This window comes from Halichoerus grypus, chromosome 12 (assembly GCF_964656455.1).
Source record: "Halichoerus grypus chromosome 12, mHalGry1.hap1.1, whole genome shotgun sequence".
NCBI classification, from domain to species: domain Eukaryota; kingdom Metazoa; phylum Chordata; class Mammalia; order Carnivora; family Phocidae; genus Halichoerus; species Halichoerus grypus.
Genome location: NC_135723.1, coordinates 28853765 through 29142122, shown reverse-complemented (window position 1 = coordinate 29142122; position 288358 = coordinate 28853765). Strand labels below are relative to the sequence as shown.

General features: G+C 34.5%; 1 protein-coding gene across 3 annotated transcripts; it reads left to right on the top strand.

The window, feature by feature from the left end:
* Positions 1-80185: 80185 nt before the first annotated feature.
* SEMA3A (semaphorin 3A) lies at positions 80186-286229 on the top strand. 3 transcript variants are annotated; one of them, XM_078060096.1, is made up of 17 exons: positions 80186-80910; positions 136758-136915; positions 141510-141572; positions 158032-158151; positions 197381-197474; positions 206516-206635; positions 240889-241031; positions 242628-242742; positions 242835-242904; positions 244680-244824; positions 248082-248301; positions 251189-251280; positions 258713-258754; positions 264199-264356; positions 267992-268059; positions 280733-280875; positions 282173-286229. In XM_078060096.1, the coding sequence occupies exons 1-17, from the start codon at positions 80799-80801 to the stop codon at positions 282626-282628; spliced, it is 2319 nt and encodes a 772-aa protein (XP_077916222.1). In that variant the 5' UTR covers positions 80186-80798; the 3' UTR covers positions 282629-286229. The 3 variants fall into 3 exon arrangements, with proteins under 3 accessions (XP_077916222.1, XP_077916224.1, XP_077916223.1); XM_078060098.1 differs by lacking the exon at positions 80186-80910 and adding an exon at positions 83497-83525; XM_078060097.1 differs by lacking the exon at positions 80186-80910 and adding an exon at positions 89048-89341.
* Positions 286230-288358: the final 2129 nt, after the last annotated feature.

The following is a 288358-nucleotide window of genomic DNA, read 5'->3' as shown; positions in this document are numbered from 1 at the left end:
AGAAGTAAGTATCTCCATGGCTTGGGGCTAGGGGTTTATATTGGAAAGGGAAAGGGGTCAAGGATGTGTTCCTTCAGGAATCCAGTATAGGGTACAATGAAAGGCCAGTGACAGGTGAATAATGGATTTTATTTCATAAGTCATGAAAGATAGGGGGTATTGATACCAAATTTTGTTTGAAGCGAACATCCTAAAACATATTTGGGATCCAGCTCTTCCTAGATGTTATCAGGGGTTTGGGGTTAGGACAAAACTAAGACAATGATTAACTTTCTTGTTTCCTCCTTGGAGTGAAACATAACTCCTTTGGATTTTACTCAGATGCAAGGTAAAATACAGAACACAAGTAAGAAGGGCCTAGCGCAAAAACAGCGGAAATGGAGCCTTTCCAAAATAGCATCCCTTCAGCTTCCCCATGTCATTAATAACCACAACACATAGAGTAGGTCATGGATTTTCAGAAACCAAATAGGCTGGGAAAATGCAGTGAAGAACATAAAGGACTGAGGCCTGGTGGAAGAGGAGTGCTTTTAGAGTGATCTCTTTGATAGCATGAATTTTAAAATGATAAGAGGGGAAAAAAGAGAGAGAGAGAGAGAAAAAGCAACAACAACAACAACAAAGATAAAATAAGAGAATAGTAAAAGAAAAGCGAGATGATACATTGGGAAACCAAAATAGATGATCTTTTTCAGCTTTAAAGACACTATGATTTTAGGGCTTTAGATGATTTGGAATGAAAAAGTAAGAAACCGTGGCAAGTTTAGTTATTTATACTAGGTTAGAGTAATAAAAACTTCACAGAGTTTTTATTTTCACTGGAAAGATTGAAAAATAATGACTCGTGAGCATTTAGATGGAGCAGTACATTGGGCGGCACCTGGTATGTAATCAGGGCCACTCATTTTTTTCAATGGAATTAGCCCATTAATTTCAGTATGTGCTGAGTTAAGCACTTAAGGAACTTCTTTGCTCTGTGAATTATTTAGAAAATATATTTTCTAAAAACTGTGTAAGTATGGCTACATCATGTGATTATATTTGTTTAGATGTTGAATATAGATTATTGATGATATGAATGGCATCAAATACTATGATCCTTGGAAATACATAATCAGTGCATTCTTAAATAGTGCAAATGTAGTTCCTTGCATTTAAAAAGTGATATATAAAACATAGTCAGGATCCTAAGTCAGTAGAGCACAGCATTAAAGCATGTGGGCTCTGGAGCAGAGGAGGAGGAGGATTTCAAACGTTGCCTGTCTGTGAATTCTGGCAATTTCCTTGAGTTCTGCCTTTTATTTTGATAAACTTGCTCGAATTCTCTAAGCCCTGTTTCTATAAAATGGAAAGAAACAATAGTTCTTGTATCACAGAACTATTCTGAAAGGTAAATGTAATAAAGGATTAACAGGTTTTTTTTTTTTTTCAAGAAATGTTAGCTATCATTATCTAATAAAAATAAGGATTCTATCAAACTAAAGGTAGTGAATTGGAGCGCTTTGAATACTGTTTTCTTTTTTTCTTTCCTAGAGGCTCTTATGTGTTATTTATTCTTTAATCGGGGTCTATTATTTTAGATAAAACTCAGCAATTCTTGAATTTTTTTTTAAACAGAAGGTATTATATATCAAAATGGAATTCTAAGGCCACTCCATTCTTTATCTGCATTACTTTCTATCTGTTTTACATTCCTTCGCTCTCTTGTACTGAATTCAGTGAGACTTCAAGATGTGAATGAAAGAGTTTGCCTTGGATACAGGTCAGGCCAAAGCCAGCCCTGCTACATGGAGGTGCCTTATATTTATTTCCTCTTTCCTCCCTTAGAGTAAAAAATCCACTGTTCTGCATCTTTTTAGCTGAGGCGAGGGGGGAAGGAGGTGAATTAAATGTTTTTAACTAAATTTAACATTCCAAAACTTCAACAGCACTTGAATCATTGTAATGTATGCATATTTATTGAGGGCAATGCTGTTGCTAATGTGAACAGTTATTTTTTTTCTCTTCCAAGAAGTTCTCTGTTACCAAAGAAAAAAATTCCTTTATAGGCAACTTCTGTTGTGAGAACCATCATGTCAGTTAAAAGCAAAACAAAACATTCAATAAAATTCTCAGAAAAAAATAAAGATTTTTATGCTAACATTTATATTAGTGACTTAATATTATTGGCATCACCAGCCTTTACATCTTAATATTTAGCTAAAAAGAAAAATAATAACTTTCCTGTTAAATGAATTGGGTTTATTATTTCTTGCCATAACCACATATTTTGGGAATTCAACTGTGTGCATGCATGTTTGTGTGCATGAATATGCACATATTTTTTTCACAGATACCTTTGTTATACCTGTATTGCTTTCATTTCCTGGAAAAGCTTTTAGTAGAGCAAAAAGTCAGAATTCTTTATGCCTTTTGTTTAATGTCTTCCCATAAGTTTTCAGGCACCTGCTATTTTGTCTTCTGTATTTAAACAGTAAAGGAAGTTTGATTTTCTTCTCTGAAGCCACCTGGGAACTGAAGATAAGCAGCATAAGTAAAATGGGGGGGGGGAATTAGAATACCACAACCATGACAGAAATAATAAAGCTTTGGTTACAACTCTCAAGACTTAAAAGAGTACAGGAGAATAACAGAATATGCCCCACCAAGCACACATTGAGACCTGCTGTTTTCCCTGTTGGTGTCACATGGCTTTGATTTTCATCTAATTGCAAGAAAACACAAACATTGGCAAAAGCTTTACTGGTTGTTTGGTGACCCCACTGTGTTAAATAGGAATTGAATTTGAGTGCGGAAAGAAAACCTATATATGTTTGTTCGGCTTTTATTCCCACAAACTTAATAGGCCCATCAATCAGAAAAAAAAAAAAATCATCTAGAAAATTGGAAAAAGTTTTGATAGTGAGATTTAAAAATAAGCACATTCTCCGACCTCATGACCTTTGTTATTTATAACTTTGAAAAAGTCATTCCCTTCATAGGATACAATGATTAAAGGGGATTAAACAGCATTCTGTTTGAATTGCTCAATACTCTACAAAATAGACACTCAAATTGAAGGCCTAGAGTTGTTTTTAAGTTTTGATGAGTGTGAGGAAATGAAGCATTTTACCCTCCTAAGGTTGACCAGCTATTTACCTAGCCCTGTCTGCTCTCACCCCAAAATTGTGTAGGTAAAGTCTAATGATCTTAGTTGCTGATATTGTCAACGAGGATAGATTTAGGGCTGTATCTGATGTTTTGCCTATGTTTTAGTACCTCAAAGTCCACTTTTCAGATTGTTCCTGAATCATAATACTTGGGGGAAGAAAGGAAAATGTAGTACTTGCTAGTCTTTGGCAATCAGGAGAACCAGGTTAAATATTTCCCTAGTAGATGGTCCCTTTGCTGTTCCTACTAACCACAGTCAGCTAGGAGGTAAAGCAAATACTCAGAAACAGATACACATAGCACTTACTTTAGAAGAGAATATAGGTGTTGAAATTTCACTTCAATTTAGACTTTACTATAAATTCAGCCTGATACATTCATTTAGAAATACCAACACACAGTTTAACACCTGTGTATCTGTGTTTGCGTGGATTGCGTCAGTGGTCAGCATGTGTTCATTGGCATACTGATTCTAGAATGGTATCATCTTGGGTATTCTGAGAACAAAGATTTAAGTGTTCAAGTAGGTTAGGAAGCCAGACTACCCAATACAACCCATGACCTTGACACTCTCAAACACAAATACACAGCCATGCACATGCACACCCATACATAATTTTTGAACATTAACAATCCATATTAGCCTTCTGTATAACTTACATAATTTTAATATTTAATTTACATAATTTTATTCACTTTTTTCCCAAATTTATTTTGTCATAATACTTTATTTTTTAAAAGAGAGAGAGCACAACTGCTACTATATAGAAAGACAAATATTTATCCTCTAGGAAAACCTGGTTCAAGGTTATCTAATGAGTAAAGAAGGCAGCACAAAAGAATGAGAGTAGAGGTTTCCAACATTAAGGAAGGAAGATGACAGAAGATGTTTTAGGATTGAAAAGATTTAATTATGTTTGTTAGTAGATGGAGGAGAAAGTCAATAGAGATAGCATGAAATTTCAACAAGTTTTGAGGTTGAGAAAAAAGATCACAAAGATGATTATAAAAATATCCATTTAATCACTAACATAAAAAGGAGTTTGCTTAAAAAGCTTTTGGAGAGGGAGCTTTTCTGGAGATTGGAGAAATAATATGGTGATCTTAAAGAGACTGGAAGTGCTTTGTAACAGCCACAAGAAGAAATGCAACAAGGAGTCCTCTAGAAAATTAGGGGAAAAAAAAGATTTGTAAACTAGCTTTGAGAGTCCAGCCGTGGTTTTAAAATGTGACTTTACTTTGAAGCTAATTAAAAAAGGTGGATTTATTCCAGAAAAAGATGATGAGTAGGTGTGGATGGGGGTGTTGATATGTGTCACCTTTGGTAATGTAGGCCTGGGGCAGTAAAGAGCCCAGACAATTTTGAATGTTATGGAAATGATCATTTGAAATGGATGGTCAAAATATTATACTTTAATATAGATTGTGGGGAGCAGCCTAATGGCCACTTCTCTGTTCTTTTAATTATCCATGAAGATATGAAAGAAAAAGAAAATGTCATGGAAGGAAAAGAAAAGAGGGAGGCAAACCACAAGACACTTTTAACTACAGAGAATAAATGGAGGCTTGCTGGAGGGGAGGTGGGTGGGGGATGGGTATTAAGGAGGGCACTTGTGATGAGCACTGGGTGTTATGTAAGTGATGAATCGCTAAATTCTATTCCTGAAACCAATATTACACTATATGTTAACTAACTAGAATTTAAAAAACATGAAACAAACAAAAATGTCACAACACTAACAAAAAGCACCGTAATAATGACAGTGAACATTTACTGAGTTCTTATCATGTCAGCCAAACATAGTCAGTCGTATGTAGTGACTCAGTTTATCTTTGAAAATATTTTATTATAATCTATAAATTATCCTCATTTTTCAGCTGAAGAAATTAAGGTCAGAAGTTAAGTAAAATCCTGACGGTTTTATAGCTAATCAACAAGAGTTGGAACTTGAACCTACTAAATGTGGCTACAAAGGCTGTTCTATTAAACATATTATATTGTTTAATGATAAAGCTTATGAGAAATTGATAATAATTTTAAGTTGGAACAAATCGAGAAAAATATGGTTTGAATGTGAGAAACCCAGGCTTCTGTTGATGAACTAAACTATTTTCCCCTGTTTTCTTGGAGGGAGGAGTAGGATGTTCCTATCCGGTCCTAAGTCGGTGATGCCCACTTAATTATTCACACACTAACTCCAGATCTTAACTGACTTCCACACAGCTGCCCTGACTCCCCAGGAGTAGCAATGGATCATGCCCAGCAGTCTCCCCAGACTGCCCCCTACTTGCTTCAAGTGCTCACCCTAGGGCTAGCTTTCTTCCCTTTTAGCACCCCAGACTTCTATTGATGATCATTATACCAATCTCACCCATCTCCATCCAACTCTTCCAGTAATGGAGAAGAAGGGAAAAGAGAATATAATCCTTGTTTCAGAATTGAGTTATCCAAGAAATAAATCTTTAAACAATCAGAGACAATGACAGTGGTTTTATAAATGCTTTTGAAAAACTTAGGAGCAATCACTGGCAAATTTTAAACACAATATGCATCTTCTTACATACAAGTGAATTTAAGATCAAATTGAACATAACCCATATAACAAGAATAAAAGAGATGTCAAGGATGCACAGGATTCAAGAAAAGAAGAAAGAAGCATATGAGTTATAATCATCAAGTGGGAAAATTCCATCTTAAAAGATACATTCTCTTATTTGGGGTAAAAAGAAAAAAAATAAACTCAGTGATATGCTGTTTGAGAGATGAAATGCCTAAAATTTGGTGTTATAGAAATTTGTTAATTTTTTAAAATATTTATTTATTTATTTATTTGAGAGAGAGAGAGGGAGAGCAAGCAGGGAGAGGGGCAGAGGGAGAGGGAGAGACTCGCAAGCAGACTCTCCGCTGAGTGGGAAGATCCCAAGACCCATGAGACCATGACCTGAGCCAAAACCAAGAGTCAGGTGCTCAGCTGATTGAACCACCTGGGCGCCCCTGGAAATTTGTAAATTTTAACAGAAAAATTAAAAGCCAGATAATGGGTGAAACTCTACCTGGTCATTAAAATGAGAACAAAAATGACAGTGCAATTTTAATATTTCTGTATAGACACTTCAATGAAAAAGAAGATTAAATAGGACAAAGTTACTTTTACATTGATAAAAAAATACATAGTTCACAACCTGGACATACTGTAACTTTTATCTCTGATATTCATTGCAGTGGTATAGTGATCTTTTATAATAAGCTTCCTCCCACCAAAGAGCTCATATCTGAGCTCAAGAGACACTGTGATTTGTGCTGATAGAGGTGTCTACAGAATGCTATGGAAAATATATAGTGAAAAATATCTAAATAGATTGGGAGATCAGACAATATTGACATGATTTTTATTAGGAATAAGCTACATAAATTTGAGGTCACTTGTCTGCACAAGGAAGGGAAAAATGTAATCATTAGGAGTGAGTATGCAGCCGGCCAACATCACATATTCTCCGTGAGCACACTGGCTTCAAATTCTGATACATTTGACTACCTGCAGAAAATGTTTATTACCTTCTATTATTTCAAAAAAAACACACAAAAACCCTCAATACTTTGCTCTGCTTTGTTTTGCTTTCAACTTTTTAGTAAAACTAATTTTATTTGAAAAAAATTCAAATTTGCCAAAAAATTGCAAAAATGCTACAAAGAACAACCACATGCCCTTCACCCACCATTCACTTTTGCCAGTTGCACAGTCAGTGATCACAACTGAATCCAGTCCAGCTTGCGCCCTTGTACCCAAGGGTCATGTCACTCTCATCTCCCTCCATGAGGGCAGTTCCTCATTTTTCCCTTGACTTTCACAACCTTGACATTTTTGAAGATATATAAGGCATTTTGTAGAATGTTCCTCAATGCAGGACTGTCTAGTGTTTCTTCAAGATCATACCTAATTTATGGCTTTTGGCCAGGAATGCACAGACATGATATCTTATCCTTGTTGTATCCTATCAATGAGCATATGATATTGATGTGTCCCATTTTGTGTGGTGTTAAATTTAGTACTTGATTAAGGTGGCCACTGCCAGGTTTCTCTACTGGAAAGGTACATTTATTTTGTTCTTTGTAATCAGTAAGTATTTTGCAGAAAGATATTTTGAAACTAAATGAATATTCTTTTCCTCATCCCACTTCTCTCATTAATTTTAGAAACTATTGATATTTCTTGCCTGTAGTATTACTTTGGTCATTATTGATGATTATTTGCTAATATTATTCATACCAATGCATTTATTAGTTGATATTCTACTGTAAGGAAGATATTTATCTTTTCCCGCTTCATTTATTCAGTTGTTTATATCAGTGTGAACCAATGGATGCCAATTTTATTCAGTGTATTAGAATCATTTTTATAATTGTCCACAGTTGACCAGTGAGAGTTCTTTTAGCTAGACCCTTAATTATTTTGAATATCCAGATCATTCTTTAAGTACTTCATTACTATCTGAGACAACATGATGTTCTAGGACTTTCTCTGCTGCAGCTCAGAAATTAGCCATTTCTTCAAGGAGCCCTGGTTCCTTTCAATGGAAAATAGTGTGTGGAAACCAAGATCTGAGTGCTAGATGTAATTCTTGCTATTGGGGTTTTGCTACTCATAGGCCCTCTCAGTGGACAGAAAGAACTAGGAAGTACAAATATTCACACACATGCATGCACATACACAGCTTCACATCTATCTCTGTATCTATATTTATACTATATATTAAGCCATGACTTCATATTAATAGATTCAAATATTTTAAGACTTCATTTTTTTTTTCAGAAAATTTTAGATTCGCTGCAAAATTGAAGGGAAGGTACAGAGATCTCTCATGTACCTCCCACCCCCACACATACATAGCTTCTCCCATTATCAGCATCCCCACCAGAGTGGAACATTTGTTACCAAGTTCATAGCTGAGTCACTGAGATCATGCCTTTGGTGTTTTGTCTAAAACGTCATCATCACACCCAAGGTCATCTAGGTTTTCTCCTGTGTTGTTTTTTAGGTGTTTATACACTAAATTTTACATTTAAGTCTGTGATCCATTTTCAGTTAATTTTTGTTAATAGGGTAAAATCTGGTCTAGATTTATCTTTTTGCGTGTGGATGTCCAGTTGATCCAGCCCCATTTATTGAAAAGTAATCTTTTCTTCATTGTATTGCCTTTCCTTCTTTGTCAAAGTGAGTTGACTATATCTAAGGAGGGGGTCTATTTCTGGGGGATCTGTTCTGTTTCATCCATCTATTTGTCTATTATTTTACTAATACTACACTGTCTTGATTACTATGCTTTATAGTAAGCCCTGAAGTCAGGTAATGCCAGGCCTCCATCTTTGTTATTCTCTTTCAATATTTTATTGGCTTTTCTGGGTCCATTGTCTCTCCATATAAACTTTAGAATCAGCTTGTCAATATCCACAAAATAAGTTGCTAGGATCTTAATTGGGATTCCATTGAATTTATAGATAAACCAACATCCTGACAATATCAAATCTACTCATCCATGAACATAAAATATTTCTCTGTTTGTTTAGTTCTTCTTTGATTTAATTCATCTGAGTTTTGTAGTTATCCTCATATAGAGCTAGTACATATTTCGTTAGACTTATATCTAAGTATTTCATTTCATTTAAATGATATTGTGCTTAATTTCAAGTTCCACTTGTTCATTCGTATAGGGGAATGAGATTGACTTTTGTTTCTTAACCTTGTATCCTGCAACCTTGCTGTAATAACTTCTTAGTTCCAGGAGTTTTCTTATTGATTTTTTTGGATTTTCTATACAGACAAGCTTTGAGTTTCTCACTACTGAATATGATGTTCACTGTACGTTTTTCATACATATTCTTTATTAAGTTGAGGAAGGTCCCCAACTATCCCTAATTTCCTGAGAGTTTTTATCATGAATGGATGTTGGATTTTAGCAAATGCTTTTTCTGCATCTATTGACGCAATCATGTTGTTTTTCTTCTTTAGCCTGTTGATGTGATGGATTACATTAATTGATTTTTCAATGTTGAATCAGCCTTGCATACCTATGATAAATCTCACTTGATTGTGGTGTGTAATTCACTTTATACCTTGTTGGATTTGATTTACTAATATTTTGTTGAACATTTTTGCATCTATGTTCATGAAAAATGTTGATCTGTAATATTCTTTACTTGTAATTCTTTGTCTAGTTTGGTAATAAGGAAATGCTGGACTCATAAAATGAATTAGGAAGTATTCCTTCTGCTTCTATCCTGTGAAAAAGATTATAGAAAATTGATATAATTTTTTCCTTAAACACTTGGTAGAATTCATGCCTGAATCCATCTGGGCCTGATGCTTTCTGCTTTGGAAGGTTATTAGCTATTGATTAAATTTCTTTAATATGGGCCAATTCATATAGAACTTTTCTTCTTATATGAGTTTTGGTAAATTATTATCTTTCAAGGAATTGGCCCATTTCATCTAGTTTATAAAACCTGTGGGTATAGAGTTGTTCATGGTATTTCATTATTATCCTTTTCATGTCCATAAGACCTATAAATAGATTCATTTTTAATCTATTATCAGCTGTGACTGTACAATGACTTTTGGACTGAAATGGGAGAGAGGGAAGAACAAAAGAAAGAAGAGAATTAAAAAGCTTTTTGTTGCTAATTTTTTTCAAGGCTTTATCATCATCTCCAAATACTCATTGACTTTTAAAAATAGAAGGATTTTTCCAGTCCCCTCATTTTACACCTGAAATAACTGAGGTGGAGGGAAATGATACTACTTGACATTAGGTAAATATAAATCCGTAAGTTTTACCCACAACATGAAGGTGGTCTAATGCCTTACCTACCAAGCATTATTTTACATTTAGTTACTAAAAAGGAAATGAAATGACTAAGACTTAACCAATTCGATTTCATATTTATTGAGGGATTGCTATAAACTGGGCACTATGTCATGATTTGAATCTTTCAATCTTTTCAACAAAAACATGCCATAGTAATTAAAAACCCCTTTTAATAATGAGAAGACCAGTATTCAAGAAGACTAAATGAATTGCTTGAAGTCTAATATAATCATTAAGTATGGCTCAAATTTTGCTGAGTTGATTTTAAACCTGCTGAGCTTGACAGTACCTTATTACATAAGATATTTATAATAACAGAAGGAAGGCCAGAGTGAACCATGCCAAATGGCAAGCAAATTAAAATAAGCATTGATTTTTAAAATTAGATTGTGGAAGTGACTGATGTTTAAAATTTTTACCATCTTATTTTTGAAATAGTGAATCCACTTAAAAATTGGTTTATTCAGTACCTATATGCTGGAAATTGTGCTTTTAATGGAAGATATGGTGATTAAATTATACAATCAAAGACTTAGTTAACAATCTGTATTTGGGAAAACATATAGTTAATAAGAGTTTTAATACAGTATATATTAAATATAACATTAGGAAATGCTTTTTGTGAAATACATACAAGTCACTGTAGAAGTACAGATTAAGAGGCCAGCAAGTACCTTCAAAAAAAAGAGAGAGAGAAAGAGAGAGAGAGGGATATAAGAGATAAAAGGAATTTTCCTTTTTGAAAAAAGAATTAGAGATAATTTGTTCACTGAAGCTGGGCCATATCTACCCTTTTCCCTGCTATACCCCCATTACCTACTAGTGTTGCCTGGTTCACAGTAGATGCTCAATAAATATTTATTGAATAAACAAATGAAAGAATAAATTTTGGGTGAATACTAAATAACATCATGTAGCTGAAACTTAGGGCATGGAATGGGGAGTGGCAAAAGGCAAATCTGGAAATATTAATTGAGGCATATAATGAGCGTTTTCACTATCACTTTATATAATCAGGATATTGTTCTGTGAACTTGAGCACAGCATCCAAAGAAAATATAATGTGAGACACACAAATAATTTTGGAGTTTCTAATAGTCATATTAAAAATTATTAATACATCCATACTCAATATTAAATACCATTTATATATCATTAGGGTCAAAATTATTATTTCATATCATCAATATTAAAATTATTAATGAAATATTTTACATTCCTTTTCATACTGCCATTGAAATCTGGTGTGTATTTTATATTTACAGTCAATCTCAACTTAGATTAGCTACATTTTAAATGCTCAACAGTCACATGTGCCTGGTGATTACTGTGTTAAGCAGAGTCTAAGTCTAGGGGTCTTGCAACTAAGTGTGGTCCTTAGACCAACAACACTTGAGAAGGTAGAAACATAGAATCTTTTACCATACTCCAGATCCACTCAATCAAAATCTGTATTTTCCCCAGAACTTCAGGTAGTCGTATGTACATGACAGTTGACAAAGCACTGGTCTAGATAAGCTTTAATGGTAGGTATGTGCACCCCAAGCAGTACAGAAGATACACGCTATTGGAATTAGGAAAGATTAGAACTATTATTTATATTTGTCTTAAAACTACGAAGTAAATAAAGCTTTACGTATATATAATATCATATTCACATTGGTGCTTTTATTTCATCCAAATGTCAGATTGTCTCATGTTATTAATACCTGGTAACCTGAAGTAAAAGTTTGAAGTGTCTGTCCTCAATACCTGGTAGGCAGATTGGATTTATGGATTTTATTATTTATTATGTTTCCTGGCAATAATTAAGCTAACAGAATAGAGACTATAAAAGATTTTTGCAAATTCATTTTTGCAAATAAAAGAAAACAAAACAAAACTAAAAGTGACAGAGCTAACCCTTTTAATTCTTACAGAAAGTCTTCCTCGGTCTTAATTATAAGAAAAAAAATAATGATGATATAATCAGACTTACTAAGCAGTAAGGTGAAACCCCTAAAATCAAAATATCTACTTGAAAGATAGATTAATATTGCCATAGTTAATGGTGAATTTAGCCCCCAGTGTATATTGTACTTTGAGATATTACCTAATAATAGTATAAAGCCAGTATAATTAGTAAGACATTTGAAATATTTTTAATTTAATCTTCTTTGTTAGACATTTCCTCCATTCAGCTTTGCCTCAGGGAGTTCCAATTTACAACAGTTATCTCAATATAATTATTAATAGCACCCCCTTTTGTTCTCAAAAGAGACCCTGTTTGGAAAATAAATCATTTGGTCACCCTGTTTATCACATGAACTTAAAATTTCTCTTTTGGGTGTTTCATAATGTATGTAATGTATAAGTACAGTACACGTATACAATTTTAAGATGAATGACCATATATTCTGGTAAAAAAAAAAAAAAAATTTTTTTTTTCATTATGTTGGAGATCACACAGTGAAGACCTGACTTGTGAAATACTGGAATGTTTCCCAGGTTCACTCTTAGCCCCGTGCTTAATTATTCCCGGCAGCCCCTTTCAGGCCGGGAATATGTGCTCCCTCTCATACTGATGCAAAGTGACAGTCTAAGCAGAACTGTGTATTTTTCTCTCCTCTCTCTCCTCTCTCTGCTCCCTAATTGTGGGAAGAGGGGGAAATAATTGTTAGGAATTTCAGAGACCTTTCCTACATTGCACATTGTTTACTGACCGAAGGAAAGGCAGAACCAACAGGAGGAAGCCACTTAACCAAGCTGAGTAAGAGTGGCCTGGAGAGCCTTGAAGGCAAATCTGGAAACTGCAAAGTGGATCGTCCACGTAGGTTTGCCTGGGACAAGTTAAACATACTCTAGAAGTCTATATGGAGGAAATAAAACTTACATAGTTGTTCTTTGCCATTTTGTGTAAATATACTATTAATTTTTTTTATTTAAACCGAAGAGAATTAAGATTAACAAACTTTGGAGAATGAGTGATGAAATGTGAGTGACCCACAGAATGAGACAGGTAAGGACTTTTGGGGAGGGGTCAACTGAACCAGCAATTGAACGCCCCTGTGGAAATCAAAGAAACGTAAGGTTATCTGTCAAACATGACTCTTCATATAGGAGAAAAAATGTGAAGGAGGACACAAAGCCTACTAAACATAGCAGACATTTGGCAGGGAATGCTGTCAGCAACTTAAATTGCAGGTGTGTATATTCTACTTAGAGAATGTCCAATCATATGCAATTGCTCTCTCAGCGTCCCCAGCACTGCCTACAACAGATCTGGTATTTTTCACATAATGATGGTTTAGATGGGGGAAACTTTTCCCAAAAGGTAGTCTTTGGAACACTGATTTCCCAATATGCCATGGGAAAAGATACCACTCTCAAGTAAATGTAGGAAAACTTTCACACTTTATTACTGTCCTAAAATTCACATTGCACATTCACATACTTAATGGTCTTAGAATTTCTTACAGTAGCCAAATTTGTTGTTTGACTTTCTTTATTTCACCATTACTTCAGCATCTTAAATTTCAGAAACTTTACTGTGAGTAACAACTATTAATATTCCAGGAAACTAATCTGCCACAGAAAACATTTTGGAAATTGCCAGGATGGAGGAATATTGCTGGGATACTACTATTTCTAGGATGCTGTTGGCCTTGATATGAATACCTAAGTTTAAAGAAAAGCAAAGATAGTATTAAGAAGCATTTTTTGAAATTTTAGTTGAATTTACATTTCCCTTGCTCCGTTATTTGAGCCTTTCTCTGTGTCTGAAATAGCAGTGTTATTTTCACTCCTACATTAATGCATTGGCAAAAGACCTGGTTAACAAAGAACCTGACAAATAATATTGAGATATTCTCAAATATGAAATCTGTGATTCTAGGATGGACATATAGATCTGTCTATCTATCTATCTGTCTATCTATCTATCTATCTATGAATTTTAACCATACTGCATATTTCTGAAATGAGATAGACATACACTCAGAAGTACAATGTTGAAAATCATCACTGTTGCCATTTGGATGATATAATATACTGTTCGAAAATAACTGCCTTTACATTTCAGCTCATGATTATTATTTATTTCTTAAGGTGAAAAAAAAAGCTGGGCTAGAAAAATAGAAAATTCCCTGAAGAGTTTCTTGTTGGTACCTAGGGACTAAATAGTATAAGTTTTCCAGATGCTCAGAGATAATGGTGTAATCTGACCTGCCTGTACTGTGGTTAACTTGGTAGAAGTGTGGGAAAATATCTTTCAGCACCGGACTTTGTAATCTAGTCTCATTTACAATCAATATGAGTGATACAACTTGAAGAGTAAAATAAAGCCAATAAATAGTATTGGTGAAGGAAAATGATATTTAAAAATGTCCCAAGATGTTATTACCAATACAGTTTTATTCTGTTGCCTGCTTCCTTAAACCAAGTTCTTTTAGCCAAAGTCACTTAAAATATTTGAATTGAATAATAAATATATTTACTCTATTACTGTTATTTCTCAGCTGAGTTTAGTATTAATTGCTGATAGTAATGGATATAAACAGCCCATTATATAATTATAAGTGATTATAAATTATTGAGTTAACAAACTAGTAAAGTGACAAGCATCTAAAATATTAGGTCTTTAGTTATTGCAAAAAAATTTCAAATTCCATAAAATTGACAACAGGTACATGTGAAATTATCTCAGATATGTCTGGCTTTCTTTTCACAAGTTCTAAATTTTCTTTGGTTTTTTGCTTTTTATGTGATCAATTATAATGGCCCAATAGACATAAGCTATGATATAACTTTACCAAGATAATGGAATGTTTTGTTTTAGTTATTATATTCATAAATTCCATCAATTATCCAAGCTGCAGCAGCCAAGGTGCCGGACACTCTGGGTTTATCTTTCAACAGAACAGACACGGTACCTGCCTTAAAAAATATTATAAATTGGTGAGAAAGACAATGACAGGCAAACACACTGTGTTTAGTAGTTGAAAGGAATCCTGATGTTATACATATTATTTCCTCACATCAAAGACAAAGGTTGCATTATGAGAAGCATGTTATTATAATCAAAATATTTGCATCTTTGGTAGTGTGTGTGTTCCTGAATTTCTGAGGATAATTTTTCTGGCTGGATTTCAGTGAGACATAACCTTTGAAGAGTGCTGCCAGATTTGAGCCCATTTCACCAGCCCCTCCTGTATCTTCCATGATTAAAGTTAAAGGTGAGGGCCATTGTTGTGAAACAAAGGATAGTCAGTGCTTGTGGAAGTTTACGATTGTGTTACTAGTATCTGCCCAAGTATCAGAATTACCTGGACATTTGGCAAAATGAGTTTCTAATAATACTCAAAAACCAGATAGAACTTCTTTATAAGTCTGATGATCTGATTTTTTCCTTTATTCACATTGATGTTTCTATTCAAGATTTAGTGAATGTGACTGTCCGGAAGTATTAATTCTGACTAGGGTTGAAACTGCTGAACCAGTTTTGTTTCGTGGGTCCATATCTTAGTAGCTTCAAATGGGTATGTATCGTGTCTTTGAAATTAGTGCACTTCAGAGGAGGTAACTAAAAAGTAAACAGAGAAAGAGAAAGAGGAGAGAGGAAATCAGAATGAGATTAGGAGAAAAGATGATATTGTCTGCAATATATAGTCTCTATGTAGGTCTTACGAAAGATAATAATTCTTCAATTTGTCCCATGATAGCAAATTGCTTCAGAAGTATGAATAAATAGTAGGGAAATTGATTGGGTCCTGGTCATATGACAAATACCAACCTATTCACCAGGTGAACCAGCTACCCAGGGATTAAGAGAAGTAATCTACTTGAAAGTTCCATTGTATAGAAATTGCTCTGTGGCTAGAACTCACGAAACACAATTTCTGTCTATAAATTGTGCTTCTTTTTAATTATATTTCTTAAAAACTTTAATTAATAGGTTATTTTAAAATTTAATATTTGCAGTATCTCTTATTCCTTTTTTCCCCTAAAACACACACACACACACACACACACACACACACACCCCACAATCTTAATGTGTCCCTGAGATTTACCAATCAGGAAAGCAAAACAAATCAATAAAAGATTGATGTATATAAGAACAGAAAAAAAGAAAGATTGTGGCTCAAGCCAATGAACAGCAAACTAGATCCTAAAGAACAAAGCCCTTCAGACTTGCTGGGAGGAACCAGGGGAGTGGAATTTAGCTCTCAGATTTGTCATCTTCCCTTGGTTCACTCTTCCCCTGCATTCACTCTCACGGGCGGGTCAAACAAAGGTCTGGTATGTGGTATACGCTGCAGTGAGTCTATAAGGCACACAGCTGTTTGTATTTGGTACACAGGTGTTTCAGTCTTTATTTTCCATCATGCCAAGAGCAAATTTTTAATGGAAAATAATTCACAGAAATTTCTGTACCTGGTTCACAGAATTAAGCCCACCCAGGTGGAAAAGTAAAACAAGACTCAGTGCCACCTCGATTCTCATGACCAACCAGACAAGCAGGTAAATCATTTGAGAAGATTTCCAAGCTTAATCCTTTGAAAACTGATCTTACCTCAGGGGGATACCAAATCATATTCTCCATCTAAATATTCCTGCTTCAAGCTATACTTGCTCAACAAGTTTTGTAGGAGAGAAAAATGTTTTTTGCCTTGAAACAATGTGAATTCATCCTAGAGAAAATGCTTTATCCTTATTTTCAGCAGTTAAATGATGCTTCTTTTAAAAAGTTACTTTTTATTATAAAATAATTACTATAACCTGTTTATATATTCTATGGAAGTTGATAGACAAAAGCATGCATATTTCTAAAGACATTAAAGTCACTATTTTAGCCAAAAGTTATTTCTGCCACAGAGTCAAATCTGTGCCCTGTGCAAACCTAAATAATGATTAATAATAATAATAAATAATAATATGATGTTTATCTCATTAACTTTATTTTAGGCTAACGTAGAACATGTTACAGAGGCAAGATGTTTGACTTGAGAGATAGGTGACCCCGATTTTAATCTGTGCTCTGCCATCAATTAGCTGTTTTTTTTTAAATGTAATTCCCTTAACCTCTCTTGATTTAAATTCAATTATCCTTAAAATTGGAGAATTTGACTATATTATCTCCTAGGTCCCTGGAAGCTCTTAAAATCTCTATGATGCTAAAAGGCCAACCTCACATAATTCCCATCTCCATCAGTTCATATGCCTGTATCTGGCCCAGTTTTGATCAGGGTTTATATGAACTAATGACATGGATATTGTGTCCAAGGATAAACTACTTCAAAGCTATGTTTCACTTCTTAGGTTTTCTTAACGTATATTTTTATTTTATTTTTAACATATATTTTTAAAGTTATGTATCAAATAATTAGCATTTTAATTCCAACAATTAAACCAAATCAGATATATCAGGAACAGAGTGTTCCAGCTCTGTAGGATGATAAATACTGCCAAATAATCTGGTATGTATGTATATATATTTGTACATATATAATTTTTTTTTTGCCAGTTGACAATTTCAGGCTATTTTTTGATCCAGGATACCAGAAGGAAGGAGAATTTCCAAAGAGAAAGAGAGAGAATGGGAAGGGAAGGAAGGGGACAGATGCAGAGGGGAGAGGAGGTAAGGGAGAGGAAAAGAAGAAAGGAAGGAAGGAAGGAAGGAAGGAAGGAAGGAAGGAAGGAAGGAAAGAAAGAAAGAAGGAGAGGAGGGAGGGAGCAAAGAGCAGTGAGAGTAAGAAAAGCCTTCTACTAGTTGTACAGTAAGATTCATTTTGTTCTCAGGAGGAGTCCCTCTGAGGTTGCCAATGATCAGCCATACGTATGAGTAGCAAATTAGAACCATTCGTTTTCCTTGAGGTGGCATTGCAATTCTCAGGAGTGGTGTGGATACACTGATGGGTCATGATTAGTTGGAGGTGAATTTCAAGTAATTTGATCTTTGTTAAAGGAGCAAACTTTGCAAATGATTTTCTTTAAAGTAAATCAGAACACATTTAGGTTAAGCCTATAAAAATAACCCTTTTGCTTCTATTCTGACATTCTGTCTTGAGAGGAAAGAAAAAGTAGAGTAATAGAGGGCTGTAAATTGTTCACAACTCTGATAGTAAGTGCCTGTCTAGCTGAGAAAGTCAAGGAAACCCTTTGGATGAAAATTACATAAACTGAACTCAATTTAGCCTAAGAAAAGAGGTAGAATACTGGGAAGGAGATGGATAGAGGTTTGCCTCAGACTTTATTGAAGCAGGCACTCAAATAGTCCACTGAGCCTTCCTATCTCATTTGGACCTAAAACTGTCTGGGCTTCATTCCCTTACTGCAGGGAGACCATTCCATTTCAAACTGGAAGTGGGAGAGCAAACATCACAATACACACACACACACACACACACACACACACACATGCTATATGTCTATATGTGTATGTGTACATATGCTGAGTATTTTCTTTACATATATTACATATTATATTAATCATATTCCCTTTCCTGTTTATATGTATGTATAAATGTTATATGTTTTAATATTATATAATTACATTATTTTAAAATTATACAAATGTTATATATTTGAATATATATACATACATAGGTATGTATATGAATATGTGTGTGTGTTGAATATATATACATATGTGTGTGTGTGTGTGTGTGTGTGTGTGTGTTGTGTGTGTATAGATATTATATATCTATCTCCTGGGGAAGGACTCTGTTTCCCTCAGGTAGTTTGGTTGGTAGTTTGGTACTTCCACCTGACAGACAAATCACCGTGGCCATAGGGACCTGGTTCTATATCTAGAGGGCCAAATTGCAATGACAGGCAGCTTCACCAGAATAAACAGGATGCTAATATGGAAGGCGTGTCTAAAAGCAGTGGTTCTCTGCTGAGTTGAGTGCAGAAAAGTTTTTATCTAATTAATTCAGTTATTCTCTTCAATAACATCTAAAGAACAGAAACAAAGTAAGAATTACCTAGCCACCATTTCCATTTTTTAAGCTGCCCTAATGCAATTCAAATACACTTTGCGTATTTATTGCTTAAAAAAATCAGACAGGTTACAAACAAAAAATAGAAATTAATACACCAATCAGGCTGTTAATTGTGAGAAATATAAACAAGCACTTAATATGATTTAAAAGTGGAAAAAGTGTTCCCTGCTCTAAAATTACAACTTGGCATTTCATAGCTGTGACTAAAAAACAATGCCAATTTAATTTTGTTAAATAGTCCTTGTGAGTGTGTTTGAGTGTGTGTTTGTGTGCGTGTGTGTTAAGGAATATTTGGTGGCTTTATTAAATATTTTAGTCATTTTAAATGCCCACTGAATCACTTTTATTTTAGCTTTGACTTCCACAGTTTTGTACAGACATAGTCATGAGCTAAAGATCATCTTGTTAATTGTGACATTATAATGTCTTTATTTTTATTAGGAATTACAAGTAGAAGTATATGTGTTTTCAAGCATAGGTCTATGTTATGTAGGAATATTTAGAAGTAAAATTCCATTTTTAAAGACCCAGGAACTATTGCTAAAAAATAACAGACACTTTGTTGGCTTAAGTACAGGATTTAGTTTATTACTGTTTTCTGACAAATTTACTCAGTGTTAGGCAAAACACTAGGTTCTGGGAATTTAGAAAACCTATATAGTGATCTCTATCATCAAAAAGTTGATAATCACACATTTGTGTGTGCAATGTGCACATATGTAGGAAAGTTGAATAGAGATGAGAGAGTTTAAAAACATATTTTAAAACAATATACTTAATAATGTATTTTAAAATTTGGCATCATACCTTTTGCTAAAATTGGTAAAATTAATTTGACAAGAATTTTTACCCAATATCCTGAAAATTAAATTAAGGAATATGAAATGACTTTCATAAATTTTGACTATATTTCACTTAACAATCTTTGTCATTTCTATGTGTATGATAAACAATCTATAACTGTGATTTGATGGACACATCAATGATTAAGTAATGCTTATATTAAGGTTGTAAATATTCTCAATAAGCTATTGTATATAATATTCACATCATTTCAGAAACATTCTAGCAAGTCCTCTGGTGACCAAACCTCAGCTAATTCATCATCCCTTTTTCTCACTCACCAGCTAAAGCAATTTCCTTCCATTTGGGTGCCAGTTGGCACTTCAAGTTTCTTTTCAATTCTGTTTTTAATTTTTTTGAGTTGTATTTGGCCTCCCATTTCAGTCCAATTTTAGGCAGTACCTCTTTCTTACTGGGTACTCATAAGTCATTCTTGTGTTGTTGTTGTTGTTTTTTTATGTATTTCTTCTTAACTCAAAAATGTAAATTCCCCAAATTTGCCAGAGGGTAATGATTTCATATTCCATAGTAACAGGCTCACACTAAAGCTGTTTAATTTTGAAGTCACTTTTTCATATCCATTCTCACTCATGCTCTGTAATGCCAGAATGGCCTCTTGCTTTCCCTGCTCCTGCAGTACTACCATAAAATTTCCTAAAACACCACTTTGACCTATCCAAATGGTTAGTGGACCCTCATTTCTTACGAAATTATGTTCTAATTCCTAGTCTAACATTCAAGAAAAAGCATTCATGCTGAGATTCTAACAATTTTCTAGCGATGTATTTATTATTTATTATATAGAGCTTGTATATCAATTATATCTCCTGTGCTTTAAAACAGATCGTGAGCTTCATCCAAGCAAGATTGCTTGCTCATAAGGAAGCAAAGTAGTCAGAGTTTGGGGCAGAGAGGAAGCTGGGGAGTTGGAGGGCTGAGATCTGTCACTGGCTTAGTGTACTAGGCTAAGCTGAGTAGTGCAGACAGAGAGGTATGTGAAGGGGGGTTTCCAGTAGTCGGGCAGGTATGGTGACATGGTAGAACATAAATATTTAGTTCTGGTTCATTCAAACTATTTGTTAACAAAGTTGCGTAGCCCTCTGAATACCCAAAGAAGAGAAAAGAACACAGTTACAATTCTGAGATTTGGTTCAGAGGTCTTTTTCTTATATTCACAGAAAAAGAAGCATAAGCTAGAGCAAAAGTAATAGCTCAGAGAATATGTACATGAGCTTCGGAATCAAATAAATATGATTAGATGAGATTATAAACTTAGCTTTGTTGTTTACTAGCCCTCATACCTGGGGTAGTTTTTAATTTTTTAAGCCCTACTTGAAATTTTGAAAATTTCAGGGGCACCTGGCTGGCTCAGTGGGTACAGCATGAGACTCTTGCTCTCAGGGTTGTGAGGTCAAGCCCCATGTTGGGTGTGGAGCCTATTTTAAAAAAAATAAACAAATAAATAAAAATAAAGTTTTGAAAACAAAACTCAAGTAGAAATCTTGGGGGTTCTTAATAGGTTCGGGCATCTGCAGAACCTTGGGTGGCGAGGAAAATGAGTCAGTAGCCTGATGACTAGGGTAGGAACTCAAAATAGAGGCCACATGAGAAACCTAGTGCAGAAAATTGGGAGAGTTGTTTGAATAACTTCAACTCATAAGAGTCTGGAAGCAAACTAGCCAACATTAACATAGGATGACCCAGGAAAACTTACCAGAGACAATGACTTGGTATCTAAATTTCCACTGAAGAGCAAAACAGTGCCCTGGCTCAAGTCAGCCTCAATCAGTCTCAAGAAGAGCTCCCAAGCCCTCTCCCCTCCAAATTAAAAACTGGGTTTTGTTTTCTTAGGCATGAATGTGGCTCATTCTTATGATGAATAGTGCTCTAGGGTACTAGAGTCCTGTATGGTTATGACGAGCATCTCAGATCTATGTACATGAATGCATTTTATCTGAACCACATGGATCCACAATTTGGTTAGAAATCTAATGAAAATACGTTATCTTAATATATCTGGTATCCCTGAATTTATTGCTGTTACAGGAGCCAGAACAAAACCACAGGAGTAATTTTTCTTATAGAATTTTGGCTCTTCTACTGCCATCCTTAGCCAGAAGCACAATGCCTAAATAGTCAGCAAAGTTAAAGAGAACAGGGGAAAGAGTTATCTACATTGTTGTAGGCCTCCCAAGTAGTTTGCTTCAGGTTACTATTTATTTTTCTCAAATATTTACATTCTCTTGTAACACATTCTGGAATCATCATGTTGAATTGTCTAAAGTATTCCATCTATGTGAAGAACTGAGAAGATATTTGTAAACCTGTATTGGCAGGAAAACGGACTAATGAAGATCTAAGATATTCGTTATCTGGTTGAAACAAAAAATACAGACTGAATTAGTACAAGAAAAAGAAAAAATAACATAATGTCATAAATAGTAGTGGAGGCTCTATCATCCATGTCTCTCTTTGGTGGAAGTAGTGATAATGCTGACTCATTTATAATTTGTTTACAACTTTCATTTAAAGGGAAATTACTTTATGCTATGTTTTTTTTTTTTTTCATTTCAAATTATTTTTATTTTTTCTTTTTTATTTATTTTTTTAATTTATTTTTTTATTATGTTATGTTAATCACCATACATTACATCATTAGTTTGTCATGTAGTGTTTCATGATTCATTGTTTGTGATGGGTATTAAAGAGGGCACGTACTGAATGGAGCACTGGGTGTTATATTTTATGCTATGTTTTACATCTAACAGTTTCAGGTATGCCAGCATAGATTTTTACTTCCATTACTCAAATGTCAGTTCTAACACTATAAAGAAAAAGTGCACTAATTGTTGGTACAGTTTATATTGGGATGCATTATTTCCTTTCAGGACCAAGAAACATGATTATGATTATCATATGTATCTAATATGTGCTCTCTTTTTAATGAACACTGAAGGGATGTAGGATAAATTTCTGGCTTTCAAATACTGTAAAATCTGATGCAGGAAATAATGAGTTTGAGCATCATTTCTAGAGATAACTATTAAAGCCAGTTAGTGTGTGTGTGTGTGTGTGTGTCTGTGTGTGTAGAGAGAGCAAGCAGTAACTGCAGACACTTACGTAGCATTGACAATGTGCCAGATATGTTATAAATGCTTTATATATATAAACTAATTTAATCCTCACAAAAAAACTATGTGTTAGATACTTTTATTGAACGAATTTCATAGACACAGAGGGACATATAGTATAAAATATTCCAATAAGGGAAGTGAAATGTAATACAAAATCAAGCTAAGAAAAAGATGCCACATGTCCTGTTGCCAACACTAAAATTATAGGCCTTACAAGATTGGGTTTTTCTGGTTCTGAGGCAAGAACCCCTAACCTTGTGTTCTGCACTACCTACAATATTACCAAGTAATATTGAGACTTCCAGACCTTCAGTTTGCCTGCCTGCACATACCTGGTTGTAGTCCACAAGGTTACATAAGAGTACAGATTCCATACATATGCATATAATGAAACGTCTTTTAGAATTTGGAGGTATCGTAAAGAAATTGAGTCAGTGGGAAAATATATTGTCCGAGGGCTAATAAAGAGGGAAGTTACTATAAGTAAATGAAAAAGTTCCATTTGCTAGGTTCTATTTATTTTAATTATGCCAAATTTGAAAAGACCTATAAATGTATAATTTATACCCAATATTATAGCTTCTTAAAGACAACTCCTTCAACTTCCTCCACAGATAAACCATGTTTTCTTCTTTCCACGGATCATCCATGAGATATCTATTCTGTCTGTAAGCTTGACTCTGAATAAGCCATAGTAGAGTTTCTGCAAGCTCTTAGTCTATAATTTGTGAAATACTCATCTGGCCTGTAAGGCTGATGGAGCATGGATAGGAAAAAAATTGTTTAGATGTTTACCATACATTGGGCCAGTCTACCCAAGATTGGTGAATTAAAAATTGGTTTAAGTGTAAGTCTTTCTACTTACATTTATAAAAAAAGTTATATTTATATTATATTTATAAAAAAGTTGTTTTATCACCCATATCTATAGGTAAATTTATAGATACGGTGATAGTTATGGATGTAGATTTCCTTAGCTCTTACTCTCATGAAAAGTAATTTAATGCAAAAAAGTTACCGTCTTTTTAAAGGTTGTATATGTTTCATTGAATGTATACAGTAGTATGATTATATATTGAAAATATAGCAATCCTGAAAAGAGTAATTGTGTAAAAGGTATACTTGATATGGTTTCTCAATTGACATAAAGCAATAATGTGATCAAGTAGCATTAAATTTAGTAGCATTAAATTTACTCCAGTTAAAGTGTACAAAGTCCTCCGGGACAGGGTCAAATGTACATAACCTTGCTTTTATAGATGCTCTTGGTTCAAAGGATCCTGCATATCTGTTAAAAGAAGATTTCCTCTCTTAAAAGAAGATAACAATGATCACTTTAATGAATGACTGTGAGGATTGTCAATAATATTAGTAGTATATTGCTGTACCCATTGGCGTGTCTGGTACAGATTACTTTTTAAACATATGTTTAAATATTATTATTATAATGGAGATAATTATATGTTATTTATCTTGTTCTCCCATGAAGCTTGTAAAGGTATGCTAGGCTTAAAAGTTTCAGTCATTCTCATATCATTTTATTCATTTATTCATTCATTTATTCACTCATTCACTTAATATGTATTTATTGACTACCAACTAAATGTTAGTCTGCATTTTAATTGTTGTAGATGCAACAAAGTATAGAAAATATCTGCAGTGAAATGCTCTGCCCCTGAGCTATACCCCCTCTGAAGTATAGAAAATATCTGAAAAAAAATTTAGGCAGATGATCATATAGAGCGTCAAGAACTCTTGCTATGCATGTTGGTATCCTTAGTGAGCCTTGATCTAGACAGCCCCCTCACACCAGAAACAGCAGGACGCCTTGCCCTCCTTTCAAGGTTTGTTATACTTCCTAGGGCTCCACTTCCTTTTTGACTGGACTAATCTCCCACATCTTCACTTATGGCTGCTTTTAATGTCTTCTCCTAACTAAATGTCCTCCTTTATGGCATCTCCATCTCCTCCTGAGTAACATTTGACCTTAGCAAGGAAAGATATCAATTTTTTCCCAGCACCATAAATATTCCTGTTTTCATTTCTAAAATAAGTACCTAGGATTTATTGCAGGAAATTTAAATAATAATTGTTTATTTTTATGCTCTTCTTTTTTTCTCAGTAGCATATCTAGGTCACACTTTCCCCAAACCCCTCATCAGATCCTTTCCCACCCCTCCCCCCAACACACACATGTGCAATTATATATATATATATATGTATATCTCTTACATCCTTTTCATTGAGAGGTCAGTCTTGCACAGCTTTAGGGAACCAATTCCTGTTTTCAGAATGAGAGGGTGGAGTAGAAAATTTAGAAAATTTTCTCATGCCCTTGGTGGTAATTTATCCTAAAGGCGATATCCAAATCGAGGACATAAAAAACAAACTCTTCAAGAATAGACAAGTGACCCAGAATCAATAGAAAAATATTATTCTCTATACCCTATCATCCGTAGTATAAACCGAGTGAAGAAGTTGTTCTTAATCATCATTGATTAGTTAGGAATACAATGTGGTTTTTGAATGTTCCGAGGCTTTATTTTAATGTTCTTGGGAAAACTAATTCATAGGAACATAAGTAAAATACAGATATCTCAATATTGAAGTTGTTCAAATGCCCTGGTCTCTAAAACTTCAGATCATCCTAAGATATCCTATTTCTTTGCCAGAACTTCAGTTTCTTGGTCACAGAAACCAGTTTTGTGCAACAAGGGAAATAGAGCAGATGGCAAAGCCACAGCTCAGAAAAGAAAAAATAATCATCCCTTCTGGTTTAGATAATCCCTAGAGTTTTGCTTTTAGAATAAGACTAGTTTCCTATAGCAATACCTTAAAAAGAAGAATGAGGTTTTGTGGTTGGAATTTATGACTAGAAGTGAGGAATACTAGGTTATAATTTTGGTTGCACCATTTATTCATTGTCTCTGAGAGTGGTGAAGTAGCACTGATTAATAAATAAATATAGGCAGTCTGTTTCTAGGACTCTGTGAAAAGCACACTAGGCAAATATTCATTGTCACCAGAAATATTTAAAATATGATTATTCAAATATCAGATGGCAAAATAAATGAAACATAGGAAAGATTTATTTTCACCAGTCTGAAAATATGTGAAATCATGCAGAAACCAAGAGTGATTGTCTCAGTTTTTTTTTTTTTTCTTTCACAAGGTTGAGAGAATGATATTGAAAAGGGTAGCATTATCTCCTCAAAATACAGTATATAAATCTTGCTTTGGATTAGTATGTCACATTTTCTCTTTCCCTTGAACTTTCACATGGTGGGAAAGAATTCCTCAAGAGTTCAGCAGAAACATCACTTTACCAAACATCTATCTATGAATACCATTGTGCACAGGAAGTGAGGTGAATTTAATAAAATAGTCACAACTAGCCAATGGCAGCATCTGACCTTTGGAAATAGAAGCTTTTGGAAATCAGAACACTGGTTTGGGAACCTGGAGTTCTCATCTGCCCACTGACCCCCCGAGAAGGGACAGCCTAGTAAATGAAGTGCTGGAGGTGAATCTAGATGGTGAAGGAGGTAGACTCGGTCATGCTCTGACCCTGTGTAAGCAAGAACTGTCAGAAGAAAGATAGAGAAGGAGGCTTTGAACACAAAGACTTGACCTCAAAGCTTAAAGCGAGAGGTGGTTCTCTCTCGTGTCAGGTAAATCATGAATATTTGCAATTGCTTTTGAGTTATCACAGAAAAGGTGCAAACATGAGAAGTGAAATGCCATTCTACTTAATATATCCGAAATAGGACAAGAAATCTTTATCATATTTTATCTGATTTTTATCCACATGTTTTTCTTTCATTGGTTTATTGAGTTATTTGGGTCATGACATTCATTCCATCTAAACCATTTTCTTCACATTTGGAATATAAACACACCAATTGTTGCTACATGTAAGCACTAGCAAAAATTAGCGTCTTTATAAAATGTTGTTCTGAGTCTTTATTGCTGTTCCGTTTCATTTACGGAGAGCCAATGCACACATACTGTTGATGAATCAGATTAGGGAAAATCACGGCAGGCATTGTTTAGTTTCTCTGCGAGGATTACTGTTACAGAGTAGGTACACATTCTTGTCCCAAAACAAATGATTTGAGTATTCTGCCAGTGCCTAGATGTTTATGCATCTTAATACTTTAAATGTTACCTGATTACATTGTATGAAATTCTAATTCTATACCAAGGAAAATTAAAGGTAATAGAGGTCTAAGTTTCAGAATCCATTATGGCCCCAGATCCCTAATGTCCTGAGGGAAAGATGTAAGTTTTCAAACAGGTAGCATGGTAAACTGGCTTTACAGTCGATTTGAACTGCAGATGGGTTACTTGTCACAAGTTCAAAGAACTCCAGTAGAGACTAAAATAAAAAAAAAAAATTAAAGTGCCCAGCCTGTTTTTGATGAGTGTTTGACATTTATTACTTCCTTTGGCTTTTTCTTTTCCCTTAAAAAAAAAAAATGTTGTGTGATTTAAAAGGACCAAACTTCTGGCTGTGATAGAGTCAGAAATTAAGTTAGTCAGAAAATGATATTCCCTTGTCACCACCATTTGATTCATGGAAAATCGTGGAGACACTGTCTTTCCCCAAATGATTTTTGACAGTTTTCTAAATCTCCCTTTCAACTATCTTAGCCATCTCGGTCTGGAAGACCTATGCCATGGGAAAACTCAGAGGGGAAAAAAGAAAAGCAAAAATGTAATATATTACCTTTTTAGATTTCAGTTTTTCCAGCATCCATTTCTACTTCACCAGCAAAGAGAAAAGTTATCAAATAGTCAAACTGGAAGAGGTACTGTCTGGCCCAGCACAACTGAGTTTCTATCCAGAGAGAAAAGTCATTATAGGGTTCAGAATACTTTTTATTTATGTCTCATAAACAAGGTTAAAAATAACACCAAAAAAGGATGTTAACCATATGCCATCTTGCAGTTTGTGACTAAAGGGGATAAAGTTACCAAAGTTCCCTCAAGCCCTTTGAACTTGAGAGCCAGTGTGCCTTTTCTGTTCCATTGTACAATATGATAAACAGTAACCCCTTCATTGCTATTCTAGAGTGTATGGTAGGCTCCCTTTGTTCAGCAAACACAGTATAGCACATCATTTTTATTACTGCAGTTAACCAGAATACTTCAAAGAGAGGCTTATATTCACTAGGCTTTTGTTTTCCTTATTTGCCCCTTAAAAAAACTCTTTTAGATAAAATCATAATTGAAAAATCATAGGCTAAAGAATGTACAAAGGCTCCTCGGGTATCCGAGCAGTGGTCAATTATAAAGACTTTTACCAGGGTTTTAAGAATATATTTCATCCTTCAAAAATAAACAAGTTAAAGATAAATCATTACTTTCAGGTAACAATATAATTTTTAGTATTACAAGACATATAACATAGCTACATTTACTACCTTCATTTCACAAATTCATATACCATTTATAGACATCTAAATATGGCAGAACAACATTCTTCAAGCTACCTGAACATGTCATTTCTTGTTAAAAAGAGAGTCACATTCATAGATTTTTCTCTACATTGTGCATGTATTTAAGCAAATAAAAGGACCGCAAATGTGCAAAACCAATTGTACAGAGACTTGAGTTGGGATGTGATGTTGCCCTCGTCACATGATCATTGTCACCCCTGTCACCCACACTGTTTTCTCAAAGCTCCAAATGCTAATTGAGTGTTGTATTTTATTCTTGTGCTTTGGGAAAAGATTTTAAATCTCCAGATACTCAATAAAGCTGAATAAAAAGTGATAGAAGCAGGATTGTTTCATCTGCCATCACAGTTTGACATTACAGTTTTAAAAGTTTTGCCTTATTTTACCCATTGGCAATTGTTTAAATCTCAGAAAACATGTTGCAGAATGTTTCTCTTCTTATTTTTGGATGTGACTTTGGTATGGCTACCAATCTCTAGGCATCCTTCCTCTTTCTCTTTAGCAATATTGGTTCTCATACTGGAACTGATGATGACTGTGACCTCAGAATAAAATTATAGGAGTTTTGCAATCAATGGAAATAATACAGCAAGGACACAGGGGAGATCAACCTCTGAAGTTTTCTAGGTTACATCAGAGAGAACGGACGATGTAGACTCCAGAGATAATCACCAAAGACTGTAAATTTGAATACTTCTTTAGGTCTCAAGTTTCAACAGAGTTCGCATGGTGTAGCAGATGTGTTTCTGTGCATTTCTAGTTGAAATTCCACAATCTCTGTGAGAGGGTCAAGGTTCAGTGTTGAAGAGGAGCCTGGCCATGAGGGAGTATTGCCTGTGAATGAAGGTAGCCATGGAAACCGGTGGAGACAGGAGTAAGCTTTCCAAAATCTCAATTCTTTATGCCTCAGTTTAGTCAGGTATAATGTGGGGGTAAAAGAATAGCAGCCTTACAGAGTGGTTGTGAAGGTAGCAGAGATAATATATATGTAGCTATTAAAGGAAGGTCTGCATGATGGTAAGTGTTCAAAAATATCGATTGTTATTTCTATTTGCTTTATTATTTTTCACCTTTGAGCCAAGGCCTGCCCATGCCAGGTCCTTAATGTTCCTGGGTACTTCACTCCATGATGATCTACTTTCAAGTTAAAGCTTTGGAGCCTCATCTTAATTCAGTCTGTCTTTCACTTTGCCATGGTCTCCAGTCAAAAATAGAACTCAACAACACACGCAGGCTTCATAGAGGAAGTCCTTGTCAAATTTTATTTCATTAAAATGTGAAGAAGGCCATTAGAAATAATGCTGTCATGAACCTCTTATAAATGCCTTTTGGTACATATGCGTAGGCCAAGAGACATGGTCATGGTGGCGGCAAAATAGACAAAACTAACCCATGATGATAAAAGCCAGGTTGGCAATTACGTCTCTAGATGGGTAGCTGATGACTGGGAGGCAGCAGAGGCAAGCTGCCGGGATACTGGAAATCTTTTATATCTGGATTGGGTGGTGGTTACATGTTATGTCCATTTTATAATGATTTGTCATCTGGCACTTAAAAATATGTACACTTTACAATTGTCCAAAATAGAAGTGTTCTAAAAATGTTTGAAGAAGAGATATCTAGAAGTATGTAAGGATTTTCATGAAATGCATATTATTTAAAATTCACGCTGGATTATTATGGGTCATTGCCCTCTGGACTCAATTCTCAGGAAAGTCCCTAAGCCGCTGCACCTCAACTCTTAGGAACAAGTCCTTCTCATTTTTGCCATGCACTAGGCTCTGTCTCCTTTCATTCTTTTTCCTAGTTAGTTTCATTGACTTTTAAATCATTTCCTGTTATTTACTGAAAGTTTTAGCACCCAATTTAAGTCCTTTTTTTCCCATCCAAATCTTATTGCTATCTTATGCAAATTCAATGTCTTTGTTTTTGCTCAGCTGACAACCTACCCTCTCAGCTCCTTGGGCGCATCTCCATTTGTCTCGACCTCAGTGACTAAGTTCCTTACTCACATATGGGCCTTGTCATCACCATGAGGGGTTTGGAATAAAAGATTGAGACGACTAAATCTATCACAGCCTCCTTCGTTTGGGCACTCTCATTCAGCGATTCCCAGTAGAGCAGTTCAGTTCTTTGTCTCATTCCCACATCCAAAGAGCCCCGATGATTCTATTTTCTCAATGGTTACCATGTTTTCATTTCTTGACAATCTTCCTTGTTTAACTTATCATTCACTATCAAGATAACACCTCATTCCTCTGGGCCAGTTCTTCTCCCCTGTTTCTTTCTGCTAAACCCCAGTCTTGGATCATTTGAACCGCCTGTCATCTCCAAGCTTCCACCGGAAACTGCTAGAGAAAATCACAAAACAATGTAAGTTGGCAACAGTACACACTCATGATGACCAGCACCAAACAGGCTGTGATTCTGCCCAGTGGTTCTTAGTTTTCCTCATCACCTGCTTCTGCCCTTCTACTCGGCAGTCATTTCAAAGTGTACTTACCTTTCTTACTTGCAGCCTTTCCCTCCCTCTCAGAGACAATTTAGCCACTTAACCGCAGTGGAGAAAATTATAGCCATCAAATGAGAACCATATCAACTTTCTGCCACTCGATGGATAAATATAAGGGTCTCATCACTTGTAATTTTCTTATTCCGTTTTGACACAGCTGCAAATGTTTTCTTCCTCCTGTTCAACTTCTGTCCTGGATCACATTCTCTCTTCTTGCAGCTCTCACTCTGCCTTCTATCTCTTCACTCCTGTAGCCTCAACTCTTACTTCTATACCAGACAGTTCCTAACATGATTTTACAATTCTCTTCCATCTAAAACTTTCCTCTAGCCCGCACCTCCCACCAGCTGCCACTCCCCTTTTTCTCTTCTTCCTTTCACAACTAAATATGCTACAATATGTAGGTACCTACATACATGTATTTACATATATGAACACGTATGATACATACTCAATACATGCATTATATATCTATATCTAACTATAATGTAAATGTACATGCACACACATATAATACCTAGGTTGTATACCTGTACCTGTTTTGCATACTTTTTTGTCTCTGCAAAAATGAGCTCGTCAAAGTTGCAAATAACTAGGTGATAACTAGGTCACTTAATCTAATAGACACTTTGCAACCCTTATCATAGATTTTGTTTTTTTGGCCTTTCTCGCCACTAAATTAGAAACTCTGTGAGGGCTGGGGCTAGATCTGTCTTCCTACTCTTGTATCTCCATACCCCGCATAGCAGATCCTCAGTAAATATTTACTGTATAATTTAACTAATGCTATAAAAGGTCTTATAATACTCTTTACCAGAACTTGCATTTAGCCTCTGTAGAAAGCATCTGTTACTTAAGCACAAAGGAAATATTTACTAAAGCTTTCAGAGCCAAGATCTCTTATTCAACTTTATTTAAGTTCACACTTTTGGCATTTTAAAATACATTGATGAGTTTATATAATGCAATTTCTCTAAATGGATAGGAGAGTAAAATAATGTATTTTATATTATATCATCCAACATGTCTTGATTCTTCATTGTATAACAGAGATTTTTAATGTTTCTTTGTCATCCAGAATTACTATGCAAGAACTTGTTTTTCTAATATATATATATATGGGAAAATTTGGTTTTCATAAAAGATAAATATTCTTCAAGAACAAAGGAAATACCTTAGGTAAGCAGTACTTTTCTGACAGGTTCATAATTTATGATGAGACTTCCCTTCCAACAATGGATCTTAAGGGGCGCCTGGGTGGCTCAGTTGGTTAAGCGACTGCCTTCGGCTCAGGTCATGATCCTGGAGTCCCTGGATCGAGTCCCGCATCGGGCTCCCTGCTCGGCAGGGAGTCTGCTTCTCCCTCTGACCCTCCCCCCCTCTCATGCTCTCTGTCTCTCATTCTCTCTCTCGCAAATAAATAAAAAAAAAATCTTAAAAAAAAAAAAAAAACAATGGATCTTAAATGTTTACCCCATTTTGTTGTATATGCTACAGCAGACTCGGTATCGCATCTGGCAAAAAAAACAAAAACAAAAGCCTCATTCCTCCTGCGTTATTCTGTGGTTTGCCTTTCTATGGAGGCCAGTATTCTTCTATTGGTGTCAATGGTTTTTCCATATTTTATCCCTCATAACTGATTATCCGGCCTATCTCCCCATGGCTGACTATATTATCTGATACTCTATTTTAGCAGCACCAAAGAATCACTGTCCACCAGGTAACAGTCAAGTGATCTAACGTTGATTGTACTCCTGCTCAGTACGTACCAAAACCCTCCGGAGAGCAGTGACATTGGGGATGGAGCATTTGCTTTCCATCCGCTCTAAAGGCTCTCCGTAAGAGTCTATTCTTGGATTGATCTGAATATTCAAACAGTTGTGTATCATTTTGACCCCTAATAGAATTACTTTTCTCGAATTATAGAATGTTATTTTTAAAAACCGTATTATTTTCATGGTTTTATTTATTGTAAGTATATGTGACATCAAATTTCTCAGGACCCTAAGAAGAAATTTCTCCAGTTGCGGTACCAGGAATAAGTATAGGATATGTTCTCTGAAATTGGTTTATTTTATTGTGTGGACCTTGAATCACATTCTTGATTGTATTAACCTTCATTGTCTAACTAGCAGCTCAAAGGGAGACAAGAAGGTCTGAGTTCTCTTGTTCTAGGTTAATCAGAGGAGAGTTCCTAGTCCTTGAGAGAATTCTGTAGATTCAGTGACCCAAAGATTCATACTAATTGCTCTCAGGATACAACAAACTGCTTTTGCTGCTCAGGGGAAGCTCAGTATGTGGTGAGGCTAGATGAGTCATGTAATAAGTTTTGTGTAAAGAGTACTGGGGCGGTCACTAGATGTGTAGCATGGTTTCTGCGGGACCTCTGCTCCACGGATAGCCTTTCAAGCTATAAAGAAATATAGTTTTCTTGAGTCAGCCTTCTGGCTCAAAAACAGTCTCCCTGTCTTCACTTAAGCATAGATGTCCTCACTTAGGGATAAATGAGAACACACTGCTTATCCTGGAGTCAGTTCTTCTGACCATGTGTATCGGCGTCAAGTCCTCCTGTCCACTTGGAAGCAGACTCTTGGCTCCTGATCATGTAAATCAGTCCTCCTGGCTTCTAACCTGCTGTTTCTCAGTCAGAAATTCCAACCCAGCTGCTCTCCTGATGACTTACCAAAACATAGCACCTTGGATCAGGAAATGATGCTTTCCATTTTAACCAATGCTCCTGAAAACCCAACGCACCATAACATTGATAGAATTAAAGACTGAATAGAATAAAGAAATGAATAGAGTTATTAAAGCTTGAGTTTGTTGCAATTTAACAAGCATTCCCTTCGTTGCATAAATGGCTTAAAAGGCATGAGTTATATTTGAACTTATTTATACTGTGAAATTCTTATGATAAGAAAAACCCTACAGCTCTATGAGTTTTATTACTACTGCCTCATCTACAGTTAATAAAAAATATTTAACTCTACAGGAGATTATCTCCATTCTGGACATGGGCATTTTTTTTTTGCCAAACTGAACAGAAAATGAAAGGAAGAATCAAATATTCTGTAATTGACAATAAGAAGTGATTCCTGATAGATTTTGTAGGAAATGATGAAATCAGGATAAAATACTATAACTGGAATTTTTCCTTTATCGCATATTTTTAAAATAACCTATTGTTATAGGTAGCCATTTGGAGAAAGTTTCCATTACTTAGAAATAGTGAACTGTCAACTTACATTGAATTGTAGAAACAGATTAAAATGAAAATGTAAAGTGCCAAGCTTGTTTTAGAGTTAAAAAAATCCCTATTGGCCTGTGTCCAAAATATTTGCCTCCCAAATGTCATCTTTAGAACAATTTTTTAAACCCTCTGTGATTGCCTATCCCTCCTCTCAACTCCCAGCAGGCTAAAGCAGACTCACATAGTCCCACACAGATGTAGACAGAGAAACTGCTCATTATCAATCAACGAACACAAACAAGTTGAAGACTGCTCCGTTCCCCCGTTAAAGGTAAAGAGGCTTAAAGCCCCTAAAGAGTTTATTATTCTGAGCCTGAGATCGTCAAAGTCATTTGATTTTGACCTGCACAGTAGCCACAAAGGTTAAATTGAGGTTAAGTTTCCCAAACAAAATGGAAGCAATTAAACAGTTAAATAATGTTGCTTTATTTTTGTTTTTAACCCAGAGGCCAAAAAAAGTATTAATGTAATCAAAATGAAAATTTTTGTATACGTCTAAGGAACGCAAGTGATACATAAGAACTTGCCCTTTATGCTTAACTATATGTTTTTACACACTATTTTTTTTCACTAAAAGTGACACAGGAAGAATATCTATATATCCAGCCAGTAACTGATAGTAAGGTTTCCCTGTTTGCAATCGGATGTCTAAGGACCTTTGAAGTCTATCATTTTCCATTAGGCAGTAAAAAAAATCAGCTTTGTTGAAATGGAATATTAATATTACTTATATGTTTGTTTGAATATGGTCAATTAGAAAGAAAACAGAGGCAAACGAACTGAATGTAGCTATTTTCCTTCTCTTGGAACATTATGCAAGCATAACCTATTTTATTTTTATTTTATACAAATCATCTTCCCATTCATTATCTCACCTGACTTCTAAAATAACTTTGTAAGGTAGAGGGACATTTGACAAATAAAACAAACAAACAAAAAGATTACATGACTTGGAAAAAAACACATATTTAGTAAGAGTTGGAGCCAGACTCTAGTTTACTGCTGATTTCATACATTACATTACATCAGGCCTGGAATCATGCCTCTTTAAGTATCATGGAGTATTTGGTTATCTCTGACAAAAAATACATTTTTTTGATGGTATTCTTAAAGAATAACTTTTTAGCACTATAAACAATAGTTGACATACTATTTACTGAATCTTGTGTGTCTGCAAAAATATCTTAACCCACTACCATGGAGAAGGGGAGACCTGGATGTGTTGATTGTATCTGCATATGTTGGCAAAAAGTTTTAAAAATTTTGGACTGTGACCAATGTAAGTCTTCTTACTAAATTCCTTTTCCAGCTTGATCTTAATGGCTATTCTAAGAACAAATACTCCCCTACCTTAAATTAATCTAAAAGAGTTTTAGGTAGTGGGGTTAGTAAAAGCAGAAGGGTCCATTTGAAGAATGGCCCCTTCAGAGATTCTCTAGATACTTGACAACCTACAGATACAGTAGCTGGAGGGGAGGAGCTCCTTTGAGGAAGCAGAGGACTGGCATCCAACAAAATCTAGAGAAGCACTTTATTCCTATGAAACAGGGAAGGGAAAACACTGAGTGGCATAAAATATCACACATCACTTGCCAAGTATAGACACACCCAAGTTTCCTGTTCCACATGAGGTTAGAGCTTGGATCACAGATGTCCAGCCATGTCATGAGGGAAGGAACAGTCACTCTGAGGAGCAGTTCTTTTTGTTGTTGTTGTTGTTGTTCTTTGAAGCCCTACACTCCCTTATAGTGGGGACACTGGCCTATTAAAGGTCTTAAGGAACCTTTTATAGTGTCTCCTAGGTAGAGATTGTCCCAACATACACTGTGTCATTAAAACAAAACAAAACAAAAGACATCAAAGAGTGGGATTGTTTTTAGGTGGTATACTTCAGAAAAATTTTTAGCACTATAAACTTCATTGATATGCTGTTTATTGAAACATGTGTCTGAAAAAAAATATGTTAACTCTTAAAGATAACTGGGCTAAAGAAGGCAGTTTTTATCTTTAGGCAGAATAAGGAGAGACAAATTCTAGAGGAACCTAAATGTATATCTGCTGACTTTCCAGAAAAGACAAATGAATACTCAGTTTATGGTAAAATGGTTGCTAAAATGGTTGCTTGACCACATGGCACACACAACCTCCCAGCAAAAGGTTACGCATCTCATCATTCCCTTTTGTTGTGAAGTATTTGCTTGCTGGAGCGTGCAATATATACACATGAGTGATACAGAAAGTAGTTGTACTTCTTAATTTCTCAGAATGGTGTGGTCAAAAATTTGAACTGTTTTTGAATTCCATATCAATAATTTTCCCGCAGATAAAAGATTAGCCACTTTTTTAAAGGATAGGCTAGAAATTATTTAAAGAGAAAGCAAAGTATTGGAGAGGAAAAAATGGACAAGAGAAAACTAGGATTAGTATATCTATTAAGGGCTAGTTATGTCTGTTGCTTACTGGAAAGGAGACCACAAATTCCAGTTTCCCTTCTAAAGTAATAAAAGTGGGTAGAATGTAGGGTTATTTATTTACTTATGGGATAGTGACAAGTGAATGACTGCTTTAGTCTATGTAACACAAAGCAGAAAGTAGCTCAATGGCATTTCTTTTTCTAACCATAAAGAGCCTACTTAGTCAATTTGTGTAGATGTAATCCAGACGATAAATAACGCTTGAAGGATTTTGAAGAAATAATTTAAACTCAACACATACTTTACTTCTAAACACTGAGTAAGTCAACATCTGTAGTTTTTTTAAGTTCTTGTAAGATTGACACTTTCTGAGCAGCGGTATTTTCTTCTAGACAGCTCCCTAGTCATAGTAGTGGTGGTGGTAGATACGGTAATCATGAATTTGGTGGCTTGCTGAGTTTATTCATTGAATGAATATTGGAGGTAGAACAGCTATTTATTCAATATCTTATAGGTATTTCCCTTAGCATCTTCCTCTGTTAACTTGCCAGTCAAAATATTTGTTATAGATTAGCAATTGTTATCATTCTTTATTGACTTACCTCTTCCTAACCAAAGGTTGTTGGTTTTGACACTTATTTTGTTCAAAAATTGGATAATTTGTTTCCCAATTACAAATGTTACACACCAACCTTGAGATATCTGTAAATTCGGGAATCAGAAGGAGAGCTACTTTTTTATATTGTTATTTTTTCCGTTTTTATAAAATTTAAAATATGATAGATCAGAAACAAATATGTCAAGAGGTTAATGTTGGTTTAATCTTGGTGGTGAGATCTGAGTGCATGCTATATATATTTTATTCTGTAGTTAAGATATTTAAAAAAATTTTAAAGCCCCAAAAACTTCTTTGTGGAACCACCAGAGATTAAAAATAAGAAAGCTAATTGAGCTACATAGCTACCATTTAGAATTAATTACTTTAAAAATTTGAGAATGAGTCTTTTTAGGTTTACTTTTTAAGTATACATTCTCATAAATTTTGTTGGTTTGTTTTACTTTCCACAATTTTTTTTTCATTCAGTGTACAATTTGACATTTTAGGTTTTGTTAAGCATTCATATTTCACCAAATCTTGCCACCCACAGAATTTGTGATATCATTAATTATACTTAAAAACATGATTTACATCATATCATTGTATTGCATTGTGTCATTTACAGTGATTATAGATCTATTCTTTTATTAGTAGATGTTTTCAGTCATTTTCTGCTGAAAATAGCACTATGATAAATAACCTTATATAAACCATTTTGATAACTTCCTTAAGACTATTTTTTAAATAAAATACACACTTATAGCTCTTATACGTATATACATATAAAGCTGTTTTCTAGGAAGGTATAATTTCTCTTCTGAGATGAGTATGCTAGTGCTTAATTTATAATACCCTCCTCTAAAGTGAAAAAAAACAAATAGGGTTTGGGATTTTTGTCATTCAGGGGCAAAAAAAGATTAGCTCACTTTTATTTGCATTTATTTGATTGCTTTTCAAGTTGAACATTAAATATATTTGTGTATTATATGGTCCCTTGAGCTTTTTGTTTTAGAAATGGCCCTGTTATAATCAGGGCTTAGTGTTTTGGTTTTTTTATACATATATATTGGAATTATTAATCTTGTGTTATATTTAGAATAAAATAATATTACTAGTTTGTATTTTGTTTTATTTCTGGCATAAATAAATTTAAGATTTTATGTAGTCAAGTGTTTTGTTTGCTTGTTTGTTTTTTCACCATTTTTCCATTGCCTTTGTGCTTGCAAGGTCCTATTAGGTTCCTAGGATTGGAGTAATCCATGACCATAAACTTGGTATCTTAAAATCATAAGAATTTATTCTCTGGCAATTCTGGAAGCCAGAAGTACAACATTTGCATCACTGGGTCAAAATCAAGATGAGCAGGCCACTGTCCTTCTAGAGGCTCTAGATGAGAGAATCCAGTCCTTGCCTCTTCCAATTTTGGGGCTAACTTCCTTGGCCCATGGCCACCTTAAAGACCACAGTGTAGCATTGTGGTATTTCCCTACTTTTACCTTCACATGACCCTCTACCTTCTGAGTGTGTGTGTCTTATCTCCTTCTGCCTCCCTCTCGTAAGTTACAGAAAAAAATAACTTTTCTACCATATTGTATCAAACCTGAATATTAACTTGGAGATGGTACATGTTTTCGAACCTCTTTTTTTTTAAATCAGAGTTGTCTTTACCTAGACTCATAATGATAGTAGTGATTATGTATGAATCTCTACTATGCATGGAAGCAACTTTATCGAAGGATGGCCTCCAAAGATGATTGAAGTCAGTAATGTGGTTCTGTCCTTAATTCTGACTCCTCAGATTTAGTGCCTCAGATCTCATTATATTCCCCAAATACGTAAAAAATATTCTAACCACAGTTGTTTTCTTTTATGATCCAATTCTTAAACTATAAAAAGAAATTGCTACCTATAAAATATAATTGGCATTGCATATTTAGTCAGAAAGATAACCAGATGCTTTAAAAAATGAATTCTTTATACAAGATTCTCAAAACTTATTTCCTCAAATAACAGTTCTAATATTTTAAAACTATCATTTATTACCCATGTTTTTCATTTTTCTTTGCTATTTGAGTGTAAAATGAGTATGCAAGATGGCTACATAAAATGGATTATGTACAAAGTGTTTAGTGGATGCAGTTGCCTATAGGCAAGGGATTTATTTACAAAGAGTTTTTGCTCCATTTTCTAAGATAAAACATTTAATATTTCATAAATTGAAAAAGATTTTTCTGAGAATTAATTTTTTAAGTAGATACCTAATAAACTATTAATAGTTCTTGTTGTTTTACCTAAAGAAAATATGCATAGTTGCACAATCATGGAATCTTCTTTAAATTGAAAACATAGTTTTATTTTAGTATTACCGTTATAATCTATTTTTCTTGGTCTGCATTCTTAAAGTTCTTGGATTTGAAACATGGCTTTAAATCATAGTTTCCACAGGTGCAGTTAAAGAAGAAAGATGTTCATATATGCACTTATCCAAATAAGTTTGTATATGGAGTAAAATATTTAAAATTCTTTTGGAAAATAGAGCCATGATAGAAAAACTTCCCATCCCTATTTTTACTTACAAAAAATTAACTAAATTGTTTAATATTATGTATGAATGATTACCAGTAATCTATTCATAAGCTACAATATTCCCATTTTCTTTAAACCAAGGGATTTGAGGCAGCTGATTGAAATACATAAATGCAAATTAAATGGAGAGAGGGATAAAAATGTTTAAGTTTGAAGTGGTTAATAATATGTATTTGATTCCACAGTTGTTTGCTTTGAATAGGATGCTGAACATGACAATTTAACAAATGTGTGAGGTGGAGGTATTATTACAAAGTCAACCAGTTTAAAAATTACAAGACATTAACTGGTATATTAATAAGTACTGATATACATATATAGATTGGCAAATAGATAAATGGTACATAGAAAGATATAGATATCGAGGTGCCTGGGTGGCTCAGTTGGTTAAGCGACTGCCTTCAGCTCAGGTCATGATCCCAGGGTCCTGGGATCGAGCCCTGCATCGGGCTCCCTGCTCGGCGGGAAGCCTGCTTCTCCCTCTCCCACTCCCGCTGCTTGTGTTCCCTCTCACGCCGTCTCTCTCTCTCTCTCTCTGTCAATTAAATGAATAAATAAAATCTTTAAAAAAAAAGAAAGATATAGATATCTACAAATTAATACACTGATATATATCAATAACTACGGATGTATAAGCCAAAATGGAAAGTGTACTTATGCTGTTGTCCAATCCAAAAGTGTATTCCACAATTTGTTCTATATTTGTTAATTTTCCCCAGTGTAATATCACTTGTTAAAGAGGAAAATAATGCTTGCTTATCCTTCCCCAGAGTTGAGTTATTCAGTTTATATCTATTAAACTGATGAGAAAACCAAGATGGAATGATAATAATTGACTTGTCTTTTGTCATATAGCCAATTATGGGTGACAGAAAGCTGGAACCCTAATTTCTTGCCATTTAGGCAGTTAGTAAGTAGTAGCCCAGTTTTAAAACCTGTATTACTTGGCCTGAAAACCAGACCATTTAGTCTCTGATACACTCCTTTTATTTGAACTAGTTGAAACTTCAATTGCCAGAAGGCAGAGAACTTCTAGGTCTCCCGAACCTAGAGGAATATTTTAAAAATTAGTTGAAACACATTTGTATATGCAAGTTTTGACATAAAACCCCAATTTGGCCTGTGTTTATTTTTAGTTAGTATTTCATTTTCTTTAATCATACCATAGACATATAAATAGCATATAAATTGATAACTTAATAATTATGTGTGGTATGTATACTTTCAATTTAGATAATGTAGTTGTCTATAAATTGTTATCCCTTTCCTCAAAAATCGGCTTTCAGAGAAACAGTGATCACTGATATGTGGCGAATCATTTCCTTCTCATTCCTTCAAGAAGTCTAGTTCACACTGTTATCTGTCCTCAGTGGCTTAGACCTTTACTGTGGTCACTATAAGTTATCCACTGTCCTCTCTGAAGTTCAGTTGAAACTGCCATCAACATCCCTCTGAGGGATTCTCATCTATTATACCAAAAAATAACCCATGCTCTACAAAATCTGGCTTCCTCATTTCCTCCCGTACAACCTTGCTATTTGTCCATCTAGTGACCTGTGACTATTGTCTTCTTTTAATGGATGAGTTTTCTGATAGCATTACAGTCAGCAATGATTCTCACTCTCATATGCATTGCCATGGAACTTTTTAAAAAAGCATTCCTAAAGCATGTTTCTATGAATTGATTGTATATGGGTCTCGGTGCAATTTAACTGTAACACACCATAGTGACCAAAGGCATAGACTTTGGAGCATGACAATCAAGGGAATAGTCCAAAATTAATAACTACCTGTGTTCCAGATGAATGCCAAACTCCTTGTCTTGGTCAAATTAATGTCAGAGATAGAAACATTTTAGGAGAATGTGGCTATTCATTTGTGGCTAATAGAGTATTGGGAAGATCAGTGTAATTGTGAATGAGAAATGGTTTCAAGGGAAGGTTGAAATGACATTCTGGAGGAAGGGCCGGGAATGTCAAACTGATTTATTGGTAATGTCCTTTCTGTCTTGCAAAGGGAAACCATCATAATCAGAATTCTAGCAACTTACCACTGATGTCTGTATGACTAAAGGAAAAGAGAGTTAGAAATCTCTCTTAGGAGGCTATTTTGGATTAATGTCCAAAATAGACCAGTATAACTGGGAGTAAGAAGGAGATAGCACCTCATCTAAAACCTTACTTCATTCACCCACTAACAAATATGTGATAGGCACATAATCAATGCCAGTATGGTGACTAGCTAGCTATGAGGCACCAAGAAGAGGAAGTTCAAGTCTGGAGTTGTAAATCCAAGCAAAGAAGAGGGTAGTGATGCATTTAAAATCATAGGCATGGGAGAATACAAATTTGGAAGGGAAATTAATAAATTCTCATCTACCCCTGTGGAGTTTGAGATAACTTCAGACTTATTTTATGGAGTAAACGGCAGGCTGCCAAGTGTGTAACTTTGATATTTAGATAATAATTTGAGAATTACTCAGTAAGGATGATATGTGAAATTGTGGGAGGGAAGTAGATTAGTGGAGAATATGTAGGCTGAAAGAAGTGCACTCTGACCATGGGACCTAGAAAATAAGCTGGTGAAAGGGCTTAAGATGCAGTGATATGTAACCTGGCTTAAAGTAGCCATGCTGTTGGGGTGACCAGCTGGCTTAGTTGAAAGAGCATGTGACTCTTGATCTTGGGGTTGTGAGTTTGAGCCTTGTGTTGGGTGAAGAGATTACTTAAAAATAAAATCTTTAGGGGCACCAAATTGGCTCAGTTGGTTAAGCATCTGACTCTTGATTTCGGCTCAGGTCATGATCTCAGGGTTGTGAGATGGAGCCCCATGCACTCTGGGCATGGTGCCTGCTTAAGATTCTCTCTCTCTCTCCCTCTGCCCCTCCCTACTCCCTCCCTGCTCTCTAAATAAATAAATAAATAAATAAATAAATAAATAACATCTTTTTAAAAAGTAAGAAAAAAATTACTAAAGTAGCCATGCTGCTAATAAAGGTAGCATACTCAGCCTTGTCAGACTCCTTTGAGAGCTGTCCAAGAATAAAGCATCAGTGGGTTTGATGGTAAGCTCATTAGTAATTGAGCTTTACAAGAACCCTCTTAGTAGAATAGTTGGAGTCAGAAAATTAATTCTATTTTGTTTAGAGACAAACGAGAAATGAGGAATTAAAACAGTTATATCTAACTAGTTTCCTCAAAATTAATGTAGTTTAACTGTGTTATTTTTCTTATTACAATAATATATATTCATACAGGAATTTTAAGTTATACTGAAAAGTATAAAGAAGTAAATTCATATAGAAAAAAGTATCAGAAAAAAAGTATCAACATGCAAAATTCCAACAAAAGAATCATTAATTATTTAGCAAACATTTTCCCAAACTTGTGTGTAGTTACTCATATTCAACACAAGAAACATATATGTATGCTTACATGTAATATTAGCTATATACACATATATATGATTGCATGTAATATTCCAGTTTGTAATATTTCATTTCACTCAGTAATATCATAAAGCTCTTGCCATATTAGTTAATATAAAATGTATTTCATGGCTGCATGCTATTCCATTATAGCTATATAAAATAATTTAATAAATTCACTATATACAAATAAAAACATGTATTTGTACACTTGTCTGATAATTGTCTTGGGATAAATACAAATAATGTTTCAATGAATATAAATGCCCCTCCAAAATGTTTCCATCAAGTTGCACTCTAAGCAAGTTGAAGTAAAGGTTTTCCTATATACCAAGTATAGACTAACAGGACAGCAAAACAATATTAGGATATTAACTGATATTAATTAGCATTTGTTTATAATAGATACAATTACCCCAGTTACTTGACCCTCTTCAGCAATGCTCAGCACTTAGGGAAAAAAATGCAAAAGATTATTCTAGATTTGAAAATTGAAATGGCACACATGGCAGGCAGAAGGTCAGAGTGAGTAAGAAACACATCTATAGGTATGTGAAATTAATGATGTAATCTAAAAGGGATAAGAGCTCAGAGAGAGCTGAGGGTGAGCTGGAGGGGACACAGCTCCTAAGAAAGGAGATGTTTGTGTAAAGACATGTATGTGTATGTCTTTATACAAAAAAGTAGAGGACTTTGGAATTGAAGAGGTCTGGGTCATATGAGGGGATGGTTAAAAAGCATATTAACTTGAGTGTTAAGAACCTAGAGAAGGGTAATCAAAGAATGTTGTGATACAAGTAGGCATAAGTCAATGGAGAAAAGAAAAGAGCCAATAAAGTTGGAGAGATAAAGACAAATAAATGAGAAGAAGGCATTACAGCTGAATGGCACGAGATCAAAAGTGGAGCAGGTATTGATAAAAACAGGGTGATGGTTTCAATACAGAAAGGAATGAGGAAAACACTGGCACCTTATTATTCATTCATGGCTATGAGTGTGGCGGAGGATCTCAGGATAGGTAGCATTATCAAGTTTAGGTCAGGTTTTGGTTGAAGTGAGGAAATGGAGACAGCATTCTAGAAAAAGTTTAGATAGTAGGATTTTTTAAAATTTGCTAAATGATCTAGAATGTAGCCAGAAGCAAATCCAATTTAGAAGGGTCCAGAGAATGAAAACACTATGGCTTGATTGCCACCACAACCCCCCCCCCACCCCAAATCAATGTATTTACTTTTTGTCTGGCTTTTTATTGATCTCTTCTGCTTCATTATGACTATGAGGTCACCATTAAAAGAAACAAATGAACTAGTAAGACCCATAACTTCGGTTCTATATTACTTTATAAAAATGAGACTGTTGTTTTTTGTTTTCTTTTAGTACAGAGCATCTAACAGATTCCCATGATACCCATAATATTTTAAATTTATTATTAATTACATATATCTTATGCATTTGAACAGACAACTAAAGGCTAAGTTCCTACCAAGGCCCTGAGCTTCACTAAATTCACTGTTGTGTCTTGCCTGGCAGAATTTGCCAGACGAAAGATCAGTTCACTTAGAAAATACAGCAAAGGTATTATTCTTTAAATATTTAACTTCTTGGGATACCTGGGTGGCTCAGTCAGTTAAGCGTCTGCCTTCAGCTCAGGTCATGATCTCAGGGTCCTGGATCAAGCCCCACATCGCGCTCCCTGCTCAGTGGGAAGTCTGCTTCTCCCTCTCCCTCTGCTCTCTCCCTCTCCCTCTGCCCTCTCCCTCTGCTCTCTCCCTCTGCCCTCTCCCTCTGCCCCTTCCCCGACTTGCGCGCGCGCTCTCTCTCTCTCTCTCTCTCTCTCAAATAAATAAAATCTTTAAAAAATATTTAACTTCTTGCCTCAGTATAATGTAAGTAATTCTGAAGGAAAATAGGAAGAAAATCTACTTTGCTTACGACAGGTGTTTAGAGAATGAGATAGCATTATGGTGTTACTGAATATATATCATTGTGGTCTTGAAGTCTTCTCAAGGCTTTTAGATGTTTTAGGCTCAGTTTTCTTATCATCTAAATACAGATATCCCCATTAACGTAAATCATATTTATTGACAAAAAAGGCAATTTTCATTTTTTGTCATGTGCAGTGATTGCATACTTGTGAATTTGTCTATGAAATTTTACCACACAGAATAACCTGTAATAGCTAGTCTATACACATTTAATCCTTACAACAACTTTATGAAGTAAATACTGTCTTCTTTTTTTTTTTTCACTGAGGAAAAATAAAGACAGAGAAGTTGCAAACGAGTAGCAAAACTGCCACACCCATTACGGATGTAGGTTTGAGTTTTCAAACATGTTTAAAAGCATTTCTGCTTGGCGGGGGTATTCACCAGAAGCGTAATTTTTACCCAAGAGAATCAGTGTATGCAAGAAAAGTTTTGTTCTTGACCAATAAATGTATTAACACTACAGAGAATAGATTAAACTGAAGAAAATACTGTATGTTTGAGAAATTCCATGTTAACCTGACTTTTATCTTTGGTCAGACCAAGGTTTTAGGTCAGCAAATGGGGAAGTCCACAAAGTTACTGAAATAACTTGAAAAATGAGTAGAACAACTCCAAGAGCAGTTCTACCTTAATTGCTTGTCATTTTCCTGTCTAAAACAATATTCTTCATTTAATCAATTCTTGGTTACTCAGTACATACTAAGAAGGGACTTGATAATATCAAAAGCCACAGAAGCTGTTCTAAGGAAAGAGTTGACCATTGGCTCAGACTCCTGGAAATAATCTGAGGTGGTGCTGAGCTGGGAAAGCACCTACAACAGCAAAGACGATTAGATGTCTGTGTTTGTATAAAGCATTCTTTTGCATTTAAAGAGGACTTGGAGGCATTTCAAGAAAATACAAACAAGTGAGTTTGTAGGGAAATTAGAAGAAAGAAACTGGGAGGAAAACTTGTCTCAGACAAGTTCTGGGAGATTGAATTCAGTGTTACTCTAGTGCTGAGGTTCACATAAAGAAAAGAACACATCAGAGAAGAACAATGAAGAAAGGGTTGCATTGCCGTAACTGACAAAGGAATGGTTGTTGGGCACATGCTTGCCACTTTTGGTGTTCACGTCTTCTATATCTTTACTGATTGGTGTGTGCGTGTCTCTGAATCAACAATATGTCACTGAGAGATGTGTACAGATCTGTTACTCTGGACATGGACTTTTACATTTCTCATTGGAAAAGTGGGTATTTTCACTTTCTATATTTTGAAACTATGCTTCTAGTTGCAGGCAAATTTTAAAATATTCCATCTATTGAACTGAATATTTTGTCATATTTGGTGAACCTCTTTATTTAAGTGGTGCTTTTGATTTTTTTTTTATTTTGTCAGATATTAAGGCATCAGCTTTCTTTTAATTTAGTATTTAATTGAATGATCATCTTACTGTATATATATATACACACACACACACACTATATATATATCTTTGCATCCTTTTGTTTACAACACTCTTCTGTCCCTCTATTACTGTTTTTCTTCTGTTCTAAGAACCAAGGCTAAGAATTTCATTATATCCCCTGTAGGGGGCTATTGTCCTACCCACCTTAGCCTTGGCTTTATCTCCTGCCCCTACACCCAGTCAATTAAAATGTATGTTCCTGCCTTAGAAAGGATAGGCTGATGTCCCCAGGGTGTTATTTTGTCTCACAGAATTCAGACTTCCCAGTCTTTTCTGGCCTCAAAGGTATCTCATTTTTCCCATGACTTTATTTATTTATTTATTTATTTATTTATTTATTTATAGCTTTGCCACATTGGTAGCTTCCCTATAGATATCCGGTATTACCATGTTAACTAGCATTTAAATAGTATAATAAAGCTCTCCTTAAAAAGTAAATGGGGAAGATATAATCTCATCCTATTTTAGAGTTTTAGGATGCTGTTACCACCTTGTTTATTATTCCTACTCCCAGGAAAGCTCTCATCTAAGAGCTTCTGTTCCTTCTGCTTATCCTCCATTTGATGGTGACTCACTGTCTCTCTATCAAACCTCATGGATTCTTATTCCTAGCCTACATTATATACTGTTAAGGCATTGCCATCTATTTCCCTCTCTTTCCTATATTCATACTCTGTAGGTAGACACCTAATTTATTGGCTGTTTACTATGGTACAGGCCCTGTGCTTGGTTGAAACTGAGGTATTAAGGTAACTAAGACACATTTCCTGTAGTCAAGGCCAAAGTATAGTTTGGAAAATAATATGTGAAAATGAGCCATTCCAGTACAGTGAGATACATGCAAATAAATATATGTGAATGCACCAAGGTTGGTGTGATTCACTGTGTTTGTGAGACTCAGAAAGGCCTAAGAGAAGTATCAGGTGAAGGGATTTTTAAAACATGTTTAGGGCTTCTCAGTCAGAACCAGAGTAGCAAGCAATCCGGCCACAATGATTAGATGATGCATACATACTTCATTGAGATATGATAAGATTTTAGATAAACTGTAAATACATTTTGGAATAACTGGGACAGGCAGCTAACAGAGAGATGTTAGAAGATAAAATTAGAAATACTGACAAGAGCCAGATTATTAAAAGTCTTTTTTAGAACAGCAAGGAAAGAGAAAGCATTGAAAGACTTTATGTAAGATAATAATGTCAGTAGTTTTCTTTTTTTTTTTTTTAAGATTTTTATTTATTTATCAGAGAGAGAGAGAGCACAAGCAGGGGGAGCAGCAGGCAGAGGGAAAAGCAGGCTTCCTGCCGAGCAAGGAGCCCAATGCGGGACTGATCCCAGGACCCTGGGATCATGACCTGAGCCAAAGGCAGACGCTTAACCGACTGAGCCACCTAGACATCCCAATAGTTTTCTTTTAAATTAGGTAACTGTGGGGGCGCCTGGGTGGCTCAGTCATTAAACATCTGCCTTCGGCTCAGGTCATGGTCCTAGGGTCCTGGGATCGAGCCCCACATCGGGCTCCCTTGGCTGGGAGCCTGCTTCTCCCTCTCCTGCTCCCCCTGCTTGTGTTCCCTCCCTCGCTGTCTTTCTCTCTGTCAAATAAATAAATAAAAATTAAAAAAAAAAAAAATTAGGTAACTGTGTAATCAAGATGACAAATTTTGAGGTTGTTGTAAAATTGCAATCAAGAGCAATTGAGCGGCACCTAGGTGGCACAGTCAATTAGTGTCCAACTCTTGGTGTCGGCTCAGTTCGTGATCTCATGGTCATGAGATTGAGCACTGTGTTGGGCTCCACGCTCAGTCTGGAGTCTGCTTGAGATTCTTTTTCTCCCTCTCCCTCTGCCCTGCTTCTGTGCGCACTCTCTCTCTTTCTCTCAAATAAATAAATAGATCATTAAAAAAAGAGAGAGAGAAGTTGAGACACCAAACCAAGGCAATGACAGTAGGGATAAGAGAAGAACCAGATAAGACATAGTTAGAGATTAAAATCAGAAGAACATGGTGATTGATTAGGTAAAAATACTGGGAGAGGCAGGAGCTAAGGTAAGTGAAAGGACATGATTGACGTTGGCACTTCAAGATTATTATGTGAATTGAAGAAAAGTATAAGTGAAAGAGAAGTGCTTTATTTGGGATAATAATGAATTTAAATCTGCCCCTGTTGAAGTTGAGCTCCATAGAGAATGTATATGTGGATGTGTCTCCAAAGCAGATAGAAATATGAATTTTGCAGTTTGGAAGAGAGTTATTAGTCAGAGATACTGATTTGGAAAATATCAGAATATCCATAATAGTTGAAGCTATGATAATGAGATAAAATGTCATTTTCAAAAATGGTTAGACTGAAAAGTGAAGAGGCTCAGGGGTAAAACTTTGATAAAGAGTGAGGATACAAAGAGGTGATCTAGTCAACAAAACTGATGGGGGAGGGAAGGGCAGGTCATAGACCTATGAAGTAAGAGTTCAGTGTAGGATGGAAAACAAAGGAGGGGAAATTTCAAGTAAGAATTTCAGTTGATCAAGAGTGTGAGGGATAAAGAAGATGTGGTACATATAGACCATGGAATATTACTCAGCCATGAAAAAGAATGAAATCTTGCCATTTGTGACAACATGGATGGACCTAGAAGGTATGCTAAATGAAGTAAGTGAGACAGAGAAAGACAAATGTCCTACGATTTCACTTATATGTGGAATCTAAACAAAACAAAACAAAACAAATGAAATGAACAGACAAACAGACTCTTAAATACAGAGAACAAACTGGTGGTTTCCAGAGGAGAGGGGGGCTGGGTGAAAGAGGTGAAGGGGATTAAGAGGTACAAGTGTCCAGTTATAAAATAAATAAGTCACAGAGATGAAAAGTACAGCATAGGGGATATAGTCAATAATATTGTAATAATATTATATGGTGACAGATGGTGACCACACTTACTTACCATGGTGAGCAGTGAATAATGTATAGATTTGTGGAATCACTATGTTGTACATCTGAAACTAACATAACATTGTATGTCAACTATACTTTATGTATTTCTGTAAAAAGAATGTTAAAAGCCAAAGATTTGAAATAAGATAATAACTGGATAATTAGGAGATCTTGACGTCCTACTTAGGGCATTCTGTCCACTACAGAGAACTGAGTAAAGACTGAGGGTAAGATTGGAGATAGTCCCAGTTGACTCCTCTTCTGAGAAAGTTGGCTATAAGGAGAAATGGAGAATGGTTCATAGCAAGAGGGGAATGTGGAGAATGGGGAAGTTGTTCTGTACCGCCTTTGTTGTTCTTTTTCTTTTCATAAGATCAGAAAACTGAGCATATTTCTTGACTGGGAAGAAAAGAACCAAAGAAAGGTGAGAGAGAGGAGACATAACAGAGAAAGGAGTTGATGTGAGTTCATTTTATAGGTATACTTTAGGGACCAGAGACCAAGGGTTTTATATTGTAGAACTCAAGGTAAAATTTTATTATTTTGTCTCAGTGCTATAGAAAACCTTTAATGAAGTACTCTCATTGATATAATCCTAGAACTATAGGACTTGAAGACATTAAAAAATTATAAGGGGCCACAAGTCTCCATTATGATAGTCAGCAGAAAGCAAGAAATATTTTAAAGAGAATCCATCTGGGAAATCAGATTCTGCTGATTGATATACTATATTTAATCAGCAACACAAGATTAAATTGGATTGATAAGGAAAGTGGAAGAAAAAAATGGTACGTTTATGAGAGTTTAGTAACTGCTATTTCACTAACTCTATGTACAAAAGGAAAACTACTCATAGGGAGTATTTTGATGAGTTCCATTTGTGATTTTAGTAATATTAAACTTAAAAAAATGCTTTACAGTTGTCCACGGCCAAGAAATATCTGAATTATTTGGCTTTATTATTGAGTGAAAATGCTACCGCTCAAAAGGAAATTAGAAAAAAATATAACTTTTTTTTTTTGCCAAATTTAATACAGAATTTTAAGCAACTTTGTAACGATCTCCATGTTTGACCAGCCATTTTTTAGTATGAGTCCCTGTGCCACTGGTTAAAGACAACACCCAAAAAAGTGATATGAAAGACAATGTACAAAAGTAAGTTACATACAACACATGTACTCTGTCATAAGAGTCAGTCCTGGAAGAAATAGCTGGCCCCCTCAAAATAGGTAATTTGAGAAAAGTTTAATAAAGGGATATTTAAAAAGGTGTGGGCACGGTGTAGGGAAATCACAAATGATAGTGCTGTATTCTAAGCCTTCAATAGAAGATGCTATTACCAACCAGAGGCCTGAGGGGGGGAGGGAGAAAGTGGAAGCGTTTACAGAACATGGAAGAAAAGAGAGTTAGCATGCAGCCAGCTCATGAAATCCTTGAAGGAGAGATCAAGAGAAATAAACATGGGACCTTCCTCTCCATCCCTTTCTTCACTCATTCTGTTCTCATGCTGATAACCTCCATTGGCAAATCCCAAATAAAAGCCAAAAGATACAAAAGCCAGTTGATTGAGTTTAGGCCTATACTGTTGAACTCCCTAGGCACAAAAACGAAAAGATAAGATAGAGGATTCAGAGGGGCAAACAGAAGATATCTAGCACATAGGTAGTTTATTTTTAACATGAGCAAAGATAGAGCATTTTACTAAAAAAAGAAAGGTTCTTACTAACCCTAATAAATGCTAAATAAATAATTAAAGAATATCAGGCCAGGGCACCTGGGTGGCTCAGTCGTTAAGCGTCTGCCTTCGGCTCAGATCATAATCCCAGGGTCCTGGGATCGAGCCCCGCATTGGGCTCCCTGCTCTGCGGGAAGCCTGCTTCTCCCTCTCCCACTCCCCCTGCTTGTGTTCCTTCTCTCGCTGTGTCTCTCTCTGTCAAATAAATAAATAAAATCTTAAAAAAAAAAAAAAAAAAGAATATCAGGTCAGTGGGGTATCCTTGCAGCCTTTTTAAGGTCCCCAAATTTTGGTCCAGCACTGGTTAAAATTATTTCTGTTTTCTCTCCGGTAAGATGTTCACTATACTCCACAGTTCCCAATCCACATGACTCAGGCATTTACTCCTGGCTTAAGCAGCTCATGCTAGCCCATTGTACTCTGGCTTTTTCATCACCTTATTTTAGAACACATCTTAGCCGCCATATTTCTGCATCCCACCAATGTCAGCCATATCTTGCTTTCCATACAAGTAGAACAGTTCTAATCAAAGTATTACAGGGGCATTTTTATGTTTTAATTGAGTTTTTCTCTGTCTCATTATCTGTTCACTTTTCTTACCAATGTCTTGCAAGCTTTCACCTACTACCTCCCGCACACGCACACACACAGACACATCACCTGCTAGCCCCAAGTAGCTAAGAAAGAGGAAATTACTCAGTGATGAGAATTTCAAGCTGGGCAGAGGGGCAAGTTTCTATAGTCTGGTAGTGGAATTACTTTGTGTAAGCAGGGTTTTTTGATTCCATGCAATTCGTATCACACAGGTGATCCTAGTCAGTAAAGAAATAATCCACTCCCCTAGACATCAGAACTAATACTTTTAAATAGAATACATATGAGGATGCTTATGCAGAATTATTGGAAAAACATTCATGACTATAGGAGTCCTGTTTTCAAGAGTAAGATTAATCTAATAATAAAGTGGCTTTGATTTACCAGAATTCAAGCAAATAAATTGAGAAGATGGATAGAATGACTTTTCCAGTCAGCTGTTTCATTTAAATGCATTTCTTTCAACGATCACACAAGACACACTTATTTAAACATGCATATATTTTTTTAGTTTTGTTGTTGTTTCAAGAAAGGAGATGCCAAAGAAATGCTTGTTGTATCCAAGTTAGTATCACAAATCTTGCCTGCCTTGAGATTGAAAATATTCTGATGAACTCTTTCATCTCTCTTGAGAAAGACTTCATACAGTAACCATTTGTATATTTTTTCTGTTCTGTTGAATCTTCTTTAAAATATATAAATATATATATCCCAAATATATATATATATATCCCAAATAATATATATATATATATATATATATATATATATATATATATATCTCCCAACTGAACAGAGAAAACTGGTTTTCTGCCAAAACCTGTCTAAATTGTAACCTATGCAGTTCATTTTAGAACACTCATTTATCATTCACAAATTAACCTTGTACAGGAGAGCTGCTCTCATTTCCATTGCATTTCTGTCCTACGAAGAATGAAACTCAAGCATTAAACAAATAATAAGAGTTGAATCTGGGAGGCATATTTAATGCAAAGAGGATTTTTAATGGCATCTCTGTAATTATAGACATTAATAACTGACTATAAATCTTCATTTCCCAAATGCCACAGTTATTAGGAATAGAATGATAATTTGTACTAGATGTTTTTAAGAACCTTATACCAAAATCACGTTGCTTTCTTTTAGCTGCAACTATTGGTTTTTGGGGAGTGGGAATCAGATGTTTATTATGGAACATAGCTCTGAAATACTATGCGGAATGATTTTAAGTGTTTGGCTCTTTACTTTTTAATTGGAATATGATATTACCACCACGGTACTGGCTATAAATCATTGCCCAACTTTGGTGTGGCACTTTAAAAATCACACCCATCTTAAATAATAATAATATTTCAAAAAAGCTGGGTGAGTCTAGTAGGCAACAAGCTACACTGTAAAAGTTATAGATGGATTTTTAGTGCATGAACACTTATTCGTGTAAGATATGCCTTGTAACTTTATTGCAGACAAATTTTTGAAGTGCTTTGAAAATTCTATGGAACATTTGCAAGTCTGGTTCTCCCAGCTCCTGTTTTTTTGTAAAGCTTTATGGGCACGGCTTGTACATGTAAAGACATTTTCTTTAAAGACTTTCTTATAGGGAAGTCCATGGCAAAATGTGTGATTTCTGACACCTTTCCTGTTCCCAACAGCACCATTCTGAATTTATGTTCCCTGTCCTGAATCCTGTTCCCTAGGGATAGAGACAACAGAATGTCTCATTTAATAGTTTTGCCACCCCTTGAATACTGAACACTCTTACATATTTGGAGAGATATCATTTCACCCTTAGACTCACTTCGAGGTGATTTACTATCTTTCCAAATGCTCTTGCACAATTAAAATCTACCTTATATACAGTATGTATATTGAAACTGAATAAGAAGATACATTTCTATGTAGCTTTCAGTCATGCTCTCAGGGGAAATTTACCACACAGCCAACTAATAAATAATAATGTTTAAACTTGGCATCCACAACTGTTTAAGTGCTTCTCAGAAATTAGCTCATTAATCTTCATGCGGCTGCTTGTAAAGAAGACAGCAAGTTATCTTATTCTTCCCACTCTTCTATTATACCACTCCAGTGGCCTAGAATTCTATACTATTGTGCCCGCATCCTGACAGGCAGGTTCCTTGGGTGTTTCCTCGAAGAGTAGAGCACACAGAGCTTGAGTGTCTCTGTGTTCCCTTTCCTGATAGGACCAGGGAGTTCACACCAGCCCTCAGATTTCTGTTTCGCTGGTGAAGCACATGATTGGTGCAGGCAAAGGCGCTGAATATATTGTATGAGCTGAGTCATTGAAACTGATCTCTCTGGTTTATAAACAGGGCCTCGCTTCTCGTAAGGAAGCCCTGGCAACCTCTTCTGCATTGATTCTTTGCTGGTTGTAAAAGGGATATTCCATTAATGGTAGAACAACAGACCTTTACAATCTGCTTCGCTACCGTCTTACGGGGCTCAAAAGGAATAAACTTGCATTTCCAAATAGATAAGTTTGTTTAAGAATTTTTAATTTCTTACCACAACTCTGGATGTGTTATTCTTGGTTCCCAGAAGAAAAACCTGTGGTGTATCGAGATCAAGCACAGTGTGTGAGATATGCTGAAATGTTTAATCATGTGCTGTTCTATTATACAGAGCTATGACCACAACCAGATCTCCTGATCATGGTTCATTGCTCTTTAGAGTCTGCATGATGCTTTTCTAGAATTATATTTCAATCTGAAACTGAGAATGACAAGATATAGAAGTTGCTGATTGACTATAAATCAGAGAAATAAATTAGAATTTTTCAAGCACAATCAATACTATTTTAAAATATTTCCCATTTGTCCTACAAGACTTCTGTTATCATTCTTCCTCATTCTTCTCTTTCCCAGTTTTCTTCCTTCTAATGACTTAGACTTCCAGTACATACACCTGAGTAGAATATAAAACAGGCTCAACTTATTTTCATAATAGGAATTGGACTATTACTTTATTACATGCAGTATTGATGGCTCACAATCCCCAAACAGTCACAGATTCAAGGGGAAACCAATGACTCAATTAACTTCTACTTGAGTAGTTACCAGCTGTTGGGAAAAGGTCTGTGTACTAAGGGAGGCATCATTCAATTGGAGAGTGACAAATGAATAAGCATGAAGTCACATCCACCTCCCAGTGAGTGATGTGACAACAAATATTATTTATTTCATTAGTGGTACTTGAAAGAGTGCTCAAGGTGTCCTAAATCTCTCTTTCTCTCTCTTTCTCTCTCTCTCGGTACTCACACAGGCTAAGAAAAACTAGACTGGAATGGCCTCTGTCTTGTTTAATGGATTGTATATAGTTCATAACATATATTTTCATGGGAATGTTTTAGCTTTGTGTCAATGCTCATTCATCATGGTTGTTGTTTGTTTTTTAAAACCTAAATAGAGCAAAAGATTAAGTGACCTTTTACTCTCTGGTATATTTACCATACAATTTCTTATAAATAATTAAATCTGGAGAATTTGAGGGGTTGTAAAAAACACCTAAAATTCCTTTGTGTCACACACAAAATACAATTAGTATGGCAATATTTGAAATTTTTTCTTGATTTTTCTATAATTTACAAAGTAGAAATCTTTGATTGTTTGTAGAACTCATATGTCTTTTGAGTTAAATCTTCAGCTAGGAAAAAAATGAATAATTGATTTAAGGGAATCACCTATCTCATAGGTCACTTTCATGTTTTCTATCCTTCAGTATAAACTGGTCACCTTTAAATTAATGTTAAAAATAGAACATGAAGAACAGAAAGTAAATATTGTCTTCAAGTGAATGAGTGAAAGACGGGGGAAAATGCAAAAGAAAATTATAATGCATTTTATTTATGTTTAACATTTGAAAAATGTAGTTGTGGTAAAATATTCTATTATCCCCCTTTTAATTTTTGACATATTTCTATAGAAGCCTTTTAAGATATTTCTTGGCCGTGTACTTTTAGTCACATATTGGTTCTCATCTTTGGCAAGATTTCATTCTGTAATTAACCTTATATATACCTGGATACTTATTTCAATAGAAGCATGTAATACAAGTCTCAGGTTTTTTACTGGTGAACCCTGCAACTGGGTTCAGTTAAGATAAGATTTCTATTTTATTTCTAAACTATGATATCATCTTATCTTTCCTAAAGTTCATGATATCTGAAATTCTCTAGATGTCATGTTAATTTTATTATCTTTATTCCCCATATTGGTTTCATATGTTGAAGCCTTAGCTTTTCACATAGATAGAAAGTATTCCCCTTCAGAGCCTGTGTCATGTGCTTTTTAAAATCCCCATTCTACCGGCTAACCCTTGCATATAGAGACACACTGTATGTTGAGTTGAATTTTGAAACCTAAGCAACTTAAATCTTATGTGTTGGTGATGCAATTATCTGTAATCTCTTTAAGTAAGCTTACTTTCCTCTAAAATATGGAAGAATCGTGATATTTGGAAACATTTTTGGTAAGATGTGAGCTCCATCAGGGTTAACCTCTGTATTAATCACAAAGGGACAGTTTCCAGACCAATGTAACACATTGGGCAAGTATACACACACAGACACACACATCCCTAAGCACAGAAAGGTGAAACCAGTTGTAATACTCCGATGGTTTTTCTTCCTATCCCATTTCTGAAAATGTTCAGTGAAGCTCGCTGTGACCACAGCAGTTTCCTTATTGTCACCATTCCTTCTCCTCTTCCCTGTCTTCACTTCTCAGCCTTTCAATGAACGTATAAATCTCTTCTCAGTCTACACCTGCTTCCTACGTTGCCGGAATGAAGGAGTCTGCTATAAATATAAAATATTTGTTGCACGATGTGTCAAGATTCTGTTAGGGTAAGAGGATGTTCTATTCAGAACCATTTTCAACTAATGTGATGCGTGTTCTGTGGCAGAAGAGCCATCTGAGAAACTTACTGAAAAAGATTATGCCACATACCGTCGGACCCTGAGTCCGAAAGTTCACAGTGACTTCCTGTATATCTGTACGTTGAACAAGCTTCCCCAGTCGTACCAACGCACAGCCAGTCGTGAGAGCCATTGCCCCAGCGCAGGTGTCACACGTGGTAGGTATTATGTGCTTAAAGGATGATTTAATGGGCAAATGAATGAGGCCAAAAAATACCAATTTAGAACCAATAAACCTTTCTATACTGAAACTAAATATAATGCATTTTTGAAAAATAACTGATGACTATGTGCAATTTGTACATACATTCTTTGGGAAAATCCATCCTATGCTCACACTTAATACTAAGTTATGAAACAAAAATAAAACTAATTCCTTGTAGGTTGCTTTGTCAGCAGCTGTCATTTCCAAGCCTCTCAGTTGTGCCAAATTGCTAAAGGCAGATGAGATTTTAATTGTTTTGGGGTTTTTTTCTGCCATCTTATGTGCTCATTATATTACAACTGATGGAGTGTCCTGCTTGAATCTCTTCTGATGCGTCCAGTCCTACATATTTTATTTTATTGTGTATAAGAAAGGTTTTGGTGGCCTGGTTTGCATCTAAGTATTTGTCATTGATGATCTGCCCTTTTACTTTATCTGTAAATATAAGAAGATGGAAATACGATGTGATATTCATAGTTTAGAGGCTATGGTTAGTATAAAACTTGAAAACAAACTCCCTTTACACATCTCTGTTTAATTTTTGTTTGATTGTTTTATCATTGAAGAGCATAGAACTTAAATATCAGAAACAGTGATAACTTAGTTTTTATTTTTAAACATAAATCTTGTTATCTTGAATTTTGACAGGAAGGACTAGATTGTGTAGTAAATAATACCCTAGAGAATCATATCATCATGGCAGAGCTTAATGGTATTGGTATATATGATAAAGCCAAGCTTCCAGAGAAAGTGCCATGGCTAGTTCCCCGAGTACTTGTGGGGGGATTTATGGTTGCCATGCTTAGAACTTCCATGACATCTCTATACATTTCAACATCCATTCAGAAAAGTTCATACTTTTCATGCTATACTGAGGACTAGTTTTAGGGACCTTCTGTCAGACCCCTTTACTTCCTCTTCCTTGCTAGGCCCTGCATAATCAATTCATCTTATTAAGGAGTGAGGTAAGAATTTAGAATTCTTAGAGGCAACAAAAAACAATTATTATAACATCTTTACCAAAAGTCCTTTTACTTTTCATTGAAGATAATCTTAATCAGGTATCACCCTCACTGGTTTATCAATCTTCTGTTAGTGATGTGGAGCCATTACTAGAACCCAAAGGGAAAGAATTATGTACATTCAGACTCTGTGAGTGGAGCATTGAGTGCTTTCTGTGTCCTCTATACCAACTTTTTTATAAATAGTTCCTTTGTAAGTAAGCCCTATTCAAAATATCTTATTTTGCATGCATCATCAATTTGTTGTTGGGATCCCAAGACAGGAAACCATGACATAAACAGAATTGAAGATAGGTGAGTCCAGAGTAATATAACAGGGAGGTTAACTATAAAATATAATTTTACTTGACCACTTAGAGTCGATTCCTCCAAGTTACGAAACATTAAAGGAACAAGTCATAGGAAAGTAAGATCATACCAAATGTCACAATTATATTACTGTATACTGTTTAAATCTCTAAATATCACCAATGCCTCATTTCTTTTTTTTTTTTTTGCCTTATGTCTTTTTTTAGAAATTATATTAAATTAAGAAATTAAATTCATTCCCATTACTTGATGGCCGACTGAACAGTGTAAACTCAAATCAATGACTTCATGAAGGCCACAAATTAATTAACAGTTTTGGAGTTTTCAATACTCAGTTTGATACTTCTAAAAATATCTAGGAGTTAAAAAGTATTGTCTCAAATTTATAAAGTGTTAAATGACTCTCTGCTTAAAGTTAAGCAATTCTTCTTGGACAATTTTATCTCTGGTATACACCATTTTGTATGTGAAAGCAAGAGAATTAGTGATTACTTGCTAATGATCCTTAACCTATCTGAATGCAGAAGGCGTGATCGTATATCCACATAATGGATTTTGCCAGGTCTAAGAATTCTAATTGTCTTCATTTAGCTCTCTAGATTGAAGTAATAGATACAACTTAGTTGTTGGGACACAACTCTTTTTTTATGATAAAGCATCTTTAATTTTCTACTCATTTCTTCAAATGTACATCTAGGAATCATGCCATAAATGTTCCAAACTCTGGGAATTTTGAATGGAAAGAATTTAAAAATAGGCTTTATTTAAGAACTATAAAATGATCCTCGGGTAGGCTAAGATGGGCCGGTATCAGTATATTATATCATTTTAGGCTTAAAAATGATGCTGTAATAAAAAACCCAAAATCTTAAAAGACTTATATCTTGTTCATTTTATACCTTTCTGTGAGCTGCCTCGATCTCTGTTCCGAGTCTTCTTCCCTTGGGTTACAAGTGAAGGAGCAGCCTTATCAGAGACAGGGTTGAGGGAAAGGTGGTGGAACCAGAGGATGGTTCTCACAGCTTCTGTTCGGAAGCTGCAGCAGGATTGCTCATTTTGCGTTGGCCAAACCAAATCAAATGACTAAGCCGAATTTCAGCAGGGTAGGGAATTATAATCTTGCCATAAGGAGAAGCAGCTCATGATTAGAAACCATACCTCAGTTTACTTTTCGAAAATATTTTTTCCTGATGGTATCCTGAAATACACAGTTTATCTGAAAGTCTGTCATAAAACCCAACATTTAAGAAAAATGTTTTCTAAATAAAAATTATATTAAATTATATATAAAATGACACCTGGACTTTTTTATGTAAATGTGAAAGTCCCTTAATTAACATTGTGTGAGAAAAATGTTTTCTTCCTAATCTGATATAGGGAAAGAGCTTTCTTATATTTCTCAACTTCATAAATATATATACACCTGTCTGAACTTATTTTAGTGATGAACTACCTTTATCGCAACGTATTAACACTCTGGAATAAAAGCAGAAATCTGAGATATTGCTCTTCTAAAATGTGCAATTATTATTATAGCATGGCACAAGTATCCTTTTTTTTTTTAAGATTTATTTATCTATTTATTTGACAGAGAGAGACACAACGAGAGAGGGAACACAAGCAGGGGGAGTAGAAGAGGGAGAAGCAGGCTTCCCACTGAGCAGGGAGCCCAATGTGGGGCTCAATTCCAGGCCCTGGGATCATGACCTGAGCGGAAGGCAGAAGCTTAATGACTGAGCCACCCAGGCGCCCCAGGGCACAAGTATCCATAACAACAAAAACAACATGCATAAATGGAGGCAGTGACTTCAATTAAAAATATATAAATACTTCAGATTAAGGATTAACATAAATTTGCCTATAAACAACATTTTCCTGTTTTAGAGATAAAACCAAAATTATATCATATAAATTTATAGAAAAGCATCATATTTTCATCATTCACATTTCTCTAAGATTAAATTTAAATTTCTTTTTGAGATCTTTCCATCAAGAAAATTTACTCTATAAAAATCACATTTTCTTCATCTTCCATCATCATTAAATACATATTCATCATCATTTAAATATTCCTTTATTATTAACCACTGCAGGGTTTTCTATAAAATCCTCAGCAAATTTCAAAAGTCCTTTATAAAAATAACTTAAAATATTTTTAGTATTTTTAATTTCAGGCTATTTGTGTAGCACATGTGAATGGGAAATATTTTGAAGTCATTTCTATAGTAGTAACTGGCTATTGGTAGGTATGGAAGTTAGACGTTCCATTCAAAATAGTAAAATTAGGTGTGACTTTATTCATATCTCTCTTCTTACTTGCAAGAGGAATGAGTGCCTAAAAAGGATAAAGGACAGATCTAAGCTCGCAGTGGAAGATATTTTTAAAAAGAGATTTTAAACCTTGGATCCTTTGACTTCTTTCTTATTCCCTCCATCCCTCCCTTCTCTGCCTCCCTCCTTATTCCCTCCATCCCTCCCTTCTCTGCCTCCCTCCTTATTCCCTCCATCCCTCCCTTCTCTGCCTCCCTCCTTATTCCCTCCATCCCTCCCTTCTCTGCCTCCCTCCTTATTCCCTCCATCCCTCCCTTCTCTGCCTCCCTCCTTATTCCCTCCATCCCTCCCTTCTCTGCCTCCCTCCTTATCTGCTCCTCCCTCTCTCCCTCTTCTTTTTAAAGTGTAACCCATTTAAACACCATAGCACATGGTACAGCTAGCAAGCAATATTAAACATAAAATTTAGAATGGGAGCTGAATTTTTACACACTTGATTTTTTACAAGCATGTTCATTACCATAAAAATAGACAGGCCTGCAATTTAGAAATAATAACTTTGTTCCCTTTTAATGATAGGAGACAAAGCACATCTCAACGCATCAACAGCATATATTGAGAGTGCACTTTTTATTGCTAATTTCTCCTAATCTGGAAATATTTTGGTATTTTTAAATTATTAGAGAGGAGGAAATTATAGTACAAATGAGTTAATTAATTTTTGCTTGAAATACTTATGAATGAAATCTAAATTCTTGTCTATCAAATAGAGGCATTCGTTTCATTGAATTGAATATTGGTTTGAGGAGAATATGGAATACACACTGAAAACACATTACAGCTGTGCCAATCTTTTTGCAGTTATTTTGAATAGTTGGCTATTTGCCCCATTTGACAGTTTGTGAACATGGTGAATAATTTAGCATTCATACCGCTGCTGTTTTGGCACAATTAACATGAGTTGCATATCCGCTCTATTCAAACCGATTGCAATATGGGGGGGAAGAGGATCACTGCCTTCATGTTCATTTCTTTGTATTCTGCTTTTCTAAAAATGGCTTGCAAGACAATGCTAAATAAAACCCACTGAAGACCACTTGTGTAATGACCTAAAAGCCAGTGAGGACATCCCTTTTTATTACATTCCTGATACCAATTTAGATCTGGTATCTAATTTTAGAATTTTCTTGGAGAGCCTGTCAACTGGACGCCCATGTATTCCAAGCATGTGCAAAATATTTATGGACTTCTGTGCAAAGCCAAAGACTGCCATGTCATTATGTATATTATCGTCCATTTGTCATTCTCCCTAACATGACTCAGACGCAATGACTGTTACACAATTTCTCTCTTATTCTCAGTGGCATAACTTGAATTTAGTCTTCTGTCGTGCTGTTTTAATCTGACCAAAAAAATCAGTTATGATTTAAGCTTGAGAAGGGGTCAGGTTTGGACAAAATACATTAAAAATATATTCACCATAGATTTTTAATATCTTAATACAAACAGCTACTTTCCCAACTGTTCTTTTATCTTATAAGAATGTCTGAAAGGTAGATTGTGTTTTACTGCCAGAGGAATCTCTTTTAAATACAGAATAAAAAAGGATCATCATTTGTATTTGTTCAATGAATGTGTATTAATGTTTAGTAGCTCATCTGTAAGTTTAATAATAATATTTTTTAAAAACTGACACCATGGTCTATTCTTAGCCCTATTGTAAAAGATTGCATGTTTTCTACATGGCATAGAAAAACATATTTGTTTCAGATTGAATGAAAAATAAATCCTTTAGTTTTCCGCAGTTGTACTTCTGGACGTGGTAAGAATTCATTCACTGAGGGGGCACCTGGGTGCCTCAGGCAGTTAAGCGTGGGACTCTTGATTTCAGCTCAGGTCATGATCTCAGGGGCATGAGATGGAGCCCTGCATCAAGCTCTGCTCGGGGTGTGGAGCCTGTCTAGGATTCTCTCTCTCCCTCTCCCTCTGCCTCTCCCCCAACATCTCCCCATCCCACCCAACCCCCCGCTCATACTTTTGTTCATGCTCTCTCAAAAAAAAATTTTTTTTTATTTAAAAAAAATCATTCATTCATTCAGTAAATATTTAGTTACACCTACCATTCAGGTACTATCTCAGGTGCAAGGGATATAGAAGCAAACAGACTAGGCATGGAGAATACTTTCTAAAGGGGGAAGACAAACAGAACCTACATAAGTAAAATATATAATTTGTCCAATGAAAATTACGGCTATGAATTAAAATAGATCAGAGTTAGGGAACAGAAATAAGGGTTACAGTTTTAAAATGGGAGCTCAGGGCAAATGCAGCCTCATTGAGAATGTAACCTGGGAGTAGATCCCTAAAGAAGCTGAGGGAAAAAACAACAAACTACCTGGGGGAAGAGCATGCCAGGCAGAGGGTACAGCAACTCTTGGCTTTTGATGATTGGCATTCAAGAGTGCAGAGCTTAGAGGAACTCTTACAAGATGAGAAGCTGAATTTTATAAAATTCAGCAATTCCCTTGTGTGCATAAAGTTGGAGTAAAATGTTCTCTCATTATCATTCCAGTTTGTGAGTGTAAGATTCTATCATTTTAATAAATGTATTTGGAAAAACGTCACTGCTGGTAGCACATTTGTCTAATTTCACAATGCAATTGAATTTTTTTAAAAGGTCCTTTTTATTTCTGATATCACGATTGTGTTATCTGACATGATACACCAATATAAGTCCAAATGAATTATAACTACATTAAGTACAATATGAGCTCTTGGTCACATGTCAAATTATTTAATTTTCCCAGGGCTCAGTTTCATCATCAGTCATATGGGAAAAACTTCTGTCTTGAGGAGGATTAAAGATATCACATGCGGGTATGTCTAGTTTGGCATCTGGCTTACTGTGGGAAATCGAAAACTGATGCGTGTTTTACAGTGGAATCAATCAGACTATTTATTATTAAAGTACAAGAAGAAACTTAAATGTCACAAAACAGGTATTGTTCGTATTTTCATGACAATCGTATGCCTTACAAATGGAGTGCTTGGACGCAGTAAAGGGCAGGCAGATACACTTCAGTGTTGAACGGCATCCTGTTGAGGGCATAGCCTACTGCATCTATTTTCATGATTTTCGTGTGCTGGGACCGCCTCCCCTTTTCAGAAGATGAAAGTGCAGGAGAGATTTAAGTGCTGTGCGCTGCCACGAGTTGGCTGTGGGTCTTTCTTCTTGGTGCCTCCACGTCTGTCCTTGCTCCTAGTGATTTGCACACCTCAGTTCAATCTGTTTGTGTCCTGGGAGTTATGTGATATTTTAGAGGTGATTTTCCATCATGACTCCAGGGCACTGGGTTAATTTAACGTTGGCTTCATAGGACTCTGTTTCATTTCCCAACTTTTCAGATTCTGCCTGGAGCCCTTATTCTAGCCACCTCGTGCCATCAGTAGAAATGTTGCCACCAATTCTGTAATTACCTTGACTATCCAGAAAGTGAAATATTTAAAATCCAGAGTGATTTCTCCTCCTCCCCTTTATTCTGCCATTTTCACCAAAAATGTCTGCCTTCTTCCATCCTTCAGTCATACATTTCAGCTTTCAAAAAAAGCCTTTGTTGAGTACCTAGTGTATGCTTACTGCTTAGTTTACAAGACAAAGAAGGTATAACTTTTCCCTGTGAAGAAAGGAAAGAAGGTGATCCTTACACAAATCATTACAACATATTTTGAGATTCCATTATAGTCACTAAGAGCAGAGCATGTCAGGAATCCAGAAACGGGCACAGACAACTGTGTAGAGTTTTAGGGAAGGGTTCAAAAACAAGACATTTGAGATGGGTCATGAAGGATGATGGGAAGGGGATTTGATCACTAGAATATCTTGGGGTTTCTTATAAAAAGAAGCAGGTTTTGCTAGTTGTTATATCAAACACCCCTCTACAATTCTCATGCCTATACTCACACTGTAAGCTTTCCATACTTCGGATATAATTGGTATTCCTTTATCTGCACCTGCCACTCTTAACACATTTCTTAGGAAATTTGTTTAGGGAAAATGAGGCATAAGGGCAGCACACACAAAAAGTGTGCTATTATAATATTAGAAGAGAATTCCATAAAGTCAGTTCAATTAGATTACAATTTCAAGTGGTTGTCAGTGCAGCTAAATGTCCTGTAAGAAAACCACTCCTGATATTTGTATTAATTGTATCAGACTCAGGATTATATAGTAAAACAATAAAGATAAGCATAATAAATTAACAATGCCTTTCACACCAGAATTAACTTCTATTATGTCTCTTTCCTCAAAATTAAGTGTGTGGGGGAAAAAGGAAATAATTGATAAAAGGAAAAACTCATAGAAAGTGTATCTTTAACTAAAATAATACCATCCGAAAATTATGTTCTTCTTCAAATAATACATGCATGAGTTTGTGTGGGAGGGAAAAGGGACCTTCAAAAGGAATGAAGAAAAAGTGAAATAAAATGCTGACCAAATACTTTATTACTATTATGTATATGGTTGTTAGTTGTACTTCTTATTTTAATAGCGCTTAAAGGGGACTTTAGTAAACAGATATACACATGGACATGCATGCATGTTTATAACAGAACAGAATGAGAACACGCAAAAAAAGAAAGGCAAAGGTGCTCTCCAGAAACTAGAAAGTAGAAAAAGCTGGTTTCTTCATGTGAGCATTAAATGTCATTTTAAACTTCTCATCAGGAAAGGCTAAAAGGAAATAAGTTTCTATTGAATGATAAGAACGAGTACATCACTTCTTTATTAGAGAAAAACTTCTTTTGGCACTAAATTCTGGGAAGAATTTATTATGTGTATTATTATTTGAGATGTTGATTAGTATAATGAATAGTGGTTTTGCAGACATTGGAAGAGTATAGTTCATAAGATCATTCATTTTATCAGCCTACAGTAAAAGCTAAGGGCATAATATTACACTGTGGATCAGTGAGTCAATTTCTATGTGAAACCTGCTCTTGAAACCTGTTTTTACACTTGGGGGAAAAATGCAGAAATAAATGAAATCATTTGGGAGAAAGGAGATTTAACTTCCCCAATGTGATGGTGAAGGAAAATTGTGTGTTCTCAGTAGTTTCCATCTTCTGAGTAGATGTTTCAATATTTGTTGTGAATTCAAAATTCTAGGATGGTAAGAAGTTTTTAAATCTCATTTCATATTTGAGAAAGGGAGACAGCTAGTTAGCTAAAATCAGCTAATTACTAGTTACTTATCTCTCTTGTAGTTGGTCTTCCCAAAATTCACTGCAATTCAGATTCTGTTCCTCCCACCAACTCTATTTTTGCCCAGGGCAGGGCTGATTTTCATCCTACCGCATCCCTCTTTCACATTTGGCCGACCTTCTTTTTTTTTTTTAAAATATTTTATTTATTTATTTGAGAGAGCATAAGCAGGGGGGAGGGATAGAAGGAGAGGGAGAAGCAGACTCCCTGCTGAGCAGGGAACCTGCAGCAGAGGTTCAATCCCAGGACACTGAGATCATGACCTGAGTGGAAGGCAGACACTTAACTGTCTGAGCCACCCAGGCACCCTTGGATGACCTTAAAAGTTTCTAGCTGGATATCCTTCCCTGGTTATTTGTCTCATTTTCCTGTTTGGGGTTCTCCTCCTTTGCCTGTTCCTTACTGCCATCCAAGTTCTGTCCTCAGCCGACTTTTTCTCTCTATACTGATCCTGACTTCCACATATATCCCCGTCTTTGTGTCTGGCATTTGAGCTTTACGGTGATTTACCACGCTGGTTTTGTGTACATAAAACAATCTTCTTAAGACCAACAGGTTCACAATTGAGCCCGCTTGTCTTTCCTCAGGCATATCCATTCCTCTTCTCTTACTTGAATCAGTTAATGGCTCTATCCATCTGTTCCATGGTCATGGCAACTATTGTAAATAATCATATTATTTATAATATTGTCAGAACAGCATATGAATTGTGAAATCCCACTTTTCCATTCTTTTCTTTATCAAACCTTCCCCCAGGACTAGCATGCCTCCTTTATATTTACCTGATTGACTTCTCTCTCCTATCCATAATCTACTACCCTGATTCGGTGCCTTGTCACCTCTGGTGTAGACTGTTACAATAGAAACTTACCTGGCTTTTCTACCTTCCTGCTTGTTGCTAGTAATTACCTCCTCATATTGCAACCAGGCTCTTTATCTAAAACGCAAATCTATCTATGGCTTTCTCCTCTTTAAAGTCCTTCTGTGTCTTGTCATCACCTATATTAGAATCTCAAGCATGACTCTATAGACCCTTATTGATTTGGCCCCCGCCGATTTCTCCTCCCTCTCCTCTTTGCAATTTACAACCTGTTAATGATAGAATTGCTCCCATTTCTTACACTCACACATGCTCTCTCCTGTTATGTGACTTTGTACTTTGGCTGAAGCCCTGACACGACCTCCTCATCTTTCTTCACCTGCTCTCACTCATCATTTAAGGGCCCAGCTCAGGCACCATCTCCCACAGAAAGCCTCTGTAAAATCCTCTTTGGGCTAAATGCCTATCCTCTGTGCTATGGGAACAATTAGCATGTGTTTTCTTTTCATGTCACTTTCCTTTCACTGGAATGGGACCTCTTCAGAGGCAGAAATCACAATTTTTGTCTTTCCTGCAGCAACTAGTTCAGTACCTGGAAATGAATGATAAAGATCCATTGAAATAAGTTGAATAAAAATTATCATCGATAGTGCTGTTGCCCCTTCCTACCAAATGCATATCTCAATGTAACCAAAATGAGAGAAAGGTAAATTGAACATGTGCATTTTGGTCTCTGTTCACCCTTTCGGAAGAAGAAATTTAACTTTTCTTCCCCAAATGGTAGGAATAATAAACACTCTCTAGAAACTTCTTCAGCCAAACTTCTCTGCATCATACCAACTACATTTAACATCAGAACCATGGACTTGAACTTCACCCCACATTTCTAGTTCAGGGACTAGAATAGAAGGTATATTATAAATATGTTTGATTTAATAGATTAATATTTTGATATTGGGGCTATTATAAATATTTCAAATATTTTAACAATAGTGCTATATAATATTTTTTACATTCTAATCCCCAAGTGAAATTACAGTTTTAAATGGAGCAATATGAATCATTAAATTCTGACTTCTAACTAAAATAATTAAATATTATTAATATTTGTAAATGATAAATTTCATACTATGGTTTGGAAATACACTTTAGAATACAGTATTTTAGGCAGTAGAAGGAACCAAAGGTGGAGTATATCTAGTCCAGCTAAGTCATTTATAGAGAAGGATATTTAAACCCCAAAAGAAATTCATTATCTAATAACACATAATTGGTTAGTAGCCAAGCTGGAAATAGGACTCATGTTGAGTTTCTCTCATCAGTTGTACTGCCTGCCTCCTTACTTATTATTTAGAAATATAATCCATGTATTGGGATCAAATATGAGACAGCAGCCACCCATTGCTTCCAACATACACACCCCACCACTGGAGTGGTTAAATAATGGAATCTTTTTGTTGTTGTCACTCTTACTTGGACCACTGAGAAACATGAAAGGCTCATCTCTGAAATTAATAGAATCAGTAAGTTACAGAACATTCATCTCTGCTTTGCAATTTTATTACAGACTTTTGTCAGAGTATGTGTAACAAAATGGAGGTCTATCCAAGAAACATGACATAAAACACTCAGAAGAAAAAGAAATTTAAAGTGCAAATATTAGTAACAAAGAAAGTAATTTTCTCGATATTTAAAATTTAATCAATGTATGTAGGTCACTAGCCCATCACTTGTAAAACAACATACTACTTAGATGTTGAACATCATTTTTAGAGAATTGAATATACACAGTATCCATTTCTTGTAATGAGACTCAGGTGATAGTATTTACCTTTAGACCCATTTACAATGCACTGATCAGAAACTTGCAGTTTTCTATATCCTAAGAGTCTGATTTCTGAAAATAGCCTTTATCACTTTTTCCAAGGCTGAAATCTGAGAGTAATTCTTCAGAATAAGGAAGTGGGTCAAAGCGCACTGTTCCACTTGTTTTAAGATGCCAGAAATCACACAACTTTGTATTATTCGAGAAAGAAGAAAAATATTTTATTACATATCATTGAAAACTATGTCAGACTAGCTAAATACTTTAAAATGACAAGAGTAATTATCTTTTGTCTATGTTTTAAAGTTTGTAACTAAATGGCATCTAGGAGATTGTTGGTGTAATATTTCTGTAAGTTAACATTGCCGCTTCAACTCAATTGTACAACTTCGTGGTAGGAAATACTCACTTATTTCAAACCCCTCACTATCTCACTGTTGTAAGGTCCTTGTTACTTACACAGTCTTATTCTCTCATCGCAGTATTGTTTCAGTGTAGAGCATTTGAAGGGAAACCTGCCTACCTCACCAACAGCCCCAATAACCTCCGGGGAAAAGGGTGACACATTTTTCCCACACCTACTTACACAGGAAGAAGACTTACTCCTTAAATGTTATAACACCTGATATTTAGCTTATAGGTCAGAGAACTGGGCAAAACGAAAGCCATTTCTGTCAAATCTATACCTAATGAAATTCTATTATTTAAGGATATTTCATCACCCTACTACAAAATACTTTTCTACATATCCCAAATGAGAACACAGTAATTTCTTCAGTTAAATATAGTTTTTAAAACATAGTAATTTTTGCTCTTTTTTTTTTCTTTTTTAAATAAGCAAATGGTCATTGACCAATTTTTTTTTTTTTTTCTTAATCCTGAGATTTGTTTTTCACACCAGTCTTCATGGGCTCAGGAATACATGAAATTCTTTGACTCTGTTTTTGACAGAATGGGCAGAGTTCTTCTGAAGACCTTCAGATTTCTTTCAATGCCTGTTTTTGCTGTTCATCTGAAAATAACAGTTTTGACAGCAGCTTTGTCTCTGCTACCAAGCCCATCCTGCATCTCCATGACAATAGTCAGGAAGTCATTCACTTACATTTATGGGGGACCCATTGTGTGAAAGGAATTGCACTAGGAATGTAACAGGAAACACTCCGTATGAGCCTCACTATTGAAATGTCCTGTAATTAAAGTGGTATTAAAGACAAATATATTCATGATATGTGCACTTAACTGACAGAACGAATACGTATAAATATGCCCAAAACACAACACATACATATAAAGGTTTAGTTCATAATGCAGCACAGTGGGTGTTGTGGTGACTACAGTTAAGATAAATTATTTTGCAAGATTTTGTAGAGAATTTATTATAAAGAGGGGACTAACCAAATTACAGATAGAAGAAACTAGGAAGGGAATACTTACTATAATATTATGTTTACTCTAATATTACACCTGGAAAAAGATCTCTTACCCATTTTTTACAACATCCAGTCACTCATTTCCACAGTTGAGAGAAAGGACGATAGAAAGTCTCGCAAAGCCTATTTAATGAAAACACACAAAGAAATAGAAAAAGAATGGCAATCAAGGAAAACCTTTAGAGTAAATGAAAGGGCATCTTCGTTTGTGCGATGAGCTAAGTTTTTTAAAATTCGCGATGTGAAATTGATGGCTGATTTCTCTTTTCGGATACTTTCGAAGCGTAAATGTATTGTGGAGATACTAGCATTTCAATAAATCAGAATGGGAAGAAAGCTGTAGTGTCAGTCATGTAATTTTTATGAAATTATTCTGAAATGGTATGAGGCAAAGGAAACATGATCTAGCTGCTGGGGTGGCAAACAGCCCGCCACTGTGAGATAGCTCAAGTGGCACATCCTGCATCTTGTTAAATGTAACTCAATCCAGTCTATTTCAGCAGAAGGGGCTTTATTTTCATCCTGGCACTCCGGTCTTAAAGTAGACTAAAGCTTAAGTTTGTTTAAAGCTACAACATGATTATTCCTATAAAATAATTAGTGACATTTGAACCACTTTCTGATAGACTCAATTTAGTGGGAGACTAAGCGGCTTTCCACATTTATTGAATTCACATTTGAAAACGCTGTTAACTACACTGGAAACACAGCATTTTTGAGGGAGTCCAACAGCATGGACTTTTAAAATTCAGTGTAGGTTTATAAAACACGATTCTTTCTTTAAAATCTGCTTCACCTATCCCTCTGCTTATGGCCGATAACGTCTAGAAAGTTTTGCCATGGACTGATACTTAGGCGAAAATAGAAACTGTAATTCTATTCGGATTGTTGCGACTGTATTTTTATACTTTGCTATGTTTTAACTTCTGGCAATTATTAAGAAAAAATAATTGTGAAAATGCACTTATTTTGTAAATTAAGATATCCATAATTTATCTCTGAATCTAAATGGAGTTTGGTGGGTATCCATGTACAGACTTGAGAAACTCTTCAAAGATCGTTGTGTAGTGTTACTCGTTGCCACATCTTTGCCAGTGTATTTTAACAGTGATAATAAAGGTAAAAGGGAAATGTTCCTGTTGAAACTATTATAGTAAAACTTTCCATTAGGATGGAAAATTAACTTATTTACCAGCCAATCAAGATTCCCTAGTGTTTTGAAAACAGCATGAAAGAAAATTCTTGAACAGTTAAAATACTAAAGAGTGCTGTTGACCTGATGACCTAAACTTCTCTGCTCCCCAAAGTTAAGTATGACACTTACCTGGGAAAATAATTTGCTCTGAAACATAAATACTCACTAACGTACGAAGCTTGCAACTTAGGTTATTAAAACTCACTTGCATGTTGAGGATTTAGTGCCCGTAGTGGGTCCTCTTCTAATTAAGGCTTGATTTACCATAAAAGATACAATTCTTTCCGTACCGTGCAAACTGTGAAAGGTGGAGGATCTCAAATAAACATCTGGCCAAGTGAGTCACCACCAATTTGTTAAGAGGTGAAATGCTGGTCTCCTTCAGTCTGCAGCTGCCTAGAGTTGCCGGGCTGATTAGCAAAGGCGACCTCATGCTTGTTAAAGTCATGGTTTCTTACTACCGCTTTCTCTACTCTTCGTATTCTAATTTAGATATCTTATTCTCTGTGGTCAAACCTGCTGCACTTGATATGTAAATTTGGAGCATTTAAAATCTAACATGCAATACTTACAGGACAACTTTTCAAACCCTAAAATTAATAGCAGCCGAGCTCCTCCATTCTTCTTTTTCATCTAACATTTGTAGTATCTACTGCAGGGATTCTGAAGGGGTCATCTTTTCTTTCTCCAAGAGGGCATTTTAGAATCACTGTTTTCTTTCTCAACAATATCGACATGATGCCCTGGCTCCCCCTCATTTTCAATTCTGATGCCCAGAGGTTGGGCCAAACCCTGTGACCACAGAGGCTGGCTCCCTTGGGTGTGGATGCGGAAACTTGGCCTAGGAACCCTGACTTCCTGGATGTGCTTGCGTTGGGCAATGCCAAAGTGGTATCTGATTTGATCTTAACAGGCTTTGGGAAGAGGGGGATGATCAACTTCATTTCTAGACAAAGAAGCTAAAATTTCAGTTGTATTGCTACAAATTGTAGTCTTGTGCTTTAAACCTACATATCCTGTCTCATATAATACATGCATTTTCACAGTCGCGGTGTCTTTCTTTCTGGGAGTTTTATAACCACCATTCTTAATTTTTAAAACGAAAAAAAAATAAGAACTTATTGCCTGCCATTTGGAAACACTATACATTAGGAAACCCTGTTAGAATGCTTATTTCAAACCCTGTTAGCAACATACTATCATCATTTGAAGGCTAAGGAAATCTGAAGAGAGGTCTCTAATCTGAGAAGAAATACATAGCTGTATAATAATAATAATAATAATAATAAAAATAATAAAACAATGACACTTCCCATGCTTTGAAGGAGGAGCCAAAGATACTCTCTTTCATGGGCTGTAATATCATTACATTAGCAGCATTTTAAATGAGCAAATTAGAACTCTCTGTAATGCTACTGTCTACACTCCGATACGTGCTTATTTTCAGAGCATGGAAAACTAGTGCAATTATATCTGCAAATAAATTATTTCTACGAGACTATTTATTAAAGTTGTGAGATTTCTGGGCCACAATATTTTCACTACCTAGGATATTTTTTCTCTTACACTTTAATGAATTAATTAATTCACTAATTAATAGGTTAAACTTTACTCTGTGCTGAATGCTATGCTGAGCACTGAAAATAAGATTTTAAAAGTTTCTTTTCCTTTTTGAGATTAGAGTGTACTGAAGAACCTTATAAAGTAGTAAGAGCTATAATAGATATATGCACACAGCATCATAGACTCGCAGAAGAGACAGCTCCCGGAATACTCATAAAAGGATGTGAAAAATCATGCAAGACCTTTTCTGTTCTTTCTTTCTTTTTTTCAAGCGATCTTATATCCTGAGTCCCTAATGCAAAATCCTCATATAGGCAGATTAACTTTAGGGGAATACAATAGCCTATAATCATAAGTAATCCAACAAAATATGTAGACAATCTGTCATCAGCTAGGGTCTTCCACAATAACAGAGAAGATAGTATATGAGGAATGAAAACAGATACAGGGTTTGATGAAAAGAAAATAGTAGTCTACCTCTGAAACTAATAATACATTATATACTAATTAATTGAATTTAAATTAAAAAAATAAAAATTAAAACAAATTTTAAAAATTAAAAAATTAATAAAAGAAAGAAAGAAAATAGCAGTAGGGCTATATTTTAAATAAATAAATAAAGCCCTCTCGGCAAAATAGGCACAGAAAGCTTTGCAGACAGTTTTTATGCTCTGTGGTAGAAAGTTACCAAAAAATAAAATATAAACTGGCGCTCCTTACTGGGAATACATATCACTGTTCTCAAAAAACTTGGAATTTGTTTTGCAAGTCACAATGATTGACACCTACGTGATGCTCAAAATTTTGTTGAATGAACAGGTAAATACGAAATAAATAATGCAAGAAATATGGTAAGTAAAATGTTTTCACAGGTAACTGGATTTGAGAGTAAAGAAAGAGTCTATTTACAGTCGCATCTCTGGAACCATGTGGGGTTTGCCGGCTTCCACACAGTCGCAAATGCCTTCAAACTCGTGTTGACAGCCCAAGAAATAGATTAGTATGTTGAGTTTGATTCATTCAAATTTAGTTTTCTTATTTCTCTAAACATTTTTATTTTGGCTTAACAGAATCGAAATAGGTTTCACAACATCATTAAATCTGTAGTAATTATTTAATATGTCAAAATGAGATCGCCAAACACTAAACCATCTGATTCTATCAAAACCAAAAAATCAAATGCCATTTCTACAAAGTTACACTGAAGAGAAATGCACTCACTTATTATTAAAAGCTGTAAGTTCAAAAAATTTTTTATGCCTCAAATAGAGTTTTATAATACTCACTCTGTTAGGTATTTGGGGGTCTTTGCTCTAAATTACCAAAGCCATGGATCAACTCTTAAAAAACAAGCATGGGAATCATCACATTATCATTTAAGTCCTCAAGTCAAACCATTTTCAACTTGGATCTGTAATTTAAGAAGAGTCAAGGTTGGGCATATTGGATGTTATTTCTCTTCTCATCGATACAGCAGGCATGAGAAAATGAATTTATGTTGATTGATTTTCAAAGAGATTTATTGTATGGATGGGCCCTGAGGAAAAATGGGGAAGATCTGAATTTTCTTCATAAATCATTTATTAATAATAATAATAATAAATTGTTAGCTGATAAACAAGACATTTCCTAATCTCTCCCATAAGGTGACAGGTGCTCTTGTAGCCAACACAGTGAAATGAAACCTGGCATATCATTCTAACCCCACCCCCATGCCACAAAGGAGAAAATAGGGGTGCATAGACTGGACCAAATGATATTTAACACTTGAGACAGGAGAGAAAAGGGAAGAAAATAACTGAGGTCTTTTCTTCCTAACTCTTGCAATTTGGAGAAATCTGTGCCCTTGAAAACCAGAACGCACTGTAGATTTTGAGTCACCATTGCCAGACAGTTGGGTTTGCCATTATAATAAACCCTTTTAAAGACCTTTAATTCTAGGTTTCAGCATTTCTGCTCTCCATCATTATCAGTTGCAAACTCTTTAAAAACATTTAAAAAAAAAGGGGGGGGGAGGCCTGTGCCTAGAATATAGAGATTTTAGGAAACTTAACATCTGAGGTGAAACAGTGGGTAACAAAATGCATCTGCTTTGCCTGAGTCAGATGTAAAGTAATCCTTGAAACACCCCTACATAGTTTCTTCATCTTGTTTATTTAATACAGATCTGCCTATTTATTTATTCGGTGAGAAGGTGTGGATATGCCTTTACTGAAAGCCAAATAATTAATAACTTCATATTCTGAAACACTCAACAGCCAACCTGCTCGTTTCATTGGTATTCCATGGATGCCTCATTTTTTCCCCTTCACTGCCTGGCCTGTACTGATCAGTATTAACAATGGGATTTTTGTCTCACTTGAAAACTTTCTTGTTCCATTTGAGTTGAGGTGGAGACACTTTAAAAAAAAAAAAAAAAAAGGCAAAAAAAAGCAGGTATTTTGATATTTTCATTGTTTTGTTATTTCAATATGTTAATATTCAGGGACACTGCATTCACTTATCAGATAATCTGATAAAGAAGCTGTAAGTGATGACAAGCTCCTTAAAGAGATGGTGGAAAAGAAAAACTCCCATGTTTAAAACATTTTAAAATGTTGAAAAATACGATGGCTTTAAGACATCAAAAGAAGAGAGACTGGATAAATAATCCTTCATGTTCCTAATAACTGGATTTTAGCCACTTCTGGCAGCTCTGATTCTAACCATAAACAAAATGTTAATGCATCCCTTTTTTGTCACTCTTTTCCATCCCCCACTCAAACTTGGTAACCCAATAAAACTCACCTACTCAGCCCCACAATTCAGATCCTCAAAGAAAGGGAATCTACCACCTCACCTTACCATTCAAGAACTTCCGCTATAATTTCTGATACCCTTAATTGTCTAAAACTTTTATTAAAATCTGCAGCCACAAGTAATGTGACTGGCCAGATTCTAATCTCCTGCATTCATCTAACATTTATCACTTCAATTCATTTGAAAAACAAGGAGTCTTTTGAGTTCCCTATTTAATACCTTAAAGTATCATGAACATTGATGTCACGAGAGAAAACACAAAACAGTTTTGTTTTGTTTTGTTTTTTTCCCAAGCTGTTACAAAATCATCCCAGAGGAGGGATGAGCTTATTTTCCTGAAATCTCCATTTATGGGATTGGGGAGGGTGGGGGGAGAGAGGGGTGTGGGCAGGGGGGTTAAAGAGCAAAGGAAGAGTTAATGCTTCCCTAGAGAGTGAATTCCCTTTGCCTTTTACCAACTCCTCCTCTCAACTCATGCTTTCACATGTTGCTTATACTAAAAGCATTCACAAGGGTCAGATTCTGAAAAGTTTAACTTAATTTCTTAAATATTGCTTTTAACCTGCCACCCCCAGCTCCCAGTGACTACTACAGTAGTTCTCAAATCTATCATTTTTGGCTAGAACATAGAATGCATCAACTATTTCGTTTGCCCAATTAATAAGATGTCTTCTGATCTTCTAAAGAATGTTTTCACCCACGCAATTCTTTTTTAGAAAAAGAAAAGGTTTCAAATTCCCTGTACCAGAAAAACCCTCATTAAAAATGAATTTCCAACATGAGATGTCAGAACAAGGACAAATGTTCGACTATGACATTTGCTATAATTCTGTTGATCAGAGGCCTTTCTCATAGAGCAATGAAGCATCCCTTGAAGAAAAAAAAAAAAAAGTGAGAAATAGCAGATGTTAGATGGAAACTAATATCAGGGTTTTTGTTTTGTTTTGTTGTTTGATTGTTTTTACGTGACTCAGTTGAGTAACACCTTGGAGAGGGTACCGAATATTTGTTTTTAGTACTGGTTAACCAACTCATTCTAAAATTCTGAACCCAGGTATTTCTCCTAAAGAGGTCATCTACTTCTGTCAGAAGCACATATTTTGGGAGCAGTGCTCTATTCAACCACAATAAAACAGGGGTGGAGTGGGATTACAGGGAGAGGCAAGTGTGTTTACCAAAGTGCACCGTAACTTCAGGTATATTTAATGCACTAAATTTTTAAATACATCTAAATTATATTTCTCCTTATATTCTTCTATGCACAAATATAGGAAGAGTTTTCTCCTACCACTCACAGTAAGATCCAGGGTATCTATAACCTGAGGAAGTACTTGGAATACCATCTCACAAGTGAGAACAATCATTTCTGCTCTTAAATTACAATGTTGGTGGCCATCCCAATTTGTTTCATAATAAATAAAATTCAGACAGCAGGCATTTAAAAAAATATCACATTGGTTTTATCCAATACATGCAAAGGTCAAAAATACATTTTCAATGGAGAAAGGCTTTAATATGTATCTTCTCTGACTATACAGGTCTTTGGGGTAAAACAAAACTTAACCAACCTGATGGGAAGTTGGAAGTGTTGTTTCTCTAGGAAATCAAGCACACCACCCAGAAAACTGTCACCCTCACTCGAAAGTCTTTGTAATCCATCTCGATATGGAGTGGGGTGAGGTTAAAAACTGCTGATTTACATGACAGAAATGTATATAACAGCCTGATCATCATAGTAAGCACCTGCTCAAATTTGACTCTGTAGTAGGAGTTAATCACATCTGAAAAGCTGAAATTTAAACAGATATTAAGGATTCACCTGCAAGTAGTTAGTTATAGCACATGATATAGACTGTGAGTTAGAGAATCATGGAATGAGAGACTACTTTGAGAAAAAAGCAAAATAAAATTTTTCATTTATGCCTTAAATAAAATTTAATGTTAAAGGTCAGTATAATATTTCTGACTTTTAAAGAGTAGTAAATGATGCGCTAAAATCAATGGCTAAGGTAACAAATAGGGCAGACTTACTCATGCCAGAGCTTCAGCCACAGACTGTCAGAATAGGGAGTGATGTTCCTTGGGGGGTGAATCAAAATTTCCATTTCACCCAGATTTTGAAAAGTTCTGATAAACACCCACCCAGATCCACCCCTACTTTGTTTCTGCCTCAGCTAAGAAATATGTTTAACCTTCATTATCCTTTATGTGTTTGGGAGTATAAGAAAAAAGTTGAAAACGACTTGAACCCTGACGAAAGTCAAAGACTTCGAAAGAGGTAGAAATATAGGTTCCAAATACTTTTGTATTTTTCAGGCATGTAGTTTTTCTTTTCTTTTCTTTTAAATTACAGTTAAAATATCTATGGCATGCCTACACTTTTCTATTATTTTATAATTTAATCAGTCTAGCACAGTTATGCTTACCCAAAGAATTTACTGTTTTCATACTTTTAAATAAAAAGTCCACAGATAAGCAAATGTGAAGGTGAATTTATTAAGCTTTCAAACATTTGAAAAGACACAAAGATCATAAAACATTTAGAGGGTAAGAAAAATATCAAACAGATAAATAATGAAAGTGGGTTTTTTTTTTTATTATGTGTGTGTTTCTAAACATGGGGTGTCTGTGCTACCAAATTCCAGACTTCAACATTAATTTAAACTACTTGTTTTACAAAATTAAATAACTCTGTCCTGATTTTGTGGTTCAGAATCCAGATTGAATGTCTTTCCTCCCCATGGATTCAATTCTGATCCTCTTTTATCTGAATTTTACCTACAACCTTTCATTTTTTCCTGGAACACATCAGAATGTTTCAGAATTAGACATTACGCAAGTGAAATGGATACATTTCTAAATTTGCTTATCCTGTTTAGTTTTGACAAATATAAACTTGTTCCTCTACCCTAGGTACCAAGAGCTAGAGAAAAAATAAATATTTAAAGACATTTAAAATACATATTAATGAAAATGGTGCAACTATTTAAACTAATTATATGTGATATTTCAAAAGGATAATTCATTAGTCCAATCCTCTAAGTAATCCCGAAGTAACATGAATTCCTCTGTAGAATAAATGTCTATAGAGAGTAATCCATGGAAGACAGACAAGCCTCTTGTCGTTTGTAGCCTTAATCCATTGCCTAGAGCATGAAGAGTGCTCAGGATAACAAGTGTGGGAATCAGTAAAATCAACATTATTTTTGGATTTTATTTTCTTAACAATACTGACTGATCAATAGGCTTGCCGAAACTGACAAATACAATACGGTCAGTTTGATGAATCAATCTAGTGAAGTAGAGAGAACCCCTCCACCCCGTCCCCCATTCTCCCTCTTTTAAATTCTCTTCATCCTCTTCCTCCTCCTACACACACACACACACACACACACACACACACACACACACACGAAGAAAGACAGAGACAGTGACAGAGAGACAGAAGAGAGACGGACGGACAGAAAGAGGGAGGGGGGGAGGGAGATGCGTTTTCCCTATTGGTCTGTAGACATTAAGTCATGAAAGCTGTAGTGGCGATGCTTAGATCTTTTTCCATAAGAATACTAAGCCACTTTCAGTAAGTGTTTACGTTTGTAATTGGGAGACTCACCCTCTTGTTTCAGTTGAGAAATTTCCATACTATTGAAGTAGGGGTCTCTCTTCTGTATTTCAATTGTGTGTGTTGTATGGGGGGCGGGGAGGGCAGAGAGAGTTGAGTAGTAAAGAGGGGAAAGTTCTGTCCTATTAACTTCTATATATCCCAACCCCCCAAATCCTATAAGGATATCAGCTTTGGGGAAAATCAAAAGAAAAATAGAAGAGGAAATTGAAACACCTCAGACAAAATGTGTATTTAGGAAAGAACTAATAGTGTCTGTATGACTGCCTGAACACACACATTCATGTGCACAGAAAATTTAGTAACCTTTCACCAGGTCATGAAGACACAGAGATACTCTCTTTACGTTGGTCCTTGACACTCAGCAGGGACTTTTGTGAACTTTGTCATCTTCCTCTGCCCTTTAAACCAAAACTAGGGAAGTGGCTTTAATTAATGAGATGTGTGATGCATTACAAATGTTAGCCAGGGCATTCCAGAAGCTGGAAAACCATAGATGTTTTTAAATTCTGAGTATCCCTTTGAGTTGTAATTTATAATTCTCAGTGGACCTATATTTGTCTTGAACTGATTGTTGAAATGGGCTGTACTAGGAATTTCTTCACTGAAATTGCAGTGGGGCGGGGGAAGGGGGGAGTTGAGCCAAGGGGGTTTGTTGGGGAGAGGGAATGATCCCTAACAAGGCTTTAAAACCTTCAGTGGTTCAAGTTATAGTGGTGAAAAAGATACCCATGTAGACACATATGCATATGTATATGCATCTATATGTATATAGATACACATACATACACACATATAACACACAAGTTCAAAGGAACTATATCATGAGTATTAGTTGTAAATTTTGTGGGTAGCAGAATTCAGATTTTTTTAATCAAAATTGCACCTAAAAATGGCTATAAAACAACGCATGCCTTGGGAAGTAAATTTATAGCTCCATGCCTTTCAGAGAGGCACGCTGGAGGGTTCTGCTCCCGGCTCTAATCTCTATGAGATGTTTTTTGCATGTGTTGTGTGACAGGAGGGAAGGGGAGTGGGTTGAGCTCGCCTGTTCTCCCATTGTCAGCCAGTCTAGTGAGTGTTGGGAAAACCTGTCTGTGAGATCTTGTGTCATCTCTCCCTACATGTGTACAGGAAAAGTCCGCGCTGCTCACGGTTCCTCTCTCTCTCTCTCTCTCTCTCTCTCTCTCTTTCTCTGTTTCCCTTTCATTCTGCTTCCCCGGAGCCGAATGAAGCAGAGAGCAGGATTAGAGTCCGCCACCGGCTATCAGAAGAGCCTAGATAAAAGGAACTGCTTCTTAAGCACCACTGCCGCAGCCCTTGTTAATTTTTTTTTTTTTTTCTTTCCACACAACAGTTGTGCCTCATTATCCGGTGCCTGGCTCGATTTTTTTTTTTTTTTTTTTTTTTTGGAGGGTTTGAAGTTTCTGGGCTTCAGTGACTATTACAGAAGACGACGTGTTAGTGTTGCCGTGAGGTCTTGATTGTCTGCATTTATGAATGAAACTGACCTAAATCACCTGTTACCTCCAGTTTCCAGATTGTTTGAACTTCTCTGGCCGCACAATACAGGAGGGAAGGCTGAAGCAGCATAAGGACCTACAGCGTCTGCAGCATGGGCTGGTTCGCTAGGATTGTCTGTCTTTTCTGGGGAGTATTACTTACAGCGAGAGCAAACTATCAAAATGGGAAGAACAATGTACCAAGGCTGAAATTATCCTACAAAGGTAAATCTTTATTTTTCTTTTATTTCGGCTAGCTTTGTAATGACCCCTGCCCCCCCCCCACCCTGCCCCAACCTTTTCATTCCTTGAACTCCCTCCCAACCCAAACCGTAAAACCTTGAGTTTAACCTGGGAAACCTATGTGATTGTGTGTATCTTTCTGAGATGATTTAAACACTTTTTTATAAAAGCATGTCTCCTGTTTGATATATGACAATTTAAATGCAAACAAAGAACATTTAATCACATTTGCAGAGAGGAGCTGAATGCCTGGTAAATGCTGAGCTGTATATGTGATCATATGTTCTGTTAATTTTTCTGACTCTACTTATATTAAAATATCTTTAAAAAATCGCTATTGCAAAAATAGTCTCTTTGTAGATGTGAATGCTTCACCTATAGTAATTGTTACGATATATTGTATTTTCTTAGTTTTAGGCACTAAATGGTTAATCGTCATCATGAATATTCAGTTTGTTCAAATCTGACAATCAGATGCTTAACATAAGCAGTAGATCATGGTTTGCCAAGAGAATATAAACTGGAGGGAACAGACTAGTTTTTCCACAGTGTGTTATGATTGTACAAAAGACTGTGTATTTGGCTAATTGGTGTAAAGCTAAAGCCTTTGAAATATAATGTTGTTTAATTCCATATGTACTTTAGTGAGAACTGAAGAGACATTACTTTCTGGTTGTACAGCTAGTTGTGGGAACTTCTTTTCAAAAAGAGTATAAATTTAAGAAAGGAAAAAAAGCTTTATCACATGGTTGCTAGTACTTTATGTGGTCACAGTTTAATGCATATGCTTGGTTTTTAATGAGGACTTCAAAGAAAATATTTGTCCTATATTTGTTTATACAGATTTTATAGATAGATGTATCAAATAATGCTAACATAGATGGAAAATTATATATATATATAAAACTTTTAATGAAAGACAGTGTTTATATAACTGAGATATTAGTAAAAATGGAGTTGGAGATTAAAATGCTTTAACTCAAGTACTTTTACTCCCTAAGGTGTTGCTTTCTTATGATTCTCAGATTTCGGGAATTGGGGGTGGGGCAGTGGGAAGCTTCAATTGTATTCTGGTTTTAGCCTATAATGTGAAAGAAAATCATTAAATCTGTCTGTAGAGATGTCTGTCTACTGCACACTGCTTTTATGCCAGAAACATATTCTTTAATTTTCACATGATGGGGAACATCTCTTTCTGAATGCTCTAGTGTGAATGAGGACCACAAATAGGAAAGAGAGATGTAATTTTCACACTTTGGATTAGAAAATTCAACACCTATTAAATGTGTTTATTTGGAATTAATACTTGCTAGATAAAACACATTGGGTTGAAAGATACATTTATTTTTCCTATAATAGTTTCCTAGTGATTAAAGTGGAAATGGATTTAAAACATTAGCAAACAGAATTGCAATTGTACTTATCAGACAAGATTTTTAAAAATTATATGGCCTCTATTAAATATTTAATTAAATCTCTATTATATCTCTAGTAACTGTCTTTAAATTATTTTTATAGTATATGATATCATGGCATCTGTATTTTCCTCAGTTTTTGCTTTCCATTTTCATTCTTGAAGAGAATGCCATCAAATAATACTTAGCTTGATGGTCGATTTTATCCAAGTTTATATGCCTTATGAGTAAGTTTCACATGCAACTTTACTTCTTGAAGATGAGAATGGCTGTATGTTATAATTTTAGAGTAACAAATTTGAAGCCTGAAACACACTTTAAAAATCTACTAGATTTGGGGACACTTGTTTAAATGCTAAATAAATTGTAAAATAAATAAGAATTGAGAATTATATTTATTTTGCAAGAATTTTATTTCCATGGTAATAGATTACTCTTCATTATAGAAGAGGTGCCATTCCTTTCTATATACTAAACAGATAGCATTTAATTAGAATAGTCCTTTGATATGTGTACAGGCTTTAAACTTGTGTATATTGACAATATGTATATATTGGACACTGTCTTTATCAACTCCTTTTAGCAATGGCATCCATTAGAATTATTATTTTTTTTTTAATCACAAACTGCCCCACACCTACATAACAATTCTATTGAAATACCTAGGGCTTAGCAACTTGGTAAAATAAACTGTGAAATGAACAACAAGAAGAAGAAGAAAAGGAATGGCCCAAGCAATTTTTCTTCTGTCATTTTATTGGTCTGTCATTACCTTTTTGTCTCTACATGTTTTGCCAAAGCAAATGCCTGGTAGCCAATTGTCAGTACTTTGTTTCTAAACTATAATAGAGATTTTTTTTAGCTACTTCTTTTTCCTCCTTAATTAGATGTCAAACACGGTTAAAACATCCACTGCTTTGCCCTTAAAAATATTCCAGCATGATTCATGAAGAGTTAAATCCCTGCCAACCCTAATTTCCCATGGTCACTTGTTTTCAAAGATCCACCATTAACTCTCATTGCTCAGGTTGCTAAGACGAAGTTTCAGGCAATCACTGTGCTTACTTTCTACTTGTCATCTTGCCTAGTAGGAAACGAAAGAGATTTGATATGTTAAATGAGAAAGAAAAAGAAGAAAAAGAAGGAAGCCTTTGTAGTGGATGTACATATATATCTAATAAGGTACCTCTTTACTTTCTAGGAAAAAGGGATTGAATAGATGTGTTCAGGACCATCTGGAGAAGTGATAATATTAGAAAAATGGGGTATGCTGGCTTTTCCTCTGAACCAATCTGATTTAGAATCCTTGTGGGGGAAGCAAATGTGAGAACTCTGTAAATCTCAGCAGTCACATACAAATTATCCTCAAGAAACATTCTCTCAGAGATACTTTTGCCTTCCTTAAATATATGTAATAGAACTAAATGTTAAAATGTTTCTTTTTAAAATTGATGCATAACTGTTTATTTCTCCTACAAAACTAGTCAGATTTCACTTTTCTCATGAAAAACCAGACTATCATATAATTTCCTTTTGGAGTGTGTGGTACAATGAAGACTTCAGAAAAACCTATGGAAATCACAAGGAAATAAATTAGGTTTGGGGTTTTAAACAAATGACAAATGTTCCATCACTCAATGTAATGAGCTTTTCCAGGACACTGTGTGCTTCAGTTTTAGTAGAAATCAAAGACATATGCAAGTCTGAATGTGATGGTGATCATGTGAATCCAAAGGTTAAATCAATGTCTTTAACTTTACTTTCACAGGGAGGATTTAGTAAATAGCACTTAAATAAATGTTTTAAAGGCCTTCTTTTCATACTTTGTAAAGCTTTTCTTTCCCCTCAGAGTCTAATTATTGTAACAATGCGATTATCAATTAAATCAAAATTCTCACACAGATCTTTCTGATAATAGAAGATAATATTTAATTTAAAATTATGAAATAAAATTTACAAAAGCTTTTTTTTCATTGCTCAGTACATTATGATCACTTCAAATTTCATTAATACGAATAATGATTTACTAATTAAACTTGGTGACTTTTCAGGATTTTTCTTTACTTCTACCAGAGCACACAGATACACGCATACAAACATATATATGTGTACATACATGAATATCTGGGTATATTTGAATGACAAAACTTTACGTTAATGTCTTATAGCTGAGAAAAAGTAATCTTGGCAACCTACAGGTTGTGAAATTTACAGACGCTTTACAACAATTTTGTTACTGGTTTACAATGATTTTCATATTTTAAATTATTTATTTATTTATTTATTTATTTATTTATTTATTTATTTATTTTAGAGTGGGCATGATCTTTTGGGTCCTATGAAAAGTCCTCTTGGATATCTCAAGTATTCACATGCTTCTATAGGATGGAATATGTCTTATACTGATAATCTCCTCATAGCTAAAATGAAAAGTATCTATGAAAGGTAGAGGAATATATATATATATATATTGAATACATATATATATATATTCACACACACCCACACAGAGCAAAGAAGTTATAAATTCATTGCAATATCTTTTCTCCTATAGTCGCTGCATATTTGACTTAATGATCCTTATTTAACATGGCCTTTTCTTTTCAAATTCTGATAACTTTAAAAATCATATTTTGATTCTGAAATCTTCAATTTAAGCACACTGGAAACTAGAAGTTTTTATTCACCTACTCAACAAATATATTCTGGCAAAATAATGAAAAATAAAATAAAACAAGATGCTCAGTCACACATCTTGTGATCCAATCCTGGTCAGATCAAATGCGGGCTAGTGAAAGTCTCCAATTTGTGCCTTCTCTGATTAAAGCTGCCAACCAGATTGGCCTTTGAAATAATAATTTATACAGTGTAGACTTTAGCAAGCAGGAAAATAACTGAGACCACAAAACCATGCCATGTAAAATTCTAACCCACCAGATTTTGATAATGATATTCAGTCATTACTAGCTTAAAGAAACCTGAATACTGAAGAGATAATTTTTCCAATTCTAACTTTATGTTGTTATTTCTCTTCATATAAATTATTTCCAAGACTCCACTCCTGACAATGATATAAAATACATGAATATTTAGGCAATTAAATAGATGTATAGATCTGTGATAACTTCTTTCTCTTTGTTTTCTTACTTTCAGTTATCACATATAAATCAAACAACATAATTAACAAAAATGTTACGATTTTTGCTGAATTACATTTAAATTCTATATTCTAAACATTAATGCAAATGAAAGATCTTTCAAGAATAAATTTAATTAAAATTAATAATATGATCGCATATATTCCTAGTAAGGAAATAAAAGTAAACTTTTGGTTGCAGAGCATAATCTATTTATGCTTAGGGTGAATGTATAATTGTACTTCAGATATGTACTTTAAGTAACTTATAAAATTATCATGAACTTAAGTCGGCAATAAGAAATTTTGTGGCTTACCTTCCTATCCCAATTTTTCTCATTTAAACTTCAGTGACACACCTACATGTCACAGTTCAAAAGTCAAAATATCACACCTTTACATGTTTGGGAGAATTTTATATCTAAAGCCAGGACTATGCTAAATAGAATTTGTATTTCAATTGTTCTAAAACCTTCCAGAGAAACCAGTACTAAAGTAAATTTTTAATCAGTCATGATCTAACAGCATTCATTTTCAAAGTCATGATATTATATCACAGAGAGTTACATATTAATTGATTAAGACATTGCACTTATCAAACATTTATGAAAAAAAATTTATGATAAAATGATTCATTAGGGCAAAGTTATTGGCAAAATCTCCAAAACTCATGACAGTATCTAAGTTTAGTGCATGCAGTGAAAGCTTATTTTAAAAAGACCAGCAGCTGTAAACATAAATTAGAACAAGTGTGAGTCTTGGGATAGATCTTACCCCTCATGACTTCTAAGGTGCTATTTAAAGGGATTATCATGATTTGCAGTTCTATGCTTCCACTAATAGGTGGCACTAGCAATTTGTGACAGCCCTTTCATTAGTTTGGAAATGGGCAGGCTGCTAGGATAAATATACACAGAGTAATGTGTGGAGGCCAAGTTTGGAAAAACTGGCAGAAGAGTCAGGAGATGTAACATGCACAGTGCAGAAGCATTAGTTAAAATGCAGTTTGCTTAAGATTTTGATGTGCTCCATGCATACATTTATTGGTACATTTGGACCCTAGAAAAGTAAATGGTTATAAATAAATAAACAAACAAACAAATTTTTTAACTTAAATAAGACTTTACAAGTGAAATTGATCTGTAAAATGTAAAACAAAATAATGAGTGAAATAGTAGTACCAAACCATCAGAATGATGGAAGGACAGCTTCATGTGTCTCTATGTATATTAAATATTTTATATACGTTCATATATATACGCTCCTATTTTTTTAAGTCTGAATCATAAAATGTTCTTAACAGAAATGATGGAGCCTGCCTGTGACACATTATTGCCATTGTAACTGGAGAGTAGCTAATTGAGACGGTAAAATGTTTAGTAAATCACATTCGGTATATTTTTAAAAGTGACCCCTTGTGATTTGTAGATTGTTTTAAATTATTATCATAATTAAACATAGGGAAGAATCAATAAATTTTATCTGACACAAATACGTCTGAATGTCTCCAGTTACTATCTCCTTCTATTGCCAAGACATAAACATCAGTATAAATAGGAATTCACACACTATTTCCAAACAGTAACAAAGCTGGACTCTGTCAAACCCAGGATAAGAAAATATACAATTTACATACACTTAAATTAGGGAATGAAGATAAGCAAAAATAAAATGCTGTTGATAAGTATGAAGAATAATTGAATCTTAGGATTTTCTACAAGCTTGGGGCAAAACTTAAAGAGACCACAAATTTAGCGAATCTTGTCATCTCCTAAATGAGTCATTAAATCTGCGCTTCCAGGTTCTCTTTGCTTGGAGAGATATGACGTGGGAAACAATGTTGACCAAATCTCACAGTAACTCACTCTGTTGCTGATATCGTAAACATGTCTTTTGATAAAATATAGCATCACCCACTTGAGTCTTCATCGGCGAACTAAACGGAGCTTAGGATTATTGAATATGTCAAATGACTTCTTTGGTTTGTAAAATTACTTAAAAGGATCATCTCTGTTGTGCCAGACAGTGAGGTTCTCAAGGCTAGATCTATTCTTTTTCATCGTTAGCCTCTAAATGGCTCATGTGACTTGTTGAGTGATTCTGGGCTTCATTTGACACACCTTGTTTTTTTAAACGCAAATGCCTCTATATAAGTGAGTACGAAAAGAATGTACGTGTGTAATAAATCAATTCATTGTATGTGAATTGTACATTGTAATGTAGGGAAAAGTAAGCTTAGTGCTAGACCCTAGAGGAGGAGGCTCTCAGCTGAGGCACCTAGAAGCACACAAAGGGTATGGGAGCAGTGTGGTCTCCACAAACAGTACCTCCTCTGAACCAAGCCTGTTTCCGGACTGAATCACAAAGTATCTGGCTATCTTTACTCGCCTGCAAGTAAGACGTGGAGAATATATAACAATACATACATCTTGGAAGATCTTAGGAACCAGGTGGAGGAGTTATGTCTTGTCTTTGAAGGAACACCCTGATTTTTTTTTTTTTCATTATCATGTCTCGATACACTTAGCCAGAAAAGAAAGTGAGGGAGGCTATTCTAGAACCAGATAGTGACTAACGATAAAATGTCTCATCGTCCATCTCATTGTATCCAAACCTTTGTGTAAAACAAATCAGTTCTACCAAACAAAGTTGGAAGTACAATCATTTAAAAAAAATTGCAAGTGACTATATTTCATTGTTCATGCTTTTGAGAGAATTCTGGCTTTGCTGTCCAGCAGCTTGCTAAGATGCCTTCCTTGTTTCCTCTTATCTTTGACGCAACTAATTTGCTTATATAGGTCTAGAATTGATGTTTAGAATATACATTGATTTACAGTGCTTGATGTTAAATTCTTATAAAATATGTTGGTCTTGGGACAAAGTAGAGGTATCCACAGGAAAGGACAAAAGGACTACTACCAAGAGTGCTGTGTGTACAAATCAGATCTATTAAGTGACATTAAAAAGTAATTAAGGTCTCCTCCCAGCCCTTAAGGAATATATTTGGGGAAAGCCAAAACAAGGTTGTTTATAAGTGAGATCAAATCAAAACTAGACAAGTACTTGGGAATTTTCATCACATGTGTTAGAAATTTTAGTTTTTTTATCTTCAAATTTGAAGTTTCAAGAGAATAAACTCAGCTCTGCTGTGATCATCCTTTAAATGGACCTAGGTTTTCATCAACTATGCAAATTTCAATTATTTACAAATTCCATTATTATAATTAATACATATTTTTTATTTGTATTCTCTGTGTAAAACACACACAGACACATATGGCATGTGACCACTTCTTCATGGACAAGTAGGTTCTTGGGTACAGTGAATATAGTAGAACTTCTGAGGAAGGCAGTATCGCATCTCCCTAAAGACGTCAGTGGACTTTTAAAAATAGGGTGCAAGGAAGGTGGACCTCAATAGACAAGAAGAATGTGAGAAGGCAGACGTAGAGAAAGTGTTAATTACCACTATCGAAAACTATTTCTTTGTGATTTGTTTTTCCTTTCAGGAAGACGGTATATTTTTACATAGCTTATAAAATAGTATAGTTACATAATTTTTCTGCATTCAAACGTGATACGGAAACAAATCTGTCCTTTAACAAGGGAACTGAAAGCTGCAGTGTATCAGGCTTGGAACATCATGGAGTTAATCTGCGGTTGTCTAGGTTTAACTGAAAATGAGATCAAGAGGGACAAGTGGTACATACTTGTAAGGACTTTCCACAGTGGTCGCAATGGTCATTTGGGCTTATCCGCCTCTCCTTTGGGATTTGTCTATAAAATACATTGACCAGGTTTCTTTCAAACCAATGGAAGAAAGAAAGGAAAATTGAGTTGATTATCCAGTGTAGAGAACACTGTAAGTATGGCTCCTTGAGATTATAAAACATACTGGATTAGAATGCAGTTTTCTTCTTGTTTTCCTATTTCCTATTGTTTTCTGCTTTATCATTTCCTTAACCAATTCTCCAACAATTTGTGAAAAAAAGCAGTTGCTATTTTTATAAATCATGTTTGTTTTTAATATGAAGACACTTATGTCACCGATGTGAGGAGTATCAGGTTTCAAAGTCCCTTTAACTGTGTATTCCTGTTATGTACCATTTTTAACTGCAAAGTTATATACTGCATATATTTTAATTTGCTTAGCACTCCGTTTATCATTCTGGATGTTCCTCGAGTTCACTTAGGAAAACATTGGTTTCAACAAACAGCCTAGCAAAATTTTGGGACATTTCATAATACATTAGGCAAAGTTGTTGGTTCGTGGTCACTTCTGGAAATTTGATCATAATAGTGTAACTGTACTTGCAGAATTATATATAGATGAAGAACTACATAAATCAGTGTGTTTATATGTAGTACGTGTGTGTGTGTATTCATAACAAATACAAGAAAAGTTACATTCAAGTCATTATTTTTCTAAGCCACTTTATGTTTAATTGTGAATTGTGGAAAGTGGAATGCTGAGAAATAGTGAAGAGAGGATCTCTCCCTTTGCTTGATATCAGGTCTTGGATAGTTCAGGATTGGCTATGACCTTCTGTCCTTTAATGTTTGACCTTCCCAGTGCATCTTCTACAGTACAATGCTGCTGGCTAGTGGAGTTCTCTGTCTTCTCTAAGGCATCCCTACTCAAAGACGCTGCCAACGTGCCTCTCTCAGTGGCCCTTCCATTGAGCATTCCCAGCATGTTGGCTCCAAGCCATAGTGTTTAGTGTCTTGCTTCCACTGGAATGCACACAGTGTTTCTACTCTCGAGTCCTTCCACCTCCAGAGTGCAGGGTGTGAGCAGGACACAGATTCCCCCAATACAATAGCATTCCATCTTTCCAGATTTTAAATATGTAATCTTGCTTTAACTGATTCTGGCTGTCCTCCTCCCCCATCCTCCATCCCCATCTTTGCCCTAGAAATTGTCTTCATCCAGTACCTTCTTGTCTTATCCAAATAAATCTCATTAAAGCCTCTCCTTTTGAAACAAAATTCTGTTAAGTTCCCCCTGGGAATATGGAAAAATTTCTAGGCCTCAAAAATTAAAAGCCCTTATCTCTCTCTCAGGAAGAGGTTTAGAACATTTATTTTTATCAGACGGATCTCCAGAAGAGCAAACAAAATGACCATTTCTTAATTAGGTAATCTTGCCACTTTAAATTTTCAGTCAATTGCCCCCTTCTATATGCACGTACCTAACAATCTAAACTAGACATTGTGCCTGGTACAGGGAGTGTGCTTCCCATAATTTTAGTCCAACTGCCTCAGCTTTACACATATGAAAATAAGCTGATTAAAGGACAAAATAGCCTCCTTGATCCTTGAGATGTAGAAATGTTGCCCAAGTGATGACCCAGAAGCAGAAAGCTCACCCAACCAGAAATTCTTCACCCAGGGAGCTCTTCCCCATCTGCCCACACCCCTGCCTACTTTCCCAGACACTACAAACTCTGGAGAGGGGCTGAGCCAGCTGGGGTCTTTGACATTTATCTCTTCCACATGTCAAAGGCTGCAGAATATCTACACCTGGATCTCTCATGGGGAACTCCAACGCAACTTGTTCCAGACTGCGACCCCTGACCTTTCTACAAACGTATTTGTCCTCCTTATTCCCAGTTTCAGAGAATGTTGTCATTTTGTCCCAGTTGTCCAGACCAGAAGCATCTTTGCCTATTCTCACTGGCCCACCCCATATCTAACTAGATGTCCTGTGGATTCTATCTCTTGAGTCATTCAAATCTGTCCTGCTCTCTCTTCCAGGTTAAGTCAGATCCTTATCATTACTTGCCCTACAATGGCAACAGCCACCTTTAATTACTGTCTCTTCTTTCCATCATTACTGGCTACAATTCTTTCTGAAATTCAAATCTAATTATGCCTTTCCTTTGTTTGAAAATTTTACTGATTAAAGTCCAAACTCCTTAGCTTGACCTAAAAGGATGACTAACTTAAAGGAGTCTAAGGCATAGAGGGAACTAATTGGAGGTCTTGGAGTTGTTCACGTATGAGGAAATTAATCCCTGTGTAAGGATCATGATAACGAAAATGAGAGACGAAGGCTGAAGATGAGACATATTGAAAGTAAAGAAACATTAGATTTGGTAAATGACTGTGTATGAGGAGGATCTGGAGAATTCGAGAGCAATAAGTTTTTAAATTTCTGCAACTAGGAGTGTGATGCAACAATTGTTAGTAACTGGAAAGTGAAACTCACCACATTGCAGCCCGAACCATGCCTCCACCTGGTTCCAACTTTTCCATGTCACATTTATGAACTTTCTTTCCTGGGTGCACATCTTCCCAGCCTTAGTTGTTTACTGATGCTATTCTCACCAATAAACATTGACTTGGGTATCTCCTTTCATAAGGCTTTTGAAGAGGTGGAGAAGTATAACGTAGCATGTGGCAACTATCCTGAAGAAACTTAACCACTTGGAAGGGGAGAAGACCCAGATTGTTGGCTTTTTAACATCATCCTCTTCTTTAACCGTTTTCTTTTTTTTTAAGATTTTTTTTTTTTTCAAGTAATCTCTACCTCCAACGTGGGGCTCAAACTTACAAACCCAAGATCAAGAGTCACATGCTCTACCGACTGAGCCAGCCAGGTGTTTTCTATTCTCAGTCAAGTACAGAGTCTTGCACATGATAGTGCCTCATTAAATTCCTGAAGTGGTTGAAGGAATAAGTGAGGAGGTGACATATAATCATTCCAGGTGAGAGGGCTAAGGAGCAGAGATGAGACCACATATACAACAGACCTGAGTATAAGACATAGCCCATTATAGAAGGTGAAATATGGGAGGAAAAGTAATTTATGGCTACAGAGGTGGTTTAAATATGGAGGAATGGTAGAAAATTTTGAAATGGGTTAGAAAATGCACACTTCACATTTGAACAATAGATGATGAAACCTTTTAACATTTGTAAATGAGTGGTATGTGCAAAGCAATGCTTTAGGAATCCAGAAACCTGGTAGCTAGCCTTCAGTTCTGAGTTAATGAGGCATCAGCTGAGATGCTGAAGCAAGATTCTAAAACAAATGGCTACAGTTCAGAGTGGGCCTCATATAATGACCTTGTTCTGCTGGGGTACAGAGACTCCATATGTAGGCATGTAGCTCTGCCTTATCTACATAGAGCAATACGTTTTCACATGCCCAGAAAAATGCAAGTTGTATTTAAGAAAAACTGCAGATATTTGTGCTTTCATGTAAAATCTTTAAGTCCAACAATCTAGCGTCCTTTAGGATATAGCCATCCACCTGAAATATTCTATTGCATATTAATTCCTTTCAATTGTCTTAGATTTATGGCAGAACACACATTTAGGACTTCTGGTGAGGTACTGTGCATGCATCTTACTCTGTCACAATGTCACTATTTGGGCAAAGCAAGATATGAAGGGTGACCCTTTTGTTTTCAGGTTACTATATTATGTGGGCTCATCCTTCTTTAATAGATTTTTTTTTCTCCTGGACTGGCGTACAGGGATTCACGCCTTTGCACTTGATTCTAACTAGACAGAATTGGAAGCTGTGCTCAAACAAAGCAACTACTCCGAAGACTCCAATTCCCTGTTAGGCTCTCACACACTGGCCCAGAGCCATGGAGTTTCTTGCTTTCACTGCGTGTTCTTCATGTTCAATAGAGTCTCAGCCTTCTTTTGCTTCCCGAGGTGCCTATTCAGAACAGAATTAAGGTTCCCTTGGCACATTCTAACAGAGCACACATCCTCTATCATTCAACCTCCTAATCCAGACAGCTTCTTGAGAAAGATCTCTAGCATAACAGCAAAATGGGACCAAGTGACTAGAAATAAGTTTTTCTTGCATGCCTGAAATCACTTAGCAAGGCAGAGTAGAGTCAGTGTCTATTTTGTTCAATGTTGTTTCATCAGAAATAAGATTAATACTTGTCTCATTGGCATTGCTTTTTAGCTGTCAAATTAGAGAAAACTGGCTAGCCTCTGACGGTACTTCTGTCCACAGCTTTATAAATATTAGCACATTCGTTTTGGAAGAATCTGTTTTGACTCTTTTAGGCAGATGCCATATAAGGAAGTGAAATTAGCGATGCTGTGGTAATTTGTTTCTTTAGTACAAATCTCAGTCTCTAAGATTGAGGCGTACCACATGTAACACACACTATGGACCTCATTCTCCCAAATGGATTCTCCATTGTACATATTATACCATCTTTTCAAACAATTGACTTTTCTAAGAGAAACAAAAGATAGAGATAATAGCCGAATGTCTCTTGTGTGCCTCACCTGAACAGCAAGATTTATTGCCTTTTCATGTTTCCAAAAGAATAAAATTTCCCATTCTTGGAGTGTGCAAAATGAATTTCAACATTCCATTCTTGGAATGTGCAAAATAAATATATCCGATGATATATATTATCTTTATTTAGTGTTATTGAATAGGAAGTCATGCTGTGTTTACAGTGCTGAAGCCCTTGCTTGTTGGCCTGTTGAAAATTAGTGGCTTTTTCTAACTTAGCTACTAGAACAAAGATTTCACAAGGACAAGAGGAATCTTAGCATGGTGAAGAGAGCATTGAATTGACTCTGGCTTTTTTAGGTGTTAGGATGTGGGCATGTTATTAGCTTTTGTAGCCTCGGGTTGCTCTTCCCTAAAGTGGAAGAATAGCTACTTTATGGTCGCTGGTAGCTGGTATCGGGATAATAACAATACATTGTAATTTGCCCAATCATGGTCTCGTACATAGAAGGTTCTAGATCACCGTGTTTTGCTCTTTGGTGTGGGTAGGCATGCAGGTATTCTCTAACTGTTACTTTTTTTGTGAGTTCAATTAATAATAATAATACAAAGAAATTCACAACTGTTATATTTGTAGTGCACTTATTTCAAAGACTTGTAAAATAGTCTGAATGTAAAAACCATGAGGTTTGTCAGTGTCAGCTGGGCAGGGCACATTTGAGGAGGCTTTGTTACAGGCTGGTGTTGAAAGTAAACGATTGATGAAAAAACAGCTGAGTCGAACATTAGGCCTTTCAGTCCTGCACGGGTGAAGCTAAACGTCTTGATGTTGACCTGCTGCCTGACCAAGCTTCAGGTGTAACTTCAGCGGAATCTGTATGAGTGTCTACATAAAGCCAGTAGTGAGGATGCAGGCAGGTCTCTGGCTATGAATACTTACTGAGCCAGGCCGGGCAAGGAAGCACCTGTTCCTTAAGGAAAGGGTTGCCTGCATCTCACAGACTGTAAGTTCCAATTCATGTTTTCAACATGAACCAAAGTCAGTCATTTAATATTCAGTAAAAATAACCAGGAAATGACTAGTTTTATTTGCTCCCGTACTTACAGCATATCCTCTTAAATGGTGTAATGGTTGCCTTGAATGTTATTTTGTTATGATTTAGTCCATGAAGACACAACATCCTTCATGACAACTTAAAGAGTATTGAATTCACATAGGAATTAACACAATATTTCTATTTAATATGTCCCCGAGTCTGAATGAAACACTGTGGATATAAAGTCTGGGGCTTTCTGACCAATTCTATAACCACCTGTGATTGCAAATAACCCATTTGCAGGAAAGGGGATATTTGGTCATCAGGAAAATAAACTTGCCGCCTGAAGCCAGTAAATAGAATGAAGAACATGTCGAGAGTAACTTAAAGGGGCTTTTGTCTAACAGAAGACACTTGGAAGCCAGACTAGGAAAGCTAGACGTCCTTAAGAAGGGAGGTGACACTAACCACACTCGGCTTTTAAAGGAGTTTTCTGGGAGGCAGAATTCCTTTGGAAAACACTTTATGCACCAGCATGAATAAATTTCTGTGGTGCTCTAGACAAAGATGAATTTTATTTCATTGTGGCTTTCACCATATTACAATGCTCATAAACTATTTTACCTTATGCCAGACATGTGGAAGCAATCAGTATATGTAAATGATATGTGAAGGTGGGGTATAGTCTTAGCTTAAAAACTGAGACTGTCTGTGGTTATAAATTATAACCACATCACAAAGAACAACTTGCCTTTTAATAGTAACTTAAATGTAGAAATAATCAGTGATGAATTTTAAGTGTTCTCTTAGTAAAGTACAATAAATGTGAAATACAGTGCTACTTTGTGCTGTTACATTATTTCTAGGACACAATATTCAAAGGCAAATATTTTTTACCTTAAGTAATTGTTAATATGTAAGTAGCTGTAGTAAGACATAATTATGTCAGTCTGTCTCTGAGAAACTTTTGCCTAGGGTTGCATTTTATTTGTTTATTTTTTACTTTTTCATTCAGATGTAATTGACATACAGCGTTAATTGGTTTCAGGTGTACAATATAATGATTCAGTATTTGTATATGTTGCAAAATGATCACCACAGTAAGTCTAGTTAACATCCGTCACCATACATAGGTACTTTTTTTTTTTTTTTGAAGAGAACTTTGAAGATCGACTCTTAGCAACTTTCAGAACTTTCCATTTTCTTAACTGTAGTTACCATGTGTAGATTACAGGTGGCTACAGTTATTCTTTATTAAAATAAATGCCTTCTCTCTTTTCTATGCGCATATCAATGTGTTTTTTTGCTTAGAATGTATTCTTTCTACTCATATACATATGTGTGTATGTATATATGTGTACATATGCTTCATAACTTATCATCCATTTTGAACATATAAAACTGAATCAAATCTCCTTGACAAAGAAATAGATATAATAAAAATAAATATTTACTTTTCTTTAAATTCAAAATAACAAAATTCTTAGTCTCAATATGATGATGCTATGCCTCTTTTAAAATATTTCTACCATTTGCTATATATAAAGCCACACATGAAAATAACACAGATTCAAAGTAGTGTTACTAGACACACACACACACACACACACACACACACACTAGTGATAGGAAAGAAAATAAGGCAAAATGAAATAAACCAAAGACAATATTGAAGCATTTTCTTATTATCTTTGCAATGGAAAAAAAAGTACAAGGTCCTATATTGTTACACTGAAATCAGGTCTCTTTTACTCCCAATTTGCTCATAATAAAACAAACAAAAATAAGCAAAATTCTACTCATTCTAAGATATTTACCTGAGGAAACCAAGAAACAAATAATTACACTAAGTATCTAAATAAAATTCAGCAATATTTGGAACAAAGAAAGCCCAAACCTTGGCTCATCCTGCCACCCTTCATTCAATAGGCATGTTCTGGCCAGGGCCTATGAGAAACTAGGACGGAGATAAAGAACAGTCCCTGTGCAGAACTATCTCACCCTCCCTTTTCAATCCAGACTAACTAGGATTTAGCATGCCATTGGGCTAATTTTCTTTTTAATATAAAGTTTTCACAAATAGAATTCATTCTACAGCATGCTACGCAAATGCCAGCTGCCATCCGGGGTTAATTGCATACAGCAACAGTAGAGGATTGTAAGGAGAAAGAGAATGACCAGGAATGGAGGAGCTAAGCCGAGACACCCTGACTTGGTGTGCTGGATGTGAAAAGTGTTGGGAGAGAGACAAATCTTTCCACTTGGGGTGTGTGTATGTGTGTGTGTGTGTGTGTGTGTGTGTGTGTGTGTGTATTTTGTTGTTGTTGCTGTGGTTTGGGCTCAAGTGTAACTCTGATTTGTCCTGGTGTACATTTCCATATTATTGTGCTCTTGCTTCTTTAAGTATTACTCGCTTTCTCATCAGAAAATGTTCTTTAAAAACTTCTAAATTCATTTCCAATGAAGAAAAAGTTAATAAGCGTAACTATACATCAACCACTGTAATGATTACCAGGAATAGAAAAACACATAAGATTACTCCCTTTTCTTAAAAACATTACAACACAGTGTTTGACAAATTATAGTACCCAATGATGAGGCAGTTTGGTCCATCATTTATATGTAAAACAAATGCTACAATGTTTAGAGGTGACAGTGGTTTGTTAATTATGCTATGGTATGCCTTTAAGAATGAGGAAAATATGTTTTACAGGGAGTAAAATTTATGAAACGGCAAAATTAAATCTAAAAATGTCAGTGATCGATGATTCACTATAATATTTGATCATTACTATAATATCTACTAATATGTAATGAAGTACACTGTAATTTATGGGATATGTACAGATAAAGATGGCATGCATTCTACCCCCAAGGAGCTCATATTTAGTATATTTAGTGGAGAAGTTAAGCAAGTATGTCAAAACACACATTATGGGGCAAATGTGTGAAGAGTAACGTATCCCAACTTTTTTCAAAAAAGTAAAGTATCACAGAGAAGCAAGGGATCAGGAAAGTCTTTATGTGAGAAGAAACAAGGTGGGCATCAGAGAGCCTTTTGGCATGCATGGAAGAGAGAGGAAGAATGGAGAACATTCTAGGTAATGGGAATAAATTAACAACAAAAGGAGAAAAAGTGTCAAGGACACTTCATGAAATATTTAACCATTTTAGTTTGCCTAGGCATATTTAAGAAAATCATATGAGGTAAGTTCAGGTACTAATTGAATAATCATGAGCAATTAACTTGACTTCTCTGACCACACAATGCATACCACAAAAGAGGTATTCAATAACTGTCTGTTCTTTTATCCTTCAGTTTCCAATGGAAGTGATTAAATAACTCATAAAAATTGTCATCATCATTAATTTTAATTGATGTATTTGAGTGCATTATAGGTGCATGGCACTGAGCCCAGAACCACACTCTAGTAGGAATCGGTAGAACATTGTAGTTAAGAGCGTGGTTTTAGTAATCAGATGTGAGCTCAAATCTGACATATTGTGCGGGATATCCTGGATAATATGCCTCACTAAAACTCAATGATTATTTGTGAGATGGGGATACTAAAAGATCTACCCTTTTAGGTGGTTGTGTAGATTACATGGAAGGTACCCTTTTAAAATGTATCGTGTGGGAGGGGCACCTGGTGGCTCAGTCTATTAAGCATGTGACTCTTGGTTTTGGCTCCGGTCATGATCTCAGGGTTCTGAGCCCTGCGTCAGGTGCTCTGTGCTCAGCTCAGAATCTGCTTGAGATTCTTTCCCCCTCTCTCCCCCTCCCCCCGTTCTCTCCCCTGCTCGACACCCTACTCATGAGCTCTCTCTTTCTCAAATATAGCTAAATCTAAATAAATAAATAAATAAATAAATAAATAAATAAATAAAAAATACGTACATGTATCATGGAGGATACACATGGAACACTAAGCAAAGTGGTTGGCATGGAGAGTGTCTAGTAAGTATTAGACATTAATAGAAAATACAAGGATGGCTCGCAGTATGAGATAGGTCAAGTGGTGAAAGTTCAGAATAGATAATAAGTGTAATGGAAAAGCAAAAGCGGTATTCTTCAGGAAGGAGTGAGATAAGAGCTGAGGATTGAAGGAAAGGTACAAGTGAGATAAGTGAAGAGTTGAGATAATGGTGGGAGCACTTAAGTAAGTACATAAGTATATTTTGAGGGAAAGAGACAGTTTGTTTGACTGCCTTTTCCCTCTGTTGTGTTAACCAGGGAGGTGAAAAAATCATTTCAGCCAATATGGCTCCACTTGATGACGTAGATATTCTAATTATTGTGTCTGACTTTCTATTATTCTCCCTCTCTTCTGAGAAGATTGATAAGCAGTGACTAGGCTGAGATGTATTAACACAAGAGAGAGTTGAAAGAGCAAAGTGACTGGTATTCCCATAGTTGCGCATCACTGTGATCTACCCAGAAGTTTTTCATGACTAGCTGAAGGGGAGAGGAGTGAATCAACTCAGAAGAGTGGAATGTAGGAGGGGAAGTTATTGCTGTGAGGCAGGACTGGGGAAGGGGAAACTTTACTTAAAAATATATTGGTTCACACTTCAGTTTTTCTTATATCTCTCATCCATTTGAGACGGAAAACTCTAACTTATAAAATTCTTTAAATTCATAAATGATACTGAGTTGTTGTATAACAAGAGTAACTAAATGGGGATGTCTTTTTTTTTGCTGTTTTATTATTTATTTATTTATTTATTTTTATTAACATATAATGTATTATTTGTTTCAAGGGTACAGGTCTGTGATTCATCAGTCTTACACAATTCACAGCGCTCACCATAGCACATACCCTCCCCAGTGTCCATCACCCAGCCACCCCTTCCCTCCCAGCCCCCTCCACTCCGGCAACCCTCAGTTTGTTTCCTGAGATTAAGAGTCTCTTATGGTTTATCTCCCTCTCTGGTTTCATCTTCTTTAATTTTTTCCTCCTTTCCCCTATGATCCTCTGTCTTGTTTCTCAAATTCCTCATATCAGTGAGATCATATGGATACTTGTCTTTCTCTGATTAACTTATTTCGCTTAACATAATACCTTCTAGTTCCATCCAAGTCATTGCAAATGGCAAGATTTCGGTTTTTCTGATGGCGGCATAATATTCCATTGTATATAAATATAACATATCATATAACAGTGTAGGAGGGTTCAATGGGGGTGTTTTCTGAATATACTTTATGAAAAGTGAACATAATAGATACCATGCATGGAATGCATAAAAATTATTATTACCAAATGATGACATGCTCCCATAATCTTGTTATATTTCATTTGTTGTTGAAATTGTGCCTAACAATATGTAGTTCCGTTTAGCTCAGGACAAGAACAGACAGTTATGGGCGGATGCTATAGGTAAAAGACTAAGATATGATATAGTCATTTAGAAGAATAAAATACATGGTCTATCAAGGATATCCAAACACAGGGAACCTATATGTAGGTTGTTTATCATAATGTGCCTTCTGATACATCATGGATCAAAACATGCTTTCTGAAGCATAACAGCCACATACAGTAAAGTCTCTGCGTTGTATTCCCTACATTTCTCTCATCTGATACCACAAATCTAAAGGCATTCCATTGGATTATAGCTCTATTTTTTTTTCACTATTTTCACTTGAAAGACTCGTACAGAAGAATAAGCTTTATTTGAATGAACTTGCCTCATCATGTCCTTTTAACTTTTTGAAGTGGCATTTTCCTAACTTTTTTCCTGGGTATTCCTATTCATAGGGGCCTATTCCAAAAATTTTTTCAAGAAACTTGATAGCACCATTCAAGTGTCCAGTTTTATGGCTCAAGACTAGACATTATTATGTAACAATGAAAGAAGGCTTAGATGGGGCCATTTTTTTTTTTTTAAATTTCCAGACCCAGTTATCTTCACTGCTGAAATTGAGCATTGCATCCTCTAAAATTAATGCAGTATACTAAGAAAGATGGCTCCAGACTGAATTATCTGAATTATTTACTAAAGTTAATCAGTCATTGCTTTCAGTTCACAAACTAATATTGTCAATCGCTAGGAAATGTGAGCAAATGCAGAATACTAGGAATTGCTCTGTCAGATTTGAAAATTCTGTGAAACACTTAAAGAAATACTTAAACATTCTGAAACTCTACCCTTGAGTCTTAGATGCTAAGCATAGGATGATCAGCTCAGTTGGTTTACAAATACTAATTTTTCTACTGTTGTCCTTGGGGAAATGTGCTCATTTTTAAGCCACTGTTCCAGACTCTTATGGACATGAATCTGACACGCTAGTGGTTTGCCCTGCTATCTTTCATAAATAAATACCCTCATACATCTTAGAAGATAATAGATGTGGGGTTTTTTTCTTTTTGATAGGTATACATCAAACTCATGGCATGTTTTCCATTAAATACAGGAAGAGAGAACCATTTGTGGTAGAAGTCCCAATAGAAAACATATTTACACCCCTCTGATCTCTATTCCAGTCTGGATAATAATTTTTTGACTTGCCTGCTCCTTTTTTCAAAGTTCTTACCAGTCACACTAATTGGGACCTTTATTTAAATTGCTTCAGCAATTTACAACATACCACAGAATAACCTCTTAATGTGCACTTTATACCAAGATTTGTATCTACTGAAATTTAAGAACTGCATCCTAAATAATTTATAAATTCAAGGAAATAAGATATTGCATATATTAAAAAGGGAGCAACTAAATAGAAAGAATTATTCTTAGAAAAAATATTGAGAGTTTTAATCAGAATTCCATATTTAGGCTGTCACAGATTTACCTTCCCCATGCCAAATAAAGTGATAGGAGTGCTGTGAAAATTTAATGCTTGTTAGTGTTGGTGAATCACTGTGACCATAAATAAAAACTGCTATAAAACTTCAGAGCATTCTTTAGTGGGGCAGGCAAGGTTCACATAGAGTCTGTTCCTTTGCCTACTTCCAGACATGTAAGATTCATATATCAAGCTTTCAATAGTACATGCATCCACCTGATAAAATGTTTATCTGATTGCTTTATTCAAAATGATGGATATAATAATATAGAGAAAAAAAGTAAAAAGACTGCTCTAGGTTTCCAATCAAAGCATTTGCCGGCTATCATTTAAATAACCAAAACCATTTATCTGTTTATTTCATGCTCTGCCCTTAAGTCATCCAGATGACTCCAAAGAAGAGAATTGAATTTGTTCTCAAGAAAATTCCAGTTTTCAACCCTAGAGTCAGGGTCCCAAATAACACCGAATACTGATTACTAAACTTGCCCGTGTACCTCTAAGTGGTGAACCCTTGTGACTCAAAAGCAAGGGAAAGCAGATACTAGGGATAATCATCTGACATAGGTAGAACAGTGAGCTGGTGGCTTGCTATTCCTTTTTACTGAGGGTGATTGATATTCCCCGATGTTGATGTATACTGATGTTTGAATGAGGTTAGCAATAAAACAGTTGCTTTTAAAGTTACATCAAAAAAACTTCTGTGTTTCTGTTATAGTAAATGATGGAGATGATAAAAAAATCAACAATCACATTTAGTGAATATTTATTATTAGACAGAAATAGTGCTAAGATTTTTCTGTAAACTGTCTCATGTAATCATTACAACCATTCTAGGCAGTAGACATGTCCCATCCTTTTATGGATGTAGAAACTAAAGTCCAAAGTAGAACAAGTCAGAGAACTTGTAAGGAAAAAGAGGTTTTAGAATTATTTTTTAATTGTTGTAAGAACACTTAACATGAAATCTATCCTCTTAATAAACTTTTAAATGTACATTACTGTTGACTATAGATGCAATGTTGTACACTAGATGTCTACAGCTTATTCATCTTGCTTAACTGAAACATTATGCTTGATGAATACTAACCTCCCAATCCCCACCCCCCACCCCTGGTAACCACTGTTCCGCTCTCTGATTCTACGAATTTGTCTATTTTAGATACCTCACATAAGTGAAATCATCACTTTTAATCACTGCTCTCCATTGAAAAAGATCTGATTCCAAGCGACTGGAAGAAATCACTGTTTAAAGGCTACAACTATGCAATTGTACATACTCATTACAGAGAAAAGAATGGCTTTAAAAATTAATTACAAAATCACAGAGTTCTAAATTCTTGATATAATTATTGCTATGGGGTTTGAGGTGCTAAACGTTCAGAGACTATTGCATTTCCAAGAATTAAAACAGAGATTATTTATCTATTCCTAGCTTGAGACTCATACTAATAACTAAAATCTTTGGGAAAATTTTTTTTTCTCTAAGCATATGGGCCACATAGAAAAATGAAAAATTAGGACTACAAGATTAGATCTTTATTTATTCTATATCTTTACTTAGAAAATGTCATGGTTTTCCATAAAATCTTTCACCAGTTTTTGAAGTGAATCAGTGTGTGTAGTTTTCCAGCAGTGCATGGCTAATCATATGCCATTACATAATTACATAATTAAGTTTACTGAAATAAAAAAAAGTAATATATAAAAAGTAATTTTTACAAAAGCAAACTGCTTTAGTCTGTTTTGTTGATGCTTAAGATGTTTGAGCATACAAACCATTATTATAGACATTAAGAAAATTTTATGCAACACTCAAGTGAAACTTCTGTAATATGGCTGGTTGAGGCTGAAATAATGCAAAACCTCTGTGTTCCACAGGATTTACTCTCTAAACCATAAATCCCTTCCTAACATCCAAACATTACCCCAGCCTCGCTGGCAAATTGGACCTGGTTCATATAAAGGTTCCTAAGTTCTGGGAAACTTTTTGACAAATGAATGAAATCAGAGACTAGAGTCGATGGTCACATTCTATTGCAGATGCTTTATAGGAGGCATTACTTCACAGCATAAATGAAATGGGCAGTCTTTATGAAATGTTAAGAGGCTCATCAATCTTTCAAGAAGAAAGAGAAGAACTGTTTAGATAATGTGGCTGTTCTAGTTTTACAGTAAGTGATGAGTTCTTCTGTTCAAGGATAAGGGCAATTTGGCAACTATGAACATCACAGGTTATATTTTAGTTTTTAATTCAGCTCTTTCACTTAAAAAATGTTTTGAGAGGTGCCCAGATGAACAATTGGAATACTTAATTATACTTACCTTGACTGTCACGAACTTATAAATAATTATGCATTATCTCGTATTTCTCGACCTTAGGACTTGATTTATGTTTCATATTTCTGCTTGTGAATTTTACATACGTATATTTCTTTACAGCCTGGGTCTCTCCCATTGGTTGTACCAACTTCAATTCATATGTAACTTGACTTCCTGTCAACTTGAGTTCATCAGGTCCTCCTCTCAGACTCCTTCTCTTGTCCTCTACCATTCAGTATACGGCACCATCATTTATGCAGCTTAGTAGAGAACTTGTCATGCTGGGTTTCTCCATTATATTAGATGTATTTGAATCCATCTTTCTAATAAATAAGTAGCATTTTGTATAAGTGTTTTTAAAAATAGTTTGGATGGTTCAATGGAAGGCTCTTACTGTTTGGTTGGTTGGTTGGTTGGTTTTGTAATTAGTAATGAAACCTGAAAACATGATATGGAAAAAATACCCTGAATACCTTAAACAGAGAGAAACTGAGGATGTGGATAATAACTAAGATGTTAAATAATAACTCTACTTTTGCTTCAAAGAATAATTGCTTGTCCCTAAACTTTGCCTCTGAACTATAGCCATAAAGTGTTGGAAAAAACAAAAACTTACCCTTTACTTTGTGATAGGGACACAAAAGAACTCAGAATTTAGTCATTAAATTAATATTTTTCCCAAAGTCTTCCAGGTACAGACATCAGGAATGTGTATCTCAGGTTAAGAGACTTATACTTTCTCAGGTAAATGAACTTATATTTCTTTCTATAAGTTAGATACTTCCCAAAACAAAAATAAAAGAGATTGAATCAGGGGTCAGGAAATTACAGCCTGTCGGATAAACAGCCTGCTGCCTGTTTTTGTATAGCTTGCAAGCTAGGAAGTGTCTTGTATATTTAAAAGATTGGAAGCAAAGTCAAAACAAGAATAATAGTTGTATATGAAGTTCAAACTTCAGTTCCATAAAAATGAGGTTGTGAGTTTTGTCGGTAAAAAAAAAAAAAAAAGTGGAAATGTGTTGTACTCTCTTGTTCTAGAAGTACCCACACAAAATCCTCAATGTTGCCTCTTGGTCTGCAGTGCCAAAGATAGTTACTATACGACCCTTGACAGTAAAAGGTTTCTGATCAATGAACTCAGTGAGACTTGGAAATGATCAAGCTATTTATTTTTTGCCTTTTATAGGTTAAAAGTCAATTTGATCCCAAAGACCGACAGTGTGGAGATGTACGAAATGAATGTATTGGCTGGTTGCCTCACAAAAATAGACAAATTCTGATGCAAAACTTAAAAAGAGTGTATTTGAGATTTGAGAAAGTATAGTGAAATCTTGCTTTTGATCATTTAGCTTTCTTCCTCTATGACTGAACTTATAAGTTAACAGTTGCTCTTTCTCTTTTGACTGTTGAAGCAACTTAATATGACTTATATTGTTATCCTCATGGTACAGCAAATGCAGAAAACTCAAAATAATTATGTTCCTGCGTAAGAAGAGTAACATATAAGATTTAGTAAAAACATATTTTAAAGTATTAAGTATTAAAACAATTTGGTCCTCTCTTAATGGGATACTTTTTTCTTATATAAATTGTTCATTTAAAGTGTAAGAAGTCTATTTTCTTCATTAATAGTTTTGTTTATTTTTTGTTCCATTTTATTTTTTTACAAATCCTACGTGTAACTACTACTTAGCTGGTCAAGATGTTATTTATCTAGACTTACATGATAAAACAATAAAAAACAATTGAAAGGAATGCCAAAATCAACATGAAATTAATTGGCCATATTATGGTAAATTGATAACCTTCTTTTACTATTTTGAAAAGAATGAATTTTTCTAGTGATTTTGTCTGTTTGAATGTAGAACACTCTCTAATCTTTGTCAGGACAAAGGTGTAAATTTACATATTTACATTCAATTTACATATATAAAAAAGCTTGACTTATTTTAAGGTGGTATAAATCTCCGTCAGTGAGTTAAGTGCAAATCTCCTTCCATTCTCCATCCCAAACAAGGAAATACAATTTATGTTTCATTAAAATAACAGCAGAAAGCAATCTTTCCCCTTCATGTGATGTGACATTTTAACACTGATGGTCACAACTTGAAACTGAACTCTACGCTCATTTTTGTTGAAAAATTTGTATTGTTTCAGAATAGGTGGTATATGTTGATTTTGTACTCTAATTGAAATAACTATTCAGGAGACTGGAGCACCATTCTTTATAATTCAGTGTGATAGTGTATTCCATCACCCAGCAGCTCAATTTCTTTCTTCTACCATCTGTTCTTTCTTTCTTCCCTCTCTGCCAAAAATCGATAGAACTCAATGAGCAAAATTGAGCTGTTCTGTAACCCAACCATATTGGGATTATTTTGTTCACAATACATTGACCTAGTTCTTACACTGGTCCAGTTTAATTAGGTAAGCCCTCTGTTTATAAAAATGCACATTTACTAAACTGTAAACATTAAATGAGTGTTATAAAAGCAGCCAAAATGTTATTGTTTCAACAGTCAAGATTTTAAGATGGCAACACTTGGCAAACATTAAGCCACACACTGTCTGTTTTCAGCTTGGAAATCTCTATGCAGCAAGAGCTTTTCATGAGAATCAATTGTACACATCCAAGGAGATTGGATAATTAAATTTTTAAATGCAAGGAAGTCTGAAAATATTATCAGAGATTTTACATATATATGTATGTCTCTAAAGGCAAGTCTATCACAATATTCACAAAATCCTAGAATAATTTTCAGTTGCGCTGTTCCATTTGAAAACTCTATATAAAGTTCTTTGCACACATATCAAATCTATCTCAGATGATTGTCACAAATAAATATACAGCAAATAGAAAAAAATGTAATGGCATTTTCTAACAGTCCAAAATCGTCACAATGTTTGCTGTTGTGCAGCCTTATTAGCATAGAAAAATCATAGCAAAAACCCTATAAATTCCATTTAAAAACTCACTGCAAGGTTTAGCAACTGAAGAAATTACAGTAGTTGCACTGTTTCTACCCTCTAATTTTGTGTACTTCTTATATTACAAAAAGTCACTTTCATTTTTTTAAGTGAAGTGATAGGCTTTTATAATTAGGAAGATGGGCAAAATGTAAAACAATGCATATATAAAAATGCTTTATCATCAAAAGAGAGTGAGTCGTTGTAACTTGGAGTACCAAGATGTGCTCGCCTTCCATAACTTATGTCAAGGCTGTGCTAACAAAGCTGTTTGCCCCTGATGTCTCATTCATCTTTGCAACTTGAAGACTGAAATTGCAGTGTGCTTGGTGACACTTACATTTGTCATTTTCTTTCTTTCCATTTTTCTTTTTAAAGCATTTTTTACTTTTCTTGCTAGAGCTAGTGGAAGGCACTTTATTTTTAGATAAAAGTAACCTGGAATAAAAACAGCTTTAGGTCTTAATATCTGTTAAACATGAAGCCATTTAATAAGACAAGTGATACCTTCTTTACTAAAAAGCTTTAAAGCCTCATACAAAGGAATTGTTATCGGTTATGATCAGTTTTAACGAATAACATCTCATTTTTAAAATTGATTTCATCTTTATTATGTGCATTAATAACAACATTACACTCTGTGATCACATTATTTAATGTTACTTCCCAAGAAAGTGTCATTCTTTCTGGGATTGATGGATTGTAGGCTATTCATTGCGACCTAACAGAAAAAAGATGGTATTTTGTTTTTTAGAGCAAAGAAGAAAATTCTGAAAAAAAAATATTTTTTGAATCTTTTTGAATCTTTTTATGAATCTTAGCGATAAAATCATAATTTCTATTTAAAAAGCAGTAAACTCATTAAAATTAATTTTAAATCCTTCACAGCCACTTACATTTTGTTCAGTAAGCAAGGTTTACAGTAAAGAGCATTTATATAGATACATAAATTATAATGATTATCTATAATGCCCAAATTTTAACATGGTAAACCAGTGATATTACATATCCTGTAGGCCAACTTATTAATTTTGTTAATCATAAAATTGAAGCCTAAGATAATTCATTGCTTTCATTCTTAAAGATTTGTGGCAGAGATAGGGCCCACTGCTTGCATCCACATAAAGTTTTTTTGGCCATTTTATGATGCTCCGTTGTTTTCAACAGGTAATGTAAGTAATGGAGAAACTTAATGCTCCTATTCCCTTCTCCATACTTGTATATAATAGGAATGTTATTTACATTTTACAATAATGTTATTTTCAGTGCTAGCTTCGGCAGCACATATACTAAAATAATGTTATTTTCATCACAATACTTAATGTACTGGGTGACAATGTAGAGTTCTCACCACCGAGTAGATTTTCAAATCACCTGCTGAGACTGAGAAGCAATGAAATAGGGACACTTGACTCCAATGTTAGCATCAGTTATATTAGCTTCAACTTTTTTTAAAGCTTGTCAGGTTTGAGATCACTGCTCTACTGGTATATATAGTTCAATACAAGCTTGAACCCTCGAGAAAATAAAGTCATATGTTACAGCAAAGTAGCAAATAAGCTTAAATCATTATCTGATAAATTTAGATAATGAAGATAATCGTAAAAATATATGTTAAAAGGTTAACTCAAACGGCAGAAAGACTCATATATGTTGTAAACTAGTAGGTATTATGGTAGTATCCGAATTGGTTCCCATCAAATTCTAAAATAATATTCTACTAATCTTCTAATTTGTTTATGAAATGGTATAAGTTGGCTTTAAAAAGTACATAATTTCCATAATTCCATAGCCATCATTCATTTCCCTCCAGGTTTAGAAAAATGTGATACTCCTATTTGAAGCATGCGTTAATTTCTTCTGGCAGATAAATTTGTAGAAAGTTACTTCCTTCCTTTTAGTATTTCCTTGTGTATTTGTAATGTTGTTATCTTATTAATGAAAGCAACCGACACCATGGAAGCTTTGCTGCAAAGCGTTAGAAATCAAAGCAGTAGAACAGAGATCTCCGCGCATGTGGGCTACAAACAGAACAAGTGAGTTTGTGAAAGCACCATACACTAAATTAGTAAAAAGAGAGAGGCTATACATGTTAATTTAGTTTGAATTTTTGCATGAGTCTTTTGAATATGAGGAAAAACAATCCAGGAGACACATTACTTTGTCTTACCACCTCTTTGTTTATTTTTCATTCTCTTTTTCAGAAGCAGTGTTTTCTAATTAAAAATCAGTCTGGAAGATAGAATTCCAGAATTTTTTTTCCAGTTAAAAATGAATTATCCTTGACCTTTAACCATGGTGCCTTCATTTCTGTTAGGTACTACCTCACTTACTGAGTGCAATAGGGTTGTGTAATCTATGGGAATTAAAAGAGTAAATATCGTCAAACAAAAACAACTGGGCCTGTCACCTATTTTTTCTAATAATTTAGAGCAATCGTTGTTTTCGCCTATGGCCCACTTCTCTATTTCATTTCCTGCTTCAAAACATTGCAATCGTTACTGGAATTTTTTTCAAAATTAAGCCATTTCAACAAATGATCTCAGTATCGATAGTTCTTTTTTTGTTTGTTTCTTCCATTTGTATTTAGAAATGGATATTAGAGTAACTTTTCTTTTAATCTCTTGGAGTGATGTGAAGCCTGAACTAGGAAATGGAGACATTGGGAATTCTCAAACTTTGTATCTAAATGACACAGAAAAATTTGTGCCAGATGATTGTCATTTGTCCCTGTCTGATTCTGTTAACACTGCTTACAAGTTGTCTGTATTCTACTCTCCACCTCCAAGTTTCTACCTTTTATGGCTTTAATTGTCTCAGGTTCTTCTTACAACCTTCCTTCTGTGTCTGGTTGCTTGCCATATTCAATTCTCCATTTCTCTAGTATTCAAAACCCCTAGGACAGTAAATTTAGTCTTTTCAGTTAGGATTCAATAACAAAATATTTCTACTGAAGAGAATTATTGTACCAGACGATGTCAGAGACTTATAGAGTACGGGCTTTGGCTAAGTCAGATATCTCTAAACCATTAAATTGTGGTTGCGTAATATAAAACATGGCAGCAAACTACTGTTCCTTTTATTCAGAGGGATGCTGTGGATATGGTGGGCACTCAGAGTTTTGATGACTTCAGTCCATATTTAGCTGTCACCTGGACACCCCAAACACATGTCCCATAGGTAGCTTGAGGAACATACCTGTCCTTTCTGGAGCAAAATCTTGAGTAGGTCTCCTCCCCTTCTAATTTTTTTTTCCACCAGTCAATAATTTCCCTTCATCTTCCGGATAAATTCTTTATTTCCTACCAAGTCTTACAAGATGCATTATGTTTTTAAATCTGCCTGTCTTTTGATTATCCCATCATTCTGCTCTGTCAGTCACAGCCATAATCCAGAAAATCTAAATTATTTTTGTAGTATTTATTTATCTGGCAAATATTTATTGAATACTCACTATATGATAAGCATTGTTCTAGGCACTGGGGACACAGTGATAAACAAAATAGACAGATAAAAGTTCACAAAATACATCGTCCATTATTAACTCAACATTGCTTTTACTTATCTCATCCGTCTTATCTTACCACTTCTCACTTTCTGTATTTTATAAATCCAATATCACATATACTCTTGTTTACTATAAATATATTCATAAATAAATAAATAAAAAGTCTAAACTGGAGACTTGATATGAATATGTATTAAACGTATATTAGAATGAAGATTCTGTGTCACCTGGGCCTAATACCATGGGAATAAGGAATGTGTTAAAAATTAAGAGTTGTTTACTTGATTTATTGTTTCAAGGCATAAAGGGCAGTGCTGTGTAATAGACAAGAACAAAGATTGTTAAGCCAAGTTGCCCATATTTTCTTCTTGAGCTATCTACCACATACAGGTTTTTAAATAAATTTTCTCACTGTAAATTAGGAGTAGTGATAGAATCTACCTCATAGGGTTATTACTAGGACTAGCTGTGCTAATATAAGAATACATGATCTAATAAAAAATATGGCATAAGTTGAAGTGGTTGTAGTTATCAGGTATTGTTATCAACAAATACACAAGTGTATCCTTTCTCGGGTATAGGTAGAAGCCCAAGCACAAAAGAGAAATGTTTATTCAGCCACAGAGTATTTTTTTTTTTTTTTTTTTTTTTTTAGCCACAGAGTATTATATAAATACAATCCTAATCTTCATAAATGATTAAGATGTTTTGGAGATAAAAATATCAGATTTATTCTGGGAATTTTGTTGTAAAAATCTTGCTATTTTAGTAAATTCAGAATAAATCATGGCAATGAATTTATTAATGAATTAGGGTATAAACAAAATTACAAGAAATGGTTCCCAAATCATTCAAGTATCTTTGACAAGTGTTTACCTTTGGTTTTATAATTTAACATCTCTATTAAAATAGTACTATATGAAATTAATTGACATTTTCCCCTATAAATGTTATTCCCTCAAAAGCATAAGTATGGGCCATTGGAAAAGATGATTCAATTAGAAAGTGATCAGTAATTTACAAATAAGATTTCTCCCAAACATTGGCCAACATGAATTCATAAAATTTAGAATGTAGAAAATATCTATTCATATCACTAATTTCATTGTTTTACTTATTTAAAATTACATCTGAGATAATATATTAATTGAGGGATGTTGCTGTTTTCTGATCTCATTTTATGAAAATATTTTGTTCCAAGTATTTCTATGCATTTTTGGTAGTAGAATGTTCAACATTATTTAAACTGAATTTGGTGTCACCACTGTTCATCATTTTAACTTTTTACTGTTTCTGAAAATTAAAAGCAAAACCAAAAATACTTACGTAGAATAAGGACAGTTACATTTTTTAGCCTTGCTTTATATTTGCTCTCACCATCTACTCACTGTTTTGCTTCTTTAATTGAGCTTTAAAAGGTATATATACATATATATAACATAAATACATATATATCATATATAAATAACATAGAAAACACACACACATATATATAACTTGAAATTTTAAGTTTATTCCTCTAAGTATAATTTATAAAATAATGGTAATTTTGTGCAAAGCATATGAATCCTAGAAAAAGTTTGGACAATTTAGAATTAAAATGCAGCTCCAACAATTTGTGTGGTCTTTGACAAGTTACTTTATCAGTAATATTCATTCTTTGCTTACCTAGGAAATGAATTTTAATGGTCCTTGCAGAGTACTTAGAAGTTGAGTTTCTAAAGGACTTACCAGCAATTGTATTAATTAATCACTTGTATTTTCTTGACTTCGGTGTACAACTCCTAACGCAAGATCCCAGGCTTCATGTAGCTCTCTTCCCAAGTACGTATGCATGTTCCCAGAGGCTGTCTCGTTGCATTTTCAATAATAAATCTAATTCAGCTGGCATGAACTGTCAACCGAATACTGCTGTTAGTTAGCTGTGCACCTCCATCCTCCTGGGCCTTGTAGCACTAGGGGATACAGACATAGCTCTGCTAAGCCACCAAGAAGCAAGACCTTTTCTAGAACTCCTCAGCAAGGCATTACCTCTAAGATCTTGAGGCGCGCCAAGCTCTTTGGTTGTTTGTCAGTAAGTGGAAAGTAATGGTTTCCTCCCAGTTCTGCTATAGAAGGAGTAAAGCTTCTGTCCGTAATTTGAAAAGTGCTTTAAATAAAATACATCTCTCAATTTTTCCTTAAACTTCTCTTTAAAAAACAACAACAGGAAACAAGCCAGTCCAGAAGCATATGGGTCAAAAGACAAATTGAATGACAACTTGCTATACTTAAAAGCATCCCCCAATTTTTATCCCTGAAATTTGTTATGAAATATCTCCCCTGTCCCTCTCTTCTCAGGTCCTAAAACAAATGACGGAGTCCCCAGTTCCTGAAACTGAGCCAAGTCTGGATCTCATATTTGGCTCAAGCTGGGTACTCTGCTTTACTTCCCTGTCCACACCGACATTTGTAAGATCCTACTAGCTTGCACATATGGGGTTAACTCCACTAGTCACTCACAGATAATAACAACATCTAATTGTTTCTATGGTTTCTATTTTTATTAGAGAAAAATGGACTTAATAATTGACATTTCAGAGCAAACTTTATGCACACAGGTGCTTCTGCCCCCTAATATAGAAATGTCATTACAATATTATGTTTATAGTATTTAGTAGGAATGACATGAAGCTGAATATTCTTGCTCTTTCAGTAACATGAAACTCAAAATATAAACATTTTATTCCAAGTAAATCCAATAAGACCTTATGTTAAGTACCGTACACTTAAGCAGGCTAAACTCTCAGGATGGGAATTAGGGTCAGGATTAAAATTAGTACAGAGCCAAGCAGTTTTTGAATATATTGTTGCTATTTTTAATGATAAGCTTATATCAGTGCACTGGCAAATGAAGTGTTAACAGCGTCAAGTGAATTTAAATATTGATTCTTCCAGGATGTTTAAGAAATAGAATATATTCATATTCGCTCACCTGACAATTGGTTTGTCAACATTTTAAATATCTATTTGCTTTTGATTTTAAGTGAAGTCAATATGCAAAAGTATTTTACTTATGAATGAGCATGCTTGTCCTGCACTGCTCTGGACCAGTTCCAAAGTCAGACCATAGAAATCGAGCAATTCTCTCCATAAATCAAGGTATTTCTATGATCTCCAAAGCAGAAAAAAAAATATACAGTATAGAATGAAATCATTTCATACATCACTTCAAACCACCTATTTCATGGACTTGCCAACTACTTTTATAGTTTAGCAGAGTAAAAACCTTCTAACGTTGGTTTTCCTAAGGGGGACGAGCCAGAACTCCTGGTGTCCCATGAGTGTGTTTGGGATGATTTGCGCTATAGGCAGTGTTTGTAGTGTAAAGACTGTGTGCTCATATTTTGATCTCTGAATTGATTAAAAAAAATCCTTTAATAAAAAGCATTCTCTTCTACTCACGCCTAGGAACAACCTTTTGTCTTAATTCTGGTGAATAATTCTGTCGGAGCCAGCAGAACGTGGCCTGTGGTAACTTTAAATTCAGATAGCTTTGACCCTTGCTAGCTCTGAGGGCTTACCCATGTTTATTTACTTCTCTGAACAGCAGTCTTCCCTTCTGTAAATTGAAATAACTCTACCTACCTCATAAAGTTATTGTAAGGATGATGGATATAAAAGGTGTAAAGGGCACCTGCCGTAGGGTAGAACTAAATAAATACTCATTTTTTTCTTTTACTTCACAAAATGGTCTATAGTAAAAATATTTCAATACCAATATATGGTGTGATTTTGTTAGTGAGAATAACCGTGGAATCACTATACTCAAGTGTATACTTTTACTGTAAGGTTACAGTACCTCAGATTTTATTAAGACATCATAGCTACCTTTTATGGTTTAAAAAGCCATGAATTATTTCAGAAATAAATATGGATCATAGATCAATCATATTTTAAGGATCAACTTATGATCTTTATGCCTGTTTTTATTCCTTCCAGTGTGAAAATTGATGCTTTCTATTGTGGGACTTTTGTTCTCTTGGTTTCAATGTTTCTTCTCTGGGTTTCTAACAGCAAAATGTCCAAAATATGAAATTCACTGTATTAAGCCCATTAGAACACAATTGTCCACACCCAGCTTGTACATAAGTAATTACCTAAAGCAAGTGGTTACAAAGGGTATTTTCAGTCCTCAAATTACTAGAACCATTAATGCTTAGATTGCATCAAGAGCTAAAAAAGCCTAACTGTATTTTTTTGACAGTTTATTCTGTGGTTGAATTATAGGATCACTAAGTAACACACTTCTCAAACTGCAAATTGCCTTAATGTTGAATGCTTTCCTCTAACTGGTGTGAAGAGGTGGTATTCTAATTTTATTTCCCCCACAATTACTATGTCAGCTCCCTTGAAAATACAGCAAGGGTAGACTGATAGAGCTTTATGTAGGAGTTGTGCATCTAAAATATTTTACTATTTAATAGGATTTATGTGTATTATTTCCTAAGGAAAAATACATTTGTAAAGATGAGTGCTTCCAAAAAAAAAAAAAAAATCACCCTATTTCTTTTAAATTACTGTAAGAGGAAAAAGTAGTGTGGAAGAGGTGAGGGTTTTTTGTTTTGCTTTGTTTTGTTTGTTTTAATTTGCTGCTTCTGTAAGGTTTAACAATCTTGAATGGACTGGGTACTTCTGTAGGTATAGAAATAGTCTGGGTACTTCTGTAGGTATAGAACCAATCCTTCAATATCACCTTGAAAGGAATATCAAGCACTAAAATATCAATTAGAATTTTTGTGAATATTATACCTTTAAGACCTTGGTGAACAATTTGAAGTGGCTATTCACTGTGCTCAGTGGCAGATTTTTCTAAAGAGTTTTTGTAAACGGGAAATTGGGCAAAAGATAAAGTCCTGTTCTTTGGAAAAAAAAAAAACTGAAAAAAAAGCAAAATATTTTGAGCTAATGATAATGCAAAAAGTCACCGCTTACCAGATCCAGCAAGTCAAATGAGGCTTGCTTATGAATTACAAACTCTTACGGAGGCCAACTTTAAAAATTAGTCCAGGGCGCCTGGGTGGCTCAGTTGGTTAAGTGACTGCCTTCGGCTCAGGTCATGATCCTGGAGTCCTGGGATCAAGTCCCGCATCGGGCTCCCTGCTCGGCAGGGAGTCTGCTTCTCCCTCTGACCCTCCCCCCCCCATGCTCTCTCTCTCTCTCAAATAAATAAATAAAATCTTTAAAAAAAAAAAAAATTAGTTCAAAATTTTTCTTCAATTTAGGACTGAATTATGACCTGTTATACAAATTTTGGAATTACTTGTCATCTACAAAAACTAACATGTACGGTTTCCTTCTTTGCTGTCATCTTGTAGAATCATTATATTCTATAGAAAACAGTGTTAAAAATTCTAGAAAAACAGGGGCGCCTGGGTGGCTCAGTCGTTAAGCGTCTGCCTTCGGCTCAGGTCATGATCCCAGAGTCCTGGGATCGAGCCCCACATCGGGCTGCCTGCTCAGTGGGAAGCCTGCTTCTCCTTCTCCCACTCCCCCTGCTTGTGTTCCCTCTCTCGCTGTGTCTCTCTCTGTCAAATAAATAAATAAAATCTTTAAAAAAAAAAAAAATTCTAGAAAAACAAACATAATTCAGGGCATCATAGCAATATGCAATGATCAATGAAAGAACAATCAGCAATGGAATTTTACTCAATACTTTTTTTTTTTTTTTAAGATTTTATTTATTTGAGAGAGAGAGTGCACAGGTTGGGGGAGAGGGGCAGAAGGAAAGAGAAAAGCAGACTCCCCACTGAGCAGGGAACCTGTTGCGGAGGTTCAATCCCAGGACCCTGAGATCATGACCTGAGCAGAAGGCAGATGCTTAACCAACTGAGCCACACAGGTGCCCCCTCAGTATTTTTTTATTCACAATTTATTCAATCAATATTTTTTGAATACCTACAGTGTGCTAGGCATTGTTATGCAGAGGAGGTACAAGGAAGCACAGACATGTGGTTTTACCCAAATGACATTTATAATCTAGCTGTGGGAAGGGGTAGTAAAAAAAAAAAATTACAGCCAAAAATAAATGTATGGAGTTCAACCCTGTGATAAACGCTATGAAACAAATAGGGTATCATGAGAAAATCTAACAGTGGGATCTATTATGGATTGTCACATCAGGGAAGCTATCACTGAAGCAGTAACATTTAAGTTGAAATGTAAGGTTCAAGGGGCGCCTGGGTTGCTCAGTCGGTTATGCATCTGCCTTTGGCTCAGGTCATGATCCCAGGGTCCTAGGATCGAGCCCCGAGTGGAGCCCCCTGTCAGGCTCCCTGTTCAGTGGGGAGTCTGCTTCTCCCTCTCCCTCTGCCTCTTTCCCCTGCTCATGCTCTCTGTGTCTCAAATGAATAAATTGAAAGAAAGAAGAAGAAAGAAAGAAAGAAAGAAAGAAAGAAAGAAAGAAAGAAAGAAAGAAAGAAATATAACATTCAAGTTAATCGAGTGGAGAGGAGAGGGAGAGGATTGCAAGGTCCAGACTAAAGTCATAGGCTAAAGACCCCAAACCGAAAAGAACTATAGATCTAAGTATGTTGAAGATGAAAGGAATTGATAAGATACTGGCCCTATTATGGTAGGGACTCAAGCAGAGGGAATACATAATATGATAATATTTTAAGAGGATCCCCTTGATTATTCTGTGCCCAATACATTGAATGGTGTAGTTGAATTTATTTAGAATTATGTTGCATTAGTCCAGGTAAGAGGATAATGTCTCAGCCTGGATTGTTAGTGGTGGCGATTGAAAAGTGTCTCTGAGTTTGAGATGTATTTTAAGGGTAGAATTAACTGGGACTTACTAAATTTGGTTAATTGCAACAACTGTGCACTTTTCTATCAATTTTCCTATAGTTAAAATCTCTACGGTTATCTTAGTCAGAACATTACAATTGCTTGAACCAGCTATGTGCTCTGGTTCTTCAGAAAAGACAGTTAGTGCTGTTGTCACACACACACACACTCCATTAAAGTAAGCAAGCATGCAAAATTCACCTTTTGACTCTTTCCTAGCAGATCTGCTCTACAGAGTCCCCTTAACCTTGTTAAGTTACTAGTCAATGTGTGGTCATCAACAAACCTTGAACATGAATTCTCAGATTAGCATTCAACAGGTTCTGAACTTAAGGCTTTTGAGATCCCTGCAGATGTTATTCCTCTTTCAATGATGAAGTATGGTATTTCAAGGGATGTAGACATTTTTCAGTAAGGAAAACAGTTAATAGCTAATAGTTATACCTGCATTTTTGCAGGTAAACAAACAAATTGTAAAATACTGTTATGAGGATTTTGGAGAAGTAGAGATACCGATGTGAAGGAAAAATAGATTTTAATACTCAAAGGAATGTTAATAATTAGCATCCTTTCTCATGCCATTCAAAAGAGTACATTTTCTGCCTATGAAAATATTCCAGATAATGTTAAAATTGCATTAAGCATTCAATCACTTGCTCGATATATACTAAGCTTGAAAATTACAATGCTGATTGCTAATTTTGGTGGGGGATATAAAGAAAAAACACAGGATTCTATACATGTATTTTAAGTCAGTGCAAGCATGCAGATTGAACATTTCAAGTCTGGTTATCCACCTTTAGGTGAAAAGGTTAGTTACAAGTTAAGGATTAGGTCTTGATATTGTTATACAGAGTCCCTTTAACAAAGAAATTGAGCCGTTCTTGAAAGGATTAACATTTTATGGGTCAGGATGGAGGACTATGACTTTCATTCAAATAAATATATAAGGAAAAAATCCTATAGCTAGAACACACAGCTGGCAAAAAACATCATATTCCCACATACATTTCATGTCTTTTTGACATGTGTATCTCCACTATATACAGACTTGTATGCATACAAACTTTCCCACAGAAACGTGCCACATACGTAGAATTGGAATGTGTATTTTACAAATAATCCCTTCACAGACAATTCAGGCAATAAATACTAAGCAAAGTAATAAAACTATCTTTTCCTGTGGCTCACTCAATTATGCAACATTAATCTAAATAATTTTTTTCTAATAGATTATTTTATAAATACTCTCAAGTCATAGAATGACCCAAGAATGCTGTCATAGCTCTAACAATAGCATTTTAAGGGTCACACTTTAAGAGGTTTGTGATTACCTGTCAGGAGGGAAAGTTTGGAAAGAGTACTTTTCTGCTATAAGGCTCACAGATGGAGACTTTAAACTTGAATTTAATCCAAATAACTGAGTAGTCATGATACTTTGGTCACCTCAGGAAATATAAACCCCATTATTTCTTTTTTTCCCCCTGACGCCTCATGTAAATACTGGTAACCACTGACTCCAGTGGATGATACGAAAAAAAAATGAAAAATAAAACCCATAATAAAAGGTCTTGTTATAATTTACAAAATTCCAATTGGAAAGGATTGTCTAGAAACCTTAAAAAGTTGGAATCATTTTAATGTCTTCAGAAAGAAAAGGCTTTAAAGATATTTAGACATTACATCATTCTTTTTCTTTTTAAGTTAGCCTGAGAAATATTTAGAAGCAGGTATTTTACATGTGGTGTTACAGAGGCAAGGAAATTCATAGACTCTTGCCAGTAGCTCCATCATAAATCAGATGTAGACTTAATATGGTATTCAGAACAAAAAGTGAGCTTTCTGAATCTTCCTTAACCCTAGAGTTAAACTGGATATATTTGGAAGTAATTATATTATGTTGCTTCAGTATCAGAAAAATATTATTAATATAACTTTAACAAAACCTCAGATCTCATCAGCAAATAGAATAGACACTTTAAACACTTTTCTTGGATAAATTAAAGTAGAAATATATTTAAAACATTTGGACCTCAGTCTTTTTCATCTTCCCCTATATAATTAAAATAAGCTAATGAGCATACAGAAGAAGCAAGTGTTAAAGCTGAGAAGACGGCGTTTGGTAACTTCTTAAGGGCATATTTGATACAAGTTGACACAATTGCTAATCTTCTACCCAAGAGAAATTCCCAAAGTGGAAAAGATGGCCTATTTGAGGTCAAGAGTTTTTGTCAAGTTGTTTGGGAAGAACAAGGCACACCTGCCCAAAACGCATCAACTTCTTGAAATATAGAAGCTGTGGACTAGGAAGGTATAGAGTTGATGAAAGCTAAAACACATTCAAATTCTCCCAGAAACTTTGGAGTAACTTAAAAAAATCTATGAAAATCTAATGGGACTTGAGCACATTTGAGTCTAATTAAAAGAGACACTATTTTATGTAGTCCTGGATATGCTGATCCAACCATAGGAAGAATCCTGCATAATGAAAATCTTGCATGGGAAAGAGTGTTGATAGATAGGTCTTGAGTTGGAAGTATGAGGTCACTGGTTTATATCCTGAGGAGAAACCCTGGACATATTCCATGAAAAACAGCTGCTTTTGTAAAATGTAATGTCTTGCACACAAATGGAATTAAACTAGCTACTGTCATTTTAAGGATTCCACAAGTCTCAAAGAGAGGCGGACATTTGGACTCAATGCTGCTTCAGCATGAAAATATAATTTTCCTTGACATAAATCAATAACGGAAGAAAATACATTGCAGTCAGAGTACATAGTTTATGACTTGAATTATTTACATTTATTGAAACTTGTTTTATGGCTTAGAATATGGACTATCTGTGTTTTGTATTTACTTGAAATGGCTGTATATTGTATTCTTCTTTATTGGAGGTATTCTACAAATGTCGACTAGGTCAAGAAGGTTGATAATCTGTATCCTTTATGCTTCTTTATTGTATACATGTATATTTGGAAGGGTGGTCTATCAATTTGAAGAGGATTGTTGAGATCTCTGAATATAAAAGTGGATTTGCCCATTTCTCTGTATAGTTCTATCAATTTTTACTTCATGTATTTTGAAATCTTTTCATCAGGTGAATAAGCATTTCCAATTGTTATGTCCGTTTATCAATCAATCAATCAATCAATCAATAAAAGGGTTTTCCCTCCTCCCCCCGTCAGCCCTCGTAGAACTCCGGAGATCTCGCGAGATTTGGCTTCCTCCGGAAGTACGGCTAGGCGGGGCTTGATTCTTTCGTTCTTTGAGACTGTTCTGAGGCAGGTTTCTCTCACCTGTCTTACCCTGCCCGCTTCCTCGTTTTTGTTTTTGTTTTTTTAATTGCTGGCCGGTCTTATTATTTTAACGTATTTACAAGGATACATTATTTTATTTTAACAAGGACTAATTTAAAAAAAAAAAAACCAAAACACTGCCCATCCCGCAATTTTAGCTTTTTTTTTTTTTAAAGATTTTATTTATTTATTTGACAGAGAGAGACACAGCGAGAGAGGGAACACAAGCAGGGGGAGTGGGAGAGGGAGAAGCAGGCTTCCCGCCAAGCAGGGAGCCCAATGTGGGGCTCGATCCCAGGACCCTGGGATCATGACCTGAGCCGAAGGCAGACGCTTAACGACTGAGCCACCCAGGCGCCCCGTCCGCAATTTTAGCTCCTTAATGGTTGTTTCCTACAGCAGAGATGACCCAGTCAGAGAGACCCCGGCTGTTTCCTGGTAGGTAATTCACCCTCCCCGCCTGCACCTGTGGGGGAGGGGTGTGGGCGCTTGTGCTCCGTCTCCCTGCGCCCGCAGACCTGGGAGCTGGTCTGGTGGACTCGGGAGTCACCGGACCAGTAAAGCCACAGCAGAGAGCTGAGGGAAATGTGCAGGTTGCCCTAAGGCCCCGCCGTAGATATTCTACCCTGGGACATCCAGCAGGTGCTCAAAAAGTGGGATTTGGAAGCCCCTTTCTGAGCAGTCTTCGCTGGCGATTTTGTGCACCAAATACTTCCCGTGCCAGGGGCAACCTGTATTTAACGAGCATTTAAGGGTAGCCAGCCAGTACCTCCATATAAATGATAGGGAATATGGGGGGTCCCAGAATTTGGTCTAGGTCTGGAAGGGTTGATGACAGGAGCAGGGCAGTGAATAGCATCCTCAGTGTGAGTTCTAGGCCTGACTGAGCCACTGCTCGGCTTTGAGACCTGGGTATTGCCCTCTTCGCACTGGGGCTTGGCTCTCAGACCATGCTGCTCACAAGGCTTACTTACCCCACCATGCTGGCAGGGATATTCCTTATCCTTCAGAAGAATATATCCTTCAGATATATATATATATCCTTTATATATAAAAAGACTATCATACAGGGTTGAGAAATATCGAATTTAATAATGTTTCCATAGGCAAATTTCCTCACAGCTAGACCTCCAAAAGGCTTTAAGGCCTTAATTTGAAGTATAATATAATGATATATGCCGTATTCTCTCAATGCCGTTCTGAATGTGCTGTCAGTTAGCCATGTCAGCTGAGAGTGCAGGAGGGAGGAATGACAGCAAGTGTGCTAAGTTGTCCTCTCCCATCTCAGTGCTAGTCAAGCCCGGTTCAACTCACTTAGCAAGGCATTGTAAGAGAGGGATGTCCTCTGATGGCCAGCACACAGCCCTGTGGCTACAGCCTTGTCAAGTGCCATGAAGACCCAGCCAGCCTCAGCCCACAGGACCAGCTGCCCTCCTTCACTGGGCCAGCTCTGGGCAGGCTCCTCGCTCTCACCAAGACAGGTGGACACACTCTCAGTCCCAAGGCCTGATATATCTGTGTGTATATATCTGATACATATTACAATATATACAATGGTTATACGATATATACTGTCTTACAAGAAAGACTTGGCCACAAATGTACAGATACTGATATATTTTAAAACCAGAAAAAAAAGAACTCTTGAAACTTAACAAAAAACATAAAGTGACTTAGGTTTTATTTTTCAGTTCTAGGCATATGATCGCCGTTCTAGGAAACTATCCAATATTTTTATTCAGACAATGCCTATTAATCAGTTTTAGCTGAATTAGATATTAAATATTTGTTACACCAATTTTATAACCTTTCTCAGTTTCTATATACCTTATATAATTTTTCTTTAGGTTGGAAATTTATATTAAAAATAAGTTAAAATCATACTAAGGAATCTATCAAAAACATGCAGCATCATTATTACAACACTGTTACCTGCCAAAAATACAAAAAAAATAAAGACAACAGTAGAGCACGAAGAAAGGAATTGGTCTGCATTCGTTTTTCAGAATAATTAGCCTAGAAAATGTCTATCATTTAAAAATAATTCCCACCGAGCTATTTTCCAATTTAATATCCCAGTATTTATTAGTAAGTTGTATTTATAGTATTCAAAGTCTGCCATTAATATGATAGTATCTAAATATCTCTTGAAAAAGGAGTGCTTATATATAAAAAGACTATCATACAGGGTTGAGAAATATCGAATTTAATAATGTTTCCATAGGCAAATTTCCTCACAGCTAGACCTCCAAAAGGCTTTAAGGCCTTAATTTGAAGTATAATATAATGATATATGCAGTATTCTCTCAAACTCAGCTTTTCATGGAATACTTGATTCCATGGAGCATCAAAGGAACTTAGTGTTTTATGGAACACACCAGTGTTCAATCAATATGTGTGTTTGCTTTCATTAGGCAAAGAAATAGCTTCAGCAGTTCTTAATATATAGATAGTGGCATATAAATGTCACAGAAAATATTTTCTAGTATTTGTTTGGGATATTCAAGATATTATACCTATATGCTTGTCCAATTTTCTGTTTACCAACTATAAGAAATACTGTAGAAGGTAGGGAGAGAATAAGAGGCTGTATAATTAAAATTAAATTTCACTAAAGTAATATTTTGAACCTCAAATAGTTTATGTACATTAAAGGGGAAGTTCATGGTAGTATTGTTTAATTAACAAAACAAAAATACATTTAATAAAAGATTGGCCATAAAAATAGTGTAAGGCCAAGTACAAGAATCCATTTAAGCATATAGATTAAAAAGTGCATCTTTTTATCTTTTATGCATTTATCCTTTGGTAAGAAAATATGCATTTTTATCCCTATTTTGTTGCCCTCACATTATTACAAGGTGAGAGTTCTAAGGTCAGTGATAACTCTGCTGCAGTGTATATGAAATCAATGTGTGTATTTTTTTCTGAATGTTACAAATCAACTGATAGTTCAAAAGCTCTCTCTTTCTTTGATGTCTACAAAGATGATAACCAACTGTATGTATGTGGATGATGTGCCTTTCCCGATAGACCGTCTTTTGACTTCATGCCTGTTGGTAATTGGTACTTTTGCAATAAGAGCATTTTCAACTACCTGAATCAAGACTTTCATTGCAGTATCACTTACCGGTTCCTGACAGCTAATGAAGTGGCAAAGCAGGGCTGATAAACTCCAGAGCCTATCAAGAGGGTTGAGTGTAACATTTTTTAGATTCTGATTTACTAAATGAGGTGGAAGTCATTAAGTTCATCAAACAAACTCAGCTATGAACTTTTAAACTAATTTCTTGAGTTTTTAAAGTAGAAGTAATTTCTTCCCTTTGAGTGATTAGAAATGATAAAATGAGTTCTAATTGGGAAAGCTAGAAATTTTTTTTGATTTTGTAATTCTAGTTTCTACCACTTTTTGAGTCTTATCAGTACGAAGAAACAAATGCCTGTTTTAGATAATTGCCTTAAAAGAAAATATAAAATTAAAATAAATATGTAAAATCTCAGAAATCTTATATTGCCACTTTGGGACACAGCAAAATACAAAGTCTGAGCTTTCAAAGCAAGTTTCATGAGGTACATAGGTCACTGTTTTCATGATAATTTATTAATTTGAAGAGAAATTTAAAAAATACCTATTTTTGAAGATAAAAAATTACTTTCAATTATTTAATCCCAAACTTAGTAATAACAGTAATATTATCACAAAATGATTGACAGAGATAATCTCCTTTTAACTATTTTCATGCCAAATAAAAAGTATCAGGAAAATGAAAGAATTCAGAAATTGGTGACCTTAGATAATATTATATGACACTTTCATACTCACACTGAACTGCAGTGAGGGTTTCATTAGAATTTAATAGCACTAACACTTTTTCTTCCCCTGACTAGAGGCAAGTTTTACCTCTGTTATTCTCTATGTTCAAACTAATGGGAGAGTTTCATTTTAAATGTATGTTAAGTCAGATTAAAAGGAGATCATTTTTCACTCTAAGCAATGTTTATTGCTTATCATTCATTCTAATACTTTTATTAGTGTTTTGGCTTGGGGTTTTTTTGTTGTTTTATAAGAAGGAAATGATAACATTTTTGATGAAGTATAGAAGGAAGTTTAATAAGAAATTGACTTATGCTGCTTTCTTTGCCCATTCTAAAAGAGATAAATCTGGTTCTGAATTAGACTTTTGTTCTTGTGGGGATAAATGTCTGTGTGTCCTGCACTGGTCTAGAGAATGTTTAGTGTCTGCTCTCCTGTTCAGCCCAGAAATGTGCTTGATTTTAATGGGCCTGGGGAAAGCAAGGATTTTCAACAAATATTCTGGATTCTTAGCTTCATCCTAGGGAATCACTTACACCAAACCTAGCTCACATTATCTTTAATTTCAGTCCCAGAACATCTGTAAACATGACCCAATCTTAGAATACACTTAGAGCAGAATATATTTGGAAAAGAAAATTGAACAATTTCAACTTGTCTCATTTTCTATATAAGATAAAATTCTTAAATTATTATTTTTTGTACCAAGTAAATTTTAGAACTAATACCATGAGGTATTTTTTTGCAAAAAAAAGAAAGTATTTTGGCAGAGCAGAATATAGGAAAACTTAATTTTCCTGAATTATCTATATAATAACCCATCTCCCCCTTTCCTTTGTATATGTAGAAAAATTATAAAATGTCAATGAATTCTTATGAACCTACTTTATTAGAGCATCTGACTTCCTCTGCTTAATAAATTCTGAAATGTGTCCATTCCAAAATTAAACACATTATTAGGGGAAACATGTTTATAGTGTGTCATCATAAATAGGATATTATTGTCACTAAGATTAGAAGGGACTCAGAACACATTGTATGGTTTCATCTAGAGATCTTTTGAGTTCATTGGTTTTCAACACCCTCCTCTCCCATCTCTCTTCCACCCCTCTACAGGGAAATCTGATTCAAATAAAATCCTTTTATGGGCAAGCCAGAAACCTTCATAATCAGAATGTATCTATTCTGTTAAAGGAGTGGGACATGCCTAGGTATGCCATAGAATACCCTCCCTATTTCCCTCACCCCCCCAATAAAGACAATAAAATAAGCTCTCAGGTGAACAACTTCTACTTCTTTAGCTGAAAAACTCAAATTGTTTGTTGTGACACCCAGACACCATGCAATTTAGAGAATGAAGAGACTAGAAGTGGTAAGGGGAGCAGGATAAATTATGGGTAATCTAACCCACATGCACTGTTACATGCTCATAAACATGTTCATTTTATCCAATCAGAAATCCATCTACTCATTCATTTGATAAACATATTGTAAATACCTTTTGTCAACCAAATCTGGGGTTTAGGTAATTCCTACCACCAGCCCCACACACCTGCTCCTCTGATTTGGTTACATGATTGATCCTTGAGAATGTCCATATGATCTCCTGGACTTCCTTTTGACCTTCTCTCTCTTCCAACTCTAAGAAATAGATTCTTATCTCAGTCAAAAAGGGACACCCATGAACACTAAAATAAATATGTTCTCCAGAATGTTCACACTTGCATGTATCAGTTTTCGTCCATGAATAAGGAAGGCTTCTTTCCCCCCATAAATATATCTTGGGGTGGAAATGATGGAAAAGTACTGATGAGCTATTCAGTTTCTTTCTTATGTAAAAGCTCATTTGCTCAGCATTAGAAAAATTCAAATAAATCATTCTTAAGCAGTTTAAAAAAACTCTTTTAGTGGGCATATATAACAGATAACAGGTAACAAGTGGTTCATAGCTATTTAATTCTCGAAATGTGAATATTTTCCACAGTTTTGTTACTGGAAGAATGAACTATACAATTTGTAAATATCAGAAAACATTTGCTTCCTTATAGGTATGTGGAATATGATGGTTATTTAAAGAACACACTGAAATATATGCTATGGTACATGTAAATAATTGACCAGGACTGCCTGAAAAATTAGACTTTCAATTGTATTAGTTAGATAAGCCTCCTTTTTGTTTTCTTTAACTTTGCTAATGATAATACACTGCTTGCTTCTCATAGTCATTTAATGAACACTGGCTGGTAATAGAAACCTGCCTGTAGAGGAACCTTATAAATAATTAAGACATAAAGACAGAATCAAAAACAAAGTTTCAGTCTCTGGATTACAAGCCTATCACTCAGCGCCCTAGATTAAAACAGTGTGAATTATAAAAGAAGGATCTACACTTTAATTGGAAATTTTTACTGACTAATCATCTTGCACAGAAATGAGTGATCAGTTGCAATGCATAGTTATATTAATCACTTTTATTCACATTATGTAATACATTTAAATTCATTTTTATTTTTCCAAGAAGTAAAAATTATGCATTATGTATGTATCATGCATTAGTTTTTTTGTAAATTGTTAGCAACTTTTATATTTTGACTATATAGTTGTACAAAAACTTACCAAGGATCAGGCAGCAAAAAATTAGGAGAAAAATTAAAGTCGTCACAGTTTTTCTAGAGATTTATTAAGAAAGAACATTAAACTAAGAGCCAGGAGAATTTAATATAAACATGACCTCTGCAACTGTTCATTCTAAAGTCATTTATGCTTTTTTGTAAATGGAAGTAATCAGACTTCATAGTCTAAAGATTTTTTTAGATATCAAATTCAATAATTAAGTAAGTATATGGTTAACCATTTCTTCTACAGATAATTAGACTCATATGGCACTGTGCTAAACTTTATATCTAAGAAGACTAAAGCACATATCCATGCAAATGAGTGGCATGCAATTAAAACATTAGTGTATGTTGTGATCAGAGTGGATGGGACATCAGAAGAGGGAGTAATACCTGCTAATTCTCACGGCTTTCATTGGAGGAATGGCTTATAACTGTACCTTGAAGCAGGAGAACAGGGAAAATAAACTTGAAGCAAGGGGGGGTCAGACCAGTTTTAGAGAAGAGTAAATGTGCCGTTTCTGATAGAATTGTGGAAACTTATAGAGACAGGCATAAAATAAAGTAGCAAAGAAAAATTAGGGACTGTGCCTTTATTAGGGACCCTGGGCTAAGGTAACAATGGTCGGTGCAGGTACTTTAAAAGCATTGCATTTTTGAAATATGCTCTGGTCAATTTGTGTGGTGATGCCTTGAAGAATATATTGAAGTTGAGAGAAATTGAAGATAGGGAACCAGTTAAACTATTGCATTTGCAGTAGTTTTTGTGTTTGATGTTACTAGTTAAACAAAACTCTGAAAACTTGATTTGTGGTTTTGATACATGGTTATTGTATGTAAAATGACCATAATTGTTCTTAGCATATAGAATTTTAAAAATTAGCCATTTTATTATATTTTATAGCCAGGTTGTAAGTAATTTAGGGTTTAGATGGCATAATTTTATTAGTCATTTGAATGGAACATAAAACTATTTAGAAAAGCTAGAATATAATCTGAAATGCAATATATATTGCTGTATTTGCTTTTTAAATAGATTCTTGTTATTATTTATTTTACCTGAGTTTTTGTTGCACTTTAAAAATATAAGCTGTTTTAAATAATATTTATTGAGACACTTGTTTCTTTGTGCCAGTAATAAGTATAAGCCAGGAAAAGGTTCTAGAACTAGAAATACAAAAATAAGCAACAGAATATTTTAACTCTAGAAAGGGAGCTTAAGAGATAAAGCAGCGATTAATCTACATTTGTACATGGCACTGTGTTTTACAAAGGAAAGCATGATATACTGTCCTTAGAAGGTTGGGGGAGGCTTGACCTAGATCCTGAAAGGTGAGTAGATTTCCCTATGCACATGAGGATGGAAATTGGAGAGCACGTAGGCTGTGGTAACTATAGATAGAATACAGTTGAGTTAATTGAAAATAATCCTCTGTGTGTATGTGGTTAGAAGAGAATCTTAAATACTGGTATTAGTTGTGGTGATGATGATGGTGGTGGTGGTGGTAATGATGATGCCGCCACCTTTGTACTTAGTTGTACTTTCACATATTCCAATAACTTGATAGCCATATAGATTCGTAGGGTTTGTTCCTGCGATGAAGCATTTGAGGATGAAAATTTTATGATTTGCTAACCTTTTGATTACCAATTCTATACTACCTGGACTATATGAAGGTATGTGCCAGATTTCAGCATTCTGTCTGAAAATGTTTCATGCTTTTGCTATATTGGATATATTCTCTTAAAAATTTGTGGTTTGATATTTCTCTCTTCCTCTGTTCATTTAATTTTTCTCTATTTTATTATTTTCTTTTCCTCTTTTTCCCATGAGATTCAAAGGAAAGGGATAGAGTAAAAGTGCCTTTTTCTCAACATTAACAGAAGATTATTCTGGAGGTAGTGCTAACGTGGTTTGTTGGTGTAAACCTATAGAGAGAGTTATGTTAGAAGATGATCATAATCAAAGAAATTATGATGAATTACGACAGTGACAGTGATGAATTATGACAGTGACAATGAGGATGTAAGCAAAAAAAAAAAGTACACAAGAAATTATTACAGGGTTAAACAAAACTGCAGTGGTGGAATGGATCTGTGGATGATGAAGAGGCTCTGGTTCATGATCCTATGGATCAGTGATACCTGCAACCAATTTTAAAACATACAGAAAGGTGATGATGTCAGTAATGGAAAGAAGAAAAGGGAATGAGTTCTGTTCAAGTCATGCAAACTCTGAGGTGTTCGTGCACTATCTGAATAGAGGTTTCTGATAAGCCTTTGTGTGGCTTTCAGAGGGAAATCTGTCTTGGAAGATAAACATTTAAGACATGTAAAATACTGCTAGTGACAAAAGAAACACTTGTAGAAAAGATTACCCATGGAGTTACTACTATGCAAAAAAGTTCAAGTACAGAGCATTTAAAATAATATAAAGATTTAAGACATAGAATGGGGTAAGAGGAAAAGAACTGGCCCCTGGTGTCAGATGGGAGTGGATATCTTGACTTTATACCACACTAGCTTGGTGACCTAGGATATTCCCAATATCTCTGAGTAACTTTCCTCATGAGAAAAAATGGGAATGAAAACTGTCACCTCACAGCATTGTTGTGGGAAACTAAGGAATGTACCTAGAAATCATTCAGCTCGTCAAAGACTTACAAAGTCTTATGCATTTTTTTAAGGCCAGGTTTAATTGTCAAGCACTTTCTCCAAGGATTATCTACTTCTCCTTGAGGCATTAATTTCTCCCTCCTGTTAACTTTCTTAGCTCTTATTATTCTTGCTGTTGTTCATTTGGTTTTTGCTTCTCTTCTCTGAGGGCATTTGTCTAACTTCCATGAAGGTTTTATTAATCTTTATATTCCACATACTTCTTAGCCAGTGCCTATGTAACATATGTTAGGCATGTATGTTACACATATATAAGGACTGGATATATGTTGAGCTAGATTAGTCTGTGAGGAAGTAACTTTCCACACATACTTTTCACATTATAAAAAGTGAAAAACAGATTAATATCATAGATAGGCCTGCCCTTGATGTTTTACAAGCATATTTGAGGAAAAATATACTGTCCTTCCCTGACAGTGTGGTTCATTGTGTGGCATCTAGCAGCATGGAAGCTGGGCTTGAGCTGGTAATGGACCTTCACTTCTGAAGCTCAAATGTGGGCAGCTTGTACCTTGATCAGGGAGTCTGTCCAAGTCAAGAAGCTGATTATTCATGTTATCTACAAATAAGAAGCATCTGGCAGAGAAGAGTCCTGGCATAAATTCAATGTGTTGGGAGACATTAGAGATCAGACTGTTAGCAAATATAAAGAAAAGAGTTGGAAGAACTTGGAGAAATGCTCTAGGCAAAGGTGGTGGGATTGTGTTTTATGGAGTGTTGTGTGACCTCTGGCATGGTCTGAGAAAGTAGTTAAGGTAAAAGTTACCCTCAGATCAGGATGTATACATTTGGTACATATTTTGAGTGTTTACTGATACTAAAATCAGAAGATAGATTTTTCTAAGTATATTTGAATAATACCTACCAAACTTTGTAAATTGAGAGAATATACTCATCATCACTAAATAAATAAAAGCATATAGACACCCACTAATATTGACTCTGTCTATGTAATAGCAAGATGCACTGGCTAGAAATGCTAGGAATAGAGTTCATCATTGATAGTTTATCTTAGAGGAGTAGTTGCCAAATAGAAGTCTGTGGAAAGTTACTACCCTTCTCTGTAACAGTTTTAAAATCAAGTCCTTGGAGGGGCGCCTGGGTGGCTCAGTTGGTTGAGTGTCCGACCCTTGATTTCTACTGAGGTCATGATCTTGGGGTCCTGGGATTGAGCCCTGACTCTGGTTCCCTCAGCAGGGAGTCTGCTTCTCTCCCCCTGCCCCTCTCCCTGGTCTTGCCCTCTCTCTCTCTCAAATAAAAAACAAATCTTAAAAAAAAATAAAATAAGTCCTTGCTGAAATAAAAACAAAATCATAAAAATAAGGTAAATTTTCCTACAATATAAATTTATTCATATCTAAGGATTATCTTTTGTGTGTGTTTTTTTCTTCCTCCTTTTTTTATTACTTTAATAAAATGACTCCTTTTTTGTATGACATGATATGATAGTCAATAGTACTTGTTTCTGTTGTTTTTATAATGCAACAAAAAGTGGCCAATTTTCATTTTAGCTCCTGTTTTGCTTTGGAAATATTTTTGGTTTATGAGATTTTAAAAGTAATCTAGGAAGCACTGAAATGTAGGATCCAAAACTTTGGACCTTAATGAACTTTCCAATATTTACAAATATCTGGATGTAGTCATCATTTAGTCAAAATATTTGACTTCATGTAGATCCAGCTTTGACTTCTTTAAATGGGATCTTTGGTCTATGAAAGGATGAAGTTCAAGTCATGGAAAAAGGGCATAATTCTAAAGCCATGAATGAATATAGGCAATTACGTTGAATCCAGCAACTGGTATGGTCCTATTACCTTTCATGCTATAAAATTTAGAGGAGGGGTAAGAAAAGAGAGAAAAGAGAGAGAGTGAATGAGAAATGTAATGGAAGTCAGAAATATGAAGAACATTGTGGCTATTGTTTGGATTTGAAGGTCAAGCAGTTCTTTTTATTTTTTTTTTTTAAAGATTTTTATTTTTTTATTTTTTGACAGAGAGAGACACAGCGAGAGAGGGAACACAAGCAGGGGGAGTGGGAGAGGGAGAAGCAGGCTTCCTGCGGAGCAGGGAGCCCGATGTGAGGCTCAATCCCAGGACCCTGGGATCATGACCTGAGCCGAAGGCAGACGCTTAACGACTGAGCCACCCAGGCGCCCCTGGGTCAAGCAGTTCTTCATCCTACTATAAAAATGTCTAACTCTGGGCGGTCTTGCATTCTAGAAATTTGTATTCATTTCATTGCCTTTTGAGAATCTGACCCGGTTATTGTAATATAATCATCTGTAGAAATCTATTTTTATCCTAAAGATAATCAGACCACAGGAACATTCCAGCCTTATTATGTAGAGATAAGTAGTCATGTATGATTTTGATATAAATTCTCCCATCTTTTTTTCTTTTCATGTATTAAAATAAACATATAAGAAGAGCATCAGTTCATAAAATAATTTTTCAATATCTTAAGTAAGGTACTGATAGTGATTACTAACAATGTTTTTTTCTTTATTCAAATAAAGCTACATTAGAGATTATGATGAGTTCAGGAAAAAAGGCAGATCTGAAAATTTATAAATAAATAAGTAGAATGAAAATTAGAATTGACTCGGGGCGCCTGGGTGGCTCAGTCGTTAAGCGTCTGCCTTCAGCTCAGGTCATGATCCCAGGGTCCTGGGATCGAGCCCCGCATTGGGCTCCCTGCTCAGTGGGGAGCCTGCTTCTCCCTCTCCCACTCCCCCTGCTTGTGTTCCCTCTCTCACTGTGTCTCTGTCAAATAAATAAATAAAATCTTAAAAAAAAAAAAAAGAAAAAAAAAATTAGAATTGACTTATTAGGAAAGATCATGATTCTTCTTCCCTGATTAGTTGGTGGGATACTCTGATTAAAGAACATCAATTATAATTTCATTTCTTCTTTTGCTTGTGTTATTAAATTAAAAAGAAATATATGACATGGACTTTATAATAATTGTCTTGAATTTTATAAGGCTGTTTTTTAGAACTGTATCATAAGGGAGTGTAATCTATTTATAATTGATCACTCTGCTGGTTGAAGTTATATGAAATGATTTTCCCATTCAGAACATCTATACACTTAATGCTTAGTGTCTACATTGTCTTATAATATAATGGTGATAATAGCACTTATTGAGCACAAACTATTTGCTTCACTCTATGATCAGTATATCTTCCATTTTGTCATTAAACAGATCATAGACACTAAATTGTTTGGGGAATCTTGAATAAACAATGTTTAATCACCTTTCAAATTTTAGAATAAAAATTTCATTAGAGTGCTTGTCTGAAATGGCACTTTTGATTACAATTGTAATTACTTCTCTTTACGGTTGACACAGATGTAGAGGTTAGAAGTAATGTCTCAACCTGAAAAAATCTGAATTATCACCCAAAAGAATTACAAGCTTTAGCCTGCTAAGATTCATCATAGTCAAATTGGTTCTGTAGAGATTTAGATTGTTCTTTAATGTTTGTTGTTATTTGTCTAAATATGAATATAGCAAGATGTGAAAAGGTAGTGAAATATTAAACATCTCACTATTTTGAATATTTATTTTAGTTCCAATTCCAACTTATGTCATGGTAAGAATTATAAAACAGATGCTATGAAAAGAAACTCCTAAAATTCTGGAGAAATGGAGTCGAGGTTGAAGTTGTTTAAAATCAGTTATAGCTGAATGTGTCTACATATAGGAAAAACAAAATAACAAAATTAAATAAGGAAACATAATATTAGAGAATATGAGATCTATCTAGATTTAGAGAAAGGGTCTCTGATTTTAGGTATTTTTGACCTGGAAAGTGGTGAGATAACCTTAGCTTAGCAATCTGGAATTTGCTGTGACTCAGTACCATGAGGGTCTTGAAAAGTCTTTTCTCAGTTATAAAGAAATACAAAGTTCCTGGTAGGGAGGAACATCTAAAGAAATTGGAGTAAAAAGGAATGATTAGGCAAAATCAAGTGTATTTGAAAGTGATGGAAAACACAGCTGCTAACCCATACTCCAGGAAAATATTGCCTTTTTGTTTAATGAAATGATCCAGCAGTAACATTTTTTTAAAGTATACTTTGTTTCCATTGTGATGTCATACATAAACTACTTAAGACTTTTCTCTAAGTTGTGTCTGTCGAGGAACCAGTGATTTTCCCTGAACAAATTTACAAAATTTAACCTGTAACATATTTTTCAATTGGGTGAATATTTTCATTGTTTAGAATTATAATATAGATAGGCATTACATTTATTATTTAAAATTTAGGTTACAGAAGTTGGCAAACAAAAAGAATATTTCACTGTTCTTAAAATGACATTTATATTTAATATTAATGTAAATCAAAGAGCATATTGCTTTTCTTATTTATCCCTTCACCATGCAAAATTATAATGTCATTAACAAGTTAGCATATTTGGTAGAAAAGTAATTTTTCAGTATGCTCCATCTGGACCTTAATTTCCTACCTCTGGTCAAGAATATTGAACATATATTTACCTCTACTTATTCACGCAGGTGATTGTGTGCTTAACTATGGAAACTGTTGTTCTAGGTGTTTTACATGAATTATCTAACTTCACCTTCATAATAGCTCTTAGAAGATATATTATTAACCCCATCTTCCAAAAACTGAGGCCCAGGTAGCATAAGGAATTCATCCTAGTTTGCATGACTAGTAAGTACTGTGGTGACGCTTGTGTTCTGACCTATAACTGGATGACTCTATGTTCTGTAGATACAGTAGTTGTCTTCCGATAACTTCTTTCACTTGATGCTTAGAGCGTCCTTATGTAGTATCTGTGTGTTTCCAATTAAAATCTACCTTTGTGTCTTTTAAGGGATCCTCCTATTGATTAATATTTATATAATTGTCTTGGTTTAGACACAGCTGACTTTTTTTTCAGTTTGCCTAGCTCCCTATGTATTTGGTTTCTTTTGTATCTATAGGGTAGAATTATTACAGATTTTAGAATTGGAAGGAATGTTGGAGGGCATCTTCTTCTCTATTTGATAATTATCTCCTTGAACGGCCATTCAGTCAGTCAATGAACACATCCAGTAATGTAGCCCCTGCTTCTCGTAGTAGCCCTTTCCGTCCTCACACAGCGCAGGGTACCTGAAATTTCAGTCTTGTATTGACTCTCTGTAGCACTGATTATTTGCAGTTATTTGGACACTGGCAAGGGGATGAGATTTAAATTCAGATATCATGTAGTGAATTCTGTTTTTTCTCTTTGGAGACTAATAGCTCTCATTTATTTCAGATATAACTCATATGAATTAAATCCCTTCCTTCCTTCCTTCCTTTTTTTTTGGTGCAGGTGGAGGGTAGGATAAGATTAGCCCAGTATTCTACTGTTTTTTATGAATGAATTAGAAAATCATCTTTTAATAATTTGTTAACAATTCTTGTATTTTTGTGTATTAGATGAATGGATAGATAAATCAATAGATAGAAGTAGACATTCAATTTAATATTTACTGACTGGTAATAAGGAAAAGAAACCATGTGAGTTATGGATAGTGAACTATTAATTCTATATTTCCTGATGTGAGGGAATGTTAATTCTGGTAAATAAGTCATTTATGTGAATGATTGACAGTGTGATACAAGCAATAAAGAAATTATTTCTATGAGAATTTCTTGGAGCTTGCATTTGAACTAGCCTTAAGAATGGTTAGTTTTTTGTCAAGGTGATATATAGTTGTAGATGTCAGAAACAATGGCAGCAAAGGCTAAAAAGTGGACATATGCAGAGCATGTTTTCCTTTAGCATACAGGACATGAGGGAGGAGTATTGGGTTAGGGTCTCAAATGGTAGTGACCTGGTCTTTAATGCTAAGTTAAGGAGTTTGAACTTTATCCTCCACTGAAATAACATTTTTGGTAATATGGAGAGGGCAGTAGGAGAAATCGATAACGCAGGGAAATTTGTCAAAGGGTTAATAACCTGGGGTCATGGCAGGGACAGAGGAAGGGTCTGCATTGCTGCTTCCTGTCCTTGGAAAGCACATTCTATATTTTGTGGATGTTGATGAAAGGGTTCTACTCTGTGTGCTTTGGAAAAATCTGAATCATTGATTCAGGACACAGTTTTGGAGAATCCTCAACATTTCTATCCCATGGAAGGGGGTTTGTGGTGGCATATATACATAATTTTTATTGAAGTAGAGAAAGAAAACCTCTTTGGTGATTTTCGACAACTGCCTTTCTAAAGCAAAAGTGGACTTACAATTAATGATATTTTTTTTTGAAAATATTTTTCTCACTTAGGTGTAGGTCTAAAAGTTCAGTATTTTCCCATTTACAGCAAAAGCAAATAAAAGAATGCTAACAAACTGAAAAATTGAAGTCAGATAGTAAAATTCATATAACTCATGTTTTCAGAAAAACCTAACTTGGTTTCTCTATATATGTCAGTTACAAAATATTATAAAAGATTTAGATGGTAGAGTTAATGATTTAATGGTCAAAAAAACATGTAAAAATTCCTCAGTGAAAAGAAGCCTCAGGGGTGCCTGGGTGGCTCAGTCGGTTAAGCATCTGTCTTCGGCTCAGGTCATGATCTCAGGGTCCTGGGATGGAGCCCCACATTGGGCTTCTGGATCAGCAGGGAGTCTGCTTCTCCCTGTCCCTCTGCCTCTCCCCCTGCTCATGCTCTCTCTCTCTCTCTCTCTCTGTTTCTATCGCGAATGAATTTAAAAAAAAAAAATCTAAAAAATAAAAGAAGCCCTCAAAACAACTAGGAGTTTAAACAATGTTTCCTCCATACTACCTCTGCTCTGTTGGCCCCTATGCTTATCCTTCTAGATAATGACTTGGAACAAATGAAACCCCTTAAAAAGTCTTTGTAAAATTAAAGACATTTTGTATACAATATTGAGCATTTCATTCTATCATTACATGCAAAGAGATTCCATCAGATCAGTTGTGTGGATGAGGTATTTCTATCCCTTTCTTTTGAAGGAGTGTGTGGTCTTGAGTATGAAATCAGCAAACTAATGAGTATGACTTCCATTTCAATGAAATGTAAAAAAAAAAAAAAAAAAGCTCCTGTATATTTCTTAGTACCATCATTAAGAACAACCACTGTTTAGTAACTACAGCAGGAAGTAGTTAGATTGCCATGTACCAATAGCCCATGCTCATGTAGGACCTCACATTAACACCCAATGTCTTGCTTTGTTACCTTGCAGAAATGTTGGAATCCAACAATGTGATCACTTTCAATGGCTTGGCCAACAGCTCCAGTTATCATACCTTCCTTTTGGATGAGGAACGGAGTAGGCTGTATGTTGGAGCAAAGGATCACATATTTTCATTCAACCTGGTTAATATCAAGGATTTTCAAAAGGTATCTTTATTCTAATATATACATTGTAGTTCTTTTAAAACATCTCAACCTATTTAACAGTTAATTCTCTAGCTATTCAACAGTGTGACAACTGGAAAAAATTGTTAAAATTATTATTTTATCTTTTCAGATGCAAGTAAAAGTAATGCATTGATTTGATTATCACAAATAATGGATGCAGTAAACCATAAAAATCAAGGAAGAAACCATAGTATTTTCAATGATCATTATAACTTCAGCTTATCCTTCCATAGTTATATAATTTTTGCTGCATAAAACTAAATATCTGAACCATTACAGACATATATCATAATTAATGTCATGTGTGAAATGATGTGTATATATATATATGTATAAATTTATACATCTCTCTATATTGCCAGCAAATGCAGAGTTCACCAACATTATACACATGCCTAATCTGGTGTGTCACCTGTTTTTGTAAATAATGTTTATTGGAACACAGACACTTTTCATTCATTTACATATTGTCTATGTTTGCTTTCATTCAACAATGGCAGAATTGAATAGTTTTGATAGAGATCATCTGGCTCACAGAGCCTAAAATATTTACTATCTGGCCTTTTGAACACAAAGTTTGCCAAAACCTCATCTGGAAGATCAGTTTTCTGTGTCAAGTTTTTACAAATGTGGTCATTTAGACACTAGAAGTCTATTGTTTTATCCTTACTCTTTATCATGTTTCTGGCTTATTTAATTAAAAAGCTATACAGTTTGGAAAAATAAACATAGATTGAAAAATTAGTAGAAATTATGCTGCTGAGTCCATATGCTATACTCAAAGTCAGTCATTTTTTTCACAGTTAATATTACTAGTCAGAGTTCTCTGAGGGACAACGATCTTTTATGCAGTAGTTTTTGTAAGAGTGCTAGTATGACATTTTTTTTAGAGTACATTCACATCAGTTTTTATGTATGTTAGTTTTGCTTCTTAACATTTAGGGCTTTAGAGTGGTGTTCCTCAACTTCTGATAAACTTTAACAGATTGGACAATAAATTTTAAAAAGTAACTGAATTCTATAAATAGCTTTTGTTCTGGTTGAAGAATATTGCTTTAAGGATCAAATGAAGATGAAATTCAGAGCTGATTCATATCTTGCATAGAGTATACCACTGAACCTAAGGCTTTTACTTTCCTATTACTCAAACACTAAAATTCTGACTGTGCATAAAGACTCAATTCATTATGTATATCATATAAAACAGCAGTGCCCTTACTCATATACTTTGGGAATAATATATGGCATTTAAAAATCACCTTTGATATTTCTTTTCTGATTTTTCAATCTATTTGATTTCTGAGTCTTCTCAGATCATAGCAATATCCCTAAGGTTATCTATTGCCTAAGAAAACTGGCTATCCATTTGCTTTTCTTAAATGACAAAGGTATTTACCTTAGAGTCCTTTGAAAGGGTCATAAAATAAGCAGGTTTTGTTGTTTAGTGAAAAGAAGTCATCCTTTTTATAAAATGAATGAAAAATCTAAGAAGATTAAGAAAAATTTGATATTTTCAAATTTCAGTGTTTATAATACTTTTATCATTTTGTAAAATTCATATATATGAATATAAATATATATGCATGTATCTGTGTGTCTGTAGATAATACGTGAGCACATAACACCTCAGAATATATATTTAGTGTTTAGCATTATTCTCTAAATAATAAAATAATAAAGATTTTTAATTTAAATAGTTCATTCTAAAATTGAAAGGACCTAATTATCATATGAGACAACCTACTGTTTTATAGATAAGAAAATCCCAGAGCCATTTGTACACTCAGGATATAATCACATTATCTTCTACCAACTAGATTTGTAGACTTGAAGTAGTGAATTAATTAAAATTAGGTGACTTGCACAATGTCATAGTGTTGTTATAGCTCCTGCTCTTGAGGTTAAAATCATTATTCTAGTGGAAGACATATTTCTAATTATAAAGCATCTCATGCCAAACATATTATTTAATTATACCACACTGTCTATAGGAGCAAATGCAGTTTACTTAAGAATTCACATATATTTGTCTATTAATATTCTTTTTAACCTATATATGATGTTATTCAACATTTTCTGATGCATCTACTCTTGTGATAAACTTTATAGGGGTCACTATAGGATATCATAAATAATTCTTGAGGGACTTATTAATATTAAAGATAAGATTTTGAGCATATAGATGCGTAGTAGGCCAATCCTTATTAGAGACAACACATTCTCAGATTTGGAAGGACCATGAAAAGATTCTAGGCCTTGATAAAAGGGTGCCATTTCTTTAAGACATAAATGCTTCCTTACTAAATAATGAGTAAGAGGGGCTGCCATGAATAGAAGCATAGAGGCATGAAGAAAAGAAAGTGTAATATAGATCATGAAGCCCTTTCAATATGAGAATAAGAAATTTAGTCATTGTTAGTTAATTGAGAAATTTTTGAGCAAAGAAGACAAAATATCAACAGGTTAACAAATGTAACTGAAAAGTTAGGAATTATTCTTTGTGGAAATGGTTACTGTTGGAAATGACAAATATATATATTTTTATATAAAATAAATATATATATTTATTCCAGTGACTTAGTTATCCTCATTAAATTGCTTTCCAAAATAGCATTTTATATGCTAAATTTGTTTTACTCAGCCAGATTTTTAAGCTTTATTTATTTATATATTTTTACTCTGGAACTCTAGAAAGTTGAGAGTTCATACTCCTCTGAGTATGAGAGAATTAATCATAAATGTCATCAAAATTATTTTCATTAACATTTGACATAAGAGAAAAATGACAAAATGAGGCCCATGCTATCTCAACACCCAACAGTCAAGAGCTAAGAAATTATGAAAAAGCTTGCCTTTTTGAATTAAAAATTATGTGTTTTAATAATCTGTAAGTTTTGTGTAACGTAACTGGCAAGCTTAATATGCAAGTCAATAAATCTTAGCCCTACTATGCATTATTATTATTGTGTCTTAAATAAAACTTATATTTTAGCCTCCTATTGTAAACTTTAAGAATAGATCACTTGGGGTCTCCACAGCCAATGTAAAGATAGGGCTGTGGAACCTGTGGAATGAACTACCCAGCATTCGGCTGTAGAAATTCACAAGTCGGGGTATTGTGAATTGTAAGGACATGCATTTACCATTCTTACATTGTTTTGTATTATGTGATTACTATATAGGAACTTTGTGGAACAGGTCAAATGATATTTTTAATTTACATACACAGATATACACTAAAGGAAAAGCACATGAAAAAGAAAAGAATACGTAAACTGAAAGCTTCAAATGGTAAAAATGAATGCATATCCAAAAATTTCTAGGGCATTTGTAATTGTGACATGGACCTGAAATGCATTTGCTAGGCCATCATAGGTTATTTCAGTATGTCCTACATTCTTGCTTATAAATGTGTTGTATTTTGTTTTTTGATTCTCTAGATCGAGTATCACAGCCCTTGCACAAGTTCATGACCATTTATATTGAATTATCAAGAGGTTCCCAAATAAATGATGATCAGTCATTTTGAGACTAACAGCTATCTATCTAGCAGACATGAATGATTGCCACCATGTCTGGATTTTTTTTTTTTTTTTAACATATGACATTTTTTTTTTCCTGAAATTAACTGTTACCAGAAGAGAAAGATGAATTTAAAAAAAAAAAACAAAACAAATTGTTCTGCCCCAATATAGATAGGAGTCTTTTGAATTGACCTGGGGAACTGAAAAATTTTATATTAAAATTTAGATGAGGATATTTGCATTAATATTATGAAGGAAAATAATCCACAGTCCTCTAAACCACCAATAAAGTCTTGTCTTCTCTACCGCTGTCACTGTAGTCATACAATATAGGAACCTTTCAAATTTAGCAGAAATATTATCAAAGGATGAAAGTGAAATATTAGGGATGAAAACACAATTGTTTTTCAGTTAGTCTAAGTTTTTCCAACAATGGCAAAGCTTTTAGAGCTATCTATTTGCTTTTTCATTTCCTTCTTTATCTCCAGAAAGTATACAATGCTACTCTTACCCACTGTCCTGTCAAAAAAAAAAAAAAAAAAAAAAGATTCCTATCTAAGATGGAGTTTTCTAAACCGTATCAGTGGCTCATTCTAGTGTGTCATGCTGAGATTTGAATTAGGGAATAGGATCCAGGGTACCCAGTGTTTAAATTTAACGATCACTATTTCATGGTAAAGACAGATTCATTTAGAAGAATGTAAGCCACACTTTATGTCTATTTCTACCTCTCTTCCCTAGATCTTCACTTCCTCCCAACCTGCCTGACAGTTGCCTTCTCTGCACACGGCTTAGCTCTATTGACTGCATAAATTCTGTGTTGCTTGACTTTCATATATAGCAAAGTCTGATGGGTAGACAGAGATTGAATGATTTAAGTTCATACCAGTTAACTGATGCCACTGCAAAGTCTAAGCTGAAAAGTCCCTGCCACATAATCTTTTATGGAACTTTCTTTATCTAAGTTGCCCCAACTTGGTGTAACAGTCGTAATTTTGAGAACTTAGAGAACTTAAGTGGCATAAAATTATGTTTTTCTCTGCCCTTAGATTGTGTGGCCAGTATCTTATACCAGAAGGGATGAATGCAAGTGGGCTGGAAAAGATATCCTGGTAAGTATCAGTCTACTAAATCATCTCAGTAATTGCATAAATAATCTATTACTCTGTCATTATTTTTGTTCAATGTTGTATTAAATAAACACCATGCTTTACCTGTGTACTTAATCACTTTTTAGAAACAAAATAATATTTAATTTCAGATGTTGACATTTTTATTTAAAGAAAAGTGGGTAAGAGTAACAACATGCCTAAATAAAGCAAAATATGTTCCCTTTGAGGATTTATATAAATGTAAATGATAATTAACAAAAGCAATTTTGCAGCATATATACTTGTATTCAGTAAGTCACCTTCTTTGTACAAATTGGTTTTCATATGTTAATTCCTCTTGAATTCCTTTTGGATGATATGAAATTTTTCTACTTCTGAGTCACGATTAAATTACCACTCCTTCCTTTCCATCCCATTCTTTTTTTTCTTTTCCTTTCCCTTCTCCTTCCTTCCTCCCTTCCTTCTACCTTCTTTCCTCCTTCCCTCCCTCCCTTCCTTCCTTCCTTCCTTCCTTCCTTCCTTCCCTCTTTCCTTCCATGCTCCGGTTTCTTAAATAAATATGGATTCAGTAATGACTATGTAACAGACATTGTCCTGGGTGCTATGGAACAAAAGGGAATGGTAAGGAATCCATACAATGGTTTTACCATTGTAAAAAGATAGAGGCCATTTTTCCTGAAGTACACTTTGTCAGTAAAATTAAGTGGATCGCTGTTTTGAGGTATAGCCAAGTATTTGCACAAATCATAAAAAGCAGTTATAATCATTTAAATCAATAAAGTAAAATGAATTACAGGATTGAAAACATACATAATTTGTATTATTTTATGTCTTAGATATTTTTGGATGTCTAAAACAAGAAAAAAATTGAAATGTTCTGTGTATGTATTGGCATTTAGAAGAAATTTATCTTAGGTGCTTAAAAACATACATTAACATGTATGTATATGTGTAGATATGTAGATATTTTCAAGGGACAATTTGATTGATTGGTAGCAGCTGCCCAAGATGATGTATATATTTAGAATGATTTAGAGGTGGAATTTGAGTTCATGGGGGAAAAAAATGCCTCAATCTGGTAGCACTGTTGGCAACAGGTAAAGGAAGGTAGTTAAAGGAGCACAAAGTACAGATATTCCCCATCCTTGATTAATTATATATTAGCAAACGTGGGAAATTTCATCCTTGAAAATTTCATTTTAAATACAGTGTTGGTAAGTTACATTACACCTTCATAGTACAATCAACATTTTTCTGATTATGTGAAAGTGGACCCCCAAAAAAGTATATTCTATCAAATATTAAACCATCCCAAATTGATGCATGTGTTAGGACTATTGGAAAGGAGTAAATAGAAAGAACAATGAAGTAGGAGTCCAGAGAAGTCAGGAATTTTATGTTGATAACCCCAATGACTCATTAACTGTACTTATGCAAGTACTTTAACTTTTGGAGTACTTTATTATTTTATCCATTACATGAGACATTCATTTTTACAATTTGTGACAAACAAGATTAATAGTTTTTGTGAAAATTATTTAAAAGAAGAAAATACTTCACAAGTGTAAGACAAAACACATAACTGAATACACAAAAAATTAACGTCAGAATGCCGTGGTTACCATTTCTAATGAAAACATCATTAATGTAATTAATTTGGTCCTCTTTAAAGATCATGACCACTGTAGTGTTACACTATTCTGAATTCAATTCAATTTGAAAATTAAAGATAATATGATACTGATCTGACAAAAATATCTGGATTTTATAATAAGCACTGTAGCCAAGTACAGAGCATATTTGATTTAATGATTGAATCAGCTCATTCAGTTGCTAAGATAGTAGATAATCTGTGGGGGCCTGGGTGGCTCAGTCGTCAAGCGTCTGCCTCTGGCTCAGGTCCTGATTGCAGCGCTTCTCCCTCGCCCACTCCCCCTGCTTGTGTTCCATCTCTCCGCTGTCTCTCTCTCTGTCAAATAAATAAATAAAATCTTAAAAAAAAAAAAAAAAAAAAAGATAGTAGATAATCTTTTGTGTTTGTGGTTTCCAAAATTCACCTCAGTGCATTTCCCTCATTTTTATGGCTCCCCTCTGCCCTTCCGTCCTCTCCTCTCCTTCCCTCCTCTCCCCTCCCACCCTGGTATCAGTACCAAGCAGAGGGATTCTGGTGTTAGCCCAGATGCACTGAGTTCAGCAGCCGCAGTAAAGTCATGAGCTCCACAGTGCCATATGGGTAACCCTAATTGTGACCTCGGAGGTTTCCTCCCTAAGAAGGGCAACTTCAGTTTATTATCCAGGCTTATTGAAAATGCTTATGGGCTTTAAAGAACTAAATTAAAAGGAACTAAGACATGCAGAGTTTGCTAAGTCTGATACAAGGTATTGATGGCGCCTGATCATTTCATACACTGCCTTGTAATAAACATTCTGACAACTTAAAAATCATGTCACATACATTATGGTAGAGATAGGTAATTATGTGAGCGTTGAGAGTTGTAAATTTTTGAAGGTTTAATGGTATGGCAATATTAGCCATACTAATCTTTTCAAAAGTGAGCTAATTAGTGTAACATGATAAAATGTTTGGTTATTTGGTTATTACTTTACATTCTTTGTAAAGAATTTGGTTATTACTTTACATTCTTTTGAATTAAATCAATTGCTGTATATTTTGTTTTCTCTTTCACTTAATGAAAGAAAAACACAACAGTTTTCATGTATTTTGGTTCAAAAAATGTATTTTTCCTGTAGCTCCAAACACTAAACACCAAACACTATAAAATATATTCAATCAGTAAAATATATATTTCCTACTATTTTTTTGGTAACCCATCTTATTCCTTTAATAGTGCTTTTCATTGACCTATTATTCAAAATATATTTTATGCATTTCAAATGCATTTTATTAAAATTTATTTTCTTTCCAGGTACCCTCATTTATGTACTTCAATTTACATATCTATTTTATTTAAATAAAATGCATGGCATTTATTCATTATTTTGGACTTTAATATACAGATGCATTTTTCCATTTCTTTCTTAACATGTGATTTTAGAAAATAGCAATTAGTTGACTTCCTGAATAGCATTAATATTTTTACCGATAATTCCTTAACCACTTAGAAAGAAAGACTAAGGATAAGGAGTTTTTAAGAATTTTCATTCAATATCATTGATTTTTATAGTGACACATAGATAGTTTGATAGAACTGCCCTGTATCTTAAGTAAATAATAGTCAGCTGTGACATGTGGACAGTAATTCCTTTCAAAGAGCCCTTGTGATGCTGAAAACCACAAGAATGAGGCTTGAGTAGTTTTTGCAGCCATCAGGACTCCAAGATAGAATTGTAACCAAAATAGAAACTGACCTGAACATTTATAGAAGAGTAAACTAGTGACCTCCTTGAGTGCACGCTATGGTTTCTAGAATCTGAGTTTACTGTTTCCGTCTGGTTTTAGTGTTTTCATAAGAAGTCCTCTAGAAATAAAGCTCCTGTATTTTGTTAAAAGGTTTTATTCATTTAATAGAGAGAGCATGCGAGTGAGAGAGCACAAGCATGGGGAGCAGCAGAGGGAGAGGGAGAAACAAACTCCCTTCTGAGCAGGGAGCCCAACGTGGGGCTCGATCCCAGGCCCTGAGATCATGACCAGAGCCAAAGGCAGACGCTTAACTGACTAAGCCACCTAGGTGCCCCAATAAAGCTCCTTTAAACAAACCTTCCTGGAGGAAGTACTGTCTTCTCAGTACTAGATTCAGATGCAAGAGTACAATAGGAAAAGTAAGGCAAAGACAATGACTAATTTTATATATCTTGAAAGTGGATCAGTCTTAAGTCTGGTAAAGATGGTTAAGATGGCCCAGCCACCTGGGAAGTCAGGATACACCCCTAGATTGAACCTACATAGTTCCTGTCCATCCATAGTTCCTTAGCCTACATATTCACCAAATGTAGCTTCATACAAAAAACTGAGCCCCTTCCCATTCTCCCAGGCAGCTAGAAAGATACAGACCATCATTTCTTATGGCTCAGTTTTGCATCAAACACATATGTTAAATCAGCAGCTGGAATTCAAGCAGCAATTCCACAAAGATGGACTTTGTGGTAAAGAGGGAATCTGCAACCTGGGAGACATTTATATTTCCTTTCTTTCCACATGTATGTGTAGATGGAGGGAGAGAGAGAATATAAATGGGCCTTAGGCTGCTGATAATGACATTTCTGACAACATCATTAATCTATGTTTATTTTTTCCCTTTGTGGAAGTGAATTTAGCAGATATATACTAATATGCTTTCTTGGTGTAGTAGGTTCTACACTTTATACTGTTGTGGCGTTTCTATATTAGGGGGGTTAAATGCTCATGAACTTCTCCATTGTTGTAACTTGAGAGTTGTAATTTGAAAAAAAAAATTATATATAATATTACTGGACAGAGTCCCTGAATAAGGAGATAAATGCAATCCAGATATCTCTATTCTGACTTCTGTTATTCACCTTTACTTTCATTTTTGGTATTTTTCTGGTCCTTAAAATCCACTTTGTTATTCACAATAACATTTCTATTGAGGGATTAACTTCCTTGACCCTGTTTTGCAAATGAAAACTGAATACATGCTAAGCTGGTAAAAGAATCTGTTTCGAATCAATAGCTCTCTGTATCTTCTTTGTTTATCCTACTAAACCATCTCTCTTTGCACTAAGTTTCAATAAAACCAAATGGCAACCGTATGACTGTTAGAAATATTTTGAACATCACTGGAAATCAAAATTTCAACCATCTGAGAGGAACAAAAAAAAGCAGATTCTCATAACATTGCTATTGGATACATTTCAAAGCTTATTGTCATGCACCTGAATTTTGGGACATTTTTGCAATTCTTGAGGGATTTATTTTTATATTTTTGTCCTTAGTTGTTATTCATTTTTAATGCTATGATGTATTATAACATGTCTATCAGATTTATCATGGCTCAAATTGCAGGGCCTTAGCAACACTGTTTTTTTGCCAAGTGAATGCAATGGAGAATTTGAAGCCACACATGCATCTTAAGTTTCAGTACAGTCCAAAATGCACATTAATCCTTGAACTTCATTTAGTTTTTCAAAGGTCAAAGTTGGTATCAACTTTATTTTATTTTTATTTTGTTTTAGGGACTTCAAGTCATGTTAAAAATTTTTTTAATGATAGTTAAATTATCCCCTAATTCTACAGATACCTTAGGGCTTCATTAAACCTCAAAACCTTGATGTATAACTGTTGGGAGACAAGTTTTCATGGGTCTTTCACACAATTCTGCACATCTGATGAATAGAGGCACTGACTGCCTATTTTGCAGAAAATCTTAAAAGATATTTATACAGTGAAGAAACCTGGAAGGTAGTGTCTCTCTCTTAAAAGGCTGGTTTGCAAGCCTTGAGAAATAGAGATAGTGTCTCGCTTGGGACAAAGGGCAGGTATGTTTACTGTCCAGTACAATAAACTAACATCTCCCTCAAAATGTAATGACCAGCATGCTTGCAGCTATTATAAAATATTCAAGTTGCCTTAACCCAGGGCTCCCCTGCTATGATGCAGCTCATTGCATGTGTGGGTTGTCACCTGGCCCTCTTCATCCTGCCCACTGGGAATTGGAGCTTGGGGAACTGGCATAAGAAATGCTGATTCTAAGACTGTTGTTATTTTTTGTGGGTAATAATGTTCTTTATCTCTGATTCAGGAGCCACATAACTTCTGCCAGCATCCATGAAATTATTTGAGTAACTTGTTATCTTATAGGTTAGACAAAATCACAGACCCTTTATAGTTCTTGACAACATTGGTTATAATTTTTGTGGATGTTTTAGATGATGAAAGACTATGGTCGCTGTGTTCATTTTTAAATATGATTCCCATGATGAAATTTGATGACACTTCAGGTGTACAGACCACTGATTTTTGATGAAAGCTAGTAAAAATCTTATAAAAGCCACAGGAATGAGCATAGACTTTAATGCACACGTACATATGTATGTTTACTTCTGCTTGGGGGTCAATATCAGGGAAACTAAGCAAAATGATTACAATTTAAATTCAGCATTCAGAAGTAATAATAATAATAATAATTATAATGGTCACTTGTGGTGAACATAGTATAACATATAGAGTTGTCTAATTACTATGTTATACACCTGAAACTAATGTAGCATTGAAGCATCAACTACACTTCAATAAAAAAAGAAAAATATCCACATAAATGGACTAAAAATATATACATATTTATATGTATATATATATATTTATATGTATGTGTGTGTATATATATATATAGCAGCTAATGCTTAATGGGAGCTTACTATATATACTAGCTATTGTTCTAAATTCATTACTTTTACTAGCTAATTTATGTAACTTGTATTTGGTTATAAGATACATACTTCCTTTCAAAGCAACTGAAGAACATGGAAAATGCAGCTTTGTCATTCAAGTTTTTTTAGAAACTAGATTTTATTCATATTTGAATTAATATGTTTTCTAATATGGCAAAATAAGATGGTAATTATTGTATTTGAATTTCCATGAACCAAGTCTCATATATATAAATTTAGGGTTTTTTTTTTTAATCTTTTAGATTCAGGATTAAAATTTAAATGCACTTGCAAAGTAAGGCAAGCACTTAAAATAGAGACAGTATATAAAAACTTTCAGAGGGATTGGGGATTTTAGATTGTGTTGTTTTTTTGTTTTTGTTTTTTAACTGGAAATTTTAATTGTATCCTTCAGTGGTTGTAATGAAATTGAAATATTTGACATTGGTTGACAAACTATTATGTAGATTTGATTAGACACTGTATATCAACCAGGTATCAGTGTACATACTTTCAGAGTAGAGTAAGCATTTTTTACTTTGTAAGGTTCATTAGAATGATTTGGACAGTTCCTTTGGGGTTTTGGCCAATGACTTCTAACTACATAGAAGTAGAACTGCATACCAGGTGTTCCCGGTCAAACTGACATGTAGTTTCTAATAGTCATCATTGGTATTCTGCTTCTTTATGCACTTAAACATCTTCAGGAATGGATTTCTACTCATCTCTGAGGGCATGTTGACCATCATATCATAGATTTAACATGAACACTGGGAATATTTTTCTTGGATATGCTCTGTCTCAAGGCAAATAGGCTGTGGTCAACGTTTGACTGTTTTTCTTCGATTTGGTCATGTAGCAGTAAAAATCACCCTTATGTCTATAGGCCATCACAAAACTTCCTAAAGTTCTATTTATATCATTTAATTTTTATATATTTCTCTTTACCACATTTTTAAGGGTGGTAAGGAAAACAGGATGCAAAATTATAATATCTAAATTTTTGACACTATTTCAGGAGACTGAGAATCTTAAATTTTGTTTTTAGCCTTTATGCATTCAGAGCAGAACATTCTTGGAGACTGTCATAATTACATTCAAATTGAGTGCTAAATATACTAAATATATTGTATTCTCTATACTACATGCTATAAAGATGTGTGCTTATATGTGTGTGTGTGCATGTGTGTGAATCAAAATATTTTTTTTAGTTTTGTGTTTGAAGTGATGCCAAAATTAATATAACTTATTGGTTCTAAATCTTAATATGCATTTTAAAAAGAGGAACCATTCACATTTAGAAACAAATACAGCGATCAACTAATAATTTGTGTTTTTCTTTTTAAATGGATCAAATCCGTGTTCCCCTTATATAACATATCACAGTGTGCTGTTTTATGGTCGTAAGATACCTCCTTTTATAAGTTAGGGTTTGATCAGAGACCAGAACTTGTATGAGTGATGTTAAAAAGGATTTTATTATAGGGATTTGACCTCATACAGTTGTGGAAGATGGTGAGAAATCTGTGGATTTCTGGAATCTATTGCCTCTGAGTCGAGTAATGGTCCTGAAGTTATTGTAAGTCACCAGGCTTGGCATTAGGAAGGAAAAGCTCCCATGAAGTGGAAGAGCAAGGAAAGACTGAACCCCACAAAGATAAACTGGGACCCACAAGGACAAACTGGAATCAGTGTCTCTTTCACAACCTCCAGCTTTGATGACTTGGCTGACCTACAGAAGCAGCTGGTGTTTTTTGCTATGGAGCTGCACAAGTTCTAGGATGAGGTCTTACAGAAGCTAACAAATAAGATCTGGTACAAGGTGAAGGAGCTGCAGCCCCAGATGCTGCCCCATGCTAACAGGGTGGCCGGCCAGCATATCAGAATAACTTTGAGAATTTTATGGTTGCAGTTCAACGTCTGCCTTCTACATCTCGTGCAGATTTCTTTTATGGCCAATCTTAACTAGTTTATGGGAAAGAGAATTCTAGGAAATGTAGTTCCAACTTATCTAAGTTGACACGGTACAGTTCCGCTACAACTATTAAACAATTGCTGTATTTGTCTTGTGACTGACAGTGATTTATGCCATCTCCAACTTTGATGAAAAGAGTGATTATAATTTATAGTCCTCCACTTGGAAGACTGGAATTTCATGAAAATTCTAATGAACAAAATATAATTTCCTTTTGTAACAAAAATGGATACAGATTAATATTCAGTACCAATTCTATTAAATCCACCTCTCCTTACATCAAGTATGGGCTTAAACTCCGTTATCTGTCCTTAAAAGGAAGAAACAATTCATTAGAGAGTTCTTGCTGAAGTCATCCCACACTATAGTGAATGGTGAGAGAGCTAAGCAAACGTGGAAATATTCAAATCAAATAAACAGATGATTTCTTATTTTAAGAATAAGGTAACAGCTACTGATTGATTAATAAGTACTAAGGCATTATGCTAAGTACTTTATACTACTCTGTCATTTATCCCAGTTTTAGTTGAGGGGATTGAGACTCAGAGGTCCTAAATAACTTTCTTTCTTTTTTTTTTTTTTTTAATTTTATTTATTTGAGAGAGAGCACAAGAGGGGGTAGGGTCAGAGGGAGAAGCAGACTCTGCCGAGCAGGGAGCCCAATGCGGAACTCAATCCCGGTACTCTGGGATCATGACCTGAGCTGAAGGCAGTCGCTTAACCAACTGAGCCACCCAGGCACCCCTAAATAACTTTCTGATAGCCACATAGCAAATGAAAAATGTTGCCTGAATAATTTTAACCCATGTCTGACTAAACTTTTAAAGCATCAGATTAATACCTCCATGTTATTTCTATTTGGTTATTATTATTTCATTACTTTTGCTCTATGTGTTTTTTCTTAAGTGTATTTATTTATTTAAGTGATAGAGATCACCCAACATGGGGCTCAGGCTCATAATCCTTAGATCAAGAATCGCATACTCTTCTGACTGAGCCAACCAGGTGCCCCTATATGTTTTTCTTAAATTTTCTGAGAATATCTTTTCAAATATAAATACCTATCTTATAAAAACTAACATTTTTATAAAATATCAATAAATATAAACAGATTTTAAAATTCGAAAGTTCCAAATTTTCATTGTATTCAGAGATTATTTACAAAATTAATAGATGTAATACTTATGCATACATATATCTATTTATGTGTGTATATACATATATATTATATTGATTATATATTATATATGAATTATTATAAATGGCCAAGGAGTCTCCATTTATTAGAGAAGATATGTTAAGAGAACATTTTATATTATTAACTATGTAATAGCATTTAGTACTTTGGACATTAAGTATTACAACCAAAAAATTTCTCACTTTTCATATGAGACAAGGCAGAGGGTGGAAGACAGGTATATGTGAATGAAATCAAGCATTCCTCTAAAATCTGGATTTCATTTTTATTTCTCCTTCCTCATAGCTGTATCTCATACGTGATTAAAGATGCAGTTCATCTCCTTATTTGAGTATTAAGTTCTATTATGATAAAGCATATATGTTAAAATTAAATATGCCAACTAATTCTATCCACAATAAATCTCTTTAGATTGTAACTCTACCTGCTTGGTGTAAATCATGGACTTAGTTGCTTTAAGGCATAAGCACTAAGTACTCAACACGTTGCATAAAATTGGAAACCACATACTATCATTGAAATCAGAATAGGGATTTTTGACTACTTAAATAGTTCTCCTGGTGTGGCAGGAAAATATTTAGGTTGGTTTCATGTAATATTTTACAATTGTATGCATTCATTTGAATATAAGATGAAGAAATGTCATGCTAAGTACATATTATGGACCACTCACAAATAACTCCAATGAATGGTGCAAATGTGATAATTAGATTGATAGCACAATATGGAAGAAAATATAAGCTAAAATGTGGATATTATCAGTTTCTCTGTTCCGTATGGAATCTCAAAGTGAAATTGCTTAAAACTCCTTTAAATAGTGGAAGAGAATCGTACCGGGCAACTTTTGCTAACACCATGTTCTATATATGGTTCCTATTTGTATAGTCCTTTCGACCAAGTTTGAAGGTTTCAAGTAATTTAAAAGGAAAATGTTTATAGAATCTTAATCAGAACTTCAAACAAGTAGTCAATCCTGAGGTGAAAAATCAGTCAAATGGGACACCTAACTGAAATGAGCTTTGAAATAAAATGATTTGGTAGCCCTCTGTAGGAGTCTTCATTTAGTCTATCACATCATTCAAGACACTTTAAAATTTCTTTTTCACTTACCATAAGTTTTAAAGGTGTTATAGCTCAATTAATGTGAATAGGCTCACAAACTTAAATAGCAGTGAAATAACGCCAATTTTGTTGTCCTAGTTGAATCATTAAAATTCTCTGGGGGTGCCTGGGTGGCTCAGTCACTTAAGCTTCGGATTCTTGATTTCAGCTCAGGTCATTATCTCAGGGTCCTGAGATGGAGCCCTGTGACTGGCTCAGCGCTGAGCATGGATCCTGCTTAAGATTCTCTCTCTCCTCTCTGCCTGCCCTCCCCCCCCGCCCCACCAGCTTGCACACACATTTTCTCTTTTTTTAAAAAAAATTATCTGAAATCGAAACAAAACAAAGCATTAAGGTGGGAGGTCAATTGGTTTTATTATTCTGTCGTTCTTCTTAATAGTGAAGATGAAAACAGGGGTACCTGGGTGGCTTAGTTGATTGGGCATCAGACTCTTGATTTCAAATTGGATCATGATTTCAGGGTTGTGAGATCGAGCTCCAAGTCCTGCTGGAGCTCAGCACGGAGTCTGCTTGAGCTCCTGTCCCTTCCCCCCTCAAACCCCCTCCCACTTGCATGCTCACTCTCTCTCTCTCTGTCTCAAATAAATAAATAAAATAAATCTTAAAAAAAAATAGTGAAGGTGAAAATGTCTCCTAAAATGGACAGAGCAGCCTACTCACCATACCGTAAGGTGGATGAAATACCAGGTCACAAATTCAACATTAGATGGCTAATAATATAATTAGAACACAGTTAAATCTTAGTTTTATTACATATGCCTCTTTGAAGAAGAGATATCTAACATCCTTTAATGAATGCTAAGGTATTAGGAAGACATGATTATGGATGTTCTGGTCACAGCTGTAATAGCACAGTGTTAAAAGAAGAAAAGACAAAACGTTATTGCTAGATAAGTATGAAACAGCTTAAATAGAGAGAGGGATGAAGTGAGTGACAGGAACAATCTCACGGATTAATGCTTTGGCACGAAGATTCTAGTATTCAGCCAGCTTGCCAAATAAATTGACCAGAGAAAAAGAAAGTCAACAGATTAACTTCAGGAATTAAGCTTATTAATGGATTTTCATGCAGAAATGTATCCACCCATCATGATAGGAAAAGGATTCCTTTGCTTTCCCAGATGGTAGATTATACATTAAAATATTTCTACATAAACTACTGAGGGGATAGAGACTTTTTTTTTTTTTTAAATGAATGTTCACTGACCTGAGGCAATGCTATACTATACCCATTCATTTTGGGCAGATTTTTATTTGAACCAGAACAAGTTGTTTGATTTAATCATGAACTGAATATATTTGAATAGAGATTGTTCATCTTCACAGCCTTCTCTCCTCTTTTATTTAGAGTAACATTTCACTGCTCCATCCATAATTTAAGAACATGCAAGGAGGTAATTGGAATTGGAGGTAAATTACATTCTTTTGTAGAAAGTATAATTATCGGAAGTTAGTTAAAAACACCTCAATTCTGTTTTAATTTTCATGCATGGAGCAGTTGTTTTGACAGATGGATGGACTTTATTTTTGTAACCGTCCGGGAAAAGTCTGCGTAACATAGTCTAATCAGTGCTACATATTTGTAATGTTTGTTTTTGAATCACAGTGCATTTGGCTCCTATATCTTTTTTCTGGGGGTAGACATTTTCTTTCTGATTTATTTTTCCAGGCTAATATCTCTTTTGTGTAATTCCTCTATCAATTTGATCTGAAAGCACTAGAAACCTTTAAAAAGTAAGTGCGAATGGTTTGTCACTAGGGATGATGAATCATTGTTCCTCAGGTGTGGCCTTGGGGTTTACTGGTTTATTACTGCCTTTGCTTTTACCTCTAGGCAAAGTTAACAATTTATAATGCTGTGGGTCTGGAGTACATTTCAGTAAAATAAGAGGTCAGTATGGTTGCCTGACTCTCAGGAAGCCAACTTGTTGCTAAACTTGTCTGTGTATATCAACTTAAGTTCCAAAAAGGATCAAGGTTTGAAAAATGAATTCATTTTGAACTGATTACATTTTCTTTATTGCGTTGTAAATCCGCTGGTGCTGAGCAAAGCAGTGCAGTAGTTTAATGCCAAAAAGTACATTACATTCTAAGTTTTAAGAATCGTCACGGTTCAAGAAAAGGTCAGAATCACTCTTCTTCTGTCTCCCTAGAACAGAAATGTGTGAAGTGTGTTTCCTTTTTCTGCCATGCTTCCTTCTTTTTTAGAGGAGTGTCCAGGCTGCTTTCAAATAAAATGAATATCCTGTTTTGGAACATTCAAAAAACACAAAACAAAACAACAACACATACACACACACACACACACACACACACACACAACACACACAAAAAACCCCTTGGCAGCAACAAGCTAGAGAATGAAGGCAAATGAATGACAGAATTGATACTCTTTTATGTAGGTTTTCTGTTTTAAAGAACAATCCTTACTAACAATGCCTCTTTCAAGTTTTTGGTTCTTCTCTGTCCAGTACTTTTAATTCACTGTTTCTTTGCAGCTGTTTTTTAACCAATTTTGAAAGTATTTCATTCAATTTCTTTGTTTCATTTCAAATGTCATAACCTACTTTACAAACCTAAGAAATTTCTCCCCGTTCTATTTGCATCAGCCTTCACTTCAAAATAATATTGAGCTAGCCCCTGGGCATGGCAACAATACAACCTGCTTGCCAACTAGGAGAGTTCATTGGGGAAATGAATGGGATCATTCCAGGCCTTAGGCCAATAGGGTGGGTCTACTCCATTTGTAGCACAGATAGACTCTGTTATCAGTATTCTCAGTAGAACCCTTAGCCAGGTATCACAGCTCTGGTCCCGTGACTGTTTTTTCCCAGCAGCTCTGTAGAGGGATAGCTGTCATACTATAGTGATGCTTCTTTGACAGTTAATGGGAAACAAAATTATGATATTCAGTGTAGCTCAATTCCATAGTTTTCAAGAACCCTGAGTTTTTAATTATTAATTATTGCTAATCAATTGCCCAATCTATAAGAGATATGAACTCACAAATTCTATGATCTTAGGATTCGTAACACTTGCAGAGATGACATGAGTCTTCATTTGTGTTCACCAGTATCCATGCTTATAAAATATCTCCTCTTTTTTATTGTGGAGAACTAGGGTCCATTCTCCCATTTCTAGGATGCTCTTAGGTATTACTAATGGGATTAGAGAATTTGAATTTGTATTCAAAATTGCATGCATATCTTTAAAGGCACGGCAGACAAACTGAAACCCTGTTCTTCTCTAAAATGAACAAGACATCCATCTGGTTCTGCCACTATTATTTATTAGAATATTCGTTTGCTTACCAATATATACACAGCCAGTTTCTTGGCTTCAACGTGTGGTGCCAGAACTGGTTATTTATAATCATGACTGCTATAATATTGAGTCCACAATTAGGGATGGCTGTCTTTATGTAAAAGCAGAGTATGTGGCCACCTACATATTTCAAAAAAGGGGGTGCCGTAAAACATTTTCCTGAAAATGACTTCTTTGCAAATGACTGAATATCCTTTAAAGTACAAATAAATCCTTTGGGTAAAACTCATGAATGCCTCATTTGTAAATGAGTTTATCAGATGTTTCCCTCTCCACAACCTCTTTCCTCTGCCTAGACTCATGCCCTAGCCTCTTGGGAGGAGAGAAACTGTTAGAGAATGGGGAGTTTGTTGTTGAGAGTCTTGGAAGGTAGGTTTTATCTGTTTCATCTCAGACGTAGCTTTAAATATGAGTAAGATCTATATACCCTTCAAGTTAGGAAATTTTTCTTCATAGCAACTTGCAAAATTAATTGATTTCAGAGCTTAGTTTTAGATGTTAAAATGCTTTACCAGACAAGAGAGTCTGGATCGAAGTGGCAAAACAGTGGTAGAAATTAGATGTTTATTTTAGTTACTCCTCTAAAATACTCAGCCTGTGTTAAGAAAGTAATGAGGAGTTATAACTAGGAAGTTACATATTTTACCTTAAATTGGTCTACTTCACCTTTGGAACAGTATATTTATAGGACATCCATAGGTTTCATCCCAGAAAAATCAGAGATGATGGAAAGCAATTATTTGAATTTAAATAACAGTTATTCTGCTCAAGTTTGGTTGTCTGCTCCTCATTTTCTGGGGGCATAGAGGTAAAACCAAAATTATCAGCTGCAAACACAGAATGTAAAGGTCATGTGGAAAATGTACTTACATTATTGTAACACCTCAGTTATAAACTGTAAGTGACTATGAAAGTCCAAATGTGTTCTGAGCTTTCACTTGAAAAGTCACATCACAGAGAGTGAATTTGGGAGTGTTGTACACTTAGAGGTGCTGGGATCAACTCAGCCTTCAATTAGTTTGCCAGCCTTGCTTGCAATATAGTCTGCTTTTCATCTTTGTCTGCATTTCTAGTTACATATTTGGTTCTTATTTCCAAATGTTTATAGGCAAAAATATAAAATTAGTGAGGACGGTCTATGATCAATAACAAAATAATTTTCAATGAAGTTTTTATTATTTAGCATGTGAATATACATTTGACTCTTTTCAAAGTGGATATTATGTATTCCATGATGAACTCATATTTTCTATTCATATGTATTCAATTTTTAATATTTGTTATATGGTTAATAGACTGTAACATTTTATTTGAAGCTGTTTTGACAGTTTGGGTTTTTCTTTTCATTTTATTTTCTTTTTACAATATTGATAGAGATTCATCTGTTTAAAAATATTTTGCAAAAATTGAGTCTTCCCTGCTCTGGATTATTTGGGCAATAAGATTATCAGTTTATATTCTGATTATCTGATTTTTTCCCCCAGATCTTTTATCAACAGGGACAAAAGGCTGAAATTCCTGTTCACAGATAAACAGTTTTTTTCTTTCACAGGACCTACAGATAGAATAAATAGAAAGAATATAAATAGCTCTGTCCATTTTATTTATTTTTTCTTTCCAAATGTTTATTTAAATTCTACTGAGTTAACTGCCTATTTTATTTTTAAGTGATCTTTTATTCAGAAAATAAAATGGCAGGGATGTCTAAATGTCTATAAATAATAATAAGATATGACTAGAATATCCTCTTACAACTAACTGTTCTTTACCTGGGGGATTCATGGCTCATTGGGCAGGTGATCCATGTGGGGGTTCAGGATGTCCATGACACTACTGAAAATATTTGTTAATTATACCCACTCTTTCCACCTACACACATTCTATACTCTAACATCTTCTCTGTCTCATATAAATATATCCACATTGTCTTTGAGGCTGAAGTGACATTTTCGAGAGGAGGCAGCTTTACCTTCTTAGGCTCTATAGAGCTTACCAATAAGCAGAACTGAAGTTCAAAGTCATCTGCCCATCACTATTGGTTATTAATGATGTTTAAAATTCATGTTTAATAGAAAGTTGTTTTATCTTTTATTTTTATTTTGTTTTTCTAAAATTAAACTTACAGCTGATTTTTGCAAAGTAATTTCACCAGTGTATTCTTTAAATATCTTTAATTAACCATGTAATTTCCTGTTCCGCTCATCTCTAGAAAAGTCACCTGTAGTTATTGATGATCTATACCTTTATTCCACTTTTGTATAAATAAATTGCAATTGTTCATAAGTGAACAATGATGGAAGAGAATATTTTATTAGCCCCCAAAGAATGTCTGTATTTTAGTTCATTTAATAATATGAACAAACAATAGAAAAATATGCCCTAAAAATGTGAAAAGGACACAAAAGAAATCTGTTCAAGCATGCCTAGCACTCTTGAGGATCTCTCGGTCATGCTGACTGCTAGAACTCACTGATTTTCCTTTTGTTTTACAGAAAGAATGTGCTAATTTCATCAAGGTGCTTAAGGCTTATAATCAGACTCACTTGTACGCCTGTGGAACAGGGGCTTTTCATCCAGTTTGCACCTACATTGAAATTGGACATCATCCTGAGGTAAAGCTGGCTTTTTAAACAAATGGTATATTTGTGTCCATGACCCCTTCCTATTCAGATGCTTCATTACTAATTTCTTCAGCTCATTTAGCTTCTGGTTTGCTATTCAGTGGGATCTACTTCAAATTCAGATGCTGTTATTAATTTTAATCTGTGAGTGCAAAAAGAATGAGACCATCACTCAGCAGTAACTATGGAACAGGAAGAAGGAAGGAAGCAAGCATTTGCTTTCGCCCTGGGTTAGAGAGTCCAGTCCATTTTGCATGTGCAGCAGATGTTAGCAGGCTGAATGTGTACTGTTTTCTCCTTCATTTGTATATTGCCAGTTCTCCCCTCCATTTCCATCCCCAGCCAGAAGCGTCTGCCACCCCAGTTGTTTTCTTCAGCCTAGGGATTAGGGAAGGATGTCATATATGTGCACAACGATCGGATCTCATGTTTGACCTAAATTATTCACATTTGTGTTTTTGCTTTGTTTCTGTATTCTGAGCTGTAATTTTAGCAGCATGGAAGAGAAAAATGTTTAATTTGTTGTACATAAAAGATGTTTTAGCGAGGAAATTAAAGTTAGGTAAATTTAAGTAAAACTAGAGATTAGGGAAGTATTTAAAGGAAAACTTAAGAGTATTGAAAGCAGTTCCATACTGCTTTACCAGTATACCAGTAGCATACCAGTAGCCCTCAATTATCAGCTCTTTTGTAATTTTTTTGGTACAAAATGCCAAAAAGAACAAAAGCATTCATGTGAGAAAATCATTTGTGATGGAATTTTCTTTCAAATTGGAATTTGGAAATACTCAACAAATAAAAGATTTGTTCCCCAAATATTTCTGAAATCCTAAAGATAAAAGATAATTTACCTGTTAGCCACTTCTTTATAGATTCTCTCCCTAAATTTTCTTAAGGTATCCCAAAGTTATGCAAAAATGTTCTTTGAACCGAAAGGCTTAGAGATCAAAACAGTTTGTGCTATATCTTCTTTGTATAAGGAGACACCTTAAAGACTATGTGGTTTCTAGACTAAACACAAATATTATTATTTTACTGATGATCCTGGAAAGATTAAAACACTTCCCCAAGGTCTCACCAGTGCAGGCATTTGCTCCTCATCAGCCTGTTTCCCCCAGTGCATCCTTCCTCCTCTCCGATACAAGCATGTATAGTATACTTGCTGAAATATCCAAGAGTTTTAAGTAAAAACTAACTTTAAGGAAAGGCAGTTCTACTTAAATTACTTGTTTCATACTGATGAAATTAGAAATAATTTCCTGCACATGGTCCAGGAGACTTTGTATGCTTAACTTTTTAACACCTCCCGGATAAATCTCTCCCTCTTTGCTTCCTTCTCAGTCTTCCTATAGTCAGGCACCCCCAAAATTAGGCCTGGGGTAATGGTCCCACTATTCTGTATTCAGGAGAAAGCTCTAGAAAACTTCTTCCACATCATATTGCACTTTTTTTCAGTCTGTCAGGGATCATGCTGTACAGGGCAATGGAATCAGGAGAGCGGAGCTCCTAGCACAGGTTAATAGAAAAGACACGGGCTGGGGAGTCACATCTGGCTTCTGATCTTGTTCTACAACTTACTAGGTTTGGAGCACTGGAAAAATTCCTTAACTTCTCTGAGACTCTGTCTCATGATATATAAAACAAAACTGAAAAGAACGCCTTTGATCTTCAGTGTCCGTATATTGTAAATGAGAGGTTGACTCCAACTGCCTTCCAATCCTCCTAGTAAGGGCATGACCCACTGACATTTTTTGTTATAGAAACTCAAGGAGTTCTAATCCCATCATTGTTAAACACGTGTCCCGTGTCCCAGAGTGCAGGGCCTTTGTCTGACCTCAGTCGGGACTAGATGCTCCATCTGGAACAAGCTACTATTTTCTTTGTGTCTCTGTTTATATATGGCTTTTGTGAGAATTTAACATTGTCTAATAGGTAGTAGGTACTGAAAAAACATCAATTACCATTTTTAAAATATAAATCTGCATCTCAGACTGTTGCTGTCTTTCATGTTAGTAAATGCCACCTTGTACCTCACTTTATCAGATATTATAAATTACTGCACTGGGCTCTCATTTTTACCAGGTGATTCTTGCAATTATCTTAATTCCCTTCATTTTAAAATTTGAAGCTTAGATGATCTTGATAGCCATTTAAATTAAGATACCATATCTTGTTCTTGTATTTTTATCATTTTCCCCCCAAATATTTTTTTTAATCTTTCTGAAGTTGCTATTTAGTAGAGTTCACAGCATATTTCCTTTATAAATCATCAACTATTCATTGCTCCCTTTATGGGTGGGCAGGGGAAAGGAGAGTATAGGGTCTGGAGCCAGGTCCCAGGAAATGGAGGAGGCCATTTCTTCCATTGAAGTAAAAAATAAAGCTTCCCTTCTAATCTCCTTTGAGATAGGATTATTGGTATGCAGATATTTTCCTGAGATTCTGAAACTCAGAACTTTTGAGAGAGGTCCTCCTTCAGAAGCTCAATGATCTTGATTTGCATGGCAGCTATATATTGGGAAATACTGTTCCAGACTCTTTAGGAGGTCAGAGGGAAGATGATTATGCAGTCATCTGTGGGAATATAGGACAGTCTAGACAGTCAATCTAGGAAATTCTGGAAAAGATATTATCAAGATAGCTTGTCTAGACAACATAAAATTTAATTTTCAAATGCTTAAGGTGCCTTAAGAGAGAAATTTAAAATCCTACCCTTGGATTTAGACAGTTATGCTGTTTGTGAAGTTGGGAAGAAGAGAGAAGGTGTGTTTCATGCCCTTAGGAAAAGAATGACAGCAATGGAAAGACTGGAAGAGGAAGATATAACATAGTGAACAGGACTGAGACTAGGATTGTTGGATTTGCTGTCATGAAGTTTGAAACTTTCACTTACCCGGATGGCTTTTCATATAGAACAGGACATATCTTTGTCCTATATTCTAGTTTATAAGTAGCACGAATACTTTGCTGTTACCTGCCTCACACTACATAAAATAATAGTATCCTTTTTAAACCTCTGTCCTGCCTTTGCATATTACAGATAATTTTATCACACACAAAAAAGACATTTTGCTTTTCACTTTTATCATGGCCTTTGGAGACATTTTAACATTCAGTTTTCTCTTTGCAGTGTTCTTTCATTAAAATAACTCATTATCTTACGTTGGGTTCCCCAAATTGTTGAAACTCATTGTTAGAAAATGATACTATGGACTCACCATTTTAGATGACTGAATGCCACAGAAGTAAAGACATCAGTTTTGAGGCAAATCAAGACTCCCTTTATCATTTAATAGCCACAGATCTTGTAGGAGGAAATTAACAATTCCTTTAAATAATGATAAACAGTTTGCAAAAAAAAAAGAGAGAAAACCCTTGCTTAGTCTTCCAGTTATGATGATAGACCTTAATTTAGCCTCCTAGCATTTTAATAGCAATATTTACACTTCTGAATACTGTATTCCAAAATCTACTCTTGCCATATAGTGAATGTCTTCTGACCACACACAGTATGTCATTGATTACTGTATTAAACAGATTTTCTGTTTCCTGTAGTACAGTTGGGAATTGGTAGGCCTATTAATTAACTCCAGTTCTATAAGATGTGTGTCAATCAATTCTTGGGTATCTGCCAATGGTACTTGACACTGCAGATAACTGCCAGTGAGGTCACATACTTTATACACATGTGTGTGTTTATCATAAAAATGCACGCAGAGTTCACGGAAGGAATGATTCAGAGCTCGAGTACAGATGAGTTTTGAGTTTAAGCTCTCAGCATCCATGCCATTCAAATGAAAAGTGTAAGTCATCCTTACGAGACAGAATATTCCCAAATGGCTTATAGTATATGGTATTTCCCCTTCAAATTTACATCTGTTAATAAAAAAAATGTATGAATTTAGGAGGAGTATAGCTTTTCAAAAAAGTCTCTGGATGTTTTCTCAAATTCCAAATGGGCCTTTTCTATATATTGGGCAGGAAATCTAAAGAAAGATGGACCCAGATGAGAGCTGGAAAATATTAACTCTATAAATACTCTCATAATGTCATGATCTCAATTTATGATAGAACCAAAGGGACGTTAAGAAATGCAGTGAAGCTTAATGGCTATCTCCAAGGTCATTTCTACAATGACAACCAATATATCTAGATATAAAATAAAATGTTTTGTCTGGTTCTTCCCTTCCACCAAGAATAAGGCTTTGCTTTTATGCAAAATTTTGAATCAAATGCTCTTAGTTACAATCTCCAAGGCCAAAATGGTATTTAAGTGGTAGTTAGTGCTCTGTTGACTAATTTATACATCTAATCTTACCTTTTCTAATTGAGTTATCTCTCTCAATGCAGTATGCTATTTACCCCAACAGAGCCCAAGTTTATTTCTAAGAGGAAATACTAAAGTTGAGAAATTTAGATATCTTGGTAAAACAATGAGGAGTTACTTTGGGCAGGTTACATCTTTCCATCTTTCTTAGGTCATACATTGGAGTCTGAATTTACTTTGTAGTTGGCTAACCTAGGTGGGAAAAGTCAGGATTCCTTGGAGATTTCTTCTTGGGTACTCATTATTTCCACCAGAGGCAGTGTGTTCCTCATTTGCGCTCCTGACTGAGAAAAACGTGGTTAGAACAAGTCCACATTGGTTTCTAGGTTTCTCTTTCCTAATCTTTCAATGCTTGGATAACATTGGGAGGTAGACCTGTACAAGTTACCATTCTGAATAAACAGTACCACCATTTATATTGCAAATTAAATTTTAAAACACCCTGATGTTTGTACTTGAGGAAAAGCATCATAGTTCATAGATTCTGAGTGAACTTAACAGCTTAGCAATATATTTTTCATGAACTATTAACATTCTAAACTCTAAATATTAGCAATAAGACAGTTTTTCAAAAGTAATAGAACTAGTAACTGAGGTAGTAGGCAGAACTAAGTTATGATTAGAAACAAGACTAGAAAAGAAAAAAAAGTTCACAAATGGTACAAAAAAAGAAAGAGTCAGAGAGTGCCAGAAATCCCCCACCACCCTATTTAAAATGTTTCTAATCACCATTTTATTTTTTGACTAAATATTTGATATGAAAACACCTTAGTTATGATATTAATATTATTTTACCCTCTACCACTTATCTGATTCAGCTGTAAAAAGTTTTTTTTTTTCCCCTCACAATATTTCACTACATTTTAGTCCTAAGAACAATGCCAGATAAAAATGGAAATGTTAGCATTCAATTCTTAACTTGTATGGGGTATTTAGTTTCATGTTTTATCAGATCTGGTTCACCCTATTGCCAGAAAAGTAATTTGGACAAAATTAAACAGTTTTCTAAAGGCCACCCCTATTGATGCAATGACATCATTATCAATTACTTATTAAAAGTCTTTATTATGTATAGTACTCAGTTTCTGAATGGCATCTTCGTTCACAATCAGTATAGATATAAGGACTGACTCATATACAGCATATCAATCAAAATATTTTTCTTCTCATGAACTCTCAATAGGTAGTTTGGATCAAAGACCTTACATTTACTGGATCTAGCTTATCACTGGAGGTGTATACTACCCATTACTCTTTCTCCATTTTATCCCTTTTTTTATTGATTCCTCTGCACTCATTCCTCATATAATCTATTTCAAGAGGAAATTTCTATCCATAAAAACTTTAATTTGTTTGTTACCAATATTACATTTTACAGGAAACACACAGAGTAGTAGTAGTACTAAACCCCGTTGTCTGCTCACCTCCTTGGTCCATTTTTATCTTCTCCTCCATTCTCCTTCCTCCACTATGACCCTTTCTTTGCCCTTGAACTCTGGTTGTGTGTTTTTCTTCCTTTATCTCTTTGTCCCCTTGCCTAAATTATTTTCTTTGGGACCAAACTTTAAGATAGTGGAAATACAGGTTGGATATATAGGGGAGAAAGGTGTTAGTTTGATGTATTTGAAACTTAAGAAAAATAGCAGCATAAACTTAGGTGAATTTCCACAGATCAGAATATATTTGCCTTCTCTTGCATTGTGTTTCAAATGGGCATCAGCAAGCTATCTCGTAGATTTGTTGCAGATGGTTCACTTTGATGATAATCTGAAAAAATAATATAAGTACGTTCTAAATTATTTGGATAACTACCTCACAATCATGTAAAACGTTAAGATTTTAGTTTCTTTGTTTGCTGGAGGATTATGATCACATGAGTGCCAAGAACACTCCTTTAATTTTTTGGGCTAATGAGAAAGAAACAAAGGTTGACTTGATATGCAAATGATGTATTCCTGCCAAGAATAGGCCAAAGTAAGGGCAGAGTGGGCTGTGTGAAGGAAGTTTTTGCTGTGGTTGAAATAGAGAAAAGTGGTTAGAAATTAAATCATTCCGGAGCACAGAGGAGGGTTGAACTACTAGGCCCAAAGACTGTAGCTTCTGGACACTAGAACTATGTTCATATTGCAAGAAGGTATTTACTTTTTAGAATACACAATATCATTATCATATTGCATTACTATTGCTAATTTTAATCATATTTGTTTTCTAGTTTTGTTGGTATTTAATTTTAATCACGAAGAACATAAATTCTACAAATTTACTTACTGTTAGAAAATACATGATGGAAGGTAACTCTGACAGCATACTATGAAGATACCTTGTGGTAGGTTTTAAGCAGATAGCGTTCCCTGTTCCCAGCGTTCACATCTGAGGACACTCTGCTTGCCGTAGTGTAATGTCCCCTGGTCTAGGGCTCCTCATGGTTCTCAGCTGCTCTAGACTAACACATGTGGTCAATTTGGACAGGATGGGAGTTGGGGAAGTAGCAATAACAAAGGCTGGTGATGAGAATCAGCATGAGGTGATGAGAAGAGCACTGAGGTGAAAAGGAAAGACACAATGAGAAAACCAGAACTTCTGGAATACAAGTTTTATTTATTAAATAGATTTGAGGGTATACTAGGAAAAAATGGAGGCTTAACATTTATATCTTGGGTTCTTTAGAATTGTAGCTGCAGTTCTGCTCACTTGCTACAATCAATGCCCAAGTGATCTTGGGAGTAATTTGTATTCAGATGACTGATTCAATAGAGATAAAACTGACTTTAATAAAAATATAGGAAACATTTTTCCTAAGCAAAATCCTAATAGTAATGGTGAGGAATGTAAGTACAAATGTCTACCCCCAAAGAGCTAATATATATGTAAATATCTAACTTCAACATAGGTGAAAACATCAGTAATAATAACAGTTATATGGCCAACAGCAGTTATTGAGTAATAAACATATGGCCTGGGATGGCTGCTTTGAATGTGTTCCTGAATCATTCAGTCTTCACAAAATCTGATAAGCTAGGTACTCTTAGATTCTCATTGTACTGTTGAGAAAGTTAAGGTTTTCATGGGTATTTTGGAATGTACCTGAGGCAAGCATCCTATTCAGTGGTTTGTGTCTAAATCCACAACCTTCTCTTCTAAAAGGAAGTACCAACAACATGCAGTGGGAGAGAAGGGATAAAGTCATTAATTCTAATTTAAGGGATTAAATGTGGGACTTTTGTGTTGTATTTATTATATTTCAAAAATAATGTGTGCCTTGTTTCAATAAGGTGATGACTGTAAATAAGGGGACTTCATGAAGTTAACATAGGTGTTCACATTTTAGCTGGATTTAGAAAAATGGGTGAAGTATTGATGGATGTGGAAGACAGGAAAGACTAGAAGGACAGAATAAAAGGACAGGGTAATAAATGGGGAAATGGCAAATATCCCAATATGCAGAGAGTATAGTGATTTCAAAAGAGGCTGGAAAATTAGGATCAACTTGAGTTTGTGCATGCTAGTCAAGAGCAATATAAATTTTAAGAAAAGACTACTGTTATTGCCATGATTAGTTTTGGAACATATTTTTGTGTAAACATATTTTTGGTGTAAATGTAAATGGGTGGGGGTACAGGGTGATGAATGGACATCTAGATATGTCCATTTTGAGACTGTGGCAAACATTGAGTAGTGTGACATGATGAGAGCCTGAAACAATACTGACTGAGAGGTACTGAATAGTATTTAAAATTCTCATTGGAAAACAAAAATAAAAATAATATCCAAATCTCATAAGCCACTAGGTGAAATACAATTGAGAAGAGGACGATGTTTAAATGCTTTAATGAAAAAATGGTTTCCCAATTCTTAGGTAGGTATGTTTTATAGCATATTGTGGTTCATGCACACTCAATTTTCACTTCTAAGTCTACAAATAAGCTGAATTTATGTTGTGCATAAAACATCCAACTCTCATATAAAACTTAGGTGAATTTCTCACCCATAGTGTATCACAAAAGCATTTCTCCAAGCTTGTAAATCCAGACAATGCTATTTTGTGTAATGCATATGTGAAAGCAATTCAAACACACTTTGTTTAAAAAATAAAAAGACAAACAAAAAACAGCTAACAGAAAGAAATGAGATATAGTATATAGTACTTAGAAACAGTGATTTTAATGAAGAATCCAGGCTTTATTTTTAATTTCATTATTACATTATAGTTTATACTGATTCTGTGAAATTTTTATGAAAATGATATACCTGATTTATCCTTTGTTATTCTGTTCAGTTTCTTTCCTGCTATAACTACTCCCCATTATTTCTTCATTGTGTTTATTACTATTAATGGCTGTCATTATTGGGATGCTTGATGGCTTTATCAATATTATGGTATTTGATTTTCACAGCTCTGTGATGGAAGTGTTATCTCCATTTTTCAATTTAGGAAACGAAGTTTCAGGGTCGTTCAACAGCATACTTATATCATCACACAACTAGTAAATCTGTTGTTATAACCATCATAACATGTGGCTTTTCTGGTGACATAAATCTTATGTTTGATATTGTACCGCTTATATCTTATTGGAATGATGCTATGCCTTTTTTGTTTGTTTTAGTTTTTTTATTGTCATAAGAATACTTAACACAAGCTCTAGTCTCCTGGTACCTTTGTAAGTACATGGTTCAGTTATTGTTAACAGTAGGCACAATGTTGTAGAGGTCATCTCTGAAATTCAGTCATCTCGCATAACTGAAAGTTAATACTCATTGAGCAGCTACTCCCCATTTCCCCTCCTCACAGCCCCTGGCAACCACCATTCTACTCTCTGTTTCTGTGACTTTAACTATTTTAGATTCCTCATTTAAGTGGAATCCTAGAGCATTTGTCATTCTTTGATGGCTTATTTTACTTAGCATAATATCCTTCAGATTCATTCCAGCATTATTCGCAGTAGCTAAGATATAGAAACAACATAAATATCCATCAGCAGATGAAAGGATAAAGAAAATGTGGTCTGTACATACAACAGAATATTATTAAGCCTTAAAAAAAGAAAGAATGTCGGCTGTATTCAGCAACATGTACTATGTGTTCATTAATACTCCAGGTTAAACACTCTCCAAATATTGAATTTCAAGTAAAATGAATTACAACTTGCATTATTAGGAATGTTCTTGAAAGAAACATTAAGTTCTTTGTATTAAAAATGTGACAGTGCCTGTCAAGTTGGTAAAATTTGATGGCAGTGGCAAATACCTGGAGTCCTTTAAAGGATATGGTAGTACTATAATCAGGGAGCCATGTTTCAGTGAAAGAAGTACTAGATAGCTCACAGAAACACTTTCTGTTTCTACTCATTCTCTATATAATCTAGATATTGAGCAAAGATAAGCAAAACATACCTACTCGTGCTTCCACTCAGACACACAGGGGAGTAGTAATATGTTTTATAATCCAGGAGAGTTGTAATTCTTTTTTACCCAAAAGGGAAACTCAGAATCTGTAGCATTAATAGCAATATATTTTAAGTAGGATGCTTAAAATACAAAAAAATAAAAATCAGTTTTGCATCTCTCATTTAAAGTTAGCAGTGAGACATGTCCTTTTATTTTTTCTTAATATTTTGATTATGCACTATTTCAAGAACATTGAAAAGTCTGGATGCTGATATATTTAGAATTCTAGATTCTCTAATAAACAGAAAATATGTAATTTTATGTGGCATACAAATTATCAAATAACAGAAGACTGTCAGTCTTTATTCCATGTTTCTTGATATAAATGGGCCTTATCAAGCTATTTCTGCCTATGAGGATATTGAAATATTAATGTATTTTTAAAAAGCTACATTTGTTACTCAAATTTAATTTTGTACTTAAGAGTATTTAGAAATTCCAGCTGGAACAAATGCATTTAGAGAAATGTATATTTATAAGAAGGGACATCCTTTAATCATTGCCTAAAAAATGGAAAGGCCTTAAAATTGTATTTAACACAATTATTGGTATCTTTGCATACTTTGCTATTATACATTGGTAATTTAAATCTATTCCTATATAAGGGATAGAAACTGGTATCAGTGCCTCAGTGCGGCTTGGAGATTTATACATTTACATGCAGGAAATATATTGTTTCAAATTGTCAGGAATCAAACTGTATAGAATGACTACTTTCCATTTTTATTTTATTTTTATTTTCCAGTCTGACATTTTAATTCAATTTTGCATCTTTGGTCACTGAAAGCAATCTCAGGAATTGCTGAGTGGTTAAAAAGAGAGTCTAATGGGATCTAAAATCAATTCACAGGTCTGTCACTGGTTCATTGTGTGACTTTTGCTGCCACTGAAGTGACAGTAAATTGGTGTCGTCCAAATTTTCACACCTCAAGATTGCTCTTGTGATAAAAAAATACTTACCTAATATGCATTATGCATATTCACTTAAGAAAATTGGTTAGTGATTAAGTACAGAGCTAGCTTCTATTTCAGCAAGTTACCTCACTTGAGATGATCACGAAGCTTTCTATAGGGGCTAAATGTCTGAATCTCTCTAATGTTGCAAATGGGGTTTTGTATACATGCCAGGGTTCAAGCTCCTTTTAAGTGCTTTCATCCTGGCAAACTTTTCTTCTTTTGATTTACATTTTGTTGGCATTTAATAGCTGTCTTACCTCATATTTAAATTACTTAACCTGGAAAGGATGGATGTTTAGTGCCCCACATTTACTTGCCCTTTGCTGGCCTAAATCTTGGAGGCAAATGTTAAGATTTGCAGTAACGAATACCTTTTCTTTGTCTTATGTCATGCTAGATGGCAATTCTAGGTAATGCCTTACTACATCAAAGTTTTGCTAATAGCAATATGGAATTTTTAAAAAATTCTGCCTAAAATTGCACAGTCTCTTAGACATATGTAAAAATCTCTTTTTTTCCTAGAATAAGGTGTAATAACTTATCTGACAGATGACTCGGAAAGATTATGTAAATAACAAGGAAAATATAACCATTTTTACAGCGCAAATGTCCAGACAACTAGAAGTGAACTGACATACCCTTGTTTAGAAAGTGTGTCAGAGGCAATCAGTAGTTTCCAAGGCTTTGATTAAAATCAACTTCAGATAAAATGAAAAAGCCAAATGAAATGATGTGTTTGCTGTATGAATGACAAAAAATTTAAAAAAGCTCAGCAATATCTGATATTTCACTTAAAAAAATTTATGAAGAAAAAAACTTAGGTCCAGAATTAAACTATGACCACAATTTCCATAGAATTCTTGCTCAGAATACATGTTTATAAAATATTGTAGCTTACCGTTGCCATTTACGTCTTCTAATTTCTATCCTTCATTTTATAATAGAGGAAATTTGAACTCAGATTGCTTAAGTAGTATTCTAAAATCCTATGGCCACTTCGTGGTAAAAGCTGACCTGAAACTCAGTTCTCCTGACAGCTTATTCAGAGTCCTTTCCATTTTACTACATTACCTTCACTCTCACTGTCGATCATGTAAAAAAACATGAAAGACAGAATTTTCCATGTATGTCAAGCTATTTATGAGGGGTTTTTTTCCCCTAAAATTCAAAATAATGTGAATAAGTAATCTTAGATAATTACTTTTAAAAAACATAGTTATCTTTTACTTTCTTTAGGAGTTTGTCGTCTGATTATAAGCAATATCATGTAATTTCAGAGGAAAATCACATGATTTTTTTTACAAAGTAATATTTACTTATTGAAAATGAATCAGTTGCCTCTTCAAAATAGGTAAAATTTGAATGTTGTTTTAGTACTCAATACTGTTTCCCTTTATTCTCAAAAAGTAGCTGGATTTAAGATGATTTCTATTAGTTGGAGCAGTCAACACATATCAAATATTATCAAAGAAAATAATTGAAAACATTAGGAAAGCAACTGGAACACAAGCATCATGCAAAATTTCACCCACACACCTCTGCATACAATGGACAAGAATGACTGAACGCTTTGATCTTTCCTGGATAACATGAAAGGGTAAAAGGGAAAAAAAGCAACATCTGTTAGAAAAAAAAATTTAATGAACAGGGTGGAGACTAGTTGAGTGTTGACATAAAACATGAGAGAAGGAAAAGATAAAATGCAGAAACAAAGTTATTTATAGTCACAGACCTCGAAAGGTCTAAAGAGATAAAGTCAGATTTAGAAAAAAGATACTAAAATAAATGCAGTTTGATTTGTATGTAAAGTATGTATAATTCCTGTAGTGAGTTCTCTACAATTGTTGTCAATAGGAAATATATATTCAATGTTGTGTATCTCTATATTTGACTTTTATATAAAACTATACATAATATATATTATATGTATGTGTGTGTTTCTATCCGTAAGGATGGAAATACCTTAGACAAAATTGTGAAGGTATAATATAAGGAATATAAGTCAATTTAGATTGCCTGAACATATATTTATAAATACAGGCTTTAGTTTATTTCCTATTTAACATAAGGAAATAACTGCCTGTTATGGGAAAAATGATTATTTTGAAACACATCTGTTCTGTATACAGGTAGCATTTGCCTGGGCATTGTCCATCATTCAGTGATTATCGCAAATATCCAAAGCAAAGACATTTTATCAGTAGTTTATAAATTTGTGGGATTTTCAGGTTTATGAGTTTTTGTATCCCAAAGGGTGTTGTTGTTACTGGTGGTTTTTCTTTTTAGAATTGGCATCATATTATGCTGTTATAAGTACAGATTCCACTACCATACAACTTGGTATTTTTAAGGATTCTGGATGATACAACAGCTGTTACCAACCTTGTATCTGGTGGGTGACATGAATGTATATGACATCCTCTCATATATGCATAAGAATATTCTGGAATACAAGTGGATAAAATAATGACATTAGAGCCTTAACCTTAGTTGGACATAAATTCTTAAAAAATATTAACAATAACTACTGAAAGTGAATCATGGGCAAAAATGGCAAGAAATCATAATCTTAGATGTAATGAGAAAGTATTTAGGAAATGAAAAAAGATTTTTTTTGATGATTTTATTTATTTATTTGACAGAGAGAGAGAGAGAGAGAGCACAAGTAGGCAGAGCTGTAGTCAGAGGGAGAGGGAGACGCAAGCTCCCCGCTGAGCAGGGAGTCCAATGCGGGCTTCCATCCCAGGACCCTAGGATCATGACCTGAGCTGAAGGCAGACACTTAGCTGACTGAGCCACCCAAGCACCCCAGAAAAGATCTTTGCCTTTTACAGGTCATGCCTGTATATAATAGTCTAAGTTAACTTTTCTGCTCGACACCAGATAAGAGATGTAAAGGTCACCATGACATATGGTTTCCTTTGATGAAATAACACTCTTACCTCACTTCTTCCTCTCTTCCACTGCTTGGCCTGTCCAATCAGGTTTCCACACTGAAGCCAGAGCAGGCTTCTTAGAAAGCAAGTGGTAGCTTTCTAAGACATTTTCTTGCTTTCTTTTAATCCTAGCAGTTAGGGAAATCTGCTTTTTGGTCTTGGTCCTTCCAACCTCTGCTTGTTTGGGCCACTGTCCCCTTAACCCTCCTGACACTCTGGAGTTTTTGGTTTTCTTTCAGTTCTTTTACATTCCCAGTCTCTCTTCTTCTAGGTCTTTGTGCTTATTGTTTCTATTTCCTGGATGGATCTTTCCCCTGATACTTACTTTAATAAATCCATCTGATCTTTCTGATCTCAACTCAAGCATTACTTCCTAGTTTACCTCCCTTCTCTTATATTATAGATAATACTATATGTACTCTCATAGCAGCACAAGTGAGGAGGCAGATAGGTAAACAGATACATATATTATGATACATCTGTAATAGGGATTAGAGAATTTGTCTGAAATAGGATATATATTTGCAGGTAGGATTCACATCATAAACTCTAAACTGTGATGGATCATTTCTTTATCTCTCAAGAGTTAATTATTCTTGTATTTTTCCTGGGCAAAAAGCCACAGGGTATAAATTAGAATGGGAAATAAAAGTCCTCAGCTAGTAAGAACCCTTGAATAACACCAAATAGTCTCTAAAAAAATTCGTGGGTTCTCCGTATTTCAGTATGAGTCATTTTATACATTTGACATATATCACCACCTTTATGTTAGGAATAATCCATACTCATTAACATAAAACTATGCTCAAATTAACACTTGATTTTTTTGGTTGGTATAGTTGTTTAATTCCTCATATGCATAAGTCCTTAGTAGAGTACAGTTTTAATTAAAATTTTCACAATAACAGGGGCACCTGGGTGGCGCAGTTAGTTAAGCGTCCGACTCTTGGCTTCAGCTCGCATTGTGATCTCAGGGTCCTGAGATTGAGCTCCACGTCAGGCTTTCTGCTCAGCAGGGAGTCTGCTGGAGATTCTCTCTCTCCCACTCTCTCTCTCTCAAATAAATAAATAAATCTTTAAAAAATTTTTCACAGTAACATTTACACAGATCTGCAATTGAAAGTTATTCTGCTGATAGGGCCTTTATGTAGCAATTCAGGAAAACAGTAGTTGGAGGATATACATGGCCAAACTTGAAGGATGAAAAGAAGGAAGGAGGGGAATCAAAAAGGGAAGGAAGGGGGGAGGAAGGGAAGGAAGGTTGAAGAAATACACGTCAGAATACACTTTGATAAAACAGGTAGGGCTAATGATGAATTTACTGCACAATAACAGTAGCAACAACAACAATAATAATGTATCTTTTAATTTTTGTTTTGGGCCCTTTGTTCAAAATGAGTAGAACTTCCTTGTACTTCAATCCTTTGAGTATTGACACTTAAAGATTTTTTGGTTGATCTCACTTGTAACATAACATCTATGTTAAAGTCTACATTTCACTCCTGGAGACTAATACACGGGAAGCAATAAATATAATTAGCAATGTGATGTTCAGCAGCAGCTTTTTTCCTGACAGGGTAGGGAAGTGGGAGTTTTAAGGTGAGAGGGCAAGGAGACAAGTAGAAGGCAAAGACAGAAAATATGTACAAACTACAGAAGATAATAACTGAAGGTAGCATTAGGAGAAAAGTATGCACCATTGTTTGAGTTTCGAATTAAAGCTCTCTGAGGATAAAGGCAGATTTTATTTGGATAAAAGAATTGCCTTTCATCTTCCCCCATCAGGATTTAATTGGCAGGAGATGACACAACCTGCTTAACAATCAGGTATTTCAGAGGTTGAGCAGTTTGACAAGGAGCAGGTTTTTCTCAACTCTCCTTAAATGCCTTTTTTTTCCCCTCTGTGTGAGCAGCATGTATTTGGCATGTATGAAACATTAGGTCACTAATACTCTCAGAGAGTAGACGATGGATTCTAGAATTCAGACTTTAGAATTTAGCAGAATGTACAGAGTTATGTAAAAATGCCACCTTCGTGTCTGTGACTGGGAAGAAATATGACATTGTAATAGTAATGGCATTTAATTTTATATATAACTTACTGATTTATATTCTAGATAAAGCATCTGCAAATTCTGTAATGCTTGGCATGTTAGAAAAAGAGCATCAAGAAAGAACGTCATAATCAAAATCACTGCATGTTTCTGACTAAAAATGACTGAAGTAAGCTCTTTACTTATGAGTTATTAATAAGTGAATACATTTGTGGATATTCATTGTGAGAAAAGTTTGAAGATAGTGCCTTAAACATGGAGTCAGAGTAAAGCAGTTTTCCCCAAGCCTGACTGAGTTTTTATTTATTTATTTTTTATTATTTTTTTAATGGGGAAAACTTTTTTTTATTATTTTTTTTAATTTTACTTTATCTTATGGTGTTATGTTAGTCACCATACAATACATCATTAGTTTTTGATGTATTGAGTTTTAGAAACCACTTTGGATTAAACACAGTGTTAGCTAGAAGAAGATTTAATTATATCATTTCACTTCAAAGAGATATTGTGATTGTATGTGTTTCACCTAGTAAAGTGCTCTGCTGAATAGATTCTGAATTCTGACACTGAATACTCCTCATTCCGATTCTTACCCCTCCTTTTCCCCCTGGCACTCCAGATGATAAAGCTTACGATTTTCATTTGGAGTTTTCCTCTTCTGATTAGATGTGAAATATAAAATATTTTGTGTAAGAGCATATTCTTTTTATCAATCTACACACTTTTCTACAGCAAGCTGTCTGACACATGTTAGACAGTTGATAATATTTATTAATTTGGTTAAGTGAATAACCACCAGTGTCAGCATAGTTATTGTAACTTTAAAAGTACCAATTTTAAATGTTCTTGTTTTTAATAGGAAAAAAACCCTTAATTAATATTTTGTTCCACTTTGATTTCTTTTCTTTGCTTCTAGGTGTAAGCTTAAATGCCATTTTACATTTGTTTGTTCAACTCTGTGTCGTATGTTTCCTTTTCCTTGCATTTGGGTTGACTCTTTTCTCCTTGCAGAGCAAACACGCCATTGCCATGTGGTAGACTCTTCCAGCATATATTTAGGCAAATTATCTGCAAATACTGTGTTACTTGCCTATTGTTTAAGGAGCAAACATTAAATAATACATTTTCAGAAATGAAAAAGAGGGCATCTCATGATTCAGCAGCCATTAGCACTCTGTCAAATTCCTACATTTTTATTAAACATACATGTTTATTTTTTTTCTAACAGATACCCTGAATTTGTACCTGAACTTCCATGGTTTTACTTACAACGTTGTTAGCAAGAACTATAGGCACTGACACCTCTAGTGGAATTTAAAATATAAAAAGGATCTTTTGTAATATTTGTATTATTTTATTACTCAGTGAATATATGGAATCAAACTTCAAATCTTTCAAATATTCACAAGCACAATTTCTTTAGTTTATTTTCTATAATAGGACAGTCCTAACTTCAAATCTTTCATAATATAATAATAATGAGATTTTCAAATATATTGACCTAAGAATGTTTTAAATGTCTTACTTGTTTGATGTCTATGTATCTGTTCGATTATTCAAATTAAAAATCAATTTTGCCTCATCTGTATATATCATAACCTTTAAAACTGAGTTTCATAGCACAAAAGATTTCCTTTCTAGTTAATAAATTCAGCTGCTTAAAGTAATATGCTGTGTACTTAAACCGTAAGTTGTTTGTGTGTGTGCATATATATATATGTATACTTATATATATAAAATAGCTTTATATGTATATGTGTATATACAACCTATATAGATATGTGTGTATACACACACACACACACACACACACACACACACACACTATTCTTTGGAGCTGCATAATTATAAAAGAAGCACTCAATTTGTAAAATGAGCCTTGTAAAGAATTTACCATAAGAAATGCTAGTAACTACTTTGAAGGAATGGCTGTATTTTTATTAGATGTTTTGGTAATTTGAAATAATATAACTTTATGTGATTTAAATATGTATCATTTTAGTCAAGTACCTGAAGGTTACAGACTTTTACATGTCTATCTTCAAAACTACAATTGCACTGAAATCAGTAATTTTTTTAACTTTTTCTCTTTTACCTATGAAACAATATTTGCAGAAGAATTGACTATCAGTAAGGATTTGATTTATTTTAAGAAATGGCAAAATTTGTACCAGTTATACTAATGGTAATATATGTAACACAGACTCTTCTGCAAGTGTAATCCCAAACTAAGCTGAACTGAGGTCTTGAGATTTCTGTTCCTATTTAAGGAGAAGTGTTTAACACTGCTCTGAAAACATGCTGCAAAGTAGTGCTTGAGATGAGTGTTTACATATAATTTTTCACCAAATGGCATTTTTTCCCAAGTAGCTCTAAATTGACTCATCATTGAGTCTTAGGAGAATTATTACTTCGGTGCTGATTTTACTCTTAGTATAAGCTCAAAAATGTTAAGCAAATAACTTTAAAACCCCCTTTCCCTTGTTTCAAATTCTGAAAAAAATAGTAGCATAAAAGAACATTCAAAGCAACAATAAAGACTTCTTACTAACAAAGGGATAGTTATGTCTAATTTATTTTTGAATTCTCAAACTAATATTTCATATCATAATGGTTTTCATTTTGTTGGACACTAGGTTGAGAAAAATAAATAGGATCATGCATTTCATGCCATTTTTTAAAATATGCCAAATTTTGTAGTCAAAGAATAATAAAATATTCTGTTGTCTTTAAAATGTGAAATGTGTCTTTATAATCAATCAACGTACAATGCAAACAGAGTACCATTTGTGCCATATTATGGTAGTTGTAAATAAAATTGAACTGCAAATGAAATCTTGCCTTAAGTAACTTAGAATTTTACTTAGAAACATAAATCTGTCTAAGTCAACAAACATTTTCAACAAATACTTCTTTTTGTGCTCATTTTATGATGATACTAACATTATGGTATGGGGTTTTCTGCTTCCAAAGCTACATGGGCATTTGGGGAAGAAATCATATGGAACATAAAGCAATGGCCAGTTATAATACAGTTATGTAGAAAGTACCACAGAAGCCCCAGTTTTGGAATACCCAGTTTTGCCTCAGAGTATTTAAGCTTGTTCCAAAGCAGTTAAGACAAGAATAGCAACATTTCCACAAATGGGAGTAACACTGAGGCACAAAGGAATAAAAATAAAACGTGATGCAAAAACATAGACGAAGTCCAGCTATAGTAAAAGAATGTAATAACGGAGTAGGTTTTCAGAGAACAGAAGTCAATGGGAATGAAGTGTTTGGTAAGGGTTTCAAGAGGATAGTAATAACAGCAGTAACAATAAACTATTTTTCAGTTATTTCTGAACACTTTTCTGTATAACTTCTGTTTATGCCTCAGATCTCCGCTTAGATGTCCACTCTGGGAAGCCTTGTCTGGCTACCTCATTCCCAGTCCCCACCTAAGTTAAATCACCATCATGTTTCACATATGATATTTTTCTTCAGAAATACACATGGAAATTACATGAATGTTGCATATGTATTTGTTTAATGTCTGTCTTCCTACAAAACTGTTAAGTGACAGAGGACTGATAGTCTTATTCAGTTCTGCAATTACAACCCCAAGCATGGGGTAGGATCATTAAGAATATGGTAAAAATTAACAATTACATGTTCAAACACTATGCCAACCAGTTAACTTATTTCATTGCTACAGTAGTCTAAATAAGCAGATTTAGACTAATAGACTAAATAGACTATTAGGATTTTTTTGTATTCTATAAATGAGAAAACTGGGAATTAGAGCGGTTAAATAAGCAATGCAAAATCATACACCTAGGGAATCCCAAAGTCACAATTTGAGTTCAGGTCTTTAAAACTACTAATCTCTTAATACAATAACTGTATGAAGCTACTTGAAAGTAAATTCTGATAATGACCTGAAAGGGTTTGGATAAATGCATAGAGCAAAGTAAATATTTTCACTAAAAGAAAAATATAAAGAAAAGCAAAGATATGAAATTAATGCCAAATGTACTATTTTCATTGGATAGTGAAGAGAATGTGCTCAATAAACCATTTTGCATATTAGAAAATAGAAAAAAAAATAAGTTGGGCATTAGGATTAGGCCAAATTAGGAATCTTGAAAGTTATATATTTGAAAAAGAAAGAGTTACTCAGGATTGTTGAGTAGGAAGTTAATATGATGAAAGCAGGTTTTATAGAATTTTAAATTGCTAGTGAAGTATGTGATAAAGTGATTGGTAAAACGGGATAGAGCATCAAAGAAGTCCTTTAGGAAGCAAAGCAGAAATCTGGTGTTGATATAATCACAGCCATATTTGCATGGTGAACATAGAAGAAAAGAAAAATATTAAGAGTTTCTTTGGTAGAAGGATAAAAAAGATTTGATAATTGATAGATAATAAAGAATAAATGAAACTGATAAGCCAAGGGTATGATCTGGGCTTTGAACATGTGTGAGAAATAATGATGATTTCAGTCTTAAGATTTGGAGCATAATTAGGAGAATTAACTTGATTATAGGATCCTAGTCTTAAGAAAAAGGTGCAGTGCTTGGTTTCCACTGTGTCGAGGTTATGGTTTGGAAGAGACATCCAAGCAGTGTGTCACTTAGGCAAGTCCTAAGCAGAAAGAGAAAAGAAGTGTAAACAAGGAAGTCATGACTTTGAAGTTCTGAATAATAGTTAAGGAGAAATAAAATGCAAGAAAGCCCAAGACTTGGCCTTAGCAAAATCACTTTTGGTGACGCAGGGGGAGAAGTGATGAAGAAACAGGAAATGGAGATAGGGATGGAATACACACAGAATCGAGTCAGAAGAGAAAATCATCCCTTCAAATAGGTACTCAGAATTTCCGTGTTCAGTGAAAATACTAAGGAACAACAGAAATGATACACCCACACAAAAAGCCTTGGGAAAACCCCAGGGGAGTTAGAACAAGAAAGTCATTGGTGCTTTCTAATAAGGCCTTTCAAGTAAAAGAGTGGGAAAGGAATTCAGGGAAAAAAGGGGTTAATGTGGAAGGAATGATTGAGGGAAAGGGTTAAGTATAAAATGAGTTATATGTGAAATACACCTATAACTGTGAAAGGAACACAATTCAAGGGTGTAGGTCAGCAGGAAAAGCAAACTGTGCAACTAGCTAAAGTTATCTTTATGTGTTTAAAATATATTTCCCAATTAATCCTAAGAAAAAAACCCAAGACTTATCTTTGTTTCTCAGGTCTATCATTTGCTCCACAGGCCCCTGGTTATCATTTTGAACATATGAAGAAACAAGTTAAGACAGCTTGTGGTAGAGCAAGATTAGAAATAATGGTTCCTTGTTCCCAGAGTATTTTCTCAGCACACAAACCACATCTTTTTTAGCTGTGGATTTTTAAAATCATAATGTTTCATGTAGCAACAACCTGAACAGTTAAACCTACTATCTTCTATTATAATACCTTGGCCGTGCATATAATTATTGTAAATTCCAGCTCTGTTAATTATTAGTTGTACCCCTTGGAGCATAAGCAGTGTCCTTAACTTTCAAATGAATAAAATAATCTCTACCGCTTAGCACGCTTGTGAGGAATATAAATATAATATGAAAACAACAATAAACATAAGAGCAGAGTTTCTATGTTATTGTCACATATGAAAAAACAGCCTTAGGGAGGTGAAAGTCAGAGTCACACAACTACGAAGCAGCAGAGCCCAGACCCAAAGCCAGGTGCTCTAATTCCGCAGACTGCAGGTGCCCAGCACAGGACCTAGCGTCTTCCTGTGTCCTTAACTGAGGCTGCCGTGGTTTAATCCTGGTACCAGAGACAGAGCCGGCAAAAGGAAGAGTGGTCGTAGTGTCCCAGCACGAGCAGCAGGATTTACACCATTGATGTTTACCCTCTGGTTCTGTGAAGGGATCCCACAGGTTGCCTCCAGAGAATTTATAATAGCGCTAGGGATAGGAAAGCAGGAAAAACAGCATGGCTCTGTCCTCTTCCCTGATCCTGCGTGGCACCTGTCCTTGGAAATTGAAGCAATTACACTGTGCCAAACAATGGCAAAAACAAGGACAAAAATTATGTAGAAGGCAGGCAGTCCAGGTTAACCATACATTTGAGGTTCCGTTGTATTTCTCTGTTCCGAAACACTGGACGCGTCAAAGCTTCTGGCTAACAACCAGCCGTGTCTTCCTGATCATGCATTCATATGCATCTTCTCCATTTTGCCTCCTTTGTTTTCAAAAGTGCAAGGGGAATACAAAAATATTAAAGGAGAGCAATGATTTATTATTCAAAAGGTAAAAAGGTACAAAAAATTAGTAATACAACAGGTTGCTTAAGATGAAATTAATTTTATCATATAAATAGTTCAACAGATGTCTTCCATGTTTTGTAATTGTTTGTCCTCTGTTAAATATTACTTTTATCTGCAAGAAGATTTCAGAATTACACAACATCCAGTTGTTCTATGGTTCGTAGCTTTTGCACATGATTCAAGATATTCCTCAACTTAGTTCCTATCGTATTTTCTCCTTTCTTGATTTTGCGGCTGTTTTTAATTTCCATCTGTATTTACTCACTGTCCTCATCCCAGCCCACCAGTTACTTTTTCCCCCCAGAACAGTGTCTAAGATTTTATGGTCAGGTTCAAAGCGCTGTGTAATACGATATCCTCCTACATCTATGTTCTCATTTCCTACAGCACCCCCTCTCATCCTCCCTTTGCTCCTCCTAAACTTCAAATACAGTCCATTGATGCAGTTAGCCAAAAAATACCTCATTCCAAATGTAGTATTCTCCCTTACTAATACAGACATATCCTTATCCTTTATTCTTAATATCCCTTGAGAATCCCACATCGTCAGGCATCGCATTCCATAGGCATTTTCAGGTTTCAGCATACTGTAACTTTACTTTTCCTAATGTCATTATCTTTGACAATGTATAATGACTGTGAATAACAGCTTACAAGTAGGTTTTCAGAATATTGGACAGTATATGTCTATAAAGACAAAAATAATTCACTTACTTGTATGTAAGTGATGAATCACTAAATTCTAATATTACTAATATTACACTAATATTAATAATAAACTAATATTACACTGTATGTTAATTAACTGGAATTTAAATTAAAAACTTGAAACTACAAAAAAATAAAAAATAATAATTAACTGGCTGTTGAGAACAGATCCCTATCTTGTTTTGCTGATGTTCAGAAATTTTGACATAAGCATTAGGATATTTGAGGTAAATGGATGTTGTGGCTTTTTATTACTCAGCTGGAGAACTGCCTGATTTTTAATTTTTCCTTATGTGTACTACATTGGCTTTAGCAAAATTTGAGTGTCTTCAAGTAGAGGGAGCTAGATTTCTAATACATACCATATCTGGGAGCAAGAATTTAAATGACAGGAGACTAAGCTTGAATTCCTGACTTTTTTTTTTTTCTTTTAATTTTTAAGACCACAACATTAAGTAGCTCTCTAAAGAAAGTGTTTTCCCTACTTGGGGAAGACTTTTTATAATACCACATTAGAGCAACATTTATATTGCTAACCATTTAGTAATCTAAATGAATTTTGCCCCCTATCCTTATTATTTCAAATTAGTTATGAGACCTTCTAAACAGAATGGGTGTAGGGGATTATTTTATGATTTATGGAAAACTGGAATAATCAGAGCATGCCATAAGTGGCTTAACCTACATTTTTATACATTTATTCTCAACTCTCTAAACCCAACTAGCCAGAGAGCGGACTGATCTTGTTTTCAGATGTTTTTTTTTTTTTTTTTTTTTTTTTAATGTTTTATTTATTTATTCATGAAAGTCAGAGAGAGAGAGAGAGAGAGGCAGAGGCAGAGGGAGAAGCAGGCTCCCCGCCTAGCAGGGAGCCCGATGCGGGACTCGATCCCAGAACCCTGGGATCATGACCTGAGCCGAAGGCAGACGCTTAACCATCTGAGCCACCCAGGCGCCCCTGTTTTCAGATGTTTTTGAGTGAATATTTATAAAGCAACATGTACAGAATTACAATTCATTAGTTAGACCTGATTTTCCTGCTGTATCATTTCATTATCCTAATTTTAAAATTGCTTTCAAATAAAGTGTATGTATCATTTTAGTTGATAACTACTTAGTCATTTATTTAAAAAATGAGTAGTAATTTCGAAGGCTATTTGGAAAAACAGCCATGTAGTCATTTTTTCTGGTTTTTACAATCAGTTTTTTTAAAGCATTATTATGAAAATAAATAACAGAGATTTGAAAGAAGTAAAGAAATAGAGAACTGTAGCAAAACCGTAAGTAATTATACAAAATTACACCAGATTCACAAATCAAGCCAATGAACATACAACAGCTGAAATTTCATTGACATGGTTGGTGCTTCTAAGCCTACCACACACCCACCACTTGTATGATCACTGATGCTCAGCCAAGCAGAAATCTAGACTTGAAGCAGGTCAACAAAACTAAACATAATTATAATGGCACTTGAGATGTAGCTTGTATTGTATAAAGAATAATGCCTTTACAGAATTAGCTATGGATTTAGGAATAAATATTGTAACAGTAATCCACCAAAGGTTACCATAGAAAGAGGCAGGATTATTTGCTGGAAAAGATTCTAAAGCTGAGATACTGAATTACTTATTCTCTGAACTTTAGTGATTTTATTGATTTTGATGGACTATGTCAAATAGTAATATTAATAAATCTAAACTACCTAGAAGTCATGGTTATCCTTTATTTGAGTCAGTCATCATTTTGGTTTTATTTACATTTATTATATGCAATTTTTAAAAAAATACGCACATTTTTATTTTTTATTTTTATTTTTTTTAAAATATGCACATTTTTAAAGCTATATGGTCTCAACTTATTATTTAGTTAGTTGTATTTGTATTTAATTGTTAATCAATATTAGTAAGTATATATTACAAATCATCTCTCATAAGTTGCTCATAATTTAATGCCCTTTAATATAAATTTAAAGATAGAAAATATTATTTATCAGAAATTGGTTTATTTGCCAAAATAATTTAAGTGATCAGTTTTCAATCAAATTTGGACCTCCTTTGCATTTTGACAATCTATGTTTTAAAAATCTTTGTACTTCTTTGAAGAGACGTGTCCAACTGTTCAATTCTAATATCAGATTTTGAGGATAAAAACTATCTTTTTATTATAACTTTGGTGCACCGTAATGAACAGCACTAGCGATTGGCATTACATGTTATTTAAATGATCCTGTAAAATTCGGACATTTGACTATGTACTAATGTAGGTATAGAATACTGCTCTGAGAGCATGAGACCTGCAATGTTTTAGTAATGCCAGAAACTCAAAATGTAGTTTTTGTATCCATGTGGAGATTTTAGATGGCTTAAATTTTTTGTGAGTTAGAAATAATAACAGATTCATACAGGTATTCCTTGAACTCAAAACTAATACCATTATAAACTTTGCCTAGATTTTCGATGTTCAAGATGCTTTTAGATTTTCTTGGTCATCCTTGGAAAAGGACCTCAGGACTAAATTTTTACAAGGTAGTATAATAGTACCTTTTCTTTTTAAATTATGCTTGGTCATAAATAAAGATGACTAAAAGAAAATATATTTCTTTTGCAAATACAATTGCTTTATTTAGAGTTACAGGATTCTTCAGTGATGATAATAATAATAGAAATTACCTAAATTCTTCAGGATTTACTATTCCACAATATACTCACTGCCTTTTTCATTATCTTTCCCGTTGTTTTGTTATCATTTTGAGCTCTTTCCACTTCCTGCCGCTTATCCTTGTTATCCAGCTTTGCAGCTAGAATGCAGCTCAAATAAATAATTCACCATTTGAAAATGAAATAAATGTATATAATATAGTCTGTTCTTTCAAAAGCATTACTTCTTGCCTCTGAGTGTGCTAGCACACAGCAGTAGCATGGATAATGAAGCTGATGATAACATACTGGTAAAGGGAGCAGAATTAAAGCAAAACTACAAAGCAAACCAAAAAGCTACCCCAAAGGTACAATCTTTTTTTTTTTTTTTTTTTTTTAAGTAATTTTCTTCTGGGTGCCTGGGTGGCTCAGTTGGTTAAGTGTCTGCCTTTGGCTCAGGTCATGATCCCGGGGTCCTGGGATCGAGTCCCACATCAGGCTCCCTGTTCCACAGGGAGCCTGCTTCTCCCTCTGCCTCTCTCAGTCTCTGTCTCTCATGAATAAATAAATAAAATCTTTAAAAAAAAATTTTTTTCTTCTACCACCATGAGGTAGGTCATCATTAATCCTGTTCATCATAGTGTTAGAAACAAGTAAAAAAAGGAAGGCAGAAGAAAATAGGACGCTTTAGTCAATATTATAATTTTTAAAAGGTCTGTTTTCTTAACCTTTAACATACATTATCGTCTGTGGGTATCTGTATCTTAAAATACTTGTGAACCTACTATCATAGTTAAGATTTTAAAATATATAATATTAAGTTGTACACATGTTTATATGTAACATATATATGAGGTCAAATATATAGAATACATACATATGTATGTGTATGTACATATGTGTATGTGTATTTATAACTATAATGCATATATAGACATAATCAGTCCAACATAACTTTTTTATATTTGAACTTTTTATTCCAATTTTTCCATTAGCATACATATTTATTTAGGGGCCTTCTGATTGTAATTATGTGCATTACCCATCAACATTGATCAAATACAAGACTTGGGTAGATAGTGACAGTTTTGTTTTTTTGTTTTTTAATTCACCAGTGCCTAGACAGAACACAGTTTTGCTAAATTTTCCTTTTCTTTTATTCCCACATCTGTCCATCGTTCAAGTTGAGCCATTCTTCTAAGTATGCCACAAATATATCATGTGCATTTTTTATTCAACTTATTTAAACTATCTCTTCATTTTGAATTTGCATAACACAAAATATGTAGGAATATATGTCATAACTTAATTAATTTTTACTACTCTCAATTTTTATGTGTTAATATTCTCCCCACCCCTAAAGCTTTAAATTTTTTAATGACAGGGAATAAAGTACATTTTTTAAGAAAAATAAATGGCCATGAATAAGCTGAGCAAGATATTAATTGAGATTTCAACTACTCTTTTATTAAATTTTATTTTATTATGTTAATCACCATACATTACATCATTAGTTTTTGAAGTCATGTTCCGTGATTCATTGTTTGTGTATAACACCCAGTGCTCCATGCAGTACGTGCCCTCTTTAATACCCATCACCAGGCTAACCCATACTCCCCTCTAGAACCCTCAGTTTGTGTCTCAGAGTCCATAGTCTCTCATGGTTCGTCTCCCCCTCCGATTCCCCCCCTTCATTTTTCCCTTCCTACTATCTTCTTCTTTTTTTTTTTAACATAAAATGTATTATTTGTTTCAGAGGTTACAGGTCTTAAAATTATTTATAATAAAGATTCATTGTTTTCTCTAATTCAAAATGTCATTTAGAATGATATAAATTTCTAGTCCATGTGAATGGTAATTTTAGATGTACAGTTTAATTTTTAGCATCAAACATTCTGATTAATAATCCAAATAAAAATGCTTGATTTATTCCAGATTATATAATTATAATTGTTTGATAACAAAGAAATCTGGCTTAGGCAGAAACTGACTTCTGCCAGTTAGATTCATTTATAAATAATTCAGACTTTTACTGTAATAGATTAGAAATAATGACCCAAAAGTCAACTCAACATATGATATAGAATGTCTCTATGGTCATTAATTTGAAAGCAAAAGAAGTCACCCAATCTCTGCGTACTTCTGTAAGGACTACTGTGCCTGTATTTTTCAGTAGTTAACTATACACTCTTAAAGTTCAACTGTTAAGGATTCTGGATAATTAATTTAGATATAAATATTTGGAACAGTCCATTTTTTAAATAAAAGAGACTTTGTGAAGAGTGGTATATATATATAGATCAACTTAATTATATGAAAAGAATGAGCAAAAAACTATGGAAATTTATGATGCTATGACAATTAGAGTTTCACATCACTTTGAAGTCCCCATTAACTTCTCTGTTTAACGATGATTAATTGCTAAACCTTATAGTATTCCATCATGAGATACGTGAGCATGACTACATTCCTTCTGAGGACTTTGTCATATGAAGTAAATCTGAAAAATGGGGACTAGTAGATATAAATGCAGTGTATTTTTGGTGATTCAGGTAAGTTACAATACTTTATAGGGGTTGCAAACTCAAATGCCTATGGTGACCATACAGGTGACATAAAAAGATGAAGAAGGAAACACAAAACTGTAGGGAAGAGCAGAATGGATTGTCCCATGAAAAGTCCTAAGTCTCATGAAAAGGCATTCAAATTCAAGATTTCAAAACCTTGTGCCAGCAAATAAAGCATGTCTCTGGGCCACATTCAGTCCATGCGCTGTCAGTTTGAAGATTTGCTTAGATTGTAAGATATAGAGACCCTGTTTTTTAAATATATGAGCTACATGATTATTGCATAAAATATTAAGAAAGAGAAAAACAATATATAAAATATGCAAATAACATAAGCTAGAAACTTAATATTATAATGAATTTCCTTCAGTTTTTCTCATGCATCTTCTTACATAATTATTGCGTTATTGCTTTGGTAATGTTTTCATAGGTATTAATTTTAGGTACTATAATTGATAGACACATCTATTATAATGCCTGTATTATAGTCAATTATGTAGGTATGACATAATTTACCACCCCTCTCTTACTGGTATTTAATTTTTTTTTTCAGTATTCTAAATTACATGATGAACTTTATCTTGTTTTAATTTTTTCCTTTTTTTTTCTTTGCATTTGTACATATTTCCAAAAGTAAAGTAATCAAGTGTATGGATATTTTTGAGGCTCTTTCTAATTCCCAAATTATTCTCTAAAACTTATATTCTCACAAAGAATTTATAGTAAGTATTCTCTCCTATGATACCTCTGCCAAAATAATAAATATTTAAATATTTCCTAATTTGCTAAACGAAAACCATATATTTGTATCGTATGATTATGACAATACTTAAATGACCAAGTTTCACTTAAACATATCGTGGTATAAATAAAATGTTACTTCTATTGGCCTCATTATTTCCCAGATAGTATCTATGAAACAATCTTGAAATGTAAAGAATCCATATGAGTAGATATCAATACTTCTTACAGTACGTATGTTTCTTTCTATTGGCATGTTTACATTTAAGTTGATAAAAATTCCCAGTGGTATCTAATCACAGATGTGACAAACATATTTATAAAAGCAACTGTTAAAAAAGTAATAGCTGTACTTTCACAATTTAGGATAAAAAAATTCTGGTGCTTTATGAAATGATAAGATAGCAAATAAAAATGTAATTATGCTTTGAACATAGAAGACTTAAAATGCACATGGAAAGAAAGATCAAGTTAATTCTTCTACTATTTTAGTTTTGGGGGGGCCAATAATTTGCTCTTTGGTTGAACTTACTTTATCACGTCTCACTGGGGTAAAACACTGTAGAGTAAATTGTTCATGTTCTGGAATTTCTCATTCTAGCCAAGATAGAATTTTTCCTTTTATTGTTACATACCTTGGGAGTTAACAAGCATTTGTAGCTGAATAATTATACTATGACAGGTATGTGTTATCTGCATAAACTCAAATTAAGCTCCTATTAAAAACATAATCTGCATGAAATATGAACACATATGCTTTCTGTTTTCCTTGGTTTATATCATTAATTTTAATGATGACAGAAAGCAGATGAATTATGTCACTGTTTGTTTGAGGAACCCAGATAAATTCAGGTTCCTTAAATTTAGAAGGCAAATCCTATTTAATCCAGCTGTAAGGACTGTATATTGTTACAAGGATAAAGTGATACTACTTTTTCACAAACTTGGGAACAAAGCAATTTCATATATTTTTTTTTACAAATAAGGTTAGAAATATGTTAATTCCTTCTACTTGTCTTTACTATATTAATAGTATAATGCAAGGACTATATTAAATACAATTTTATCTGTTATGATCACTTCAGTTTAGATTAATTCAAGGCCTAACGTGCAAACTACAGGGAATGCAAAGTTCAGTTAAGAGGTATTACTAGGACAGCATTTTATGTATGATGTGTATTCATGAAGTAACATGGTTGTGCAAATCAAGTACAAAAAATAGGTTTTTATCATTTCTCCAGCTATTCTTGATTTTAGAAACTGGCTACCTGGCTTGATGCATACTAGCAGTGTGACCTTAGGCAAGTCACTTTTTCTCTTTGTTACTCCATCTACAAAATTAGTATAATCACACTGTGTATTTCAAGGGGTATTGTGAGGGTAAAAAGTAATACCTCCAAAGCACTTAGGAGACTGTGCTTGGCTAATAGTTGCTTAACGGATATTAGCTATTGTTATCATCGAAAATGAGTTATCAACATGCTATCATAGCAAAGATATATCATTCATAATATATTTATGATAATTAAAATTATAATTAACTAGATTTCTGTATGGTTTAAATATCTGTTAAAACACAATATATTTCATTTAATCCTTGAGGCAAATCTGTGGATTATTTCCATTTCATAGATTAGAATATTGGCACTTCAAAAAAATCAATTATTGGCACAATGAGTCATAACATCTAGATTTCATAATCCATAAACAATATTTTATCCCATCTACCTTAAAATACAAATGACAGGAATTTTCTGGATCACAGTAAAGCCATATGATCTCTGGAGACCAATTTCAGAGGTAAGATTTCTGCTCTACTAAGGCAATGCTTGAACAGTTACAGACATTGAAATCAGTGGGGCCAGGAGCCAACCATCCCTACTTAGGTTTAACCTATAGATGAACTTAATGGAAATGTTGTCTACTCTGATGATGTTATCCTTCTTTCTGTTTGGAACCTAAGAATTTCTCAGGAACAGAAATTATATTCAATAAAAAAGTCTTATGTATCTAGAGAATGGTCATAGATCATGAATATTAAACTGGGCAATATTTTATATAACTGACATTTTTATTATTTAATAGATAAAATTTATTTTTGTTATAACAGTTATATAGTTGGTTTTGTAGCTTTACTTGCTGAGGAAAATTCCCTTTCCAGGGTGTATATATAAAAAAAAGTAGTGGTAGTTATTGAGTAAGTATAATTATAATTACTATTGACTAAATATTTTAGCATCAAATGACTACATTTTGGATTTAAAACCAAGTATTATAGTTCTTATACATCGAAAACTACTCAAATCAAGGGGCACCTGGGTGGTTTAGTCAGTTAAAGTCTGACTCTTGATTTCAGCTCAGGTCATGATCTCAGGGTTGTGAGATCAAGTCCCACGTTGGGCTCCGCGCCGGGCATGGAGCCTGCTCAAGATTCTTTCCTTCTCCTTCTCTCTTTCCCCTCCCCCACCACATGTACTCTGTCTCAAAAAGAAAGCAAAACTACTCAAAACACTTAATATGAAAAGAAGGCATTGTTAGTATACTCAGACTTAAAAGTCCTTATAGGTAAATCCTTTTCTTGAACTTATCTTTCACTGAGGTTTTTTTTTTGTTTGTTTTCTTTTGTTTTATATCCCATTAATAGTCATTTATTTGCAGTGATGTTTTATTTTATTGCAGAGAAAGATAAAATTCTAATATGATATAATATAGCTGAAGTCATAGTTAAATCTAAGGCAGGACTAATACATTTTAATCAGTGCAGCAAATTATATTTGCTTTCTTCATGTAACATTCAGTAACAGAGACCAGAGCTACATTTCTTTTGTATCTTCTATAATGTACGTTGTTAAATAACTCTTTCTAACAGACTAGTTTTTATGAAGTTTATTTTTTGTAATTGGTCTTATATTCTTTTCAAGAGCCAAGGACTTTTAATAGTTCTCAACTTTGAAATCACTGTGGAAAATAAGGAGGTTCAAACAGGCCAGGAAACTAAGTTTGAATGATTAGAATAGCAGTAGGATTGGGACTGAAGTTCAGAAGCTGAATTTATAAAAATAAATGAATTCCAAGTAACAGTATATGGAGAATGAAAATGAAAATGGGTTTTAAAAATCTGGATATCCTTGCATATGCTCAAGGAGGGGGGACAAAGAGCCAGAAGCAAATGTCCAAGTTCAGAGTGATAGGATAATAGAATCACACCATGTTAGAAATAGAAAGGTCTTTATAAAATAACTGATTTGGAAACTCTTAACATGACTACCACATAAAGTCAATAATCCCTAAAGACTGCTTATAAAATATGTATATGCTTAGCTTCAGTTTTCTTGAGGAAATAATCCATAGCTTTGCTGGAAAATGAAAGTGGATTCTGTTGCAAAAGAAGTTTAAAAAATGTGAGCTACAAAGAAACTTGACCAAATAACTTGACCAAGACACCAACATATAGCGTATAAAAATTCTTTAAATTGCTGTAATGTGTAAAAAGACCTAATTCTCCCCTCCCCCAACAATGGCAACAGTTCTTTTCCTGCCACCAGGCACGTATGTCTCTAAATCATCCTACACGTCACTGTCAGATTCATCATAATATTGCACCTCTTTGATGCTATTGTTCTCCAGCTAAAATTATCACTGTGTCACTGACACCTTCTGAATACACATTAAAGTGCTTATTTTGGCACAGAAAACTTTCCACAGTTGATTCCAAATGTATTTTTTAGCCTTATCTCTTAATGTATGTATGTATGTATTCTTCATTGTCTGAATTCAACTTTGTTATTTATCAAATATGAATTTATTTGTGAGGGGATTTTATTCATGCTGTTTCCCCCAGATAGAACAATCTGCCTCCCTGCTTCCTCTGCCCTCTCTCTGTGAGCTCCTCTGACCCTCTGCACCCACAAGCAGTGCACACACATACACACACATGCATGCTCACAGATACACTCATCTCTCACCAAAATACATCTTCTGAGTGTGAAATCAAATAAAGCCTTTTTTTCCTATGCTGAAACAGAAAACCCCATTTTGAACTCATGTGGCTTCCAGTTTCTACTGTTTTAGGGTACGTCTCACATACTCTGTGTGGTAAACCCATTTTTTTAAAGTATAGTGGTCAAAAACATGGATTTGGAAAGAGTTCTGTTATCAAATTCTTATTCCGCCACTAATCAGTTTTATGACTTTGAATATTATATGTAAATGTCTCAGTTTCTCATCTCATCTCATTCTCATCTCAAAGCTGGCGTAATAATAGAGGTATTTGAAGATTAAAGTGAAATAATATACTTGAAGCACTAGGACATCATTAACACTTAGTATATGTTCATTGTTAAGTGAAATAACCACCAAATAGCATTATAAGCATATAATATTGTATGTATATAATGTATACATGTATGTAGTGTAATATTGTATGTATATAATGTGCTGTTGTTACATATTTTTTATTTCTTGTACCTTTACATTTCAAATATAATTCTTAATCACAGATCACCATGTATTTATCATATTAATTTTTATATTAGTGCTTCATAAAACTTTCTAAAATAGAAAGATGAAATACCAGTAAGAAATTATATATTTTCTAAGTAGAAAATTACATTTAGCAAGCCCAAACAGCTCTTCTAGTTTGCTTTTCCATTTGTCTGTATCCAGGAGCTCCTAGACATAAGTTCTGTTGAGTACAAAATGGTGAAGTGGAATGGTTACACTGGAATGATAGGATACACAGCAGAGAGATTACATTGGTCAGAAAGATTTTTGAAGTTCTGCAAAGGAACATTCTGGTAAATTTACCCTCAACGAAGATGTCTCTATTAAGAGGGGTAGTACTTATTAATAAGGCCCAATGAAAATTATTAAAGAGGAACAGGGATGTAAAAACAAAAGGACTGTATGGTTATACTCTGTCACTAGGTTTTATTTTTATTTATTTTTTTTTAATTTTTTTTTAAGATTTTTTTATTTATTTGCGAGAGAGACAATGAGAGACAGAGAGCATGAGAGGGAGGAGGGTCAGAGGGAGAAGCAGACTCCCTGCCGAGCAGGGACCCTGATGTGGGACTCGATCCCGGGACTCCAGGACCATGACCTGAGCCGAAGGCAGTCACCCAACCAACTGAGCCACCCAGGCGCCCGTATTTTTTTTATCATTTATGTAAGAGTAAACCCATATTTGAAGGGTATAACAAGTATCAATAATAAAAAGTAACACAATAACACGAAAAAATTAAAGAATATGATTTTTCCTAGAGCTTACTTTAAAACTTGCTTTAATATTTGAATTGTATAGTCTGCCTCTACCACAGAGTTGTGCTCATCTGGGTCATATCCTTAAATCATTAGCCCCTAGAGTCTAGGGCTTATGTCCTTTCTTTTCCTGTTACATAGTTTTTCTATAAGGCCTCTTCCACTCAGTCACACACTCATTCATTTATTCACTCATTCTTTCACTGAGCTTTAACTCAATTCTATTTTAGTATTTGAAAAAATACATAGCGAATAATTTTTTCCCTCAACTCAAAATAATTTAATAGGGGAAAAATAACATATGCATCATGAATATCAAAGTTGAAGGTAACAAATGACACTAAGAGAGTATGACTAGATTGCTATGCAAGTTCCAGGGAGAAATTATTTTTTCTGCTGGGGGAAATCAATGAACATTTAATGTATCGCATATCATGACCTAAACTTTAAATAATGAGTAAAATGTGTACCTGCGTAGATTAGAGAAAAGTGATTCAAATGGAAGAAGAATGACATACAGGACTATTTGGGACATGTATTTATTCATCTGTACTGACTGCCATTAAAAGGTACTTAGTATAACACTGGTTAATAAAAATAAAAAACTAGTGTTTTTAGTATAATCCCTACTTGTAGATTTTATGGACTTCTTTTTTTTTTTTTTTTTTTACTATGACTGTGGTGTGATGACAAGTCTTCTTTCCTTGGAGGCCTTCCTGATTTCCAATTTTATTCTTTGCTGTTTTGGGAATGAGATTCAGGATCTAGAGCTGCATTGTCCAGTAGAGCTTCTGTGACAATGGGAATGTTTGCACCTGTGCAGTCCTGTATTCACAAGCCTCATGTGACTGTTGAGCACTTGAAATATAGCTAGTGTAACTGAGGAGTAGAATTTTTAGTTTTAATTAATTAAATAGCCGCATGTGGCTCATAGCTATAATATTGTGCAACATAGATCTAGTCACCTTTTTAGGGAAAGTAAATTCCAGATGAATTTGATCCACAAAAACATCTCCTTTGGGCAAAATACAGTATGCCACAGTATTTCCTGTGAGATCCTGTTACATCCCGTCTTTGCTGAAGCCAATATAGTCATTGCCTGTGTAGTATTGTTAATTAGGATATGCACAAAGGAAGCTAATAAATTATATCTGCAGGAATCTCTTAAGACTTCTCCTAGGAAGAGGCTTTTTAATTTACTCTTAAAGTAAAGGAAGTTCACCCTGGGGTTGAGGGCTGAGGGTAGGTGAGGGGAGAAGGAAGAGGTTTCAAACAGAGAGGAGAAAAAGCATAGTGTGACCAGGGAATACTTGATAATTCAATATAACTGACAAACAAGGTGGGTCTTGTGAAGAGAAAGAGAAGAGAAAGAGCAATTTGAAAAAAATAGAATAATACACGTTTTTAAATACTGTCCATGTATTGGCTTGACTTAATTTTATTTCATTTCCCACCCAAAATGGTCATTCTATCATATATATGTAGGATTTTCTTTCTTTCTTTTTACAAACATTGTTTATGTTTTAATCATTAAATAAAACAACTGAAATCACAACTTTGTTACCTAAATTTATTACTTGGGGAAGATTGAGATTTAGGAAATTTATTGCCATGATGTCACCAATGGTTTATAATTTATAAGACTTTGGATTAGACATTAGCACAGTTATTATTTCCTCTAATGCCTTACCTCACCACAGTCTAATAACATTCAGGAAATCCAAAAGACAAAGGAGAAAGAGTGGTCTTGAAAGCTAAAAATAGTTGCTGAAAACTGATGCAATCATGTAATAAAATATGGCCCAATAACTTATATGATATGCTCATAGTATCTGCTAAAGCAATTAGAATCCATGCAACTAGATTTTTGTTCATGGATTTCTAAAAATGAAAATTACTTCAGCCCAAGTAAGACATATAAAGCTATGAAGTTTAATTGTGTACATTGGTCTTAGGATCTCTGGTCTTATTACTTGCACATGTGATCTATTTAACACTCTTAAAACAGAAAATCATTGAGTAGCAGTCAGATTTCAAAAGGCCTCTAAGCCCAGCCAGAAGGTTGTCTATGTGATATGTTACATATGACAACAATAAGATGTTATTATTCAGTTACATTAACATACTATTTTATTTTGTTTTGTGTTGTTTACAATGGGTTAATATCTTTACACATCTAATAGGTCTCTCTCACAAGATAACAAAAGCAGCAATGTAGGTGTTTATATCAATCACATTGAATTTATCAGACATCTTAAAAGGATAGTCTGTTTTAGTTGAGAAATTTTACACATACTATAATTAGTGATATTTTTCAGGAAAGCTTTTGAACTAGACTGTGGTCTGGCTATAAGTAAGAAAAATTTTCAGTGCATCTAGGGAGTCTGTGGCATTTAGATATATCTTAAACTCCCATCCTAATTTCCAAGGATGAAAATACAGGCATGCATTTCCACTGTGGCACAAGAGATACCAATCAGTATAGTAAAGAATGATTTTACTGTGGCATCTATAAACAATGGAAAAATGAAATTAATGGATATTTTTTTAGAACATACTTTCAGAGGGGCGCCTGGGTGGCTCAGATGGTTAAGCGTCTGCCTTCGGCTCAGGTCATGATCCCAGGGTCCTGGGATCGAGTCCCGCATCGGGCTCCCTGCCAGGAAGGGAGCCTGCTTCTCCCTCTGCCTCTGCCTCTCTCTCATGAATAAATAAATAAAACATTTAAAAAAAAAAAAAAGAATTAAAAAAAAAAAAAAAAAAAAAAAAGAACATACTTTCAGAAGGATTTAGGAATTGCCTGAGGCCCAGAATTAATAAAAGAGGCAGGGATGATAGTTCTTTCTGATATCAACACCTTTGTACCCGATTACTGTTTATAATGGGTATAAATTTTACACTATAAACATTCATATGTAAGAAATGTCTTTTACGTCCCTATTCAGGAATCAAATTATGTTTATTCCAGGTTCCCTTGTCAGTAGGCTAGAAAGGAAATTCAGTGTTTTACCCTTTAATAGAGTCATATAAGAATATAGAATTACCCAGAAATTTGGGTAAGAGTTACATTTAAAGGAAAAAGGGGAAACGAAAAGGCCAGCTTTGAACACATTATCTGACACCATGACAAAGGGTAGTTTTTCATCTTCTCTTGAACCATAACTGACATGCTTAACCTCTCTGCTATGAAGTTTAATCCTTGACCTTGTAAATCAAATATTAAACATGAGGTTGGAAGAACTTCTTATCTACCTTGGCATTGTCTTATTAACTTGGACACATGTTCTGAGACATCAGGTGTCTCATATTTTGATGGGTACCTCCTATATCTTTTGTCAGTTTTGTAAAATGTCTTATAAGGATAAGAAATTTGTAATAATACTTATAACAATATTTTCAACCACACCATGACTTCTCTCTGCTTCTTCCTTATCATGAGAAATAATCACATATACAAATTTTAATAACATTTTCTGTGATTTGTAGCAATAGTGTATATCTTTTACTGAGCATATTTCTTTTGGATTATTACCTAATTTTTACCAAAATATATCTAAGTAATACTTAAGGGATTCTTCTGTATTTTTTCTTGGCATATGTCAAGCTTCATATTATCATTTTAATATTCAAGTGCCTATGATAAATATGTATTTGTAAACAGGTTTATAATCTGGTTACTTATATAACTGTCTTAAAGTAATATTTCTTTCAGATTAAGCTAGGAAAGTTTACAATAATGTTAACAATATATGTCAAATTTTCATATTCTTTTGTTATAGTGGTTATGAGAGCAGTATTAAAGTAAAAATAGTGTTCATTTTTTTATTTTGCTGCTTTAAAAATGCTTTATTTCAGTTCTTTAATCCTTATAATAAACATGGGAGGTTAAATATCCTGTTGGCATTGACTTTTAGAGACCTGTGGCTCAGAGAGATTAATTGGTGACCAAAGAACCAGAGCTAATCCTTGGCCCAAATGGGCCTGACTTCTTCTGACTCACTGCCTTTCCCACTACAACTTACCACAGTTCTGAGAAACCTCGTAAATTTCTGTGCTCTGTAAATTTTAGAACTGACCTGAAGGACCATCATTGCCATGGAATAGCTAATTACCAATACAGAATCATTGCGAGGAAAGGATAAAATCAGTAATTCTCACTCACAGTAATAAAGATGGAGAATGCTTTTGGTTTGCTTCCTTTTGCACTCTTCCCTAACTCAAATGAATTTTAAGAGTCATAATTTGAACCTCTGCCATTAGCTCCATCAGAAATATTAAATGTTAAATAAAGTGATCCTTATTGGCCATCAAATGAACACCCTTTATTATTCTAAGGAGATAGAAAATACTTCATGTGAATAGTAGAGAAATTGCCAAAAAGCTATTTTATTTCAGTCTCTGGACAAGTTAATGTGCTACTGGAAAAAGCATATATATTCTGACCTAATTAATTCCCAGAGAACTTGGTTCTAAAAAGAGTGCTTAGAAATTACCCCTCTCCCCAGTTTACTCCACTGTCACATAGACATTTCAGTAGTTTTATGCATTCTGAGAACAGTGTCTCAGTCATGAGTTAGTTCCTCCCTTCTCAAGGCTTTTGTTGCAGAGCTTTCTGGAATACTTTCTACCTTGGTACTTTTCAGATGTTCACTCCAGTTCCTGGGTACTTGAGCCTCAGCTGAGCAGATGTTCCACTGAGAAAAAATGTGTCACCTCTGTGCTGGTGTACTGATGACACTACCTCTGGCACACCTCCCCTAACATCCGAACAACAGAAAAGTTGTAGGAATGATAGAGTGGGGGAAGTGACTGCTATGCTGTTTAGCATTTCCTTCTAGAAGGTACATACGGAGAAATAAGATACGTATTTTGTTCTAGATCTAATATAGTGGATTGCTCTTTTTTTCCTCTATGTGAAGGAAGGAAAAGAGTCATTTAAATTTAAAATTCTCTCCTTTCAAGAGCCATTATGGTTGTGCTTCGCATACCTATGGGATAAGATGATCCCTCTATTCTTATCATGACATGTTTTATTCCTTAGAGTTCATTTATACATTATTACTTAAAACATGCTAAATGTTACTAAAAATCACTGAGCTAAGTAGATATTTGGCTAGTAATAGTTGGTTTTAATCCACTTAAGTTATTTTGCCATCTCTAAAGTTTACCAAATAATATCCCTTGATGGTGGACACGAGTACTCAACCTCTCTCTGATTAACAGGTAGGTTAACATAGTTCCTCTTACAAATAAATTCAGTCCTTCTTTTTCTTTTCTACAGGATAACATTTTTAAGCTGGAGGACTCACATTTTGAAAATGGCCGTGGGAAGAGTCCATATGACCCTAAACTGCTGACAGCATCTCTTTTAATAGGTGCGTAGTCAACAATCAGTTAAACAGTGAATTTTCTATAGATAATAACCAGATTGCATGTTCCTTTTTATATACCAAGACTTTCCGTTATTAATCACAAACTATTTTAGGAGGATGTCAGTTGAGATATTTTCAAATATTTTGAAAAAGAAGAAAAAACCCTAAATGCTGCTTTGATTTTTATAGTCCAGTCTACGATTCTTTTTAATCTAAATGGCTTAATAAGTGTCTTTAAAATTGCCTGCTCAATCAGTATACATCCCCACTAGAACTTTAAAATTTATATTCTGAGAGAAAATGGTTTCGGTTTTCATTTTATGAAAGAGGTGTTTCCAGGGGGAATTTTGACAAGTCAGAAGGAAAGAATGAAATTCAGTCTATCTTGTTCATTGTCGTTAGATTTGTCACACTCTCAACATTTGGACAACTTAATCAGCACAGTCAGTTTTAATGGTCGTACAATGGGCAGAGACCCTATTGTGTTACCTTGAGTTAATGAAGGACCTCTGTATTCATCTTTTTTTTTTTTAACTTTTTTTTTAATGTTCTTTTTTTTTTAATGTAGCAAAACATTTAATATATTTCCTCTACACATTCCTCTAACCATCTTCTTTTCTGGTTGTGTTCTTCTTTTCCTTCAACAATGTAGCTGGGTAGAGAATGCTTAGTCATAGTTCTAAAGGATGGAAATAGGAAGATAGAAGTAATCAGAAGAAGGAGAAAGCTTTAGTCTGTATTGAAAGATAAAGAATTGTTTCCACATACTTTTAATCACCTTTAGACTATGTTAAATAAACATACAAACAAAAAGTGATACATCATTAAACAATTCTTTTTTTCTTTTAACTTTTGGGCATACCAACAACCAAAAACACAAAAGATTCTGAGTCATTACCCTGTTCCAGAATATATTTTTCTGTATGATCATGTAGAAATTATATAACTTTTGTTTCCTTTTCTTCTTTTTCCCCTTTTCTAGAAAATATAGAGAGTAATTATTTGATAATAAAAATAGTGAAACTTATCAAATATAAAATTTCTAATTGAATTTTGAATGAGAAATCTAGATTTTTTAAAAAGGAAATGTAGGTTATTATTTGATGGTGTTCTAAGTTCAGTTTTACCAGTCTTTTGTTTTTAAAAATAACTTTTTTTCTACTTAACAAAATAAACTGTAGTCATATTGACTACAGCATTAAGTATGAAGATATATTTTTTCCAGTATTCTCTAGTGTTTACTTTACCACTGCATTTCACTGATCTCTTTTCTATTAAGGATAAGAACATTACAACATGAATTATCTCCTCTATTGCTTTTCCGATGTAGACAATTTCAGTCCATTTGATCCATTTATGGAGCATTTTAACAAAAGTTTAAGGCCTGAAGGAATGCAGCAAATGTAGCACACTTATAATTTTCCTCTTCACAGATGGCCTAGTGATTACATGTGGATGACTTCCTTAAGTGCACACACAGAAATGTGGAAGTTGTCTTAAACAAAGGGGAGGAGTTCTACCTTGCTCAAACTTGCAGCCGATACTTATTTAAATTGCATACTGAAAAAAAAAAAAAAGATATTCCTCAAAAAGCGGTATGTTAAATTGTGCCTAAAGCAGCTTTAATTTGTGGTGTGTTTCTCAGTGGGGATTTACTTGATTATTTATTTTAATATTCCATTGAGAAAGGATGATGACAAGTAAGTATTACATAGTTCATATGGTATGCAACCACACGAAGTCCACAAAGAATATGAAACTCCATAGTTTGGGTTTTATATTAGAACTTCTTTGAAAAAGCTCTATAAGTTTGTGAAAAGGAGAAGAGAATGAGGGAAGTTTCATGAGTCAAGAAGAGGATGTGTGGCTAAAAAAAAAAAACAGGGAGCTTTTAAATGCAAGTCCAGACTTTACCTCTCCCTCTCTAATCCGTAAAATAATCGAGTAACTTTTAGAGGTGTTTGGTGCTTCTTGACAAGGAAAATTATTCAAGCCAACATAAATTATTTTCTGAGTCAGCTGAATAGCAAGATACAGAAAAATGAACAGGCCATCCTAGACCTTGTAAAATCCCTCAAAATATCTGCAACATCATTTTAATTCAAGAACTGTGACTTTGTTACCTGCTTTCTTTATAACTATGCTATAAATTCTTCCTCATATAGTACATTTAATTCCCTTTGTTGGGTTTTTCTTGTCATTTTCTCTTGTGCTGCTTTAAAAAGCATTTGATGGAGTTTTTTTCAACATAAATATTTTCTGTAGCACTTCCCAAATTTTTACATACACGGGTAACACCTGTCTCTGAAATATATAGATTGTACATTGTATATTAGAGAATGGCTGTTGGGAAAGCCTATCTGCCCAAGAGATTTTGCATGTATTCTCCTCATTTCAGACAAATTTTCAAGGTAGTTCTGGGCCATTTCCTTCCCCAGTACTGGGAAATAAAATTTCATGTTTGACTCAAACCACCTATAAACTGGTTAGATGAGTCTTGACAGCAGATACTTTATTAAGTATATCATCAGTCTCTTATTAAGTCCCTTGTTAAGCAGTCCCTTATTAAGCAGTTTCAGGCACTAATAAGCTTTCAATCCAGATGACAGCCTAAAAATTAGTTTATGAAATTTATCAAGGGTTAGTTTTCAAAATGCCATAGTTTTTTTTATCATTAATGTTCTTAATAGACTTTGCTTTTTAGAGCAGTTTTAGGTTCACAGTAAAATTAAGAAGATATCAGCGATATTACATATACCCCCCCCCCCACACCCACTTATATAGGCTTCCTCGTTATCCACTTCCTCCACCAGAATGGTACCTTTGTTACAAGTGATGAACCAACACTGATATAAGGAGGGCACTAGGAGTACTGGGTGTTATATGTAAGTGATGAATCACTAAATTCTACTCCTGAAACTAATAGTACACTTTATGTTAACTAACTGGAATTTAAACAAAATGCCATGGGTTTTTAAGCTGAGACCACAGAAAATATGGATTCTTTCTTGAGCAATGCATAGCTACTAAATTAAGTCTCCAAATCCTATAACATGTCCTAAGTTTTTAGAGGACTATCAGGGAAGGGAGGGAAAACTGGGAAGAAATCAGAGAGGGAGAAAAACCATGAGAGACTCTTAACTCTGGGAAACAAAAAGAGGGGAGGGGGGTGGGGGAATGGGGTAACTGGGTGTTGGGTATTAAGGAGGGCACGTGATGTGATGAGCACTGGGTGTTATACGCAGCTGATGAATTGTTGAACACTACATCTGAAACTATGTGTTGGCTAATTGAATTTAAATAAAAAAAATTTTTAAAAATAAATCTTAGTAATTTTTCAAATCTCCCTTAATAAAAATCATTTTGTCAATATGAAATTATCCCACTATTTATTTTTAAGTATGTCTTGTTTCATCCACCTGTAAATATTTTAATTTTAATGACTTCGTTTACAAATTCTTTAATAAAAAAAGCAGTTTCTCCCTTGCTCAGAATAAATGCCACGTGTGGACACAAGAATAAAATCTTGTATTTTCCACACTAATTGTCATCTCACATTTTCATGACGTGAAAGGAGTAGTCAACTTGAAAGTATTTTTATTTCCTCATTGTATTCTTCCCCAGGCATTGTGGTGCTAATAGTTTAGAGATAACCTATCATTAAGTAATATTATTGAAATCTATTTCAGGGCGTCTAGGACTTTTAGCTATGGTCTATTTCTCCAAGATAGAATTCTGCCTTGCCTCAGGAAAGAATATAATTTGACATTAGAATATGCTCTTACTTGGTATTAGATCAAATGAGATACTCCCTAAATTAATTAACTATAATTGAGAATATTATTTGAACCTCGCTGAACCTCAGTTTCTTTATATGTAAAATGGCATGGCCATGCTATTCCACTAGTTTGTTGTGAGAGTTAAATAAGACAATTTAATAACGTATCACATTTGGTTACTTACATATTTCTGGAATGTATGTAGAAGTGGAAACCAAGAAAAAAAATAATAGTGGTTGCTATAAAGGAGTCTGAGAGACAGATTTGGTACCTTATAAATTTTATATTTTTAATTTTGTGCCATGTGTATGTATAAACTCAAAAAAAGTTAGTTTAAAAGGACAACATAAGTAACAAGGCTAGCGTACTATATTTATTGGCACAGAGAAGATGCTCAATAGATGTAAAAATGTAAAATTATTCCCTTACTAACTTCCATTCTCAAGAAATGGATTTCATCCATGCCCTGCATGTGTCTGTGTGTGTGTGTGTGTGTGTGTGTGTGTGTGTGTGTAATCTGTGTGCAAGAGAGAGACATAACGTCATTTTTCCTGCTTCTAATTACTCTGCTACTCTGTGAGTGGAATTTACTTAAGGTGTTAACAACATAATGGCTTGTCCTTAGGTTTGTTTGATTTTTGCTCAACATTCATGTCACATGTTACACCTGTGTTAGTAATGCTGTGATTTCATCAGGAAACGTTTTTTTCACCTTCTACTTCTTCTCACCACACCCTTCTTAGGAATTGTAATCCAATACAGTAACTGATCTAAGCCACATTTTTACTTCATTTTGAGCTGTGAACATAAAGTCCAGAAGTACATATGAACTTTTGTTTTTAACACATGCTTCTCAGGTAATTCTGCCGTGGTGGAAATGCAGTTCACTAAACTTTTTGTTCATCTCAGTAAAAAATGCTTTCCATAGAGACAGTTTGGAAATCTTACAGTTAAGAAAGAAGGGCAGAGTACTCTAATAACAACTTTCATATTTGACAATTTTTAGATTGTTAGTTACATCTGTCAGCACTAATTTTTCTTAGTCTGGTGTATTATTTTTGAGACATCAAACTTGCTATATGGTGTCTTTTGTAGAGAGACTAAAAACTTTGTTGGACAGAGTATCCACAACCACTTTTTGATGTATATAAGTGTATATTTATTGTACCATCAATTTAATAAAATTGGACAAATGTCGTATTTTCTTTCACTAGTAGCTTAGTACATATGGAAAACCTAGAAGTATGTATTTTAGCCATAATGCTATTTGAATCATTGTAGGATAACATCTACCTAATACACTACTTCAGATTTTCAAGAAGACTTACATTAAGGGTCAGAAAACTGGAAAATTAGCACTATGCCCAAGAATCAACATATAATTTGATAACTTCATAAATGACCTAGAAACTACAAGAGAAGTTTGGCAAGTAGACTTTTTTTGTTAAACATGTTTGTTCTCCAAAAATAAGCCAACTGAGATACAGTAAATTTCTTATACTCCCTTATCAGATCATTTTATATAGCCACAGAATGTACTGAGTCTTTAATCCATGGTGGAAATGCACAAGTATATTAAATAAAATACATTCTAAGTTAACTGTTATTTATTTGCTTATGAGAATGCAAAAGTATCACCTATACATTTAGGTGAAATAATAAATACGTCCTACATTTTCTGTGGAGCATTCATCCCTGATAAGAATCCTATAGACATCTCAGCAGAAGATCTGATTTAAGGCCCGGTATAAAAAACAGTTACTGATATTGAGCATTGACAATATGAGAATGTACCCTTCATGACCACTTAATCATCTGGTGCCCTTACAGCTCACTAAAATCACGTTGGCTCTTGCTAGCAATAATATTCAGGTGGGAGGGAATTTCCTATGACTGGAGGCAAATGGTGCCTAAACTGCAAACTTCCTTTGGTGTCTAAGTTCTTTAATTCTGTTTTCAGTAATAAATTGATCAATAGCTTTCCTACTGAAGAACTCTCTGCTTTCTCTACCTACTTATCTGTTGTCAAAAGAAAAACAAAATCAGTCTTTCTACCTTTGCCTTCATTTATATTTTTGCCTTGCTTATGTGGGAGTGGATAAAAAAATATAAGTTATAAAACAAGTATATAAATTAATAAGAGAAACAAATAACCTATGTATATCCAAATAATGGTTTCTTTTGGTGTTGTTTTGTTATTTCAACTCTCCCCTGAATAGAGTTTACATGTAATAGTGAGTGTAATTGTGGATTTTACTCACACTAAAGCAAGCCAAAAAAAAAAAAAAACAAAAACCCAAAAATGGTTGGGTGAAATAGGGAAAGGGACTAAATAAACTAATTTCCAGTTATATAGTAAAATAAGTCATGGAGATGTAAAAAAAAAAAAATAAAGCCGTTCTTTACTCTTCCATTTCTTGATACCTCCTGTTGGGCATGTTCTATCTGACTACACTCTGATATGGAATTGTTCAGTTTTTCTCTTTTTCATGGTTCTCTTTTCACCTTTCCTGATTTTCATAACCTAACATGTGATTGAGAGGGCAGTGAGGTTCAACTAATAATTTAATACTTTTTTTTTTTTAAAGATTTTATTTATTTATTTGAGAGAGAGAGAATGAGAGACAGAGAGCACGAGAGGGAAGAGGGTCAGAGGGAGAAGCAGACTCCCCGCCGAGCAGGGAGCCCGATGCGGGACTCGATCCCGGGACTCCAGGACCATGACCTGAGCCGAAGGCAGTCGCTCAACCGACTGAGCCACCCAGGCGCCCAATAATTTAATACTTTTGATTTTCCAAGGTAAAGAGGACACAAGGCATCCTATGGCTGGTGTGGCAACATTAAAATATTTGAAATTAATATGAACAATTTAGGCTGCTTTTACAACACATTTTTAACTAATGCCCTCTTAGTCACACAGATCAAGAAAATAATTTACCTGAAGTTTAAAAATCCATTACATCTATTTATAAATTATTTGTAAAAAGATAAAATATCAACCTTAATAAAAGTGTTATAGTGATTGAAAATAAGTTAAAATTAAGGAGACAGTAGGCATTTACATATTTCAGAGTATCTTTGAAACTCATAGATAGCTTATTCATAGCATTTTTGTGCTTTTAGAATAGGTTTATTTTTTTACCTTGTGGGCAGATAAAATGTTATTGCAGCATATGATGATGATAGCTGGTCAGATTTGAACTTGATATGTAATTAGGTGAAGAGAACACAGGATGCTTTTGAATCCCACAGATACCATATTATGACAATTTTGAACGTTATAGAGTACCATTCATTTACCTAGTAATTTGTACTTAATATATTGTCAGACTGTCATTTTTACTTGTCTTCATACACAACAATACAAAATAAATGACCACTATCTTAAAACTCATCTGTAAGAAAAAGTATCTTTTTATTAATATTTCAAGCTAAACCTTGGAGTTGTGCAGTGATTTACTCTGCTTAGCTCTTCTCCACTGCCTTGGACATTCTCCAAAGGTTGGTGCATTCAGACATATCAGAGAACCACAGGTTCTACCAAAGGAATTGATTTGAGTTGGAGCACTGAGAACGTCTGTTTTCATTATAAAGCCTTTATTTGTAAGTGAGAATTGGGAGTGTGAACAAAGAATATCACATGAGAAATCAGATTAACAGGATTTTCCCAAAGGCATTTATACTTGAAGATGCACAGGAAGTTTTTTCAGTTTATCTAATAAATGTGAAAATCCTTTGGAAAATAGTGTTATACAAATGTTTAAGTTATAATTTACTCCTATTTTATTTTGTGATTATTTTTCAAATCAGTGAATGCAGAAACATTAACTTATCCAAATGATCAACAAGATAATATTAAGTGTACTATCATTATGGTAGATTATTTAGAGAAAATTTTATATTTTTTTGTTGTTTCATTTTGCTGATAATTCACTAGAGGTAATCAGGCAATAATGTGTTTCCTGGATGAAATAATGGCTGGTACTTTCTGTTTAAGGAAAGAAAATATAATTTTTACAACCTTCAGTTTATTAAAAGCTGGTAGGGTTTAATGTAAAAGGACTGGGATTAAACAGGCCTGAGTTTGAACTTTCACCCTTACTTTCCTAGGCATTAGCTGAGCAGCCTTGGGTTTCTTGAACTGGAAAATAGGGATAACATTTACATCATGGGGTTGTTGACAGAACTAAATGAGATCATTTGAAATCGTCAAGCCACTGCCTAGCTGCCCAGCAAACACAGAATGGTATTCAGTAAATATTATGAGTCAGAAAACACAACAGAATCTTGAACTGTGTCTGTCAAAATTTCCTCCTCTTCACACTTTTTTTAAAAATTTTTTTTTATTGTATTTATTTAAGTAAAGTCTCTACACCCAAAACTGGGGCTTGAACTCATGACCTTGAAATCAAGTCATATGTTCTTCTGACTGAGCCAACCAGGCGCCAGACATATTTCTTTTATATCTGAGACTATGTGATAAACTTGTTTTTAGACTATGTGATAACTTATACTAAGTTAGAACACTTCTCCCACTTGAAATATTCAAAAATAAAAAGCATGAAAACAATTTTGAGGAGGAAAATATTCGTCCTAACGTATTGCAAAATCTTATTCATTCAGGTACCACTAAAAAGGAAATATATTGAAATTTTAATTTCCATTAAAATAAAAACTATAAGCAATATTTTATGATGGTATCTTACCCTAATAAATAAGGATTTTAGAAGTGCTGTCGCTTTACACATATAAAAATGTGATGGGCACCTGGGTGGCTCAGATGGTTAAGCGTCTGCCTTCGGCTCAGGTCATGATCCCAGGGTCCTGGGATCAAGTCCCGCATCGGGCTCCCTGCTTAGCGGGGAGCCTGCTTCTCCCTCTGCCTCTCTCTCTCTGTCTCTTATGAATAAATAAAATCTTTGAAAAAAAAATGTGATGAATATAGTATGCGTTTTTTTCTTTTTTCTCACGTCATAGTAGAAAGGAATAAATGTTATGTTTTAGTAATGTCCCCTGAACCATATTTTACTCCATTTTTCGAAGTTCCTACTTAATGAGGAGTCAGATACTTAGTGAGTGATCATTTACTAAAATACTCATTTCAACAAAGACATAGGATAAAAGTAACTGCCTAATGATGCAGAGAGCATTTCTCTTTTCTTTCTAGCAGGGTCTTTACATGCAACTTTTGTGTGTTTTGTTTTGTTTTTCTTTCCTTAATTGAATTAAAGGATGCATATGTGGTTTTATTTTGTCACAACACAGATGGAGAATTATACTCCGGGACTGCGGCTGATTTTATGGGGCGAGATTTTGCGATCTTCAGAACTCTCGGGCACCACCACCCAATTAGGACGGAGCAGCATGATTCCAGGTGGCTCAATGGTAGGTGGTGGGGGCCAGAGCCCAGGCATGTTACATAACATGGGTAACTGTACTTGTCAGTGGAGAGCTTTCCTTGTGACTTGAGATTTAGTGTGCAGTTAAACTCATGGTGGTGACTTCATGACTGTGGGTGTGAGAAAATAGGGGAAGAAGAGAAAAGCGAGATTAAAAATTCAGGAAAATAGTTGCTCCATGCCAAAATTGAAGTTTCTCAGTAGTGAACTGTGGAAAGAAAGAGATCTGGGCTGGAGCTGCGGAAGGGAGGCAGTGGAAACAGATAAGATGACTTACCAGTCTTGTCTTACCCAGACACCACAACAAATCTCATGATGTGGTATTTTTTTCCTCCACACCTCTCATACTGCCCTGAGAGCATCATACACGTTCTTGAATGTTTAAACAAATTGTAATGCTAATAACATTACATTGAAAGTGTTTTCAGAATTTCAGAGAACTTATTTCCTTTGATTCTCTTTTAATCTTCCTAATACCTTCTCTCAGTTTGTATAGGTGAGAAAATTAAGACTAATGTTTCATCTAAAATTATCTCTAACCCAGTGGTGGAAGATTTGGAACAAGAACCCAATTTCTTGAACTTCAGGCACTGGCTTCAACTTGATCAAGATTTTTAGATTTTTTTACTGTCTTTCTCTTTTTAGTATATAAATAAATTTAATAGAGGAGAAAATGTTCAAAATCTATATGCCTAAAATAAATAAATAAATGACATTTTTATTCAGATTTTGAACTAAATAATCCTAATCTATTCTTCTCTGTAGAGTTTGTTTTTTTTATTATTCACTTTCACATTTATCACAGATTTTTGTAATGGCCCCCACAATATTACCATGTTTTTTTTATTATTAAATAACTATCTCCATGTATATCTGTCTTCAGTCTTATAAAATAAAGCTGCCCAGACCCTAATCTCCCATCCATGAACTTTTTCCTGGTTTCCTGCCCAGACCCTAATCTCCCATTCATGAACTTTTTCCTGGTTTCCTGGAGTCATGGATGAGCTCCATGAACCCATGGAGCTCATGGCTTATAGTCCATCTGTGTTCTCAGTAAGATGTTTGAATATCTCATTCTTTAAATTTCTACCACACCTGTTTTTCCTGCCCTTTTGGGGTACCCAAAATTCCTTTTATCACCTCTCTCATTGGTTTATTAGAGAAAAATCACACTTCTGTGAATTTTGCTGAAACTTCAGGAGACCATGAGTTGTCTGTGATAATTTTTGTTCTCATATATCTCATACTTTAAAATGACTATTCAAAACATAAAACGTACCTCAAATTACCTCAGTCAGCATCTCTGCCCTGCAGCATTTCTGATCATCCTATTATTTTTTATGTATTAGTATGAATGGTGTGCCTCTTACCTTCCATGCTGCCTTTGCTCTTAATTGTATTGATGTTTTTTTCATAAATTTACCCAATGTACATTTCTTTTGTTGTCTTTCTCTCTCCTTCCCTGATTTCTTCCCCTGACCTGAAAACTTGCTCGTCTGTTCTATCCAAATTCTTCCTTTAATCCTGGTATGATGTAAAGTCCCTGTTTGTCTAAGTCCATAGTATGGTTAGGATCTTGTTTCCTCAACATTTTCACCACCGTTAGCCACCTTAAACCTGAGTTTGAGCCCAGGGAGCTGCTTCTTCCTAAGCCCACTAATAACTTTCTATACCTGTCTTTCAGTCTGTCCATTTGGATGCTATCTCTTGCAATATTTCTCACTGTTAAATAGCCCTTTCTCTTTAAAGTGCCACTTCTCTTAGCTTCCCTCATTTCTTGCTCTGCCAAGTTACCAGTAAGCTTGACATCATTTCCCCATTGTTTGTATCTTAAATGCAGATGATGCCTAAGATCATTCATAATTGAGTACAAATGCTGTTGTAATCAAAAGGGTCTGGACATAGAATCAAATATCCATGCTAGGGGTTTCAGGAGGAATAGTGGGTGACCATATGAAAAATCAGAGGATTCAGCAAGGAAAAAAAAAAGATGCTGAGATCACCATAAGACCATGTGTGCAAAACTATAAAAGAGCCAAACTCCAACAAAATCCCGGAGAACAATTTTAGAATATCCACTGTCAATTATTAAACTTTGTATGGAGTCAAAATTAGTGGGGAAAAAACTCTTTCAACATTGCTATCTGGTCTATTCTCAAACTGAAATATTTATGTGGGAAGGAAAAATGTTTGTTTTTTATTCATCAAGAAGGAGACTTTGATCTACTAAGAACTCTAAAGGGCATACAGGCTTTCCCTGTCCATGCGAAAGAAAATCCAAGAAGATGGAATAACATAAAGGAGAGTATAGTATCCATTTCATTTTTATGGCCTTGGAGGAAAAAAGTCATCAAGTTAAAGCTGCTTTTGTGTTGCACATTTACATGTTGACAGCTGAGTCTGAAGAATTTACACTGTGGGAAAGCAGTCATTGTCCACAGCTCTGTACTTCATCTTGCAAATGTGTAGTTCATTTGAGAATTCAGTTATCAGTCTCTCAGCACTAAACGTGAGAACTGATTTTACCAAATTAGCACAAAGGTTACATTTGACAGGGTGCAGAAACCAGAACTGCTGCAAGATGGAGGATGCAGACACATTTGAGATAGAACCAAGGGACTGTGTGAATCGCAAGCCTCCTGAAATTAAATGCCATTCCAGAATAAAATTGGAAACATAATGTTTACATATTCATACATAAAATAAATGAGCTTGAGGCATCAGCATAGACTACACAATCATTTGTGCTGCCAGAAGTAATAAATACTTGCAAGGTACTTTTGAAAGGTCTTTGGGGCTATTAAAATTAATTTTGGCACAGGACTTACTTTTCTCAAATCAGTTCAAACCTATTCAGTTATTTTGGACGAATCAGTTGGCCTATTTTAGGTGACTTTTAATTTTTGTTCCTGCTAAAGAAAAAAACAAAAACAAATGCCTAGAATTAGATGTTAAAATATCTTGATAGTTTTAATGGAATTTCACTATTCTCATAATCACTAAAATTTACATCAGTCAAGGTTTAACTTTAGTTTCATTTTAATAGAAAAAATTAGGAATGAGTAACAATTTTAGATGAAGAAACAGAAGAGAGGTGGAATCTATTGACTTTTACATAACTGCTTTTTAAAAAAGAATTTTTTAAATTAGCCCGAAGGTTAAGGTTACTAGGTGTTAGAACAACTTTTGATTTCAGAAAATGTACTCATATGTGTTTGACATGATGTGCCCAAATTCACTGTTTTCCTTGTGCATTATAAATTCTCTCAATATTATATCATTTTAACTTCATTTAAACTTCAATTCCAATTTCAACTTACTAACAGTGTGAAAATTAGGTACAGTTGTTCTCTGTATATTCATAGTAAGGAAACAAATAAGTTTATGCTTCTGTTATAATAATGATTTCTTAACATTTAGTATGTAAATACTACTACTTAGTTTTTATATGTGGTAGCCATTCATTAGAGCAGATGGATGGCTAACCTACATTTATTTTTCTTTTTGATGGACACTATTTCCAATATTATTTATGTCTTGGACTAATGCTGGGATGCAATGTGATATGGAAGAAAGACTGTAGTCTTTGGAGTAAGACAAAGCTTCACCTTGACTTTACTTTTAATGGGATTATAATACTACTTAACTCTTTTAGAAAACTGACCACATGATAATGTGTAAAAAGTACTAAGTGAATGATTGGCATATAGTAAGCACTTAATAATTGTGAATTTTCTCTGTATCCTTTATCCCACTTCCATTGGGTGGAACATGCTTAGGAAGCTTTGTCAGACTCATTCTGTGAGTGATTATATTTGAGTCAGGGTGAAAGGGCAGTCAGAGTCGGGTTTAATATATAAAACCACATGGAACCTTGAGAGAGCCAAGGCCCAGTGAACACAAACAGACCTAATTACAGTGCCCAGAGTGTGAGGCCTTCCCACTCATTTCAGGAAGACCTGTTTTCTTTTAGTGGAATTTCCTAAAAGGATCATGCCTGTGGATAGACCAACCCACTTGCTTTTTTCTGTAATTGAAATGGTATGCAAGTCATCATTCCACTTCCTCTCACTTGTAACACTCATACCAGGATGGCTTGCCCTCATTGGAATCAGCATAGCTTCCTCTGCGGTCATGTACTAGGATATTTCATGTTCTCTAAAGATTCAAGTTTCTCCACAAGACATTTTTATGAAAATAGAACCAAGCAATGTGACCACAAATAATCTGTGAGAGCACAAATTAATATTGCATAGTACGTAATCTGAAATCACTTGTACAAGTCTTTCGGTGCTCTGTTTTAATTCTACCATCTTCAACGGCATAAACTGCCAGAGTATCCAATTGGAAATTTTTATAAGTAAAATGAATTATCTAGCTTTGCATAATGTCAGACTTCTTAATGATGCCAGTCTGAATTATTTCTCTGGCTTAAGTACGTCAATATTATTTTGCCGACCTTGGGAGAAAAAGCCCTCAGGTTGCCTTATTTTATGGTTATATGAACAGACGAGTATCATAGAAGTTGAGTTACCATTCAGTTAAAACAACAAGAGCAACCATAAATGTCTTCTTGGTTTTCATAGCGTATGAAAGACCAACAGGAATACCGTCTTTTTTTAACTAATTGCATCTCCTATGAATTATACTCTGTATTCATTAAACATCCTGAGGCATCAATGTAGAGTCACAAATAAAAACAATATTTTTGGTTATTTTTACCGAAATCCTGAAACATAGATGTGTAATAGTTCAAAACAATCTGTACCTAAACACAACCGAATAGTTATCTGAGGTTTTTCCCACAGGAATCTATTGCCCAGAAAAATTTTCATACTGAAAAATAATGCATACCCCCCAGAAGTAATCTTTTTTTTTAAAAAAATACACAGCATGAAATTAGTCTACTCTCCAGATGATGATGAATTTAATAAACTCACTAATTATGCTTTTTCTTTTCATAAGGAGCACAAAGTTACCAAAATGTAACTTTATTTGGTCTCTTTTTCTGAGGACCTATTTTCTATGTCATATTTTGTCTAAAGAACATAATCACTTTTAACTGATTTTGCTTGAAATTACATTGCACTAATGAAAAAAATGAATAAAACTTTGGAGTAAAAGTTATTAACTCATTATTGGCAACACTTAGAAGATGATTTTAGTTTTTTCAGGCCTCCGAGACAGTGTACCTGAATACAGTTGTTAGGATATGCAATGGTAACTGTTTTCGGTGATGAGCTAAAAAGTACAATATATTAGCCAAAACTTTGAACCACTTATATCAGAATTTATCATTGAATGGTGAAAGTAGAAATATAACATTTAAGGGAATTATTACATTTATTTTAGAGAATCCCACTTTTTAAATTAAAATTGATGAAAATATAGAAAAATGAGACAATATCCTGGAAAATTCTTTAAATTAAAGCCAGCTCCCTATTTCTTCTGGTTTTTAACATTTTTCTCTCTAGTCTTACCATCAGTTTAATGAATAGAGAGCCTGTCTATACCAATTTCCTCTTCTAGACTCACTCCATTCAGAGCTCACCGGGCCTCAATAGGGATTTACTGCTGACGGGTAATCTGGGTCCATGTGTGCAGTGACATCAAGCAAGAGATTGACCCGAAGAAGTGGATGCCATGACAATGCGTGTAACCATGGTGTGACCGGCCTCCTGACATGGCTCTCAAAAGCTTTCCCTCTGTGAAAACAGAAGCCTGTTTGCAAATTAATTAGTTTCTGGCGGCAGCTTGATTGTTGACCCAGAGTTTGTAGAGTGGAAAAACAATCGGATTAGTGTGCTCAGGGTGAAAGACCAGTGTGCGGCTGCGTGTGGCTTGCTCAACTACTGGAACTATGAATGGACTGAAGCAAATTCTTTTCTGAGAAGCCTAGGCAGAGGTTAAGTGTGATGAGCCTAGAGCTCCCCAACAGCAGGGGCTGGGGAATTAAAGGATTTTAGCCAGATAAAGCTGAATGACGGCAAGCAAGGCCATTGAATTTTAATGGCATGGATAGTTTTTGGGGAAAAAAAAAAAAAACAACAACAAAACAAAACACTTCTTACCTTCTAATCACTCCGAGGGGGAAGAATAAATTTTCAATATTATTAAATGTCCACTTGACACAAATACTTCCAGAGTGGTAGATTTCAGAAGCTTTCAGACTGGAAGGTTTTAATGATAATGTCTCAAAAGCTATTATGATAATATTAAAATGGGAAAAAGTTACAAAGGGACCTGACTTTTTATGTAGATAAAATATCTGTTCATTTATATATCTGGTTTCCTGAGGTGTAATCTTCACATGGCTAATAAAATTAAATCTGAATTAAGGAGAAATGTTGATTCCTGAGAATATGTATTATGCTGTTTATTTTTATAAGTATCCAATCAGATAATCATGCCAAGAAATGAAGTCTGCAAGTTTAGGACAAAAAGAAATCCTACATGCAGTTTTTGATGATTCAAATTTGTCTCAGTCAATAAATTATTGTTTACAATTCATTTTGTAAGACTGCCTAACACAATAAGCCATGTATACTCTTTCTTTTCAGATACCATTGTCAGATGTCTCCCTAATAACAGCTCTGATGGCTATCACAATACTTCCCCGTTCAAAAATCGTTTATGTCTCTCAATTTACAAGTGAATTGAATCCAGATTTTGCTGTCTGTCAAGTCCTTTATCATCTAATCCTAAATGACTTCTCCAATATTAAACACTAACACACTCAAATCAAATAGAGTTGATTGTCCTCAAATTTACTATCTTTTTCATTTAACCATACCACTCTCTGGGTCGATTTTAATCTTTCCACCTTTGAATCTCAAGAGCACGTAGGTGCTTGCTCATATTTATCGCGGGGCCTCCCATGTTGCCTTACACTCTAGGAAATACCAAGTAAGAAATTCTTGAATGAATCTGCTTTGGAGGCTCTGGAGTCACATTGCTTGAGTTTGTATCCCAGGTCCTTCCATCTACGACCTACACAACATTGGAGGCAATTCACTTATTTTCATCACCCCTTTATGATTTATAAAACACAGTTGATACTAACATACTGTTTTTCTGAGGAAGCACGAGACAGTCCATGTAAGTTAATAAGAACAGTGTCTGACAATACGCTGCATGCTCACAACGGCTATGGTTGCCACCGTTGCTGTTTGCAGACAGGCTCCAAACAGTACGTACGGCACGTTTGGCAGATTCATACACTGAACCTGCCTGAAGGTGGTTTGCCTTTTTAAATCTGTTCTCAAGCTGTTGTGTTTTAATTGATTGTTGTCATGGGGCCCTTAGTACATCAAGAACATATAAAATATTTAGCTTTAGTATTAAAATAGCAAATAAAATTTTAGTCAAAATAAGCTTAGCAAAATTAGCAGAAGAAATAATGAAGTGGTAGACCAAGTTTTTCCAAGTGTTAACTTAGCTCTAATAAGTGCAGTAGTCATCACATAAAGAAACCATTAGGTTAATTCTTTATTAAAATTTTTCCAATATAATTAAGAAGAAATTGACTGCTTTGATGACTCCAGGAAAATCATTTATCCTGCTCTGTCACAGTTTAGCTTTACATTTTTTCATGTGTGGACATCGTCTATACCCCTTGAGATAGTGGCTAAAAGTGTGGAGTCTGTGGAGCCTGACTGCTTGAGTTGGACACGAGCTGACAACTGTAGATAGCTGGTAGGAGATTTCTGTGCTTCATGTTCCCTTTTTTTGTAATGTAAACAATATCTTCTCCTCTGTTCAGTAGTTAGGATTATGTGTGAGTAAATTCATATAAAGTGTTCGCAAAAGTGACCACTGTTATCAAAACCAGACAAAACAAGGGGCGCCTGGGTGGCTCAGATGGTTAAGCATCTGCCTTCAGCTCAGGCCATGATCCTGGGATCGAGCCCCGCATCGGGCTCCCTGCTCAGCGAGAAGCCTGCTTCTCCCTCTCCCACTCCACCTGCTTGTGTTCCCTCTCTCGCTGTGTCTCTCTCTGTCAAATAAATAAAATCTTAAAAAAAAAAAAAAAAACAATTCAGTTGATGTTAACTGACTTTATAATGTTATGTACGAATTTTAAGGGATGGAACAATAAGATACCTAAATATGTCACGTCGTTAAAAATTAATAGAGCGCACCATCTCTCACTTAACAGCCACATGTTTCTAGGAAAGCAATGAAAGTGGCTGAAAGACAAGAACGAAATGATGACTTGGAGTGATGACGACATATGCCTTTCCTTAGACTGAGTATGTACATACAGGATTTCTTACACAGACCTAATGATGTCTGTACATTTTGATGGAAGTAACCTACCACTCCTTTGCTTCTAAAAAAAAAAAAAAGTATTTCTTAAACTTAATCACACTAAGTTACTTACACATGAAAGAAAGGCATTATAATGCTCTAAACTTCATATATCAACTAAATATAAATTACAAAATGTTATCCAGAAAAAGGGTCTTTAAAATGTTTTCCCAATAATATTAATAAGGAGAATTTAAGTATGTTTAGATGCCCTTTAAAAGAACATCTTCAAGGGGCGCCTGGATGGTGCATTTGGTTAAGTGTTCAACTCTTGGTTTTGGCTCAGGTCGTGATCTCAGAGTCCTGAGATCGAGTCCTGCAACCAGCTCCGCACTCAGCGTGGAGTCTGCTTGAGATTCTCTCCCTCCCTATTCCTCCCCTTCTTCCCCTCCCCAACCCCCACCCTCCCTCACTTCTCTCTCTCTCTCCCCCTCGCTCTCTAAAATAAATAAAATCTTTAAAAAGAGAGCATTTTCAAGTTAGGATTGTTCATGTCACTCTATACACAAACTAGATTTAAGAAACTAGACAAGAAAAAAATCAAAGCCCCTTCCTTCACCTCCCACCCCTACCTCCTACATTCTGTTCTCATCATTCTCTCAGTTTCCTATAGCACTTTTGGATCATCACATAAATTCTGTATGTTAAGCTGTATACCACTATCCATGTGGAACTATATATATATATATATATATATATATATATATATATATATAGATTCAAAAAGAAAGATACACACTTGAAAACTAATTGCAATTCATTAGTAATAATAATTTATAAATTAATATAACTTTTATTTATTAGAAATGTAGTTTCTAGTATTTTGCTCAATGATTTGCTAAATTATAACTGTTTTTGGATTTAATGTAAGCTGACAATGTAAGGGACCCATCAAAAATGTGTCTCTTCAATATGTTTATAAATTTGTCTAAATTCACATAAATCTCTTTTGCTCATTTAATCGCTAATAAAAAAGATACCAGGGTTTCACTTTCAAAGAGACTATCCCACTTGCACATTTATAAAATCCTAACATGGGTATATATGGGAAATAGGTGACAGCAGATTTAGCTTTCCCTTTGGGATCCACATGCCTTTTCTGTTTAACATACAACAGGATTAAGTTACAGCCAGTATAGAATAGTGTTTTCAGTTTATACATTATCTTATGACCCACTTATAATTTAGTGAACTTTTAGTATCTGTGATCCTGAAAGTAAATAATGCAAGGCTGGTATCCAACTGATAACTGCCACTTAATTGCTTAATATCCATAGAGTCAGTGTTTATCAAATATGTTTTCTAAACACATTTAAGAATAAATGAACAAATTGTACAAATGTTTTGCAGGACAAAAGCAATCTTGTAAGTCACATGAAAATAAATGAATTCTGAAGATAGGCAACAATAACACATGGATTATCATCAAACATTACTCATTTTGGGGTGAATTAAAGGGAAAGAAACTAGTTATACTGAAAATTCACAGTATAGGATTTGGACTTACAGGGCTAGGCTGAACCGACAAGGTGTAGGACACCTTTCATCAATTACTTTCATATGTTTGCAGTAATCATATTAAATATTTTGATTGAAGAGAAATTATTGTAGTGGGATAATGCTGTTTGCCTTAAGAAAACTAATGACTGCCCTTCCTGTTATGTCATTGCTGTTGATTTCCTTTAAATAAAAGGAGAAAAATCACATTCCTTCATAGTTACCAAGGTAAATATAGCCAACTCTGATCAGCCAATCAGTGCCCAAATTAAGAAAAGTGTAGTGAAATTGCCTTTGAAAGACCTTGAGATAATTGTGTGTTAATGAATCTTAAAATGTGAACTAATTTTCCATCTTTTATCCAAGCTGAAACTATTTTTATTTCCTTCCTTCTTCATTAATTTCTGAGTGAGAGCAACTTGTAGAAAGCAATTGAAAAGACTGGCTGGAACTAGGAACACGGTAGCATGAAATAGGAAAATAATGGCAGACTGTTAACAGGTCCAGCTTTGATGCCGTGCAGTGCGGAAGTCATTTGGTAGTGATACAGCAAAGACAGCACCAAAGAAGAAGGTAGCCATGTTATGAAGGTTTGCAGAATCTTTACTAAAATTTATTAGCACTTTAATTTTGTCATTTTGATTTTGTAAAAATGTGTTGCGACTCCACTTAGCAGTACTGCCTGTAAGCCACTCATGAATTCCCAAACTCTTCATCCTTGCAAGGATCATAGTTATTAATAGTTGTTACTAGTATGTTCGTAAAGAATGTTCTGGTAATAGCAAAATGAAACTTCTAATATACTTTTTTTTTAATTTTATTTTACTTTATTATGTTATGTTAATCAGCATACATTACGTCATTAGTTTTTGATGTGGTGTTCCATGATTCATTGTTTGCGTATAACACCCAGTGCTCCGTTCAATACATGCCCTCTTTAATAAAAAAATGTTTTTTTAAAAAACAAACCTGTCCACCGGATAGAGCCTGCAAAGAAAGCAAAAGGGGAAGGAGAAATAAAGGGAAAAAAGAGCAATTCCTCATGGTAAATAATAACTTCCTGATTAGTTGTCTCCATCCCTCAACCATAAGAAACAACATCTATCACACTAATAAAGTTTATAGTACACAAACCAAAATAGAAATACCCCTAAAACTATACCATAAAATCTCCTTTCCAACAAAGGTCTGTCCCTGAAGTTTGTAATGTAAGTTAGATGTGATACATACTAAAGAATTTTTTCATAGTTCTGAGCATTGCAAAATGTTAGTAGAATGTATAATAATTCCTGAAAATACTCAGATTGCCATTTTATTTCTTAATATATGATGATCAGCAAAAACAATTTTAAGATACTATGTAATATGATAAAGGTAAAATAGCTACATTTCAATGGGAAGTTAAGAGATCACTTTTAGGCAGAGATTAAACCAATTTAATAGCTGTTTATTTTTACAAAATAAAATGTATCTTCTGTTTTTAATGAGTATTTTTAGTCTCCCCAAGTCTAGTCCCTTTACATCTCAGTGAACAGTATTTCCATTTCTCTATACATAACTCAAGTTCATCACTCATCCCAGTTACTGACATACAATGCTATTCTCTCCTTCTCCCCTGCAGTTCTATTCTAAATCCTCCTAGATTAATGATAATAGCACAGTGAATAGCTAGCTACCAACATATTACTTTGGGCAACTTCCATTTTCTCCATGCATTAAGCACTCTCTAGGTACCAAGAACTGTTATAAGAAACAGAGCTGAGTAAGAGCAATCCCTGCCCTCCAAGATAATACTTACAGAACTTTTTATAAGTGAAAAACCCTAAAAGTGGGATCAGATGCATGTATTTGCAAGATGTCTTAATATCGTAAAATGATTGTTTAAAGGGAGGAGGTACTATCCATTTTTCTTTCAAGGAAACACAAATTTTTTATTCAGTTGATTTTCAGACTTTCATTCAGTATCAAAGCCACTGACTGTTTGAGGCATTTCACTAAAATGATAGCAACATATAACAATTTATGAGGGAGGCTGTCTTTTGTCTGTACACCTACCGTCTTCTCTTAGAGACTGTGTGTATAAGAGAGTTCCAAAAAATTAAGAAATTGGAAACCCTTTTAAGTTTTAAGGAAAAAGAATACAAATCTGTCGGAATCAGAAAAAACTGTAGATAAGATGACATAGGTTTTAATAATATGTTATTTTAATGTCAGTTATTCCTAATTATAAAGACATACAGATGGCCAACAGACACATGAAAAGACGCTCAGTATCACTGATCATCAGGGAATTATAAATCAAAACTACAGCGAGGTATCGCCTTACACCTGCCAGAATGGTTAAAATCAACAACACAAGAAACAACAGGTGTTGGTGAGGATATGGGGAAAGGGGAACCCTCTTACACTGTTGGTGGGGATGCAAACTCTGGAAAACAGTAGGAGTTGCCCCCAAAACTTAAAAATAGAACTACCCTATGATCCAGTACTAATAAGTACTATTAGGTATTTACCCAAAGAATACAAAAATACTAATTCAGGGCGCCTGGGTGGCTCAGTTGGTTAAGCGACTGCCTTCGGCTCAGGTCATGATCCTGGAGTCCCTGGATCGAGTCCCGCATCGGGCTCCCTGCTCAGCAGGGAGTCTGCTTCTCCCTTTGACCCTCCCCCCTCTCATGTACTCGCTCTCTCTCATTCTCTCTCTCTCAAATAAATAAATAAAATCTTTAAAAAAAAAATACTAATTCAAAGGGCTACATATACCCCTGACGTTTATGGCAGCATTATCTATAGTAGCCAAATTATGGAAACAGCCCAAGTGTCCATCAACTGATGAATGGATTAGGAAGATGGGGGTATATATATATTTCTTGTTATGTGGTCTAGGAAATATATTCTAATAATATGTAATTATATAGGACTCAGAATATTGTTCAGATAATGGTTCTATGTATTTTTTAATAGTTATTTCATTTGAAATTGGAGGTCCACCAGAAAGTAAAACTAATTTCAATTTAATCCATATTAAAGACATTAGAAACCATTTCTTACTGTTACTAAAATAAAATGGCTAACCCTGTACTTATTAAAAAATAAGTTGGGAGTTCTTGATTAGGTATCTGTAGAAACAACTTTATATTAGTACTCAAAATACATAATCATTCTTTAAGCAGAAACAACTGGAAAGAGTTGCAAAAACAAAAAACAAAAAAGGTAAGAATAGTGTTAATAGAGTACCTGCACTGAGCAAAAAGTGAAAATTGATTTAAGCATCAGAAGCAATTTTAAATTGGATTCACCACACTGTAGATGCTGTGACATTGTTATTACACTGAATATTTGAAAGTTTTAATAATAATTAAAGCAATAATTTGAAAAATTGATGTCCTTACCTAAGGAAATAATTGAAATAATCATGAATGTTAAAATTCTGTACTTGCATAGTAATTTATGCTTTTCACAGTGCTTCCTATAAGACTACTTCATCCTCCCCAAAACCCTGTGAAATAGAAAACTACAAGTAATAAAATTTAAGCAACTTACAAGAGGATAGTAGTAACCTGCTGTTGAGACTAGACCCATGTCTTCTGAACTCTCAGCTCTGTTCTCTGACATGTTCATTATAGTATTTACCATTTTAAACTTTGTGTATTTCTGTTCTTTGCTAAAGATTTTACACACAGGAAATGTTTATCAAGTTAGAGACTGGGAGGGGCGCCTGGGTGGCTCAGTCGTTAAGCGTCTGCCTTCGGCTCAGGTCATGATCCCAGGGTCCTGGGATCGAGCCCCGCATCGGACTCCCTGCTCCGCGGGAAGCCTGCTTCTCCCTCTCCCATTCCCCCTGCTTGTATTCCCTCTCTCACTGTGTCTCTCTCTGTCAAATAAATAAATAAAATCTTTAAAAAAAAAAAAAAGTTAGAGACTGGGAAAGTACAGGTGCATCCATTTTTAAAAAGCAAAGGTTTGCCAGGGTTAAGGGATTTTATCCTATAATGGTTCATAGAATGAATTGTGTTATTTATGCATAGCTTTAACCACTGAAATCTTGTTGGTATATACCTTTGTTGCTAAGAGTTTGGCCCTTGGACGAGCAGCATATGCATCTCTGGGAGCTCGTTAGAAAAGCAAAATCTCAGAGCCTACCTAGACCCTCTGAATCAGAATCTGCCCTCTATCAAGATCCTACATTAAAATTTGAGAAGGACTAGACTAAAACATATTACAAAGTATATTACATCTTTGATTGTTAAAGAGACAGACATAATGGTTTTGTTCCAGTCTTCCTGGGTAGACTATCTTACATCTCAGCTTAAATTGACAGCACACAAGAATGTGTATGTGTGCTTGTGTGTATTCTTTGGTTAGATTAAATTACTGCTCTTGATGTGGTCTAATCTGAACTCTCCAATTCCTCTAATCAGCCTTCTGAAATTAGTGGTTTTTGCTTCTATTTAAACTGGGGAGATATAAGTACTAGCCACATGTGTCCTTTGAACAGGTTGGCTGGAATTTCAAGCACCAATCACTGATAAGAACTTTATGTAAGGCTAGTAGGACCTACCCTTACCCTGCTTGAATCCATTCTGCTGAGACAGTGTCCGATGAATGCAACTGGCAGCACGTTTACCATAGCCCATAAAATCTCCCACAACTACATGTCTTGCTAAATGTTGAGAATTAAAAAAAAAATTGTGGTAGAGGTGGTGACTTTGAGCGTTCAGTGAAGCCCCAAATAGTTAAAAAAAAACAAAACTTGTTTTCAAAACAGTTATTATAAATTAACTGTCTTTCACTACAGCTGGACTAATACTAATAATATTTTATTTTAAATAATAAAATAGATTGGAAAATAGCAACAGAATTAAAACATGTGATAACTGTTATTTTCCTCTAAACATCTTTTTGTCAAAAGCATCCAGTAAATAAAAATTGGGTAGATTTTTAGTGCAAAGAAACAGAATAAAACCCAAATACAAAACTGAAAATTATACATTTATGTTATAACTTTAAATTTTGCATTACAACCTAAAATGTTAAATTATAGGGGTGTGTGTGTGTATATATATATATATATATATATTTGATTTTATATGTTATATATTTATATATACAAATATATGATTTTATCATAAAATATGATCTTAGATGTAATAGAACCCTTCTGATTAAAAAACAACTTTCCAAATTTCATATAAATATAACTAACAGCTTTTTCACTGTTTAGTTCATATAGATGCATCCTAAAAACAAAACTAAAAATAAGGGAAGTTGTTTTGTTAAAATAACAATAATTGTTTGTTTTCAATACAGTGTGATTAGGAAAGTACAAAAAAATAGTAACTATGTAAAATTTGAATTTTTTTTCTTAAGGGATAAGATCTTGCAAATTAAACAGGGTGCATAATAAGAGTTGTTTTGTGCAAATTCTAATTACTTTGAAATTATGCTATAAATTATCTTCTTTTCTGCCTTGAATTTCCTTTCCTATATAATTAAACATTTTCAAGAATCAAAACTATTATTGTCTCTTAAGAACAAAAGCCATAGAAACTGCTAATTATATCACAGTTGAACATGTTTTTCTTCTTTGAAGAGATCCTGAATTTCCAGCATTTTTAAGAACAGTCTGACCAGAGTATGATAAAAATGCTGAAGGTCTGCTAGTGTTGCAATCAGGATAATTAGTTTCTATCTATAATAACATTCATGTTATTAAAATGTTGCCAAGGTCTGTGTCAAATAAAAATTGACCTAAATCTTCTCTGATCCCTAAATCATTATTTTATTTTAAGAATCAGGCCACATTCTTATAGAATTTTTCTTTTCCCTAGACCCCAAGGGCCTAATCAGAGGCAACTCACAGGAAACGCCCCCTGTCAATGCCGTCCTTCAATGAGGGCTCGAATTATTACCATATCCCAGGAAATGGGCAGATATCAAAAAGGACATTTTCCCATTTCACTTATAAAATTGACTTTATTTCAAAGAGTAAAAGAAGTTTTGTGAGATCACATATTGAGAAATTTTTTGACAAAGTAAATTTTATGATTATATGAAAATTAGCTTTTTTCCTGAATAAAACTGTTACTGGAATTCATAAATTCCAGTTTTGCCATCTGTAGATTCTGAAGTACTTTTCAGTGAAAAAAAAAATAAGCAGAAATTGAGTTTACACCTAAATTTTAAGATAATTTAATTGAAAAAAATTTAAATTGGTATTATATATTTGTTTTTGTTTTTATATTGCTTAGTGGTTTTGTTTGTTTGTTTGTTTTGGACCAAAATTTCAATGTCAGTTTAACTTTGGATCATGTATAAAAATGTGTGTGAGAAAGTTACATGAAACCTTTAAGAAATGTCTCAGAATGTGGACAAAGATAAAAAGGTTTTCAAGGCATTCAAGTCATATGGTGCCTATGGTATTGCTAATAACAATACTGGACAAAAAGGAAAACTAGAAACAAAAACATTTATGACTCTCCAAATACTCCAAATAAATGTATGAAATTAATTCTAGTATTACAAGGATGATTCAATAATAGGAAATCTTTTAAATCATTACTTTAATATTTTTATTTTTTTAAGATTTTATTTATTTATTTGACAGAGAGAGATAGCGAGAGCAGGAACACAAGCAGGGGGAGTGGGAGAGGGAGAAGCAGGCTTCCTGCTGAGCAGGGAGCCCGATGTGGGACTCGATCCCAGGACCCTGGGATCATGACCTGAGCTGAAGGCAGGTGCAAACGACTGAGCCACCCAGGCGCCCCTACCTTAATATTTTAAAAATAGAATATATGCTCTATCTTGTTTAATGTTGAAAAATAAGGAAAATCAAATGACTTTTTCTGATTAATTAAAATATGTTAGCTCGGAGTAAAAGAAAATGTTCTTAACATAATAAGAAAAAGTTGGATCCCAATTAAAGTTTTTAATGCACAGAAACACTATTAATTTAGGTAATAATGTTATAATTATTTTTTAATAATAAACTCTATTTTTTAGAGCAGTTTTAGTTAGGTTTGTGGCAAACTTAAGTGAGAAGTACAGAGATTCCCATGTAACCCTACTTCCACACATGCATAGCTTCCCTCATTATCTACATCCCCCTACCAGAGTAATGCTTTTGTTACAGTTGGTAAACCTACACATTATAACCTATACATCATTATCACCCAAAGTCCATAGTTTACATTAGGGTTCGCTCTTCGTGTTATCCATTCTGTGGATTTGGAAAAGTGTATATAATGACATGCATCCACCATTCTAATGCCATACAGAGAAGTTTCACTAATTTAAAAATCCTCTGTGCTCAGCCTGTTTGTTCTCCCTGCTCCCTAACTCCTGGCAATGACTCCTCTTCTTACTGTCCCCATAGTTTTGTTCTTTCCAAAATGTCAAGTAGTTGGAAACATACAGTATGTAACATTTTTAGATTGGCTTCTTTTGCTTACTAATATGCATTTAAGTTTCCTCTATGTCTTTTAATGGCTTTACAGCTCATTTCTTTATAACTTTGAATAATATTACGTTGTCTGGATGCAAAATAGTTTATCCACTCACCTACTGAAGCACATCTTCGTGGCTACCAACTTTTGGCAATTCTGAATAAAACTGCTATAAACATCTATGTGAAGGATCTTGTGTGGATATAACTTTTCACTTCCTGTGGGTCAACCAGGGAGCGTGATTACTAGGCCATATGGTAACATTATGTTTAGTTTTGTAAAAACAACAATAACAACAACAAAAACCACACCAAATTATCTTCCAAAGTGGCTGTACCATTTGGACTTCCCACCAGCATTGACTGGGAGAGTTCCTGTTGCTCCATATCGTCACCAGCATTTGACATTGTCAGCATTATGGATTTTGACCATTCCAATAGGTGTATACTGGTATCTTGTTTTAATTTGTAGTTTCCTAATGACGTGATGTGGAGCATCCCCGCAGGCACCCCAAAATGCATCTTAAAAGTATATAGTTTTTCTTATTTTAAATGTTACCAATGAGTGAGCTATGACTGTGGATTGGAGAAAGAGTTGAAAGGAGATACTGTTATGTTCTTCTTTCTTCTCAGAGAGATTTAAACCATGCTCTCTTTGGTGTGGTGATTTTTTTTAGTTTCTTGCTTAAGCACTAAAACTTCTAAAAAATAAATCACCCACACATAAATGCACTTGTTTCATCTCATTTAATAAAGCAGAGTAAGCACACTGTCTAAAAAATTTGATGAACTTTCTGGCCAAGAGAAGAAAACGTGCTCTAATTTAGAATGAGGTGAGTCAGGAATTCCATTTCTTGAACCATTGCCAATTTTCTCTTTAAGAGAAAGTTTTAGTGTGAAGTCATTATTCAGTAAGATCATATAAATTATTTGTTATCATGGAGCACTGACTTCTCTAAATAGAAAGTCCTGTTTTCTTTGGATGTAGAAAATGAAAGTTTGCTGCCTTGGTTTTCTTCATCTAAGTTTGAAATTTATTTTTATTTTGTAGTGTATGCAAAATATTGTAATTACTTTATGACCATGGACTTCATTGATAACATGATTTTGTATTTAGAGAGCAGAGTTTATATAATGCATATTCCATTTAATTTCATGTTGAAATCTCCTCAAATGAAAAAATACTAAAGGACAATTGTCTTTTTTTCCAAACCTTTTTAATTTTATAGAATTTTATTGGAAAAAAATTCTGGATTAAGTCCTTGCTGTCTTTAAATGTAATGAAAATTAATATCCAAATTATTACTTGCAAGAACATGTATATTGTGTGTGTGTGGTGGGTGTATGCATGTGTGTAGCCATTATGAGGTAATAAAAAAAATACTGGAGATTATTTCCTCTGTGAAATTCCATCTGATCTTCTCAAAATACAAATGATCTAATCTAATCATACAGTAGTTTATACTTAACATAATTCAAAGACATAATAAATGTAAATGTTCAAAGGACAGTTTATGATGATGGATGAGTGCATTCATGGTATGAATTTATTTAGGATCTAATACAAGGAAGCATCTATAAATATTGCAACTTCCTGCAGTTAAGAGGGACTAAATAGTCAAAAATTATGGAAATGCCTAAAAACATTATAGTTTAGGTAACTAGATTAAATCTTAAAGACATCAAAATATTTCTAATTCATATTTAACATGATAAAACACAGACCTCTAAACCATTGTACATAGTGTACTTGTAAATAACAGGACAACATATGCAACTCCCAAAATCTGCAGTGGAAAAAGTCACTATAATATATAGTGAATAAGGTGCATGATTATATCATTCCCACATTGAAATATTGAACAATTGCTTCTTTTATAATCAATCAAAAAGACCACATATTTACAAGATAAGGGGGTGGAAACATAGATCATATTTTGATAGATAATTAAGAAATCATTAAATAATAATAAAAAATAGGAGCATCTGGGTGGCTCAGTCAGTTGAACATCTGACTCTTGGTTTCGGCTTAGGTCATGATCTCAGGGTCATGAGATGGAGCCCTGAATCTGGCTCTGTGCTTAGGCGGGGGGGGTGGGGAGTCAGTAGGTGGGGTGGGGGCTGTGGTCTGCTTGAGATTCTCTCCCTCTCCCTTTGTCCCTCCCCCCACTTGTACGCACGTTCAAGGTGCTTTCTCTCTCTAAAATAAATCTTTCAAAATCAGTAAATAAGAAGAAAATAGTCATATGAACTCCTGATATATCCATTTAGTAAAATTAGATTAATATTTCAATCACTCCTTAAAAACTACTTTGTACTAAGCATTATGTTCCTGTAATTTGAGAAATTCAGAAAAACAATTAATTGTAAGATATACATGATAGATAAATTAATCAGCAAAAAAGAAAAACAAGCCCAAAATATATTTTCCTAAAAACACATACACACACACACATAAAGTATTTATTACTAATTTACTTTCCAAATATAATTCTACAACATGTAGATAATCATATTATAAAGATGTTCCTGTTTGAATAGATGAGGTTAAAGACCATAATATTTAAGTAAAAAGAACATACATGCTGTCCAGATATAGAAAACTAACCATACATTGAAGATTTTACTATACCAAATTTACATCTTACAAAAATCTAAGTTATGCTAGGAGCTCAAGCTCAGTTATATTTGAATTTCTTGATTTTGCTACAGTGTGAGTTTAAGACTGAGCTATAAAAGTAAGTATTAGTGTAAAAAAAAAAGTAAACTATTTTATTCACCATCCATAACAATTATTTAATTATTTTATTTTTTTTACTTTCTTTATTTTAATCCTTATATGTACCTAATCCTTACATGTACCTAAGTTAGGAAAAAAATACTACTTTTTAAAAGCTTTCAGGAGGCAGAGAAGTATTTTTTCAATTATTTTTCTATGAAAAATTTCAAATACAAGAAATTGGAATAATTAACAGTATATAGTTCGGGTCGTTGTTCTCCACCTAGATTCTACAAATTTTCAATTTATAATTTATTACATATATATCTATCCATCCATTCCTCTTCATCCATCAACCATCTTTTTTTTTTATGAATTCAAAGTAGATTACAGACATCAGAACACCTTTCTTATGTGATTAACAATGATATGTGTTCAATATTTGTTTATGGATATTTTCTATTCAGATAAAATTTACATACAATGAAGTACACTAATCTTAAGTGTACTATTCAGTGACAATTTGACAAATGATAAATGTCTGTAACCCAAATGCCTATCAAGGTATGGAACACTCCAGAAAATTTTCTCATGTGCTTTCCCAGTGAGTCCCCCATACCCTTGCCCCCAGAGGAACCCACTGTGCTGAATTTTCCACAGTAGATTATTCTAGAATAAAATAGAATAGAAATTCCTATAAATGAATTTATACAATATGTACTCTCTTATTGTAATGTTTTTTAAGTCCATTATGTCACTACATGTATCAGTAATTTGTTCTTTTTTATTTCTGAGTAGTATTTAATTGTATGGATATACCACACTGTGTTATTTGTTTTCCTAGTGATAGGCACCTGGGCTTAATGAAGCTGCTATAAACATTCTTGTTCAAATTTTGCTGTGGACATACGCTTTCATTTCTCTCAATTAAATGAGAATGGAATGGCTAAATCATAGGGTAGGTATGTATTTGTTTTTTTTTTTAAAAGAAAAGCCATACCATTTACACTCCCACCAAAAACTGTATAAAGGAGGATGTTAAATAATTGATTGGTGTAAACAATTGGTGAAGTCACACTTGGCATTATGTGAAAGAAACAATTGTAGGAAGGTGAGACTGATAACAAGAAACTCAAAAAACTATTTAAAGCGTGGAAAAAAATGAAGGACCTAAATTAAGACATGAAGGATAGAGATAGGTATTAGAGAAGTTTAAGAGAGAGATAGAAATAAAACTTGATGATTGATAAAATGTCAATGTAGAGGAAGAAGTCAAGACTAATCGCAGGCTTCTGTGTTGAGTGACTCCAACAAATAAGGTAGCATTGAAGAAGATGAGATTCTAGGAGGAGCAAGTGTGGAAATGATGGAGATAGTTATTTTGAAGAACTAAATATTCAATGCTAGTAAAGTTCATCAAAAGTCAGCCAAAAATTGTCACACACAGAAGAATATCTATGAACTGGGGAGTCAAATTGATTAAGATAACCAAAACCAATTTTATGGCAAAGGGTAAGAGGCAGTAACCATTGAGTGGTATATTTTTGAGTATTTCTTTCTCTTTTTCATATTCTTTCATTTAACAGATAAAATAACATTTAATTATCTTATAATGGTTATACACAACTATATATTCTTTCTTAAACTTAATGTAATTAAAAACAACAATAATTTAACTATTGCAAAGGTGATGAGTATACTTCATGGTATAAATTAATTTGTTGACACAGAATACAAGGAAAGACCTGTAAATATCACAGCACACCAAGTTTTGTGTGGCTATGAGTATAGCTATTCAAGTCCTAGCATTGAGAGTAAAACTTCCTTCTGAATCTTTTAAACCATATGTCTTTATCTAAGTCAGTATAGAGAATAATGTCACTGCTGCTCTTCTTAGTTTCTGACTCATTTTGATCTTTTTCATTATGGCTATCTGATGTGGAAAAAAAGCAGCTCTTGATTTGCTCTTTGTTTCTGCCCTGCAGCTTCCACTCCTGTTTTTTTTAAAAAAGGTACTTGTTCTTTGTTGCCTTCAATGATATGTTTTTTTTTCTGGTGAACAGCACATGGCTAAACAGTGAAGCTAAGGTAACCAACCATGGGATAACAAAAGGACAATACAATAGCGTGTTGTTCTACCTACATGTGTCTTAACTCTGTTAGGTCATTTGGTCTTTATAACATCTCCATATTCTTACCTTAGGATGAGAACTTGAGACACAGATAAGTCAAATAATTTGCCCACAGTCACACAGTAAGTAGCAGAACTGAGGTGAATACTGGACAGTCTCTTAACTGCTATACAGTTTGACTGCCATCCTCCATGTGAAGGCAGATTACCAACTGTAAGACAGTTATATAAATAGAATAGTGTTCAGTTGAAATCAAGTTAGCAAGCATCTTAAAGTGTAATATACTATCCTATGAGGGGATTTGAAGATGAAAGACAAAATCCTGTCTAAAAAGAACTTAGTGAAGAAACATGGTGTATCACTGTGAGGAATAATCTAGAGGAGGTGGGAAGGTGTAACTACTCTAACTGAAATTTAAACAAAATATTATGGAAACCCACAAGACAAATTTCTACTTGAAGAACTTAAAGTATTTTTGGAAGGTATTGAAAAAGGTGTTGAAAAATTGGCATGATTCCTCATAGAGAATTCACATAAGTGAAATCATTTAAGAATGAAAGTTCTAGAAATCCAGAGTAGTGAGATAGAAAGGTACAGGGGAAAATGCAGTGGGGGCTGATCCTAGAATTATATATGGGGGATAGGTAGCAAAGACCTGAATGCCTTATTTTTCGAGAGAGAGAGAGAAAGGAGAGAGAGAGAGAGAATCCTAAGCAGGCTCCATCTCTGAGATCATGACCTGATCCAAAATCACCAGTAAGACACTTAGCTGACTAAGCCACCCAGGTGCCTCTATCTTGAATGCCTTTTAAAGGAGTCTAAATTTAATTGTTTAGCTAATGAACAACCATCAATAAAATGGAGCATATGAAGTGTCAATTGGGAAGAATGATTTGAAGCAGGAGGGTCTTTTAAGAAGACAGAGCAATACTTTAGGAGAGAGATGAGAGAGCTTAAATTAGGACAAAAGTAAGGGGAAAAAATACGGTCAAAAATGTATTAGGGATAGAATTGATCAGAAAAGCCAACCTAGTAGATAGAGGAGATGAAACTGAAAAGTTAAAAATGGAAAAACATTTTCTCTTTGACTGCAGGATTGAATAAGGGAAACTAAAAGGTAATTAACTTTGTTTGACATACAGAGGGCGAGGCACCTCGCTCCACAGTGATGTTTGTGATCACTGCATGGGTTTCTTCTTCTCGGTCCAGTATCCCAAAGTCTTTCCACGTCCTCTTCATTAATTTAGTTTCAGTTAAGAAAACTTGTGGAGTTTTTTTGGTTATGACCACTTAGTTTAAATAGCCTTATTTTGTGGTGGTAAAGAGCTGCAAGGTTTTCCACCAATTTTTTATTGATGTTAAATGCTGATCTCTTTATTAATAGTAAACAAAATAACCAAATAGTGTATATGCAGCTTAGAAACATATTGCAAAATACATAGGTGTAAATACTTGTGGTGACGTGATAAAGTAGGAAGAACTCAGCTCTTGTTCATGTCCTGGCCTTCCCAGTAACTAGTATGCACTTTGGGCATTTGCTGGGTCTTAACGTCAGTGTTTCTTTCTGGGACGGATGTGGATCAGAATAATGTATAAAAAGCATAAGGAAGGGCACAGTAAATGGTACTAATATCTTCCTTTACCATCCATGCTCATCTTCCATTCTAATCACCCCTTCTCTCTACCCTCATGTGACTCATCTTGAACCATTCTTTGGGTTAAACTACCCCAAGGGCTGTTCATAGTTTCCCAGCCAGCTAAGCATCAAAAGTTTTTCCAGGCCTGTTCCTTGGCAGCTAGAGGTTTTTCTATTCCACAGCCAAAAATGATATATCCATTCTGCTTAGGTTGTTAGCAAAGAATGTGAGATGACCTTAGGCTGCATTCTCTGCATTCCCAATGTGTGGAAGTTCCCATTCACAGTCTTTTCATTCTTTGGGGCTTTTTTTTCCCCCCTTTATGTTGCAGCAAAGCTGAAAGGGGAAGAAACCAGTCACTATGACTGCCACCCGGGTGAGTTGGCTGTCATCTGGTGATGATTTTTCCCTATCAACAATTGCCCTGCTAGCTAGCTTGTAAGTATTTTGTAGCCTGAGGCTGTGACATTGGAACTATTTTTTTAAATTGTAAAAATACAGTTTTAAAATTTACATGATTTACAATTTGCCTTTGTTCTTTTCAGTGCTCTTTAATAGGCTTATAGCTTCTTTATCAGCTGGCTTCTGATTCAACTTGCTTTCATTAGCAATCTAAGTTTCTATTACCATTAACATTTAAACATGTATTTATAGAGGATATTTCACAACGTTTTATAAATGGTGTTATAAAATAATAGCAGCTAGCAACTTTGAAAGCCTATGATACGCTGACATAGGTAAGTAGATAGGTAGGTAGAAAGAAATAGAACATTGATCAATCTATTGATAGATAGACAAACGTACAGATGTAGATGTAGATATATTCTCTAATGTAATTCTCCCAGCACCCCTCAGAGATAGGTGCTTTTTGACATATAAGGAAACTGAGGCTAGTTGACATTAATTTTTGGAAGTTAGATATCTAGTGGCTTTAAGAAGCCAGATTTCTACCCAGTTTTATTTGAGTCCTATCATAGAATAGTATTTTTTAATATTTTATTTATTTGAGAGTGTATGAGCATGTGCGTGCGTGCATGCGAGCCTGTGCATGAGCTGGGGGAGGGGCAAAGGGAGAGAGAGAATCTCAAGCAGACTCAATGCTGAGCGCAGAGCCCCATGTGGGGCTTGATTTCATGACCCTGAGATCATGACCTGAGCTGAAATCAATAGTCCGTTGCTTAACAGACTAAGCCACCCAGGCGTCCCCAGATAGTTTTTATATATGCAGTGAAGGGAGAATTTGTTTCTTTTTATATTGGTAATTGAATGTATGTTTAGCAAGGATTTTCCTTCATGAATGGTCAGAATGTCAGTGGAGCTGCCTTTCAAGTATGAAGAAAATAAAAGTATGTATGTATATTTTGTAAACTATATCAATTTTTAAACCTTCCTTTTCCTCTCATAGATGATGTCACAGTTGATTCAGAGAGGAAGGGGAGTAATTTGGGTTGTTTTCCTGCAGTGGGTTTATGCTCCTATTCTGCTCTGAAACTTTCTATCATACTTAACAAGAGGCCTGACTATTTCATGGTGTGAAACTAGTCCTTGGGGCACCTGCATAAGAGAGTTTGTAACCATTTATTCCATCCTCCATCCATATGAACTATGTATAATTTATGTCCTAAAAAGCCAATATATGTTCTAACTTAGACACCCAAAAATCTCAGTTAATCATCCTGTTAATTCATTTTCAAAAAAAACATACATTTCTACAATTTTAGTTGTGTGTTCTTATTCTCTGGTGGCTTTTTGATGGGAAGGATAGGTCCAGCCAAAGGCTGGTCAAAATGTTTCTGTACCAGAGATTTAGATTGATCCTAATGCTGAGAGCAGCAAAATGTGTTCATTATTTAAATAAGCTCAAGCTGCCAAATGAATCATAAAGGCAGCCGGGCGTCCTGTGCCAAGGTGTCATTTTCATTAAGTGTGAGATTGCACCTGAAGGACAGTTTAATTTGCAGGTGCTAAAAATATTTCAACAGAGTGATACTGTTACAAGTGGCAGGTGGTGCCCAAACGTGAATTTTGCAAGAAATGCCATCTGTGGGATGAGGTGTGGAAGAATGTCAAGGGGGTGGTAAAGGAGATAAAGGGGGGAAAAAAAAGAGAGGTGTATTTACCTAGCGTTTGCTATTATCATGACTAAAGATTCCGTGCTTCACATGATAGCATTGGCCCAAGATGATTACATATGATTATTTGTTCAGCTTCTATCGTGTGCTCAGGGCATTGCAGAAGTACCACAGTACCTGTAAAGACAGTTTCTTCCCCAAAGGCATACCACTTAAACTACCCAGATGAGAGAATCCTTTCTAACTCTATTTACCTTCCATAGTGTTTACATTGTAGTTTTGTGCTGGCAAGATTAATGCACTTTGATCCTGCTTAAATGGATTTTGCCACTTTCTTTTGATGTTCAGCTTTTAGTAGACATCCACATCGATTCCCTGCTTCATACTGTAAGAAATATTTTCAATTGTACAAGCTCAAAGACTTTGTTAAATCATTGTCTCTTGGGATTTTGTGAACTTTGCAGAGTAGAGAACATTGAAATGTGGAAAGCTGTCTAGGGACATTATAATTGTTTACATTATTAAAAGATCTGTATATGTGTGTCTGTTAGTTCAGTGGACTTGGCCACATTGAAATCAGGAACTTGTACCTAGGGACTAGAAATAGACATTCTCTACTTTAATGGGATACAGAACACAAACTTAAAAAGCAAAAGTAACTAGTGGGTTTGAGTTTTTCATTTCTGCCTGCCATTTGATGATAGTAACTAGAAGTAGAAAAGTTTCCTTTGTGAATACCATGAACTTTCTTTGGTTCTCAAGGAGAACTAATAAAGTAGGTCAGTATGAATGAATTTGGGTAAAAGTTTTCCATGGGGAGCTTTTGATGACAAGGCAAGTTATTGAATTGCTTGTAGCTTTTCAGGACAGTGGTAATCTATGACCTCCTACATATGCATTGTTTTTAGCTTCATAAAATGGAGAGACATATTTTCTGTTATTTTAACCTTTTTGGTAGAATCTAATTTTGAAAAATTGCAAACATCATTAATTTCTCTGTGCTAACACAAAAGGATGTGATCACAGAGAAGTTTCTCCCATGTTAAAAGAACATTCTGAAATTTCAGGAGAACATTTTGAAAACCTGCTATTGTGTAATAACTCTTAGAAATAATTACAATTTAAAGAAGCATGTCTGAGCATTTCTTTAACTGGGAACCTACACATTGTTGGGTTGGGGCTACGATGAGTTCTGTTCTTCCCAATAGCTTTAACAAACTGTCAAAAAGGAAGAAAATGTGACTCTTTCTTCTAAAACACACACACACACACACTTACATAGTTTGGGAAATTCATTTATTAATCTATTCACTCATTTAGGAACCATGTTCTATTTCAGAAATTATGCTTAGCCTGGAAGAAATAATTAGGAAAAAATAGGGAGATCAGCTTACAAGAAGAGAGAGGAAAGAAAACAAGTGATTAAAGTAGAGTTTTCTGGATTCTAATTGAGGAATATGCACCAGGTGCCAGGGAATGGTTTGTGTGTTAAAAGGCGATAGTACAAGATGGTTTGGAAAAGGTGAGGCCAGAGGCAGGGAAAACAGAATGAATGTGACTGCCAGGAGAGAAGAGATAAGAGCCTACATTTGCGTAGTTGTAGTGAGACAGATTCAGAATGCTTAGGGAAATACTTTGTTATATATAGAAGCTGAAAGCAAGGGAGGGAGAGATACAGGACAAATGCCTGTCATAACAAATATGAAAAGGAAGATAATAGAAAAAGAATTAAATGTTATAAAAGAGATAAAAAGCAAACTTTCTTTCATGTTATGTGAACTAAATGCCTATGAAGATAGTAGATTGAGGGAGCACTGGGTGTTACACGCAAACAATGAATCATGGAACGCTACATCAAAAACTAATGATGTAATGTATGGTGATTAACATAACATAATAATAAAAAATAAATAAATAGAAAAAAAAGATAGTAGACTGGGTGTTTTCTTGAATGATAAGCAGAGTCACTAAGGTATGAAAGAAGGGAAATGGTGGTCAGTTCTGCTAGAAATATAAGTCAAAGTTAGTTTGTGGATACCACTGATTGCCCTTAGTTTCTTTTTCATATTAGAGACACTGCAAATAGTGTAATTGACAAAGATTTCCCATTTTCCTCTTATTCTAGAAAGCTTGGAGCCAAAACTATGGCCCATCTCAAATATGTGTGTTGATGAATGTAACATCTACTTTTAGAGTTGTTACTGGCTCATAGTAACATTGGCCTTACTGTCCTTTCTGCTTGCCACATCTTAGTTTATGCTACTTTGTCATATCCCATGACACCTAAAATCTGTTCTGGAAATTATGTGGTATAAATGCATTAGTACTTTTTTTTTTCTGTAGCACTGTATGGATGGCTTAGAAGAAATAGATAATACATGTAGAAGACCAATTAGGTGATTCCAAAAATATAACTGTAAAGTAAAAAAACATGAATCGTACAAGCAACATTAAGACTATAAAACAGGGAAAGAAGTGACAGTAATAGCAGGAATAAGTTTGATAATAAATTGGGAGGGCAAAACAGAAGTCCTGCAGGAAATGGAAGCAATTTAAGATAAAATAATATTTTATATGTAGGTGTTGATGTTGACATTAGCCAAAATGGAAAGGTAGGAGCAGAAGCAGTTCTAAAAGAAAAGTGGCTAAGTTCCTTGCTAGTTGTGGTGAATTAAAATTGCAGTGAGGTACTTATATAGAAAATTTGAGCCAGAAGTTTAAAATGCAGACTTGGATCTGGAGGAAAATAAAGGCTGATACAGTTTGAAGATACCTGAAGCTCTAAAAGTAAATCAATTCCCAAAGAAAAAATTCTAAAAATATAACAAAATTAAGAATGTTGAAATAGTGGAAGAAACACTAGGAGATGACTTCATTTATAGGAGTGGGGGGAAAAGGAAGGGTGCCCAAAAAGACAGGAATTTAGGAAGCATCCAAATTTGGGGATTTAGGAAAAAGGTAAGGGAAGTCATAAAGGAGATAGTGAAGGCTAGATAATGAACAATTAGGGTTCAAAGTCATAGAAACCACATACCAGAGAAACAATGAAAACTTTAGGAAGAGCATGAAGATTCTGTTGTGCCAATGGCTGAAGACAACCAAAAGAGGATGAGCGTCCAATTCTGTTTGTTGATTTGATGGTTTCTGTTGATTATCAGTAGAACACTCTCAGTAGTGAAATGCCAAAAGCCAGATAGTGAAGAGTTGAGAAGTGATTGGTAAAGAGGGCAGGGAGTATGAGCACTCTCTCAAGTCCTAGGGTTTGGTGGGTGCAAGAAAAACAATAGATGCTACAGCATAGAGTGTCAATGGAAGTTTTTTGTTTTCGTTTGTTAGGGTAAAAAAATTTTAAAAATAAATATTTGACACAGAACCACTAAAAAGGGAAAGACTGAGAATCCAAAGAAGAATCGACTTTTTCCCTTCATTTTGCAACTCCCCACTGCTAGATTTCTTCCTGTTTTCATCACTTTTCTCTTTGCATTAGATTCTGTCTTCTTTTCTCTTTGTACTCTATAGCCTACTGTCAATTTAAAATAACTTCAACTCCAGTCCCCATTTCTTTCCTAAACTTTTGTATTCCTTGGCCTGTGGGACAAATTCACAAGCATCTCACTTTAAAAGATGCATGAAACTGAGCTCATCTTCCTTCCCCACTCTCATATCTATCCTTTCTCAGGTGTTCCTATCACAGTAAATGATTCCTATCCAACCAACTTTTAAATCAGACATTTCTTTAATATTTCCATGATTTTTCTCACTACTCCCTACATTCAACATCTCCTCAATGAACGCAATCCATCAATTCTGCTTTCACATAATCCTTGCATACAGCACCTTCTCTGTCATACTGGTCCAAATCACCATCACTTCTCACCAACCTCCAGAGTGATCTTCATGCCTTCTTTCTTGCCTCGCTGTATTTTTTTTTTATATAGCAGTCACAGTGATCTTAAAATAGGAATCTGATAATGTTACTACTAAGCTTAAAATACTTCAGTGGTTTCCCTCATAGCCATTAGGACAATATGCTCCTGAACAACACTTCCTTCTTATTCTGGCCTCTGCTTAACTTTCTGTCATCATCTTTGACCACCTGTCTCTTCATTGACTACTCTCTGTGTGCACAACATTGTGGTTTCTCCGACCTTGCAACGTGTTCCTTCTACCTGGGACATTCTTGGTTATTCTTCAGGTCTTGGGTTACAGGTCATATCTTCTGAGAAGAACTTTTCCTAATTCCTTTAAGGCAACATAAATTTTCGTTTCTATTTCCAAGTGCATTTTTTTCAAACTCTTACTTTTGTTCTTTTTGTGCATTTTAATAATCACTTTAATTGTTGGTATTCCCTTACAGACAGAAAACATTTCATCATAATATCACCTAATGTACCACAATCCAGAGCATAGAGTAAGCATCCAGGAAAGATTTGATGAATGAAAATATAGATGGTGCGTGATTGCATGAAGAATAGAGATTGTTCCTGGAGCAGTATTCTGTGCTGCAATTCTATTGGATTGAAAGCAAATAGAGAGAGGCTTTAGACTTAGAAATGAGGAGAGATCATTTTTCCACGGAAAGAAAGAAAAGAAAAATTGGGGATCGGGGTGAAGAAAGGAAAAAGAGTTCTCATTAAATGGTTTTGGTTCTATCTGTAGAGCAAGTAAGTCCATCCTTGGAGAGGAAAGGGAGAGATGGTGCATTAGTTGATTTGAAGACAATCAGAATGATTTTAAAGAGTTGCTTTATAGTAAGCCACTAAAAGTAAATAAAATAATTTCTTAGCAACACTAGGATTCTTGTTTAGGATAAATAGCCTGAGTTAATAAATAGCACATCCATTTACTATGATTATATGATTTTCATCATCCTTGCTTAGATATAGGAACACAGGGGGAAAAGTTCTGGGGTTTTGTAAGGCAGGTACAGTAGAGGTTCAGGAGGCCAAGAGGTTTGAGGATAACAGAGAAGGCAATTAGAATGATTGATTAGAAGTTTTGGATTGGATAAGAATTCACCAGGGAGGAGAGGAATAGACCGAGAGATTAGGAGGAAGGGTAAGAGGACAAAATGTACTAAGGAAGGGGAAGGTGAAGTTTGAGGGATTGAAGAGGTAGAAAATGTATAGTGAGAAGAATTTTTGACCCTAGAGAAGATTTTCTAAATTTGAAATAGTAGAATGAATCCTTTTTTTGAAAGAGATTAACTAGAGACCTATTTTATTTTGAAATAGGAATGAATGTTTTTCCAAGTAGAGAACAAATCCTAAAGTTCTTAAGACAAATTTCGTTAGATTAACATTGCTTTTCTTTGATATTCTTTTTTTATTATAATAAATTTATCTTTTTTTCTATGTATAATTTATGTTTTGGCTGTTTCTGAAGCTTTGTCAGACTTAAGTCACCTATGAAGTCCTCTATGCCTATAGTATCAGACACTGAGGAGAGACTATGATCGCAGGCCCTTTCAACAATGAATGTGCTTGATAACGCGATTGAATTATTTCCCACTAGAGTCCACACTTGTGAAATGACAATTTTCTTCACATATTTTAGAGAGGGAAACATGATGTTTGATAATTCTGTCGTGCCCAGACACCAGGCTAAGAGAGTATCTGTACGTGTCAAATATCGTTTGCTTTCTTGTCATTTTTGTGCTTCTAATATGACTTTTGCTAGATTATAACTTTCTGAGAACAAGGAATATATATTATTCATTTTCTTTTCTACAGTGTCTTATGTGTATTTGTGAGCAAATAAAATAGCTGGATTTAATTACTTGAAAGTCTTTTAAGTTATGCAAGTATTAGGTGAACAGCTACACTAATTTGGGAGGTAATATTAGACGAACTTCTCCTTCATTGCTCTAGTATTAAGGAGGAAGAATGTGTGATTTTTAATTCTAATTCTATAGCTGAAGTATAATGAGATCTCCAAATTTAGCATGGGATCAAGCCTTCCTTTCACTATTATAATAATGACATAATATAATACATTTGTTAACATTTTACAAAGTTGTTTCACATGCATTATTTAAGTTTAAAATACTTGTTTTGATCTGAACTATTTATGACAGACAAAATGAATAGAATCCAATTTGAAATAACTCAATTTGAAATACACCCAGTGGGAAAATTAGTCATCTCAGATCTGAGAGGTAAAAGCCTTGCCAAAAGGTCACAAAAGTTGCAAGTGACTGAACTGAATTCTTTGGCGTGTAATGGTTTGTGTTATCTATGGGCGCACACACACACACACACACACACACACACACACAACGCTGCGTTTCTAGGAGCCTGATTTCATCAGCAGGGTATGAATTCTTTTATTTGTAACATACCAGTTCCTACCATGTCACATTATTCTGCTCATCATTCCTCGTAAGACACAAGCACATATATGCAAACATATTTATGTATATGAACAAGTAGAAATTTATGAAGAAAAACAAGCTTTGCAACAGTTATTCAGATTAAAGTAGTGTATTATTTAATGTATCTTATAAAAGTTCTGGTGCTAAGTGAGTCCAGCTTTTAAGTTATTTCCCCACTCTATGCCACTGGCACACTGAACTTTAAATATGAATAGGTAATAAATCGTGGGCTTTACATTACTTACAGAGTCTGTATAATTTGCCCGAGTAGGATAGTGGAGTGCAGCCCGAAGGGCATGGTCCCAGAACAAATGTTAAAAGAAAGTTACAAGCATAGAACACATGATAACGATGATTATACACAGGTGTAAAGATTAGGACTAAATAACATGGATAAAGCTAGTTTCAGGGTTCTGACCCCTTCCCTGGTATCTCAGGTATGGAACTGACCTATGTGTGCATATTTCATTCCTAACTTAATAACATAATACACCATGGGAGTAAAGGTAGATTATTATAAGAATTTAAATACCTGCAATGTCCTAAGTGCTTTCAGCGAGATGAACTCAGCTTCTTAGTATATTACATCTTAAAGCCAATGAAGCTGTCACATACTTATATATGTTTGTATGAATCACAACCACATCAACCCAGGTATTTACAAAGTTTTGTTTTTTAAATGAGGCTCTGAACATTGCTAATATACCTTCTGCATAATCTAGCCAGTCTTGTGAGTTTTTTTTTCTTTCTTTCTTTTTTCTCTCTTTCCCTCCTTGCACACATATTCTCTGAATGACCACTGTGTTTTGACCTTTAGGATCATAACAACAAACAAAACGTGCCAAGTCCTTGTTCTCTTGGAATTTATATTCCATTGGGGTGGGGAGAGAGACAGACAATAAACAAGATTAGAGAGAAAGAATGATCAAGAAATCACAGGTGTTTAATAAAGTTAGGAAGCAAAATAATGCATGAAAATTAATAACCAAAAGTAAGGATTTCAGTGCTTTAAATAGGGTAGTTAATAAAGATCTGTCTGAAAATGCAATATTTAAACAAAGACATGAGTAAAAGTAGGAATCCAATTATTATAATATATGAGGGCAGAGAATTACACAGGGAGGAAAATCTGAGGCAGGACTGAAAGTACTTGACTTGTTTGAAAACCAGGAAGGAAGTGGTATGGCTGGCTAGGAGTAAGTTAGGTAAGGAAGGGTAGGTAGAAAAAAAGGCTTATGAGGTAGCAGGGACTAGATCATAAATGGGGTCTGGTCACAGGAAAGATTTTCTATTTTCTGTTTATTGTGGGTGATTTGGAAAGATGTAGGAGGGTTTAGAGAGGGAAGTGACATATTGGAGGTTCACTTCTGACTGTTGTGCAAAGTAATAGAGCAGGATTGGTGAGGTAGAAACAAGGAGACTGCTAGGAGTCTGGGAAAGACTGGTCATAGAAAAGGTGAAGGATGTGCCTATGGACAGAATGTGGGTTGTGAGAGACGGGAAGGACAGAAGGGTGGCTCCAGATTACCAAGGTGGCTTGAGTACCTAGTAAATAATGTTGCCATTTACTGAAATGGAGAGGACTTGGTTTTTGTTATTGTTTTATGTGGATCTCTCTTCCCTCCCATCCAATCTTTGCTGGAAACTAGAACAGACCAATTTGTACTTTGATTTGAACTATTTTATGCTTAGAAGGAAGAATGGCAATGATGATGGCAATAAGCAATATTTGATAGCACTTTCAGTTTGCACAATATTTTAATATCCAGTCATGCATGTTCACTGTGTGGTCTCACTGAGGATTTCCGCACCTACTCCTAACTTTCCAAAAAAGAATTAAATATATATATATATTTTTTTGCAACATAAGGTGATTTGTAACATACTTTAAAATACATAAAGAACAGTTCACATGTACGGAAAACTGTGAACTAAGGAAAGATTAGTTCTTGAAATATGTTAAAAGGAAGTGAAGAGAAAGTGAAAATGGACTGTAATGAATGGAATTATTTATCTAACTGTGAATTAATATATATGCTGTAATTTGTCTCTCAGATCCAAGGTTCATTAGTGCCCACCTCATCCCAGAAAGTGACAACCCTGAAGATGACAAAGTATATTTTTTCTTCCGTGAAAATGCGATAGATGGAGAACACACTGGAAAAGCCACCCATGCTAGAATAGGTCAGATATGCAAGGTGAGGTAAAGAAAAGAACAGTTGAGGAGGATTTCAATGTCCAATCATGGTTTTATTTCTTTTTTTTTTTCCACCTGTGTGCAAGTACAATGAAAAATGTGGCTCGAAATCTTGACTGATCACTATCAGTATTTAAATGGTAAAGAATGATTGTAAACATAGTTGCTCGTGAGTGACTCTTCACGGGCAAACATGTAGGTAGAGGCTGTGACACATTATTTCATATTTACATTAAACGAGCTTTGAAATTTTGAAGAAATACAATTTTTTTTCATGTTACGTAGGCGAACATACTTTTTTGTATTCTCAGATGTAGCATAGTTTCCTACAATGTTTAACCTTTGAATGGACATTTGTTGTTGAATAGCTAAAGCATTAATGTAAGAGAGAAAAGCATTAAAGCTTGATTTTATAAATTGATTATAACATCCTATATACATAGATACAGACACACAGATGAAATTGTGAAGTTCTGAACTTTCAGGTAATTCATTTACTGTGTGACCCTAAATTGGATATGATATAAATTATAATGTTAGATATATAGAATAAAAATTGCTCAATAAATGTTTATGGATTAATTAGTATCAGTGTGAAGATTTGATAACAGTCCCATTCTTTCCTGCTACACTGTACAATGCAGGATAAATACACAGTATGAAAAAAGCCAACTGCTATTATATTCAAGCACCTTTCATCTCAAGAAAATCACAAAGCCAGAACTGATAATTGCCTAAAGTGGAATTTTCTTTTTTCAAGAAAATAGGAAATTTTTGAAAATCTCTATTGGGGGAGTTGGTTAGCATCTTTCCTTCCGTAGTCATGATCTAATTATTCATCTCTAGTATATTAAGTTACTGGAAAATTAAAAGTTTTAGTCATCTGGGAACATATAAAAATATGTGAAATATATGAGGATCTGTTCTCCAAAAAAATATAAATCATATTTAAAAGCACTATTTATGGGAGTTAAAAAATACTTTATAGTATATAGAATTATATAAACAAAATATAAATCATTATTATGTTTTTGAAGGAATACTCATCTTCCTTCAAGCATATGCACATAAATATTATTTTTAAAGACTTTAAGTTACCAGTAAATACATACTATCATAATAGAATTTATTGCTACATTAAGTAAAAATTTTGTTTCATTATCAGTGAGGAGGTAAATGAATTTCCTATATTAAGGTTTATGCAAATACTTTTTTAGTGTGCTGTTTGTAAAGTCAAAATTTTTTCAGTTGTTTAACTTATAAAATTTTCAGTGCTGATATGCTTTTGTTTGGGATCTATTTTCAGTGTGGGTTATAAGGTATGCATTTATTCTTCTAGTCAGTGAATACTCATTAAGTGTATTATGGGCCAGTATGTTCATTGTATGTTGTAAGTCATTCCTTGCATAAAGTTTGAGTGAATAGCTTTGACCAACAACGTAATAAGAAAACATAGTTACTTGGATCTATAATAGAATTACTTTTATTTTGAGAAATGAAGAAATTGTATATCTGTCTCAAGATAGGAAGATAAGAAAAATATTTGAAATTTTCATTCATATGCACATTTCCTAAAACCAGTGTTCTCTCCTTTCAGAATGATTTCGGGGGCCACAGAAGTCTGGTGAATAAGTGGACAACATTCCTCAAAGCCCGTCTGATTTGCTCAGTGCCGGGTCCAAATGGCATTGACACTCATTTTGATGAATTGCGTAAGTTGCTGATGATGTTGTGCAGAGAGTATCTGTTCAGACTTTGTCATAACCACCAAAATGCAACTTTTCCTAATTTTGTTTTCAAACAGAGGATGTATTCCTAATGAATTCTAAAGATCCTAAGAATCCAATTGTATATGGAGTGTTTACAACTTCCAGGTAAAGAATATTTTACTGTCTTATTAACATAGAAACTTCATGTCCTTTAGGTGCTTTGCAAGTATTCATAATTTTTGAAAATATATTTTTGAAAGAACAGTGTTGGCTTAACCTCTGAGCAGTTGTAGATTCTTGGATGGTTAAAATAAGTTATGACTTAAATAGTTTAAAAAAATAAATTTTAGCAGAGTATCATCACTATAAATAGGATGAAAAATGTGTCATGTCCTATGTATAGTTTTGACTTTAGCATCTGAGTGAAATGTAGATTATTCTGAAAAGCAGAAATCTGAGTTTTGATCAGAGTTAGTAGTGCTATAAACTGCAGGTGAAACACTTCTTCCTCTCCTCTCCTTTCTCTTCCTCCTCCTCCCCTCCTTCTCTCCCCCTTCCCTTTCTCCTCACCCTCCTCCTTTCTCCATTACCCATATTCCCAAGGCTCTTGCTGTCAATCAAGTAGCAATTATCTCCTGACTATCACATTTAGTATGAAATTTATATTACCTGGAGTTGTTAAAATTAAACAGACATTAATCCATTTCTTCTGCTTCCTCATTACTTAGTACAGTGGTTCTCAGACATCCATCTGAGCATCCATTAGAGTTGCCCAGGGAGCATGCTAGGCCCCGCCCCCAGAGTTTCTGAATCAGTAGGAATAGGATGGGGCCTAACTATTTGCTATTCCATTATGAAAATATCGTTATTAAATTCTATAAATATTTACTGAAATTTACTATGTGTCAGGTACCATGCAATATGTAATTGATGTTACAGAAAAGCAACCAGGCATCTTTCTTCCCTCATGCAGCTTATACTCTACCAGACATTGTCTATGTGGAACAGTTTCCACTCATAAACTCTTGTAAACACATGTTTTTCATTCAGTATGATTTATATGTAATTTTCTGTGGTGAAAGATTGGTTAAAAGATAAGCATTCCGTATTGTAAGTGTGCACAACTGTTTTATATCTTTGTATAAGTACATCTCTCAAGCTGTATTTATATAAGTACAGTAAAATGGAAAATTGTGGCAGCTCATGGCAAACTTCCAGTTTGTTTCAGGTACCTGATTTTTGTCAAGTAAAATGATGGGGATAATTGCTATAATGCTCTACTTTGAGTAGGATGTAACAGCTACTAACTTAAAACAGTTTTCTGAGTTAGGAAGAGATTGTTTTAAATGCCTTCACACAAATCAGACTCTGTTACTGGCTGTAATGCTTTTGGTGGTTTGGGAGTTAATATAATGTGACACATCATTTGACATTAACTGTTCATTTTCTGTACCAGTTTCAGCTTATAAAACGACTTCTTAAACATTCTTGCCTGCTTAAGTTCTCTGGTTTCAGTAATCATGCTTGAGGCTTAACATATTACAAAGTTTATATTTTTAATTCTATATGATATCAAAATTAAATATTACTTTTTAGAAGATCGTGTATATGTGTTTTCCCACCAAAGTTTATGTATATGAATGTGTATCTTCATATCGTATATTGTCTATACATGATATAAATATATGTGCTATGAGTACTAATGATGGTTTCTTCTATGCCTTCTATTTTTGAGCCATCATAATTTGTTCTCTTGTGTATTATTAAAAGATATACACATGACTGAAAAAGATCCCAAATATTACTTGAGATTGAACTTATGTTTAAGTTTTGATAATTGATATCTGATATTTAAGAACTTAAAACAACTTAAAAACAGTTGTCTTACCACTGTATAAGGATGAAAATCTGTTTTTTCTTTTTCTGTCTCCCTTTTTTAGTAACATCTTCAAGGGGTCAGCTGTGTGTATGTATAGCATGAGTGATGTGAGAAGGGTGTTCCTTGGTCCATATGCTCACAGGGATGGTCCCAATTATCAGTGGGTGCCTTATCAAGGAAGAGTCCCCTACCCACGACCAGGAACTGTAAGTCGCCTAGGTGTTTAAAGTTTTATTTATTTATTTATTTATTTATTTATTTATTTATTTATTTATTTTTATCTCTATACCCAGTGTGGGGCTTGAACTCACAACCCCGAGATTAGAGTTGCATGCTCCTCCGAATGAGCCAGCCAGGTGACCCCTGCCTTTTTTTAAAACTTGTTTTTTATTTATTTATGTCCTAGGTGTTTAAAATACCAAAGGAATAAATTTCTGCTGAAGGTTAAAAAAAGCAGCTACAAACAGGTATTAACATAGATAATGTAAAACAAAGGTGCCAAGACTATAAACCATGGCAAAGCAAGGATTTTTAATGATACTGTGGAATTCTACATTTAAAAACATGTTTTTTATAGACATCAGTGGTGAAGTTCAGTGCTTACCAGTTATTAATAACCATAATTTTTGAGAAGTGGAAACTGAATGGGTAGCCTTATTTATTTTCTTTTCTGAAAATGGCCTTCATGGAGAGTTGAAACAGGATAATTGGAACTTGTTCTTCCTAGTTATAATGAAGGCTTCAAGGATTGCCCATTAAATAGGAGAAAGAAAAGTTTTAAATCAATATTATTTTCCCATGGGAATGGGACACATCTCTCAAGTAGGTAAAGAAGATATGCGAGAAAATCTCAGAGAGAGAGCAGGGCCTATGTATTTTAACAGACACTGTCTACTCTTGCTGACCTCTCTTTTTTCCCTCCAGCAACCCTGGGGCACATTCAGGCTTTAAAAAAAAAAAAAGAGAACTCAAAATAAAACCAGCTTTGAATCTGCAATTTAAAGTAGGGAGAAAAAAAGAAAAAACAAAAACAAAGACTTCAATATGGCAAAATATGAGTGAAGTTATCAATGATGGCAGAGGCCATAGTATACCTGGACTGAACATCTGCTTAAGTGCAACATTTCTAATCCTAAGAATCTCCAAGGAAATAACTTCATGTGATGAAAAAATCTGTATTTGAACTTCAGCCATTACTTTAATTTTACTTCAGTTTTTTGTTCCATTAAATTCAAGTAATTTATGTTTTATATATTTTATTAAATGTGAGGCTTTTAATCTTGTTTTTCTCTATAAACTTCTTTATGAGCAGATTGAAAATTTTGCATTTCATAAATATTACTTTTAGCTGATGGTTCTTGTAGATAAAAAAACCTTATGGTGACTTTCAGAAGAATGAACAAACAAGATGAAATATTGATTATAAAGGGGCACCTGGGTGGCTCAGTCAGTTAAGCGTCTGCCTTCAGCTCAGGTCATGATCCCAGGGTCCTGGGATCGAGCCCCGCATTGGGCTCCCTGCTTCCTGCTAGCTTCTCCCTCTCCCACTCCCCCTGTTTGTATTCCCTCTCTCGCTGTGTCTCCCTCTGTCAAATAAATAAATAAAATCTCAAAAAAAAAAATATATTGATTATATGAAGTCAAATGGGTTTTATAAAAAGCACAAGATATTTACTCCATTTCTTAATGGCAAACTGCTTTTACTTTGTTGGTGATGAGTTTTATATCCCTATGGCTGTTTATATCTCTATGGCTCATTAATGCGAGCGTATCCTCAATATAACCTCTTCGCAAACTTGGTGGAATTCCTTCACTGTGCTGGATATTGTACTGCTATTAGAGATACAAAGGTTTTGATCTGAATACATATACGGTGTGTTTGCAGTTAATGACAGACATTAGAAATTATTGTGTGTCAGACCCTATTCTAAGAGATTTATATTTGTATATATATTATATTCAATAGCCCAACTATTGCTATTGTTTCCTTTTCACAGATGGGGACTCTGAGGCAAGGGGAGGAACCAGGATTCAGTTCAGGCAGTTTGGTTCTAGAGCCTGTGTTCTCGCTCATTACTCATAGAGAGTTGTTAAAACATGGGAAATTAAGTCAGCGATATGCACCAACTGTTAAAGATGGAAGCAGAGAGTGATGTCTAATCTAGGAATTAGGAAAGGGCTGCCAGAAGGACAAAACACCTAACTCCATGAATAAAATTCACTTGAACGAGTTCATTAATTCAAAAAAGTGGCATCTGAGAATAGTCATTTTGTCAACACTAGTGGAGAAAAACATACTAAGTGAAACATATTACATTAAATAAGTAATTTTATAATTTACTTAAAATTTCCTTAAATCCTTTATCTCTTGTATTAGCATATTATTATTGTATGTGTCTCTTTCTATATACAACATACATATATATTCAGAGATAGATACTCTTCCCATTTCAAAACAAGTTTATTTATTTCATTTCCCATGAATTATTTAATGACCTGTATCAAAGTAACGGCAAAGACAATTAATTCCTCCTCCTAAGTCTCTTGTAAGACCAAGAACTTCTCTTAATTACAGTTCCATTCCCAAGCTGTTACATTAAATGGCAGAAAGTTACGTAGGTACAAGACAAAATGCAAGAGACTGGAGGTGTACTTTCAATGCTTGCACCACATAATTAAATGCAGTGGAAAGAGACAGTGAAATCTGACTTTTCTCATTTTTGTTTTATTGCCTTATGGGGAGCGTTTATATCCAGAAGTGATATATATATATATATATATATATCTCCTTTCCGCTTCTCTGTAGCTGTCATCTTCTCAGCTGGATCCACTCTGATCGGCCAGTCTCAGGGCCATGCAGATTGTTAAACACTAGGAATAACACATTTCCTTAAAATTAATTATTAATGAGATAGTACTGTTGGTACTTTTTGTGGTGCTTTTTCAGGGTTATGTTAGAAACAAAGCAGTAAAGAATAGTTCATATTGTCTTTTAGTTTGACGAGAGCACTTGTATTTTAGCATGATGCCATAGGGGGAAAAAATGTATCCAAGAAAATTATTCTGAGATTCTCTAATCTGAGTATTAGTTAGATTTAGTTGTAACATATTTCATTTCTCATTTCAAATACTTAACCATATTGGTAAAATATATTATGTTGCCACTAACAGAGGCATTAGACTCCTGGACACTGAATTCATTAGATGCGTTTGTAGTTTTTGGTCAGAGATGGTGACATTAACTAAATCCCATTGTGACTTAGGAGATGTTTAGGAAATGTATGCTATATATTATATCTAATAATATTAATAACATTATGTTTTAGTTTATCAGTTACTTAATTTTAAAGAAATAATGACAGGTTTAGATTTAGTTTATGACCATTGAGGTCATAAATTATTGCATAATTTATAATTCTATTTACTGTATTTTAATCAAAAGGTATTCTCTTTATCTTAATAGTGTCCCAGTAAAACATTTGGTGGATTTGACTCTACAAAAGACCTTCCTGATGATGTTATAACATTTGCAAGAAGTCATCCAGCTATGTACAATCCAGTGTTTCCTATTAATAACCGCCCGATAATGATCAAAACAGATGTAAATTATCAATTTACACAAATCGTAGTAGATCGAGTGGATGCAGAAGATGGCCAATATGATGTTATGTTTATTGGAACAGGTAAATGTTTTAATTTAGCTCTAAATTTTCTTTCAGAACATTGTTTGACTGAGTGTGCTAAGAACTGAAGGAAGTTTTTACAGTCACTGTCAAGATATAGTTAACCTCTAATAAATGACTAAAAAACCTGAACATCTACCATGACAGTGTGTTACTAAAAAAAGTAACAAGCTGATGTATATTGATTTAAGGCAAATCTCCTTTTCAATCAAAAGTTGATAAATGCAGTCAGGTAAAGCTAATGATTAGGTAAACAATCAGTGTCTATGATTGAATCATAACTTTTTTCTAGCCATTGGCTTTTTAGAACAAAGATGTATTGCTCAAACCATGCTAAAATTCCCAAGACATTCAATAATGTTTCTGGACTGTATTGATGCAGAATTATCTGAACTTCAAAATTATCACAGGATGCAAATCTTCTAGCAAATAAATTTTGGCTAGTGTTTTTGCCGTACAATGAAAGAAAACAAAACAAAAACTTCATCAGAGGAACAACAAAATGGACCTAAAGAACCATCAGATACATTTTAGTTCCATTTCTATAGAAATTTAACAGCACATTTTTACTAACTCCATAATTACCAACAAACTTTTTACAGGTATATTTTCAGAATGAATCCCATTGCTGTTATGATATATTCTCCCCCTACTCTCTTCATTAATACTATTTTGAAAGCACCAGTTACAAAACTGAAACTTGCTAGTTAGGGTCAGATTCCAAGGCAATAAATTCCTAGTCTCCATTAGCATTGTTAACTGACATAAATCAATGAGAAGCAAAGTGACTGCTCTGCTGAAACCTGGTATAAGAGCATGTATTTTCCCTTGGTGAGAAACAGAAAAAAGCTGAATTAACTACAGGGGAATGGCAATTGTGTGGTAAATGCTTTAAAGATTTAAAGTTTTATAAGGAAATTGTGAAATAGTTGTTATCAAGTGTAACAATGTCAGAGTCTGAGCAATACGGTGCAGTCTACTTTTATGAGTGAGAAAATTTATCAAATAAAAGAGTCCCATTGAGACTCAGAGTTTGATAAAATTAATGAATCATAAGTATCAACCTCTGGTTATATAAATCTTCAGAAATTATGAGATGATAGGATTTGTATTCAATTAATGTCAAAATATAACTAGATCTATCTACAGAGTAATTAAGTTTATTCAGTAATGTCACACTTACCTTTTTTTTTTCACCTCTGGCCTAAACACGTTGAGAAGTCCCTCACTCATTGTGCAACTTTGGCTTGCATTCAGCTATATGACCAAAGAAATCCAGTCATGAACTTTTAATTCCTCTTGGACACAAGCTGTCCTTAAAGGAACCAGTTTCATGAGTATGTTGAATGTCTGAAGATGTGGATGGCTATCGGTCAGTACAGACCAGGGTCATCTGTCAGCAAAGTAAATTGATTACAGTAATTTTATCTTTTAACTGAATTGCACATCATAGTATATTGATCCTAGTTGAGTAATCTGATTCAATTTGTGTGAAATTGTTTGAAATACTACTCAGTAAAACTAGATCTGGAACACAGATAAAGTTATGTTTGGATACTGGAAACCCATCAGAGGCACTGAGTAGATTAACCTAATTTACCTTTAATCTTTGGTGTCATGAGTAGTCTAAAGTCCTATAAACATAGAAGTAACCTCTTAACAGAGGGCGTTTTTGTTTTTTTTTTCCACTTTACAAAGGACACACTAGCAAATTTTCTTTCTTTTTTTCACTAGCAACTTTTCTTGATCTCCCAAAGCACATCATATTGATCCCCTGAAAATGGTTATTAGTGGTTATTCAATGAATACATTAAATTATTTTTCTGATGTATGATTTTCTTTTCAAATAATGAGTCAGTTGAACTGGATTAAAATGAGCCAGTTGAAGCTAAAAATAATTGATCAGCTGATCAGAACTGGAATGTTGAAATGTTGAAGGGTCCATTTTTTTTATTTTAGTAAGATCCCGTTCTTCATTCTATCAAGGAATAGGAACATGCCTGTAAACACTGGAAAAATAGTATCCTCTTAACACAATTTAGAGTAAAAGCAACAACTCTTTTCCTTAAAACATTTTCTCTCTTTTCACAGTTAGAATTAGGATAAACAGTGCTTTAAATCTCTATACAATGTATCCAATTTATGATTTATGCTCCTGAATTTTAAATTTCTTTAGTACTCTAAAATTGATTATTCAAGACATTAATCAAACCAATTTGTTAACCAAACCTGCTTAACCATTATTGAAAAACCACGGGACAAGTAATCCAAGGTGTTTATTTTGGGAAATCAAGTTATTGTCATTCATCACTTAATGGTCATTGAGCTGTCTTTAGGGGCCTATAAGTACTGAAGGCTTCCAGGCGCAGGAGGATGAGCAGCAAGGCTGGGAAGCTCCGACTACTTGTGTTGCTTGACAGCATTCCTTGCATTTTGCATCTCCATTAAGTCTTCACATGCAGTCCTTGATTTCACAACAAAAGTGGAAAAACCTGTCATATCAAATTGGTATTATCTTTTTTTTTTAGGGTTTTTTTTTTTTCCTGAGATACCTGACAATGGAGATTAAAAAAATTTTTAAACACAATAATTCAACCTAGTGATTATTATATATATTTTTTTAATTTTGCAAGTTGAGGACAAAGCCATCTTCCAAGCTTCATATATTTCTAAAAACTCAATTGTTTTTATTCCACAGCTATGTTCATAGTTTATCCACTTGCATGAAATGCATTTGAATATATATTTTACTACTGCTATAACAAAAAAGTAAAAGGAAGACTGAGGTCAAATGTTTTTTCTGGTCAGATACTGATTCCATTCATTAACACTATCCTTTGTTCAGACCTGTTTAAATTGTGTTCTCCCCCTCCACTTTCTTTCAAAGATGTTGGGACCGTTCTTAAAGTAGTTTCAATTCCTAAGGAGACTTGGCATGATTTAGAAGAAGTTCTGCTGGAAGAAATGACAGTTTTTCGGGTGAGTGCTGCTTAATTTCAAGTGTCAACAAGTTCACTTGTATGTCTTTCCCCCAGGACAGCTGTGCACTGAACTTGGTATGGACAAGGAGTCTAGCATACCCTTCTAATTAGCTTGTCAATTAGAAAGCCAGACACTAGTCAAAATAAACCTTGAAACTTTCAATGCTAGTTAAATCTAAAAATGTAAAGAAATATATTGTTGGCTCATATTTTGTTTTCTCAATAATAAAATATATGATTTACATTTTATATTATTTATATAAGTTACCTCAATTAATAAACTCATGTTGCTCCCCACCCCCAAATCTCCTCTTTCATGCATTATGATATAACTGGGATGAGAGGTAACTTCCATGAATGTATTAAAGGAAAACTACCATTCAGAATGACAGGGAAATGAAGACATTTCAGTCATTTTTTAGCTTATTCATGAATTAAACGTTTTATCATATTTTCTTAAATCATTTGTTAGTAAAAAAAAATTGAGGTTTTTATATCACTAGTGCCAAATATGTTATGTGTTCCTAGGCTACACACTTAAGAAGTGTATAGATACATTATATGTTAAAAAAAGAAGATAGTAGGAAGGGCAAAATGAAGGGTGGGATATTGGAGGGGGAGACGAACCATGAGAGACTATGGACTCTGAGAAACAAATTGAGGGTTCTAGAGGGGACGGGGGTGGAGGATGGGTTAGCCTGGTGATGGGTATTAAAGAGGGCACGTACTGAATGGAGCACTGGGTGCTATATGCAAACAATGAATCATGGAACACTACATCAAAAACTAATGATGTGTAATGTATGGTGATTAACATAACATAATAAAAAAAGATGTATAGATATTTGTTCCTTTGTCCAGAATCACAGATGGCCTAGGTAAATTTGTATAGTATTGGGGGTAGAGAGAGGCAGCAGGATATGGGTTGAAGTGAGAGAGGAGAACCAAAGTAATATAACATATACCACAATGTCTGTTGTTTCTTTTAGATAGCCAGCTAATAGGAAGAGTTCCAATTGAAGCACACCTTGATATGAATTATTTATGAGATATGACAGGGAAATAGATGCCCATAAAAGGTGTTACTTCAATTTTTATTAAAAGAATAGTGCAAACGTATGAAGCATTTACAACAGCCAAATAAACTGGAGTTAGAAGAATAGGCAGAAAATGAGAAGACATTGGATCTAATCTCACAACTCAAAATTATCTCATTTTAGTCCCCAGGTGTTCCAGATACTTTATCTGTAAACTGCTGGATTAAGTTTATCAGCTGATTAAATATTTTAATTGGGAGCAGAGACTTCCTAAGACTTTTTTTAGCCCCATATTTCTGGACCACTTTTTTTTTTAACCCAGTTGAGTTCTTGCCCACTATTCAGGAATATTTTGAAGAAAAAATGAAGTAGAAAATGGCAAGCTCCTAATATATACTCATACGATTAAAATTATGATTAGCACTGAAACAGATAACTGGTCATTCAGATATCTTGTAATAACAGCTAAACAGTGTTCTGGTGGAAAGACTTTAGGCTCTTCAATCACACATAGCATTTCTTTTTGGAACACTTATATGGTCTCTTTGAGCTTCCCCATCAGTGAAACAGCAACTGTAATACCCTCTTCACAAGGAAGCTAGAAAAATTAGAGACACTTACGTGAAACGTCCAGGACAGTGCCAGGTACTATGCTCAAAATTTTATTAATACAGTTTTATTTATTTAGCTTAGCTACACTGAAAGTGAACCACATTTCCAGTGGAGTTTTCTGTTAATCCTGGTTTAAGTCTTCAAAATAATAAAAATCCTCATAATTCTATTCTAATTTTTTTTAAATCATGTACTTTGGCCTTATTTTATGTCTAGTATAGAGTAATAACTAATCACTATTGTTCACTAAGTCCCATTTCAGTATTTATACATTGATACGTTAGCCTACAAATTCAAAAATACAACTATCCAAATGGACCGTGTTAACAATATAGAGTCCATCTGGATTTAGCAAACAAATCACGGGGACTGAGGGGTGAAAAAGTAAATTGGTGTCTTGTGTTCATTGTTGTGTCTCCAGAGCCTAAAATGTTTTCAACCAACATCTATTAAATGAATGAAGGAATCAGTATTGATGAAAAAATGAAATATGAGAAATTAAAGAGTTTATGGTCTTCCTCAGGGAGGCCATACTTCAAGTGAGGCACCAGAATATGTGGAAAACAAACTGGGAACAGCAACAAATTATCCTGCTGATTATATCCCACAGTAATCTCTAGTGGAAAGAAAAAAAAATTACCAACTCTGTTTAGAAATTTATATTGCTACCACTGTTGCAAGTGAAGTTACAGGAGATATTGAAATATTATGTTAACTTAAAAATGTCTTAATCATTTCCAGACTCTCTTACTTTTATATTCGTCATGTTCCCGTTGTGTATTTCCCTTCAGTTGTTGTATATTTAATTCCCTGTGTCTCTAGGATTTTAAGTTTGTATTTCACACCTTACCTATGTTCTTTAGTACGTTAATAAAAATTCTAGTTTAAAAAGATATGAATTTAAGCTATTAATCTATTAAATGACTTAACAAAATCTTGAGAGGTTGAGAGCCAACAATCTCGCAAGCGAAATATATATATCTACTAGATTTTGTTAATATTTTGCAGTTTCCAGAGAAATACACAGCTGAATTAAGCCTATGACAACTATTGGAATGACATTTTTTGTGGTTTTTAAGATACCATGAGAAAGGTTATTGATCATTCTCTAACAATTAAATGTAAACAGGTAATATTGTGCTGGTAGAGAACTGATTTTTTGTGCATTTACACTTTTGTAGAAAGATTGTTTGCAACCTGGGACACATCTCATTCCATAGATAAATGTTCCAGTTCTCTCCCATATTCTCTGCTATGCATTATTGTCATTATTATTTCTTTGGCACTCAAGTAGACAAAACATATTTGGGCAGAGTTTAGAGAAATATTTACTTTTAACATTCTATTCTATCAGGCAGAGTTCATACATATATTGTGGTCTAGCAATTGGAATATTTCACTGTCAAACTTTGTTTAATTTTGTAGTGGGGGGAAAAAAAACACAACACATTAAAGCAATTGCTATATACAGTGAAACAAGTAGAGAAATGTTACAGTTTCTGTATTTCTATTTAAGCCTTGCATGTCATTCCATTTAACATAAAATAAAATTAAAAAGTGTTAACCTGAGCGTAACAATATTTTGACAAAGTAAATAGACAAGGAACAGATTTGGAGTCATAGTAGTATCTGATACTCTTGGAGTTTAATGTCAGCCAACATGTTAATTTTACCAAAATATCATCTCCAGGAGACCATGTTCATTATGTGTCCTTGCTAGGCTGAATAACCAAACTTCATATAAAAGCCTGAATTAAAGCCAGTACTATGTCCATTGCCATCTTGAGGTTGGTTTTAGGAAAACACCCTGGCTAATCACAGAACATTCCAGTGGTTTCAGTTACATCCAAGAGACTTTTTTTATTCTGGGTGAAATCAAATCCCACTCAGAGTATAGAAAGAAAAATATTCCTCAGTAAAAAAAAAAAATTTCCATTTTAGAATAAAATTTTAATAGGTAATAAGAGGTGAAATAAAATTGGCATTGGTATAGGAAATGATTTTAAATTGCCATTACATATTCAAAATGGTACTGAAATGGTATTGAAGTACTAAGACACGAACCTAATTCCAAGTATTACTTGTAATCATAAATGTGTATTTGGATCATATTTACTAGTGATTCTGAACAACTTGATTAAAGTCAATTGAGCCTCAGTTTCTTAATTTCTTAAATTTTTAAAGCTTTTTACAAATTAATTTTACTAGTAAATTAATATTAGTAGTAAGGTATTACTACCTTACTGTGGGATCTTCTTCCCAGTCCAAGGAAGATTTTACTTTTGAGACAGTGGAGTGTTATATCAAGTTGCCGTGCATTTAGTACAATGGGTTTTATTTATAGTCCTATTGACTGCAAAGGACTGCAAGGCAGTTACATTGATAACGCATGCATTTTAAACTCAATTTATGCAATATTCCATGAACAGCTGAGCTAACAAATGAAAGAGTTTAATTTTCATTCAAATGTAAAACATAATTGATGCTTTCCAAAACCTAGTCTATTAACTCATTCTAAAGGGGTATCCACGTGCTTAGCATCCAGGGAGTTATGTCACATTCTCCTGGGATCAGCAGGTTGAAAAGCTCTGCAAGCGCGAAAGTTTAATAAGGACTGGATTAAAATATCTGGAAAAAAGTACGGTAAATTAGAGTCATAGAAAATCTTGAAAAGATGCTAAGTTTTTAATTTCATTTTTTACTCGAACACCAATTAACTTTGCAATTGAAACCAGTTTCATGAAGAAATGCTTATGAAGCTACATCTGTTTTAAATGGAAGTCATATTCACCACCAGCTATTTCTCAGAAAAAAATATAGCTTATTTAAATGGATGTCATCTTAATATATTGTCTATTAAAATTCAACGGCAGGCAGCAAATAGCACATCCTATTCCAAACTGTTACTAATTTCCTGGTCCAAAAAATAAATAATTTTCTTTTAATTAAGAAATTCTAGGATCTCAGTTTAAGAATGTTGAAATCAGGGGCACCTGGGTGGCTCAGTTGATTGACCGTCTGCCTTCGGCTCAGGTCATGATCCCAGGGTCTTGGGATCGAGCCCCGCATCGGGTCCTTGCTCAGCAGGGAGCCTGCTTCTCCCTCTCCCTCTCCCTGCCACTCCCCCCTGCTTGTGAGCTCTCTCTCTCTCTGACAAATAAACAAATAAAATCTTTAAAAAAAAAAAAAAGAGTTCCAAGGCATAATGAAATTTAATAGAGAGGAAGCAGTCAAAAGAAATGAGTAGTCAGTCATGCCATATAAAACAAACAAGTCCAGTAATAATAATGTAGACTGAAAGTGTTCATTCACCAATACAGTTCACTAGTGATTTCTGCTTCTGAGATTCATAGGCCACCTCTCCAGAGGAGGGGCTAGCCTCAGTGGGCTGAGGAATGAATGGCACTGAATAGGACATGAACAAGTAAAGACAGTGAGTATAGAATCCTTAGATTATTTTCAAAGAATTTCAGCTGAACTGAAAAGATTAAGGAAAGACCTTTTTAAAAGATGACTGCCTGTATCTTAGACAAATTAAGTGGAAGGAACAGAATGCCATGGGGAAAGTGGAAGAGATAGGAAAGAAAAGGAGACATTGGTAGAGCATTCATTCATTTATCTTTCATTCACTCATTCATTTAACAGATTTTATTGAGAACTTATAAATACCAGAAACAATCCCAGGTGCTAGGAATATAGCAGTGACTGAAACAGCCAAACATCCCTTTTCTAAATTGGGGGGGGAGGGGGTGACTTATGGGGACAAACAAGAAAGAAAAAAATATGAGATGCCTTTGCTGCCTCTCCTTACATCCTGTCAGCCTTACCTCCATCCAACACAGCCTCGCTCTGTGCCCCAGGACTTCTCTGACAGCAGGCAAAAGGACAGGAGTCCCAGCTGGAGGTGTGGGAGATTTAACACTCCTGTGGGCATCCAGTGAGTACTGGAATGAATAAATAAATACTTTTCTTGGTACAAACTTCAGTGGACAATTTTGAGAGTCACTGTCTACTGTCTTCAGATTTTCTCTCAGTGGTGACTTCATAACACATCTTTTTTTGACTTTTTCTCCTTCTTTTCAATCCTTCATTCCTCACTCCTGCTCCCTACCTGCAGATAAGAACTTACTTCAGACACTGCTTTGGGGTATAAGGGGAAACTCAAGACACAAAATAAATGTTATATTTATATCACATATATGTTATATATATCATATATATCCATTAATGCAATATGTATGTGTATATTTCCAGATAGTGATAAGCACTAGAGAGAAAAACTAAAACAAGTAAAAGATATGGGGGTTGTGTGTGTGTAAGAGAGAGAGAAAGAGACAAAGAGAGACAAAGATTTGAGTAAACACTACGTGCCAAGCACATTTGTAAAGTACTTTGCATTTATGAACTCATTTAATCTTTTCATCAATCCTACAGGGAAGATACCATCATACTCATTTTTCAGATAAGAAAACTGAATTACAGAGACGTTACATACCTCACCTACTATCACACTTGTGTCCAGGTTTACGTTTGAATCTATGCAGTTTGGCTTCAGAACCCAACTCTTCACACTTGGTTTAGGGCTCAGCTTTAGTCACCTACACAGTGAGGCCTTTTAAGATTATTCTTCCCACCTAAGCCTCTTTCTCATCAGCCATCTCTGAAACCCTCAAGCAGTCTCCTTCTTAATATTTAGTATGTCATTGATGAAAGATAGAAGGAGCAGAGTTCAGTGAAAGTAAATCTAAGAGAATATAAGCTAATGTGTTCAGGTGAATAGCCTTTTGGTGGTCTAAGTTAATCAAAGAATGTTATTTATTTATTCAAACTATATGTGCTCATGATAGGCTTCAGCAAAGCACTCATCAAAATATATTGGTGGTTATTACTTCCCTAGTTACTATCTCTAGATAGCCTGTTGATAGAAATTGAAGAGACCATGTACTCTGGCAAAAGTGTGTAGTGTAGGCCTTTGCACATTAAACAGTCATTTTGATAATAATAAAGTAATCTCATCCTACCCTGAGCTCTCAGTCCTTCACAGCTGGAAACTAGCCTAATACTATCAACTTGTCACTGGTGTTATTAGGAGCTGGCCTGGCACTCATAGGCCAGTGTTCTCCATTTGAGCGTACAAATTCTCACAGAACACCAGCATCAGACAAGGCTACTCTGTGACCATGATGAATCAAGAAAAAAGCAAGACCATTCTATAATCCCGTCTGAAAACAGACAAGACCATAAACATTGTCCAAACCACCAAAAAAAATGACCAAATATCCCCCTATCCTACCTATATGAGTAATGGCTCCTTCTTTACCAAATATTGCTTTAGCCTCATCTGCTCTTCCCTCCTCCTAAATAAGATGTATGAAGAGACCTAATCATAGAATTACCTCTGCTTTCTTCAACATCCCAAGCAGAGCAAACACCACTTCCTTGGACCCTCCCTCAAATCAACTAACATAGGCCTAAAATTCCAAGACTCTTTTGCTGGGCAGTCCCATAGTCTCTCTTAACTGCAATGAGCGATAACCCAACTTAATCAACTACAAATATGTATGTCTTTGACTGGAAGACATTAATATCCTTCTATTGTCTGTTCCACATATTTAGTACTCATGTATGCAGCTTCCTTCATGTATCTTATTTCCCAATTATATTGCTTCTTGTAGACACTGAAGTTAACTCTCTGAAAGCTTATGTTGGTGTTCTGTGTTAATATTAATGACTGACTTTTCTAATTGACCAAACAGTTCACATTTTCTTTTTCTTCTTTAGGAGCCAACTACTATTTCAGCAATGGAGCTTTCCACCAAGCAGGTACTATCATTATGTATTACAGTCAATATTCTGTATTTTGTTAATTTTGTGTTTCAGTTAGATAAACATATCTGTGATTCATCAGATTTTACAGATTTATTAACAGTAGTTCCCGAAAAGAAAGAGAAAAGAAAGAACATTCTTACAGTAAGGTAGTAGAATGAAAATTAAAGATCCTTTTCATTGCCCCATGTTTTTGACCAATCTTACATTCCTATAAATATATTTCTGCTATCATTGTTGGTTGTAAGTTTTCATTTATAGTGTTTCTTTTTTTGGGTCATTGTAATATTTTGCTCGGTAATTATTTTCATCTGTCCTTAAAAATAGCATTGGTGGATATTTGAGAATATAAATAAGTTTGTCATTTAATTTAATTTGCATGAATAAACAACATGTATTTTATAAGCTAATAAAATTGTGCACTGGGCTGTATATGTTTGGAGGATCTTGACTCAAAAGTTAATTTTACTTTTTCAGTAGTATTGTGTACTAGAGAAAACATTTAGCTTGGCTACATATAAAAGGAAAACAGCAAAACAGTCACTGCCAAATGATAGATTATTAAACTCCATGAATTCAAACGTTAAGGGCAGCATGTCAATAGTCTTTGCATTCACATTGAATGAATGCTTTGGCAAGACACTTAAGAAACACAAATGACTCCTAAATGTTAAATTATATGTACAAAACAAATATAATTTTAACTTCTAATAAATTATCTTTTCCCCATAAATGTTACATAGCCTTTCTATCCAGCGTATCAGCGGTAACTCAAAAAAATAAATAAATAAAAACTGAGTTGAAATTAATTATTAAATAACTTAGCAGAAAAAGCCAGAATGGAGTAGGAAGCCCTTCACTGACTGTTCCAAAAACTTATATATAAAATTGTTAAATATGAAAATCATTTGGCTAATCTTATTCCTGAATTGTTTACATGTTTTATCTCTGACCTTGCATTAGCCCTTGTACAAGACACTAAAATACTATGCCAATAAAACTCAGTGTATATCCTTTCCACACTTACATATCAAAATAGATTGATAATCTCCAAGATATTTAGAGAAAGTCAGAGTGCAGATATTATTGACCCTGATACTGTTATCTTACACTTCATAAGTATGTGTTCACCTGTTCTTGTAATCTAAAAATTGTCAAATGTTGGCAAGGAAATCCGGGGATTTCCAGAATGGAAGCTAGACTGGGATATTCTTTCCTTTAATGATTTTTTAAATTATTTATTTATTCTGTGCTTGGTTTCATTGCCAATCTTAATTACGTTACTTATAGTTTTATAAAATACTTCTTTTTTGTTTAAATATTTTAAGTACTTTAAGAATTGCCTGTTAAATGCAACACATTTCAACAACAACAAAAAAACCACTCAAAATACTAAAAACAGTTCATCAGTTTAAAATACCATGATACAAGAAAAGTATTCCTAGTCTTCGTTTTCTATTACTAGAAGTTTGATTTCATTCAGATCTGAATCAGTTTTACTAATGCTCATGGAAATTTTAAAAGTGAGGCAGTAGTTTCAAGAGGGACAAGCAGTGTTGCAAGTAATTTTCTGGATAAATGGACTCATCGCCTGCTTATGACCCGAAACTTGTTAAGGAGGATAGTGAGAAAGCCTGTGGTGATGTTAAATTGGGCAGAAAAAGCACATCAGGTTACTTGCTAGGGACTGGATTATGCTCAATGGTGCCTGCAAGCCTCCCCTATATTTCATTTAGATAGCATAAGTAGTTTTGTAATTCTTTAATAGTACTGCAGAATAATTGTAAAACGAAAACTAGACTTGAGTTGTATTTAATTTGGGGCATTTTATCCCACTTTAAGTTTTCATGGCAGTAATTTTGGTTGCCTATTTTTGGTTTTTAATTCCCATGTTTATTTCTCTGGTTTTCTCCCAAAGGGATATGATAGATTTAGATACTACTATTTAGATAATAAGTCCTTCCCAACTCAAAGGTCATATTCTTAAAAATTTGTAAGTATGAATTTTGCTTATGCTTCTTACGTTACTGGCCAATCCTAGAGATCCTTTGATTTGGTATGACCAACTTGATCAGTAGCTTTTTAAATAGTTCTGACCACAATACAGGGTTCCACAAGTCCATATTCACCAATGCCAACCATGCTTGTGGATATGGCTACCCCACTTTAACTAATTTGTTTAAGCATCACATGTTGGGCACCTGGGTGATTCAGTAGGTTAAGCATCTACCTTCAGCTCAGGTCATGATCCCGGGGTTCTGGGATCAAGTCCCGCATCGGGCTCCCTGCTCAGCGGGGAGTCTGCTTCTCCCTCTGCTCCTCCCCCCCGCACTTGTGCTCTCCCTCTCTCTCTCTCTGAAAAATTAATTAATTAATTAATTAATTAAAAATTTTAAAAAGATGTCAAATTTATTTCATTTTTTATTGCATTGTGATTGCCTGCTTTCAATATAATCTAAGCTTTTTCTTTTTTTTTTTTTAATAAGATGATTTTGGAAGGGAGATAGAAAGGGTAGGAAGGGGGAAAAGTTCCTTCCATTAGTTAAGTTCTTTATTAATATTTTTCAAATCATGGTTGACTGTTATCACATTCTGGTTCTGTGGATGCTTCAAGAATTAATTAATTAATTAATTAATTAAAAATTTTAAAAAGATGTCAAATTTATTTCATTTTTTATTGCATTGTGATTGCCTGCTTTCAATATAATCTAAGCTTTTTCTTTTTTTTTTTTTTTAATAAGATGATTTTGGAAGGGAGATAGAAAGGGTAGGAAGGGGGAAAAGTTCCTTCCATTAGTTAAGTTCTTTATTAATATTTTTCAAATCATGGTTGACTGTTATCACATTCTGGTTCTGTGGATGCTTCAAGAGAAGTACAAATCAACCTAATTTTCTCTCAACAAAAAGCTTAACAATACTCATTTTTTCCTCCCAAGGACTTCAACTACTGCTTTTTAATTTGCCATGGTTTGTAGGATCTTTTGGTTCATAATAAAAGATGAATATATTAAGAGCTTGCACATGGATCCATAGTATATGTTCTATATACTACTATACTAGAATATTGATACAAGTAGTCTTCACTACTGAAATGGAATAGGCAATAAATATCAGGGTAACAGTTATCAGGGTAACTGTTTTAACAGTGATTTAGTTTTTATTGTATTATGTTTTCTCCCTTATTTCCCTTTCTTTTATTAAAGTATGTTAGCTGATTAGCTTTAAGCACAGAATTATCAGTATAAGCACTTTTTATAACCTCATTGATTTCATAGATTCTAATAAATATATCAATCTTCATTCAATTTGTTTGTTTATATATGTAGTTCATCTTTGAAAGTTATTTGTAAATGTAATTTTAATTATATCCATTGCTGTCAGGCAATTTATAATATTAAAAGAGCACACCATGTTTCAAAGACTAGCTTTTCTATTACTTCTTTTTCATTTATGTAGTAGGAAAATTAAAATAGACTTTTGAGGTTTTTTCCATGTGTACTGTTACATGATTCAGTATTTATACAACTTTCATTTAAGGTTTACTATAGTCATTCAGTCCTTTAGTACCAGTACTACCATACTAATTACAGCAAAATGTGGAGAAATCACAAAAACAGTTTTATTTGTATTTTATCCTGTATTTACATGTATTTGCAACATTGCTCAAATGCTACATTGGCTACACTATGTAAAAGGCATTTTTAAAACTGTACTGAAATCCTGGATTAGTTGCTGCCACAAGTTTTTCCCCCATACTCTGCCTCATTTGGTAATTGCAAATTCATTGAGCATAATGGCATTATTGAATGTTTTATCTGAATGCATAGTTTAAAGATCTAGTTAAACACTTATTTTGTGAGTAAAGAAGTAAAGTCTTAGAAAAATTAGGGGAATGGCTCAAGATGACACAGAGAATTAATATAGGGCAGGATCTAGAATCCAGGTACCTTAATGGTCAACATAGCACTTTTTCAACAATAGCCAAGCTTTGTGTTCAAGTCTACTGCACCAGCCAGAGTGTACTTGATTCCCCATTTGATGATCTTTCGAATGAAAAACAATTTAGTAGTTTTGTTTAAAGTAATCTTCCTGGAGGTAGTGCAAGGACAAGATAGTTGATGTTGAGCAAAACTTACAAATGCAAGCACCAAAATTTTCCCCTGTTCCTTCTTATAGCAGGGCAAACTACATCACAGGCAATGATATAGGGCACCTATGAGTCAAAAGTAAATGATCTGTGCCTCAAAACCAAGAGAATACATGGCAATGTAGATTTGCTGATTAATCAAAATTACAAACAGCAGAGAAGTAAAAAAAAAAAAAAAAGCTTTCTAAGAACAAAAACCTGAAGGTTTGAAAATTATATTACTCAGTGTTTCCTATGTTTTATTTAAATTTTTACCTTTATTGAGCTATAACTGATATATAACCATTCCTGTCTTCCCTTGGTTTTATACTTTAAAATACACTTGTTTTAGTCAAATATTTAGATTTTGCTCTTGGTCTTTTTAAATGGTCATATGATCTGCGAGGTTTTTTTTTTTTTTTTTAATTTTTTTTATTGTTATGTTAATCCCCATACATTACATCATTAGTTTTAGATATAGTGTTCCATGATTCATTGTTTGTGCATAACACCCAGTGCTCCATGCAGAACGTGCCCTCCTCAATACCCATCACCAGGCTAACCCATCCTCCCAACCCCCTCCCCTCTAGAACCCCCAGTTTGTTTTTCAGAGTCCATCGTCTCTCATGGTTCTTCTCCCCCTCCGATTTCCCCCCCTTCATTCTTCCCCTCCTGCTACATTCTTCTTCTTCTTTTTTTCTTTCTTAACATATATTGCATTATTTGTTTCAGAGGTACAGATCTGAGATTCAACAGTCCTGCACAATTCACAGCGCTTACCAGAACACATACCCTCCCCAGTGTCCATCACCCAGTCACCCCATCCCTCCCACCCCACCCCCCACTCCAGCAACCCTCAGTTTGTTTCCTGAGATTAAGAATTCCTCATATCAGTGAGGTCATATGATACATGTCTTTCTCTGTTTGACTTATTTCGCTCAGCATAATACCCTCCAGTTCCATCCACGTCGTTGCAAATGGCAAGATCTTATTCCTTTTGATGGCTGCATAATATTCCATTGCATATATATACCACATCTTCTTTATCCATTCATCTGTTGATGGACATCTTGGCTCTTTCCACAGTTTGGCTATTGTGGACATTGCTGCTATAAACATCGGGGTGCACGTAGCCTTTCGGGTCCCTACTTTTGTATCTTTGGGGTAAATACCCAGTAGGATCTGCGAGGTTTTTGACCAAACTGCCAATAATGGGATTTTTTAAAAACCCACTAGTATAAAAAGTAAACTTTTTTAAGTGAAAAGGTTTTAAAAAACAGGATTGTTCTGTCCTGACAGTAAACTCTTTCCACAGCAACAACTCTATATCGGTTCCACCACGGGGGTCGCTCAGCTCCCATTACACCGCTGTGATATTTATGGGAAAGCCTGTGCAGAGTGCTGCCTCGCCCGAGACCCTTACTGTGCCTGGGATGGCTCTTCATGCTCTCGCTATTTTCCCACTGCAAAGAGGTAGGAGAAATACTAGGAATAAATACAAATGTTTGCTATTTATCTTACTTGATTCTGTTTTTAAACAGCTTTCTTCACATAAGTACATCACCTTTTTCTGATGAGTGGTTTAGAGGGGTTTGGGTTTTTTTTTTTCCTTTCTCTTAAATAGTTGAAACAATCAGAAAAACATGTATAATTATAGTTGGGTATATATACCAAATATAATGGAACAAATGGTTTTAATAAATTACTGAGGGAAATCTAAAACATTACAATAATGTCCTTGAATGTTTACACTCGGAAATTATAAAAGTTTTCCAACTTCATTTTACACGGGGGAAGAAATGAGGGCCAAAGCCACAAAGAAAGTCAGAAGCAGAATCTAAACTGGGCCTTGTGTCTTTTGACCAAAATGCTCTTCTCTCCAAAAATGCTCTTCTTTTTCTATCCAGCAACATTCTGTCCTGGTTTTAAATTTTAGTAAGGTAATTCATGTCCTTGGATGAGTGGAAAATTTTCAAAGAAAGTAATTTATTTACTTTTAGAGTCTTAGACAGTGTACAAGGACTCAATTACAAAAAGTCAAGAAAAAATTTTTCTAGTTTTAAAGATACTACATTTTTTGTATAATGCTGACTAACTAGCATCAAATCATATCTTTATTTGACCCAAAATATATATTTGACCCCCCAAACTTAAAGACCACTGTATTACCATAGTATCATCTTGTGTTTGTAGTGTTTGAACTTGAAATATAAAACCACATAATAAAATACCTATTTATTAATCTTTGTATATGTATTACACAAATATTTTAAGCATATTCTTAATACTTAAAAGCATCTCTTTTGGACATGCTTAAATAAAAGTTGCTAAGATATGCCTAGAAGTTATCTAAAATAATATGTTTAGATAAAACATAGCTCTAAGCTGCTGTCTAGGAGATTGAGGGCATTAGGAACAGGCATTTGATTATTTGATCCAGTACTGTGTGGGACTGTTATCCTTCAGGGTACTCTTAGACACATCCTAAAAGTTGTATACAAACTGGATTTACTTTCGCTTTAAAAAATAAAAACACTTTCTAATCTGACAAAATATTCACCTCAGCATATTCTCCACTGCTCACATATAGCTACCTCTCTCTGTAGATATTTACCAGTATTTCAGAAACGAGCAATGAAAGATGAGAATAATATACAATATCTTGCTAATATAAACCCAAAGATTAACAGTATACACATCAACCTCCCCCACATAAAATAGAAATCAGAGTTATCAAGGTCCACTGCATTTTAGGAGCAATGAAGTTTGTTTTATTTTTTACTCTAGTTAATGTTTTACAAGAAGCTGTGATGTGGATTTTTTTCATTTCTAGTAAGCTGTGTTCTACATTTGGATCATTTAAAATGTTTTGAAAAACTTCTAGGAGAAAGGAATAATCCCAGTGTCTACCTACATCTTTTGATTACATGCTTCAGATCACATTGGCTATAGTGTTAAATTGTGTACAACTTAAATTTTTCATATATAATCAGTCCATGTAGATTAAAACAGTTATCTTTTAATATTAACTGTAAGTGTAGTAGTAGCTAATTCCATTTAATAAAAGCAATTTTCTTAAGCCTTCAACATTCAGAATTGAAATGACGTGTTTGTATTCTTTCATATACGAACTGATTTTGCTAGAAGTTTAAATCTGAAAGAAAAGTTTAGTGTGGAGATAATGTGTTACTGAATAAAGAAACCATGGATAGTTTAATAAATAGCAAGATGCAGTTTTTATAGCAATAAAATTAAATTATTTAAGGTTGAACTTTTATGGTTCTTCATATCATTTAGATCTAGGTGCTTTTAATAGTGAAAAACATGAAATTCATGTTTGAATTAAAAATGAGTATCATTTCCTTTCACGTGAAAGTATATGACATTACCTAATTTAGCAATAATTCATTCAAATTTTAAGCTTTTTTAACAAGGAAGAAGATAAAAATAAGATCATAACTACATCTATAATAAGTTAAAAAGCTGTATGTTATATATTTGAAATATTTATTGCATACCTACAATTCCAGATTGAAGGAATTATCATTAACACATTTTTGTTGTGCCTTGAAGATTTTACTTAATCCAATTTCATGTGTCTTTGAAAAGGATGTTTAGAGGCAGGCCTCCCAATTTATATATTCTTTGTGATGGCTTTTTTCAAAACCTTAAATGGCAGTAAAAAATGCCTTCCCAAATGCTTTGTGGTTCGTGTTTCACAAGTTCCCTTGTTGGCTCAATTTTGAAATGTGCAACATCTGTTTGATAGTCTCACCAATTCTACAAATAGAACTCTATAAATACTTTAGTCTTCTAAATTTATGAATACAGTAACAATTTCCATGTTTGCAAATCTCAATGGCCCTTGTGAGAACTCTTTTCAGGGATGATAACTAACTTTGCAGCAGGACAATATTCATTAACATTGACACAGAAAGCAGTTGGGCCCATGTCCCCAATCTTTTTGATTCTGTTATATGTAGCCAATCTCCATTTTTAGCCTCTTTCTCAAACTCCACATCCTGCTCACACTCGAAATGGCTAGAGACAACCTCCTTCTTCCCGGTCAACCACTAACAGAGTGTGGAAAGAAGACACCCAGAATGTGTTGCAACTAACATGTTCTGAGCAGCAGTAGGTAGGAGGAATCTATTTAGATTTTTATAGCAAATTTGGCTTTTCTCTTAGAGGTGAGTCCTTCTCTCTCACCTTCCTCTGACAAGAGGCACATTTGCTCCACAATATTTGTTACCGTGCTTCTCCTTTTATTCATTTCACAGGTAAATCAGTCTGCAGTCATAGCCATAGGATCATGAAAGAAGTGTTTTATTAAAAAAGGCTGATAGAGCAACCAAAAACAAAAATTTAAAAGTAACTTAAAAGTAGATTTCATAGGGATGCCTGGGTGGCTCAGTCGATTAAGCGTCTGCCTTCGGCTCAGGTCATGGTCCCAGGGTCCTGGGATGGGGCCCTGCATCAGGCTCCATGCTCAGCGGGGAGTCTGCTTCTCCTTCTCCCTCAGCCCTTCCCCACCGGTTGTGCTTGCTCTCTCTCTGACAAATAAATAAATAAAATCTTAAAAAATAGATTTCATAGAATTAATACTTTTAAATTTAACAGAAGTCTATTTAAGGAATTATGTATAAGTATTAAGAGAAAGAAAACAGTCATGTGAATTTTAATTTTCAAGCTCGCTCTCTCATTAATGATCAGAAAAAAAGTTTAATTCGGATTACTGAAGAAATGGGTTGCTATTCTATATTTTGTGCATTTTCCTCAGAATTTAAGATGTTAAGAATTTTAGAGTTTCTATATGTTAGATTCTTACTGATTGGCATCCAGTTGCACATAAACCATGATTCTGTTATAACTTTGAAAGACTTTTCTGCATTGTTAGTACATTTGTATACTGTTTCCCATTTTGATCACCTGGAGACTGCTCCTATAGGTGTAAGGAGCTGCTTTAAAAACTTTCTTTAGTCAGATATAGATGTATCTCTTCCTGTAAGCTCCTGGTGTCTTTGGTTTTTGATTCTTCTTAATTCTTGTGACAAATTCCCAAGATGGAATAAGGATGCAATAATACCTTTTAAATGTAATTGTTTTAGACGCACAAGACGACAAGATATAAGAAATGGAGACCCGCTGACTCACTGTTCAGACTTACAACACCATGGTAAGTTACAACACTTTCATCTCCCAACCTGCTAATACCAGGGTAAATCGTACGCGGTAGTGTGTACCCACACGTGTGCATGCAGGGCACTCGGTGGTGCCGGAATACTTGAGGAAATGCACTGAAGAGAAAGGAAATCTAGAAGAAAGAAGATTCTAAAGAATACTAAGCAATGAATTTTATTTTATTATTGCAGTTATGATAAATTCAAGTTTTAGATTGTTACAAGGCTTAAATTTCAATTTTCTCATATTACCAAAAAGAAGCCAGGTTTAAGTACATGCTTTCGTAGATAGGAACAACTTGAGAGCAATAGGTAACAGAAATATTTATTTAAATATATTAAAGAAAAAAATGTAGCCTTAAAATAGTCCATACAAATTATTATGCTGATGATGCAGACCTATTGTATTGTTACTGGGTATCCTAGTCAAGTAGAAAATAATTCCAATTATCTTCACATTGATTTACTAGTAGGATATTCCCTTGAACTAGGGGTTTGGATTGTTTCATTTTATGCTTCCTAAAAGATGTCAAGTCCTAATTAATGTCTGGTATTTAATGCTGGAATATCAACCAAACTTCCTTTAAAATGCGGTAAAATGGTAGTATATCTCACTCCCCCCCCCCCCCCCCCCGCCATTTCAACCCTTTATAAAAAGAGTAATGAGGCTGTGCTTCCCTCTGCTGGGAAAACTTATCAATGACATCACTGCTAATGAACAATTCATAGTTAAAATTAGCTGAAGTATAAAATGTAAATATTTTACATGTAATTGAACATAATTACCCTATTAACCTTTTTGGTGTCTTTTACGTTGGTCTTAAAGGAAGGTCTGATATTTTTATCAGTGAACTTGGATTTGATTCACTACTTCTGTGTTTACAATATTCACATTTCATGAATGTTAAGGAAGAAAACACACTGCATAAATAACACCCCAACATGCATTCCAAAACCTAGCTACCTTCTGAAGGTCGGATCCCCCTGCTGTGTATCCTGTACGTGCTGGTATCTGATTCATGAATTCACAGGGTTGTCTGGGGGATGCCAATACCAGAAGATGGGTAGCCACAAATTGAGCCTGTATTTGGGGTCCATTTTGCTTGCACAATTTCTTGCCAAGGACTTTACTGTCTGTTATTGTTCTCATTATAAAGAAAAAGGCTACCACTAAATTGGAGCAAATGTTGTGATTTTTTTTTGTCTTTGTACAGATAGGGTACATTATTGACATATCCTCCTTAAATTTTTCAAAGGGTGTATTTCAGTTGGACAACCAAACATTAACTAGTCTTGCATTAATCTATGTCATGTAAAAATATTGAATTATGATCAGCACCATTTAAGCAATGCAGTATTATGAAATTTAATTTGTCATATTAAAGAATCTTTTGCTTAGATATGGAGAAGCTAATGATAATAACTGCAAGTAAAAGAAACAGAGCAGTGTAACTAGAGCTCATTTCTGATCAGACTTCAATCTCTGTATCAATATAGACTTTATTTTGCTCACTCTTATATTTCTAGTGTTATAACAGTTGCAATATCTTGAATATTATAGAAACTTAATAAACTTCTATTGAATGAATAATCTAAATATTTGAAGCTATAGCACAGCTACTTACCTTATTGTTTTTGGTTTTCAGTAGAGATTTGCTTCTATTATTTATTGTTAAAATGACTTAAGTCATACACTGCTATTAATACCACCATATTTAAAAATAGATGTTTCTTAAGAAACATCATTATCGACCAATCAATTAACTAATAAAAAATGATTATACATTACCACACGTAGAATACTCTGCTATGTTTTAAAGATTGCTGGAGAATTACTGATAGATACATCCATTTGTTGAATAATCCAGTTCCTTCATAGACCCACTTGGTATTTTTTCACAATGATACATATGCTGGAATTATGGGCATACATATAATTCAAAGAAAACCTGACCAAAGGCATATTTTTTTTTAAGTGAGATTGTGTATAAATAAATGTTGACTGTTGAATGGCCTTTGGAAAGTGCTTCAGATTTTAAAGTTCTATTTTGATGAAGTTAGAGTGATGAAAGCTTCTAAAAATTGAGAATATAGGATTGCTTAGCTATGGAAAGTAAAGTGAACATGAATCATTTTTTCTCTTGATACTTCAGTCAAAATACTATAGGAAAGAAAGGGAATTGCTGTGGTTCAGTGTTACTGGGTGTGTGTGTGTAAACAGTGCTGCCTAGATGCATGTGATATATGGGAGGAAATGGTGAAATAGTCCAAGAAGTTCAGCAGAAATAAAACATTCCCTTTTTGAGGGCCTCTTTATTCCTTGTCTGCTTGTATTACTAATTAACCAAACATAAAAACCGTAGACCATAGATTAGGGTAAATTTCAAATGTTTGGAAACTAAGTCAGGCATTCCCATAGGGCCAAGCTGAGTCTTACCATTAGGAACCAGTGAATTATCTTAGAATAGGCGATGTCTATTTTTGAACGTAAAATGGGCAAAAACCCAGAGCCCAGCCCTGTTAAATCATGTGTGTTGTCTTGCTAGTGTCACATCTCACATTGAATAAAATCTATGTGCTCATGTGGAAACATACAAAGATATGAGATGTTTTCCCAGAAAGCTGCTAAGCAACTTGAAGCCAAATTATACACTTCAGGACAATCAGTTCCAGCTGTAATGGTAAACATATTCTGTAACACTCTATATTTTACATATCCTGAGGTTTTAATAGAGAGACTATATAAAATAACTGGGCATTAAGGTGGAAGAAATTTCACTCGCGATGAAACCTTTAACACTCACTCAGCTCTTTGCTCCCTCTTGTGTGTAGGCAGCACTATGGTGAGCGGGCCTAGGTGTCACATCGAAAACTCCAGCTCCCCTTAATCTGGCACACTCTCTTCCATCACCGGTGGCTGTTCACCTAGGGAAATTTTAGTATAAAACCCTAAATGTGTATGTGCTGGCAGATCTTCTTGTCTTCTCGCTCACACCTCATACAGAATGCTAAAGAGAAACTTCAGGTTTTTTCCATTATTTTCCCTTCCCTAAAACAACTTATGCACAAAATTGGAGCTTGTCTGACTTTGCCTCCAAGAGCACGAGTGGCCGAGTCAATTTACCATTCCCCCTTCTTTACTAAACAAGAATGAGTTGTATTATGATCTCCATGCCCAGAAAGGAACAAACCATAAATAACAATATTTAGAAAGATTAACATCATCTTAGATTTTTGAATCTTTGAAATATTTTATGTCCTAACTTTACTTCAGTACCATCATTGAATTTTGCTTCGTGATAGTTCTCTTGGCTCTTCTACATACATGCATTTCCCTTCTAACATCCCACAGTAAAACATCCACAGAATTTAATCTTCTTAATTATCTCTGCAACTGGCTCCTCTCAATTTATGTCTTGGTTGGCATCAGCAATGTTCCAAAATTTCATAAAATATCTTTGGCAGTGTCATCTTTGTGGTCTGCAGAGCTGTAAATTTAGTATTGTGTAGCAATGCTAATCTGGTCGGTGTTTTAGCTTATTTTATACACGTAGAAATTCCAACTGAATCTGAGCATTTAGCCCCAAGAGAAGCCTCAAAGTTTGATAGATGAGCATGATGTCAGCCCTAAAAAAAACCCTAACTTTAATAAATTACCAAATTGTATCAAGTCTAAGATGTCACTGAATATAAGATGCACCATTTTTTAAGGACTGCTGAGAAAGGAAAAACTGCCCAAGATGGATAATATAACAGTGATGCCACAACATCAAGCCAGCTTAGTGTTTCAGTATTAGTGCAAAGAAGAAATAAACTCCCATGAAAAAGACAGCAAGGATATTTGCCTGTTTTACCTGTACTCATGGGTGGTAGAAAAGGGGGAAAACCACTTCTTGAATCACAGGGTGATACTCACAAATGTTTACTTTCTGAATTCACACCAACAGTGTGGACCAAATACCTCAGACAAGACTTTAACTTGAAGAGGTATCAGGTTAGGAGAGTCACATGTGTCTGGCAAAAGTAAAAACAAACTCTTTCCAGAAGAAAGCAACTTGAGAGATGTTAAAATATACAAAGTGTACATTCTAGAATGAAATTATTACAGTATTATCCTCTGTAATTAGGCAAATCCAATTATTCATAGTATAGGTGTGCGAGACATGCACACACACATACACACCTGAATAAGAAGAGGTTTGAAATATTTTGTACTATCATTGTTCCTTATTCAAGTTTTTAAATATGTCATAAGAGATCACCCACCTGTTTATACACCCATAATTTAACTGTTGTAAATGTAAAGTTTTTAAAGCATGCTGTATTCTTTAAATTCCAAAAATAAGGGAAACATATTAAAATACAAGGTGGTATTTTCATTATTGTTTATGGAAGGTTTCTGCTTCAGTAAGTGGGTGTTTTCCATCATCTATCATATCTCTTGGGAAGAAGTAAATTAAAGTCCATGTTTCCTGATGTTTAAATGTAAAAATTCCTATGGTAATTTTACTCTGCCATATAGAGTATATGTGCTTTCTTGGTAAAACATTTGCTATAAAATCATGAAAATAAAACATATGAGATATTCAATATAGAATAAATAAATATGGTAGTAGGTATCTTCATATTGGTTATGCTTTTTACATAATTGAATTTCAGTCTTCCTTATACCATGAAGCACCGCAGCCTCCCACACACAAAGGTATCGAGCATAAAAGTAAATGCAACTGTTCAGGCGGCTTCATTGTTAACTTCATAACATATCAATTTCATTTCCATATTTTAAATTAATAAATTTCTAAAAATTAAGATACTAGTGACCACCTCTAATACAATAATTACCGATGAATAGTAAAATTAAAATACCCAGGTCATATCGATCTGCTTGTTTATCCATCTATCTATCTATATGCCAACAAGAACATTTTAAACTAACATCCATAGGAATCTGTGTATTCAAGAAGGATAGGAAACTACTTGAATTGTAAAATTTTAAGTGCTATATTCTGTTTGGTAATTATTTCCCAGCACCAGAGACAGTCTTAATTTAGGAAATAAAATGAAGTAGTTTAAAATCTGATATTTTAGCAAGTTGATACATCATAAGTTTAAATTTTCTCTAAGGTTTCATAATTGAGTCTTTTTTTGTACTTGACAGATGCATTAAGCACATGGACTTTAATACATACATATGCATGCATGCAAACTCACATTCAGCTAGTTAGTAAACTAGTTGGTACAAGCATCATACAAAACATTGGAGAAATATTGTACTAAGCATTATATCGATAAACAAACAGGACCCCTGTTATATAGCTTAGTATATACTGTAGAATTTGTTTTCAATGTATTCTAATGTATGAGATTATTAAATCAATTGTTAGCCATCTTAATAATCTGGTCCAAAAATATACATGAGCGTTAGGGATGAATGAAATTTTTTGTCTTCGGTTTTATTTATTTTTAGGTATTTTATATCTTCCCAAGACTTGTTGATTCATTCCTAAAATGCCTTTTTAGCTACTGCTACCTAAAGGGGGATTATTCCTTCGTTTGAAGCCAAATTAGATTATTTTCTATTGATAATTACCATTTATATTTCTAGAGAAGGACGTCTAGAATCTGGTAAGGAAAATCTGAGTAATGATGTTTATACTTAAGAAATGCATTTTTGGGGCGCCTGGGTGGCTCAGTTGGTTAAGCAACTGCCTTCGGCTCAGGTCATGATCCTGGAGTCCCAGGATCGAGTCCCACATCGGGCTCCCTGCTCGGCAGGGAGTCTGCTTCTCCCTCTGACCCTCCTCCCTCTCACTCCCTCTCATGCTGTCTGTCTCTCGTTCTCTCTCTCGCAAATAAATAAAATCTTAAAAAAAAAAAAAATTAAAAAAAAAAAAAAAAGAAATGCATTTTTGCAGTCTTCTATGTCACCGAGAGCTTGTGGGCAACATTTCCTTTCTTCCTTAGTTTGGTCTTAAGTTATTGAGAAAAAAATTTACAATGTAAAATATTAAAATTACAATTTTAAAATTACAATTACAATTACAAATAAAGTTATAAAATGTGATGAAAACAACTGGAATTAGATTTCTCTTTATGTAGTTCAACAACTAACACTATTTGTTAAATATTTAAAATAATTCGCAACCATTTTCCCCTACCCTAAATTAACTTTTACTATTATATTCATTATTTATGAAATTCAACTTTAAAATAACTTTCAGGGGGAGAACATCAAAAATGATAACAGAAATTAAATAGTTGAATAAATACGTGGTTTACTACCCCACCCATCTCTGTCTTTTCTCCATGATATCACATTCGTACATTATTAACATTTCAATCCTGGGAGACATTTATGGGGTTAAAATGGAGAGTGAAATAAATGGAAAGCTGAAATGTGATGCCTTCTGTTTCTGCTGTATTGGAAGAGAATCAAATACTAAATAAGGCCTTTAGCAACATGATATTCCTGGCCAAATGATGGATATCATGACTTTTTGTTGTTACAAAAGGAAGCAATTTATTTAACTTCTTTCTTTCCTCCCATTCTTTCTGGTTTATTAGCCTCATTTCATTTCCATAAATTATCCCACTAAAGAAGGAAATGATTAATTGAAGATTGCTTCCTTAAAAACATTATTTCTTGTCATTAACAACTGCAACATATTGTAACATTGTGTTATTCAAACACACTGTGGTACTTTTAAAATAATTGTAATGTTTGTTGCTCTCAATTATTTTGCTCTAACTATTCAATTCAACTCATGAGAATTCATTATGCCAATTTAACAACTAACTCTACCCTTCTTGTCTACTGGTAATTTTCATGACAAAAGTCTATATTCAAAACAGTTGTTTTCTAAGTGCGAAATGTATTTTAAAATAGATTAAAATGAGATTGCTTTCTTTCTGGAAATCTACAGAATTACTCATTGGCATGGACATCCTTTAGACTTATAGGTGTCCCTGGAGATGTGAGAATGTATTCATATGATTTCTCTAATCTCTTTCTCTTCTTATTATCCCATATTTGGAATTTTTGATATTGGGGTATACTTGATTGGTTATCTTCTCCCACCCATATCTCAGATCAACTCTTGTAACAATATAAAACAATAAATTTAGAAGATTTGAAATGTTTACATTTGCCAGTGTGGTTTAATAGCATATTCTGTCATAATCAAGGCTATAAACCCTATGCCCTTTTTAACTGATTAAACTTTTAACCATTCCTTTTATGTAATTATGATAACTCTGTGTCTGAGGATATCAAAGTTACATGAGATTTCAGCTTTTAAATGCAGGGTAAATAGTTACCTGGATTTTCCATTCAGCAAACATCAGCTAAGGGTTTATGACTGCCTAGTGCCAGGATTATAATAAGGGAGGAAGACAACCAGATTAATAAATAATCATAACACATAAGACTACATGTGTTCTAAAACTATATGTAAAAAGATTTTTAGGAAGCACAGAAGAGGAAATAGTTTATTTAATGGTGGTCAGGGAGTAGGATTGATGTTGGGAAGTAGTTCATAATTTGTCTTACTGTGGATTCTCAGTAAAGGATTTTAAGTTTTGAATTAACAGTTGAAGCTATCACAAGAATGGCAGTAACAATAATAGCATCTCACATATTTATCACTGTTTCTGTATTCAGGCATTATACTATTATTTTTATGTAGGTATATTTTAACAAGAAAAAAATACTAAAAAGGGTTATAAAAATTTTATGTTGTCCAAAATTGCTAGATGACCAGTAATATACTTCAGATGATGTGTAATTGTTTGATTAAAAAAAGGATAAGATAAAGATAGCAATGATGTCACACAGACAAAGCAGGTGTACTGACAGAACAAAACCAGGCACACAGGAAGAACATAGTTACCATGAAGTTCTAAGGATAGAACGTAAATTTGGCTAGTGAGTTTTTTCAGCCAGTGGTGAGGGGAAAAAAAACTGATCAACAGATGAGCCACAAAGTTAATTCTTAAAAAAATACATCAATTTTTCAGAGCACATGGCCGGCTCAGTCAGGAGAGCATGTGACTCTTGATCTCAGGGTTGTGAGTTCAAGCCCCATGTTGGGTGTGGAGCCTACTTAAAAAAAAAACCAAAAAAACAAAAAAACAATTTTTCAAGAGAATCTCAATAATTCCTAAAACTAACACCAGAAAAAAAAATCTCCCAAGGCGAACATCAAGAAAATAGTGCAAGGCAGTGGACGCCATACTGGACAACACTGTGACATAAACACAACACATCCATAGAGTATTCCTTCTGGACTTCCTCAGCATAGATCAGAAGGCCCCCACCCGACACAATTCACAGAGATCAGTTATATTATGAGAATAAGCCGATGTGTTCCATGTAAACTGCTCTAGATCAATTAGTTTAATCCAGAGGGAGATTCTAGATTGTACTTACCCTGAATATGCAAGATTTCCTATCCCTCAGGAAATCTGTAATCAACAATGTTTTCTCAGTTGAGGTTTTGATTTATATTGGATAATTGTAAGTTCAGTAATATATGCTCTGAAAAGTACTTAGAATATAGCTATACTATGCTACCATTTCAATGCAGAGCTGTTTGCTTTAATAAAGTCAAAATGATTGTTTGTTTGACATCCAAGGGAAAAAATCGAAAATCTAGTAAGACGAGAATCAAAATACTGTTCCTGTTTATGTTTTTTTTAATAGAAAGATAGAAACAGAGACAAAGATTAGGGGGTGGAGGAAATAAAGGCAGGAGAAAGAGAAACACATTATTACCGGAATTCTAATGTTTCCTGTGTTGTACATTAGTACTCAAGCAGTTGAGGTAGAAGGATCAGGAAAGGGAATGGGTATTATTGAGTGCCTTCTAATCATTCTAAAAATATTTATTGGGCATCTGTTTATAAGGTTTCAGGTATGGGGAAATCAACTTATGCTTATAGGTTGTTGTATCTGAACACCCAAATATATGAATGCTTACCTGAGGCCAATTTAAATGAAAATTCCAACCCTAAGTTAAAAGTTGCTGATGATAGAAGCATTCTACTGCAGAAGAATTAATAGAAACTACTGTATTCAGTGGAAATTTAGTTTTTGCAATTATTACTGATGGCAGCAAAACCTAACAAAACATAAAATAAGAGAATCTCAAACCAAAGAAGGACAGTAGTACCTATACATACTGACTATGATTGATAGTTAATATGGCAGAACTTGTAACTTCACTGCTTCCTAACTAGAATACTTTCTTTTGCTTTTTTATTTGGACAAAAGAGAGAAAGAAAGGCCAACTTTTTTTTTTTTTTTTAAAGATTTATTTATTTATTTGAGAGAGCGAGAATGAGAGAGAGTACATGAGAGGGGGGAGGGTCAGAGGGAGAAGCAGGCTCCTCGCTGAGCAGGGAGCCCGATGCGGGACTCGATCCAGGGACTCCAGGATCATGACCTGAGCCGAAGGCAGTTGCTTAACCAACTGAGCCACCCAGGCGCCCAAGAAAGGCCAACTTAAAGGGGGCATGAGTACTTAACGGTATTGGTGGGAGTAGTTATCAAGGCAAAGTAGACATCTGGACAATGAACCAAATTCTCCAGTTGTGGTTCTTATTCAGGTGGAAAAGTCCATGAATGTCATGTTTCTTGAAGAACTCCATGAACTATTGCTATATTAAACTAAAAACAACCTGGTATAAATTCTTGATTAAATCAAATGCCATCTTATATTAGATTGTACTATAAGTAGCAGATGAAATGGTTTCTTAAATATAAGAAAATATTTACTATTAAGAGAACTTCTGGATGCCTGGGTGGCTCAGTCAGTTAAGTGTCTGACTCCTGATTTTGGTTCAGGTCATGATCTCAGGGTCTGAGCATTGAGCCTGGTGCATCAGGCGTCAGGCTCTGCCCTGGGCACGGAGCCTGCTTAAGATTCTCTCTCTCTTCCCCTTTTCCCCCACTCACTCTCTCTCAAAAAAAAAAAAAAAAAGAACTTTTTTATTTTATTTTTTATACACTGGGAAACAGTTGCTGTCACCACAGGAGACTTGAAAAACTAAAAACTGAGCAGGTTTCCCAGGATACGAAGAAAAGTTAACAGAAAACTCTCTATAGAACAGATAGAATGATTAAATTAATTCAGAAGAAGACAACTTTATGAATTTTTGAAAATGCACCTAATTGATTTTACATTTATATTAAACTATATTAAGCTTTCTTACTATACAAGGTACATTGCTCTTCCTTACTGTGTGTCAACTAATGAACCGAAGGATTTAAGCAGAGCTCTGTGTTTGCAAGGAAGAACTTACATCTTAAGATTTTTACAGATATCTATGGTAACTTAGATTAGGTGAGAGACAAGTCAGTTATTATCATAAAGTTCTATAAGAAAAGTAGTCCTGGATAAGCCGGAAGATACTGGTGGTTCACCATGTTGTTTGCTTCTAAATCCAATGGATTTTTTACTGTTATCATGCTGTCATGTCTTATGATTCATTAATATGTAGAGATTGAATGTAAAGTCTCTGCCTAAAAGTTAAAGGATTTTTTTAATTAAAACTTTTTTTAAACTTTATTTTATTGGAGTAAGAACACTTAATAGGAGATCCACCCTCTTAAGTTTTTAAGTGCACACTACAATATTGTGCACTATATCTCAAGATCTGACTCATCTTGCATAACTGAAACTTCACACCCATTGTCTAGCACCTACCCATTTCCCTTTCCCCCCAGTGTCTGGCAACCACCGTTCTAACATCAGAGTTCGACTGTTTTAGATATTTTATATAAGTGGGATCATCATACAGACTTGTTCTGTAACTGGCCTGTTTCACTTAGTTTTCCCTAAGGTTCGTCTGTGTTGCTACCTATTGCAGACTTCCTTCTCCTTCTTTGTTTTTTTTTAAACGCTGAATAATATTCCAAGTAAAAGGATTTCTAAATCAAAGTTCAGACTGCACAGCAAATAGGGAAAAAAATATATCTACTGACCTCTGTGACAAAGTATTCTAAATATGGTACCACAGGAGATTTTCCAGTGCGCATTAGGCAGAGAGATTCAATCCACCTCTATCCAGGGAAGCACATATCTTGCAAACTAACATGGCAACATGTGTCATATCTATTCATTCAATGATATACTAATAATTTCAGAGGGAACATAAAAACACTATCATATTCAATGTAGATGTTGACATACAAAGATACATCTCCAATATAAAAAAAAAAAATGTGACTTGGAATCAGTTAAATGTTGTTCCTTTACATTTCAGTCATTTCCTTTTTCCAGGGTATTGATTTGTTAAATAAGAAGGGACAGATACTTCCCAACCTTAGAAGAGTTTCATTTCACAGTTTAGGGTGATAGAAAAAAAAGCACTGAGATTGACCTCCCTGGAGATAGCAAATGGCGGCAGAATGTCGACCTTGCAGGGTGAGAATAGGAGATGGTAGACATAAACCGTATACAGGGATTAGGTAGAAGCAGGGTTTTGGAAAGCTTTAAACCTAGTGAGAGCAAATAATATTGTCTGTGACAGACAAAAGTCCTCAGTTGATTAGAATGGGAGTCAAATTGTCAAAGTGATGCCAAAATAGGCAGGGGGGGACATTTTTTTTTTTAATTAAAAATCTAGCTGAGTTTGAAGTAGAGAGCAAAAATTTTTCATCTGTCTACACTGTCAGCCCTCCATGCATGTGAAAATATATTTATTATTTTCTAAATTAATTTAATGAGTTCCAGATTGTACAGGATGTCATAATGGAAACAGGATTATACAAGATAATAAGGAGGTTTTTTTTTTTCTCTCTAAATGAGTTTTACCTAGACTCCCTGTGTCCTACTTTTGATCTTAACTGTGTTTCATTTACCACATTGAAGGAGGTTACATAAAGGGTAAAATAATAGAAACTTAATCAGGAAACAGGTTTTCTTATTGCTACATTTTATTATATACTCTTGCCATATTCTTTAACCTAATTCTTGAAAATAATAAAAGATGTATCATTTTAAAATAAGGACAATTGAAACCACATTGCTTTATAGTTGTGCATCTTTCTTCTGAGCCATCCGAAACATTTCACACCAATTGATCTTCAGAACAACCTTGTAGATTATTTAAAGGTTATTGGTGGGGAATATAAACTTCCTGAACTCTACCTTCTGTAAAATACTAGATAAATATTAATGGCTGGTGAATTTAATTTTTCAGATGAAAAACAAACATTAAGAGGCAAAATAATTTCTCAGAAACAGATTCTTGTTTCCAAAAGTTCAAATAACTTTTCTGCTAGAGAATAGTACAATATGAACTGGCCCCATTAGTCAGAGCATAAAGTTTTACAGTTAAAATAATTTCTTGGAAAGTATTATCCTGGCATATAAAGATGCATAGTTAAACTGCACACATGACTGGTTCTGTTAATGTAATGCTGTTTTCTGGTAGACAAATCTCTGCATATGCTTTATATAACTTACACCAAAATAATTATTCTATTTAGGCAGGCACTTGAGTTCTGAAACCTTACGTCCGTGACATTTCTGCCATCCTAAATCAATTTGGAAAAGACTCCCAACTTGGCAACAAATTTATCTTCTGAATTTCCAAATAAATACTTTGGAAAGTTGAGTTTACTTCTCTAACGTTTCCTCATTTCATTTCCTCATCACCGGCCAGATAATCACCATAGCCACAGCCTTGAAGAAAGAATCATCTATGGAGTAGAAAATAGTAGCACGTTCCTGGAATGCAGTCCAAAATCACAGCGAGCTCTAGTCTATTGGCAATTCCAGAGGCGAAATGAAGAGCGAAAAGAAGAGGTATAGGAATGAAATTGACTGGATTATTTCTGTCTAACATATAATGTTAAGGGACCCCAGCATGGCTGACTTGAGGGTGAAAAAATAGAGAATCTTCATCTTTTTCTTAACCCATCAATAGTCCATTCATTAAACAAGCATTCACTGAAGGCTGATCATAAGACAGGCTTTGCGCTAGGAGCTGGAGAAACAAAAGTGAACTGATAAGAATTTTGTCCCAGAAGCCATTTGGGGATATATTTGAGAATCTTCTTTTTCCCTGTAGTTACCTACAAAGCAATTTGTTATCTATATTTGTGTACAAAAGAAAAAATCAAATCCTCTACTAATTTTAACTTTTGTTCAATTAATTCTGCTATCCAAACATGTTTTCTTTTTTCTGTTAACTTCCTCCTCAAATGGGGAGGGAAGGTTTGGGGATGGGAGTAGGAGCTTTAGGACACAGGGTCTGGGGTAGCAGTGTGAACTCTGATACGAGTTCATGTATGTAGCATCAGAGACAGATCTTCCTCCTCCATGTATGCGTTTATTCCTGTGTAAAATGAGAGAAATGTACACAGAAAATCTCAATACTCTGAGCCTTTAAAGCTTTTTAAAAGTATTAAATAAGGGTAACTAACCAGATTGTGGAGGTGATTTGTAAATGAATTCTGTGCAGATAATTTTCCGAACATAATCTGAATATAAAGTTTAAGATCCTCCATTATCTTTTTTGACATTTGAAGCATCTTTAAATATGTAATCACATCATACAAATGTCAGAGTTGATTTAGACAGTTTTATACCCTCTCAGCTTAGGCTTTCAGAGTCGTCTGCTGTAAACTGTATTCAAATAAAAGTGAGGTTAGATATATTCAAGAGCGTATCTTCATATTTATGTCACATCTAAGACTTGGAAAGTGAATAAATAATTATTAAGCATGTAGTCCTATGCTGTTTTCTGATAATCATGGTTCTGTATTTCCAAGATTTACTGTTAACTTTCTCCCATATTTATATACCTTCTTTCAACTTTATAAAATAAAGTATATCTTTGTCCTTTCATTATCTTGAATATTTTAAATTATTATAATGAAGAATTCTATTAAGACAGTAGACAACCAGTATGCATTTGCAATGCATCTTAAAAGTGATTCACAGAAATTTCTCTTTTTTTCTGATGAAGAACTGCTATGCTAGACATTTTATTAACTGGTTTAAAGTGTGCCTCAACACATAATCTAAATTTTTACTGAGAGTCCTAGAACTTCTATTTCTTTAAATATGTATATTTTTGCTACCGTTTCTCTTCTGCTAGATCAGAGTGGATGATCATATCATCAGGACAGAACAAGGCCTTCTACTGCGTAGCCTACAACGGAAGGATTCAGGCAATTACCTCTGCCATGCCGTGGAACATGGATTCATGCAGACTCTTCTTAAAGTGACCCTGGAAGTCATTGACACGGAGCATTTGGAAGAACTTCTTCATAAAGATGATGATGGAGATGGCTCTAAGACCAAAGAAATATCCAACAGCATGACACCTAGCCAGAAAGTCTGGTACAGAGACTTCATGCAGCTCATCAACCACCCCAACCTGAACACAATGGATGAGTTCTGTGAACAAGTGTGGAAAAGGGACAGAAAACAGCGTCGGCAAAGGCCAGGACATACCCAAGGGAACAGTAACAAATGGAAGCACTTACAGGAAAATAAGAAAGGTAGAAACAGGCGGACCCACGAATTTGAGAGGGCACCCAGGAGTGTCTGAGCTGCATTACCTCTAGAAGCCTCAAACGAGTAGAACCTTGCCTAGACAATAACTGGAAAAAATGCAATATACATGAACTCTTTTCATGGCATTATGTGGATGTTTACAATGGTGGAAAATGCAACTGAGTTCCCCCAATTATAAATTAAGTCCATGAGTAACTTTGCTAACAGACTTTCCTCCTAATACCGACACCTAATAGAGGTCACGTGAACGCAGATGTTCACTTTAGCAGACTTAAGTGTTTCCTATGAGATTTCATTGTACAGGTTTCACTTTTTTCTTTGCCTGAGAAATAAAAATGTCATTTGCCATATTGCCATCTAAAGAAGAAAAACTGCATCAGCAAAGCCATTTTATTGAACTGCAAGTTTAAAACAAACTGCATGGATTTATGAAGCTGATGAATATTCCAAAATATAGTTGGATTCAAGGATATTTTTTGTCTACCAGCACTCATGTTTATATGTACTGGAGGAGTAAAATGATACTGAATAAATGGTCTGTGGAAATATAAAAAACATAAACCATCCATCATCCAGAAGAAAAATGGAATACGCTGATCTACTACTGATGTCTTCTTTCAGCTTTGATCTAAAGATGTATTTTATTAAAACTATAATTTAAATGTACCATGACAAATATGCAGTAAAAATTAGCTCTTTTCTAAGCTAGAGTAGGTTTTTGTCTTCGAGTTATTGTGCTATATAGTTTTTGTTTTAAAAACTCCAGTCGCGTGCTGCTTTTTTCCGACATCGTGTTTTTAGTTCTACAAGAGGGATAGCCTATAGTGTTCAAGAAACACATAAACATCATTTACTGTTGATTCCTAAAGCCTGCATATAAACTGTGCTTTATTTCTCTGAGGAATTCAAACAAATAACACCTCCCCCTTCTTTAAGTATTATCAAAAAATAATTTTAACTTGCATTATGTTCCTAGAAAAAAACAGAGCATTTAACCAGCAAAATGAGAAGCAGCAAATTGACTTGTTAAATGCCTTGTGTTGTACCTAATGGATCAATAAGGAGAAAAGGAACTGCATATTTCATGAAAATAATAAGCATTATTTAAATATAACATTAACACAAAATCTCTTAATTCTGTGCTTGAAAACCTGCATGATATTTGAGACATAAAAAACTCTAATGATTCCTTTAGGAATTACATCTTAATTTTTTTGAAAAAAGATGAGTAATATTCAGAACAGTTTCTTAAAAGCAAATTTCCCAACTCTGTTTACATCTGTATCAGCTGTCTTTTATCTCATCTTGTTTAAAATAATTATCTGTCTAAGGAACATATGATTCGTTTCATGTTGATGGGAGCGACTTTTATACAAACTGTTTTCCAGGACACAGCTCACACTTAAAATATGTCAAGCTTTTTGTTTCCTGCAATAACTTATAAAATAAGGTAAAAGATGATCAATAAAGGACTTGCCTTTTTCCTTGTCCTGACATGATTCCTTGAGAATCATTGACTTCAAGGTGGATAAGACTTCAGCATTATGATAGTTTTCTCTTGCACTGCACTCACCTTTCCAGGAATCCCTCCCTAGATCCTTCATCATGCACAAAAATGCATAGGAAACATCTTCTTGCTAATTAATGAAAGCAGCATTGAAATTCTAACTCTAGCTGTCTTGGGATTCTAATTAACTCAGCATTAATTTCTCACCTCAGACTACAATGAATTTTTTTTAAAAATTCTCAGCTGAAATATTTCACAGATGGAAGCTCATGTTTCAATTTTAGTGATTTGAATAAACAATTTGTTAATGCCTATTTCAAATGAAAGCCTAAAAATATTCTACATTCAATTTTAGGCTCCATTGATGAATACAGTGTTACTTTTAGAAATACATCCTTAAATGGTATTTGAATTTTAAATTATTTGAAGGACATATTTCTGTAGAGAAAAAAAAAAAATGTTTGAAATACTCAGCAAAGAACAAAGAGTACTCCAAAAAGAGGTAATTCTTTTATTTTCATCAAGTATCTTAACTGTGCTGAAATCTGGTGTTGCATTTCCTTCGAAATTTGCAGCTGAAACATTTATTTGCAGTAACAGAAATATCTTAATTCTTATTAGTCCTCAAAACTAATAGATTTGAAGGGATAGATTATATGATACTTTTAGGGATGCCTTCCAATATCTGAACGCATTTTGTTTAGCATTATGAGAAACCCAGAGAAAGGAAGTCTAGACTTCAATTAAAAGAAACAAAACAAGCAAATCTCCTGGCATGTCTTTATAAACCATCAGGTCTAAGTTCTCAAAGAAAATTATAGATATAACTTGCAGGTAGATAACTCTTATTACAGTCATAGTCTGCCAATGTGTATTGAGGGGGACAGTTGCACGAAAAATAATTAACGTCCCATTTAATTTAGTTTTAATAGACTTTGGCATATGCATGTATCATCAGAGTTGAAACTTTATTAAGAGGCTCATGTGACCATAAGCAAGTTCTGACAGCAATCTTAAGATTGGAAAAAGGTACATTGTAGCAGAGAAATTCTGGCCCAGTTGAAATCCAATGTAAAATGTAAATGCATGTAAATGCACACTCAATGCTACTTTTATGTACGATTTAGTGATTTTCAGTGGTATGTGTTTAATATTTTTGCTACCTTCACATTAGGCAAAAGAGATGTAAATAATTTTGAAAAGACAAGGAAGGACAGTAAACTGCAACTTTATGTAGGTACTCCATTTCAGCGTGTTCGACATCATCCTAAAATGCGAGATTTCCCCATACAGGTGACAAGGGGGTTTATGTGCTATTTAAGGGCAGAGGCTGTGTGCCCATTCAAGCATGTTTTTTGCCAGGTAGTAAATATGTTCCATATCTGTATTTATCACTGCATTTCAGATGGGAACTAGAAAACTGGAGAGACAAATGTAATGAAACTGCTGCTGTAAATTATTCCTTTTAGCATGTACTCAGTTGCTAAATACACATTTCTTCAAAATATTTGAATTCAGATGTCTTTACTGTTCCCTGTAGCATATGGTGTCAAGGAACATAAGTTTAGAAAATGCTGAGAACCAGAGTCAGGTTGCTACATAACAGATTTCTTCATTTTAGTCATCTGTAAACTGGGTTCTGTTTATGGGGATGATGTGCATTTTGATGCCCTTTAAGTTAAATATTGTTATTTTTGTCATGCCTAAAAAAGGAAATATAGGGATGAAGTTCTAGAATGTGTTATTATCATGATCAGTTTGGTTTCCTTCAGAATCTACAAAGATGCCAACAATTGTTATTGAAATTGCCGATCCTTAAAGTTATAAGGAAGCATTTTATTAATATGAAGTGATGAGTATAAGATTTTGAAATCTTTGTTTTATGAATTCACTTTTAAAACACATCTTGCATTCAGACTTTAATGGAGATCATCCAATTTGATGGCCTCAAAGACAAACTTAACAAACAGGATTCAACATCATCTTACTGTGTTACAATGTGTTAGATATAAACTGCCCTAATGCCAAAGGCATCCATGCTTTTTATTTTAACTTTGTAATAATTATTCAAAGTCATTGTTAATGTTTGCAAAATACGTTTCCATAAAAAAGAAAACATTATTTTTCCCAAAGTTTGCAAAAGCATATTAGTTTATCTGATTTCTAACAATCTTTTATACTAGTTAAGAAACACAGTTTTTTAAAGTTCATATACTAAGAGAACTATAAATGAAGAGAGAATGAAGCCACAGAAATGGTATGGCCATTTTCACAGTCAACCTGACCAAAGAAAACAGCTTGGTTTTTATTTTAACCATGCAAACACACACAGGCAAAGGTAGAGGTACCAAATCGAACCCAGCGAAAAAAAAGGTGATTTTGAATATAAAGAAATTGGGCTTCTACGCACTTTGAACTTTAGAACCAGACTCCTACCTGTTCAATTAAATTATATTGATAGATCTTGTCTATCTCTTATGTGCCAGGCCCTGGTAAGTGATGAGGATAGTAAAACAACTTAACATCATCTTATTTGGCAAGTCTTTCCTGTTTCTTCCATCTCTAGATGAAACTAACCACCTTCTCTGCACTAAATCTGTGCCTTGTATATACTTTTTTATTGCCACACTTAACACAAAGGTATAATTTCTTTGTTTACACCCCCATCCCTTTCTAGACTGTAAGCTCCTTGAGGGCAGGGTTTGTATCTAATTTATCTGAACCTCCCCACCCCACCCCCCAGTACCTAGCATGATGGCCGGTGCAGGAGAAGCTCAATAAATCATTGTTGGAAAGAATCGGGTTATAATGTGATGAATGTCACATGCAAACACAAGATAAAAGTGCTATGGGATCCAAGAGGAAGGAATTAATTTAAAGAGATCATGGAAAGCTTCAGAGCATAAGTGACATGCAATCTAGGAATTGAAATATAAGATAAATTTGCCCAGATGAAGTAAAAAGGGCAATCTGGGCAGAAAAAAAAATTAGGTGAATGGAGGAGAGGTGTGAAAAAATGTTTTTATTGTGGGAACAGGTGTTCCAAATAGAGTATGGGGTTCATAAAGAAAAGTAAACTGTCCCACTACTATGAGTCAAAATGGTGTATTTGTTTGATTTTTCCTGGACTTTGGCTTATTGCCCTCTATTTGTACCCCACATTCTCATCCCTGGCAGTTAGTATCATTCATTCTGCTGCTTTCTACCCCCTACCCCTTTTTGCTCTCCCTCCCTAACTTCCCTCTTAAATGTTGACCTCTTTTATCTTTACTTAGCTGGAGTCATAGCACTTGACATTTTCAAACTAATCTTTATGCCATAATCTCCTTTCTAGTTCAACCAACCTTGGCTTTTGTGCCATTTGGAACTCAGAGGAACAGCTGGGAGAAGGTAGCTTTGTCACGCTGCTCTTACACAGTTAGAAGTGAAAGCTTCCCTTATATGTCACCTGCCTTCAGCATTGCCCCACTTATCTAGTGTTAGACCGCTCGGACACAGGTCCAACATTGCCTCGCTGATCAACAGGGTGGCCCACAAACAAGACTTCATCAAAGATGGCTTTAAAATATGAAGCCTGAGTTTATTCAATGAATACCCTAGATGGAGTATTTATGGCTGAACAGTGATGCAGGTGAGGTTAGAGTACATAGTTGACAGGCAAAGACTTCTAAGTAAAAAAAGGAAAAGGAAAAAATTAAGAAAATGAGGGGCTTAGCTGCATCTTGAAATTGTCAATCGAACACCACCATTATATTAAACTGTCAAGTTTTTTTCTCACATAACAAAAAAATGTATTTTATTTCTCTTAATCTAAACATTATACTTATAGACATTGTTATATAGTACCCAAGCAAAAGTTTTCATAAATGTGTTTAAGTCATCCCAATTTGGGTAATTCTGAAGTCTCAACTTCATCCTTTCTTTGTAAATCTCCCTGAAGCATTAGACCTCAAGTAGATACAATTAAAAAAAAAAAAAATCCCTGTCATTTGTGTAGCTCAGTTCTTAACGTTTTGATTGTTTTGTTGATGACTAATTCCAGAGAGGCTTAAACTGTTTTAGGCAAAGTTGTATGTCTAAAATCAAACAACTTTTCCACTTTAGGAATTTTTTTTGTTATACCTCAATTTTTAGGAAGTTTGCATCCTTGACTTTCAATAAAAGAATGACACTTTCAGTAGTCTTTAAATATTTTCATTTTTTCATTCACTGTTTTAAATTGCTGATAAATGTCAACAAATGAATATATGCCTCTAT

Bases quoted from the DNA above. Each gene is read 5' to 3' on its own strand.
- SEMA3A (XM_078060096.1), top strand. From the start codon at position 80,799: ATGGGCTGGTTCGCTAGGATTGTCTGTCTTTTCTGGGGAGTATTACTT. The intron at 242,743-242,834 runs GTAAGTTGCTGA...GTTTTCAAACAG, and splicing joins CACTCATTTTGATGAATTGC to AGGATGTATTCCTAATGAAT. The intron at 280,876-282,172 runs GTATAGGAATGA...CTCTTCTGCTAG, and splicing joins ATGAAGAGCGAAAAGAAGAG to ATCAGAGTGGATGATCATAT.